At 41.3% G+C, this 283,023-nt stretch overlaps 16 protein-coding genes and 4 long non-coding RNA genes across 40 annotated transcripts in view; 9 read left to right on the top strand and 11 right to left on the bottom strand.

Moving 5' to 3' along the window:
- fosb (FosB proto-oncogene, AP-1 transcription factor subunit) overlaps positions 1 to 8,526 on the bottom strand; it is a 9,188-nt gene extending 662 nt beyond the window's left edge. Inside the window, exons 1-6 of one of the 5 annotated variants that reach the window (XM_017308323.2) lie at positions 8,387 to 8,526; positions 7,916 to 8,103; positions 5,883 to 6,266; positions 4,938 to 5,045; positions 3,233 to 3,568; positions 1 to 3,075 (exon numbers count right to left, since the gene is read on the bottom strand). The exon at positions 1 to 3,075 is cut by the window's left edge and continues 662 nt beyond it. In XM_017308323.2, the coding sequence (XP_017163812.1) occupies positions 3,010 to 3,075; positions 3,233 to 3,568; positions 4,938 to 5,045; positions 5,883 to 6,266; positions 7,916 to 8,103; positions 8,387 to 8,447 (1,143 nt within the window). In that variant the 5' untranslated portion in view covers positions 8,448 to 8,526 and the 3' untranslated portion in view covers positions 1 to 3,009. Of the gene's footprint in view, positions 3,569 to 4,937; positions 5,046 to 5,882; positions 6,267 to 7,915; positions 8,148 to 8,386 lie in introns of all 5 variants that reach the window. The other 4 variants (XM_081614237.1, XM_008425777.3, XM_008425778.3 and 1 more) reach the window with 4 other exon arrangements.
- A 277-nt stretch (positions 8,527 to 8,803) lies between these two features.
- Positions 8,804 to 27,553, top strand: LOC103474659 (uncharacterized). 6 transcript variants are annotated; one of them, XR_014090434.1, is made up of 4 exons: positions 8,875 to 11,166; positions 18,242 to 23,693; positions 25,978 to 26,052; positions 27,226 to 27,553. XR_014090434.1 is itself a non-coding variant. In XM_081614238.1 (3 exons), exons 1-3 carry the CDS (start codon positions 8,838 to 8,840, stop codon positions 27,364 to 27,366), a joined length of 315 nt encoding a protein of 104 aa, XP_081470364.1. In that variant the 5' UTR covers positions 8,808 to 8,837; the 3' UTR covers positions 27,367 to 27,553. The 6 variants fall into 6 exon arrangements, 1 of the variants encoding a protein (XP_081470364.1); XR_014090432.1 differs by having other exon boundaries at positions 10,530 to 11,166; positions 18,242 to 18,384; XR_535212.3 differs by lacking the exon at positions 8,875 to 11,166 and adding an exon at positions 13,377 to 13,946 and having other exon boundaries at positions 18,242 to 18,384.
- Positions 26,891 to 40,305, bottom strand: capn12 (calpain 12). The gene is made up of 22 exons (XM_008425779.3): positions 40,075 to 40,305; positions 39,761 to 39,830; positions 39,077 to 39,195; positions 34,906 to 35,039; positions 34,563 to 34,734; positions 34,402 to 34,485; positions 33,211 to 33,296; positions 33,054 to 33,131; positions 32,813 to 32,985; positions 32,469 to 32,731; positions 32,372 to 32,383; positions 32,199 to 32,278; positions 31,533 to 31,655; positions 30,669 to 30,705; positions 30,524 to 30,595; positions 30,393 to 30,438; positions 28,535 to 28,596; positions 28,334 to 28,402; positions 28,170 to 28,248; positions 27,954 to 28,070; positions 27,393 to 27,445; positions 26,891 to 27,297 (listed from the first exon to the last, which is right to left on the bottom strand). The coding sequence occupies exons 1-22, from the start codon at positions 40,276 to 40,278 to the stop codon at positions 27,271 to 27,273; spliced, it is 2,160 nt and encodes a 719-aa protein (XP_008424001.2). The 5' UTR covers positions 40,279 to 40,305; the 3' UTR covers positions 26,891 to 27,270.
- On the top strand, positions 39,190 to 46,276 carry LOC103474657 (uncharacterized). The gene is made up of 5 exons (XR_535211.3): positions 39,190 to 39,458; positions 41,878 to 41,932; positions 42,232 to 42,338; positions 44,195 to 44,351; positions 44,574 to 46,276. It is a non-coding gene; the product is annotated as an uncharacterized LOC103474657 (long non-coding RNA).
- A 7,451-nt stretch (positions 46,277 to 53,727) lies between these two features.
- On the bottom strand, positions 53,728 to 66,216 carry znf296 (zinc finger protein 296). Its single transcript, XM_017308405.2, has 3 exons — positions 65,867 to 66,216; positions 62,465 to 62,818; positions 53,728 to 57,927 (listed from the first exon to the last, which is right to left on the bottom strand). The coding sequence occupies exons 1-3, from the start codon at positions 65,916 to 65,918 to the stop codon at positions 56,264 to 56,266; spliced, it is 2,070 nt and encodes a 689-aa protein (XP_017163894.1). The 5' UTR covers positions 65,919 to 66,216; the 3' UTR covers positions 53,728 to 56,263.
- Positions 66,217 to 70,049: 3,833 nt separating this feature from the next.
- On the bottom strand, positions 70,050 to 83,014 carry clasrp (CLK4-associating serine/arginine rich protein). Of its 3 annotated transcripts, XM_081614666.1 has the most exons (22): positions 82,883 to 83,014; positions 81,282 to 81,421; positions 80,935 to 81,032; positions 80,504 to 80,605; positions 79,844 to 79,923; positions 79,603 to 79,687; positions 79,250 to 79,386; positions 78,381 to 78,477; positions 77,838 to 77,916; positions 77,670 to 77,743; positions 77,558 to 77,599; positions 77,263 to 77,451; positions 76,609 to 76,929; positions 76,338 to 76,523; positions 75,268 to 75,307; positions 72,724 to 72,784; positions 72,544 to 72,602; positions 72,416 to 72,462; positions 72,237 to 72,322; positions 72,064 to 72,088; positions 70,822 to 70,848; positions 70,050 to 70,736 (listed from the first exon to the last, which is right to left on the bottom strand). In XM_081614666.1, exons 2-22 carry the CDS (start codon positions 81,378 to 81,380, stop codon positions 70,649 to 70,651), a joined length of 2,022 nt encoding a protein of 673 aa, XP_081470792.1. In that variant the 5' UTR covers positions 81,381 to 81,421; positions 82,883 to 83,014; the 3' UTR covers positions 70,050 to 70,648. The 3 variants fall into 3 exon arrangements, 2 of the variants coding, with proteins under 2 accessions (XP_081470792.1, XP_008424003.1); XM_008425781.3 differs by lacking the exon at positions 70,822 to 70,848; XR_014090547.1 differs by lacking the exons at positions 70,050 to 70,736; positions 70,822 to 70,848; positions 72,064 to 72,088 and having other exon boundaries at positions 75,264 to 75,307.
- Positions 83,015 to 85,014: 2,000 nt separating this feature from the next.
- Positions 85,015 to 145,833, bottom strand: LOC103474724 (uncharacterized). Of its 2 annotated transcripts, XM_008425879.3 has the most exons (14): positions 144,561 to 145,833; positions 135,522 to 135,863; positions 107,577 to 107,634; positions 101,110 to 101,358; positions 99,884 to 99,944; positions 98,626 to 98,756; positions 96,975 to 97,094; positions 95,745 to 95,858; positions 91,464 to 91,577; positions 87,956 to 88,069; positions 87,574 to 87,620; positions 87,181 to 87,357; positions 86,563 to 86,713; positions 85,015 to 86,480 (listed from the first exon to the last, which is right to left on the bottom strand). In XM_008425879.3, the coding sequence occupies exons 1-14, from the start codon at positions 144,687 to 144,689 to the stop codon at positions 86,023 to 86,025; spliced, it is 2,265 nt and encodes a 754-aa protein (XP_008424101.2). In that variant the 5' UTR covers positions 144,690 to 145,833; the 3' UTR covers positions 85,015 to 86,022. The 2 variants fall into 2 exon arrangements, with proteins under 2 accessions (XP_008424101.2, XP_017163901.2); XM_017308412.2 differs by lacking the exon at positions 135,522 to 135,863 and having other exon boundaries at positions 144,561 to 145,830.
- Positions 90,398 to 95,803, top strand: LOC108166838 (uncharacterized). The gene is made up of 3 exons (XR_001777243.2): positions 90,398 to 90,538; positions 91,418 to 91,639; positions 95,715 to 95,803. It is a non-coding gene; the product is annotated as an uncharacterized LOC108166838 (long non-coding RNA).
- A 3,848-nt stretch (positions 145,834 to 149,681) lies between the features above and the next one.
- snrpa (small nuclear ribonucleoprotein polypeptide A) lies at positions 149,682 to 153,013 on the bottom strand. 2 transcript variants are annotated; one of them, XM_008425782.2, is made up of 7 exons: positions 152,885 to 153,013; positions 152,537 to 152,631; positions 152,278 to 152,450; positions 151,251 to 151,412; positions 151,003 to 151,167; positions 150,828 to 150,916; positions 149,682 to 150,224 (listed from the first exon to the last, which is right to left on the bottom strand). In XM_008425782.2, the coding sequence occupies exons 2-7, from the start codon at positions 152,607 to 152,609 to the stop codon at positions 150,065 to 150,067; spliced, it is 822 nt and encodes a 273-aa protein (XP_008424004.1). In that variant the 5' UTR covers positions 152,610 to 152,631; positions 152,885 to 153,013; the 3' UTR covers positions 149,682 to 150,064. The 2 variants fall into 2 exon arrangements, with proteins under 2 accessions (XP_008424004.1, XP_008424005.1); XM_008425783.2 differs by having other exon boundaries at positions 149,920 to 150,224; positions 152,838 to 152,925.
- Positions 153,014 to 154,030: 1,017 nt separating this feature from the next.
- actmap (actin maturation protease) lies at positions 154,031 to 158,958 on the top strand. Of its 3 annotated transcripts, XM_008425785.2 has the most exons (8): positions 154,031 to 154,152; positions 154,259 to 154,340; positions 154,415 to 154,578; positions 155,883 to 155,951; positions 156,127 to 156,251; positions 156,750 to 156,879; positions 156,948 to 157,018; positions 158,024 to 158,958. In XM_008425785.2, the coding sequence occupies exons 3-8, from the start codon at positions 154,430 to 154,432 to the stop codon at positions 158,365 to 158,367; spliced, it is 888 nt and encodes a 295-aa protein (XP_008424007.1). In that variant the 5' UTR covers positions 154,031 to 154,152; positions 154,259 to 154,340; positions 154,415 to 154,429; the 3' UTR covers positions 158,368 to 158,958. The 3 variants fall into 3 exon arrangements, with proteins under 3 accessions (XP_008424007.1, XP_008424006.1, XP_081470562.1); XM_008425784.3 differs by having other exon boundaries at positions 154,112 to 154,340; XM_081614436.1 differs by lacking the exons at positions 154,031 to 154,152; positions 154,259 to 154,340 and having other exon boundaries at positions 154,563 to 154,578; positions 156,109 to 156,251.
- A 61-nt stretch (positions 158,959 to 159,019) lies between these two features.
- On the bottom strand, positions 159,020 to 181,404 carry itpkcb (inositol-trisphosphate 3-kinase Cb). The gene is made up of 8 exons (XM_008425786.3): positions 181,000 to 181,404; positions 175,261 to 176,544; positions 164,434 to 164,533; positions 163,863 to 164,076; positions 163,201 to 163,405; positions 161,548 to 161,649; positions 160,890 to 160,961; positions 159,020 to 160,808 (listed from the first exon to the last, which is right to left on the bottom strand). Exons 2-8 carry the CDS (start codon positions 176,377 to 176,379, stop codon positions 160,569 to 160,571), a joined length of 2,052 nt encoding a protein of 683 aa, XP_008424008.1. The 5' UTR covers positions 176,380 to 176,544; positions 181,000 to 181,404; the 3' UTR covers positions 159,020 to 160,568.
- Positions 181,405 to 183,546: 2,142 nt separating this feature from the next.
- gfm1 (G elongation factor, mitochondrial 1) lies at positions 183,547 to 198,982 on the top strand. Its single transcript, XM_008425790.3, has 18 exons — positions 183,547 to 183,756; positions 183,834 to 183,986; positions 184,069 to 184,201; positions 185,266 to 185,470; positions 186,540 to 186,656; positions 186,794 to 186,944; positions 187,295 to 187,449; positions 188,026 to 188,110; positions 188,227 to 188,364; positions 188,662 to 188,763; positions 188,864 to 188,920; positions 189,013 to 189,150; positions 190,116 to 190,198; positions 195,264 to 195,426; positions 195,821 to 195,965; positions 196,087 to 196,247; positions 196,343 to 196,396; positions 198,543 to 198,982. The coding sequence occupies exons 1-18, from the start codon at positions 183,562 to 183,564 to the stop codon at positions 198,672 to 198,674; spliced, it is 2,367 nt and encodes a 788-aa protein (XP_008424012.2). The 5' UTR covers positions 183,547 to 183,561; the 3' UTR covers positions 198,675 to 198,982.
- lxn (latexin) lies at positions 190,245 to 199,476 on the bottom strand. 2 transcript variants are annotated; one of them, XM_008425787.2, is made up of 7 exons: positions 199,015 to 199,476; positions 193,940 to 194,101; positions 193,788 to 193,850; positions 192,533 to 192,710; positions 192,297 to 192,433; positions 190,732 to 190,794; positions 190,245 to 190,539 (listed from the first exon to the last, which is right to left on the bottom strand). In XM_008425787.2, exons 1-7 carry the CDS (start codon positions 199,150 to 199,152, stop codon positions 190,423 to 190,425), a joined length of 858 nt encoding a protein of 285 aa, XP_008424009.1. In that variant the 5' UTR covers positions 199,153 to 199,476; the 3' UTR covers positions 190,245 to 190,422. The 2 variants fall into 2 exon arrangements, with proteins under 2 accessions (XP_008424009.1, XP_008424010.1); XM_008425788.3 differs by lacking the exon at positions 199,015 to 199,476 and adding an exon at positions 194,266 to 194,385.
- Positions 199,477 to 201,154: 1,678 nt separating this feature from the next.
- neu4 (sialidase 4) lies at positions 201,155 to 205,903 on the bottom strand. Its single transcript, XM_008425792.3, has 4 exons — positions 205,790 to 205,903; positions 204,382 to 204,620; positions 203,862 to 204,117; positions 201,155 to 202,649 (listed from the first exon to the last, which is right to left on the bottom strand). Exons 2-4 carry the CDS (start codon positions 204,580 to 204,582, stop codon positions 201,688 to 201,690), a joined length of 1,419 nt encoding a protein of 472 aa, XP_008424014.1. The 5' UTR covers positions 204,583 to 204,620; positions 205,790 to 205,903; the 3' UTR covers positions 201,155 to 201,687.
- Positions 205,904 to 206,670: 767 nt separating this feature from the next.
- LOC145554463 (uncharacterized) lies at positions 206,671 to 209,955 on the top strand. Of its 3 annotated transcripts, XM_081614161.1 has the most exons (5): positions 206,671 to 206,887; positions 207,093 to 207,184; positions 207,939 to 208,133; positions 208,480 to 208,556; positions 208,670 to 209,955. In XM_081614161.1, the coding sequence occupies exons 1-5, from the start codon at positions 206,737 to 206,739 to the stop codon at positions 209,658 to 209,660; spliced, it is 1,506 nt and encodes a 501-aa protein (XP_081470287.1). In that variant the 5' UTR covers positions 206,671 to 206,736; the 3' UTR covers positions 209,661 to 209,955. The 3 variants fall into 3 exon arrangements, with proteins under 3 accessions (XP_081470287.1, XP_081470288.1, XP_081470289.1); XM_081614162.1 differs by having other exon boundaries at positions 206,675 to 207,184; XM_081614163.1 differs by lacking the exon at positions 207,093 to 207,184 and having other exon boundaries at positions 206,676 to 206,887.
- On the bottom strand, positions 209,956 to 213,050 carry LOC145554464 (uncharacterized). The gene is made up of 3 exons (XR_014090419.1): positions 212,384 to 213,050; positions 211,780 to 211,915; positions 209,956 to 211,414 (listed from the first exon to the last, which is right to left on the bottom strand). It is a non-coding gene; the product is annotated as an uncharacterized LOC145554464 (long non-coding RNA).
- Positions 213,051 to 213,058: 8 nt separating this feature from the next.
- wdr53 (WD repeat domain 53) lies at positions 213,059 to 216,480 on the top strand. Its single transcript, XM_008425794.3, has 3 exons — positions 213,059 to 213,179; positions 214,609 to 215,098; positions 215,633 to 216,480. The coding sequence occupies exons 2-3, from the start codon at positions 214,610 to 214,612 to the stop codon at positions 216,263 to 216,265; spliced, it is 1,122 nt and encodes a 373-aa protein (XP_008424016.1). The 5' UTR covers positions 213,059 to 213,179; position 214,609; the 3' UTR covers positions 216,266 to 216,480.
- Positions 216,481 to 217,823: 1,343 nt separating this feature from the next.
- srprb (SRP receptor subunit beta) lies at positions 217,824 to 221,256 on the bottom strand. Its single transcript, XM_017308392.2, has 7 exons — positions 221,026 to 221,256; positions 220,678 to 220,772; positions 220,501 to 220,578; positions 219,882 to 219,964; positions 219,548 to 219,684; positions 219,375 to 219,429; positions 217,824 to 218,581 (listed from the first exon to the last, which is right to left on the bottom strand). Exons 1-7 carry the CDS (start codon positions 221,141 to 221,143, stop codon positions 218,371 to 218,373), a joined length of 777 nt encoding a protein of 258 aa, XP_017163881.1. The 5' UTR covers positions 221,144 to 221,256; the 3' UTR covers positions 217,824 to 218,370.
- Positions 221,257 to 222,500: 1,244 nt separating this feature from the next.
- col26a1 (collagen, type XXVI, alpha 1) lies at positions 222,501 to 281,590 on the top strand. Of its 2 annotated transcripts, XM_008425795.3 has the most exons (14): positions 222,507 to 223,104; positions 223,226 to 223,348; positions 225,205 to 225,308; positions 267,881 to 267,942; positions 268,012 to 268,123; positions 269,565 to 269,669; positions 269,753 to 269,881; positions 276,746 to 276,829; positions 277,773 to 277,825; positions 277,906 to 277,968; positions 278,332 to 278,367; positions 278,450 to 278,494; positions 278,574 to 278,658; positions 280,005 to 281,590. In XM_008425795.3, exons 1-14 carry the CDS (start codon positions 222,938 to 222,940, stop codon positions 280,142 to 280,144), a joined length of 1,308 nt encoding a protein of 435 aa, XP_008424017.2. In that variant the 5' UTR covers positions 222,507 to 222,937; the 3' UTR covers positions 280,145 to 281,590. The 2 variants fall into 2 exon arrangements, with proteins under 2 accessions (XP_081470290.1, XP_008424017.2); XM_081614164.1 differs by lacking the exon at positions 277,906 to 277,968 and having other exon boundaries at positions 222,501 to 223,104.
- Positions 251,567 to 254,351, top strand: LOC145554702 (uncharacterized). 2 transcript variants are annotated; one of them, XR_014090687.1, is made up of 4 exons: positions 251,567 to 252,047; positions 252,738 to 252,833; positions 253,524 to 253,619; positions 254,306 to 254,351. It is a non-coding gene; the product is annotated as an uncharacterized LOC145554702 (long non-coding RNA). The 2 variants fall into 2 exon arrangements; XR_014090686.1 differs by lacking the exon at positions 254,306 to 254,351 and having other exon boundaries at positions 253,524 to 253,680.
- Positions 281,591 to 283,023: the final 1,433 nt, after the last annotated feature.

Raw genomic sequence — 283,023 nt, 5'->3', positions numbered from 1 at the left:
GAAAATAAAATAAAATAAAATAATAATAATAATAATTAAAAAAAATTTAAAAAAAAAAACTGGCTACAACGCAAAACAGTAATAGTAACAGTTATGAATAAATCTCCCGAATAAATTGAACAAAACGGAAATTTGAAAATAATAATACAAAAAAAAATGGCAACAGTACAAGAGAAAGCAAGAACAATGAGTCACATAAACAAACACTGAAATATATAACAGTTTTCACTCAAACAATACAGAGGGAAAAAAATTTACAAATTCACAGGCGAAAGAAAAAGGACGCTCACTCCACAACATCAGCCCCGTGTTCTCTCTCTCTCTCTCTCTCTCTCCATTTGTTTTCTTGTTGTTGTTTTTTTCTTTCCGGGTCTTGCCTTGTGCTCGGATCGTCGTTTCAACCTCAATAAAGAAAGAAATAAACGGGCCAGGTGTCTCAGAGTGGACCACCCACTCACAATAAACGCCTCCTCAGCTCTGCACAGGGAGAACAGGGGACAGGAAGCAGAGACCACCGAGCCCAACGTTTAGAGGTTGTCTGAAACACTTTTTTAAAAAAACAAAACCAAAAAAAACAACATAAAATAAAACAGATACAAGTCCCTCCTCTGTATGAATGCATTGGTTCACATCTGATAAAACTCTGAGTTGCTGCAGCTATAACCTCAGATTTCAGAGACTTGAAAGCGCCGGTGAGAGAAAACTCAGCGCTTCGACCCCGGGCGTTGAGTTTCTGTAATGTGAAGATTTTTTTTTTTTTTTTTTTGAGGTCACATCTCCACAGAAGAGATTTCCTCTCATTTTTTGGTCCCTCTCTTTCTTTTCTTTTTTTTTTTTTTTTTTTTTTTTTACTTTATCATATCTACACCCAAAACGGATGACAGGATATTCTCCGCAGGCGTCTGTCCTCCATGCCTCCACTCAGTTCCTATTCGCTTTTGACTCTCCAGCACAGCAGATGTATCTAATCTTCACTGTGCGAACAATATGAAAAAAATGGCTCAGCAGAAGACAGTGGCATTTCGTGTCACGCTTTATGCATCCGTGTGCGTGTTAAGTGTAACGTGTAGCTGCTGTTTCAAATCGTAAAGAGGAATCTGAGCGGTGAGCTCCAAAAAGGAGAGGCTCTTCTTGTTTGGACGTCCAGATCCTTGAATGACAGGGGTGCTAAAGTGGGAAGTGTTAGTTGCGCCGGGTTTTTCACTCAAGGTCCCAGGGGCTGGAGGGGTTCTCCGGGCTCTCAGTGGTCGAGGACTTCAAAGAGAGAGGGAGAAATAAAAGAGACAGAAGAGGAGAAAAAAAAACAGAGATGGGGAGAGATGGGTCGCATGGCAGGTAGGCAGACGGTGGAAGATTGATTTTTTTTTTTTTTAAAGCAGAAAGCACAAGATTTAGAGGAGGCTGTGATACTCAGATCCTCAACTTGCCAAGTCCAAGCAGCAAATGAAGAAGCATATAGAGCAGCCGAGCAGATGGAGGGTTACGGGTGAGCGAGCGGTGTCTGTCTTCCACAAGAAAAGACCCTGAACAAATTATCCTCTGTCCCTTATTTCAGATCTGCACAAAAAATACATTCAACGACAGCGAGGACGAGGAGGGGAAAAAAAGAAAGAAAAGATAATGGACAAGAATGAAAGCAAGAGCGCTAGCAGAAGGGCAACCGACAGAGGGAACAAGGTGGGGGCGCTGGTGCGTGTTGGGGTGCAGCAATAACATCTATTTTACTCAATGAGAGTATATTAATAAGAAAAATTCATTGTGAATCAGTTTTTTAAATCAGAGCACTTTAGACTGGTAACGAGCAGTCCCTTGCAAAAGGCTTTCATGCGCCTTGAATTTTCCACACTTTGTCACTTTGTATCCAAAAGCAGCCAAGAGGCCCGTGGTATCTCTGGGGGAGCTTTAGAGATCCACAACTCAGGTGGGAGAATCTGTTTACTAAACATCAACCGGTGGTGCGTCCCGCAAGTCATTGCTCTTACAGAAAAATTCCAAGATTGACAATTTGTTGAAAGGGAGTCATAAGGAGAACCCGTCACAATTTTCAACAAGCTGCGCGTAGGGGCACAAGCAAGCGTGCGGTCGGAGTTGGCTGGCAGATGGACGGAGAGAAACGCAGAACAACGTTGGAGGATAAACGCTGGAGATAGACTTTAAGTCTGAGGTGGAAGTTTGCCTTCCTGCAGCTCAATAACTTCAAACTTACAAGCAGAGCTTTAACGGAAGAGTTTAGATCAACCGATGCGTCTGCGTTACGACGGATCTGTCAAAGTTTAGACCCAAATCCAGTTCAAAATCCATGACAGGTGCTGAGAATTGGTGTTCACTGATGATCTCCAGCCAACATGTCTGAGTTTGAGCTACTTTGAAAGGAAGAATGGATGACAATTACAGTCTCTAGAGGCACAAAGCTGTCAGAGACGTAAACCAAATGACACCAACACCACCAAAGGATTGTCTTATAAATGCACTATATCTGTGAGAAATCCGTTTCCTTTCATTTAGAAAGTATCGCCTACTCTCTGCCGGACCGTCACATAAAGTTCCAGTGAAACGCTTTGAAGTTTGTGGTTTAATGTGACAAAATGTGGAAAAGTTAAAGAGGTCTGAAGAGTCTTCCAAGGCTCTGCAGGTTTTTCGTAATGCACTTTTTATTTTTTTTTAGAAACGTATTAATCGTGCCCTGTTAAAACTATTCGACTAAATACAAAACAGGAATGTATTCTTTGCTGTAGCTCAAATGTTAAAGGTTCGATCTGATGTGCAATTTATTTATTTATTCCTTTTCTTTCTATGGCTCTTGATAGAAATATATTTCCGGACGTGTAAACTGTCACCCAATCAGGTTCGAATGATTGGCACTTTGTTTTTCCTCAATCTGGGAGACTGATTGGCACTGTGCGCGTACGTGTGTCAGCCTCTGCGTCCAGTGAGCATTGGGCGTGTGAGTGGTAATCTGTGCATGCATGTGTCTGTCGGTCAGTCAGAGCGCCAGCAGCGAAGGCGAGTTCAGGGAATCGGATGACTGCTCGCTACTGCTGTTCCGCTGGTTGGCACTGACCCCGCAGGCTCCCTCTGGGTAGGTGAACACAAATGAAGATGTGTATGAGGTGTTGTAACTGCCAATGGCGGCATCGTCATGGTTAACACCACCACCACTGTCACTGGCCATAAGGCATGGCCCACCAGGTGCTGGCTCAGCTGAGCCGTAGAAAGAACTAGAAAACTCTACCTCCTGCATCATCCCTGCTTGAGCCTGCTGCTGCTGCTGGACTTGCTGCTGCTGCAACGGAGGCTGGGGCTGTGTGGGGGCCGGGTGAGCAGAGTAGGCAGGAGGGAGATAGAAAGAGTCCTCCTTCACAGTCAAGCCCACAATGGAGACGGGAGGCGGCAGGCTCTGAGGAGCGAGCTGGGACTGCACTGAGGCCTGCTGAGCCTGCTCCTGGTACGGGATCTTGCAGTTTGGCTGGTGGGCCACCAGTACAAACTCCAGACGCTCTTTCTCCTTCTGCAGCTCGGAGATCTCGGCCTCCAGCTCTGCCTTCTCCTCCTCGAGTACGTCAGTTTCCTGAGCGGAGTGACAGGGAGCGAGAGGACGCAGGAGGGGGAACAGGAGAAAGGTGGATGAAGTGGAGTAGAAGGTGGGCAGAAAGAGGAGGAAGGTCGATGTCAGCTACACCCATTTTCTACTTGGCTATCTTTGTGAAAAGATCTACAGTTCTGGTCAGAGGTTTGCATTCACTCTTCATCAACAGACAAACAACAAGCAGCTGCAATTACTTTTAATCACCACATTTAGGGGTGCAAGTTTAAATTTACACTCCCCGACATATGCCTTAATCCACAATAATGTCTGACCGAAGGTCCCTTAGCAGGTTACAGGGATCCCATAGACATGTTGTAGCCATCGACAAACGTTTTGATCACTTATCACAACCGGCTCAAGATGGCGGTTTCAGCTAGTGTTTGGATTCATCGTCCTGCTGGAGCCCCAACAGGTCTGTGACCATCTAGCAGTTAATTTGAGGTGACGATAAAAAATCTGGAGATAGTCCTGCATTTTTTTTGTGAAGACTTTGTGAAATACACCACTACGTCAGGCAAGTGGTAAACAGTGATAGCGTGATAACATAGACTCCAATGTGTTTATCTGCCCGGCGTTCTAACCATAAGGACAGACAGCGTGGCGAAATCAAATGTGGTGGATTAGCAGTGCTTGCCAACAACTGATGGTGTAATCCAGGACAAGTTACAGGAACATCGTCTCTGCTGCCCGGAAATTGAGCTGTTAGCGTAGCATAGCAGTAATGAGACTATTATGCAGCAACAATCTTTAGTAAGAGGCTTCTTGTTGCAAGACTGTCTGTCCACAGCATCCACAGCATGAGATGAGTTAAGACGGCATTTAATTTTCCTTTGGGATAAATAACCTAATTTTGAATTGAATTAAATTGAATTGAAAGATGCCACCTCCTTGCTTGACACTTGGTTCTCTTGTCTTGGGTTTGAAATGCTCGGGCTGACTACTTCAAACCAAATCTATTGTTATTGTGGGCAAATTGGTTGATCTCTCTCTCTCCTTTCATTCCTTCTTGAAGATGTGAGTTTGGGAGCAGGAACAAAACTATTCTTTCCTACGATTGGCGTTTGCCTGGAACTGCATTCTCCCAGAAGAAACACTCTCGTGACTTGCAGGTAACATGTAAGCTGCCTTACAGATAAGTTCCCTAATTAGGTCAGAAATGCGCACGTACAATAGCTGCTCTTCAAACCTTAATTTCTTTCCCGTAACAGCTGAACACAACTTACTATTATCCAAGCCCCCGTGCACCGATGTAAACCATTATTAACATACTTCACAATGTAATGGGAGTTTAGAGAAACAGCATAATTATGATCATCACTCATTCCGGCTTCCAAAACAGGGCTCAACTCACCGATTGCAGCCTGTCTGTCAATTCCCTTCTGCGGTTTCTGCACTTGGCAGCAGCCAGCTTGTTTCTCTCTCGGCGAACGCGCCTCTTCTCCTCCTCCTCAGGTGTTAGCTGCAATCACAAAAGTAAATTTAGAGGCTGGAAGTTTTGGTTCCAACTTTGAAATATATGTGTTAATAATGGACACACTGCAATGAGCACGGTATTTTTGCATTTTGACACATAGCTTGGATTAGAAATTTCTTTCTTGTTAGCCTCAGTCGTCATCTGACCGAAGAATAAGTTGTATTGATAACAGCAAACACACGTACACTGCAAAAACACAAACTATTACCAAGTATGTTTGGTCTAATTTCTAGTGAAAATACATTAGTACACTTGAAATAAGACAAAACTAACTTACAAGTAACTTTTGATTAATATGTAGGTGTTTGTTTTAAGCAAATAATTCCTTAACTTTGATGAAAAAGTTTCAGTTCCACTGCCAGATTATTTCACTAATAGCATGGAAAAATCGCTTTGTTACTAGTGAAATAATCTACCAGTGGAACTAATACTTTTAACATTATAAAATAAGGAACAATAAAAGAAGCTCCTATTTCTTCCTGAAAGGTTAATTGTACGTTTTGTCTTATTTTAAGGACACTAAAATATTTGCACCAGAAATTGGACAAAATACTTGGTAGGATTTTGTGTTTTTGCAGTCTAAATATAATCGTAGCTGACAAATCAAAGTTTTTTTCTTTTCCACAACCCTTTACGGTGTTGTTTCTCTGAATGCTCGTGCAAAAGGAAAGGCCGTCAGGATAAGTTGTAACATTTCTACTCGTTAACCACAACCCAGAAAGTCAACAAGAATTAATAATAGTTTAATTTGACTTCCTTTGTTCTCTCTCAAATCGTTTACCTTCACTCAACATGCAAATCTTCTCAAGCACACAGACTTACTAACACACCAACATCTCCATCTTCACTCACAGACTCGTCTCGTGCACGGCGGCTGCGGGGTCTGGACTGCCGGATGGGACCCGGCGCCGGCACTGGAGTTTCTGAACTGGGAGGGGTGAAACAGGACCCCGAGGAGTAGCTGGGGCCCGGCATATCGTACGGGTCCACCAGCGACACTGGCTGGGTCATGGTCGAGGTGCCAGTGGAGCTACTCTGCCCGGAGGCCTGGGAGGAGATGAGGGTTGGTTGCACCATCCACTGCAGGTCCTGACTGGTAGTTATGGCGGTGACGGTGGGCACGAATGAACCTGGCATCTCACCTCCGACACCGCTTCCTGGCCCGCTGCCCACAATGCTCAAGCCAGCACCCGCTGAAACACACTCCTGACCGGGAAATACAACGATTTTAGATTTCAGTTACTGTGAAATTAGACTGACCGGTTAAAGACAAAATACAGGAAAAGACACTCAAAACTCATGAATCAGCAATCTAATAGAATAAAACCATGTAATCTATAATAACATTAGAAAAAAACAGGGCTCTGAAAGTTTATAAATCAAACTAGTTTAGATATAAATCTAATAATGATAGAATAGAATAGAATAGAATAGACTTTATGAACCTTTTACAATGCTGTCATCATGAAAATAATACAAAAGCATCAAAACCAGAACCAACAAAATTCTACACAACTTTCTGCCACATGCAGTTAAAATACTAAATCTGTTTTAATGTGGTTTTATTTATACCACATTAAAAAAAAAACTATTTGATAACACTGACCTGTTGAGGTGCTTGAAGAAATCCTTTATTATTATTATTATTATTATTATTATTATTATTATTATTATTATTATTATTATTATGTCGCTTACTACTAGCTCAACATTAAACTGACAATAAACTTGCTTGACTCCTATTATAATTAATTGCTCTTAGGAGTCAAAATAAAATGCAACAAACAAATGTGAAGCCTCTTAGGAGCAAAGTTAAAATATATGGAAACAACGTGTTCCTTTGCACCGTCACTACATGCTTGCACAGGAGAAAGGTAAAGTATGATCAGCAGGGGTTTCTTAGGTAACTCTTAACCAACTGGCATAATAAATTGAATTTGACTGCAACTTAGAAGAAGGATTACGTTAGAAAGTATGTATGCTTCTGAATGTCAATTATTTCTCTGAAAGTGAAAATGAATTAAAACTTTATTGATTTAGGAAGCTGAACCTACAAGTTAGATTGTGAAAATGAGATTGTAATAAACCAGTCAAAAAACGTACGTAAAGGTCATGGTTGCGTTTGTCCTATCTATCCAAGTTACACAAAATGAACTATATATGGGTCTAAAAACGCAAATAGATGGTTCAGATTTATCGCTTGTCCTTTTTTCGGGTTTATTTAGAGCCGAGGAGGAGTAGCGACTACCATTAATATTCATCTAAAAGCGTGTAAAGACATTGGGAGAGGCGGCTCGGAGAGCTGCCGACGCCGACCAATCGTTCCTCTCTTCGAACGTCTCCCTCCCTCCTTCTTCCGCCTCCCTCGTCACACCCCCGGTGTTCCCCTTGGCAACGCGACGTAGCGCTCCAAAATAGAACGCGCATTTACGTCACGGCGAGCGGAGAGCGGAGCTTACGCAGGGAGTTCCAGAGCTGCGGCGCGGCGTGCTGTTGACGGAGCACGCTGTCGGAGAGCCCTGCAGCACCGCCGCCGCCGCAAGCAACAAATCACTGGGAAACTTTGACTGAATCCACGCTCCTTACAGTCAACATAAGGCTAAACTAATAAGGCCTTTGTAGTAGATTGTGAATTATCTTACATCAGCGCGTTTGACCCAGTTTCCTTTGCTCTATTTATATCAATATGACGGCATAAAAATTGCCAATGTAGCGGTTCTGAAAAATTGCGAATAATAATAATAATAATAATAATAATAATAATAATAATAATAATAATAATAATAATAATAATAATTCAGTTGCATCCTATCTTAAGGAGCAGCAGACGCTAGCCTGTCTTTACACGAACTTACCTGCGGAGCACTGGTGGTGGGCGGGCTCCCGAAGGAGTCCACGGAGGATAGGTACTGGGACTCTATGGACGGAGACGAGCTTCCACGGGATCCGCTGTCGGGGTCGCCGGGAAACCCTTGGTACATCTCCCCGGAGGGACTGAAGGAGAAGGTGGCACCTGCGGTAACCAGGGAGCGCACGGTGTCACCTGCAGCGGCGGGGCAGCAAGAAGGTTACTAAGGGAGAGGTTAACTGTTGGGGAAAAGCAGATGATGTTACTGGCAAGAAAGTTAATTAAAGCCTAAGTCCCGATGAGGTTTCTTAAAAACAAGCCTCTTTTTATATATATATATATATATATATATATATATATAGACACACACATATCTCTTCTACGGGTAATTCTCGAAAGGAGCTGGCGTGCAGCCGCAGCCAGCTGTTTTCGAACGCACTTTAAAGTGGATACTTCCACAGTCTGTAATTTCTCTTACCGTTAAGTTTCTTGTTGTTTCCCAGTGAGATGGTCTTGGTTTCTTTCCAAAAAAGTTGCATGAAGAAACTTAATCCAACTCCTCGCGATTAGGGAAAACTCGCTCCAGCTTAACTCAATCTGCTTTTGATATGGTTCGCTTGTAAAATCCCGCGTGTTCTCTAATTTATCCGCTGTTCGAAAAAAAAAAAAAAAAAAAAAAACACTCCGCGAAGTTATAAATCCATGTACGGTCCTTTAACGGAAAGCCCGTGGCGGACGCCGGCCGGTTTTTCACGGTGCAGAGTAGTAGATGTTGTAGTCATGAATGAAGCCATCCGCTGCGAGTACCAGCTAGGCATTTTCTAGCTACGAAGTCCCGCCTCGGAGTTCCGCTGACGTACATGCCCATATTTGACTATATGTTGTGTTTGGTATCCTTGGTGACGTTGAGGGATTCCCTCTCCCACTGAATGGACCAGAAGCTTTTTACCTCGCCGACGGGTAATAATAGACTTTCTATTCTCTCTTTTTTTTTATGTTATCACAGGCAAAAAATATTTCTCACCGTCTGACAATGTCTGAGAGGAAATTTTAAGAAACACAAGGGTGATAAATATGGAAAGTTTCTATTTAGGACCGTGAAGATGCGTATGAGATATAGGAACATTCTTAGGTCATGGTTATGAATGATATTGTAATACCTAAAATGTTTTTCCTGTTTTGGGGAGAATAACATTAATGTCATGTAAACCCAAGACAGACCTAATCTTTAATGACTAATTTGTACATTTGTTTTCACCTGTCCAAATAGATCACAAGTTCACTCATGAGACGAAAGGTACAAATTCAAATTCAGACTCCATTTAAATTCTAAACTACTTTATTGACCTCAAAGGGTAATTAAATGTTATTGTAACTCATATTAATTCTTCAAAGAGTTATTGTTGATAATGGCCGTTTGGGGGAAACCTCCAAAATGTGGGTTTATTTCTGCCCAGGAGGCCTGGAGTTGTTCTCCAAGATGGAGTCCCGTCAAATTTTAAGGGAAATCCTGCTTAAACGTTTCTCAGGACACACCCTTGGGACTCATAATGTCTAAAAAGAGAGGAAAGCCCTCTTTTGATCTGAGCACTTGAACACTCCCTAAATCTGAAGTCGGGTATTATTCCATGAATGGATTAACTGCAATTTGAGAAATAACATAAAAACAGAGATCTGCTGCCAGGGCTTTGACCTAGAACAGCATGAACGAGAGCCTGTTTTGGTGCCCTACCCGTATGCACTCATTCAAAAAATATAGATAGTTAGGGACACATCAAGCTTAAAGTGTGTAGACATTAAATATTTCCAGGACCTTTGTTTTTGTGATTTCTTAAAGAAAAATAATGACATGACAATGTTTTTTTTGTTTAGAAACACAATTGATTCTAAGAAAATATTGGAGTATTTATACCAGTGTGGTGTGTGGCAGTAAAATCCAGTCACTGAAATACAACAACAACAAAAAGAAGGAAGTGTGTGGCATGCCCTTAAGGTTTGGTGTTGTCATCTGTTCTCTTTGTCTTCGTAAGATGAATTTTTGCACTTCCCAGTCGGACACAAGAATGTCCCCCAGAGTTATATTGGGAAAGTGATAGTTTGCCATAGATAGATAGAGTTTGCCAGACCAGAGGCATACAGTTGCAGAATCCCAAAAACACTTTAAAAACCCTTCAGTCTGAAACCATCTACCGATGTGTAAAACTCTTTTACACATTGTGTGAGAAAAACCTGTCCAGATTTTCATACTTTGCTGATTATCTCAGAGTTTATATGGGTATATGGGTATATTAGTATATCAATATGGCTGCCATAAATAAATAAAAAATCATAGATTAATTAATCACCGGCACTTCTGATGGTCTGCATTACATTAAATCAAAGGCATACATGGTACAACCTCCATTTGTGAAATTGTTCCTTTAGTGTTTGAATGCATAACATCTGCTTATGTTGGTAGTGGTAATTAGCCATAAAAAAAACATCAAAACGAGCCAATTTTTCTGAGTTGCATCTAGAGCATGCTAAATTCAGGGGTGACATAATGTCCAGATCTGAGCCCTGACTTTACAGACAAATTAAAATAATTATGTCTAATGTGTTTGAGATAAAATAGGTGTCAGGAGGGGGGAGATGGGGGGGGGGTGAAATCTCGGGTTGCTGCCCCTATACGTAATTTTTTTAATGCTCGACCCTGCTCAAGACAATAGACTTTATCTTGGGGGTTACTCAACACAATCAGCATCCCTCACAACAATTGTTTTCCTCAGAAAGATAGGCTGTGTGTAACTACTGACTGGACAGTGGGCAGCAGTGACGGAAATCTGAGCCAGTCACTGCAATCCGAACATAAAGTGATTCACTGTGAAGCCTACATTCGGACATCAGCGGGAATGTGGCAGGTGGGAGGCTTTCTTTTTCTGCTTGGGGGACTGGCTCCACAAGCTAAACGCGGGAAGACGTGGTGGGAGAAAAAAAAAAATCCTGAATGAATAAAAAAATAAATAAAAATCTGAAATACTACGTTTTTCTGGTTGTGATGTCAGACAATGTGTCGGGGCGGGCATGCTGCTGTGAAAGGGCTCCATGCTGCAGCTGATGTGTGAACAGGCGTGAGCATAAAGGGAAGAGTTGGGGATAACAAGTTATTAGTCAGAGCTGCAACCACGTCAGAGACGAGGATTCACGGAGGACGTTGTGTCCCGGATTGCCGTTAACGGAGCCGTGTGCCGCTGAACCGGGATGACTAACTCCGTCGATGTAAGTTGTTCATGATGGGGAGTTATTAAAGTGAATGGGTGATAACGTACGTGCGACAGCAGCCCACACTCACCGGGAGTAAAACGACAAAAAGGCAGAATTTGACCAGATGAGGACTTGAAATCTACTTGAGGAAACTGCTACTTTCGGCTGTATAATTGTTCTACAATAATGTACAACACGCGTCACCCTTGTATAATATGTCAGATTTTACTTCATATGCGTTTCATTTTCAAAGATAGTCCGCATTGCAACCTTTAATACGCTAACTGTGCTAAAACAAGCGACAGGAACAGTGTGTATGTATATATATATATATACATATATATGGCGTTCCGTCACCATGGATACGCCGTTACCCTCTGACGCAAGCGCGTATAAATTTGGTCTTTTTTGTTATGCCGCCTAGCAACCCGTTTCCGTGGCGACACGCTTTGGGCAGCAGCACACAATATGGCTTCCGGATTCTTTCTGTGCAGGGAACAGATGTAGTATGGCAAGCCAATTCAACATATAATAACCAGACAGACGCTACGAAGCTGAAAATCATTTTAATTTTAATTAAATATTATTTCCTTGGTTTTTATACCGTATATTTTGCGTAGTTCTTTTAGTATAAATACTATTAGGTGAATAAAATGTTTTTGTTTACCTTTGTTTTAGGATTTACTGTGCTGCCCTTTGCTTCATTTGTCAAACAATTATTCCCTTTCGCCTTACATTCATCAACATGGCAGATGTGTTAAATGTCACTTCTTCCTGGATAAATAATACACATATTTAAATTAATGTGGAGCTGGTTTTCAGAAGTATTTCTATAGTAATTATTTGTACAGAATCTCTGTTATGACTGGCTGCTGCAACAGCATGAGCCATAGACATAATAAATATTTATTATGTCGATGATATAGACAGTGTGAATTTCCTCACTGAGAGACTAAGAGAAGATTATAGAGTCATAAATAAGTATGTATTATTTTGAGTTAAACAATAACATGAACTATTTATATTGACTCATAATTATAATATTGTTGATAGAGATGAGGAGGTGTAATAATGAGATATATATTACAATGCAATGTAGAGTATATACATTTTACACCTAAATTTCCTCTCGTAAGAATTACAGCTCAAATTTTCTTTCTGTAAAACATATATTTTATTAATAAAATACAAAATCACCTTTGGGTTTATTTTCATTTTTAATCAGTTGAGGACACATGTAAATCACAATGTAATTTATTATTCAGTTCAGTTAGTTGTTAAGTGTTGGACTTCCACACGACCAGTGACTTTACTGTAAAGGAAATAAAGGAACGAAACCTTCAGATTAAATCTTGTCACGACTTGCCACAGCATTGGGAGGCGCTCACACAGAACCAACTGTTGTCGTTTTTTTCAGTTGTAACTGTTGGTGGTTGTTTTGCTTTGTTTTGTAAACCCTAGTCAAACGTAAATGAATTCCTTAATGCAGCACAAATTTGACTAAATGCCATTATAAAAGGCTAATGTGAACACTTAAGGGCGAATAACGTATAATTACAACTAAGTGTGCTTTTCTTCTTTAGTGTCTTTAAAAGCACTAATGTGAAAACAAAGCAACTTATTCTGCTGAACGATGTGGCTGAAATATTTCAAAAAAGCTTCACTATTTGTGAAGAAGGTGGTTGCTTATTTTAACCGTTGAGTTAGATTCAATTGAGTTTATTTACACACACATACATATATAAAACCTAACCTCAAGAAACATCACAATGTAAACAGCTCTAATTCATGCGAAGTTACAGAATCTGATTCAAGCCAATATAAGTATAATTGAGACAATGGTCAGAATTTTTTTTTCTTATTATTCTTTAATACTTTTTTATCTTAAGCAAATGAACACACTTTGCCTCTACGCTGCTTTACTTTGGGGGACTCTGAGTGAGTTTGGGTCAATAAATTAGGTGTAAATCAAAGCATCTGTATAATTCCCAAAGTGTGTCATCCCGTTCTGAAAGTGGAGATCGACTGTAGTGCTTGTAGAAATAATTCTTCTGTAGATGCCCTTATGAAAGAAATGAACAAAATACATTTAGATAAGAGCAAGAAAAATCAACAAACTCCTCCCCCCTCCCAAACCCTGCATCTCTTTTTACATGCTACATGACCCAATTTGACCCCAAGACTCATTGCTGCGTTGTGAAGTAATGCGACGCATGTGAGACTAATCTTCCCTTCAGACTACTTTGTTTTCCTTTTGACAGTTTGTTTGTTTGTAACTTGGGGTAGTCTAGACTCAGGCTTGAAAATATAGCAGTGGGGGTTATCTGACACCCCTTGTGTGCTTTTGTTTTGCTTGCCTCGGTTTCTTAGCATATTTTCGGGAAGCCACTAACGTGCTCTGCACTCATGAGGCCAGCTCCTGTTTCCTTTTGGAAGGCGGGCCCATGTTTGCTGGTCTGGCCCAAAATACTCGTTGCCAGGCAACGCGTAGGCCTGTCCCAGTTAAGAGCGGGGCTGTTTACACCCCTTCTGGCTCCGCGGCCCAACAGCATTGCATAACTCTCAGTGTTTCGTCACCCCGCCGAAGGAAACCTGAGATGTCTTTTACCCCTCCAGCCAACCACCTCTTTCTTTCTTACTGCAGCCTGCCTCAGCTTTCTTGCTGGGATTGCATTTTTTGTTTTTTGTTTTTGTTTTTTTTTTCAAACTCGCAGCTACCTCCAACTCAGCAAAACCAAAGTGAAACTGAGAGTGGGGTGTTTGTGAAAAGGCTGTGGTTCGAGCTCGACTTTCAGGTCAGGCCAGTTGTTATGTGATCTATTAGGTGGAGGGGGGGGGTGGGGTTAAAGTCAGCCTCTGTAAGCTTGTTATAACACATCAATTCTTGTCCAAATCCACCAATTCTTCCTCTGTGCAGCTGAAGGCCTTCCTGCGTGGCTGTGTAAACATTGGCTTCTGTATGAAGTGCATTAAGTAAAAAAGCTAGGTGAAATTAAAAACACAAAGCTCTTTTGTTATTAATGTTTCTGCGATGAACTTTTGAACTTACACTGCTTTGAGACAGTATTTTTTTTTTGCCCCCTGAGAGAACTCTTATATTTTGCCTTTTGTTGTCACTGAAATCTTTCAGATGGTGAAACTAAACTCAACATCAGACAAAGATAAGCTGAGTAAATGCAAGAGATTTTATTCATAACGGGGAAAAACAAAAGCTTTTAAAAAAAACACACCTGGCTCTATGTGAAAAGGTTGGAATACTTTTCGGATGTATATCATTTTTAAAAATAAAATCTTACGTTAAATTGTGTTTGATGAGGTGAAAGAGTTAAGAGGCAAGCATCAGGAGAAATATGGGAGGAGACAAATACTCTTTCACAGTGATGTGTTTTTGTCAAGCTACACATATTTAAACATTGTTCTCATTCAGAAAAGTTTGAGCAGGGATTTAATTCATTTCTTCTTCTTTTTTTTTTTTTTTTTTTTTTCCAATGGAGTTGTGCAGGCAAGCCAGGCTTTTGGTCAGGTAGTTGTGGAATGTCTGCAATAAGCACAGACTTTAGGAAAACAATGAAAGCATGTCTCGCTGGCAGCCTTGTGGTGAACCATCCGAGCCTCAGCACAGCTAGTCAACAATTGTGTTATGTCCTACACTGGCAGCTTGAGGTTAAAAGAAAGGTTGTTTTTTTTTCTAGAGCCACTTGTTGAGTTTTTTTTTCTTATCTTTTTTTTTTTGCAATTTGTTCTCCATTTTATGTTACTCTAAAAGGTTGTGGGTACTTCGTTGTTATTGGTGGCACTGTGAAACAATAACTTACTTGTAGTGGAAGTTTTCTGAGTTGAAATTTAAATCTGAAGTTATTATGAATATATTTGCCTTTAATTATGGCTAAGTAAAAAATTATTAATATCCCACAGCGGATTGAGGTTCTTCTGACTGGAAGTGGAAATGATAGGTTTTGAGATAAAGTTCTGATTTGAATCTGATCATGTGTGGAGAAGGCTAAAATTCAAGATGGTGGTAAGAAGGCAAAAGACTTGGAGCTCCTCACCAGATTATATTAAGATTAGATTAGATTATAATAGAATAAACAGCCTGTTAAGTTTAGTCTCATTGTGTCAAGTTCCCAAACTGGAAACAGATAACAGTCCCTAAGGTGCTAAAGGTCACGTAGAGGCCTGAAAGCACTTCTAAGACTAGAAAAACTAATTATGTCTTTATCGCAATTCTTGGCAATAATATCCACATTATTTTCGTCCACTGTGCCACATTATTGTCAAACTAATCCAGCATAAATGCTTCTCTTCAATCTCTCTAATTTACTGAGATGTTGGATAGGTTCTGTTGGATTTTATTTCTCTCCAGTATCTTGACATTGGTCTACTACACTGATATTTAAAGTTTGACTTGCCATCAACCTTACTTTAAGGCTTAGAGCAAAACGCAAATCGACCCTCAGTCTTTGTCTGAGTTTTTTTTTTCTTCATTAAACCAAATGACCAGATCTGCTAAAGTCCGGCAGCCACAGAATCCAAATGATGCTTTGTAATGTCATGATGACCATGCAGGACATCCTGTTTGCTGTCCAAAAACTCTGTAATGCTATCACATTTTATTCTGCTGCTGAGGGTTTTCTTCTTTTCAAGAAACGTGTGCAAACCCAAAACAAAACCAAATGTCTAACCTTAGCCAGCACGAGACAAAGTTCTGGCCGCATGATGCAACGCACTTTTGTAACTTTCCAGAATGTCTTTTTCCCCTTCCCTGGCCCACGTCGTTTTCAGCGGTGTTTACGTTGCTGTACATGTGTTTATGCGGTATAACCCATGTGACTGACTCTCTGTTCAGCAACGTTTTGTGCTTGCACAAAGCCTCTCAATGCAGTGAGCGCACATTCGCTACTGTAACTCACAGAAGATCACAAAACACAAATCTTACTTGTGTCATGTTATTTCACCCGACAGATGTACGCTTGCTGTGCTCAGTCTGAAACAACCTGTGTTGGCCTGTCTCTTCTGGAATAGGAATAAAGGATGATGAAAAACTAACGAAGACAGCAACTGAAATAGTTTGCTGTCTTATAGCTGTGACCTATAAGGCATTCACCTACTGGTTGTGGCTCAAAATAAATACTGCATATCTGTGCAACTTCAGTCCCGCTGGAGCTCTTTTTTTTGTTTCATTGCTGTAATTGCGGCCGCAAACGTCAGCGCCGAGGTGAGGAAACGGGAGTGGATGCCTCCATTGTATCATGCGCTGCATGGGAGTCAGATGCCTAAAGTTAAATGCAATCAGTGGGTTTCAGTGCTCCACAGCTCTCTGTGACTCAGACACAAGCAGCGCGTCAATCCTAGCCTACTTTTGGCAGGCTCGCTGCCAGTCACAGAGGCAGAGAGCCAGAGAGAGGGAGGGAGGAGGGAGAGGACAAGGAAGAGATCAGAGGTGCAAAGTAACTCTGTAAAGTCATCAGCCTCGCACCTAAATTGAGAATGGAGAGAGAGAGAGACAGAGAGAGAGAGAGATTTCTGCGTGATTTGTTTTAAAATGTTTGACTTTAGTCTCACACAAATGACCTTTCTACTCAAAACTTTACAGATGACTCTGCCTCATTCACAGATTTTCCTGGAATGAGGAAAAGCTGTCGCTTTTTTTGTCACGATGACTGTAAATACTTGAAATTAGGGTTTTGCATCTAACAATTATTATTATTGCTATATAATAAATGTGTTGAATAAATTGTGGCAAGGCAGAAATCACTGCAGCGTAAAAGGAAACGCATAGTCCCTTAGAATTGGTTTCATCTTTTGTCTAGTCTCTTTAGGCCATGTGGGGAGGTTTAGTCAGACAAAAAATTCAGACAGTGAGACAAAAAAGGGCATGTATATGTGTTCGTATGGTCTCAGCTGCAAATGGACATATATACATTTAGGTAAACCACGTCTGAGACTGTTGTGACTGGATGATAACCACACTCAGGTGAAGTACACTCTTGCTAAAGCTCTTCACGTATTAGACGGCAACGTTTTCGCCAGAGCAATAATTACAGTGATATATTTTATTTGAACTCGCTTCTTGAAACGCGCCAGGTCGCCTGACAGAGCAAACAAAAGTATGAAAACAACGTAGAATGAAAAAGCCAGGCTCCAACAGAGATGCTGTAGTGATGCAGAATGACTCTGCTGGGTGAAACCACAAACTCTGGTCAGTTTGCTCACTGTTGTCATTTTTTCCACTATTACACGCTTGACACCACATACTGAGTTAAGGTGTTTTCGATGCTCTGCACTTCTGCTGTTTTTAATCTCTCAGAGAAGCCTCCCCTGACCTCGCTCTGATCTCCCCAGAACGTCGTAGCAAAACCTGCTGATGTACAGATTTCACGTCACATCCCTTCACTTTTGCTGCTGTTGAATAAAACCCTCACATTGCTCATTTTGTTTGTGCCCCCAACATCTTAAGTTTGCAAATAATATCCTGCTTTGTGCCAGTCCGATGAGGAGAGTAATGTTTTATCCTCTTCACTTGTCATTAGTCATAATGTTCTGGCTGATAGTTTGTCCTCTGTATCCATGCGCTGCATCCTTTCCTCCCTTATAATGAATCTTAGTCATTTCTCTTTCTTTGCTTGTTTGCATCCGGAAATCTTTGTTTTAATCTTCCCCTCAGCTCGCAGTGCCCCTCTCCTCCCTCCTCCCCGCTGCGTCTCTGCTCTTTACATAAGGACTGCCCTATTTTATTTTATTTTTTTTCAGGGCCTAGTAAGTGGCAGGAATAAAGCGAGTGAGTGGGTGGGGAGAAGGGAATGATGATGGGGGGGCGAGGTGGGATATGATGAGGAGAGAGAGGAAGAGAAAAGACATGGGGGCAGAAGAGAGGACTGTGTGTACGCTGCACACGTCAGGAAGACAAACCTGCACATGTTCCCGTCATCACACTCACCTCGCTGGCCTTCCCCGCCCACACACCGCTCACCCCTCTGCTCCTCACCCCCTTCCTTTTCTTCTCCTCGCTGCACCTCACCCGTATATCCTGTCCCTTGTCTCGGCACGGCCGTTCCTCCTCAATTCTCATCTTCTCCTCTGACACTTCCAGGTGTCCGCCGGCGTGTCAGAGGTCCAATCAAATCCTGCGAGCATCCCATCCCGTCCAGGTCCATCTTCACCTCTCTCCCGTTTCCCGTCTCGGTCCCAGCGTGGCGCTCGGAGGAGAGCGATCCTGTCAGGACACTCGCAAAAGTATGACTACGCTTTGAACCTTTTCACCTTTTGTTGCGTTAAGCTACAGATTTTTATATTTTTGTGTTGTTGGTCTAGACCAACACAAGATAGGAAATAATTGTAAAGTGGAAGGAAATTATACAAAAAATTTATTTATTTTTTTTACAAATAAAATCCCACATTTGCATACATTAGCATTCTGGCCCCCTGAGTGAATTCTTTGCAGAATCATTTCTCTGCATTTACAGCTACAAGCCTTCTGGGGTACGTTATAACTCTATCATCTTTGCACACCAAGGGACTGATGTTTCTCCAGTTATTCTTTGCAAAAATCAAAGAATAAACCCAAATAACCCAAGATCACAACACTTAAGTTAATTTGGTTACAGATACCGAGTAACTTGTAGATTTTTGTGTTTAAGGTTGTAGTTGAAATAACAGGTCAGAATGCTTCTAATTTTTTGTCACATAAAGTTTAAGATTTAAGCTCTTCAAAGGAGCAGCATATAAATGGAAAGATTTTTCCGCTTTTTACCTTGATACCTTTAGGGAAAATGTTTTGAAAATCTTCCTCCAAGGAAGCTATACAACCTTTTGATTCTGAGATTTTTTTTCCTTTTTCAACAGAACAGTCCTTTATTTACATAAACATCTTAATTATTAAGACATTAAGAATTAAGAATTATGACAGAACATACTTGTCAACCAGCCATCAGGTTTTATGTAAACCGTGCGACGGATGATGATGGACTTTAAACCATACTTGCGTACTATGAGTGTTCAAGCATTCGTTGAGGCTGACATGGTATTCGAACTATGAATAAAATTTGGAACGGGTTTTTTTTTTTCCTTTTTTTTTGCTGCGGGGCCCTTAAAGGAACGCAAGCGCAAATGACTGACGAAAGCAATTTGATGTTTATGTTGGCGCATTTTTCTGTGCGTACGCACATGCAGGATAAACACTCACTTTGTGTTCTGTAATTGTTGTCACGGTGAGACGTTTGATTATGTACTTTAAAGGATATTTTGTTTAATAGAGTAAACACATCATCATTCTGCCTGGATGTTAGTTTATAGTTTCCGTTCTTCTGAGGGAAAAGTTCGTGCAGATGTTTAAAATGCTAAATTTAGTGCTAGATTTTTAGCAGCCAAGGTCGCAGCCAGCATTCCTCTCTAAAAGATTTATTTTAATGAAACGGCTGTGAAGTGCTGACTTTGAGCTTCAGGCTGCAGAATCACACAGGTGCTCGGTGTTGATATAGAAATTTAGTGTACTTCACTGCAGCATTTCAAAGCTTTATTGTGCTTTTAGTTAATGGGCACAAACCTCATGGTAACCTCTATACTTATATACCCAAATAAACACAAAGCAGCTGAACAATTGACAGAAAATAACTTTCTTTTATAGAAATTCCTTGAGGCCTCAAGCAGAGCGGTTCAGCATCTGGACGTTGTATTGCAGATGCCTAAAGATGTAACATGTTCAGAATTGAAATTGCCTTAATTATATAAGCAATGCTTTTCTGGGATTTACAAAAACAAGGGAAAAAAAACACGAGGAATATGTGCAATTATATAATTATAACTTTTACCAATAATATTGTGATCACGCAGTGTTTTATTGTTGTGCAGCTCTAGCCTTGATCAGTTGCTCTTTCATTCATTTTCAGTTTTTTTGTTTTGAGTGTTTGTTTATTTGACTCCTTAATTCTACACTTAAGAATCAGTAAAACATAATTAACATAACATAAACATTCCAGGTTTAAGTCAGTGTTTTGTTTAAACGTAACACTTAACTTAGCAAAGAATCTTCAGCTTTCTTATAAAGAGTCTGTCACAGGATCACAATTTGGCCTGATCACTTTCTTAAAATACAAAAATGACCATGGTATGACAGACAAGATGACACCCAAAAACGTGTCCTTACATAGACCGATTAACTAAAAACTAGCTCATCCGCTCTGCCGGTGAAGTGCGCAGCAAAAGGAAGTGGGGACGCAGGCAGTACAAATCTGGGTGACAGAGACCGTTGTGTTGGATGAAGCAGGAACACCAAAAAGGCCCGCCAAAGTCATTCACATTCATCTTATTGGCAAATGCAGGGCACAGAGACTCAACTGCACCGTTAACAAGCCTCTCCTGGGAGCGCGTTCTTTAAGTGCCCTACGGAGTCAGTCCTCCATCTCTGGCCGTAGCTTTTAGCCTGCGATTAGCCTTCCTCGTGTCTGCAGAGGTCATGTTTAAAATACAAAAACAAGACAACACTCCAACAACATCGCTCACCGAGACTCAACAGTACATAAAGAGAAAACACAATGTCATCACATTGATCATAGCAATTATTTGTGGGCAAATAAGCGGTTCAACTCAAGAAACTGATTCAGCTTAAAGCTGAATAGTTCTAGACAGCACTACACTTCCTCCTCTGTGTGCTCCAGAGAGGCTTTACATTTTAGTTCAGTTTAGTTTGGTTTGTTTGCGTTCGCTGCCCCCGGATTTATTGTCACTCTGGGTGGTGAGCCATATCAGGAACCATCATTGTTGATGAAGATGAAGGAAGTCTTAGAATTAAAGTGTTAGAAAGTGAAGAGTGGTTTGAAACATTCAACTGTTTTTTTATTATTATTTCTCATTCATGATGAGATTCAATAAAATTATTTAAGCATCTTTTTTGGGGGTGGGGGGGTGGGGGGGCTGATTGGTGTTCATTTATCACCATCAAGCATAATCAAATCTATCCAGTTTGATTATATTTCTCTAATGCATGCAGGAATACGTTCAAAACCAAACATCCTTGCATCGAAACAGACGAGACGAACATCTGAAAGTATTTTGTTGTCTTTTCTTTTAACCTGTCCAACTTGTAAAAAGTGATACGAGTTCAAAAGTGTTTCAGTGAGCTCTTACATCACCATGTGTTTCTGTGGTCACCCACTGTTTACAACAATCTGCCATTGAGATGATAAGCGGAGAGGTGAATAATGTAGATGCAAATAGTGCTCTTTGCATCTCTAATGACCAGCCCTCAGCCTTCACGACGTGTAAATAAACGCACAATAAAACACGCCCCGCGTTCCCAAGCCAAAACACACTCGCATCCTAAAATACCGCGGCTCTGACGACTGAGATAGTGCCGCTCATCAAATTTATGCGTGAGCAAACCCAGGCTAAATTTATTGCCAAGTGAGCCAACTTACGCAATCCCCTCCCTGGTCTCCCTCCTGTCTGTTCGGTGGCTTCGGAGTCTTACATCTCAAAGTATCCCAGCCCTCCTCAGGATCCCACCCCCACAATATACGCTACAACTTTGACACTATTCCTGTAGCAGCACAAAAATACCAGCACCTCCAAGAACAGACGCCGAGACCGTCAGAGCATCATCACATCCCACATGGCAGCTGGGAGGGAGAGAGAGAGAGAGAGAGAGAGAGAGAGAGAGAGAGAGAGCAGGTGGAGAGATGAACACAGCTGCTGTTGGGAAATAAAAAATCAACAGAGAAACTCAGGCTTTTCTGTTCGCAGCTTTTAATCCAGGCGGATCTGATGCAAACTGTTTCTCCACGCTTTGATCTGGATCAGCTCTCCTCCTCTCAGACAGCTTGTGCAAAGCTTCTGATTCACGTTTAAGACGTAGAGCCACCTCAACACCAAGTCAGAGAAAACTTTAATAGCTTTTAGGAAATCTTCAGTTTAATCCCCTACATTATTGGCATAAAGTTCAGGAGGAGGAAATTATTATCCGACGTATAAAATTATTTCTTAAAAAAAAGACTTGGGTGCACATGTTTGAATTTGTCCTTAATCCCAAAGGTTCATCTTAGAAAGTCGAACCTTGAAGACTTTGGTTCCTTCAGTACATCACAGCGCCTCCTCCCAGTGAGACCCAGAACAAACCGGAGGTTGATGCACTTTTCTTTCTTTTTTTCGGCCGTATTTCTCTCTGGATATTTGATTTGCTCTTTATACCAGAGTTGGTCGATTTATTGTGAATTATGTTGATTTACTGGCACAGTTTACAAATTTCCAACTGAGTTGAGGTTGGAGTTTTGGGAAACCAATCCCAGGATCTTAATCTTAGCCAACTTCGTTTGTTTCAAAACAAGCATTGGTGCGTACACCCTCCTCCCGTTCTGACTACACAGTGTTATGTTCTTAAAGGGCGCCGGGGGGATTACGGAAAATCGACTTTGTTTATCTTCATATCTTGTTCTAATGTTATTGCCTCATCGAAAACACAACCGGAGTGCTTCTTTGATTCTTTCATAAATGTTTGAGAAATCCTTGAATTTTCCCCTGGCAGCCATTCAGGGTTACCTAAGCGCTTGCTCCCACAAAGCACCGCTTTTTCCACAACACCATTTCTTGGAGCGGCAGTCTCTAGCCAGGCCTTGCAGACCTCCCCTCTCCACTCGGCTCCTCCAGACTAGCGGCAGCAGCAATTAGGAAACACCTGGTGGAACTGCTCCAGTGTGCTTGGTTTAGTAAATGAACCACAAGCTCCTCAGAACAGATGCAAACAGCATAATGAGAAGCATTGTTGTGATGATGAGCTGAAGGCGGAAAGAGCAGGAGCTACAGAGACCCAATTTCAAAGCGTCAAAATACAAAGTCAAACTTCTTTTTAGTTATGTGTGATACAATATTTTTTTATAACAACTGGAGGCAACATAGTTAATTGATAGTGCTATAAAATTGCCTGGAAATGGTTTGGATGTGGTTTATAATGCCCCTTTAAATGCAAAATATTGTCATTGACTTCATTTGACACAGGAAAGGACAAACATTAATTTTAGTTAGAAGGTCTGACTTCCTTTTATTTATTTGTGCTTTCTTGTCTGACCTTCTAAATGTTCCTCACTCACTCCAAGTCCCATTATCAAATGACAAAAAATCTTTTGGGGAGTTTCGGTATTTAAAAGTGAAAGACAAGTGTTGGATCTAAAGACAAAGTTCAACCGTAGCAGTGGCGGGGCGGTCATAAAAGAGAAAACATTTTGGGCTTTGCCCCGCCTGTGTGGTCTACACACAAGCATAACTGTACGTTACAAAACCCAATGGACAGATGTTGTGACTCCTTACATTTCAACGTAGAGAGACATTCAATTTGTCCAATTCTCCAGTTTAAGACTCGGTACCTGTAAACCATAAATGACATCAGCTGACTGTTAGTAATCACGCTGACGGCATACGGAGAACAAGGCTGCTGCTGAACGTCGAGAACATCTGTGCGACTCTTGTGATGTGACTCACGTCGCTCAAGTAATAGACGCAAGGAGACGAGGAGGAAGCCCAAGGCTCTGAGACCAACACAGGAATCAGCGAAACAGGTGAAAGTGAAAAAAAGAGTGTAAATCCCTGAAAAGACTCGTAAGACTCAGTAGGTTCTTTCTTTTCTCTATTTTTCTTTTTGTTCTCCTCTCTCTCTCTCCATCACAATGTAGATGGATGGTTGCTGAGGGCAACCTGTGTGTACTCACCTAACGATGAACAGGAAGTGCTGTGCGAGTGAAGCGGCTATTTATAGCAGCATGTGTAGAAAGGACATTGGCTCACTTGTGCACCTGTTTGTGCGTGTGTGTGTGTGTGTAGATGCAAGCACCTTTGATTGTGTGTATGTCAGAGAGAGAGAAAGAGAGAGAGAGAAAGCAGCCAATATGTAACAGGGAGGAGGAGGCAGATTGTGAGACTCAGACGTTTACTAGAGAGAACAGGAGGGGAGGATGGTGGGGGGTGAAGGATGGATGGAGGGAGTGAGGGAATGCAGTGGAGGAGGGGGCGAGTGTGTGTTGACGCTGTACGTGGCGTCAGCGCGATAAGAATAGAGATGGTGCGTATAGCTGAGACATCACCCTCACACCCTCTGTAGGGCAGGCAGTACTCACTCTGTGTGTGTGTGTGTGTGTGTGTGTGTCAGTGGGTACATGTGTGTACCCAGATATTTCCCAGAGTATGTTAATGTGGACATGGATGAGTAAACTGTTACATAGATTTTTTTAAAATTAATATTTATTTATTTGCCTGTTATATAAGCGCAGTTATGTGACCATGTTTTCTCCACGTTTGGTTTACAGGAACGCATTTTATTTATGTAAAAGAAATCTAAAGTGATTACGACATAGTTTTTTTATTATTATTATTAAATTAACCTCCCCCCCACTTGACAATGTTTCTTTAAATCATCACAATACCATTGCAGCTTGTCGCCCACGCTAGAAAAAGAAAAAAGAAAATCACATAATTAGAAAATGCTGCGTCAGCTTTTTATCCGAGTAGTTTAAATTTAGAGGAAAAAAAAAAACATTTTGAAATTGTTTTGTGGCAGGAAAATTTTTTTTTTATTTGCTTATTGCTGTAATATCAAATCAGTTTAACAACCAGAAAGACTTCACTGGAGTACATTTTCAAATTATTAGAGAAACAACTGCGTAGATGCATCTGCTCTCTTATAGAGCTCTTCTGCTTTCCTTGACGTACATTTAAATTCAAATCATTGAATAAATATTAATATGGAAGATATTAAAAATTGACACCAATGCAAACCTTTTTTTGACCTTTGTTTTTTTTTGTTTTTTTTTTAAGAGAAAAACAGTTCTCCCCTAATTGTCTGCAAGTCTTTTATCACTGTGGAGGGATTTTGTTTCATCTTTCATTGGAGTATTGTTGAAACTAGAGGAAAATTGAAGCATGAGCATGGTGTTTAATTCAGTCAGATTTAAGTCTGTACCACACTAAAATCTTTCGGTTTTTGTTACTCAGCGCTTACTGACAGCAAAGCTTTCTCCTTTGGTAACCATGTTTGATTTCAGGTCTGCTAATCTTTTGTTTTTCTGAAATCCGGAGTTAGGTCTACATCGGACGTAACGGGACACAGGCTTTCTGAAAATTTTCACTTTTTTTTTTTTTTGATAAGGGTGAGCTTGACCTTTTGGTCTGTGGTGGTTTTGGACAGGGCGCTCTGGTTTCTTCTCGTTGAATCATGAACGCCTCTGACCTTAACTGAGGCAAGTGGGGCCTGCAGGGAATAACTTGTTGTTCTGGGTTCTTTTGTGACCTTCTGGATAAATCGTTGCTGTGCTCTTAAGAGTCATTTTGGTCGGCTCCCGGAAAGGTTTTCCAATAACGCACAATGTGGTTCACTGGAGTCACGAAGCCTTAGAAATGGCTTCGTAACACTCTATCAGCAGCCTTCTCAGGTTTATTTTTTCTCCCTTGCACTAGTGGCCTTTTATTGACAGCTGCCAGGCAGGAAATGGACAGAGAGAGGAGTTGGGAAGACAAGCAGCAAAGATCTGAATGTTGGGAATCGAACCCAGGACTTTAGCGTTTGTGTTCTACCACTACACCACACACCATCATTCTCTGATCTTGATCCATTCTTGAATTTTTCTCAATTTAAATGTGGGAAACAAAAGTAATCTGTAAAAAATACTTTTTCATAGCACTGTATCGTTACTAAATGCATCTCAGGAAGGAAACATTTATTTACAATAAAAACAAAATATTTCTAAAATGCAAGTCTATGTAAAAGTAAAAAAGACAGTTATGCTGCTCTTAAAACCGACATCTTCTATGACAGAAAAATGAGCTCACAGGACTCTTGTTCATTTTCAGATTTCACTAAGCAGTTGTGCTTCATCAGCTGGATTCGCACCATGATCCCCATAACAGAGAGCGAGCGAGCGCTAGGTGAGGCTTCCTGTTTTGAGACGTTTTAAGCTGCGTGCTCCTCTCCTTCTGCTGGTGCCTTCCATTAACGACTTTAATTCTCAGCTTTGCAACCATACTCCCCCTTGGAACCCAAAGACCAACTATCATAAAACCTCTTCCTGGCAGGGTGTTTACCACACCCTGCCAGGAAGAGTGTGGGAATAGCGCTGCTACATCAGAAATTGCTATTAATTAAGATCAGAACTAAAATGGTTTTTGGTCAATTTCAATAAAAATTGTGTGTGTGTAGTTCACTTTAAGAATTAAATCTGTTTGTTTATAACCAGCTCTTAACTGGTCGTGACGTTTTTTTGTTTAGCATCTTTTTTCAGATCTTGAGAGTTGATGTTTTTAATAAAATAGTAAGAATGTAAATGGCTTTCTTTTTTAAGACTTCTCTAGTTAGGAGAGGAAACAATCCGCTGTGGGACCATAACGTCCAGAGCGGGTGGGGGGAAGTAGGGGGGAGGCACACTGCTCCAGGATTGGCTGGTTTGAAAATGCCAGCCAATCATCTATCAAGTAGAATCAAACAAAGGTATTTCAGCTTCCAGAGCAGCATTTTCTTTCAGACATTTTAGATATGCTCTACTAAAAAGAAAATAAATCAGCTAATTGGCAAAATTTTCCACAAATAATTTGGAGTTAAGCTCCAGGGAATCGGTGTGGGTCCTCCATGATATGCCGTCGTTAAGAGGTAAGAATTGGACAGAAGATAAGCAGAGAACAAAACAATGACGTCTAAAGAGTAAAAATATAACAAAAGTCTGTTTCCTGGGAAGAAAAACAGAGAAATAAAGAGGTTTTCACGGCAGAGTTGAAGACCTTTCCTAATTTTATTTAGATATGGCCAGAAAATGATGACAAATATAAAAAGCATGCATCAAGTATAACTGGCAAAAATCATGAAAACTTAAATCCAAGTCGGTTCAAAACTTGGAAGAAAAAAAAAAACTTGGTTATTATTCAGTTGACTAAATAAAAACACTAAAGTTCGAATATGAAAGTGAAAGCTTGAAGCAGTCTATTTTTTAAATCATTCAGATATATTTAACCACTCTATAAGTTGTTGATACAAGAACAACAAAAAAACTTAAACAAAGAGAGCTTTTCTTACAGAACACGTTACATTTTTGGGTTTTTTTCCCGCAGACGGCTCGTCTCGCGCCATCTGTAGCTCGTCTTCGTGCTGCTCCTTTACAGCACCAGAAACTGAAGCAGCCACTGAGCAAAACAGAGAGCAGAGAGCAGAAAGGTCCTGGTCAGATCTCGCCGGTCGGCGTGAACTCGTGATACGAGGAAAACGTTCGTCTACTCACGGAGTTGATGCCTCTGTCTTTCACCTCTGGGCTCGTCTCGGACTCAAACAGAGCTGAGGAGAAGGGAGGAACACATCACTGCATGTTGCGTCTTCTCAGAAAGAAGACACAAAAGAAAAATCATGCGCATGCTAATTAAATGTTCCAGGTAAAACACTGAACTGTAATGAACAGCTCAGAGAATAATTGACAGCGAGTGCTTAAGGAAAGCAGAAATGATCGGAGGCTTGTCTCAACTGCAGGGATATTTTCCAGGTACTACCCCGGTTCTCCGAGGCCCATTTCTCCCCCCCCCCCCCTCCTCTGTTTTCAATTTTACTTTGTGTTTAAAAGGTCTAAATTAAGTTACCAGGGGAGAAATTTACCCAGGAAACAAACCCTGGTGGGTAGGATCTGCTAGGGTCTGTTTTACATTTACAAGGATATCTTGGGCAAAGTTGTGTTAAGGAAAAAGTCTCCAACGAGAACAAGCAGCACGTTCCAGCCTTGAATAGTCAAAGAGCAGCATTTATTAGGTTACGTGAGACCTATTCTACTTATTATTAACCAGGTGTGAGTTACCGAAAAGTTTGCGCAGCCTGGAGATGCAGGAGACGAAGCCACGGAAGGATAGATGAGGCTCTCCGCCCACAAAGCGCTCAGAAAGGAGCTGGACCACCTTGCTGTCGCACTTCATTCCTGGCAAACCGAAACGACAAGCAGAGGTGCAAATGCAGCAGCAGTCTGCATGTTGGGGTGCATGTTGCTACCGTTGTTGTTTGGAGTTCCCGTTCATACCGGCGGCTTCCAGTGCCAAGCTGAGCTCGAAGGGGCTGATGCTTCCAGAAGAGTCCTCATCGAACTGAACAAAGATGGACTGAAGAGGAAAGAGAAACATTAGCGACAGAAACACCACCTTCTTTTTCCCTCTTAAGCAACGACTCTTGAGGTGCGAGCTTCACCTGCAGAGCGCGCAGATCAGCCAGCACGGCCTCGGCTTGCTCACGGCTCAGAGTGGAGCGACCCTCGGTCTGCCGACGGAGTTAAGACGACAGCAGGAGGTGAAGTTATGAGGACAGAGACCGTTTGTGCACCTGAGTGAGCCATCGGTGGCACAGAACTAAAAAAAAGACAGGAAGAGCGAGTGGAGGACAAAAGGATACGTCCTCTCCGAAGATGATCTGCCTGCACGTCTCCAGAGGCAGGTGGCAACTTTTGTCAAACACTGTTTTTGGGGCAGAAAGACGGGACAGTGGTGAAAGACGACGACAACAAGTGTCTATACGTCACAGTCCCAAACCGAGATGAGTTTATTTTTGCCTCACTATAGCACCAAGCCACCTTCTAGACCACATGTGTCAAACTCAAGGCCCGCGGGCTACATGTCGCCTGCCATGTCATTTTATGTGCTCCCCCCAGCGTTTTATAGGCCCATGATTGACTTAAAATAGGTTTAGAGGACGAATTGACAACAAACTACATCTCCTCCCATAATGCATTCCGGTGGTTACCAGCCAACATTACGGCTTCTCGCCTCTAGAGAGCAGCAGAGTCACCTCAAGCTGCTTATTGATTTTACCAGCGAATAAAACCGAGACATCGGCAAGCTAACATCAAAATGTCCAAGAAAAGAAACATCGATTTACGAGTAAGACTGTGAATGAAGATGTGCGAGTTGGTGTCAGGGCGGCAGGTCGCGCTAGACTTTTTTTGTTATCCATTATCTTGACCAACAACATTAAAAAAAAAAAAATCGGTCATGTACTATTTTTATCCGTGAAATTACAATCATATTAACATCGGCTATTTAGCCGCATTTTATGCGGTTTAGTTAATATTCACCGTAAATCCAGATCCCATCACAAATTAAGCAGGTAAATGCATCTGCATTTTTCTCCATAGTGACACAAACCACTGACTGTGGCCCCAATAACTTTTAATAAATTAAATTAAGCGACTTCACTTAAATTAGCATCACTTCACCCGCTGGGGTCTGAACGCACTTCCTCCTGGTTCCCATCTGCAGAAAAATCTGCACTAATTCATCAGTCAGTTGGATCTGTCTGATCCAAACAGACCAACTGAACTCTGAGTGTTTTACCCGGCGCGGTCCGGTGTTCGCTTTTACCAGAATTTTATTTATTTTATTTTATTTATTTTTTTGCGTGGTTTTGCTTCTCCGAAACGGACAATGTTCAGATGTTATGTCTGCAGCGCTCCTCCAGAATGCCGCTCCTGGGTAACGTGCACCAAGAAGGCTCCATTTCTTAAATCCGCTGGATGAGTTACTTCCAGCGGATTTTAATTCTTCGCAGCGGTGTAGCCTTGTCCGCAGTGGTTGAGCAGCGGACTGCGCATGTTACAGTCTAATTAACTTCTGCGTCGTCATTTATTTCCTCAAGATAAACTGCCGGTTCCTCAAATGGATTAACACAACGTTGCGTTCTCTTTAGTTTTCTCTGGTCTGTAATGGAGACTTGAATTTAACGCGCCATTTCAACCAAAGGTTTTGAATGCGCTTCCTAACCAGACGCGCCAAAGCGTTATTTAACAATATGAGGTGTTGTTTAATTTATTTTTAACATTGTATTTTCATACATTTATGCTAGGGCTGCCCAAGTCTTGTTTTCCAGAGCTACCATCTGCAACTTTAGAGGCATTCCTTCTCTAACACACCTGGATCATTGACTCATTATAAGCCTTTACAGAACTGAGTTGCTGCTGATGAGGGAAGTCAACCTTTTGTCTGGGGTGTGTTTTAGCAGGGATGCATCTAAAAGTTGCAGTCTGGAGGACTGGACCTGGGAACTCCTGATTTGTACCGTCAATGTGGCCCGTTGAGGGTGGCCAATATGCTGAAGTGGCCCTCGGTGAAATTGAGTTTGACACCCCTGTTCTAGACGGATGACCTCTGATTCATGTCATATTGCTACTTTGGCTCCATCTAGTGGCTAAAAAAAGCTACAGCAGCTTCCTTTGTCCGACGACAATGAGAACGCCACATTAAATCACAGATCAAACCTGAGTTGATCAGCTTCATGATCTCTTGAGCATTCAGCCTGTCATCCTGCGGGAGGAAAAACAAAAATCACAGTGAAATCCAAAACATTTGTTTTATATATTGAGAGGTCACGAAGGGGAGCAGCTCTTACTGGGCCGGCCTTCTCGTCAAAAGTCTTCTCAACTTTGGTTTGGTCCTCGGGGAGGACAGGAGCGGCCATGACCTGAGTGAAAGGCTCAGTTCAACCCAATCGGTCAGGAGGAATCCCTTGAAGCTGAGTGTGTGTGTAAACTCACTGGTATGTAGTCAGAGGAGCAGGTGAAGTCCTGAACCCTGGATGTGACAGAAAACAGCAGTGAACCTCTTTAAAGGCATTCTTTATTTGAAGCTCACGTCACACTGCAAGATTTTGTGCAAGAGTTCAATAAACCATGTAGTCGCTGATGGTTCTCTGCCTGATCAGGTCTTCATGTCCAACCCAGCTGGGTTGTGTGACCAGAACTTCATGACATTGATGGAAACAAAAGGTGGAAGAGTCCAAGTCGCTCAAAGCGTCAAAGCGCTTCCAGGTCAGATTTTTACCTGCCAAGCACTTTGTGTAATCTAATGGCTGTATTACACGGTTTCACAGTGTAAGGGTTTGTCTATCCTCACATGATTGTCTAGAATAAATTTTTCTTGCTGGGAGAAGCTGGTGCTTTTCCCATCCGTCACAAAACACAAAACTCTGAGTACAAGCTAGCTGTTTGTCTTTTCTGCCAAATATCTTCCATCTTTTTCACTCTCTTTTAATTCACAGCTTGTTTTACTTAAACAGAAATGGCTGACAGTCTGTTGTAAGGTATTATAATTTAAGTCCTGAACTCATGTTGTAGTTTAAAGCACACTTCTGATAATAAATCCCATAATCTAAGGTTGTTTAGAATAAAGGCACAGAGTCTAGAGTCGGCTGTGAAGTTGTTTTGAGTTATGAGACATATAAAGCTTATCGAGAGCTTCAGTCAGCTTTCAAGAGAACCTGTCCATCAGTTTTCTACACCAAAGTAACCCGAGCAGAATAGTTGCAAGGATTCTCCTATAGGTACATCCTGGATAGGTGTCCGGTTGTTTACGGGACAACACAAAGGACAGACAAAAAAAAAAAAGGTCCTTCAGCTCACCCAAGAGTGTTTCTTGTTTTGGAGAAAATGCGAATGAAGAACTCTCCTGGCTGGTTGGGCTGATAAGTGGATCCGATGATGACGTAGTGACCCGGATCCAGACGCAGCTTCCTCCAGACGCCTCTGTGGATCCGAATCAAGAGGCATTTCATGAACAGATCAGAGTACGGTGTAAAAGTTTTAAGTCAGACAGGATTAGTTTAAAGCAGGAGCAAATGTTTAGAGAAAGATCATCAGAAAACTTTGAAAAGCGAAAAAAGCTTCTAGCAGCGTCCAGTTTTTCTTGCTCATGCAAGCCAATGATCTCTACTTCAAACTTTTAGATAAACTGAATTTAAAACTTCAGGTTATCTTTTGATAACTTTGTTTTAAAACTGCAGTAGGCAACAAAACAATAATTCAAGGTTGAATTTAGACAAACATTTTTGTCAGATTTCCTTAATTTTAACCATTTAAACTCTTCTTCTGTAATTTTTTTCATATTGTATTTGCAAAAAAACTGAAAAATATTAAAGTTTCCAAACAAACATAATTGACTCTGGATCTTGAGCTACTTCTGTATGTAGAGGTCGTGGTATTGAAAAAGTATTTTCTCCTTGCTTTTGTACACTGAAGTTTAAATAAAGGTCTGCTCCAGATTTTCAGACTAAAGGAAAACACTCTCACCTCTGGGCCCTGTATGAACCAGAACGACCCACCGGACGGTTTTTCATAAAGAAGCTGCGGTCCAGGCAGGCACCTTGTACCTATGAAGAGAAACAGACAAAAAAAACAATTAAAACTTCACAGAAATACGAAATGACTTGAACGTTACGTAAAGCAGATCGTTTGTAACTTACCTCAGGAGTTACCTGAGAAAAAGAACGACAACAGATGAGTTTACGGGAGAACATGAGCTCGGACGCCCTGGATGTGACGGACTCGTTTAGCTCTGACCTTGTAGACGTGGAAAGCGATGTACAGAAAGTTGATCTTGTCATTCTGCCGGCGGTTTTTCTGCAGCAGCTCCACCAGCACCGTGCAGTGCTTCGCTTTCTGCTTCTGCGTCCCGCCTTTGTTCTTCTCTTTCAGAACCTCGTCGCCCTTGTCGACCTTGTCCTCGTCGCCGTCGTTGTCGTCCTCCTCTTCTTCCTCGTCGTCGTCTTCCTGGTCCTGCTCTCTGAGCACCAACTCGAACTGGGGGTTCTTCCAGAAGGACTCTGGTGTGAATTTAAAGAGGAAAGCAGCAGAGCTGTGGTGGGTGTGCGGACGGATGAAGGCGGAGACCTGACCGGACGTACTGTTGTATTTGCGGCTGCCGCCAGCGGAGCTTCCCGGTAGCCAGGAGCCCTTGTGTTCGCTGATGGTCCAGGTAGACTGACTGGTGGATGCGTCTCCGTCCTCCAGAGAGTCTGGACTCACGCTGCAGAGCTCCACAACGTTAAACATCGTGCTGAAGTCACCGGGGCTGATCCTGAAACACAAGTTACAACCGGATCACCTGCCGCTCCCACGGGTTAGAGTTTAGCCTCTCCTCCGTACCAGAACTCCCCATCTTCTTCCAGCTTGAGCTTGAGCCGCTGCTTCTCTGACTGCTCCGTGTCCTCCCACTCCTTGCACCTGCAGCGACGGACACATGCAGAGGAGAAACTCAGGCTGCGCAAATGATCCGCTCCTCTCTGATTCATCTTTTGCTCACTTGTCACTCCAGGAGCCGCAGAACTCAACAAAACCCCACGGGTTCCTCAGCTTCAGCAGCAGAACCTCCTCCGATCCTCTTGCTACCTGAAACATTAACAGGACGAGGAGGAATAAATGAAATCCAAATGCTTCACTGCAAAAAACACAAACTCCTACTTGATCCTTTTGTCTACTTTCTAGTGTAAATATCTCAGTACACTTGAAATAAGACGGAAAGGCAACTTTTCAGCAACATATAGGAGATTTAAGTAAATAACTCGTTAATATTGCTAAAAAAAGTACTAGTTCCACTGACATATTATTTCACTTAAAACAAGACATGTTCCACTTTTAATAAGAGAAATCATCTACATGTGGAGCTAGTACTTTTTCATCAATATTAAGGAATTATTTGCTTAAAAAATGCTCCTATATCTTGACAAAAAGTAACTTCTAAGATATTTGCACTAGAAACTAGAAAAAAATATATTTTGTATTTTTGCAGTGTTTCAAGAAGTCATATCAATGATAAAATAAAAAAAAAAAAACAGAAAATAAAATGAGCTTTGCGGGTGTGAGATAACCAGAATTCAGGGTAAGATGATGGCAATTAAATGATGGAAACACATTTAAACAGAGGTTCCTGTGAAGATCATCATATAAAGTGCAATTCACAGACAAATGAAAAATTTTAATGTTTGCTCAGAATATCTAAAAAAATAGACTTTAATAAAAGCAATTATTTATTTTATCGTTCCATGTTTTTGTCAGTGTTTTTACAAATGTTACTTCATTGGAAAGATACTATTGCCATATTGAAGCTCAATTTTTGCATATTTTTTTTTATCGGTCCAATGTAAAATTCTAACGTTAAACGTCACGTATTGATTAGCTGTGAGTGAAAGTAAATCTTTTTTAACAGAAATAAAAGCTTGAAAACATCAAGCCTGTGTGTAATTAAAGTCCATCATTCAGTGGATGGAGTTACAGAAATAGCAATATTCTAATTTATCTGACATGACTGTATATCCTTTCATTTTGAAAATGTGTTACAATGTTAAAAGTTCCTTCTTTTTGATTTTACAATTTAAACATTTCGGTTCAGAATAAATATTTGAATCAGTACGAAGTTAGACGATTAAAAGAGGACTTGGAGGAATGTGAAAACTGCGTGGAGGTAAACCCAGACAGCAGCATGAGTTTTCCTGACCTTGTCTGTGTCTGTGATGGCATAGGCGTGGCCCTTTACCAGCCCGTCAGCCGTCACCTTTCCGACCTCGCTGTAGCTCTTGGCCTGTTGAGGGACATAAAAGTTTCTCAGCGGGGAAACGTCTCATATTCCAGCGGCGTGGCGCCAGACGCTCAGAGTACCTGGATGAAGCAGCTGAGCAGGCTGCCTCTGGACAGAGCGGCGGTCAGGATCCTCCAGAGGACCGGAGGGGTGCGGGACGTGACAGGAAGAGAGTACGCGATGCCTCCCGTGAAGTCCTCCATGCCCTCCGAGATGTTGCCGCCCTTCAGGCTCCCGTAGGACCCAACCAACCTGCAACAGCAGGTGAGGGGCGTTTATCTGCACCGGCTGAGAGTTTGACTGCTGAGGACACACACACTCTGTGTGTGTGTCCCCTCAGCAGTCAAACTCTCACACAGAGTGTGTGTGTGGGTGATCACAGTCATTACAGCACAGGAACATATGCTGCTAGTGGCAACTGACTTGGCATAGGCCTTCTCCACCAGGGCGCTCCAAAACTCGTTGCGGGTGCGAGAGTAGCTGAAGAGCAGACGGCCTTCGCGCACTGGCAGCCTGTCATCCACAACCACCTCCACCCACTCACCATACTGCCAGAACTGCACAGAGAGACAGAGAGGAAGACTGGATGTGATGAGTCAGGAGGAATTACGCAGAGCGTGAACTTCGTGTTCAAAGATCCGATTTGTCCTGTGCGTACACTCTAAACAACAATAATATTTTACAAATTTAAAACATTTATTTGTTAGAAATATGTCAGAGAACGACACCACTTCACTTCATGTTTCTTTGTTTTCATCAAAGTACCTGAGAGAAACAAAGTTGCTGAGTAATACTGCTTGTAGACAAACTGACATTTATTCTGAATTTGCATTTTGCAAAGGCTAGCTGACTTTATTTGGGTTAAAGCATGTCTGAAAAGAATGAAACCATTTTAAGGCAGTTTTCTCAGTCGCTCTGTATTTGTACATCTCCCATCTGGTCTGATCAGCTTCCCTGTGATTTCTAAAAAAAAAAAAAAAAAATACATATATATATATATATATATATATATATATATATATATATATATATATATATATAATCACCACAGTATGATGCTGTCACATTGCACTCATCACAATGTAATGTTTGTTACTGTGTGATGTTTTCTATGACTTCGTATTTTTGTGTTTTTATGACGTCAAGCACTTTGGACTTTCTTGTTGCTGAAATGTGTTATATGAATGAACTTGATTAATTCATTGTGGTAATATATAATAAGCATACATGTTTATTATTTATTTGTTAAGAAAATAAAGGCTTCAGAGTTTTAAAATTTTTTTACATATCCACTAAAAATCAAAAACATTAAACTGCAAACAGATGGGTGCTTTACATATTAATGTTTTAGACAAGATCTGTGGATTGTATTTTATGTTGAAAGAATGCTTAATAAAACTAATCAAATTAAAAACAGCTAACTTAATACCTAAATAATGTGAGACTTTTTGATCAAGTGCAACTTGATCAAAAAACATCTTTTAAAAAGTATTTTATTTATAAATTCAGAAAGAGTCAAATTACCTGTTCAACACTCAAAATTGAAAGTTTTGCACTTGAGCGTTTGCAAGCCGGAGCCACGTCTAGAGTTCAGAGCAGCCGATCAGTGACAGTTTTATGAGTCAGCGTCTTTTAACCTGACTCACTACAGACGGGCAGGAAGTGGTTTTGAAAACCCTGGGCAGCTGGGTTCCTTCATCATTTCACCTCCTGCGTTGTGCGGCTTATGTACGTCTGAGTGGGCTGAGCACACAGCCTTGTGGAGCACCTGGACTCAGGGTCCAGGTACCAGAGATGTTTCTTACAAATGTTGGGGTCTAAATTGTTTTGTTTTTCCAGGTGCACCACTGAGGCGTTCAGTGTCTGGGGAAAGTCATCCTGACTCAGTGAATTCAGTTGGTGATTTTATTAATATTGTGTTTTTTTGTTAATTTGGATCCACATCAAAATGTATTATAAATGATAAATAAGACATCCTTGGCCTAAAGGTTCCTGCTCACTGACTGGCATCTTTCTGACACCATTCTGCACATATAAACAAAATTACGATGCATCTTTTGGTTCAGCTTTCTGCACCTTTTCCTGTCGTGGCTGCATTGTTTGTGATATTTTTGCGTGTGTCATGGTGCTAGCCGGGTTTCTGGGAGTAGCTCAGAGCAGGCCTGGACTGGTCTTCAGTGACTGCTGCTGTGTGTGGTCCTGCCGGTGTTAACTCACACAGTTGGGACATAAACCTGTTTGGATGATGAAACTCTGAGGGCAACTCTACTGGCAAGTCTCTGCGTCCGAGTAAAGCAGCAGTAGCAGTGAGACTAGCATTAGAATAAATCTCCTGGAGCTTTCTGCAGGTCCTCCGGAGTAACGGAAACACACCTGTAAAGCGAGTGTTTGTGCGCGCGTGTGTGTGTGTGGGTGTGTGTGTGTGCGTGTGGGGGTTTGTCCCAGGAGGAGCCACTCTGTGCACGTCCAGGCGGCTCTCTGCAGGTGAAACGAGCCTCAGTCCTGCTTGTTCAGTCACGCCACATTCTCCCCTCTGAAGGTCCAAAGCTCCGCAGGGTGAAATCATCGCTCCACCGTCTGCTTGTTTTTGTGAACACGAGACGTCTACCGAGATTAATTTCATTGATCTGAGCGGGTCGGAGCCAGAGAATGTTGATTTTAATCACAATGTCTAATGAGCTGATGGAGTTTATGCTTTTCTCTGGCGGAGCGATTGCTCACAGATGAGTTGATACCTGTTCAAAGCTGCTGTGTCAGCAGCCAGATGAGCAGACATCAGATTGCGCTTCTGTGAAATGACGGAGCCAAATCTGATAAAATGTTAACAAATTGAAAGAATCTGTTACCTGAAGCAAACGGGCGATTTATCATTATTCATAAATCAAACGTAATTGTTTATGAATAAACAGTCTGCTGATATCGTGCAAAAATATGAACTCATCTCTGATTGTTTATGTTTTGTTTCCGTGGAGCTAAACTATCTCATAACTTAAACTATTGATGGATGCTGACCGTTATGGTCACTTTTTGCTCTTCTTCTGCCCAAGCTAAGAAAATTCAAGAACTGATGGTGAAGATCACTTCAAAGGGAACAAAAACTCGTCCTGGAATATTTTCTACAATCTTTATGAGAAATGTTGACCATTCTTTCAGAAGAGTATCAGTGAGGTCAGACACTGATGTTGGACGAGAATCCCAACACTCTGGGTTGAGGTCAGAGGGCAGGTGTCTGTGATTTGACCAATTTTTGTTGTTTTTATTTATGTTTGTTTGAGTTCATTATTGTTTTAATGGTGATGTCATATAGTTTCATCTTTTTGCATTTTGTTTCTAATTAATTTTTATGCTCCATTCTTTGTGCATTTGACACTTTAACAAATGTTTGTTGAAGCCGTCTGCAAGATGCTGGATTTTATCCGCCTGTGGTCGTGGGAGAAATTGATTTTTTCTACCAGGGACAGTAAATAATATTTTGATAAAAATCGGCTCTTCAGATGTTATTTTTGAATTCCAGTTTAAATCTTATTTTAAATAACCAGATAATTGTGGAGGATGCTGTTTGCATGGGCTCAGGTTGGCACCAATGTTGGCTTAAAAAGTCTAAATCAAACATTTCATCTTCACCTATGAGACTTTTTTTTTGTTGTGTTTAATTTTTCTGAATCTGCCAGTCATTTTCCAACATTTAACAGTGACGTGAATTGTGGTTTTACAATTGTGCAAGCTGATGATTACCAATGATTAACCGTAACTAATTTGTCTCTTTTCACAGCTAAATGTGTTTCTAGTGTAACTCAAAGTTCTGACAGTAAAACCATCTAGAGAGATTTCCTTTCCACTAACTCAGTTAAACTTTTTGAAAGTAAATCTAATTATTTCTTGACTTTTGATTTGTTTCTGTTCTTCATGCTGCCCCTTAAATTCAGGATGATGTTTAATAAAACTGCTGTCATCAACTCCATGCGTTAGTGTTGCTGTTGTTGTCTTTAATTAAAAGTTAAACGATTTGCTGACCATTGCTTAAGAATTGTGGTGATAATGTTGAAAGTTCTGGCTGCTTTTAAGTTTCATTAATGAAACTGAACTGAATGTGTTGCTCAGGCTCTCAAATTAAATTGCCATAGTAGTTTTATTATTATTGTTGTTGTTATTATTAGTTAGTATTACTATTATCAGCAGTAGTGGTGATTGTTGAAGTTTCATTAGTAGTTATAGTTTAAGTAAATAGAAGTATACGTAACCTTTCTAATAGAAACATATTGAAATTAATTAAACATACGTTGTTGTTGTTATTATTAATATTATTATTATGCTTGTTTTTTGTGCTGAATATAATTGTCATTAACATGAATAACTAGACGAGTAGCTGTAGCATCGATTGCTGCTGCACTCTGAGTAGTAGAATAGTTTTGTAATAGCAATGCAATCTTTGGTGATTGATTTTTTATCATTTTCCTTCAGAGTGGTTCAGTTCATTTTTCTTAAATTTGACCTTGTTTGTCACCAACGCTGAGTTTGAAGCTGAGGAAGAGCAACAAAGCAAAAGAGCAGGAGGCGATTAAAGATGGTGGTCGGTGTGTGAGTCTTTACTCACCCTGAAATGGAAGATCCCTGCGTACGAGTCCGACAGGCTCTGGTTGGAGGGAACCACCGTAGCAAAGAGCTTCGAATGGACGGTGAGCGCGGAGAGGGCAGCCAGCAGCCAGCAGTCACCTGGTGAATAAAACAAGCGCACAGTCCAGTACGAAGCAACGGCATCTCTAGACGTCTAGTGTTAGTCTAAAAGTGATTGCATGTTTTTTATATTTTAGGTTTTGCATGCTGTATGTAACACGATCCAGGGCAACATAAAGCCGCATTCCTCCCCCACAGCAAACATCTGTTCTGTCGCCAAGCGATGCTGCAGGAACCGTCTGCATTTGCGCGAAACTCAAGTTTTAAACGAAACCACATGGTTGAAGAAGAGGCTGCAGGAGGTGATTACGTAATGTGTTATTAGACATATTTACACATGACTGGAGACCAAACTCTTTATTCCACAAATCCCATGAATGGAGACAATTTGATGCTGTGCAGAAAACAGGGCTTGTAAAATCAAGGGGGTACAAAGGACTGGTCCAGTCCAAGAAATACTTCTCTCTCCTTCTTTACCAATAAGAGCAAGCTGCATGTTCTCAAACTGTCTGACTGTTTTAAATTCATCATTCATGGATTTAAATCTTCCATGGTGTTATGCAACGCCAGTTTATAAGAAATCCATTGTGATTGGTGCTCTTACCCAGTTGGCCCTGACAGATATCTGTGGTCCCAATGGTGTCCTCCACAAACAAGGCATCTGCACTGATTTCCTTAAGAAAAGCAACAACGGCAGCTGAGACCATGAGTGACATAGTAAGAAGTCAAGACGGACTTTAAAAATCCAAAAATACAGTTTTTGGGGAGATAAGTAGAGATTTTGGGGGGAAATATACCAAATTTAACTGACAAATTTGGGCAAAGTTTTTAAATGTGAAAAGATCTTGGCAAAACGTTAGAAATACACTCTTAAGGTTTCATTTGTTAAAAATATAATATCATTTATGGCAGTCACACCTTGGGTCGCTTCCATTTGATCTCCTTCGCTGGGTTTGGATCTTTGGGCATCCCGATGGACTTCTGCTCAGCAGGAAATGTGGGGTCTGCAAACAGCTTCTTGTCCTTCAGACACTCCTGCAGCAGAGCGTCGAAGTCCTGGTTCTGGAACTTCACCGGGTTGTCAATGGAGCCGAGAGGGGCCGCAGCGCCGTCAGAAGCCATGTTGCCCGCAGGAGGAGGAAAACCCAACTGGTGAAAGATGCAAACTGAGAGCGGCCGGCATTTAAATAGGAGAGCACACACCCACCGGATCCAAGGAGCGCCTCCCCGGCTTGGTCCTGACCAGAAAGGAATGCAGAAAGGCCCCGGGGCCCCAGAGGAGCTGGAGTCCCTGTAATGACTCGGTGCCAACGAGGGCTTTGATCTGTCTAATTTGACATCCACCATCACCTGAGCGGACAGGAAGAAAAGTGTAAAAACAGCAGTCCTACCGTTAAGAGGCACTTCTTCCATCTTCCTCCTTAACTCAGCTTGTTTCTTCTTGTTTCTGTGTATTATCCTCTCCAGGTAGATCCAGCTCAGGGTGTTTCTGTGAGATGATCTACACCCATATTCCCAGAAAATGCAGATACCTGTTTTTTCATGTTTAAAATCTGATCCTTGCAGCTTGAATGCCACACCCACAAATAGAAATAATAATTTAAAGAAACTTTACTTGAGTATTCAATGGACAGAGATACAGCAATCTACAAATTAAATTTGACGTTTTTATTTTATACTTCACTTTTTAGGGTAATTAGATGCGTGTTTGTGATTCGTTTCCCCTGAGGCGAAATATGAGGTGACACGTTCTCTTCAAAAGGGGAAAAATGAGCGGATGTGTCATGGAAATCTGGAGCACAGCGGCATCTTGGGGCTCCAAGACAATCATTAAGTGACATCTACATACGAACCAGCTGTTTGGTTGTGACGCCAAAGGGAATAAGTGTCTGTTCAGGACGTTAAGAGATGTGAGAAAAAAAAGTAATGCAGCCTCATGTTGGTAGAGAGTGGCATCATTCATTGATGAAAGTGAAAACCATATTGACCTTACATAACACAGGGTAGAATAGAATATATAAAAAAGGAAAGAACAGGATTTAGAACAGTAATAATGGTACTGTGCACATTCAGGACAATATCATGACATAAAAATAGTGTGCAGTTATCAGAAATGTCCTTCTCTCATCCAAGGAATGTGCAACTAGGTAGGATTTTTTTTTTTAAATGAACATAATCTGAATTTGCATTTGTCCATTAATAGTCTAACAGACAATTTACAATATATGAAAAACAACAACTGTACAGAAAATCAGAGGTGATAAAGATGAGTAGAAATGGTACTTGAAATGACTAAAACTGAGCACATAGCAGCACAAATGCCAGCATGGATTGTTTTCACTGGGAGCAGTGGTGGTTACCCGCTGCTGGGAGGAAGGATCTGCGGTAACGCTCCTTTGTGCATTTAGGATGCAGCAGTCGGTCACTGAAGGAGCTCTTTAGCAAGGATTATTTTACCCAGAATCCTTTTGTATCCCACCAGCTGTTCTAGAAAAGATGACAAGGTTATATCCACATTGTTTTAGCTAAAACATTAAAGATTTCTAAGATTAAACTCGTTTATATGGAAGAATGTAAATCAACCTTTCACCCTGAGGAAACTCTCCAGCTTTTAAAAGACTCACATTAATCTGCATATTAAAAATCACACCATGTTTGATTATTTCCCCCAGGATGAAGTTTGATTTTTTATTTTTCATTTCATTTGCATCTGGACTTCAGGTCACATATATTTGAAACTTCAGCAGCTTTAAAAGGTCTAAAGGCATTACCAGAGGTGAGTAGTAACTAATTACATTTACTCATCTTATTATTTTCATTTTGGTCTATAAAATACCACGATTTGTACACAGCTTTGTATTTTTGTATTTCTGATGACAATATTCCAAATATCAAATCAAATATCAGTACTTGAGTCATCTTTTTTCCAAATAGTTTTTGACTAATACTTGTGTAGTTTAGTTTCTTGGACGGCTACTTTTTATTTTTTTACTTTTACGCCGGTAAAAGTATGTTGAAGTAGAGCTAATCTGATTCAAGTACAATTTTTTTGTCCTCTTCTGTCTCCTCTGCAAGTTTCTCTGTCGGAGACCAAATAAACAAAACAGGTTGCAGTTCCATAAAACAAGCAGCAGGGGGCGGTCTTCTCCACCGGCAGGACCCGCACCATGTGGCAGCTAATGGTAACATGATGATTAGGTTTCTGTAAAGCAGCGTAACGCGGTACTTTCACTGTCGCTGTTGATTTACTGAACATCTGATTTAAAAACAAAATTAAATATAAGATAAATATCATAAACAGATTTACCCCCTCCCCTCTGTTTGCACTGCTGGTGAAAAGCTACTCAGCACCAACTTTTTATCAAATGTTTTCTCTTGGTTGGAATATAAATGTGTTATTGTAGAAATGTGTGCTGTGTGAATGTATTAAAGGATGAAATTGTAATGCTACTATCCACTTTATAGCTAAAACTGACCTAAGTTTTCTTCACGCTCTAAAAAAAATGTATCAGGCCTTAAAAAAACTATCTACATTATATATGGCCTTTGTGCCAACTCAAAGACAAAAATGCAGATACAGATACACTGTGGTCTACCGTAGATCAGCACTGTACTACACATTTTCAGCTAAATGCAATTTGGGAATCACTCTGCTGGTGCAGAAATATTGTTTTCTGTGTGTCAAACCCTGTTTCATCTCCTATTTATCTTCCATTCACAAAGTAAAGGAAATATACTGTGTCTTTGTTATGACATCCTGCAACATAAGGAGCCACTCACAGTAAAGTATTATATACAATTCAGTTCTGTTTATTTATATAGAGTCAATTCACAAGGTCCTTTACCAAAACAGGCCAATCTAATTGAATCACAGACGTTTGATCATCATTGTCGACAGGTGCTGTCAAGTTCAAACTGGTTCAAATGTTTTCTGTCTAAGGAAACCCAGCAGATTTGATTTGCAGTGAGTGAAGCTGGTTTTTGTGTTGAGTTCAGGAAACTCTCCTGTCTAAAAAGTTCATAGGTCACGGTTAGAAACAAGAATGAATACCTCAAATAGTCACATGTCCTGGACTAATTAGAAAAAGCAATCAGAGTCTAAAGATTACAACTTCTGATCAAAACTCGCTTTAAAAGACTTCTAAAAATCAGACACCGTGGAAGCAAAGCACAGAACTATGTGCTTAATAAAACACATAAAATGTTTCACAAATACCATTTGTGACCTTGCTTTTTGATCCACTGCACCAGCTCTGCTTCCTAATAAACCACTTAGAGCCATTTTCTCAAACTGGCTACAGGATGTTTCTGTGGTGGACGTTACAAACACCCAAAATAAATTTAGGATTAAATCGTCTGCAAGACAAGCAAGAAAGAATCAAATTAGACATAAAGTTTATTAGAACCAACGGCCAAGTAGATGAGCAGCTGAGTCCCATTTTCTTTGCTTTATGAGACACTTCTCCAAAGAAAAGTATGGAGACACTTCCTGCTTTTATCTGTTCTTTTTCACTTTTTGAAAACAGACTCGATCGATTAAAAATTATCACAACTTCAGATAAGGTGCTCTTTTCTACGTTGAGATCAGAGTTGCCAAGTTTTCGCCAACGTTCCCTCTTTAGGGATTATTTCTTTCACTGAAATGTGAATTAAAATTGCGGTCTATCAATCAATTATGCAATGCCTCTAGGTGGGAATTTGACTTTGTTTCTTTTGTTTCGATGATGTACCATGAATTGAGTCAAAATCCTGTTTTACCGTTGCTTTAAAATGTCTATAAAACTACAGTATTTTGTGAGTTGCACCTGTTGTTAAAAAACGGAGCGACAAATTGACCTGACAGTTTACACAAAGAGAGTGCATTAAGAAAGAAATATCAGACATTTGCAGAATATCATCTTGTAACTTATAAGCAGCAGTTTTTAAATACTCATAACTGTTTATAGCTATTTTCAACAAATGACAAGACAGTAATCAAGTGTTTTGACAAACCAGCCCATTATCAGAGTACTCATCAGTACTTTTGCTCTGCAAATAGTCACAGGAAGTCGCGGTCAGGACATCTTATGAGCTCGGGGCCGGACTAAAACGATCCGAAGTGCAGCTTCAGCGGCACTCGATATGGTCAGCAAGGCTTTCTACACAGGGCAGCACAGACTATGGGGCACCACAAAATGAAAGACATAAGACAGCAGGTAATGAAATTTGGCATGACATAGTACTAAATTAAAGAGTTATTTTTTAATACGGCTGGATTACTCTGCAAAGAGCGGATATTATTTAAACTCCAGTTTGAGATCCATTAAATCATTATTTCAGTAAGAAGACACAAGAAATGTGTGATTGCACAACCTTTAGACTGAAAGTGAAAGTAAAATGTCAAAATCAGTTCATGTGATATGATTGTTGTTTTGCAGGATTAACTTTTCTGGGGAAGCGAGGGAATGTCTGTCGGCGTTCGGGACAGCAGAAGGGAGGCGCCATTTGGCAATGACCGTCGTATTTGTCCGTCTGTAAGTTGGCACGGCTGGTCAGCTCCAGCACAAACCAGTGTCCTGTCCAGACCCCTTCATCATACGCTCGATTTCACCAAAGCGGTCAGACTGACCTGGACTAAACAAACTGGAAGAATAGCGACACAGATCCGCCTAATGGTCGCCGTTTAACTCCATTCATCGGCTCTCCATTATGCCCGTTCCCTCTTTGAGGATAGGATTATACGCGGCCTCAGTCACAAAGGTCAGAGGGCCGAGCAGACACTCCCACACCTCCGTGACCCGCTCTGATCCCACGACCTCGGCACCAGCGGGCCCCCACTCCCGGACCCGGCTCTCCCTCCCCGCCAGTTGACCGGCTTTGTCCTGTTTGTCCCGACCCGTTTTCTGCCGTATCACTCACACGCATCACAGCAAGCTGAACAATCAGGGGATGGAAACCTGATTACCGAGCGGCAACACCGCAATCCACACAACACGCAAACAACAGCAAGAAAAATTTTTATTTTTAATGCAATTATTCTGTTTTATGATCTTTTACTCCATTTGATTGGACTGAATTTGATCATTTCCCATTTCTTGATCCTTTCCTGCATTTCTTCTTCTCTTTTGTGTTGGATCTTGAAAATATTTTATTTCTGTCTCAGTATATGAATTAAATATTTATTCACTCACTTAGCAAACAAACAAAGTAGTCAAGCTTTTGGTAGACTGGAAAATCATCTCCAATAGATAAAGGAACATTTCGTGCACATTTTCATAATATTCCTGTAGAGCTCTGTGTTTACAGAAAATACTCATTAAACCTTCTCTAGCAAATAATAATGCTCTTCATTAAGCCCTATGGGGCCTCGTATCGCACTGCCAGCAGTTGCTACAAACATCTAAATGAACAAAATAAACAAAAAAGACCAAAATACATACAGATGTACTAATGAAAGAACTAAGTATTTTTACCCATTGAGTAAAAATAACCCATTGTAGTTTCCTATCAGACATGCACTCACGCTGTCACACTGTTGGAGGGATTGCTGAAGAGCAACTGCTGCATCATGTAATATATATTTGGTATGTGTATATATATATTTTGATCTACATTTTCATTTTCCAATAAATACTTATTTGTTTCCATAAAGGTCAGTAAGGACCAGACCAAAATTCAACTGAGAATTGATTTTCAAAGTTTTCATCCAACATCACCGAGCCAGCGTATAACTTTTATTTTAAAAATGTGGGTTTTTTTTGCATATTTGTTAAAATTATCACCATGTCATGACAGATTATTTTGAGACAGATAATCTATGAGAAAATCAAGCTCCTTCCTGAGCTACTACATGTGCTAAAAGCTGAGAAACAGCTTGTCGTTACAGGAAAACTGTTTACCCGCCGTGGCCATCGGTGGCCATGCTAACTAACCCTAGCATTTGTGGCAAGGTTAAGTTGTGGCAAACCAGAAGTGTGTACATAAGGACGATTGACAGCACTAAGACCCTCCTCCTGGCTCTGATTGGTTGTTTCCAGACGTGCCAGATGAGCTAAATTTTTTCACAAATTATCTGTCACATACTATCACGTGTCTCAACACAGTGACAGTTTTAACAATTAGGTAAAGAGCATAGATTCTTAGAAAACTGCGATGCTGTTCATCGCAGTTTTGCGATGAACAGCATACTGTTCATCGCAAAACTGTTAGAGATGACTTGCAGGTATAACTGCAGTGAGCCTCATTTATGGTTGACATGTGGGAGTCCTGATGGTTTTCAAAATATTCAGTGGTTAATGCTTTAAGAAACTGACAAATTTTTATCAATGTAAGGTTTAAGCTAGTTACGCGGCCCCTGTGCGGTCGGCGTCCAACTTCAAAAAAAGGAAAAAAAAAAAAAAGAAAAGGGAACTACCTGATTTCTAACCGCAAGAACAGTTTCATACTTGTATTGTGTTGGTTGTTGTTATCTATGTACTACATGCGTAACAAAACACTATTTGTTCACCAAAAAAGTTCTTCTCTAAGAGGCTGCTTTACTCATTTTTATTGCAGCGCAATCGTTCAACCAAGACAATATAACTAGTAAATGTTCAGTTTCAGTGGTGAAATGCAGCATTGAAATGAAACACCAGGAAGAGTAAGACAGAAGTTTTGGAGTTGCAAAGCCTCTTTGCATGTGGAGGCTGTTTGGTTAGTCGGGCAGGTGATGGAGTTCACTTACCCCTGGGCCTTTCACCTGTCACAGGACTGAACTCTGCATCCCAAACTTACTATGCTCACCGTCAAGAATGCACCTCTGACCCCAGCACTCGGAGTGGGCGTGTGTGTGGGTGGGTGTGTGGGTGGGTGTGTGGAGCAAAAGGGGAGGGCAGCGACGTGGTGTACGGTCAGGATCCAGTTTTCCAACATTTACAGACCAGCCCCCCCATCGGCTGGACGTGCGCATGTGTGTGAGTGTGCGTTTGTTTTTAATACCTTGTGGGGACCATTTTCCTGACACACTACATTGTGGGGACCCACTGCTCCCTGTGGGGACCGAAGCCTTGTCCCCACAAGGGGAAACGCTGTTTTTGGGTCAGAGGTTAGCGCTAAGGTGTGAATTGAGTTTTGGTTAGGGTTAGCTGTGCAATGGTTAGGGTTAGGGTTAGGATAAGGATAAGGGTAAGGTTTAGGCTGTAGAAATGAATAGACGTCAATGGAAAGTCCCCACAAAGATAGTCACGCAAACATATGTGCGTGCGTGCGTGTGTGTGTGTGTAAGAAAGAGATCACCTGGGAAAATCTCTGTCACGTCAAGGAAGGTCATGGAGTTTAAGATCAGAGCAATTTGCATCCATGATTGAAAGTTCATGATGGAAAATCAGCAACATACTTCTTATAGGTGTTTTTTTAACATTTTATTTTTTGTTTGTAATTTATTTACCCTTAATGACCTGTTAAAAGAGCATAAATGTGTGTTTTTATTCAAGGAATTTAAACAATTACGTTAAATCACTTCATAATGATTTAAGTAGAATGAGTATCAAAATATGAAAATAGTTAGAAAATTCAAAAATATTTAATAATGTAAAACTGTATGACAATTTTTATTTGAACATGTAAAATTTCATTAAGTATCATAGAATTGCATCATGATGTGTTTGTGAAGCAAATCCTGTAGCATTAGCATTTTTATCATAAGACAACAGAAACAAATATAAAGAATAAACAAAATAGTCAAAATGTTTGACTATTTTGACTATCAAAATAGTCAAACAACAAAAAAAGTCATGTCAACGTGTCTGAAAGGAAGTAGGTAGAAGCATATTCTTATTTAACCTCCTTAGATGAACTCACTGAAGGAGCTGCCTTTACCTCTGAACTCTGGTAAACATAGAAGCACCTTCACATCAGAACCCAAACCAGGTTCTTCTGGAGGTTTCTCCCTGTTACAGGGGAGTTTTCCTCTCCACTGTCGCTACATGTAGGCTTGGTACCAAAGTCAATAACACAATTCAATCAACTGTTCATCGTTGCTGCCTGCTCATCCAGAAGGAACGACTGCTGCAAGTCCATGATTTCTGAGACTTTCTAATCCCAGAAAAAGGACACCCAAAGAAACATTTACACACCAGACATGTCGGTTCTGTGATTCAAAGTCTGTCAGAGGCAGACTTTGAATCTGCCTCTGTAATGGATTGAGTCGATTTTTTTGTGATGATATTTGATGGTACATGGCAATGTAAACGCACACTGAGCAGAGCTGAATTGTAGCAGTTATTGTATGTGTGTTGATACAGTTTACAATTGTATATGATAATGAAGCTTCAGTTCAATAAAAAAAGTCAAACTCTCAACATCTGGGTTTTTAGCTTTGATTTAAAGAAACTCTGTGTTTCTGCGTATTTGCAAGCTTTCTGGAAGTTTGTTCCAGATTTTGGAGCACAGAAGATGAATGCTCCATGCTTGGTTCTGGTTCTGTTGATGTTTACACAACACCAGCAGACCTCTAATGTGTTTCATTGTTAAGCCATTCAGGGATTTCTAAACTAACGATGGTATTTTAAAGTCTATTTCTCTGAGCCAGGACTGGTGCGATGTGCTCTACCTTCCTGGTTTCAGTGACCTCGTGGCGTGAGCAGCTCCACCGCTGAACAAACTGCGGTGACCTCAGAGCTCATCCTTGTCTCTCATTACTAAAGCACGAACAGGACTGATGTGTTCCTGCCTCCCCATCAGCGGCGAGGCTGAGGTTCTGCAGATGAGGCTGAGACAAAGCGAGCGTAATTCCTTGGTTCAGGTTTCACACTGCGGTCACCATGGGGAGGCGGAACGGCTGGGAGAAAGTGGGGATTGTGGGGAAATGTGTGAGGATAAAGAGCCGAGTCCTGCGGTTTGTCTGACCGCAACACAAGAGCATCTTTTCCCTCCTTGTTTTTCTCCCCCCCCCCCCCCCCTTTTAATCCCAGACCTCTTCCTCCTCCTCGCCTACTCCAAAGAGGAGGAGAAGGAGGAGGAAGAAGACGACAACAGGGCAAGGTCTGCAGAGACGACTGGAAGCTTCACACAGCATACCATGAGAAATGTAATTAAAAACTCACAGTTAATTGGCTTTTTACATGATAAAGCGCCATCGCCTCATACACAAGTGAGAGCCTCTCGTTGCCACAGGCCTGGCCCATAGCAAAGCAAACACGCAGCTCATGCAGGCCCTTTGTTGTTGAATTTTCAGAGCTAATCATCTTATACTTAATCTGAATTTCTGCTTGGGTCTTAGAAGAGCTTTCAGTTCCTCATAACTATTCATATAAACCAGAAGAAGATGGCTCAGGGAACAATCAGTTTTAAGTCTGAACTTGATGTGGGTGCTCCGTGTTTCTAATGCTGATTTTATTGGAGGTTTTTCCTCTGTGGAAAAGGAAGATTACAACTGCCAAGAATTTTGCTATTGAACGTGTTTTGTATTTTCTGAGCAACTCCCTTTGCTCATATTGCATGTTTGGTGGCAGCATTTCCGAAGAAGAAAATCAACCTTACGCGAATCCATAACCTGTCAGAGTTAGCCTTGCCATTTCCTTCCTACGTGATTCCACATGATTCTTGTCTCTCTTCGGTGTTCCTCTTGATTTTTCTCCCATTAACTCAAATTCTCTCCGTTAGAATTTCAACTGAGCCAATCAGCGACCAGAAGGAGAGATTGAGAACGATGATGTTGATTTTCTGTGCTGTTTTATAATTGAAATCTTCCTGTAGTCAATGTTAGTGATTGGGTAAAATTTAAGACTTCAGCAGAGTTCACACCGTTAATGCACACCTCCAGTTTTCTTGCCAACTGACAAAAACACAAGAAGAAGAGTCCATGCCTCCAGGAAGTAAACATTTCTCAATAGCCAAAGGTCCTACACCTCAGTACGAAGCAAAGCGTATAAGAGGAGTCTGATTTTTCTCAGGATAACATTTTGTAAGATAAAATAAGAATGACTCTCCTCCTTTCCATTTTGAAATACATTGAAATACATGTTCTTGTCCAGAAACATTCAAGGGAAACCTTTGTTGTTTTCAGTCTACCTCCTCCATCTCTGACTGGTTGCACTTGTTTCAGTCAAGTTTATATCAAATAAGGTGTTTGAGTCCTTTCCCTTTATTGTCCTGTTTAAGGTTCAGAGATGCAGTATAATAAAAGTCCAGATTACAGTTATCAAATGCAAACAGGTACAAAGAGCATCATTTCCATCAGAAATAAGACATGTCCGGCTGACTAATGAAACTGTAACTGGAGTGTTTAACCATGTGACCATGAATAAGCCTGAACTCAACTGTGAAGCATGGGAGCAAACACAAAGGCAGAGTCTCCCACCAGATAATTTAAAGGGCCAGTATTATGTATTTTCCAGGCACATAGTGCCATTTTTATAACGTAATCAAGTAACTATTAAATCTGATTTTTAAAAGATGCTTTATATATCAAATATGACTTAAAAGAAATTCTACCTTGTTATTTAACTCCTTGAAATTGGGCCTCTGTCTCTTTAAAAAACTTGTGCTCTCTATTAAGTCATCACATTGCTTCTCTATTAACCCTTTAACAACGTTTTTAACTGAGAAGTAGCTCCTATAACAAGCTCAGTAGATGTGCAGTTCCACTAGATGTTTGCTAATTGCTGCTGGCTAGTCGGAAGGAACCGAGTCAGGGAGTCGTAGAAAACGGCTGCTGTCAGGCAGAAGCTCAGAAACTCAGAAGCTGCAGCTCTGAGGCAGAGCTGAGTCCCAGAAGGCGGGGCTAGGTTCACTCAGACGTTTTGCTCAGTTGAATGGTTGCCATGGAGATTAAAGGATTTCTCAAACATGCATGAAAGAATTGAGGCAACACTCCATGTAGGTTTTTGATGAGGGAATAACATTATAACAGGAAGTAAAGCTAAAAAAAAAATTAAAAAAAAGTCAATTTCACACCTGAAAATCACCGAGACGTTTTCTATCGCAACATGACTCTGTTGAGGATTTCTCTCTTAGTTTCCACACATTCGATTCGCTCTTTGGCTTCAATCTTCCAGATTATTCTAAAAGCGGTTAAACTCACTCAGTGAGCGCTTTGTTCACAAACAGACTCGGGGAGTTGAAAGGACAGCCAGCCTCGTGTCACAGGATTGCATCACGCCGCTCCAATATCCCTTCTTCCATTATAGTGGTAACCTGTTAATGTGTGAGCAGCTCATTCTTATTGCTTTTTACACCTGAGCATGTGGCCTGCAGTGTCCTCGCCGAGGCCTCGCACACAGGAGCTCAAAGTCCACCTAAGCGCAGCCGCTGGTCAGAAGCAACTCCACGGCTCCCATTGGCTGACCAATCCTGGACCTGTGAGCGCCGCCATTGGCTGAGTCCGTCGCCCACACCCTGACCTGTGCGGGTCCGAGGAGCGGCTCAGGTAGGTGTGGACGGCAGGAAGAAGACAAAGGGCACGCAGGGAAGAAGATATCAGCTTGCTGCAGGCCCTGGCGTGCCGCATTCTGCTCCGTATATCACCTTACCTTGCATAATTGGGTCCATTATGGCGCTAACCGTGGCGCCCAGCGTGCTGAGTTGATCGGAGATGTTACCGGTCCGCTGCGTCACTCTGTTATTTTTTTCTCTCTTTGCGTCTCTGCGGACAGAAGCGGGCCGAGGGGGGGGGGGCTGCTGTCCTCACTTCTTCCTTCTTCTCAATCATACAATGGTAATTGGTGGGAGAGGGCGTGTGTGCATCTGGCGCAATAACCTCACCACCACCACCACCCCTTACTCTAACCCCTTCATCTCCCCAGCCCCCCACCCTGTTGAAAGCTCATTAGCGGACCTGCTGTTAATGAGCTATAGTGGGATCACACAACTTCATTTTCATTTAGGAGGGGTGGGCTTCAGACCAGAGATGCTGCTGTGGCCTGTTATTTTATTTTATTTATTTATTTTTTTGTGCCCCTTAGAATGGAGTCAGCAATTATCCCAACCCCTTGATACACACACCTCCCCACCCCACCCCACCCCCAAACACGCCAAACCGACCCCCCTCCACCCCACCCCTTACCCCCTCTGTTACAGTTACGCATCCTGAGAAATCCCCGTCACTCCTGTCCCATCACAGCTTGCGTGAATTGAACTACAAATGCATTCAGCAGGAGCAGCAGTAGTCCGGCGCACGGTGCCGCTTCCCACCCCACCGCTGAGCTGCGGTACAATGTTTGGAGATGAAGCCCTGCAACATCAGAAGGATGTAAACAAGGTCTGAGGGTCCCTAATCCAAACATCTACATTAAAAATTAAAAAGTCAGCACTGAGCGCGGTCCTCTGAGAAAGACCCCCTCCTCACACGACATCCCGGCGAGGAAACCGTTCCAGCAGAGGCTTCCAGAAGTATTCATCAACTTTCCCATTTTAGTCACTTTCCAAAAACAAAGTTTTTTTTTTTTTTTACGGGATTGTATGGGACCAGCAAAAATAATGTGAGCCGGAAGGAAAATAAAACAAGGTTTTAAGCTTTTTTTTTTTTTCAAATAAAATTTTGAAACGTATTTCTGAATTTATATTTAGCCCCTGTTACTCTGATACCTCAAAATAAAATCCAGTGTCGTTTCCTCGAGAAGTCATTTTGTCAGTAAAGTCCCACCTGATCTGTGTGTCATTTAATCTCGGGATTAATCTGTGAAGGCCTCTGAGATTTGTTAGGGAACATTAGACAATTTCATGAAGACCAAGGAGCAGTAAGAGAAAAAGATGTGGAGTTAGGTTAGGTTAGGTTATACGCAATATCCAGATTTACAGATATCACAGAGAACTGCTCAGTCTGTGATTTAAAAATAGAAAAAGTACAAACAAGTCACAGTTGTTGACGCAAGTTAGACAAGCAGCCAGGAGGCCTGTGGTAACTGGAGGAGCTGCATGAATAGCTCAGGTTGGAGAATCGGTTATTCGGGGTAAATTTCAGTTTGATAGGAAAGTCATTTCTGAAAGAAAGCAAATATAGGACCCATTTGTAGTTTGCACAAGTCATGAAAAGGACTGGTAAAATAACTGGTAAAAGAACTTTCTCTGGTCCAATGAGGCCAAACTTCAACGTCTGGGTTTGTATGCAAAACGTGTGTTGAGGACGTTGAAGTTTGCACATTAGGATGATGTGTGAAACATGGCAGTGGCAGCGTCAGGCTGTGGGGACGCTTTCCTTCACTGAGGACATAGATGCTTGATAAAAGTATAAAAAGATGGATGGAGATAAATACAAGACAATGTTCGAAGAAATCCTGCTAAACGTTTGAGACTGGGACAGAGGTTCAAAAAATAAATCCAGCGCCACAACAGAAAGGCTTAGATCGCAACATATTCATATGCTGGAATGTCCTAGCTAAAGTCTACACCCAAACTCAACTGAGAAGGTAAATTGATGGATCAGATGCTCTCAAAGTTGATTTCTACTCACTTTTGACATTTTTAATTCTTGAACACTTATTTTACTTCTAGTTACGATTATACAGTTAAATACTAAGGTCTGTAACAAACTGTGGACATTTTGAGTAGTGGTTCAACAAATGACTACAGAAAATATAAAAAATAAATAAACAAATTAGAGACCCAACAAGAGAATATATTTAACCTCAATTCTTTATTGAGGTTTTGTCATGAAGGCAATAACAAAATTACATCCTTTTACACAGACAGTCACTTTTGGGCATAAAAAGAAAGGAGTCAGCCATGCTGGGGGAAAGTGAGTAACATGTAACAGGAGCAGGCAGGTATCCACAACAAGAACAGCAAGAAAATATGTACAACAACATCCCTGAACAGTTACACTGCGATCATTCATTAATCATTTTTTTAAACAAAATGCACAAACGTTTTTAATGACCTGAATGTGTTCAGAGGTCAAGAGATTGACGGAAAAAAATAGAGTAGACAAATTCATTGAGGTTTTACTGTCAAAATAAGCTGATTTTAAAGGTTGTCTTTAGATCAACTTGGATTTAAAAGTGGTCACAAATAATAAACACAAACTCAACATATTGATTATGACTATTGATGCTAATTTCCACACCCTCACACCCCTAAGTGCTCGCTTGGTGGGCTCACGTTTCCCGGCAGCGAAACAAAAACGACCCGCCAACATGCAGCAGCCATAAATTAGGAAGAATTCAAAGGCAGACAACAGAAATTACGAAACATGCACGAGTTTCACGCGGCCGCCCGGCACTTTTAACCAATGTAAACAACGAAAGAGAGAAATTACCATCACAACAGTACAGAAGGGGGAAATGATACACACCCGTTTCATATGTATGTAAAAATTGCTGGCTTTTTTTTTTATATATGCATAGAAACTAATCTTACAAAACATCAGCAGACGAGACTTTAAAGTCTCTGTATTCACATTTATAAAAAATAGAAAAACAGACAAAAAGGTTCCATGTGCAGTGGAGGTTTAAAAAAGAAAAATGAAGTCCACACATCCTGGTGAAATACCAAGATTTTAAGATTCTAAAAATGATTATTATTTTCTTGCCAGAAAATAAACAGCTGAGATAAAGAGAAAATGTATGATAAATAAGCTGCAATAAACTGGATGCATTAGTGTCACACCTGACACTAATTATAGAGATCGACTGTAACTGAAGTTCAGCTGGTCAAGCAGAAGTTTCATGACATCCTTCAGCTGAAGTCACAGTTTTCAGATTTGATTATACAAATGTATCAGTCAGGAGAAGGGCACAAATACAATCTGGAATCTATCCAAAACTATTCACGACAATTGGCGGGGGGCCTGTGGGTTACGGTAATCATTTTGACTGGAAATAAGTTATTGGAGTCACAGGTCGAGTCTGACAGAGAAGGAGGCCTTCACTGAATCTGGTCCAGATGCTGCCAGCAACATCAGAAACCTCTGACCTGACTGGGACAATAACCTCACGTTAGCTGGACGAAAAAATCAGTTTTTTCTCCAAACATCCAGTTCTGACCCAAATCTGTGTGTAAGAAAGTGTGATGGGACCACAATGAAAGATTTGGGTCCCGATTCCAAAATGTAGATTTGGCACCAAAACAGCAGCATCACCATGGAGAGACATGATGGTGGGACCATCCTGCTCTGGGGGTTACTCTTCTTCTATGGGCACCAGTCACTTTTTTTTCAGGTGTTTGCTACAATGGTGAAGATGGGTCTTATCATTCATGAGTCGAAAGTCCACTAACACGATTCCACTAGAACAGAAAGCTCGAGTAACGGCTTAGTCAAAGTTCAGAGCTAAAGTAATCTGAGGGGCGTTCATAGCTGTGGAAATGAGATGTCAAATAATTCAGACTGAATGTTGAAACTGAACTAAAATGTGCTTCAAACTTTTAATTTGGGGGTGCACAAACTTATGCAAATAGGCTACTGGGCCTCTTAATTTTTGCAGTTCTCCCTCAAACACGTCCATTCGTGTTTTGAAATGATTCGTCACAGTCTCATCATTTCTAGGTCACAGAAACTTGGCGTTTCGACAAGGGTGTGTAAACTTTTTTTCTTTTTTCACATCCACTGCAGCATCTATTCACAAAGTCAGGAGCACAGCCTCGCTCGGCCCCATGGGACTTGTAAACATTAAGTGACAAGTGTTGTGACAAGCAAGCGCCTTTAAAAAGTGTGTGACAAACTACAGGCAGACAGTGTTTGGATTCATTTCAGCCCTGCGGCGGCTCCAAAGTCTTTAAAAGGTCTTCTCCACAGAGAACAGCACGGTCTGACCTCTCTATACTCATCAGTGCTCAATAGCATTATATTGCTTTTTTAATTATTTTTTTACACAGTATAATCTCTTCTGATTGGGTTGATGCGTCGCCATCTGTCCAGTGGGTCGCTACAGACGTGAAACATTCTTGTTCTCTTGCATTTTGCGCTGCAGCATGGTGATCAGTTTCCTGTGTTGGTGTGGACTGCGGCAGTGCACTTCCTGTTCACGAGGTATGGTAATCTCCCTGCTGAATGTCACGGACTTGTTTTTCTCTGTGGTCTGAAGAACTGTAGGCACTTAGTTTCAGCCAGCAGCTTTGCAGTCGATTATGAACAACTGCTGGCTGCAGCGGGCCTCGGCAGTTGTTGCGACCTGCTGCTGACAGTAATGCGGCGTCTCCGCGACTTTAACCTGATTCAGTGAGCAGAAGCCAAAGCTAGACCCGCCTCAGCAATGCTTTCATGTGGGAGATCCTCCACTGCTGCTGGACTCCCTCTACCTTCTTCCACCTCCATGTCTCTTTCTGCGTAACCCTGCGCCTTGCTCTCCAGACCCGCCTCATCCTCCTCCATCTTCACCACCCCGACTCCTGCTTCCTCTCCCGCTCTCAAAGCGGCCAAGGTATCCGCGGCGCTGGCCTGCGCGTATGCCCCGACGTTGGCGTGGCTCAGGCCGTGGACCTTCTTCAGGTGTTTCTCCAGGGTGGCGTACACGGTGAAGGGCACGGCGCACAGCTGGCACAGGAAGGAGGCCTTGGCCCCCTGGGCACCGTGGGTCTTCATGTGGCGAGTCAGCTTGGAGCTCTGGGCGCAGGCGTAGTTGCAGAGGCCGCAGCGGTACGGCCGCTCACCCGTGTGGCTTCGGCGGTGCACGGTCAGGTTGCTGCTATTTCTGAACTGCTTACCACAGAACTCACAGGCCTCGTCTTTCTTCTTCTTCCCAGTGGGACCTGGAGTGGAGCTGGCATTCGCGCCGGCGATGGCGGCTCCTGCGGCGCTTCGCCGCTCAAAGTCTCTCTGCCACTCTTGCACGCCAGAGGCCCACTCCTTCTCTCTCTCGACGAGTTCTCCTTGTTCGTTCTCCCACTCTCCAGCCCCCCGCGCTCTCTCGCCCATTTCTGGGCGTTTGGGCGTGCAGTTGCCACTGGCGATGCCACTTTCCCCGCTTCCTCCCGTATCTCCGCTCTCTAGGGAACCTTCAGAGGGGCTGGCGCAGGGCGACGCAGGCTGCGGCTCCCCTTGCCCCTCTGCCGCCTCCTCGCCTCCGGCCCTGTGGTTTGGGTAGAGCCTCAGCAGCTCCCTGTCCGGTGGTCTGAGATGGGAGTTCAACAGCATTAGGCCTGAAGCTACAGTCGGGTGCTTGGGGAGGGTCAGATCCAGCTCTTTTCCCATCATCCCTGGCCCCTGAAGTCTGCCCCGGGCCCCCTGCCTCCCAATATCCTCCTCCATCAGAACCGCCTCCACCGACTCGCACCCACTTCCTCCACCTGCAGCCTCCCGGTGGTGGCCCCTGATGTGGCGAGCGAGCTGCCCGCTCTGAGCGAAGGCCTGCCCACACACCCCACAGTGATAGGGCCTGTCGCAGGCGTGAGTCCGGCGGTGGGCAGACAGGGCGCGCAGCGAGTGGAAGTTCTGGTCACACAGCTCGCAGTGAAAATCAGCCTGGAGGGCGCCAGGCTGAGGAAACGTCGACGCTGCCGGTGGAGACGAGGATGGAGACAACACGGGCGCCATGGGGGAGCTGAGGCTCGTGTTGTTCCCCTCAGCGAGTTCCCGGAGTCGCACAGAGAAGTTCATGGCCTGGAGGCTAGCCGAGGTGGCTTGGTTCTGACGCGAGCGCCGCTGGGCGGTGGGCTGAAAGGCGGAGGCGAGAGCCTGGTTCAGGTGGTGCGGGTCCAGAACAGCTGCTGCGGGCTTGTTCTCTTTCAGACCCTCTCTTCCTCCCATGTAGGCGTCGTCATCCTCATCCTCCTGGTAGATGCTGAAGGAGTGCGTGTGCTGGGCGTGTTGGAGCAGCGCCCATGCCGAGCAGAACACGCCGTCACACTGAAAGCAAGTGAAAAAGGCGGGCTCTTCGCATCCTGCAAGAAGAGAGAAACCCAGAGTTAGTGGACGGACGAAACAGTGAAATGTTTATTGAAACATTTGAGCTCCACCCGGGAAGGAAAATTAAAGATTAATGTCCACTTGGGAGCAACTTTACGGAGATGTAAACTGAGCAGTTAATTTCTAAGAAAGTGAATTAGCTGCTCCTTTACAACAATGCAGACGAACATCATGCTTCATTTTCATAAACTGTTTCCCTTCTGCCTAATTTGGTCTACGTCATTGTAAAAAAAAAAAAAACAATACAAGCAGTGTTCATGAACAAAAATTATGATGCATTCAGAACTGAATTAACAAATGTTTAATCCAAATAAATCATCTGACTTAAATATAGAAAGTTTGACACAGAAGCTACCTTACACAAACAAAAATCACAGAACAAGAATAATCTGAAAGTTTAAGGGTTATTGTGGATAGCAAATCTCATTGTAAAAAATTATTCACACATTTTATATCAAGCAGAGTAAACAAAAAGCTCATTTTGAGTCTTAACGTCCTGTCGCAGTCGTGTCACGGCATTTCAACTGGACTTTAACTAGGTCTTCAAAAACATTCGTTATCTCAGTCATTCAGAGGCGGACCTGAAGGTTTGCTTTGGATCTCTGTCCTGGTGAGCCGAATTCAGAGTTTCAATCAGGCAAGTCATTCAGGTCCTCAAGAATCAGAGCAACCCCACCATGTTTCACTGTGAGTAACAGTTTTTCTGAAATACTGTTTCAGTTTTAAACCAAATCTAATGATACACACACCTGAATGTCTCACTTTTGTCTCGTCAGTCCTCAGAATAATTTCCGACTTGGGGATCAGCAAGATGTTATTTTTCATCAGTGATTTCAGCTTGAAACTTTGCCTATAGTACATCGTTTAATATAAAGTCTGGCCTCTTGGAGTAATTTCAGTGGGAGAGCCATTCCTGGGACGATCCACCATTGTTGCATGTTTTCTCCATTAATGAATAATAACCATCCGTGGGGTTCAATGGCGTCACAAAGTCTTAGAAATCACCTGAACTAATAAACATCTATTTCTTTAGCCCTGGGCATGATGCGTTGCTTTTTAAGATCTTTAACCTACTTTATGTCGGGTTCTGGTGAAGTGATTTCTTGAATCTAAAAATGTGATTAATTCTCCATTTTCTAATGTTTTTATTTTATCTGAAACACTCCATGTTGGACTTGTTGTGCATGAAAAGCACTCCATATTTAAAGACCGACTGTGGCTCGTTACGATTTCAGCATCAAAAGTATTAAATCGCTCAAAATTATGTAATTTCTGTATAGTATTAAATGCAACATGATCAAAAATTTTTGTTTTGGTTTGTTTTTTGCTCATTTTATTCTTTAAAATCAAGAGAAATCACCCCCATCTGGAGGAGGAAACTAAATATGGGCCCGCTTTTCAGACTCAGGGAGGTTGCAAAAAAATGATAAATAAAAAAACATGTCATGGCAATGCAACAAACTGCTCATATGTGAAACTCAACCTAAGGTGAGACAGAAGAGTTGAGAATTACTTGGTTTTATCACTACAAACAACCACTTTTAGGCACATTGAAATATTTATCGCAGCCATTTTTAATTGATGAAAGCTGTGCACGAGAACGAGGACGATGCTGAAGCCGAATCTCGAGAGCGGGGCGAAGAAGAACCTCACCTGGACGAAGGAAGGAAAGTGAAAAAGTACATCTGGAGATATTTTTATATAGCTTTGTCTCCTAACTGAGAGCTGCACGCCAATTAAGCTGCAAATTGCTAATTAGCAGAATGCAGAAAACGAACGTTTTATGCAAATCGGGCTCTGACTCAGCCTGCTTGACAAATGAGGCCTTTCTGCATAAATCAGAACTGGCGAGAAGATCCCTAAATTGAAGGGAAAACTGTTTTTTTTTTTAAACACTTTTTCTTTGGAGAGGTTCAAAGCAGACTCTGGTATAAGCCTCTTTCATGTTTCTTCAAGTCAAATCCTTCTGTATTTTATTGGAGGATGGGGGGGTGGGGAGGAGATTGAAGATGAAAAAGAGAGCAACTGTTTCGTTTTCTTTCTTTTTTTTTCCCCTTCGTCGCCCTCCCTCTGTCTGGAGATGAGAGAAGCTGCGGTGTTCGTGTCCTTTAACCTAGCCTGAGGAGAAAGCCAGGAGAAGTTGAGATACTCCTTAAAGAGAGAGAGAGAGAAAAAAAATAGGGTGAAGAGCGAGAGGAGGGAAGATAAACAGAGAGATAGGTAGGTCAGGGCTCGGGAGATAAAGAGAGAATGAGATAAAAAAGATTGTAATGCAGCATGGAGGGGGGCAAAAGACACCAGGAAAATGTGTCACCCCTTCGAATTGTACTCTAGACCCATCCTCCAACCTCGACTCCCCCTAAAAAAAACCCACCAAATCTTTCCCTAAGGGTGAGGGTGAGGAAGAGGAGGTGGTGAGGAAGGTGGGGGGGGGGGCGGCTTTTGTCTTGGGGTCCTGGAGAGAAACACAATACCCGGCCGGTTTCGCTTTCCTCCGCTCACTCCTCCTCTTTTTGTAAGGATTCCCATTTGGCCCAGGGTAGCACTTGAATATTAAGCAGAAGCAATAACTACTAATTAAAAATGCAGATTGGCTGGGAGCACTAACGAGCAGCAGGCAGAATCTCTTCTCCCTCGGGAGGCGGAGGAAAGAGAAAAAAAGAGAGAGAGAGGAAGATGAAGAAGAGGAGGAGGAGGGGGGATTGAAAGAGGGCAAAGCGAAAGTGTGCTGAAGATGCGGGGGAAGAAATGGGAAGGCGCAAAAAGAAAAAAAAAAACAAACAAGGAGAATAAATAAAAAGGAATGAGACAGATGCACGCGGCTGCTCAGTAATCCATCCCCCCGTTTTCTCCTCCATCAGGCTCTGAATGAACAGAGAGCTGCCGTTTGTCGTCTTTTTTTTTTTTTTTGCTCTTTCACTTGCAGTCATTTCAGGAGTCAAACCTCTCCAACGAGGTCACTCCGCACACCCGGCGTTTTAGCTCAAGGTACGAACGTAAAATGTCAAACTCTGAACCAACATGGATAAAAATTTAATCCAAACTTATCTCCTGCATTATGCACAACCTGTCATGCTCTTTTTCCTTTTTTTTGACCCCCTCCGCTCCCTCACCGTTGTCCTGCTGGGCTACGCATTGCTGCAAACCCACTCACAGCGAGGTGAACATGTGGACAAACGGAAACACTGCATGCATGCATGCATGCGTCCTCTTGAGCGTTGACACAAAGGAAGGAACTGCCAACGTGTGGCGAGCGTTTAACAAAAAAATACAAAAAGGAAAAAGAGCAATGGGGCGCTCGTACCTTAGATACAAACGTTCATTTCGCAACCTGACACCTCTGACCTTTGTGAGGAAATCCATCAACTCTTATAACCTTTCTTGGTGCCACTTTACCAAAGCTAATAAGTAGTTCATGGATATGTAATTAATTCATATCTAAACCCTTTATAAATCATTAATTACTGTTTATTATGCATTAATTAAGACAGAGGAGGCAACAAAATCTACCATTTTTTGCCAAATGGTGAGTCAAATCTGTTCACCTAAATATTTTATCTAGAGTTGTTATACTAAACACTTCAGACTGACTCGGAAGCACAGTAAGCATTTCTAAACATAATTTTTCAGCACAAAGTCTCCTTTTCACCCTTACTTGGCGCATAATAAACAGTTATTAATGATATATAAACCAATTACAGATTAATCTATGAACTATTAGCCATCTGTAAGGGGAGCCTTTTTGTAAAGTGGTACCTTGTTTTCATCTTGCTACATAAAATTATTCAGATGGATTTTAACAAGGATTCAGGGATTTCTGATCTTCCCCACCGTGACGCTGTATTCGGCCGCAGTCACACGTTTGCTTCGTCTTCGCTAAAGGATGCTGGAGAAGCGTAAAAAAGCAGCATTTAGGGAGGAAAAAGACAGAGCGGCTGCTGACATATCACACACAGTTTAAGACAGAACAAGAAAAGAGACAAGATGGGATCTTCCTTTTGAAAACAGGCAGAAGAAAAAGGAGGAGGAGGAGGAGGCTCCCAGGAGCTCAGGTGGCTCAGCCTGGGGCTGATCAGTGGGAGACAGCTGAGGAGCTGACGCAACGTCCTCCATTACGGTGTCATGGCGGCCGGCGGGGCCGTTAGACCCACTCTGCTGGCCGAGGCGGAGCATCATGGATGACAGGCAGGAAGAGACATGTTTACCTGGCCACTCTGCCTCAGAGGCCGACAGCCAGGGAGACGGGAAGGAGCTCAGGTGCTTGGCCGGGGCCCCGGGGGACCCGCGGTGCCCTCTGAATGTTCCTGACGCCTATCCTTTCCACACAATTAGCCCGAGTGTCACTAACTCACGCGGGTGCGCTAATGGCAACGGCTATCTAATGAGCTGGGCTCGAGGGGGAGGAGGAGCAGTTGTTAACTGAATAAAAGGATGACTGGAAAAAAACAAAAAAACAACACAAAAACACAGACTCAGTCGTTAGCAACCTGCCACCTTGTTGTGGGGCCTCACCTGGTTTGCTGAGCTCCGCCTTCACGCTCAGGCAGGACTCGTCCCCCCAGGACCGGCCCCTGGAAGCCCCTCTCCGGAGCTCGATGAAGCCGGGCTGCGGCTCGACGCCGGCGACCCGCTGGCGCCCGGCTCGACCGGCGGGTGACGTGGGAGTGGCCCCGGAGCCCGGGCTCCGTGACACGCAGCCGCCCTGCTTGTGCTGGATGAAGGCCAGGATGTGGGCCAGGGGGAAGGCCTGGCTGCACTGCCCACAGGTCAGGAGGTCATCCTCTGGGGCTTGGACCTGTGGAAGAGGAGGAGGAGGAAGGTGGTGGTCGCCTGGCGGGTCGGCAGCTTCCTCCATATCACAGACATCTGAGGAAGAACAAACAGGAGCAGAGGAATTTAAATTTGAACCTCCAGAGGCCTACGAAAGTATTCACACCTCATTGATGAAAAAGCAGAATTTTCACAATTGATGAGTGAAAGTAAGATTGCTTCTTGTATTTATATTTATATGCAGGTGTTCTGTGTTGCGTCTTTACCAGCTTTGAACATTAGAATGAAATTTCTGCTCACTTTGTAAAAAATACAATGAAAACTCACTCAAACTCAAACATCAGACTTCAAACCTTAAGCAGTCTCTCCATCCATACTCTGACCAGCTTCCCTGTCCCTCCTGAGGACAAACATCCCCACAGCATGATGCTGCCATTACCATACCGGGGGAGGTTTCTTCTTCTCCGACACACATACTTTTGCGTCCAAGTCACAAAATGTTGTCCTATTTGCCCAAAGCAGTTTCCTCCACATGTTTTCTGTCCTTTGACTGGACTCAATCTTCCTCCTGGCACTGTTTCCAGATGTCTGGAGCGCTGCAGCTCCTCCAGAGTTACCCAGAGCCTCCGGGCTGCTTGTGCGGACGGCCACGTCTTGATTTTGAGGTGATGCATCGAACGGCGTTCAGCGAGACTTTCAGAACTATGAATCTAGTTCCACAACCTAAATCTGCTTGATCTCTCTCCATGTGGCTCACTGACCATCTTTGTGATCCTGTTTCTTCCAGCAAACCTCTGAGGTTTTCATAGATCAGCTGGACTTATACCCAGATGAAATAATTAAAGAAATCCACACAATGAATTTCTGTTTCAAAGAAAACAAAAGAATACCAAGCGTAATTTTTTCCTTCCTCTTCACAATTGTGCACTATGTGTTGGGGTGTGATGAATACTTCCCTTAAGCAGAGTAAATAACATTCCTTGATTATGATTAAACTTCTAAATGTAATAAAACCAAATTCAAGCTTTTAAAATTCAACTCTTTTTTTTCCCCTACGCTGAACAGATCATTCCAGACATCTGATAACGTCGGCCTTTAACTCTGGTTTGACATGATGTTTTTATAATTGTATTAGAAACATATACCAACCCCCCAAACCCAACTCATCTGAATCACACCATTTCCTGATTGGCTCCGATTTGCAGGTCATAAAAGAAAACGCATCAGAAACAAACGCCAAACTCCCATCACTTTTGGTCTGGACCCACATACAGCTTGTAACATAAAGCACCTTTTGAACTGCTCCCTCTATCCAGACTCTGACAGAGGGAAGATAATTGGCCCCAAAAAAGTCGAGATCGGTGCATTTTCATGATTGTAAATCTTCCCCCCCCCGTTAGAAGCATATAAACAGAAAACACTTCACTCTCGTCGTTTGAAGTCTCATCCACTACAAAGTCGGGCGTCTCAATTAACTTCTAAATGAAGTTGGGTTTTAAGTGCTGCACGCAGCCAAGGTTTTGGTGTGCTCCTCTAAATTACAGACAGAGAGCAGCGCTGACCTCAATGGAACAAACAAACAGACCTGCTGATTGAAAGTGCTAGTTTCACTTATAAGCTCAACGAGGCCAATCTGCTCAGCCAACGCTGACCACTTCCTTTAAAAACCAGTTACAGATCTGTGCTCGTTCCGGCTGGGTGCAGCACAAAAGAGCCCAACGGTCCACCCGAGCACAAACCTCCTGTTAATAAAATGACTCGCCCTCTGGTAGAGAGATGACTGAACTAGAAGAAGAAGAAGAAGAAGGTGAATGATTGTGACTGAGGCGTTCACCTTTCACTCAACAGAAAATGTTGCCTTACCAGCCACATGCAGCGGGAGTTTCTCAACAGGAAGTGGATTGCAATAAAAGAGAGAAAAAAAAAGTGACTGAAGGTGTCTGAGATAAGAGACCAGCCACGTCTTTTTTTTTTTTTTCTTCCTGTGTTCACACCAAGTACTGAGGGAGGAGGGTAACAAGTTGACAAATCTAATGTGGTCCTCCGCTTTGAATACAACCACAGAGCGTCTGTGGACAAAGCTTCAACCAAACCCCCTGAAGAGCTTGAGTAAACTCACACAGCTCAGGTAGAGAGAGAGGAGGAGGAGGGAGGAAGGAGGAGGTGGGGGGGTCAGGAGTCTGTTGCTCAACACCGGTCATGGGCACACCTGAATCCACCTGCCCAGGCCGGGCAGCCTGTCCGTACAGGACAGGTACAGACAGTACAGTCTGAACTCGGATCTCAGCAGTTGTTACTCAAAAATGTCACCTTTCCTGTTTCAGGCCCGCGCTGTTTGTGCAGACTTGCAAGGCGCGGTTACACGCGCATGCCCGCACTCGTGCGTGCCAGCGCGCGCGCGCACGCACACACACACATTCGCACAACATATACAGGGTTGAGTCAGGGCCTGTGGTCACAGCAGACACGCACCACTGGTCTCCAGTGGAGAACTGTAAAAAAATTATTCTCAGCTCCCCGTCTTCATTTCCTCCCTGTGCTTATAAAAGTAATAATAATGGGAAACAAGTTCACTTTTTGTTGTTGTTTTGCTTTTTATTTCAATTGGGGTTTTTAAATAAAAACGTCAGGAGGACTTGTTTTGAGGAGCCGGTGTATGTGCGTCTTTTTTTTATTATTATTATTATTATTTAAAGAAACCAACCTTTCTAAAAACTGTTTTGATTAATAATCTTGTTCGGACCTGTAGCCTCTGAGCAGAGCCAATAAACCGGTCCTTCCTCTGTGGGAACTGCAGCAGCAACAACACCGACACTCACCAGGACAAACAACGCGGACATTAAAACCGAGCGCTTCTTCAAACATGTCCCTTTAAACTCCAACGCTACACGCTCAAACAACACTTCACCGGCGGCAAATTAAACACAAAACACACTTTCAGGATGTGACCCTCGTGTCTGAGAATTGCCAGCGAATCAATTATCCGTTTAATATTGCTTATTAGTAATTGGATACAAATAAGCGCGTAAGTTTGAACCACGACGAAACACAAGCTGGATATTAATTCGTTTTTACGAAAATATATTTAAAGGAGAATAAAAAGAAAAGAAAAAAAACACTCCAACGTGTTCCCTCCTTGCTTACCTTGAATCGCACTCAGGTGCTGCGGTCGGCTCCCAAGTTTGCGCCTGGACATCGCGACGCCTTGTCGGGCACCTTTCTGGGTCCCAAACCCCCCTAAAAAGCAGAACCCCCCTCCCCGCCCGTCCAGCTGCTCCGGCTCCGATAAGCTGACCGAGACTCCACCGGCGGGGACGAACTGATAAGACTAGCTGACTGGCCTCCGCCTGGACTGGCGCTGAGCGGGTGGAAAGCAGGCAGTAGCGTTCAAGTTCACTCTTCTTCCCCCCGCAGCGAGCGGAGAGGGCAGAAGGGGGCATGGGCGACCGAAAGCACCGCCCGCCCCAGCCGACCCTGACCCCGCCCTCCTCCTGTAAAACTCTCGCCAGTAAATTATTAGATTAAATCACCTTAAATTGTTCTTATACTTTCAGAACAGTCTTTGTGGTGTTTTCTGAGATTTAACTCTTTTTTTGTTTGTTTGGTTTTTTTTTTTTCATTTTTTTTATACTGATGGTGAGAGCGATGTGATCACCATCACCATCTGGTTCCTCCTCAGCAGCTCAGAGGAACTAACCTCACTGGCTTTCCACAGGTGTCTCTAAACAACCAAACCGGAACCAGCTCACAATTCACTTCTGCTTTTTCCTCTTGACCAGAGGTAGCTCCCTATTCAGCCATCAAAATGGAGAAACACGTTGATGAATATGAATATGATTATAGTTACGGAATGGTCAAAAGAGAAACAGAAAAGGGTGAAATGAGATTTGTCGCCACCTACTGGCGAAAAATAAATCGCACCTCTAAAACCAAGTTTCACCTGGATAAATTAGATAACCGAAAAGTTAGCTTCTTCATCAAGTATTTTATATATAACAAATAATGATATAGATTAATTTGGCACAGAGCAAAATACTTAAAATACTTATATTTTTTCCATTTTTAGGATGATCACTTAAAGTTAATGAAAATCCAGAATCAAGTTTCTTAGAAAATTACATAACAAAACGAGCTTATTTTGACCTACTGACAAGTAAGCCGATATTTTGAAAGTGACATGCAATCAATACTTATTGCTGAGGCTCCTTTTGCATGAACTGCAGCATCAATGCAGTGTGTCATGTAGTCGATCAGCCGTTGGTTCTGGTTTGTAATTGAAACTAAAATTAGCATCTTCATGAAGATCATGAGCAGATGGAAGCACAAAGTGCTGTGACTTGGTCTTTCTGAAGCAAGGCGGACCAACACCAGCGGGTATCGTTCTCCTCAAATCATCTGATTGTGGAAACTTCACTCTGGACTCTAAACAACTTCAGTTTTTTTGCCAATCCACTCAAGAATCACTGGACCTCAATTTTCAAATGAAATGCAAATTCTATTTTCATCTTGACGGAGGACTTTGAACCACCAAGCAGTAGAACCGCTTTGGTGTCTTACCCGACCCTTACCCCAGGTAAGACTCTTCTGACGTCTCCAGGTCAGGAATGACTCACTGCAAGGAATGTGACAGTTGTCATGGATGCGACTGTGGAAGGCTGCGCTTCAGGCTCCGACTCCAACCAAAGATCACGCCATGAGAATCTCCTCCAAACTCTTGAATGGGCTTTTTTTTCTCTCACAATCGTTTCAAGAAAAAGGTACACTGCTCCTGTACCTTTTTCTGTCACTTTTTCCTTCCACTAAACCTTCCTTTAAAATACTTAAATGCAGCAGTTTGTAAATAAACAATGTCTTTGGCAATTTTTGTGCTTTCCAGAAATTGAGATGACTACAGTAACTTTATCTAGATGAGTAAATTAATTTAGATGCACCTGTAAATAAAACTCAACCATCAATTTCTACATTTGTCAGGCTGCTGCTGCAACAACCAGAGGAAAATATAAAGAAATAAAGGGGAGAAATGTAATTTTCTTGCATATGTAACTGTGATGGCCAAATTCATGGCCACACTCTGAAGACAGAAATCGGTAACTTTTATGCACAATTTATTTTTTCATTCCAACACAACACCACTTTAGTTTCAGTAAAGCTTTAATTGATTTGGATACATTTGTTCTTTTTGTTAGCACGCACATTTAGTTAACGTGTATTTATATCAGCTTAAGTTTAATTTGTTCGCTTGTGACTGACCTTTTGTTTGTGTTTTGCCGGTACTTACCTGCATTGGAGTGGCCAGACAAAAGATGGGGGCCAGGGCTCAGCAGGCTTAAATGCTGATTGGACTACGCCACTAGTTCCTGCTGGCAGGGGAAATTTGTAGTTTCTTTGTTTAGATAAGTTTTGTATTTAAGAAAATTTTTGTATTTAAACTTTAATATTTTTGATTTTCATTTTGTGAGTCTTTAGTTTAGCCAAACTTAGCTGTACTGTTATTTGTTTTTGTGTTTGTAATTGTATTCTGTTTAGTTACCCCTATTGTGTCTTAATTGGTCTGATCAGCCAGTATACAGGTCCTTCTCAAAAAATTAGCATGTTGTGATAAAGTTAATTATTTTTCATAATGTAATGATAAAAATTAAACTGTCATATATTTTAGATTCATTGCACACCAACTGAAATATTTCAGGTCCTTTATTGTTTTAATACTGATGATTCTGGCATACAGCTCATGAAAACCCAAAATGCCTCTCTAAAAAAATTAACATATTTTATCCGACCAATAAAAGAAATGTGTTTTAATACCAAATAAGTCAACCTTCAAATAATTATGTTCAGTTATGCACTCAATACTTGGTCAGGAATCCTTTTGCAGCTTTCAATGCGGCATGGAGACAATCAGCCTGTGGCTCTGCTGAGGTGTTATGGAGCCCAGGATGCTTTGATGGCCTTAAGCTCATCCAGAGTTTTGGGTTTTACGTCTCTCAACTTTCTCTTCACAATATCCCACAGATTCTCTATGGGCTTCAGGTCAGGAGAGTTGGCAGGCCAATTGAGCACAGTAATACCATGGTCAGTAGTACCAGTGGTTTTGGCAGGTTGTGCTGAAAAATTAAATCTTCATCTCCATAAAGCTTTTCAGCAGATGGAAGCACGAGATGCTCCAAAACCTCCTGATAGCTGCTGCATTGATCCTGCCCTTGATAAAACACAGTGGACCAACACCAGCAGCTGACACGGCTCCCCAGACCATCACTGACTGTGGGTACTTGACACTGGACTACTGGCCTTTTGGCATTTCCTTCTCCCCAGTCTTCCTCCAGACTCTGGCACCTTGATTTCCGAATGACATGCAAAATTTGCTTTCATCCAAAAAAAGTACTTTGGACCACTGAGCAACAGTCCAGTGCTGCTTCTCTGTAGCCCAGGTCAGGCGCTTCTGCTGCCGTTTCTGGTTCAACAGTGGCTTAACCTTTGACCTGGGGAATGCGGCACCTGTAGCCCATTTCCTGCACACGCCTGTGCACGGTGGCTCTGGATGTTTCTACTCCAGACTCAGTCCACTGCTTCCCCCAAGGTCTGGAATCGGCCCTTCTCAACAATCTTCCTCATGGTCCGGTCACCTCTTCTCATTGTGCAGCGTTTTCTGCCACACTTTTTCCTTCCCACTGAGGTGCCTTCTGCAAACAGTCTATTTGTTCAGAAATTTCTTTCTGTGTCTCACCCTCTTGCTTGAGGGTGTCAATGATGACCTTCTGGACATCTGTCAGGTCGGCTGTCTTACCCATGATTGCGGTTTTGAGTTATGAACCAGGCTGGGAGTTTTTAAATCTTTTGCAGGTGTTTAAAGTTACTTTGTTGATTCAGATGATGAGGTTAACTGCTCGTTCAGAGAACCTTTCCATGATATGCTAATTTTTTGAGACAGGGATTTTGTGTTTTTGTGAGCTGTATGCCAAAATCATCAGTATTAAAACAATAAAAGACCTGAAATATTTCAGTTGGTGTGCAATGAATCTAAAATATATGACAGTTTAGTTTTTATCATTACATTATGGAAAATAATTAACTTTATCACAACATGCTAATTTTTTGAGAAGGACCTGTATATACCCATGTCATTTCCTTGTTAGATCAGTTATGTTTGTTTGTGCAGCCAGTTTGTTTACATTTTTGTTTCTTTGACCTCTTTTATGAGCTCAGTTAATCTTTTTGTCATTTTATAATCTTTGGGTTAAAATAAAAATACCCTATTTTTCTAATTAATATCCTGTGACTCCTGTTTTTTAACTCGGTCCATCACAGTAACAAATTAAACATGAGACCTAAATACTTTTAAAGTGAATTTTATTTGTTCTTTTTCACATTCACTTTTACAGAGGAAAAAAAAAGTTGTTTGGTGGTTTTAGCCAGCTGAGAACAGAGTACAAAAAGAGCGATCAAATTTACAAAGTTAATTCTGCTTTTGCGGTGTGGCTTTCATTTGATATTTTTGGAAATCACATTTGTGAAAGTCTATTTAAAGTTTCATCTCTAGCTTCAGTCGTTTGTTTTCACAGGAACATACTGTGGCTAAAGATTCGAACACCAGAATACCTTTTAAAAACGTCAAGTATTGCTCAGTGCGTCGCACTTTGGAAAAACCACGTCTCCCAAAGAACGGACCAGGAAGACGAGAAAGCAAAAGATTTAACATGCAGATGTTCTCCGGTCTTCACAAAACGAAGCAAAACTAAACGGCGGATTAAATCGTCTCTAATTCGGTGGGATTAAAGAGTCTCAGTCGGTGTTTCATGTGTGAGCGAGACGAAGTTGCAGATTCGTTAACCAAACTTCGTATTTCCCGCGTGAGAGGTTCTACATGAGTCGTTTGTGTCAACGGAAAACTTCCTGATGTGCGGGACGGGCCTCGTCGTCCCTCTGTCCGGCTCAGTATCTGTACGACGGACTCCGAGAGCGAGAGCGGGAACGAGAGCGGGAGTGAGAGCGGGAGTGAGAGCGAGACCGGGAGTGAGACCTTCAGGGAGAAAAAAACAATTAGTGCAAAGGCCAGCAATAAAAGACATGTACATGGAAATATGTATATATTTTACAGTACTGACAAGCAGCTTCTCCCTTTACGCTCCAGGCTGAAGTGAAACAAATTTAAACACGATATCAGGCACGTTGTTTTTCTCTCTCCTCTACACAATAAAGTTTGAGCGAAGGCAAAAATGTTCCAGATGTTTTTCTTTATAAAGTTAAGACGTTATTGTCAGCAGAACTTCAAACGTTTTCCCACTTTAAAATCTAATTTACTCAAGCTACGTTATGTTGGCTGTGTAAATTAGGGCATTGTGTTTGAAATAATAGCAGTGTGTGCCTTTTACTTCTAACGCAGAACTTCTAAACCAAATTAAAAAAATAAAATGAAATCATCAAATTTGTTCCCAATATTCATCCAATTAAGGAATGTTTGGAAAATTTTCACTCTAACAATATTGTTGGAAATTGCAATGATATTTGTTGTTCCACCTTGTTCTGACTTTTCTAAACAATATCTTATCAGACATACAATACGCTTTGGATACGGTCAATCTCAGAGCGTCATACGTAAAATACTAAAACACATGGCGCAGCTCCAACTAGAATAACAGTTTTCAGTTTTGTTCCACATCTGTCTAGTTTTGGTTCCCATTTTGAACTTTATGACATCATTTTAGCCGAGCATTTTGCATATTATTTATCCTCTTTCTCGTCTCCAGTCGACACAACGCCGATCTTCTAATCAGTCTGGAACCAATAGTTACTGCATTTGATGCTTGGTCCCTAAATAAGAACCAGTTTCCTCCCATAATCAATTACCCTAGCTCGCTCCTTGGTTGCCTAGCAACAACCTGTTGAGAAACTTGCTCAGCAGCAACTTCATGTTTCACAACCGTTGCCTCAAAATTGGTTATAAATAATAATTTTTAAAAAACCAGCAAGATTCAGAGAAACTGTGCATAAAAGCATTTCAGATATTTGAAACAACAGACTAATCAATAACTAGTGATATAGCACTTATATGGTGATATGTTACCAGTATGAAGAAAAGAAGGGTCAAGAAAAACAAAATCTCCAATTAAAGTGCATCGTTGTAATGTCCACGACGATAAGCTTTACAAGACTGTGTTTGTTTTCTTTCGAGAGTTTTGATGTTTTTCTCCTGAGTCATCCGAACAGCCGTGTTAAATAATAACCCTGCGGGCTTTGTGATCGTCCGTTGGGAATGTTTCTGCATTGACACGGCCGAAAAAAAAAAAAAAAAAAAAGTGTTTAATTCGACTTCACTGGAACTGTGAAGATTCCAGCGCCTTACATACCTTTTGTGTGAGCTGTGTTCTCGGCCTGAGGGACAGAGGAAACAAAGCCGCAATGAAAACAAATGCGTGCCGCAGCATCTTAGAGCCAATAAAACTGACAGCGGCTAATCAGAGGCAGATGAAATATCTGTGCCGAGCGGGCCGGGGCAGAGACGGCGAACCGCCTGTCTCACCGTGTTTGGAGGGAGAAGGCGAATGGCTCTGTCGTCCGTACTGTCGCTCCCATTCGTCCCTCTCTTTCTCACGTCGCTCACGCTCCCTGAACACACAGCCTCTGGGTCAGACGGTTGCAACACACAGACACCAATCAGTCCACCTTGACACACACACACACGCACACATGCAGCCTTACTTCATACGGATCTTGCGTGCCATGGCTCGCAGCTCGCCTTCTCGCTCCTGAAAGTAAACAAAGGGCGATGATGGAGAAATGAAGGATAAGGAAGCCTCTTTTTCCGCGTTAATCTTACACACACCGACCTGCCGCTTGTGCTCCTGCTGCTGGATCTTCACTTGAGCAGCTTTCTTATCCGCCTTGGCTGCAGATAAGGGAGAAAAAAAAAGAAAAAACGCAAAGGTGAATTTAGAGGGGAAAAACTGTTTAAATTTAAGAGATTTGAATGATTTTGACCTGAAAAATAAAAATAAAGTGGCACTCACACTGCTTGTTGAGCGCCTTCTGCATCCGTAGCTTCAGACGCTCCTGGGGCGTCAGCTTGGGCTGAAAGGGACACAAATGTTTCAGCACAAGATTTCACAGCATTGAAACAAAAAGTGTCCGGAGCGTGCACGTGTGTGCTGGAATTAGAGGTGCACCGAGGATCAGCTGCTATTAGCTCCGTCGGCCCTGGAAGACGACCGGAGGGTTGAATAGTCAAAACTTCTGCTTTATTTATTTATTTTTTTAAAACCACACGGCGCATTAAAGTTCTAGCAGATCGCAGTGAACAAACTGCTCTTTGGTGTGGACGCCGATACTGAGCGAGAATCAGAATGGAGTGAGTGAAGATGTCAAACTTTTGTCTGATAGAGACGCACTGATACTTTTCTCACTTCCGATACCGATACAGATATCTGAGGTTTAGTATAGCCCGATACCGATACGATACAGAAAAACAGCGCTAAATTGACTTAACTTGTTTCCTTTTTTACACACAGACATAAATGCAGTGGATTACAACTTAAATACACCAATAGCTTCACAAGTTTGGCCAAACGTGTAAAAACAACATAATCTTAATTGCAAATTAAAGCTGTAACAGCCAATTTAAAACAAATAAACTAACAGAAACTTGACTAACATAAAAATAAACCCCAACAAATATCCTTTCAAATGGAGATTGTTATATTTAGAATTATAAATTGTAAAATAAACAATACAGAATGACGTCAGAGAACAGAACTGTATAGATCTGCCCTTTTGGACTGGGTACATCATCACCGCTACCAGATCGAGAATAGTTTTCAATGCAGATTTTAACATCAGCTTGGTGCATCTCTAATGGAAAATCCCACGTGAGAAAAACCTACATAGAATATATGAGGTTAAGAAGTTCTGCACAACGAAATTTAAGACCTGTAATTAACGTATGGAAGACCAACTTACACTTTCTTTCATGAATTTAAGGCATTTTAAGGATGTGTTCTTTGCATCAAAATCCAAACTTGGAACTTGAGCTCACCTCCAGCAGGTTCTCTTGTTGCATATCCGAACTCAGCGCTCCAAAAGCAATGAGAGGCTATTATCAGGGAAATTTGTGTTTTCTCTGTTAGATGCTGGTATGGCCAGATTAACATTTGAACTCTGATAATTTTGTCTGTTTTTTGTTACTTTTTACAGCGACAGCTATCAGGCATTTTGCTCCTCGTTAAAACAATTAATGAAGGACGATGGTAGGAGGGCAAAAGGTAAACATTTTAAAAGCTGTTGTGTAACTTTTCTACTCCAGTTCCAGTAAAATCCAAATCGACACAGGTAACAATTTACAAAAACCAGAGATCAGAAACGGGATGCAAAGTTCTTGTCGGTGCATCTCTAGCTGAAATGCAAACTTTATACCATCGTCTTTAAGAGAAGCGACGGAGATTAAAGGACAAATGATAAAATAATCGGAGAGCGTTTTGACAAGTGAACACACACTCCAAACGAGGTTGTGTGTGTGTGTGTGTTGACAGAGAAACTGCTGCTGCAGCAGGTGTGGAACAGATCAGCAGAAGCTAGGACCCACTCAGACGAACCAGGACACAATGTTCAGTATTTACACACACAATACTGTCAGAGAGATAAAAGGACGAGAAGACGAGTGAAGAAGGAGAAAGGGTCAGACAGGGAAACATGAGCAAGTTCAGGTCCAGCGAGTTTAGAAAGGCTCATAAAGAGCCGGTGGCATTTTTCTTTTTCTCTTTTTTTTTTTTTTGTCCCGACACACCCATCAGTGGGCTGTTCAGACCTGGCCAGGCAAGAAAAACTGCAGGTCACAACACCGCAGGCACGCTCGGCACAGGGAAACATCATAGTCTGTTTTACAAACTGTTCCTTCTTTACGTTGAAGCTGGTTAGAGAACAGACATTGGGTCAGCAAAAGGTTAAGACATCTGGAGCTGCACAACTCGCGTACTGCGGCGCACGAGCCTACGGACAGATGAGTCGCAGTACGTGTCCACCTTGAAACTTCCACAAGAATGCTTTGATAAATGTAATTCAAAATGACTTTGCAAGTCAAATCAGTTGTGCTGCTTGTATAAAAAAAAAACCCAATACAGGCACATTCATTCAATAGTCACAAGATTCAACAAAGCCTTTCATCCAATGGGAAACGAGTCTGTCTTTCTCGCGGGCATTAATGCGTGGCGCCCTGCGGACTGGTTCGTACTGCAAACATATAGGGGACGGTTCGCTCTGTCACGCATACGTGTTTGTACAGCACACACAGGTTCTCTGCACAGGAGAGGCGTCAAGACACGCGGGCTTCAGAGAGGAGACGAGGCAGGACTCAGCCTTTCTCCTGGGGCTTTTAGCTGGAGGAGCTCGTGTCCACTTTAAGGGTGCAAGTACGGGAAAAATAAAAAACAACATAAAAAGAGCGATTTAAGTGCAACAATAGCTTGTATATTCCAGTGTGATGGACAACCATGTCAGCCTGTCAGGGATGGGGGAGGCGTAGGCTTTAGCAAGAAACCAGACTAGATCAAATTCTTACTGACTTTGGCAGCTCCCGTCTCTTTACCACCCGGAGTGTCAGGCCTGAGGGAGAGGGAGAGAGAGAGAGAGAGAGAGAGAGAGAGAGAGAGGGAAAAGTGTTTGGAGCATTTAAAATGTGCTTTCCAGGATAGCTAGCTGCTTTTGATTAGAAACCAGCTAAATGAAAGGCTTCGTCATAAAACAGTTTATTTCTCAGTGTATGTCATCACAGATTAATAGTTAACAAAAAATTAACGGTGTAACGATTAATCGGGATTAATTGTGATTCATCGATTATTGAAATAAATGTCAACTAATTTAGTATTTGATTAACTGTTAATTTGAGTATACAGACTCTAATACGTGCCATTTTCTGAAAAGTAAAACGCTCTCAAAGCAGCAGTGAAGCCAAAACTGTATAAATTTTGCATTTTAGATTAAAAACCTTCTATGCCTGTAAATATGTATTACCCAGAAATCCTCACTTGGCTTCACCTGACTCAAATTCTGTGAAATTCTCCTACTAAACACCTTTTGCTGAGCAGTTTCAAACTGGAGAGCTAAAATGATGTAGAGTAGGTCACAGCAAACTCATGAGTTACAATGGTCCAGTCAAAGCCCAGATATAAAGCCATCTGAGGATCGGGAACAAAGCGTGAGAGTAGATGTTCATAGATCCTTCCAAGGATTAGGATTCAGTTAATTTACAAAGAGAAAAGGAAAAAATGTCAGACTGTCAACCTGTAAAGGTGGGAGACATACCCCTAGAGGCCTGCAGCTGTAATTACAGCACAGTAAGGTTCCACCAATTATTGACTCAGGGTGACTGAAAATAAATGCAGGGCAAATTTTAGGTTTTAATTTGCGTAAAATACTGGAAACCTTTTAAAACCTCCTTTCAATATGACATTAAGACACTGCTTTGTAACCCGTACCCATAAAATCCCAATAAAGCCAGTCCAAAGCTGGTTTGTGGTTGCAACATAAACATGCAATATGTTAATGCTTGTTATACCTATGTAAATGTATAAATACTTGTGCTAGCTGCTGTGCTTCCTCAGGTGTGTGTGATCAGACTGTGAGCCCTTCTTACTTTCTCAGTTTGTCAGAGATGGTGTTGGCAGCAGGCTGGGCCCCCCGGTGGGTGGGGGAGGGACTGTGGGGCGGGCGGCTTGGAGAAGGGGACGCACTGTGGCTGTCGCTGTCTCTCCTCCGGTGTCCTCGACCGCTCCAGGCTCCCTGCCTCAAGCCGCTGCCCTGCCGTGAACCCGAACGAGACCTGCAGACCAAACGCACGACCGGGACGTTAGAGGACGACGCATCTGTCACGAGCTAACCGCCACGTTTTCCGGGATCATCCAAACCTCGTTCTTCTACGCGCGGAATAGCGTCTCCTGTCCCGTTCCCGGTCTCTGTCCCTGTCTCTATCTCTGCCTCTGTCCCTGTCGTTGGACCTCGATCTCGTCCGCTCCCGCCTCCTCCAGGAGCCCCCGTTCCCTCCTGACCTCCCACGGGAGCGGGACCTGGAGCGCCGCTTCGACCGCGAGTGGCTCCGCGATCGGCGGCCGTCTCTCCGCCCGTGTCCCCGCCGGCCTCTGCGTGAACGGGAGGACGAGCGAGAGGACGACCGGGACGAGGTGCGAGACGAGGACGAAGAGGAGCTGCTCGAGGACGACCTCCGTCTCCTGAACAAATGCAGAAACAAAGTTTGAGTAATAACACCGGCTGCATACCCAGCCTCTCGATAATCACATCAAATCAAACCGCCGGACATAAAAATCGCTCTTTTCTACCTACTTAAGATAAACTGGGACATGCATGAACCTCGCTGAAGAGCCTTGGCGCTTAACTGACTGAATTAATCAAGGTTTTCTCCCTGATGGTGTGTCTGAGACCTGATTCACCTCACCGATCACAAAAATCCACCATCACACTCTTTGCATCAACGGCTGCAGTAAATAAGGACTGTGTGAGAGGAAATAACCAAAGAAATGCCAAGAAGAGGGAAAATTACCGACCGGGAGCCCCTGCTATGACCTGCAGAGTGCTGCAAGCTGGAGGGGGCGTGGCCAGAGTGAGGGGCAGCGGTTTGTGTCGTGGCCGCGGCTTCGTCGTCGCTGCCGCCAAAGCTGGTGATGAACGTGATCTTCTCCGGGCCGGGAGTACGCGAACGGGACCGGGACTCTGAGCTGGACTCCGACTCAGGCCTGAAGGAGATGGGAAAAAAAGTTTTCAAAAAATGAAAAATGAGAGGTTGTATTCTCACACACCACTAATCAGGATTAAAAAATCAGAATCTGTGGAACGTCTCACCGTTTGTAAGGGTCGTACGTCGGGCTGTCTCTTCTGGCGTAGCTGAAAAGCAACGCAAACAGTGACATGTTTGCAAAGCCTCGTTTTAAACTTCTTAAAGTTAAACACTCACCTTGGTGGACTGATCTGTCTTCCTTTTAGCCTCTTTTCTCTGAACTCCCTCCTCTGTCTTCGAGAGCGGCGGCCCTGAAGCAAGACGAGCGCATGTAAACAGCTAGAAAGTTGCACTAAACGCACAAAAAAAAAAAAAAAAAAAGTCTTCCAAGTGATTTAGCCTCACAGAGTACATGGCCTTCTCTGCCTCCAGAGCTTTGGCGTGTTTAATGGCTTCCACTTCCTCCTTGTCTTTCTTCAACATCCTGACAAAAGATGAGGTTGTGAAAGCATTAGAAATACAAACGCACTCTCACCGACGTTATAAACGTTCTGCTAAAGCCCACTGTTGAGATGTTCCACTTATGTTTCTACACCACAGAAAAGAAAAGAGAGATGTATGTGCGGTGCTGAATAACTTTTATCGGGCTCCAATGATTTTATTATTCTTATTCAGGAAATATTCTCCAAAAAGTGCAAATTCCCAAAATATTCACTGTAAATGAAGTAGAAAAATAGAGGCAGAGGCAAGAACAATAACGCGTAAATCTGCATACTTTACTATTTTTTATAGCAACTCTAAATGTATCTTTAAGTCATTTCATTTTCTCCCGTCATGTTTTCTCCTTTGTCCATTTATTTAAAGATTTTCATTTTCATTTTTCTTGTTTCGTTTTTCCTTATGACTTCTAGGAGTTAAAGTGACAAATGGGAAAGAAATAAAATGTACCTGACAAAGTCGCCTTCTCCCATCCCATAGGGAGTAGCCATTTTGTTTAGATCCAACAGCTGCTCCGGGTTCAGCTCATCAACATCAACTTCCACATCTGCAAATACGCAACACAACCGGTCAGACTTATAAAAACCAATCCCAAACCTCAGGCATCAAACTAAAGGTTTTGAGTGTGTGTGTGGGGGGGGGGAATTATTTACTGATTGTAAGAAGGATGGAGGAAGAAAGAAAAGTGTTTCACTATCTATAAGCGTTACAGTGTGCATCAACAGCTTGTGAAAAACTTTAAAAATCGCTGCACAAAATGCGAGTTGAAATTTTTTATCAAAGCAATAAATTCTCCAGCCAAAAATTAATTACCTTGCTTTGACTATAGCTACAAAGTTGGAAAATAAAACTTTTTTTGTTACTCTTTAAAGACTAATTCAAAATATTCTAAGTAATTAACTTTCTTGCTTACAGAAAGAACTAAGATTTTCATATTAAATGTTTTTATTTAATAAAAAGGGAAAAAAAACTCTGCAAACAGTTGTGTGACTATGTTACTTCTTGAAGAGGCAAGTTCTGATTTCATATTTGTCTATGAATGCAATATTAAGTCACTCATTAGAAATAGCTAATGTTTTAAATTGTCTTTGAATTCCCTAAAAAAAAAAAAGGATATTTTTCAATTTACTTTACACAAATGAAACAAAAACAGATAAAAGCTGAAGACATTGAGTGTCTCACACTTACAGCCCTTCGTAAAATCAACCACAGATTAAAAGAGTTAGCATCATAGCTACAGACGCCATCTTTGACGCTCTACTTCCATTTTAGCTCGGACTTTTTAAACCTTCCTGGCGTTCTCCCTCAGATTCCCTCACCGATATCAGGAATGCCTTCGTCCTCCTCGGATTCACTGTTCTCTGAATTGTCGTCTTCTTTGTCCGACTGGGAGTGAGGCTCCGCCACGGTGCTGTCTTCGTACGTGTAACCAATGGCAACCTTTTTCTCGGCAAGTCTGCATGAGGTGAGGAAGGATTAATGAATTTATAAACCACTTAAATTCCGCAAGAAGCAAAGATATGATCATTGTGGACCAACGAGCAACTTAAAAGTGTACAAATTAAATTTTATTACCAGACAAAAGGTATAACATATAAACAAATAAACCCCCGCCCCCTACAACATATAAAACCATAGTTGAAAATACAAAAGCAGAGCAGGAAAAACATACTTCTTCTTCTCGTCCTCATTTGGTTTGGCCAGGCCACCATAGAGCTCATCCAGGTAGATCTGGTACAAACACTGCTCCTCTGAGACTGTGAGGGGACAGCAGGGAGTTCATCAACTCATCACAGCTGCAAAATATACCCACTGAGAGCTGGCCAAGCACCACCGTAAGCACACTGTGCACGCACAGAGCCGGGCACGTGTGCAATGCCTCGACTGCTGCGCTACTTTAAGTAAACACTCACTGTTGGCAAAATCATTCTGAACGAGTCCTCTGTAGCGCTCGTAATTGCACTTCCTCTCCTCCATCTCGTGATCTGGCATTCTGTGAAAGAACAAGTAGCAGAATGTTCTGCGCTTTAGAAAATATTTCCCCTTTTTTTTTTTTTATTATCTGGCTTCAAACATTTGAGCAAAAAAAAGATGAACTCATTAACAACTCCTCTAACATTTGATATTTAACATTTAAATACCAGAGACTATAATAAATGCTCTGATGTTGTATTAGAACCGATGCATACTTTAAGCAAGCGTAAGGTAGTAAAATTATTTCGACTGAATGTGTGGGATCCTTCACTTTTCCCAAATCAAAAACAATCAATATCAAATTATATCTTTCTCTAGACTGTAGGAACAGCTTTGTAATAACTAAGAATTTCTTTACGCAAAAACAACAAAAAAAAAGACAAACTAATCAACAGAAGAAATAAAAAACACATTTGTCTGTAAAGAAGCCAAATTATACCTGGCACGTTGCCTCATAGCACACACATAATGTTTAGGTAATGCCGTGTATAAAAACTAATAAGCTACGCGATAATAACCTCCTAAAGTCCAGAAACAACAATAAAACACTAAAACTAGGCCCCTTCTTTAAATGTAACCAAAGTATTTTAAAGACTTACGATGTGCTGAGCAGAGGAGGGGTATAAGTTGGGATGTAGTCCAGATGGGCCCTCACATCAAATCTGTCAATCATGTTGTTGGCGTCTCCCTGCCATGGCATCCTTGGAGAGAAAAAAATTTTATGATATATTTTACGAACACTGCAGGAATTCTGATTTTATTACTTATATTTTAAAAACAGACAAACTGAGGACATGTCTATTAATTTAAGCTGTCTTTAGGATATTATATTAGCAATTAGCAACACTGGGCTAAGTGTTATTTGAAATCGCTTTGGGTTTTTTTTTTTAAGTACACCAGAGACAGTGAGACGGGTTAAACTAGGTTTACAGTTGAACTGGGCTGAAGCTGAAAGTTGTCTGGTTCCAGTCCACCAGCTAATTTCAGAGTTACTCTCAGGTTTCTTTTGTGCAGAGTATTTTTTCCTCACATGTTGGCAGGGCTCTCTGCAGCCAGCGCCACAGCCGGGTCCAGGTGGATCTTGTAGGACCGGCCGTGAACCTGCAGAAACTGGGCCGGATCTTTTTTCTGTCGAGACAAAAACGAGAAGCAGGTGAACACCGCGACGGAATACCCTACTCAAACTTTGAAACAGCACAAAGGAGGCAACAACGTGTTGCCTCATATTCGTTTTAATTCAGTGTTCATGATGTCATTGCTGGGCACTGCTTGCCCTTTGAGCACTGAGACACAGCTACAATGTAGCGATTATGCTGCAGAGGAAGGCTTTAAATGTCACCGCCACACTCGGTTCAGCAGAGCAACAAAGTTCCTCACTATCTTCTCGTAGTACTCTCGGCGGCGCTCGCCACGGCGTTTGTAGTCGACCATCATGCCACGGAGCTTGCGCTCGTGTTTGCGGGCCTCCTGCCACATGACGGCGCCGCTGGGGGTGGGGGCGCGGCGGGGCAGGGCTGCTGCAAGTGGAGGAACGAGGAAGAGACGAGACGAACACAGAACAAAGAGAAAAAATAGGACTTGAGTTGAGAAATTTTACTCTGCGTTTGTTTTAAGTTGTTAATCCAGGCTCATCATGATAAGGTCATTTTTGCCAGACTGTTGCACTGTAGCGTAAAACTAAAATAATTCACATCAATGCATTTTTTTTTGGCACACACACATTCCAGTGTAGGTGAATTAGAAATTGTTACTTCTAAAATATTTGACAAACATTTATTTACAAGAGAGGGTTTTAAATTTGCAAATTGTTTGATGGGCCTTTATTAAAATTTCAGTAATGATCTGTTTAAAAGTGCACAATCTTCACCAATATGACCCATCAACCACAGCATGTAAGAAGCAAATATAACAATAAACTCACTATAACAGGAGACAAGGGTTTATTCAATAACCTATATCCAATAAATGAATTCAAACAAGGATCAATAACTGAATGAGCTGTTTGGAATCAGCATTTCATGACCCAATAGAGAACAGAGCATAGTTAAAGCTAGCAACCATGGATGTTTTTGTATTCACTTAATGAATGTAGCACCACTTAAACGGCTAGATATTCATAAATTTACATAATATGGCTAAATATCCAAGTCTAGTTCATTTTGAAAGTTTGAGATGCGACATGATGTGCACTGTTGTCGTTTTCAGTGAGATTATTCTCTACACAACGGCGGTACGAGAGAACATCAGTTTCTACTTCTGCCCTATTTTCAGTTGGATTTAGCTCTGGACTTTGACTGGACCACTCAAACACATTGGCAGTTATATATCTGCCAATGTATCTGCTATAAGACAATCACTCTTATACCAGGGTGACTGTCCTGCTATAAGGTGAACCCCAACACCAACCTCACCAGTCGCAAATCTTTCCACCTCTAAATGAGCCTTGAGAACTGAACTGTGTCCAGCTTTCCTGTTCCTGCTCAAAAGAAAGGATTCCCACAGAATGATGCTGCCACCACAGTGTTTCGGGGCTACTTGTCATACACAACACGTGTTATACACAACACGTAACGATTTGCATTCGGCCCAAACAGTTTAATTAATCTGCTTCCATATGTTCCCGTCACTTTAACACGGTTAACCGCAGCTCAACGGTCAGATATTCTTAAGCTAACCTAGCCTAGCTAGCTAACCCCCAAACGTTGCGGTTCATTTCGATCATGAATCTTAATGTTACATATTTCTGACATGCAGTGGTGCAGAATACCGTTACTTAATGTAAGTTAGATTCGTGCTGCAACACATGGGCCTGTCAGACTGGGCGTCTGACTGAGGCCTGCTCGCTATTAGCATCAGAGCTACATTAGCTCTGTAGAAACGGTAGAGACAGAGCCTGAGTCTCAGCTTCACGACACAGAAAACACACCACATAAAGTCTACGCAGCTAAGTAAACACGGTTTGCATTCACGGTAGGTACCTGTTTAAATGTACACCAATAAGAATCGGGGTTAAAATCTCTCAAGCTGAATGTCACCACCACACGCCTCCTTCGCCTTCTCCCTCTTCATCAAACTCAGTCTGTAGGGGGCGCTGCACCTCTAATATTCACTATTAAAAGTATTAGAAGAAACCCATGGAGTGTCGAATTTTTTAGGCCACTTTCTCAAAGATTACACACATTTTACTCTTAACTTACTTGAAAAAAAACTTTATTTTTGAAAGTCGTAAAAGTCACTCAATACCATCGTTAGCCCAGCTTAATCTGAATTTAATTCAGCCTGCTCATGCTTTTACTAATTTATAATCCTGCCCAATAAACAGTCACTATATTTATGCATTTATCTAGAATAAATATTTAATCTTATTATTCTTCGTGACCATTGAGATTATTGTACAATGTAAGTGGTCTCTGTCCATTTATTACAAATAGAAATTATTTTATCCTATTAGTAGTTGATGGTTTCTCTCAGAACTGCAAGAGCACCTTCTGTGTTGTATCCATGCATCAATACTGTTATTTAATGTTCTCGTTGAATTCAAAAGGCCGACATATACAGTTCCCGTGATTTAAAAAAAAAAAAGCATGAATGAGCGGTTTTCAAAAGTGCGTACTTGTGGCCACAAGATGTCTCTGTAAGACAAGATTTATAAAATCTCAAGTCTGCGTCTGCCTGAAAATATTAAAGCTGACGGGTAAAACATTCAGTAATGTTTTATTTGCGTCAAAGCTAGACTAACTAAATTATCCACGCTTTTTTTCTCTTTTATCATAACTGAATTTTTTGCTTTGCTTAAACGTGGCTTGCTTAGAGAAGCAGTGGATTAAGCTTTATTTGCTATAAGCATAGATAGGCTTAAAGGAAACTCCTAAACAAACCAGTTGGCTTTAAGGAGGGACATATGAATTATTAGGAGACAATAAGTAAAGCCTTGTGACTGGCAATAACAAACAGAAATGTATAAGCATTAGCTGCATCCCTAGAAGTGTGAGGGACAATGTAGGCAGACAGTTGATGACACAAGGCATTATAGCAGCTCTTTAGATTCAGAGTCACTACCCATGGTAAACTTTCTAATCTGCAGACTGGGCCTCGACATCCTCTGCTGCGCAGCAGGTGAAGAGAAAATCTGGTACATATCATATCTTTACATGCTCGTGTGTGTGTAAACTCTTGTTTCCTACATTTCCTGCAGCCCGGCACGGAGACAGGAAGCCTGTTTTCATTTCCAGCCCGCCGCTGTTTGCTCAGGATGGAGGTCACGTTTGTGACATTCATTTTGCCGTCGACAGTCGCTTTGCTCTGCCTCGACTAGCAAGACCTTTCCTTTCACACGCAGTCGTTTTGTACTTCGCAGTTAATCATTTCAGCAATATTTGATGGGGCAATCAGATGAAACGCTGGTGTACACGTACTTTGGTGCTGCTAGTAAAGATGGGTGGAACCTTTGATATAAATCCCTGATTACAGCAGCGCATTGTCAGACTGAAAGTTTTGGAAACATGCAGTACTTTCATTCATGAGGGGGGAAAGAAAATCAGTTAAAATTGTTTTGTTTTTTTTCAATAAAATGCCCACAGTTAGTGCCATGTATGACCCACATTTTTGCCAACAAGACAGCTTCCAGTCTTCTCTTGTAACATTTTTAAAGCTTAGAGAAAGAGAGATCATTGACCAGCAGCCGTCTTTGCTAAAAACTATTATTCTTTAACATCAGATTATGCTGCTGCAACAAAAAGTTGGATTCATTTGAAAGCTCTCTACACATCAGCAACAGGGTAGAGCACTGATAAATGCACTGTACATGCTGTGTATTGCATACATCTAATAAACGTGGAGTCGTTTCACATTCAAAGCATGTCTGAATGGAAGGAAGGTGGGACAGAGAAAACGGCAAGGTGAAGGAGGTTATTAAAAGTGGATGAGCAGAAGTACCTGGGGTAAATCATCAAAAAAAATGCTGCGGAGTGGAAGGAAAGGGAAAGACCTCAGTAGAAGTACTGATATGCAGATGGTTGAGGAGGGTGAATATAAAGAGATGACCTACTGTGGCGACCGCTGAAAGATGCTGTTGAAAAAAAAAAAGAAAGAAGATACCCGAAGCCAGTGATAACTTTATATGACTCTGCTGTCATGATTTATTCCTTCCCTGGACTTGGTAATATCACTAGCTGCACTTTATTCTCTTTTCAAATGTCAGCGATACACAGGTCATAAGAGTGAAAACTCCCAGTTCTCAGTAAGATGTAAAACAAAAGTTGGTAAATGCACTTTTATTACAATCCACGTGCGCTCATCATCCCGAATGGAAAGTGAAAAGGGACAAACGGAGCAAAGTAATACAGTGATACTTCCATACTGAACCACAGTACAAAAACAGCATCAATATGTACAATATATTTATGTACAAAAAAAGCTTCTTCTTTTTTTTTTACATCCCAATATGAATAAGAAAACATACATCTTTTACAGAGACAAAACAGGCAACAGTGTGTGGTTTAAAAAAAAAAAAATGAGGCTTTAAGGCCTTTTCTCCAGGAGCAGAAACTCCCCTTTTCGACGAGAAGATCAACTTTATTTTATTCTGTTTAAGTAATATGTTTATGACCTTTTCTCCACCACATACACTCATAATTTACACTCTTTCATTCACTGACAGGCACTCTCACAAACACTCAACAACCCAAATGTCACGAAGTGCGAAACACGCATTGATTCAGAAATGGAAAAACGACGTTCTGGACGCCCGTCAGATGGCGCATCAGAACACGATAAAGGGTTCTCCTGGTTGAAATGCAGGCACTCAAAGGCGGGTTTTTAAATGTTCAGATTTCAGTCAAAAGTTGCACAAACCCCCCCTCCCCAAAAAACAGCTTTTTATTTTTTGCCACCAAATGATGCCCAAAGATGCCACTGTATAAAAGACTTCTGATCTTCCATTTTAGCAGCATTCCTTCCTCAAGAATCAGCTGAGAGCCATGTAGGCCAAAGGTCTCTGCAGTCTGCATAATGGCCATGCTGGACTCATTGCAAATAACAGGACAAAGGTCCTGTCAACAACAACAACGACAACAACAAAAAAAGTGCTACGAACTCAAAACAGAAGTCCTGGACAGCGTCAAACCTCCAGCTCCTGATTGTCTGTGCAGTGGAAACGATTCAGCTTCTCTCGTTCTCGGTTTGAAATGTCCAGCTTGGGGGCGTGAGCTGGCTTTAGAGCCGGGGAGGGGTGCGAAGGAGCCGGGGAGGGCGGCAGGGTGAGTTCAATCTCCTCGCAGCAACGTAACACGGGGGCTGGGGCTGGAGGGTGAGGGTGAGGGTGAGGGTGAGGCGCGGCGGCGGCGGGAGGCTGCGAGGGTCCAGGCGGGCGGTCCACGTTTCTGATCAGGTTGACAAACTCCCTCTGGTTGTTGATGCCTTCCTCCTGCGGGACTGACTGCTGCTTTTTCCTCTTCCAATGCAGGTGGGAGAAGACGATGGCGCCGACCACGCAGCCACAGATGGTCACCAGAGCCAGGATTCCCACCAGGATCATGTAGAGGCTGAGGCCGCCGTGGATCGTGTCGGACATGGCGCCTTCGAGGAAGGGGGCAGAGGTCAGAGAGAGCTAAACGTCTAGACGTCTGCTTGGCGTTCGAAGACGACAAATGTGTCTCACCTTGACAATCCTGTCCGACACAAGGACTTCTGAGGCTCACACACTCGTTGCCATAATAACCATCCGGACAAGCACACATGAATCTTCCCTCCGAGCTGTGACACTGCGCCCCCTGCTGACAGGGGTTAGGATTGCAGGGATCCAATGCCATCTGAAACAAGATCAATTGAAGCAGCAGTTTAAGGCCTGTACAGTTTATATGGAGAGACAACTGAATATTTATATGTAAGTAAACAATAATGGGTTTATGTGAGTATATCTGAGAAGATCCAAATAAATGTAAGAAATCTGTAAAGGTGTTCTATTATCATTCTACCAAATAAAAAGAGAAGCTTAGACAAATCCAAAATGATTATGAAATGATTCCCCATGGTAAGTAAAAGTAAGATCTAACCAGAACTTTAACTACCACCTAACATCTCTATTACATATCTATTATACATATATCTTTACTAAAACTATTGATTTTCAATGAAAATATGTTTAATTTTTGCCTTTTTTGGCATCTTCTCCCCATGTCTTCCTTAGCAAATCCTTATTAGTCTCCTCTCTGTTTGCTTGCTTGGCATCAACCAGTCTGTGATGATTTATTTTCTTATTGTTGGTTAGTTTTCCAACCTCACAGGAGCTTCCTGAATATCCCTGAGGGCAGTCGCAGGTGGCCGTCTTTCCCTCCGTCGGCACACACCGTCCTCCGTTCAGACACGGGCTGCTGTCACAGGGGCCCAAACCATTTTGGCAATATTTTCCAGTGAAACCAGTGGGACACACACATCTGGATCCTGACACCAGGTCCTACATGGGAGGATATACGCGTTTCATTTGACAAGGATTTCACAGGAAAGTTGGTGGAGGGAAAGAAGGGACATGTCATAGATTTGACACACGCAACAACACACATGTGAGAGGATAATATAAAGGTAAGGATATTTTGAATGCAGGTAGTATTTCAGGTATTTTTTAATGTTGTAAACAAGTAAAGATTGATGACAAAGAGGCCAGGACTCTCACCTCACAATGGCCGCCATTCAAACACAAATCCTGACAGCTGCTGTTCCCTAGACACAGAAAACACAATAATTTAATCAAATGAAACAACATGATGGCATTATTGGTATTTCTGCTTCATAAGCCAGGCAGGAATTACATCCATCAAATGAAAGGACAAAAAGGTTTTATGGTTTATGTTTGTCAGTGAAGTGCTGTGAGAACAACTTTGCTGGGGTAAAACGATCTCCTGTCCACAGAAACTCTGAGCTGCAGCTGAGCTGCTCTTTAAAGCCTCATCGTGTTTCACTACCTGCCACAAGACAATCGCTTCTCTTTTCTCTTTCAACCAATTTCCCTTCCTTTTGTGTTTGCTTTTTTTTTTCTTCTTCTCTTCTGTACTCACGGATGTCGCAGTTCGGCCCAGTCCATCCGGCGAGGCAGTCGCACAGGTAGCTGCCGATCAGGTTGCGACAAGAGCGGGCGTGGACGCACGTACTCGTTTCGCATTCATTGGCATCTAAAGGTGCAACACAGCAGAGGAGAAAGAGAAAAATTACATCAAAATAATCCGCGCCAATTAACAACGAAACCTCGCAAAAATTTTATTTTTCTTTAAATGCTTAGCCATCTTTGTCACGTTGCAAATGCAAACTCTACAAAAGAACAATTTAGCATTTAAATATGCTACATCTGTATTCCAGTTATATAGTCACTTGCGCAGGTTTATTATTACTAAATAGCACAAAAATAACTGTGTTAAATCATAATTTCACAAGCTACCGTTTTGCTGACCAACACTTTCGGTTTGGGGGTTTACAAATATGATCGAGTAGAGTTTCTTGTTCTAGTGATGAATCAAAATTCAAAATGATCATTTCTATTTCCTTCTCTATACACACTGAACAATTTGATGTCAGGACAAAACACAAGGATAGGAAAGAAAAAAGAGCCAAAAAACAACAACAACAACAATAAGAAAAGCTATGAGAGGTTAGAGAAAGTTTAATAACATTATCTGGCTCTCGGGAAGCAAAAGCAGAAAAATTAAATTATGGGATTAAAACCATTTCACAACACTGTTTGTTTCAATGGGAATAGAAATAAAAAAATCAAACTAATAAACTAAATCATTGTAATCTAATTGCTGAAATAAACACAAAAACCCTTAGTAAATTCTATCTTAATTTTTAAATGTTCCTAGTTTGAAATAATAAGAGACAGAGCGCTTTAGTCAAACATTTTTCTTAGAAATCAACAGTAAAAACAAGTCAACGGCATTTTTGATCCTCTTCCAGCCTCACTGTTATTAAATGCTGCAAAAGCCGGGAACCTCGAGGGTCCCTGACAGCACAGAGAAAGTTAAATAAAAAAATCTAGCTTGTTAGTTAAAGACAAATGTACTGTCTATGTCAGACAGTAACTATAGACTCAGCTCTGTCAGTGAGGTAAAATGTTTAAAGGAGTCTGTCATCAGAAAATGATGCAGGGAAGAAATCATCTGCTGAAGCATAGAGGGTAAATACTTTTTACGACCGAGGCTCTCCTGACGTTCTGCATCTCTGTCTGTGTGCAGACGTTAGGCTGTGGGCTCCTGATCTGTGATGTGGAACTATGAGGGATTATGAAGTGTCAGGGTGACATATCACTGTAACACCGAGGAGCAGGAGTGGCTGTCATCCTGAAATATGTTTCAGTTTTCACTCCACAGCCCCGAAGCCTCCGCATGTATACAGAAAGTGTGTGCTTCAGCTTTTTCCTGTGAGAACTCGTACTGCGGTAAAGCAGCTATACACTCTATTTGTGAAAAGGACAAGTGAACCCAAAGGGACATGATGGTGCATTTAGAGAGAGGACTAATCCTCAGTCGACGAGGGTTAATGTGAGCATTAAGATGCTGCTGGCTTCTTCTGCTTTTTTTAATTTGAGCATTAAATTCACATTTTCCCTCAAATTAGGGATAATCACACACTACTACTTCATAGAGTTTGGTTCTCTTCCAGATTTTGCACTTTATTATGTTTTTTCTTTTTTGGTTGATATGTGCTGCTCACAGATTTTATGTTATTTTATGAAGACATGAGGAATCTAAACTAAAGAAAACCCATAAAAGGGAAGATTTGTTTTTTGAACTGGTCACAACTGTACTTTGTTTTTGATTTAAGACATGTAAAAAAAAAACAAAATATAAAACATAACAGCTGTCTTTGCCAGGGCTCTCAAGAGGTTTTCATCCCTAGTTAAACAGGGCATTAAAAATAAATGAATTTTACAGCTTGATTTTATTTTATTTGATGCAGGTGTCAAGTGTTTCTCAACACACAGTTCATAAATTTCCCAACGGCGTTTGCAGAATGAACTGTGACACTGTTCCCCTTTAGACTACATGTAACTGTAGAGAAAACTTTACCACCAAACCAATATGTCACAGGAACTGCATGTCAAAATTTCTGAACAGTGAAGTAAATGTTTGTTTGTGAATGAAAACACAATTATTACCAAAGGGATTTGTCATTACAACAAAATAAATAAATAACATTTTCTTTTGGCGCATACTTGGTCATTTCAGCACTGATGGCGTTATCAAATAATCGTTGACTAGTTTGCTTTTACCCAAGACTTGTAGATTTTTTTTATTTTCGAAAGATGTCAATAATGAGTAAAAGCCAATTATTAATACCTGGTAAGTTATTACTGTTGTCAAAATAATTAATACTTTATTGACAGAAAATAAATATTTAAAGATGTTCCTTTGCATCAAATCCACACTCGCCCAAATGGTTGTCCTTCCCGCAGCCTCTCCTGACCAAAACAAGCTGCTGCTGGAAGTTTAGCATAGCGAGTAAATCAACAAATAACTTATTGGACCATCTTAAGCGGACAAGCCGAACACAGCAGCGTTGCTGCAAGAAAATAATGCTGAGTGATGCTACATGCTAACGCTACAAGCTAACGCTATGAAACGGATGTTTATCAGCAACTTAAAAAGGTCAGTAAAGCTCCTGTATCCGCCACAGTGAAGCAGTAAACCTCCTGAATGATAAGCTAACCGCATTTGCTTAAACATTAGCTTCACAGACGGAGTCTAGTCAGTCTGCGCTCCCCCGACTCAAATCCCACCGTAAAGGTCTGTTTTACTGTGGCACAAATTAACGTATGAAATTGTAAATCAGAAGATGGACCACTTACTTCTACATTTACCTTGGAAGGCACTAAAAAAATAATTATACTAATTATAACAAGTTATGGTAAAACGGACCGGAGCTAAGAGCATTTATCAAAAAGTGCATCATTCATCGTGAAAAAATTGTATCACAATATGAGTTTTGATTAATTGTCTTCATTAATTTCAATTAATGATAAGAAAAACTGACAGTCAAAAATGTTATTTTTAATATTTTCTTTTCTTGTTCACCAATAAACACCAGTAAATTCAAAAATATGATTAAATGCTGTACCTGTGTGGAGTTTAGTGATATAAATCACACTTCTTTAAATGTTGAAGCCTACTTCAAATGGGAATGTTTTTCAAGAATGGGATTCATGTTTGTGGCACCATTAATGGTGTGCCAGGCAGTCACAGGCATACAGTTACCAAAAAAAAGTGTTATGTGATAAATGCATTTTTCATAATAATTTTTATCGTTATCACAATGGTACCACAAGTATTGTAATGAAATTCTAAGTCAATATTGTGCGCCGCTAACTGAAGCAGAAAATGAGCGCAAAAAAAAGCCTACAGTGGAATCACCATAGCAACTAGTGACTCAGCATCTTCTGTATTTCTGGTTCTTAAATTTTGCAACTAATATTAGAATAACAGAAACATGCACAGAAGTATATTTGTCATGCTTCTCATTATTCATAGGGGTCATCGAGTGTGCATCACTTTTAATACAGCCTAACCCACTGACCCAGCTGGCATGTCCTGCCAGTCCATCCTGGTGGACAGAGACACCGGAAACTCCCAGGAGCCTCCTGACAAGTCGCTCCACGTCCGCAGGGGTTCCGATCACATTGCCGCACCGCTGGGAGGAGAAAGAGAGAACAACATTTCGTTCGTGAGCTGCTGGTCTGCGTTAAGGGGAATGTGAGTGTGAATATTCAGTAGGCATCGTGCGTGTTGCTAAGATCATGTGATGCCACGATCATGCTGCGGTTGTGGCTGTTTTCAGTCTCTGCTCCTCTGAATTCTGTGCAAACAGCGATAAACAGAGTCCTCTTCAGCGAGATCATGACTGACACTTCAAACCTTTTGCCGGAGAGGGAGGGGGGAAACGAGTGGGTTTAAATAATGCAAAGGAGGAGGCCTGTTTCCACTTATCTGGCAAGGAATCTAAACAAAGTGGAAACAAAGAGAGAAGCTAACCGAACATAACTTCTTTGTGTTGCAGTGGTATCCTCATTTTTCCCATGAATATATATCTCTGTGGTGTAGATCTGACAGTCATAAGGTTTCTGTGTCTCTCATAACATTTTTTTTCCCCAATTTACCTAACCTTCCATCGTCCTGACCCCTACTCCAACCCCAAGCAACAATAATCCTACCGAGCTAGCGGCACTTCTTCTAAAACCAGCCCGAGATTTCATAACAAACAAAGAATCCTTTAATTAATATCGGTTATAAACATAAATCCTGGCCGAAAACGGAGCTGTGTTGTGGTTATGGTTTTAATTCCCTGCAAGCTTGACGATCCTTGCGTTGTACATTCCCCGGAGTGCCCACCCCACCCGTCCCACCCCCCACAACAACAACAACACATACAGAGATAGTCGGCCTCCCTGACCGTTAATCATGCGAGCAGCAAACAACGCCAGCGAAAATAAACTATTTTTCTGTTTGTCCCTTTTTTTGTTTCGTAAAAATAAGCTTCTCAACGTGGCGCGAACACACACGCACACACGCAGACACACACACTGGAGTCCAACCTGCAGCACCGTTTATCCTGATGGAGGTGAAAGCAGGGAATGTGGAACGGCACTCATGTACACAAACAGCTCCAACAGACCATAAACCGTGTGATCGTATCTCACCTGCTGCAACACACAACATGAGATCTTCTCACCTGCTATACAGACACGTCGGATCACACGGTCGAGCTCCAAGCTGATCCACAAACACGCTTCAGCCTCAACCAAAGAGGCTGTAAATGTTCTGAGTATATTCTTTCATTAAAAGCTGTTTTCTGAATAGTGTGTCTGAGAATGAGCCTTGTTTTTCCGACAGGGTAATTGCAAGGTGAGAACACTGCAACGCTGAGCTGCAATTAAAAGTGAAGATATCTCACTGAAAAAAATTCTTGTAGACAGATTTTCGTCTAACTGATGCCTCATTTGTTTTTTTTTTTTGTTTTTTTTTTAAGTGGTTTTAGAAATTGAGCAGGGCGCAGTGTCCGTTCAACACTGGCACACTCGATTTGCATTCGACAAAAAACCCGAAACTCCGGAGATAATCAGCACCACAAATTTAGCTGTCAGCTTTTTCTGCCATGGTTGTGTGCAGATGGCGGGGAGGTGCCGTTTGGCTTTTATTTTGTGAAAAATGCCAAGGATAAAACATTAAATTTGGTAAACTTGTAAAGCATTACCTTCTCTGTTTTATCATTAAAATATTCACACCTGTTGTTTAGGCAACAACGATCCAGTCCGGTAAAAGTACATTTAGCATGCTGAATATTCTATGTGATGGAAAATGTGAACATCCCTCATCACTGCCAATGGGGAAAGTTTGTTTTGATATGCATGATATGATTTTTGGTCTGCCTGTTGCAGAATCTGCCTCGATTCCCTTCCTTACTGTTTATTCAATGTCACATGCTGTTTTTATTTTTTTTTATTATGTAAAGCACCTTGAAATGCCTTGCTGCTGAAATGTGCTATGCAAATAAAATTTGATTGATTGATTGAGTACGAGAGGTTTCTGCGCCTCCACGGCGTGGAAGAGCAAACTGCATTTTCATCGCCTGATCAGCAGGATCCTTACAGAAGCCTGGCATCCTGGGCGTTAATTTTCATCTGGAGCCACGCCTTTGGGCAAAATTCAGCGCGTGTGAAAAGAAACTCCATTGGTGTGAACAATTCACGTCCTCAAAGCGACCCGCAAGCACACAGGAACGCTGACGTCACACCGCAGCGCACTGTTTATGGAAGTGTTAATGGATGGAGCCGTTTATGGATGGATTTTAAAGTTTACTCTGCAACGGGAGCCGACAGAATCGTCACGAGATCATAACAAGATGAAGGAAGCTTAAAAAAAAAGACGGAACAACTCATAGAAATGGTCTTTAGTGAGGAAATGACACCAATTTCTGTGGAGAAATCTGTTTGGATGCTGTCAGGGCCAAGAGTGGTCTGACTGAGGTGATGCTCCGCACTGACACAGACTCCTTTATAAGTTTAATGTCGTAATTTTCAGCCACTGTTTCTGTCCCGATTTACCTTCTGGTTATGTCTGGTGCAGAATGATGATGCATGTCCTCGTATCAATGACATAAAAGCCAGATAAAATGCAACATGACCGTTAAGACTCCAGACGCTTTGAAAACGCTCTGATATGCATCCAAATAATCTCCACATATGGAAGCGGCACAGGTCGGATATTTTTTGGAGGGTGAAAAAAACCCATCTACCTCACATGGGCGTACCCGTAACACGTTTTGTTGTCGTTCTTTTGGGAGGCACAGGGAGGTGGGATTGCTTGCTCCAGCCGCTTTGTGAGGTCCTATCTGTTGCGGGGAGAGGGAGGGCAGAACGCCATTCACTCAGCAGCCGTGGTGCCAAAAGTATAGCAATAAAACGACTTGCAGCGATGCCAGCCAAAAAGTAGGTTAGGTTGACGTTAGGGCAGGCCTCCTTTGAATTATGTGATAAACAAGCGGCGCTTGTTTTGCATGGAAGCACGTCACGTATAAGCTGCCGCTTCAGCTGCCAGGTTGTCCGTGATAATGGCAGAAAGAGTCAGGGAGCTCCAGTCCTCCATCACTTGTAAGTTGGATCGATCTTAAAGAATCCCAGAAAACCTCTTCAAGACTCTGCAAAGAACATCTACGTTCTGGCTCAATTTTAACGTCAAGTCCGGAGCGAAAGGGATCTTGGAAATAAACCTCTGTGACCCCAGTTTGTTCTGTTTCTAATGTGTGCCGAGAGAATAAACTCTCCAGATGTCTTGAAGCCGACTACTGAACATCATGTGGTATTTTACTGCGGCTATGAGTTCCATCTTTTATGATCAGCTGGTGTTCATAACCCTTCAAGTCAGATTGTCTGGTATAACACATTTTTCTAGTAAAAAAAAAAAACTTCAGGCTTGGAGTGCTGCAGACTGATGAAGACGAATGCCAACAACAACATGTCATTCCTTTTCTAAACACATGTGTGTATTTGTGAATTGTTGTTATGCTTAGCAGTGGTCTCCGGTTGCTCGCAGAGCAAACAAACTTTGATGAAATGATATTCGCTTGGCAGGCGCTTTGGTCCCGTTTCTGTTTTTCTCACGGACGCACATGAAAAACGCCAACCGGATGTTTTAGCACAAGCTCTCCCGCCTGTGAACAAAGCCCGTCGAGGTGCATTTATTACTTGTCTGGTTGTGATCTGGCACTAGGATAAATAGAAAAAAAAAGTGCACTCGATGCTCCTGATATTTCACTATGACTATGGGGTGTGATTCAGCGTTTGACTTTGAACTCAAGCGGTTTTTGTGCCAGTTTGTGGGAACGATTTCAGGATCCGTCTTTTCCTTGCTTTTCTCGACAATTTTGAATTTGGGCGAGGCAATATGGTGCTGCTTTTTGAGAATTATAATCCACCACATCAGATGGCTGGAGGCGGACAAAGTCCGGATATTTCTGGAAGGGAAGAAATCACACCTAGGAGCCACCTTTGATACCAAAGGATTAGACTTTAAACCCTCAATTTGATGCCAATAAGACCTTATAAAGCTCACAGTGCTGCTTCTGTTTTTCCAACTCAGCAGAGGCGCAGGTGATACACACACACACATACTCACTCACGGCAAGATCACTGATTATTGTTGAGGTTGCTCCTGTTTAGGCTGATTTAACTTCCTCCCCTGGATTGATTGGAGTCACTAAGTGGCTTTAATCCAATTACAGCCAATCTCAGGCAATCTTAAAGCTCCCTCCCCTTTCTCTCGCTCGGCTCAGGCTTCCCATGTGTGCGGAATCGACAATCACCGTCTGCACAGGTGTTTCCGGTCCAGCCTTCGGGGCAGACGCAGCTGAAGCCATTGGGGTCTTCGACACAGGTGGCGCCGTTCGCACACGGCGACGAGAGGCAGGCGTGCTCCACTGACGGGAGGGAAGACACAAGAAGCAAAGCTGAATAATGGATCACCTTTGATTTCTTTTTTTAAGCAGAAATTTTAATTGTTAACTCCATCACATTTTTAAAGCTAGAAAATGGCAAAAATATTAAAAGGCAAAATAAGTAGCAATCTGTCTTCTAATTGGTTTTCAAAGCAGTTCAGTTATTTAAAACACACATTTCTAACACAAAAAGAGCATTTAAAACACACCCTCTAGAAATTGACCACTACCATGAAGAGCTGCAGCTACTACTTATTTTAATAATCAATTATTCAACCAACTGAATCAATAAAATGGTTCATTTTTCAGATTTTTAATTTAAGCATTTAAGCTGATTTAATACAGTATTAAAAAATATTCAACGAATCAGAAGAATTCCTTTAATAAGAAAATAAACATTATATTGCATAAAATGCAATAACATAGCAAAGGATGCATCTGCAGCTACAGACTTACTAAATAACTACTTTAATCATTTTCTGCTTGATTTAACATCATTCTCGATGCTTTGTTGACTATTTTTTAATTAACCAATTAATAATTGGATATCAAATAGGTGTTTAATAGAGAAACTTACATTTTAACCAGGTGAAACTAAAACTGTGATCCCTGAGGAGTTCTGAGTAGAACGTATTTACAGACAAAAAAAATTTTTAATTCAAAATACAAAGTGTTTTTTTTTATTTGTGGCCCTTGGCAATTATTTGATTAGTAAATTAGCTGACTAATTGTTCAATAATTGATTTATTCGATTAATTGTTTCAGCTTTATTACTGGTGGTTAAATGAGGGCAGGTTTCTCTTCACTAAAATCAGTTTTAGCTATTTTTGCCTCAGGATGTTGAAACACGCAGAATCACGGCTTCTATGGAGGGAACCATCCAAAGATGAGAGATGAGGAAATGACCCTATTCCTCACACGGATGGGTACGACTAACAGATCCAGCAGCCAGAGAACCAAGGCAGTTTTGTTTGTGAGCATAAAGTTTTTCAGGTAAGAAAATGTGTTATTTTTACATCGTTTTACTTCCTATGTGTCCTCTGTCAGTTCAAAACATTCTGACATCCATCCATCCATCCATCGCACCACGGCTCTCACCGATGTCACAGTTGCGTCCTCTGAAACCCTCCTGGCACTCGCACTGATACTCGTTTGGCTCTGTGTTGGTGCAGGTCCCGCCGTTTTTACAGGGCTGGTGTGTCCCACAGTAGTTAAGATCTGGAAACATGAAGAAACTTTTTAAAAATAGTGTTTAATGTTTCAGCAAAACTCACAAAAAAACAAATTGAAATGTAGAGGCAATGAAAATGCAGATAGTTTTTCAACCATGTTTCTTTAACATGGATGCAGAAAGTTTACGGTGAATCCAGGTCACTGTTGACTGTGCAGCAGATAGCTGAAGGGCCTGTTGTCTCCACTCTGGAGGAAGAAGAAAGCAAAATCTTCCCTGATCATCTTCTTCGTTTCCCACAGTTCCTTTGTCTCTCTGTCGTCCTTTAAAGTGCCCGTCTGAATGAGCAGAAACTGCTCAGGGCCACACCTAGCAAAGAGCGCCGCGCCATAATCGCCCTACCCAAGGCTATCACTTTTCCTCTCCACAATACTCCGTCCCCTGGGCACAAGCTGGACTCCAGCTCTCGCTCTGGGACAGAGGATCTAACTTTTCTATAGTATGCTGGAAAACTTCAAGCCTTCAGGTGCTTTTTTTTCTCTCTTTTTTTCTTGTTTGGGAATCTGTAAGTCATGTGTAAAGAACCACGCCTGACAAGCTAACAACACACACCATTTTCTCCGTCTCGCAGGCAGGCAGAGTTTTCCTTGGTCAACATGCAAAGCTCTGTGAAGCTCTTCATGTGCTCTGATGATGCCTGTTGATTTCAGGCCTGGAGAAACATGTTTGTAATGAATGCCAACAACAGATTTGCAAAAGTGCACAATGTTTACACTGATCTTTAAGTGTCTTATTTTAGGTTTTCCTTGCAAGCAGCCAGAGGAGTAGCTAAAGAGAACAAAAGAGGCGTCAGGCTTAAAAACAAATCTACAGCAGATTAAACATTTCTGGAAGTCATAAAACATTATGCAGGTGCTTGAAGTCGTGTACCTGTACTGTAGCTACCAAGTTCTGTGAATAAAGTATAAATAAGTCTGAACTGGTTTATGAGTTTGACCTTATTTTTTAGAAAATCAAATCCTTAATTATCCTCTGATAATCTGAGGTCGGGTCATGGAGGAGCCGGCCTAAGTAGGGAGGCGCAGACTTCCCTCTCCTAATGACTGCAGAAGCAATCACTAGTTCACTTCCGCAATCATGATTGCTTCCGGAAGCAACTAATGATTGATTTAGTTGCTTCCGCGATGTACTCTGTGTGTAAAGTTGAAAATGTCTGCACCAAGTCGTCCAGGGTGTGAATTGTAATCCATCAAAAAGTCATACGGGCTTCAGATTTTTCTGTTGTTTGACCAAAAAAAAAAAAAATCTGTCAAATACAGAAAATATTCTGTTAATCCCTGATGCTATTATCAATATCTGTTAGTCATCATCAATATGCTGGATTGTTTTATCAACAGTAGGAAAAAGTGTTCATGCAAAAGCAATTAGATGCACTGATTCTACTGTGTTTTGAATGGAAACAATAAAATATGAGCGGAATTATTCAAATCTTTTCAAATGTCAAAATCTCGATCCTCCGGACCTCTTGGCGCTTGCTTCATCTCAGCACAAATTGTTGAAATATTTTGCATTTCACACCTTTGTCACACAGCAGACCTCCCCAGTTGACGTCACACACACACTGCCAGGGCTCGGTGCAGCTCCCGTACACACAGCCGGGAAACGTCACACACTGATCACACAGAGCTCCCGTCCAGCCGTAGTGACACCTACAACCAGAGCAGAGACAGATTGCCTCTCAGAATATCATGTCTTAGAATATTTTTAGTGAACAAAAACTGAATACATGAATTTCAACTTCATCTGCACAAGATTGCTGTGCATTGTAGTGGTTTCTTTAACTGAGAAAGGAGAAATCCAATCAGTCTCTGATACAAGCTAACAGGTAAAGGGGATTCAATGCCTTAATATATCAGGTCATCCTGGATTAAACTTAGTTTTTTTATGTAATTCAGAAACCATCAGAATGAGGGGAATTTATTAGTATTTTCATGGCAGTGATAGAGGAGAGTTGCTACCACAACATCAATGTTGGTAGTTGTTTCAGAACATTGTGTCTGTTTTATTCTTCTAAACACAAACATTGATATTTAATCTTTGCAGCGTTAAATATTTAAACCAACCCAAACATTTTTAAGTTGTGCAGCATTTTAAAAATGGTTTTAATCAACAATTATCTGGGATTTTTGAATGGTTTTACACTGTTTTATTAAGCTTCAAATTATTTTTGTATCACCAGATTTTCAGTGCAGTTTATGTTTTTGAGCATGTTGTGGAGAGTTTGTTAAAAAATATGGGATGTCAGAAACAAAGGAAGTCAGGGAAAATTAACCCCAGAGATGGGGAACACAGAGATGAACGAAACACAAGATGGAACAAAATAAACTCAAAGTCCAGCATAGTTTGACACAAATGCGTTTTGCCATCTCTGTGCAGAGCCAAACTTGTTCCTGTGCTTCACAAATTATGTTTTTTTTTAAACAACTGCTGGTGACAAACTGCATAAACGTTGGTGTTTTTTGCTTTTTAAGTCAGTTGTTTTGCATAAACAATACTGCTTGATACATTCAAGAGCTTCTTATCCTTTTATGCTTATGAAAAGTACAGCAGTGTGCAAAACATGAGTAAAAACAAAAGCTGGGAAAGTAAAAGAAAAAAAAACCTTCAGAAAGTCTGGAGTACTACTGATCAAAAGCACAATAAAACATTATAAGGAAGTCTGGTTGTTAGGCAATTATATGGCATAAATAAGGGGAATTTATTAGTATTTTCATGGCAGTGATAGAGGAGAGTTGCTACCACAACATCAATGTTGGTAGTTGTTTCAGAAGCTTACTTGCATTCTCCAGGAGCGGTACAAGAACCATGAGTCTGATGGCATCCCTGCCTGCACACGGCTGCAAAACAAACACAAAGACAAATGATAACCTGAAGCTTCAGTGACATAAGCTAGCAACACAAAACAAGAAAACTAAAATACGTGAAGATTTATTTTTTTACATCTTCACTGGTTGTTTAGTGAAAGGTGAGATCTATTCAGTCAATAAAGATGACAATAAATGTTATCGCACTGAATTCTCAAAGTCTGTAAATTCCCCTCACAGGCACTATAGGTTAACCTGGAGGTAACGGGGGGCCGAGGCTAATCTGTCCAACTTCCTGCTTCTGTGCGGTCCAATCAGCGGCGTGCTGAGGAGGAAGTCAGGGCGAGTGAGACGGGGCGAGGTGGGCAGAGCTGCAGGATGTCCTCCAACTAGCTGCGTGTCCTTCCATAGTTTCCACTTTGGTTTCCTCCGTTCACTCTTACCGTTGCAAAGAAAAACCTCCAAGAGGTTACAGAGACGGGTCGTCCGTCCGGCTGACGAGTCATGGCGAATGACGTCCCTCTGACGAATCAGACCAAGGCGACCTTCCCCCCCACATCCCCCCCGGTGATATCAGCAGGACCAGTCATTCATAAAGTTATCATATAATTATTTAACATCAGCTTAGGGCTGTGCATTTATCATATAATTTGTCTTTTATCGTGATAAATTTCTTGGTTTGATAACGCTGCATCAAGATTGTTGGTTTTACTATTTTCCCCACTCTTTGTTCAATGAGAGTAACAATAAACATTTCATTTGAAAACTGTATTAGATCCAGTTACTGTGTGACACAGATCACACTTCTTTTTGTGACTGGCGTAGTAATGAAGCATATTAAAAGTGGGAATGTTTTTCAAGAGCAATATTTGTAATTATGAAGTTGTGATTGCTCTGTTATGCCACAGCTACCAAAAATAAGTGATAATATTGTTACTTTTATTGTGATCACAATATTACCTCAAAATATTTAGGATAATTCAGTATGTATATACTTGCATATCACATATACTTGCAAAAGTTAATAAGTTAACTTTTGCAGAGTTTCATTTTAAGTTACAGGGCTTCTTAGGTCAACATAAAACAGCAAAACATTTAATTTCTCATGGAAAACCTTTGCCGAAAACATTTACACTTACAAACAAGAAAAGAGGAAAGAGACTATTCACATAATGTGAACTAAAACCTGAACTATTACCCTCTTTGCACTCCGGTCCGGTCCAGCCCTCCATGCAGACCTTGGAGCCACTTGGGTCACAGTTGAAGTGGCCGAAAAAGTCGTCTCTGGCCCGGCAGAACTTGTTGCAGTTAGGCCCGTAGTAATTGGTGTCGCAGCGGAAGCGGAGCCGATACTCCAGGCTGAGGATCCGTCCGTGGTGGCGGTACGTCTGCCACTGTTCACCCGGGTTCAGCATGGAGGAGAGGAGGACGCGCTCAATCAGCTGACCTGCAGGAGCGCAGAGGAGAACTTTATTCTGTATTATGGAGGGAACTGAGAGGTGAACTCTGATAAATGATTAAGGAAATGTGGAATATTTTTAATAATATAGAATAGAAATCTCCTTTATTCCTCCACACTGCAGGAATTCAGGTGCAACAGCAGCATAGTGACATGCAATCGAGACATGTAGGTTCTCACAAAGACAAAACCTAAAAATATATTTTAAAAAAACAAAACTAAGAATAACAAACTGTACAACAAGGGGGGGAATTGCAGCATAAAATGCTGTGAAGTTATTAAAAATACCATATTTTGATCTACAAGAAAGTGCAGATGAGTGGAGGAAAAAACCTTACAAACTGTGCGTGTGTATTTGTGGATTAAAACACAGACTATTTACAATAAATGAAACTGTGCAAACAACAGAGATGTGCAAATAGCAGCAGAAATGTAATTTAAAATTAGTAAATCTATGCAAATACCAGCAGGGATGTAAAATATGTTTGAAGCGTTCAAGTTGATAATTAATTTTGAAAGCATAATAACGTGTCCCACAGTTTAACATGAAAGTTATATTCCAGAAGCTTAGTGTTGATTTAAGAATTAAAAAAAATTTTCTGATGTTTGCTTGGGATCATTGAATAGCTGGACCATCCAATTCAAGTTCAAACCACCAAAACATTTCATCAAAATAACTGGATTTAACATTTAACAGTGATGTGAGTTCAGGAGACATGTGACTTCTAGAAGAAGGTTTCATGATAAAGAAACAAAAAGACTGAAATGTTTGGTCACAATAATTGAAGAAATAAAATGTTTGGGGAATTCAATACTAGGAACACCAGCTGTCAGTGATGGTGATGGCAGCATTATGCCTTGGCAGCTGGTTGTTCTCACAGGACAATGAGCCTGAATCAAAACCAGTTTATGTGAAAAACTTCCATACATACAGTGCTATTTCATAGCAACATCAAGTAACTATATTACTTTCAGTGCAATGGATGTCATATACAGTTCTGGTTGAGAAACCCCTTAAATGATCATTTTCGCTGACTTTACTTTTTATTGGTCTATTGTTGAGTAAGGTGAACATTGTTTTTTTATTCTATGAACTAATAACATGTGCCCAAAATTCAAAGCAAAAATTTTGTATTTATTTGCAGAAAATGAGAAATGGTCAAAATAACATAAAAGATGCAGAGCTTTCAGACCTTCAATTATGCAAAGAAGACAAGTTAATATTCATTTAGAAACAACAATATTAATGTTTTAACTCAGGAAGAGTTCAGAAATCAATATTTTGTGGAATAAAATGAGGTTTTCAGTGGGATTCAGTGCAATGGTATCTTAATTTATCCAGAGTTGTGTATACATATTACATAAAATAAAATGTACTTCCTAATTTAATGACTCGAAATTGGCAATTTAAAAACTCCTGCTTTTTCCCCTTCAGGGAGTCATAATAGAAAAAGAGAGAAATCGTTTTGCTGCCAGAGAAAATTTAAGGATTTCTCAACCATGAATGAAAGAATAAAGCTATGTTTTTGATGAGAAAATAATATAAGATGAATTGATTTTACATAATACCGCCCCTTTAAGTAAAACAACAACAAAAAAACATGTACTCATCTTTTCGGAGAATCCTCTATTAATTTCCTACCATCAGACTTCCTACCAACCATCAGACTCAGGAAGCTTTGACAGTGTGGATATTATGAGTTGAATAATAAAACATTTCCAGCATGAGTCCCACTTGACACAGAGGTCGACGATGAGAGGCATTAGAGAACCAGACGAGTCCCTGGGCAACACTGGGGCAACGGCTTCACCCCAGGAGGGGCTTTCCCAGAGGCGTCATTACTCCCCAACTCCAGCATAATGCTCCCTGACAGGGCTTAAACACACAAGGGAGGTGCGAATATGTGTCTCAATGTATTCTACAAGTGTGTATTTAGGAGCTAAAAGGGAAGATCTGGAGATAGTCGTGAAGAAAGGAAGCAGAGAAGTTAGAAGAAAGTAGAATGAGTCTTTGTGCATGACTCGTTTTGACAGCTAGAGGCAAAAAGAGCCAGAGACTCAGCACAGCAGCTATTAGCACACACACGCGCACACACACACACACACGCACACACACGCAGAAGCGCACACACACACACACACACAAACGCATGCACACAAACACACACACACACATGTTTGTGTGGCTATCTTTGTTAGGACTTTCCATTGACTTCCATTCATTTCTACAGCCTAAACCTTACCCCTATCCTAACCCTAAAAAACTCAATTCACACCTTAGTCCTAAATCTGAACCCTGACCCAAAAACAGCATTTCCCCTTGTGGGGACCAGGCTTCGGTCCCCACAAGGAGCGTGGGTCCCCACATGGTATTAAAAACAAACACACACACATACACACACACATACCCTGCCTGATGGAGAGATGAGATCACTGTGGTTTGACACAGAGGAATGAAAACACACACACACACACACACACACGCACACACACACTGGTTTCACTGTATGCGTGTGTGTGGGTTTAAAAGTAAAAGAGGACAGCGTGGACACTGAGACAAATGAGCCTGCAGTCAAATATGAGGGCCCAACACCACAAACACTCATCAATCAGCCGTAGTGCACCTCCGGTTTTAAGTTATTTTATAAACCGGGCGTGTCAAAGGGTTAATTTGATCATTATTACTTCTCTGCCACGAGAGAAGAAGAAATAACATCATTAGGATCCAACACAGCGGGTTGAAAGTGTGCAACGGGGCAGGATTTTCTTCATGAGGTGATTAGATCAGGTTGATTAATAACAAACCTGGTTCCCTGTAGACAGGGATGTTAAACACAGCAGGTTGAAGAAGCGATAACCTTTAGTGGAAGTCAAACTTTACAAAAAAAATATGATCACACAGCATGTCTGCAGGTATTAAAAACCTCCTCGGAGCTTTGTGAATCGTTTTGCCCTCGGAAATGTCTGAGAATACCCGCAGGAGAGAAAGCACCCGCTTCTGCTCGTTATTCCAGATCACCTGCCGGCAAATCAATACACCCAAGGAAGCAGATCAGATCAGACGGATATTGTTTTGTCCCACTCTTTATTCGATGTATGGGGCTAATTCATGTGCGGGCTTTCTTTTCAGCCTCATTAATATTACCCTCACACGGGCGAGGCAGCCAGCCGAAATGTGTTTGCTGAACGCTATAGACAAGCTGATCCAACTTTGAAAACTTCCAATATTGGATTTCAGTTGTTCTCCACAGCTTTGAGCTCGGCGTCGATGCTGCTTAAATGTAGCAGGAAGTCTGCACCAAACAGGCAAACACAACGAAAGCGAAGACATAATGCTAGCTAGAAAGCTAATTTGATACAATTGAAGCAAACTTATAACATAAAATAACCAGGAAAGGTCTGTGTGACCTTTGCCAATGAGTTCTTATTGAGAGTGGATGAATATGTTTGCTTGAAGGATATTTGTGTTTAATAAATGCCAAGTCGATGCTCTCTAATGCTCATTCGATCAATGTGGTGGATCGTCAGGCAAGACAAGTAGGAAAGCAACAAACTTAAGCAGTAAAGATACAGACTTGCTATAAATAAGTGCATATTGTTATCTTAATCTTAATTTGCAAAGAATATGTGTAATCCAATATTTAATTTGACAATTTGTTTTATTATTCAGTGATGGGGGAAACTTTTTTTGTTGCAGTGGTGCAACATTTATCGGCACCCCTCTGGATTTCCTAAATAATGAACATAAAAGAAGAATTGTGTTTATTCTTGACATTATACTTTGTTCACTACAATGTTTTAGAACTTTTTTTAGTGTATCATCATTTTCTATTTTTCTTGACACTCTTCAAAATGGAAAAGACGAGAAAACTTGCAATTTAAATAACCTGCACGTGTGACAATTTTCAGAAATCAAGAAACTGCTGCAAGAAAAAAGTTACTCCTCTGAACTCATCTACAGCCAGAGCAACTCTTAAAACCCGTTTTAAAAACCTGGATCTATGAAAACGAGGCTGGACGAGGATCTGCGTTTATCTTGTCTACATACAGTGAGCAGGAAGAAAATCTGCACAGCTTAATGTGTGAAAATTGGAGCAAAAATGTTCATTATTAAGAAAGCAATACCTGTAAAAAACACTAGTTATGGACCAACACCATGAAGAATTATAGGTAAATGTAAGGATATACCAATACGAACATTTGAGCCGATATCCGATATTAATACTCCTGTTGTGGCCGATAACCAATATTTAACAATAGTTTATAGATTGACGTTAAAAAGGCGACCACACCGCTTCACCACCGTTTCTCTGCTTTAGTTGAACTTCCCACAATCCTTTGCTGCATCACTCTCACCAAACAAATACTACATAACCAGCCCTCCTCCAGTCCAGAAACAAATGGCAACAAGATGTCAATAAACATCAGTTGTTAATCTCAGCCCAGTTTTATTTATCAGACCGAAACTGATATTTTAAATAAAGACTGATACTGATGTTAGTTCTGATATATCGTGCAATTCCACAGTGACAACATTTGAATTCACACTAAATTACAAATATGGCTTCCTGAAACATGTCTAGAAACGTTTTAAACAGTTTGAGGTTAAATCCTGTTCACTCCTCTGCCTTAAATGCTTTGATGAGATATTTGAAAAGATGAAGTCGTCATTTGGAGACGAAATATCAGTTGCTTTCTAGAAAAATCTGAAGCATCAGAAACATCAGTTTTGAGTCAAATAATAAAATAAGGAACCGATAAGACTTGGTTTGATGCCACATCCATGGCATACATTGCACTGAAGTATGACGCTTGGATTTAAACAGGACCAAAAAAAATGTCCTGATTCAAAATAAAAAAGCTATGAATAAAAGTTTAAACTTAATTTAAACGTCTGCTACGACCTTCCCTTCTCCATTCCACACTAAAGCTACGTCTTATCCAAAGTAACCTCGGTGAAAGTCAGACAGTCAGAGAACATCATATTGTTTCCGCGGCGCATTTCAGAAGCTCCAGTCCCGTTTCTGTAATCCTCCCTGATTGGAAGCAGGACCCAATAACTCCGTTCAGACCGCTACCGGATGCCTCTGTTTGGGCTGAGCTAAGCTGCTGGCCTACTCCACAGCTTTAGCCACAACGTGAGAGGTAGTTAGAGGCTCAGGTGGAAATGGAAGATAATGCAAACAGATGTAAGTTTAGCGCCGGAGGGCCGAGAGGAAGACAGATGCAGGAGAGCCGGTGAGACACAGAGAACAAGTCGGGCACAGTTCCCAGTTTTTCATTATTCCCGTCTGCGCTCAGTCCGGACGACTGTCGCCCCTCTCTCCCAGATGAGGGGAGTGGAAAATGAGATCTGTGGCATGAAAGGAATGGGGAAGATGCGGGAGCATCTGTCTGCTCATCTCAGTGTTTTGCTTTTTATAGCAGGCGGCTCACAGTTCCCGCTGAGGAGCTTTTCCACGTCTTGAGGAGAGTTCAGAAAAAGTAGACGAGCAGGAAATTAAAGGGTGAGGGTAGAGTTGTCTGATCACAGACATTAAGACACAAAGGATGTTTTCACATTGTTTCTTCATGTCAAACTGCACGGTCTGGTAAACAAGCACTTGTGCTGTTTGCTCTTAACTAAACTAAGGAGCTGCAGCTTTCTTGGACTCGAAGAAGAAAAAGTGATGAAGGTTTTAATGCTGTTTACATAAATTAAGAAACAGTGCAAAATCCTTGAAGATACTGATTTAAAAAACACAGAATACTCACTTGGTTGTTAAAGCGTTTTAGGACTGAGAAACTTGAAAACGTTCATAAAACGACAAGATTTGGGTACAAACTGTGCCTTTTAACAAGGCTCTTTGGCCTCCTTGTGGATGCGGTTTGACACAAGTGATGCCAAATAGTAACCCTGATGCTAAGCACTCAAAAAGCTAATCAAGCCCACAAAAACCTAATCATGAAGGCATGTACTTTTGCTGAGGCTTTGGACCGCAAGTAATGTTCAAAACAGTACTGGTTTCACTTATATCGCACCAAATTACAATGAATGCCCCTTTGGCCTTTACAAGATAAACAGGCCCAGGACGTCCAAATTCAGCTCCGATCGATTGGACTCAACAGAGACCAGTCTCAGTCGGTGACTGCAAACGCATCGATCGGACAATTCCCCAGCATGCTCTCAAATTCAGAAGGTCGTAAAAACAAGAGCTCAGCCTTACCTGGTTCCGTTGTGTCGTTGTCGTGGTCCAGAGCCTCCAACACCAGAGAAAAAGATTTCTGGAGGAAGACAAATAAAAAAAAAAGAGACAAGGTGTACTTTAAGTGTCGGATTGTCCTCTCTTGTTTTTGCGGTTTTGTTGCGTTTGTACCTGATTTACATTGAAGTCTTAAGCTCCGTTCAAATAGGTTTTTTTTTTTACTTTCGGGTTCTGGTTTAGTAAAAGTTTGCAGGTATAAAAGCAGGTAAAATCTTGATATCAGGTGCAAACCTGATATACAAACAATGCACAAACGGGACTGCACAGCAGAAAGAGGCGCGTAAATTTAGCTTGTCTGCTGATCATCAAAAAGAGCAAAACACTGGGGGGAGGAGGCTATGCAAATGTAATGACTTGCCTCCCACAATGCGATTTACCAAACATGAATCAGAGCGCTACATCTGTTTTAGGCCTGCGGAGCTTAATGCAGCAGTTTAGAGCTTTATTTTGATTGATCGTAAAATGTTTTTACTCTTGTTTTGTATCCTAATTTAAATTGTTGTATTATTACTACTGTTACTGCCATACATCAAGCACGCCGACTTTCTACTTCATTTTCTTTTACGGTCACTCTGTCCAACGCTCTCCGTGATGACAGCCAGTGACTCACGCAAAATCCTCATTCAAACATGGCGGCCTGTAATCTGTTGATCAGTCAATCTTTGTAGATTGCATGCCCAATTTCTGAATATATAACTTTTTTTTCTTTGCCCAACTTATTTGGAAATCTTTGTAGAGCAGGCCTTATATCTTTAATGAGACCACCATCACACTTCAGTGTAAACAGACTACAAACCTGAATTGAAACCTCCATATTGGTCCTACTGTCTTCCTACAAAACATGACAGGAGCAGAAATTACCATGTTTTTTTTTTTTTTATGTAGCTAGACTTTTACAGAAAATTACACACTCGCATCGCCACAGAACACTTTTAAAGCTTTTCACAGAGTCCCCGTTTGCTAGGTCTCTCAGCTGCTCTTCTGACTTGATCCTCCTGACCTTATGAAATCAAATTGGAGTTCAGTGACATTTGTCTTTTTTTCCAATGTGCTATGAACTGATGAAGTTTCAGAACTGTCACTTTTATCAGCTGCACTCTTAGCTTCGGTATTTTTCCTTAATTTTTTCAGGCCTTTCACACATTCCTCAATCTTTAACATCAAGACAAATAAAGCAGTCATGAGTTACAAGCCTGAAGACAACTGAGAAGGAAATACTTAAAAACTTATTCATGCATTTCATTGAATTAAAGTGGTAAGGTTTTCAAGTTCAACATTTCCAGTGTGTGACTGTAACATAACGACAAGCAGCAAACGTTGCTCATGAAGCAAATCCTGACCTGGAGCATAAAAATAAGAAAAAAATACCCTTCTCAGTTTAACAGCTTTTTTTCCATGTGCCTTCCTTTAATCCCAGTCTTCAATGCAGTGTGCAGGTCAAACCGGATCAATATCAGGTTGTTGCATTTATAGCTCCAGCAGTCCATTTTTTTTCCTCCCCCTTCTCCGAACATTTCTATTAAACGTAAGCATTTGCAGGCGTCGGCTGAGATAAATTCAGCCGATGGGTTTGCCGTCGCTGACGACTCAGGCGCACACCAGACATTCTGAAATGATGACATTGAGCTCACTGAGATATCTCACTCCTGAGAGATAAGGGGGCGACTTTTTACTCGCGACTTCCTCCTTTCGGATGCGTTCTTTCATTGTATATATCAGCAATGAATAATTCAGACCAACACTTTCCACTACAACTCCGTCTCTCTCTCCCCATTTCTCGTTTTCCCTTCATCCACCCACCAGTCCCTCCCTCTGTGAATCACACCAGCGCCTGTCATGCAAATAGCTCTGGCATGTGCGTTGTGTTTAAGGTTCGTCTAAAAGGCTACACGGATGTGTAGTCACGTCTTTGTTTGGAAAGCGTACAGCCCACAGGCATCGGGTGGAAGTGGGAGGAAGAAACCGCTCAGAAGGAGGTGATGGGTGCAGCAGCTACGGGAGATGTGAAGTGAGGTAGAGATGTGGGGGGGGAAGAGGAGCGGCCATGAAGATAAAGGGTTGGCATGAAGGTTCAAAATGTTGGAGGGCTGAAAATTATATGGCAAAAACTCTGAGTCAGGGCTTTGTTTCAAGTGGAATTTGCTGCAACAGATGAGGAGATGGGAGGAGAAGGTGAGCTGAGGGACAGGGAAGGCAGAAGAAGACTCTAAAGGATCAGAGAAATATTGCAGTCCTGGAGTGACAATTTGTAGGATTCCTGCAGGCTAATGATAAAGACGGAAAACAAAGAACTTTGCAGGAGATAAAACAAAAGGATTCGAGACACTAGATTAAGGGGGAATACAAAACAAGAAGAAAAAAAAACTGCTGAGGTGACCATAAAAATCATGGAAGGAAATAGGAAGAACACCCACACACAGGGAAATCATGGAGATAATGAGCTGTACGGGGCGGCAAAGGGCTCAAAGCCAGTTCATTAAAACTGGCAGAGAGCACAGATACCAGCTGGAGTCATTCCGCTTTGGCTTAAAACTCTGAACCGAAGAAATTCATTATTTACATCCACGCTGCGGGATTAAACGGCTGACTAAAAACACACTGATTCTGTTTGGAATAAATTTGATTTGAGCTAAATACAACAGGGGATACAACATTACATTATGAGCCAGAGTCCTGGAGACTCATGTCTGATTAGCTACATGGAGGCAAAGTAAATGCAGGCTGTGTGTGTGTGTGTGTGTGTGTGTGTGTGTGTGTGTGTGTGTGTGTGTGTGTGTGTGTGTGTGTGTGTGTGTGTGTGCGCGCGTGCGTGCATGCGTGCGTGCGTGCGTTCATGTGTAACTATCCAACAGGGGACATGCGTGTCATTTTACACTGACCAACAGGGGACTCACCGTTGAAGAGGGGACATTTTGTAGGTCCCCTCTTGGAAATGACCCTGTTTTAGGGTCAGGGGTTGCAGTTAGGACTAAGGTGTGAATTGACTTTTGGTTAGGGTTAGGAAAAGGGTTAGGTATGTGATGGTTAGGGTTAGGAAAAGGGTTAGGGTTAGGCTGTAGAAATGAATGGAAGTCAATGGAATGTCCCCTGTTGGATAGTAGCGTACGACTGTGTGTGTGTGCGTGCGTGTGTGTGTGTGTGGTGTGCATCCCAATGTTATCATCCCAGGGTTTCACATAGCCAATCTAATCAAGAGTCTGTGTGCAAAATCAAAAATGTGTGTTTAAAAACTCTCTCCATTTAATTTGAGTGAGCCTAACTGAATTCAGTATTTTTTTATATAGCGTTAATTCAAAACAAGCGTCGTCTCAAAGCACAAAAACAAGTAAATCCAATTTTATTTACTTCTTACATTCAAATTGATCCTAGTTATCAAACAATTAAGTCAAGTTTAGTTCATTACTAAAACTAGTTTAAAAAGTTTAAAGAGGAAACCCAGCAGGTCACTGGCTTGGAGCATTCCCTCCTGATTCATAAATTGTATCAGCAGTCCTTCATATTATATGTAACAGAAAGGAATATTTTTATTTTCCATCAGTAATTGGGGAAAAATGAACGTTTTAGAGAAGAACTGACTGCAGTTTTAGACAATCTTTGATATAAAAAAAATAAAGAAAGAAAAATCAAGAAACAGCAGAAATTTTTCTGGGAAAATTGTTAAGTGAGGCTGCTGCTGCGACTGATATGAGAATTTTCTCTTTTTCTGAGTGTTCATCTCTCCCACGGCTCTCTGCTGTTTCTTCTCCCTCTCCTCAAAGTCTGACTCTAATAATATTGCTGCTCTATTATGTAGTTGGACTGATATCTGTCTGACTTGATTCTCCTGCAGCAGCAAATTGTACAGTTTTCCACAAGTCTCAATCAAGATTTAAAATGCCTCAAATCCCCTATGATTCTATCCAGACCCAAAAGGCAGAACCAGAACCAGAGGCAGGAAGTGAAGTAGGATTTAGAGATGAAAAAAGTGATCTGATATCTAATCATAGTGTATCCCTTCAACCAGCTATGTTTTTCTGTACTGCTAGTTCCTCACCTTCCTAAAAATAACGGCTTTAGTCATTTTTTTTCCCAAAAGTGATTTTTTGTTGGGGTTTTTTTGCCAAAAATAAATTTAAGAAAGAAAGAGGTGGTGATTTTAGGAAGGACTACAGTGTTTGTCTCATGTATAAAAAGCTACATGCTATAGGTGCTTCTCTGTCTCACAAAGGCAGGTCCTTGTTAGCACCTCAAGCTTTAGCAGCTAGTTGCACCAAATGAGGGGGTAAATATTTTAGCATTACCACATAGTTACTTGATTGTGCTATAAAAGTGTCTGTAAAATACACAATGCTTCCCCTGCAACAGAAGACAAACAGTTTCTCAAGAATTTTATTGTTGTGATGCCATTAGGCACAAGCTAATGCTAGCTAACATTCCCACGACTGTTTACATACATAGGCTATATTTTAAAGTTCAAAACATAATTCACATAAAACAATTCTGAAAATAAAAGATCCTAATGGACAATATTACGAGTTGTAATTATTATTACGGGGGGTTGTAATGCAAAATGTACTTTTTTAGCGTTACATCATGTTATATACTGTTATTCCCTCATGAAAAACATACCTGCAGTATTACTTTTCATTTTTTCAGGCACGTTTGAGAAATCCCTGCCTGCTACTCCCCACTCAGCTGAATCAAGCAAACCCCCGGAGGAACTCTGAGTCTGCTGATAACATCATACAAACTACCTCTCAGTCCAATGCTAAGGACGGTTATAAACGGCACAATGAGAAGCATTGTTGTGATGACGAGCTGAAAGAGGAGTAGAAGGCTTCTTAAAAAGACAAGTACCCAATGTCAATGTGTTAACTTGTAAAGACATGTTTATTTTATGTCATGTTTGATATTTAGATAATTTTTATTACAGTTGAATGTGACATAGTGACTTTATTGTGCTATAAAATGACACTATGTGTCTGGAAAATGCATAATACTGCCTCTTACTGATTATTTTATAAAAAAATATTTAGAAAAACTGAGTAGAATTCTTAGTTAATGATTTTTTTGGCAATTGCTTAAAGTCTAATATTAAGATTAGATCATTAGATTGAGATAATAGGATTACATGAGTGTTCACTCCTTCCTACTCTTTTACAAACAGAAAAGTAGCGGTAAACAAATAATTTTGTTCTTGGTTTTGTAAGCACGCTTTTGATTTCTTGTTATCGCTTTTTTTTTACTGTTTGAAATAAAATACATAAATGAAATAAAAATAAAAATAAATAATTAATTTCTTTAAGGTATTTTCATATTTTCACTGTGAAGCACTTTAACCTCTATATAAAGAAAACATAACTAATACTTTCTTAAATATTTTTAATGGAACTTAAGAAAAATATTTGTGTGTGTATTTTAGACACCTTGTAGGCATGACTCCAAAGATAAAACTATTAAAATTGCATCAAACTGGACATTTTAGTCGGTGTCCCTGAGAAACAATCCGAACTGAAGAGACACCTTCCATCTTCTCACCTTTCCACAACCCTCCACACAATAAATTAGGACACTTCTACCATCCAGTGTGATCGATAAAAAAGCACAACTAAATAAAGAGCGTAAATAAAGCAGCAGAGTGAAGTTAAATGTTCAGTTAGTGGATAAGCTGCAACAGCTGATGAATAATCAGGTCGATTCTGCTGATATTCTCAAACACAAAACTCTCCGGCGCCTCGGCCTCACTCACCGCCGGCCCTCTGGCAGACTCCCTAACTTTATCACCTCTTCAATCAAACCTCCTCACTCGGCCTTCCTTCCTCCCTCTGGAGGTGCCTCACCTTCGCTGCCTGCCAACTGTTATTAATGGCAGGTAAAGCCCTGAAGGAAGTCCAGCCTTTTCATCCCTGATGCTCTCTGTTATTTATCCTCCTCGGCGCACATATTCTCACTTCCTTTAAGAGCATGCCGCCAGGTGAAGCCGCGATACAGGAAGAGGCTGTATGTGTGTGTGTGTGTGTGTGTGTGTGAGTAGTCAGCTCTGTTTTGGAGATTGGGCTCCTGTCTGCAGGTCAGAAAGGATCAGAGTAACCATGGTTACCAAATTAAAAATCACAGCAACAACTGTGTCTGAAGAGAGTCGTCTGCAACGCCCTGGCAATTTCTGCGAAAACATGCACACAAACACAGACAATGCCGCGTTTGTGATGTCAGGAGATGCGAGGCAGTTTGAGGCAGAGTTACCTCACAGTCTGAGGAAACGACAACGAAAAACATTAAAACAACACCGACAAGAGGCTGATCACAGCCAGAGATTAAAACACACATAGTGGACTTTGTTCCAGCACAAACAAAATAAAGTGTTTTTTTTGTTGGGGTTTTTTCTGTGTGTGTGGAATGAATGACCTAAGTGGTGACAACAAGGACTTGACCTAATGGAAAAGGTTTTTGTGTGTTTTCTTCTGTTCTTACGTGTGCTGAAAGGAAAATAACCCCTTTCAAAACAGAGAAAGGAAACATAACAGCGAAGTAAAAGGTTTTTTATCTAAACTTTTGCAGACGACAGCTGGAATGAGCTTTTCAGGAGAGAGGTGAAACTCGCCGGGGCTTTTCTGGGGCGCAAAGTGTGGAAGTCGTCATTCTCACAATCAGTTTCACGGTCACAACATCTAGTTAAACAGTCAGTGCAGCTGTGGGGCCGCTTACCGGTGTCAAGCTACACTGGGGTTTTATCCAGCTGACAATTGCTTCTCCGCACTGCAGGTCAGCTGGCTGAAAGGAGGCACCACAGACAAACTCTGCAGTTTGGGAAAAAAGGCAGCAGAGAAGGCATGGAAACTAAAACCATCACTTCTACGAAGATGATGCTGTTTTACGAGTACAGTTAGCAAACTACTAGCATCTGTAAAATACAATAGAGGCAGAGCAGAACGACATACTTTGTTTTTACTCCCTGCAAAAAGCTAAAAAAAATTTTTGCTTCTTGTTTATTCTTCAGTATTGTTAGGTCTATTAAAATTAAATTCATAAATAGATGTTATAGCTGGAGTTCAAACTCCAGAAGTTCTTCGGTTTTAAATAAAAGCAAAATGACATTGATGCTTGATTTTTACGTTGATCCTTTGATTCCCTGTGGTATTTTTGCTGACAATGATCAAATAATGAGATCCGTGTTGCCAGTTTGGGCTGAAAAAAATAAAAAGGGAAAAAACAGCCTTGGTTGTTGAAATCTGGGCTGCTTTTCACAACATTTAGTGGGTTTTTAGAAAGTGTTCAAAGGAAAAATTCTTTCAAAATAGTTCTAATTGTGAGGCGGAGAAGCACAAACTTTGAATAAAATGCCATGTTATTGCTTATTTTATGAGCCAATTTATTTATTTTTGAAACATCTAAGCTGTCCGATGTGACATCATCAATGATTAATAGTCTTATATGTTGCAGAGCAGCAATCCTAGGGCAACGTCGTGATCTAAAGTCAAGTCCTTTTCGGTCCCGGTGGCGTCTGGTTCTGCTCAGAACGTAATAAAGGACAAACCAAAACGCTGCGATTTGTCACAACTCTATAAATGAAGTCAATGTTTTTTTTTTTAAGAGTTGGGCGTGTTTTGTGCCGTGTTTGGGCTGGAAACAGTCAGTCAGATCTGGCAACCCTGAATGGGATTCTCATAGTGGCCCTGGCCTTGTGGCTACGAACGCGCTCTTTGTGCCAGACTGAGACTGGATGGAGTCTGCAGAGTCTAGAAGGGATTTTTAGGAGAGGATCAAGCATTTCTCTACTACACGTGCTGAAATGTGAGAGTTTCCCGACTGTTTCAATCACGCTTAGCTTTTCAGAGATGATATCGTTGGGGGTTCGATTATCCATGAAGTGTGGGTGACATCCACTTAAGAGGCTCGGTCATCAGAGGATTCAAAGGAAAAACTGACCATGGTGGCCTCACGCCAACCTAAGCACGCCCACATCAGGCTGGCAACTCGTCAAATCATTCATTCACCGTATCACTTTTGTCATGACAGCTGCCGTGTACATGGCAACCTGCCACCGCTCTGGCTGCAGCCAGAAAGGGTCTCACCAAGCAGCTGACACGGACAATTCACGTCCTACACGGCAAAAAAATAAATAAAGTTGGCATTCTCCGGTCCCTTGAGCACAGAGAGCATAACGCACCGGGCTCCCAGCAGGAAACCGGGAAAACGCTGGGAGACGGAGTGAGGTTCTGAATGCATTTGTGACGTCGACGAAGAGAAACCTCAGAAATTAGCGGCGATTAAAGAGGAAGAGGACAGAGAGCAGGGCATGTAACTTCAGAATAAACACAGACTCATTATAGTCAAATTCAGGCTTCAAGAGCCTTGGTGTGGTGAGCTCACAGAGACGGGCTAAAAACAGTTTTGGGGTTTTATATAAACTATGGTCGCCACAACACAAAAAATTAAAACTCGATACCAACAGTGGGAAGACTTAGTGCAATTTGCAAAACTGAACAAAATAAAATAAAATAAAATGGCTTGGAGGGCAAAAGCTCTTCCTAATAAAGATAAAAATGTCAATATGTTATCATTTTAATAAGGGCAAATCAACACTGATTTGAAACAACACTTCAGATGCGTTAATATTCTTTACTGAGTTGTGTAACTTGGATTTAGTTAATTTGAAAAACAGATTTTTTACAGTGTAAACAAGAACCTAGTCCATGATCAATATTCTGTTTCTGAGCTACAGTAAAGTCCTGAACTGGGAATGTTACAAGTTTTCCAGATTTTTAAAAGAATAAAAGCAACAAAAATGTCCAACCGTAGGTCTTAGCTGTTACTATTATTTGTTGCTCAGTTGCGTTTTCAGTCTCCTGGGTTGCAGTTATATTTGTTTTGGCTTCCTTATTTTACGCGAACAGTGGGACATGGCGCTCTCTCAAACTCTCTCACACACCTGAACTGCTCTGCTTTGAAACAGGGAGAGACGGTCGGGAACCCAAAATCACAAACGGCTGCACTAAAGATTTTCACACTAGATTTTTTTGTTATGCATTTAAACTTTACAGCAGCAGATGTTTTGGATTGTCATGTTCACCAGCTAATGATATGCCTTGCAGACATTTGTGATTAATTATTTGCCACAGCAGCATCTGATGAGTCAAAAGTCAGCAGTAAAATATCCATTTGCCTCATTAAACTTTTATCTTGCATTTTTTCTGTTTTGCGCCGTAAAAAATGCACCTGACACCTGATTTTCACCAGATTGCTCTCAAATTTAATGCAATATCTTAATTTGCACTTAAATTTACACTTTTGCAGTATTGAAGAGTGTCGTAAAAACTTTGACCTCTGGAAGATTTGTGGATCTGGGATGAACAGGGTCTGCAGTGCAGTGGTGGGAAGTAACGAAGTACAAGTACTTCATTACTGTACTTAAGTAAATTTTTCGTGTAAAATTTACTTAAGTAAATTAAGTAAATTTTACTTGTAGTCTTTGGGCAGGGTAGTAAAGTAAAATTACATTTACTTTACTTATGTAAATTTAATAATGGATACTTTCTACTTTTACTCCACTACATTTTACAGTAAGTATCTGTACTTTCTACTAAACTACATTTCTACAAAACTGTCTCGTACTCGTTACATCCAAGTCGCGTTGCGCTTTTTTTCGTTAAAATGTGAAGTTCAGGGATTTAAGATGGCGCCGTAAAATCCGAGCAATGACGTGACTTATGTGTCTGTTGTCACCCATCGCCTCCACCTTTACTCGCACGCGGAGCTCCAAGCAGTGGTGGAGAAAGTACTCAAAAAATGTACTTAAGTAAAAGTACAAATACACAGTGAAAAATGTACTTAAGTAAAAGTCAAAGTACCACATTAACATTTTACTTAAGTAAAAGTAAAAAAGTCCTGGCTTTTAAAAATACTTAAGTATTAAAAGTAAAAGTACTCGCTGAATGCATTACCTAATCACTAATATCAGTAAGTGTACCGATCGTATTTAATTTTAATACATCAGAAATGTGCCATTTTAATTAACACTACCACAGATTAAACATGTTCTTATTGTGTTTATTCTCTGTAACAGTTTAGACTTAGATATGTGATTCTATGAATCATAATTTCAGGGATGGAAACATTTTGTCTCCTGTCCTGACATAGCATGAACTTCATTAGTCACATTTATTTAGAAAGAAATCCAACTGAAAGGGGATGTAAAGAAGGTGCGGGCGGGATGGAGGACATGCAACCAAGGAGCCATGCAGCAGAGTTGTAGTCAAGACCACCGAACCCAAGACCAGCGCCCCGCGCTAAATGACACAATAACATTAAGTTTATCATAATTGGTTTTCAGATTGATCTGAAAGATCCACATTCCCATAAAAACACCTAGATATTAAATACTTAGAGCTGAAATATATTTAACCAGTATCAATTAAAACTCACTTCATTCTGTTTTGCTTTCGCCTCTGCGCTGTGCTACAATCCGCAGAGGTCTCCTGCTATTCCTAGAAAAATAACGCCCTGGGCGGTTGCCCATATTGCATATGTCAGAAACCACAACTGAAACATCGCAATTAACGGTAAATATCGTTCAACTATGAACACTGTCCAACGGCGCAACAAGTAACTAAGCAGAATGAGCATCATGACTGTTTTCATCCTCCCTCCCACTGCGATGTGAGCAATGAGTATGCTCTGCATTCATACATTCAACTTTTACTTATTCAGCGATTAAATGAATGTCTATATATATATATATATATATATATATATATATATATATATATATATATATATATATATATATATATATATAGCTACTGCAGTGTACACAAGAACAAAGAACGGCTCTCAGTGAGGCTTCAGTCCTTAGGACTTAGTAAAGATCCGTCCAGAAGAATCGGATCGTTCCTGAATGTCATATGACTATATTGCAGACTTTGGTCACAGCGTTGTCCCATATATGCGACACCTCAGTCAAAACCTCCACACAATAATTCAGCGCATGAGTGACAACTTTTTTTCATCAGATGCAACATGTGTCTCAGTACAGCTAGCTTTGCTAGCACAGATCTTACCTTTCTTTAAGCTTTCCTTCCAAGTGACGCTAAAAGTTGGACGACGTCCCACCGTCTGTGAAAGCGAAGCGCTGCTGATTTTACATGTCGCCATATCAATTTATGCAGCGCTATTATATTATAGACAAACATCTCCTCCCGCTCAGAGGAAACCACTGCGCATGTCTGGAGCTCCGCGTGCGAGTAAAGGTGGAGCCGATGGGTGACAACAGACACTAACTAAGTCACGTTATTGCTTGGATTTCACGGCGCCACCTTAAATCCCTGAACTTCACATTTTAACGGACAAAAAGCGCAACGCGACTTGGATGTAACGAGTAACGAGACAGTTTTGTAGAAATGTAGTGAAGTAGAAAGTACAGATACTTACTGTAAAATGTAGTGGAGTAAAAGTAGAAAGTCCCCATTATTAAATCTACTTAAGTAAAGTACAGATACACGAAAACTGTACTTAAGTACAGTAACGAAGTACGTGTACTTCGTTACTTCCCACCACTGGCTCCAAGACATGCGCAGTAGTTTCCTCTGAGCAGGAGGAGATGTCTGTCTAATCGTCAGTAATATAGAAGCGCTGCATAAATCATAAGATATGACGACATGTAAAATCAGCAGCGCTTCGCTTTCACAGACGGTGGGACTTCGTCCAACTTTTAGCGTCACTTGGAAGGAAAGCTTAAAGAAAGGTAAGATCTGTCGACGTGATGCTAGCAAAGCTAGCTGTACTGAGACACATGTTGCATCTGCAATGAAAAAAGTTGTCACTCATGCACTGAATTATTGTGTGGAGGTTTTGACTGAGGCGTCGCATATATGGGACAACGCTGTGACCAAAGTGCAATATAGTGACATTCAGGAATGATCCGATTCTTCTGGATGGATCTTTACTAAGGTAGATAGGACTGAAGCCTCACTGAGAGCCATTCTTTGTTCTTGTAGCTGTTCTGCAGTAGCTATTATTTTATTTAATGAAAAAAAAAATATATATATATATATATACATCCATTTTCTTGCACCCTTTTTCCCTCAGTGGGGTCGGGAGGGTTGCTGGTGCCCATCTCCAGCCAACGTTTCGGGTGGGGGGCGGGGTACACCCTGGACAGGTCGCCAGTCTGTCGCAGGGCAACACAGAGACACACAGGACACACAACCATGCACACACACACTCATACCTAGGGGCAATTTGGAGAGGCCAATTAACCTGACAGTCATGTTTTTGGACTGTGGGAGGAAACCGGAGTACCTGGAGAAAACCCACGCATACACAGGGAGAACATGCAAGCTCCATGCAGAGAGACCCCAGGCCGGGAATCGAACCCAGAGCCTTCTTGCTGCAAGGCAACAGCTCTACCAACTGCGCCACTGTGCAGCCCCTATATATATATATATATATATATATATATATATATATATATATATATATATATATATATATATATATATATATATATATATATATATATATATATATATATATATATATATATATTTTTTTTTTTTTTTTTTTTTTTTTTAAATTGGCGAATAAATAAAACAACCTAGGAATACAGAGCATGCTCATTGCTCTTTGTTTTAGTCACCTGTCATGGTGGCAGACATTGCAGCAGGAGGGAGGATGAAAACAGTCACGTGCTCCTTCTGCTTGGTTATTCCTTGGACAGTGTTCATAGTTGAGCGTTGCTTACCATTAATTGCCATGTTTAATGGTGCAGTTTAATGGTGCAAACAGTTGTGGTTTCTGACACTGGCAATATGGGCAACCGCCCAGGGTGTTATTTTTTTTAGGGATGGCAGGAGACCTCTGTGTATTGTGGCACAGAGATGATAGCAAAACAGAATGAAGAAGAGTTTGAATTGATACTGGTTACATTTATTTCAGCTCTAAGTATTTAATATCTAGGTGTTTTTATTTGAATGTGGATCTTTCAGATCAATTTGAGAAGCAATTTTGATAGGTGCACTTAATTTTATTGTGTCATGTAGCGCGGGGTGCTGGTCTTGGTCTTGTCTTGGTCTCAGGTTTGGTGGTCTAGACTACAACTCTGCTACGTGGCTCCTTGGTTCCATGTCCTCCCTTGCCCACCCTTTCAGTTGGATTTTTTTCAAAATAAATGCCACTAGTGGCAAAAAAAAAAGTGAGGACAGGAGACAAGATGTTTCCATCCCTGAAATTCGGATGCGTAGAATCCCATCTAAGTCTAAACTATGTTACAGAGAGTAAACATAATGCTTTATCTGTGGCATTGTTCATTAAAAGGCACATTTCTGATGTATTAAAATTAAATACTACCGGTTCACTTATTGATATTAGTGATTAGGCAATGCATTCAGCAAGCACTTTTACTTTTAATACTTAAGTATTTTTAAAAGCCAGTACTTTTTTACTTTTACTTAAGTAAAATGTTAATGTGGTACTTTTACTTTTACTTGAGTACATTTTTGTCTGTGTATTTGTACTTTTACTTAAGTACATTTTTTTAGTACTTTCTCCACCACTGCTGCAGTGTTAGACTGAGAAATGAAAAATGCCATGACAGCTGACAAACTATCCAACGGTGTAAGACAAGCTACATGAAATGCCTCTATAGGCAGACATTTCTGCAGACAGGAAGTGGATTTTTGATTTCCTCTACCTCCAGAGCACCAAGGAATGTTCAGGAGCCACACAGGTGAGCTTTTCTGCAACATTTCAACTTCAGATTTCTATGAGTTCACATGAGCGACTGAACAGAAATGCCTCATGTTGAATCACATTCAGTCATCAAAGTTCAGCACATTAGTGTAAAAATCTTTCAAGTCTGAACACAAGCTTTTTTAATGTGTTTAGTGGATTTGCATTAGCTTCTGCTAATTCTTTATATGTTTAGCAGTCTAGCAACAGTTGCTAATTTTTTTTACGTTTAGTTGATTAACATTAGCTTCTGATAATTTTTAATATGTTTAATCAGCTAAGTAATAGCTCCTCATTTTTTTTATGTGTTGAGCGGATTAGCTTAGCCAAGCTAGGATTCTTGTTTATCAGTGTTTAGTGAACCTAAGTTGGTCGGTAGCTGCGACTGGCTAGATCATTGTTCTGGCTAGAACTGCTGTAGACTTTACTTCTCTCTATCACAACCATGGCAGCTATTTTGAAAAATGTCCCCCAGAAAAAGAAAAAACGAGATGAGGGAAACGTATGTTTTCTATGGTTCAAAATATGCAAGCTACGATTAGACACCAAATCGTGCAAAAACATAATTTTCCATGACAACTGTGGTGGCCTTCTTGAAAAAAAATCTAAACATTATCAGTAAATATGACGTCTATTGGTCCAATCATACAAGAGTTGACACCAGAAGTATTTTTTGGAGACTAACTTTTTTTTTATTTTCAAAAATCAAGCCCCCGCGAACATCTGTGCCAAGTCAGGTTCTCGCTCTTGTATCCACACGTGAAAGATCTTACTGAAATATTCAATCATCCGCTGCTCTATATGCAGGTGCAGAGAGAGCTAAAAGAGAAGAGCCGTCTCCCAAAATACTAAAACAACACGAAAGCAGCAGCATGAGTGTGGATAGTAGCAGTCCACTCCCTTCAGCTGCAGGCCGTCCGGCCACGCTGATGCCCTTCCCTCACGCTCGCAAACAGACATCAGTTATCGCACTGCAGATTCTGTTCTGCGAAGGTTTATGGCTGTTTCTTTCCTCTTTGCATCCCCTCTTTTTTCTCAGCGAGCCCCTCCGCTCCCTCCTCCCCTATAGGTGCCCTCTCTCACCGTCTGTCCCTCCCTCGCTCCCCCTCAGACATGGGCAGGGTAGGATATCCCGACAAAGCCAGGCTGTACAAACAGAGCTCTACGACAGGAAGAACTCCCATCCCTGAGAGAGGAATTTCCCCTTAGAGCTCACACACACACACACACACACACACGCACACACGCGCGCACTCACAGCAGCTCAGACATCCACCGTAACCCTTTGTTTTTTTGCTTTCATTTATAATCCGGAATAATTTGAGACAAAACATGTCATTCATCAATTTAGACAACAAATAGGAATTTGTGGTGTTTTGCTTTATTCGCTCAACGACAGCTTGAATGTATTCATCGTCGAGTAAACATGGCAGCCGCTGCTTTAGAGTCGATAATGAGTCTTTGGCTTTCAGTTTTCCCTCTTTTAATTTTAATAAAAGCTCAGATTTTAGTTGCAACAAAGTGTCGTTTGCTGTTACCGTCGACTTTTCTGTTTCCAGATGCGTCGATATGCAAATTTTCAAATGGCAAATTATAAATGCACAGATCTGAACTGCAAATGGCTGAGGTGAAAAATAAAAGTGTGAACAAGCGAGACTCTGCCAACATGTCTGAGGAAAGAAAAGTGTTATTTGAATGAGAGGATTTTCCTCTCACTGGCACCGTAGTCAGATGTTGCTCTGTTTTTACCCATTTACTTATGACTAATATTTCTAAATTCGCTTTTTTTTTCTTTTTTTACTGTAATCTTGAATCTCTGTATTTCTTCAGATATGTTGCTAATTTTGACACAACACAGGAGGTCAGAAATAATATGGATTCATTATTTCTTCTCAAAATTGCTTCACCAATTGGGATTCAAATCAGAGTTTCCCGAAGTCAATTTTTGTCAGCAAACTAATTTAGCAAATTTGGTGAACAAGACCTGCTGCGCTCGCAATTAACTTGAATTAATCAAGCTGCACCACCAATTAAAAACACTTCTTCTTTTTATTTATTTATTCCTTAGTTTAAATAAGCAGCTGGCTAAATTGGTTTTCAGGAAAGATTCAGACGGGAAAATTATAAACCACCTTGACCCATTTAGATTTTTTTTTTGTTGTTACTGTTACATCTGTTAGAGAACAGATCTTGAATCCCAAATAGGACGAACAGTTGATTTTTTATTTTACGGTCAATTACAGCTCCTTCTCTTCTTTCTTGACATCTAAATTGCCTCAGGTGATGAGGAAACATCTTCTTATGCCTCTCATAAAGACTGATGTGGACTGAATCTCTCATGTATGCTAGTATGGCATAACATTATGACCAGTTGCCTTTTCCTGCTGACCCATTGACTCCACTAGACCCACCGAAGGTTTGCTGTGGCAAAGACATTAGCACCAGATCCTTTAAGTCCTGTGACATCACAAAGCGGAGCAAATGGATTAAAGTTTGCAATTTAGCATTTGCATTTAAAAGCCTTTGTGTAACACAGACCTGCTTGGAGGAGAGTGACAGCTAAGCAGAAGGTTAATTAGTTTGCTATACTGTGATACTTCAGTGTTATTGTTATGCTACGTTAAAAAGCTCAAATCAATCACAGAACCTCTCTCCAAATCATGCAAATGGTTGTCATGACTGCAGCTGCAACTGAGCCGGATTAGGCGCTCGACACCTTACCTGTGCTGTAAACTGGTTGTTGAGGTAACCACAGAAACAATGCAATTACTATTCCTGCAGCAGGTTTGCTGCTACACTGTAACGCGTGTTTGATTAAAGCGCCACGGCGGAAACGCTTTCTGGTTTGTTTTCGGCGAGAGTGAGAAAACGTCAGTCAGACTGGTTTCCAGAGAAAAGAGCACAGAGAAGTGAAATGCCGTCTGATTCCTTGAGCTCTTGAGAGCCCCACGGTCTAAGTGGGATTCTGTCAAATATGACTATTGTGCTGCTGAAAGGATTCTATGATCAAAACAATGGAGAAAAGCAATCAGAGCGCAAAGGAGCGGGAGACATTACGGTGGCTCAAATGTGAATTTTAAAACCTTCTACGGATATTAACCAGGACTGTCCATCTCTCTGTCCTCAGGTGAAACACACACACAGACACACACACACACAGAACCCGAGACGAGGAATTAGACCCCCAGTGTGCAGCCATCCACCCCGCCCCGCTCCCATGGCCCCGTCTCTGTAATTAGACGTCTCTGTTCTCACACTCCTGACGTCCCCTCTGTTTTTCTTCCATTGTGGATATAATTAGCAGCAGACTTTATCTGCCCTTGTTTGCCATCATTCACTTTCCATCTGTCCAAAAGGAAAAAGTCAGTCATCTGGCTGCTGTTCCTAAAAAGCTCTCGACCCTCCGGCGGGGGGAACCGAATGCTCCGACTATTCGCTGCAGAGGAACGCAGAACATTTTTCCTGCTAGGAGCCAAAAGTACGAACTCGGTGAAGGAACGAAGGCATTACAGAAACCAACATCTTAAGGGCCAATAAAATTCATTTTGGTCAGAAATTAAAACAAATACATGGGCTGACAGTGAAGAAGTGGGAGTATCTGTTAGAAGAGCTACAGAAAGATTACAAACAATTTACAATCACACATCTAAAGCCATAAACTTCACTGTTTCTATGTGAAGTTTGCCGTTTTCCCAGCATGCACTGCTTGATTTAGACTAACATCCACAATCGTTCTGCCGTTCTCTTTGCTCTAGTTTGAGCTTTCACACAAAGTACTTCATGCTCCATCTCTCATGGGGTAATAAGATGCTTCAGGGATGATTTAGTGTAATACGTATCTAAAATTACATTAATATGGCTCATAGCTGGAGCACTGACCTCCAAAAACAAGAGGTACAATATTTGAAACAGGTGGTTTTATAAGTACATCTTTCAGTCTATAAACCCAGACGGTGTTTATATACGTTCATCTTTATCGGAAAACGTGAACAAACAATGAAAATATTCTTAAGTTTGTTTTTTTTTTCAGTAAATCTGTAACAATTTTAACATATAACCATAGAATACAAACTCGAATATCCGTGTGGAAATATTTTGCTTTGGCATCTTTTCGGTGTGGGTCTAAATAAACATAACTCCTGAATTCCCAGGTTAATTAGCATGAAGTAAATGTAGGACAATGTGCGCTACCTGAGCTGAGTGCTGAGAATAATCTATTACATGATGATGATGTCAGCCAATAGCAAACGGATACATCAACTAATCACATGGAGATCATAATCAGCCCATTACTGCTTGACTGGATTTGATTGGTGAGCAGGAGGTCAAATCCTGCTGACCTCTGCAGCCTATAGATCTCAAGAAAATGACTATTGATTGAATTGTTTATATTTTATAACAGGGATCAGCAGCAGCTATTGCAAAAATATTTATTATTCCTCTCTTTATATTTCGTTAAGAAAGAGTTTCTTGTGTTAAGAAGATTTTAGTATAAAGTTCTACTAACATATTTTTCTACAATCTTTTTATGCTGAACTTCAGCCCCTAAACATTTCTGTTAAGCCTGACAATGAATCAATTAATGGAATGATAAATTAAAATGAGCTCAGTAATTTCCATTCTGATTATTATTACTTTTGGAAAGGCAGTTTTGTTTTCAGAGACACCATGCTCTATTTTATTTTTGTTTTAGGTTGTAAGTCTGTTTTTTTTCCTGTCATGTTTTTTGGTGCTTTTTACAAAGTATTCTATACAAAATTAAAGTTTATTAGCAGATAAACTTGTGTTACTGTGCCATTATCAAAACATTACTTGAAAACGGTCACAAAACAACGATATTATATTTTATGGCAATAATTTCTGGTATAATTTATCGTCCAGCAAAATCCGCTAGATCGTGACGGATCTATTTCTCTGCTTGTTTCTGAAAACATTTAACTCTAAATAACAGGATTATTTCAGCAATTAAAAAGTTCCGTTTTGTCTCTTTATATTACAGATACCTTAGCGAAGAACCTGGCTATATTTGGATCTTTACATGTTTGGCTGCTGACAAAAAAACAACCACATTTCAACTTTACCCAAAGCACATCGAAACAAACACATAGGTGCATGATTTCTGTTCGCAGCAAAAAGTAGAAACTTTGCACTTGAAGAGGAAAATCAGTCGGACTTCTCTTTGTCTCATCCAGCCGCCTCCCTCTCCGTCTGAAAGTCACATTCCTGCGAGGTTAATTGGCCGCGGCCACTTCAAACGCCGTGGAACAACAGAGGCCTCTTGACATGTCGTGCGATGTCAGGCTGTCTCATCCTTATCCTGTCCGCCCATCAGCCGCTGCTCCTCCTCCGCCTCCTGCTGATTATGATTCTCTCAGCAGAGTGAGTAAGCCGCCATGACACGCGCACTTCCACCTGAAGCACCTGTGCCCTTTCCTCTGAGATCACCGGCAGGCCTCCTCTGCTCTGTCTCTTCCCTCACTTCCTCTCCGCTCGCCGTTTCCCCTCCGTTCCGCCGCTTGCGACAACTTTCACAAATTACTCCCAGCTCGACCTCCTCCCTCGCATCCTCCATCGTAACCCAGCCTCCCTCACTTCCACAGGAAATCACCCTTTTCCAGTCGACGGGCGCTTCACGCGTTCAGAGTCTGCTGAGTGGCGTCAGCCGTTATTATCTGGAAAATAGTCGGAGGACAACAACGTGTGTGTGCATCCTCACACTGCTGATTAAACTGCATCAGTGTGTGTGTGTAAGCTGCACTTTGTAAGTCAGGTTGGTTTTCATGAACTAGCCTTAGCACTCATGACCGCCTCTGCTGACGAGAAGAGTCTGTGGCGGCACAGAGAGAAAGGGGGAGGGTGTGAGCGGCGCACACATGAGCATGACTGACAGTTGTGCAGACACGACATGGTGACAGTTTTTATAAATATGAAGGAAAAAAACCATTTTCATACGAGTTACACATTGCAGCTGTTGAAAGTTGGGGTTCAGTGTCAGACCTGCAAACCGAACCTCCACCTCTGACCCTGACCTCTGACCCTGAACCTCACATCCTGCTCCCGTGTTAACATGAGATCCGTGTCCAAACGTAAGCCTCTTCCTGGAACACCAGGCAGCAGTCAAGGCCTTGCATGTTTTTTGTTTTTGTTTTATATACTGTCATAAAAAGCAGCTGAAATTGAATCATTAAAGCTGAGCATCGTCCAAAACGTTCCCCGCTGCAAGAACGCGAGTCCGGCAAACCCGAGCCCGAGGCTGCAGGGGTAAAATCAGCAGTGAGTCATTGCCAAACATTTCTTGCTTAAAATGTTTGCGGTTGGTCCTGTTGAGCTTTGGCAACAAAAGAGACCACAGGGGAGGGAGAGGGGAGAAAAAACGGCAGGTCTGTTGGGACTCGATCCGGCTGAAGATCTCAGGAGGGCAGCGGCACACAAAACAAAAACAGCGGTTTAAATCTGCGTGTGGGGGCAAAGAAAGGGAACGAGAGACGTGACGGGGTGAAAGACGTCAGAAGGACGGGCCCTGAAAGGAAACTATTGTTTGTAATTGCAGCTTTGAGTCCATTTATACACCTGCGAGCCGCACACAAACGGAGACACTCGCTAATCTCACAATGATCGTGTAAATCAAACTCCTCTCTATTCTCTCTTCTTTTTTTCTTCTTTTTTTTTATAAAGACTCTCGATCCAATTTGCACACAAATGAAATCATTAATGCGCGCCTCCCCCAGAGACGTTTACCCTATCTCTAAAAAACACCCACTTCAAATCCTGCTGGAAATTAACCTTTTTTTTGTGTGCGTGTGCGTGTGTGGATCCGGATGCATTCGGTGCATTTGGGTGTGTCTGTGGTCTGTGGGAGGCAAATTAAAAGGATTGTGAGGAGAAAAGTGAGTCTGCAGATGTGTATGTTCAGACAGCAGTATCAGCATACATGCAGGTATGCAAGGCTGCACCGGAGAGTCAATTAGAGGGGGATGAGGGGGGACAAAAGAGAGGAAAACACAAGTGACACACAGAGGAAGAGTGAAAGAGAAACTCCGGAGGGGAAAGAAAGCTCCGACTATGCTCGTCTACGTTCGTTTCTCTTCAGCGGTTTCCCTCTGCTCGGCTCCCACACAGCAGGAATGTGCAGGTTGCAACAATGGCTGTGTGTCTCCATCACATGCTATGAGAACGAACGAATGAGTCCGCCCTCTGTTCAAAACCCGGAGACTAAAGTGCATTCATTTTACTACTCTAAGCATAATTAAGGAACTCGACTGCCGGGGTGCTTTCATTTTTGAAATTTCTCACGTTTACTTTCTATGATGAAAGTCTCGTCCCGCAACGAGATCAAAATGTCCAGCAGATACATCTACAGTCCAATTTGGATATGAAAAACGCTGCAGCTCATAGAGAGGATGGGAAGTGTAACGGGTTGGAGCTGAAATACAGTAAATGTGTTATTAGAACTGTAAGACCGAGACAGAAACCCACTGATGTTTAATATTCTGCTGCTACAATCCATTCAAAGGTTTCTTTTATTGTTTACTTTCATAACCAAATTATATAATGGCCAGATGGTCATTTGTAGAAATGTCCAGCTGGCCAATTGGTAGGCAATACAGAAAACCTTTTGAAACCTGGATTCCCTCCACTACATTTCTCACCTTTGACCTCTACAGGAGGCGACAGCCTGCGACCAACACCGAGTTACACCAGCACACACGTAGAGCTGCAGATAAAACCGTCGGGTACATCGAGGTGTTTGGGGATTTGTTTGGTTTACAATCGGGGCTGCAGCAACGAACGGATGAAATCAATAAAAATCGATTACTAAAAGTTTTGGCAAATAATTTTATTATTGATTCATGTTGAGGCCATGTCGCAGTCGTTCACTTGGTCAGTGCCAGGTGACTGATTTATGGATCAATCAAAAAAAAAAGAATAATAATCGACTGGTTAATCAAATATTAAAATAATCATTAGTTGATCTACAACCATACAGTAAACGCAGCGACTGCAGAGGATCGACTATTACGAGTCCAGATGTTTGGAGGAGAAAGTAATGATAGGTGAGCTGAAGTGTCTCATTTTACATTCAGAAAAAAAAGAAAGATCACCATAACTTTGAATAATTGTTAAATATAGACATACGTTCAATAATTACTATGATAAATTACTGCAAAATGGTCTCAGATTACACCTTATAATGAAACAACATGAAGTTGATGAGAATGAAACGGGACGAGATGTTAGCAATGTTTTCATAGGAGGTGCAAGTTCAGTGTTTGGTGTTCACAGATAAAATGAAAGGTTTCATAAGTATTTTCAGTTCGTAGCGAGAGACGCAGTCCAGATCCAACGGAGAAATAAACCAGATCCAAACCATAAACTGTGGCGTTCTCTCTGTTTACCAATCAGTCGTATCTTCACGGTTCCTGTTTTTCTTTCCTCTGAACCATAAAAAAAGAACTTAAAGTACTGTTTTAATTTCATTTCCAGCTCATCTGAAGTTTGGACGTCCAGAGGTTGACAGAGGCTAAAGTTAAGAAGCGACACTTTCCCAAGAGGAAAACTTTTACAGTCGACGTCGAACAACCTGGACAAAGTCTAGACATTTTTTCCTCATTTCCATCATTTTGCTCAGACACCGTCACCTCTTATCCTCACATCTGTGCAGAAAATGTTAAAAATGAGAAGAAATGTTCTTCTGTTGTATTTTTATTTTTTTTGCACAATATGTTGCCTTGATGCGGATGTTTTCAAACAGAATAAAAATGGTGTAGTAGAGGCTTAAAACAGCCTCCAAACATTTAGCTAGAGCTAAATAGAACTCATTTTTCCTCAAAGAAAAAAGCTTCAAGTCGGATTTAAGCCGCTCTGCTGTCTGCAAAGGCGTTGCAATAATAACTTTAATTACTGTAATATCCATAAGGCTGCTGTGACAGATGAATATTTTTGGGCCGTATGTGAGCACTTAAATGTAATTACTTCCTGTTAAAAGCTCCATGACTGAGGGGACGGTCCCTGCTTTTAGCGCTTGACCTTCTTCCCATGTTTTCAGCACACACACACACGCACACACACACACACACACACACATATATGTCACTTATAATTATCTCAAAAAAATTGATTACGCTGTATAACAGCTTCTGACAGTAAATCATATTTCTCAAACACCAGGTGATTCAGATTAATATTAATGATGCAAACTAGATTATTTGATGCAAAAACTTTTATATTTTTTTTCTTTCATGTTTAAGATACTTGAGGACGCGGTGAGGAAAAACGTAGAAATGTGAACACGGTCGCTGTTATCAGCCTGGATTCATTGTTGTAACATAAAATTGAACTTCATTGATAATTTTCTGAGGTTGAACGATAGCATTCAAGCGCTCGGGGAAGCTTTCTGTTCTCTCACGCTTCCAGATCCAGGAACAAACTCTGTGACTCGGCGAGAAGCCTGGGCGGTTTACTGCAACGCATTTGCATGATGGAAGCAGTTTTGCATGTCGCTGTGAAAAGAAGGAGATTGCACGTACAGCGCACGGTCCATTTTCTCATCTCATGCATTTCTTTTAGAAGCAAAAATCATCCGATTTGAGTAATTTTTTATGTACTAAGCTAGCAGGTATTTCCTCGAGTTTGGGTTTACATTACCGCAGCTTGGATTTGGTGCTTTGCTGCAATGTTTGCTTTGTGTCGACATATTCCAAAGAGTCCAAAGAACGAGTTTGAAAGGCATTAAGAAGAATTAACAATCAAGCTCTACGATATCTATAAATGATCAGTATTTAATTACCGTTCACCATTTCCTCGTACACAGCTCGCACTGCTCCATCGCTTATGTAAATTATTTTTGTTGACTCAATGAAGCTACTATAAATATATATTTATCGCTTGTTGCTAAAGGTATCCATGTCCAACACTCACAGTTACTCTTCAATAAATTCACATTTCCTCCCTGTTTTTGTCATACCTAGCAAGCGGTATCCTTTAGCGCTAAGCTAACTTTTAGGATGTATCCTCCCTGTTTTGATATGACTCATTGATAATTTGACATCCAACATGTTTCAGTTCAGCTTCACTGAATTTTGTGGAGAAAAAAAACGACAGAAAAGGATGTTCTTGTAGCTCAAGTAAGAACATCTAGAAACCAACACGTCCTTCTCTGATCTATACAAATTCAAGTCTCTACAAAGCCTTTTCTGACTTGTAAAATCAGTCCTGGCAGAAACTGTCCTCAAGCTCCATATTTGCAGCAGGACAATGACAGAAAGCAGCCCAGTAAGTTTCCCTTTTTTGGAGTGGCCTAGCCAAAGTCTGGGCTTAACTTGAGGCGAGAAATTACCTTAAATTGTCTTTTCCTCTTCATCAATAAAACCATAATTAAAAAAATAAAACGTCTCTTTTTGGGCTATATTTTTGTTCTATTTTGGATTACCTGAAACATTTGTGACAAACTCCCTCCTCCCCATCCCCCCCAAAAAAAACAAAACAGAAGAAATCTGAAAAGATGAAAACACTTTTTTTACTTCAAAGTATGTGCAATTGACCTTAATGATTTCTCTGAAGTATCTAAGAGAGATTCCTTTATTCTTCAGTGACTTTAATTAGTATTAGGGACGAAAAAAATGATCAAAAACACTTTAAAATCCTACAGGCTGTCAGGCTGTTTCATAACTCTAAACCCTAAGTATTCCAGCAGCAGACAGTGAGATAAATAAAGCGAATCCCTCATAAAGGTAAAAACAAGCGATGTCCTCTGCCAGCCTGCCTCCTTCCACTCACCGTTTATTTGTTTCTGCTCGACAGAAGCTAATTAAGCGCTTTCATGTCAGCTTGCTTTGCTCCTCTCATTGTTTAAAGCAGAGCCTAATACCTACAGAGACAGAGCTTCAAGAAATGACTTATGTTATGAAGTCTTTGAACCTGTCTAATCTCAGCTGAAAAAACAAAAAAGAAACCCAGACTGCTGATTGTCTGTTCCTTGGCGGGCCGAGAACAAGTCGTGCTTCTCAGGATCACAGATTTTCCAGGAGGCGACAAAAAAAAACTAGATTTCTATTTTTTTTTTTACATCCAAAACCAGACAAAAGAAAGTATAGGATTTAGATTTAGAGGGAAAAAATCCTAACACGGACTGAGAGCAGCTTAAAGGGGGATGACACCTGGCCTTGATCGCATCAGGCACAAAGCAAATACAACGAATTACAATCATGCCCACATTCATAAGCAAATGCACATATTTCCCTGGAGAGATTAGAGGAGGGAGGGCAGGAGGACAGAGAGGAGAGCTCACCTTACCTCATAATGACTCGGCTCACCTGTTGATCCCCTCACCTGGGGCAGGGGGATCACCCCCCGCCCCCTCTGCCTCACAGAGATGGCCGGATAAAGCCGTCCTTTCAGCTGAGGCTGCCACGAAGCGCCCTGATCCGGCCCGCCCCACGGCGCGGCCCTGAAACCGATCCAGGTAGGCTTTCTCACGGAGAAATTTTCTCACACTCACGCCTGCCAATCACACACCTCCCCGGGGAGCGGGACGAGGGGGACGAAGCTCGGCACTCACGCGGCGTGCATCCAGCACGCCCAGATGTAAACGGTACACAGATAAGGGAAGATAATTGGCTCTGGGACAGCGAGTCTCACAGGTAAACGGGCCGATACCGATCACAGCGAGGAAACCTAAGCCGGTCCTGTGTAGCGTTCGTGTGTGCAGGTGTATTAAAGAGACAGGGAGCTTTATCCTCATCAGGTAAATCAAACAGTTTTTAGTGCAGAGACTCCAACACGCTGGAGGAGTGAAGGAAACATGTTTCCCCACATCAGACACATTTTTACAACATCCCCGCCAGCATGCCTAGGTGGGCCCCATATGGGGGAAAGGAGGGCAGACATATGGGCCCCATATGGGTTTGCCTATGTAGGGCCACAGCTTACATGGGCCCTATATGGGCAAACCCATGTGGGCCCACCACCATGTAGGGCCCATGTGGGCTGCCCTCCTTTTCCCACCTAGGCATGCTGGCAGGGATGTTATGATTAGAGCTTAAACTCTGGAAAGCGTTGAGATCAAACCGGACCCGCCATGTAGGGAGCAAACTAAGAAACAATCACAAGGAGAAGAGAGGAGAAGGAGGAGGAGGAGGAGGAGGAGGAGGAGGAATCCTTTTAGCCAAAAACTAAATAAAATCTCTAAAGTCCCGCAGAAAATTATGGATCTGCCAAGTCATTTTAGAGGGATTCTCTTGAGCTTTAAACAAGCATTAGCTGCTAATGGAGTCTGAAAAGGAAGCAGCCTCTGTGTCTTTAATTCACCCAAGCTGTGTTTGTTGGGGGTTTTTTTATGTTAATAATGAAAACATGTGGAGGGGAAAAAGAAAAAAAGATGGCTGGAGAGGGGAATGAAAGAGCCAAGCTCAATAATCAATAAACCTTTTGGTCACTCTGGTGTTCTGTTTTGTAATTAAATTACTCTTTCATTCAAGGATGTCGAGTCTAGCAGCCAGGAGCAGGAAGTTCAAAAAGCTCCCGAAAGAGCAAAAGTGAAAAACATTTGGATGGACGGAAGAAAGAGAGAGAAACCGAGGAAACTAGTGGACGGAAAAACAGGACTGAACGAATTAGCAAACAAACCGAACCCAACATGCATCCCTTTAAGTTCAAAAATAATACACAGAGTGATTGTAGATTACAGATATTGCTAATCTATATCTGATCATCATAAACCAATACCTGCTGTTGATCGATTTTATGCTTCATGTTACAGGCACCTTGTGCAACTTTTGTTTGATCAATCTGGGTTTTTTCCCCAAACAATCAAAGTTTTTTGCTTTGTTGTTGTCAAAGGAGACCGTCTGATAAAATTGCTTTTAACAGGAAAAACTGCACAGACAATATTTAATTCACACAAACTAAAAATGTACCTTTGTATTGAGCAGCTGGAACCCCATTGAAATATGCTAGCACTAAATATCAACAAGTCTTATCAAAACAGAGAGCAAACACGCTAATCCTAGCATAGCACTTCAGCAGACTTCAAGGCTCAAGATTCACCTATTTGTGGATTTTTCTGCAGAACATATTTTATTATTTATTATTATTTAAAATATTTGGAGAAGAAAATGCAGCTTGGGAAGCTGAAATATGAATTATTGTTTAGTTGGTGAGTACAGCTAATCAGCATCCTGAGCCTCCATGGCTCTGATTAGTCACCAACTCCAAAGGATTAATTGTTACCTCCAGTCAGACGATACATGTTGGTAAAATGAAAAGATGATTTTTTTAAAACCTAAATCTGCTAGAGGTATTAATAATTATGAGCCTAACTTCACTTGGTGACTCAAATCTTTAATCTGAAATGACTCAAATCAGCGTTGGAGGACAAACTCTCTAGTTTGAAGGCAGATCAAATCTACTGGCTTCAAACAAACAAATCTGGCATCAAAATATTCCTGCTTTCTCTCTTAAAGTGTCATTGTGAAGAGATTGGGTGGGGGGAAGGAGAAAATGTTGAGCCCAGCTCATCAAACCATTTGATGACAATTTTGTCTTTAATTGGCATCTATTTTTAAGTCTCCCGCATGCAGATCGGGAGGTTTATTTAGTTAGATTTTATGTTTTAAACGCACTGATGATCCCAGAAAGCAGCGGCCATTATCACCCCAAGAGGCTCTCAGCAGATGACAGCTGAGGGTTTCCCAGAATGAACTGAAGCTGATGTGGAAGGAGCAAATATACTCACTTCAAAAAATAAAAAATAAAAATATATCAAGCATGGAATAAACAGCCATGACTGTTTCCTGTCACAAAACAGCGACGGTAAAGTGTTTGGACTCCTCACTACACGCTCAAGGTCAGGAGAGAAAAAAAAGGTGGGGCCTAATAAAAGCCAGTGTTGGTGTTGAAATTAAGATTGTTTCTCCCGAGTAATAAAAAAATGGATTTTTGCTTTGCGTTTCCAAAGAGAAGGCATCTCTCATAAAGAGATATTTAGCTGAAATCGGGGAGCTGTGTGGTGAAAGCTGCTGTAATGGCTCCCAGTAATAGAAAAGCAACATCATGTGAACTCTGACAGCGAGGGGTTATCATCACTCCAATCTAGCCTTGGTTCGAGAGGATTGTATTATACTTGAAGCTTAGCCTGTTCCCTTGGTAACCATACTGGTAACAAGCACATCCCCCCACCCCATCTTCCATCCCAGTAGTACTTACTGGCCAGGCATATTTGAAGTGAATGGAGATGTGTCCGTTAGTCCCGTCCTCTCCTCCTCCCCCTCCTCCGGGTTCGTGTCCTCGGTGCCGGAGCGACAGGGAGTTTCCGCCCAGGACGCCCGTGGTGCCGGACCCGAAGGTGCAGGTCCCTGTGGGGACCACCCGGGCCTGGTACTCCTTGAGGCAGGCGTGGAAGAAGGTGTCGCACTGATCCCGGGCAGAGCAGCGCTGGTCGCTGCCGCCGCCGGCCTGCAGGTCGCAGCAGTCTCCGGCCTGCAGGAGGCCGTGCGGGTTGTGGAAGTGACGGATCTGGAGCTCGAACATCCCAGCGGCGCGTACAGCCTGGACCGGGAGAGAGAGGGCAGAAAGTAGCAGAGCGATAAGGAGGCGTGAAAACATGGAAACTCTCAGAAAGAAAGTTGTTTCTCAGAGCTCCGAGTCAACTTTGAGCCTCCTTCCCGGCTAAATCTGACGCGGGCTGACTGAACAGTGGAGCGTTTTCTGGGTTAGTTTGATTTGCTCAACAAAAGCAGGATGCCCCGCGGAGGACCTCTGCAGCAGTATGCTCTCTAATCACAATGAGAGCCGCTGGTGCTTCAGCTCCCGCTGAGCTTCTGCATCCCGCAGAAGGTTTACACCATTAGAGAAGAGAGCGAGCCTCTGTGTTGTCATATTCACAAATATGCTGCTGCTTTCAAACACGTCCACCGCCTTGCAGATGTTTTCATGCCCCTTGAACTTTTCCACGTTTTGTGACAACGCAGCTACATTCGTCAGCGTGTCTTAGTCGGGTTTGTGTCCCACTGGGAAGTGGAAGGAAAATGATTACTGTTTTTTTTCTGCAGCTCCAGTTTTGTATGTCTACAGATTTAAATTGGTCCCCACTCTTCTCAGCTTCCATCAGGTTAAACGAGGGAATCGGAGATGACTGATTCCTGGCAGATTTTCAAGTAGATGTAAGTCTGGTCTTTGACTAGGCCATGTTTTTGGGATTGTCGTTCTGATGGAAGGGGATCCTGTCTGCATCTCTGGTCTTTTCCAGCCTCCCAAAACGGTTTTCTACCTGCATCAGCCCAGATTTAGATTTATTTATCTTCCCCACAGCATCCTGCTGCCACCACCGTGTCTCAAACCATGGATGATGTGTTCAGAGTAAAGAGAAGTGATGGTTTCTCTCAACAAGTAGGAGCTTTGGATATTTTACATAAGCACCTGAGGCCTACAAAGCAACAAAAAAAAAGTATTTTTGTCTAGTTTAAATACACTTGAAATACGACAACACTATTGTACTTTTTCATAAACACTAAGGAATTATTGACTTAAATCAAGCTCCTATGTCTTGCTGAAAGTTACTTCTAAGTCAGTTTTCTAAGATATTTGCACAGGAAACTCGACCAGAAATACTTGGTAATATTTCTTTTTTGTTTTTGCAGTGAGGGTTCATCCCCTGAGGTGAACAACATTTAAGTAGCAGGTTTTCCTCTGAAGGCGTCGTACTCTGTGCACTTTTTCAGGATTTTATTGGCAAAATAAAAAAGTTTTTGGAGGGCATGTATAATTCATCGCTGGATGCTCTCTCTTCCAGCCAGAGACAGAGAGAGAAAGAGAGAGAGGGAGGGAGAGAGAGAGAAGTGAATCAGGAAAAAGAAAAAAAGAGACAGAGAGACATAACTCTGATTCCCACAACTCTGTCTGACCTCTGGAGAGGAAAAAACAAACTTTTCCATCTAAATTATGAACAGACACACCAAACACTCCTGCCATATAATCCTCCAACTGTTTATCTCCCCACTTCCTTTTGTTTGCCTCGTCCCCTTCTCTTTCTTTGCTATGTGCGGCCGCCACTCCCTTCTTATTCTTCCCTCATGTCCTCATCCCCAGGGGGAACTCTGGATTCTCCTCCTCCTCCTCTTCCTCCTCCTCACTTCTTTCTCAATGCGAAGCTGTGATGTTCCTGTCATTTCTCTCCCGGCGGCGACAATCGGCCGCTCTGCTTTGTGTCCGTCGGCTCGTTTCATTCTCGGAGTTGGCTCCTTGTTTGTGGACGAGCAGACGATTCGCGCGCACACACACACTCGTTACACACATATGCCAGAGTTAATAAGACCCCTGAGATTCCCAGAGCAGAAGGGTCAGGTATGTGTGCGTAGCAAGAAGGAGGAAAGTGTGTGCCTCTTTCTTTTTTTTTTCTTTTTTTGCAAAAATAAACCATAATCTGAGTTTGCCAGTAAAGTCCTTGCTGATCCACAGACATCGCGGCTGTGAACCCAAAGAGCCGCTGTGAACCCGATCGTATGCGATGCGGTCCCAAGCCGAGCCAAAAATCGGCCCATTGTTAAAGAGCGAGTGTCCCCCCGCTGCACCCGGGGTCCCTGGGGGTGGGGGGGGGGGTTTGCCGGGGCCTGAAGAGAGAAGTGGAGGAGGGTGGGTGGACTTGGCTACATCAAAAGGCCTGCGGAGATACAGTGGCGCTCATCACTCCACATCCTCCTTTCTTCCTCTCCTCCGCTCGCTGCCGGAGCCATTCCCCGCATACCAGCGTTTCAGCGCTCAGTCGGAGCCGAGACAGCGAGACAGAGGGGTCTGAGCCGGGGGGCCCCCAGCCCGCTCGGCAGGAGACCCCCGGCACTTAGAGGCGCGCACAGAAAGGTCCCCCCGCCATTGAAAAGATGGATATTTATGGCTCAGTAATGGAACCGACCGTTAAAGGAAGAGGAGACCTGAAAGCAGGCAGGGCGCAGAGGAGAAATGTGAAAGAGATTAATCGCACAAACTGTTTATCCTCCAGTTTCTAGTGCAAACACACCAGTACACCTGAAGTAAGATAAAACAATTTTTAAAAAACTAACTTATAAGTAACTTTTCAGCAAGAGCTTGTCTAAATTTGTAGTTCCACTAGCAGATTATGTAATTTGTAAAATAGAACTTTTTCATCAATATTAAGGAGTTGCTGACTTAAAGTAAGCTTCTATATTTGCTGAAAGGAAACTTTTCAGTCAGTTTTGTCTTGTTTTAAGTGTACTAATAAATAGACCAGAGGACTTAGTGAGGTTTTGTGTTTTTGAAGTTCTTCTTTGTCAAATCGCTCAAGTTCAGTCAGGTTAGACGAAGAGCGTATTTGAACACCAACTTTCAAGTCTTTCCATCTCAGTCTGGACTTTGACTAGGCCATTCAGACACATGAATGCGGTTTGATCGGCTCTGGTCATGGGTTTAGAGTCGTCGTCCCTCTGGAAGTTTAATGTTAATCCCCACAGCATGACGACGCCTCCACCATGTTCACTTGCTCAGGGCATTGATTTTCACAGCATTCAGCAAATGGGAGAAAAAGCTCAGTGTTGATCTCCCCTCAAATAATCAACAGTCAGATGGTTTTTGTGGACGTCAGATCAGTGAAACGTGCAGATTAGTCCATCTGAGCTGCGGATTTCTGCAAACTTAAATTGCTCTGTGTCCATCTTGAGGCTGGAAAGGTACATTCATGCTTGGATTCCTGGATGGCTCATTGTTTCGCTTGTCTTAACAAGACCTCCCCGGATCGCCCGCAGGTTGCTCAGAACGCTTCGGAAAAGCTTCTGACGAAAGTTCTCCAAGTTTTCACACGTTACAGTTCTGCTTATTTAAGTGGCACGCACTGCGAAGCAGCTCCAAAGTCCTCTACCACGTCCCGATTTCTGATTTATGGAGCTTCACATACAACGACTGTGTGATCAGGACCTGCTGCTGGCTTACAGCGGAGCTGAAGAAGAGGAGAAAAGCTTCACGCTTGTAGACAACTTGTCATATTTTAAACCTGTTTTCGGTAAATGTTGGTTTAGTTGTTTGCTTTTAGTGAAGCACGTTGGGATTTCTGCCTTGACATCGGCTCATTAATAAAATCTCAGTGTTTTCAGAAGGTGCCTTTGTTTCTGTCTTCAGTTTCTGTGTAACAAACGTCTGTTTGGATGTTGCTGAGGTGCAATTTATCTTCCATTGACCCCCCAAAAAAGAGGCACACAGACTAGAAGGCGGCCTGTGAAATCTGCAGATTTGCTCCTTTTCTTTCTTTGACATGATCCCAAAACTGAAAATAATTTTTTCTTGTTTAGCTTAAGAGTGTGTTGTCTGCAAAAGAATCATTCCGCCCCCTCCTACTTCAATTCAAAAGGAGAAGAAGCGTCCGATAATTATATTATGTGAGGACAGAATGAAAAAACTTCATTTCTCTCTGTCTGTTTGAGCAAATTTACTACAAACGAACTTCAAAGATTTGCAACGAGGGGAGCTTTGATCTCCTCTCCAGACATTTTCTGCGAGCCATAATTGCACAGCGTGCTGGATCGTATGCTCTATTAAAAAAACATATCTCCGAGCAGATAAGACTGGAGGGACGGCTTTGTCTGATAAATCACAGGTTCTGATACTTCTCTCTCCTGCGTTACGATGAAGAGGCGAAAACAGCTGCAGAGGGTTCTGACTCTGCAGTGCGGTCAGGAGCAAGAAGAAGAAGAAGCAGAAGAAGAAGTGTGTTGTTGCTCAGCTGTGAAGGGGGCTGCAGAGGTGCAGAGCTGCCCCATGTTCAACATTCACACGCCCCAGAGTTGATTGGCCTGTGGCCCTGTGCTCCACACACGCACACACACACACACACACACACACACACACACACACACAGGAGCACAGACACTGTTTGTGAGCTCAGCGCTCGGAGCAAAGGAAAAAATGTGCTCACACACACACACGCACATACACACACACACACCAAGGAGCACCTCTCTGCCTTGTGGGTCCTGTCACACATCACAGCCGTCCTGTCAGCAGTGCCTTGCAAAAGGTGCAGGATAATCATTTCCCCCCCCTCTCTCACACAGGGGAAAAAAGTAGCATAAGACTTGGTTGTTTTATGCGACTCAATTCCTGAAGAATGTCAAGAAAACACCAAAACACCAAAACAGATCTGCACACACGGTGTGATTGCTAAGGTGTTTACACCCTGTGAACTTTGTCATAATGTGTCATGTCAACGACGCAGATTTCAGCGTACTCGTATTAAGATACGGATGAGTAAAACGAATCTGAAAAGTGTGCGGCGCATTTGTATTCAGCCAATCTGAGTCAGATCAGGGGGACGCACAGCTTCATCTCCTACCACAGACTCGATTAGATTCACGTCTGACTTTGACTAGGGCGTCCCGACACAAATACGCTTTGATCTACGACTGAAACGATTAATGGGATGAATCGCAATAAATCGATTACTGAGATAATCGCCAACCTGTTTAGTCATCGATTAATCGCTAACTGGAGTATTTGGACTCAAAAAAAGACCATTTGCTGACAGGATAGCATATTGAGAGCAGCAATTAAGCCAAAACGGTTAAAGAGGCTAAAAGGGAATATTTGGCAAATATAATTTCCTCAAACAGCCATAACTCACGTGTTTTATTTCACACCATTGACTCTGTCCTTAATATTCCACAGAATGCCTGTTTGGAAGCTTCTCCTGACATGTGTGCTAAGTTTCTGCATTTCTTTATTGAAAAGGTTGGTAGTACCAGGGCTCTTATCACAGCTCCTGACTCCGACCCTTCTGTTTCGGTACATTGCTCTGCTGCCTTCAATCAGTTTGAACTTGTGACTGTCTCACTTTTAGAGGACGTGGTTGGCCACATTAAGCCATCAGGTTCCCCACGTGATCCTGTCCCTCCACAATTTTTTAAAGATATTTTATCTAGCATAGTGCAGCCTGTTCTTGCAATTATAAATAGCAGTCTGTCCTCAGGTGTGGTGCCCTCTAGTTTTAAACATGCAGTAGTGCAGCCACTGCTTAAAAAACCTGGCCTTGATCCTACTGTTCTGGCTAATTATCGGCCTATTTCGAAGCTGCCTTTTCTTTCCAAGGTTTTAGAAAAAATTGTGTACTGTCAGCTGAAACAGTTTTTAGATGACAATGGCATTCTGGAGGTTTTCCAGTCAGGTTTTAAAACTCTTCATAGCACAGAATCTGCTTTAATAAGAGTTTTTAATGACATCCTTCTTGCATGTGATTCTGGTAACCATGTTGTTCTGATTTTACTTGATTTAACTGCTGCCTTTGATACAGTAGACCACAATATTTTAATATCGCGATTACACCACATTGTTGGTATTGATGGCACTGTTCTTAAATGGTTCCAGTCTTACCTAGAGGAGAGAACATTTTCAGTGAAAATTAGTGACTCTGAATCACCTGCTGTTTCAATGACTTATGGTGTCCCGCAGGGCTCAATTCTGGGCCCACTGCTTTTCTCTCTTTATTTATTGCCTCTGGGTTCTATCCTTAGGAAACATGGGATTTCTTTTCATTGTTATGCTGATGATTGTCAGATTTATTTGCCCATGAAGCAGAAGGATGTCCACTCTATCAAACATCTCCTGGCATGTGTTGGTGATATTAAATCTTGGTTGGCCTTGAACTTTTTAAATTGTAATGAAAACAAAACAGAGGTGATTGTGTTTGGACCCAGTGGCTCCTCTGAGTCCTCCTCTGTTGACCTTGGACCTTTGGAGGTATATTTTAAACATGTTATTACGGACCTTGGTTTTAAGGTGGACAGTGATTTTAAATTGGACAGCCAAATCAGAGCCGTGGTTAAGTCCAGCTTTTATCATTTAAGGCAATTGGCATCAGTGAAATCTTTTCTTTCCAGGCAACATTTTGAAACAGTGATCCACGCTTTTATCTCGACTCGACTGGATTACTGTAACGCACTTTATCTGGGAGTCAGTCAGTCGCTGCTCTCACGTCTGCAGCTGGTTCAGAATGCAGCTGCTAGACTTTTGACAGGAACTCGGAAGAGGGAGCATGTGACCCCTGTCCTGGCCTCACTTCACTGGCTGCCTGTATATTTTAGGATTCATTTTAAAATTCTTTTGTTTGTTTTTAAATCACTGCATAATCTTGCCCCGGCTTACCTCTCTGAGCTTCTTCACCCCTACGTACCTTATCGGTCTCTCAGGTCAGCAGATCAGCTGCTCTTGGAGGTACCAAGATCCAGGAGGAAGCTCAGAGGGGACAGGGCTTTCTCTGTCATAGGTCCTAAGTTATGGAATGACTTGCCTTTGCAGGTCAGAGAGGCCCCTTCACTGTCCACTTTTAAAGTTCGTCTTAAAACCCATTTATTTTACTTGGCTTTTAACTCCTGCGGGATCTAGTTTTAGAGTGTATGTTTTTGTTTTTAAACTGTAAGAGTTTTTATTTTTATTTTTTATTATGTTGTGTTTTAATGTACAGCACTTTGTATCAGCTGTGGTTGTTTTAAAGTGCTTTATAAATAAAGTTGGTATGGTATGGTAAAAACTGTACAAAATATAAACATTTTGCATCTAAATTAAAAAAAAAAATAACTTTCTTGCTTGTAAATATGTGAAACCTAAAACTCTTTGAGTGGGATGGTTTTAGCTTCACCTGGTTAAAATTTCAAAAAGAAAATGTCTCATTAAGCATCTTTCACTATGCAAATATTAATCATCCATCCATCCATCCATCCATCCATCCATCCATCCATCCATCCATCCATCCATCCATCCATCCATCCATCCATCCATCCATCCATCCATCCATCCATCCATTTTCTTACACCCTTGTCCCTTAGTGGGGTCGGGAGAGGGCAAATATTAATCAATTAATCAAAAAAAAAATCAACAGATCATCCCGACGCTGCATTGATGTTAAGTCAAGACTTTTACACCATTTAAAGTATTTTTAGCTGCAGATGTTCAAGTGAATACTACAGGAAATACGTTCTTGCATTTTCTTCTTTAAAAAGGGAACCACATTATTCGTCTATTTGGATATTTTTAACATATTCCTAATATTGCGTTAAAAAGGCTTGTGTAGCTACATGAAAAATCAGCAGAATGAGTCCATTTTGACATCAATTAATCGATTCATCATCAGAATAATCAATTGAATAACCAATCACTAAAATAACTGTTAGCTGCTACTTTCCCGTCAACGCCGACCAGCTTCCACATCCCTGCTAAGAAGAAGCAGCCCCCTCAGCATGACGCTGCCACCACCGTGCTTCACTGTGAGGCTGCTGTGGCCAAAAAGCTGAACTTTTGCTCTCACCAACTTGTTCCCTGTGTCGATCGTTTTAAAGAACACACCGCTAACAGACTGTCCCGCCTGAGCTGCGGGTCTCTCCGACTCCTCCAGAGGTCTTTACTTGCCTCTGAGCAACCATTACCTCACCCGACCTGTCAGCTTACGGGGTCAAGTCTTTGCAGGTTTGCGGTTGAGAACGATTCATTATATTTTTCCTCTCCCGCCGTCACTATTACGCACAGCCGTCGTGTCAGTGGAGTAACGCACATGCGGCTTTGTGGCGCGAAGGAGGATCAGGATCTGTGATTTGTCCGAATCGTGTGCAGAGAAACATCCAGTGGGAGCGAAGAGCTCCTTTATGGAGCGGTGAGGTGCACACCGGAGGGGGTGTGGTGGCTATAATTAAGGTGTTATCTCCGCTCCGTTACTCAGAAAGGATTCATCAAATTACCTCCGACAGAAGAAGCTGTTTATTTGGAATATAAACCATCAAATTATTATTATTATTTTTCTTTCTTTAAGCCTGATCACACATACTCTCTGGTAAAACAGTGATAAATGCAAAAAACCTGGGGGGGGGGGAGCATCCTTTTTGCACCCTGATAGATGAACGACTTGTGTTTTTATTATTATTATTATTATTATTATTATTATTATTATTATTATTATTATTATTATTATTATTATTATTAGTTCTGATCTATTAGTCTTATAACTACAATCAGCCTCTGCTGACAGCGGGCTGAGACAACAGGTGGGCGCATCGCCATGGGAGCAGAAAGAGGGCAGCACAAAGCCGAGCTGGCGCGTGGACTTTACTGGTGGCTATTTCTACTCAGGTGTCCTCTAAAAAATAAAAAAAGAAAAAGAAAAAGAAAAAAAGAAACCACGCACCGAACAGCATTTGGCAGGTCAGCCTCGGGGCTTTGAGGTTCACGTCGCCCGAAATAGCACTTTAATCGTTTGCTTACCGGCGGCTGTAGCGTCAGGACGGCGAGAAGAATCACGGCCGGCTGCAGGTGGAGGCGCGCCCTCCGGAGCTTTACGCCTCCGCTTCCAGGACCCATCGGAGTTCTCCCGTGCGCTCTGGTGCTCTCCATCCCCGCGTCCAGGGAACTGGAGAGAACTGGAACAGCAGGCTGTGCGCTCCGACGCTGGTGGTGGCACTCCTCTCCCTCTCTTTCTCTTTCCCCTCCTCCTCTTCCTCCTCCTCCTGCGTCTTTTCTGCGCGCAGGTCTCCTCTTCCTCAGACTCAAACCCTCAAACTCCCATAAGGCAACTTCATCGCGTCGAGAGAACTGGAACCCGCCGTGACCCCCCTCTCTCCCTCCTCCCCCCTTTACCCCAGCTACTGCGCCCCAACGAGCCCACCAGCCCGCATTTGCGCCTCCTGTCTAGATGTCAGCGCATAAATCCACATAGTTCACAGGAACACTCTCCTTTTCCTGCCGCCACCTGCGCTAAGAGGATTTGAGGGTCCAATCTGCCTGCTCACTTGACTTGAACTCTCATCCCAATTAGATGGCACTCTCTCTTCATCTCCGCCATCTGTTTTCCGGGCTTGTTCCGCCGGGCAGAAATAACAAAAAGAAGCCGATTCTTCTGGAAGAAATGTTCATCATCCAGAGCGCGAAGCGAATAAAAGTTGCATCTCTGCAGCGGAATCTCTCTCTCTCTCTCTCTCTCTCTCTCTCTCTCTCTCTCTCTCTCTCTGTCTCTCTCTCTCTTTCTCTCTTTCTTTGCAGACTTCTCATGCAAGCGGCTGCATGGCTGTTTGGTTTGTGAACCCGATCCGAAGCCTGGAAGGGGCAGAGTCAGTGTGGGAAACAATGAGAGAGAGAGAGAGAGAGAGAGAGAGAGAGAGAGAGAGAGAGAGAGAGAGAGAGAGAGAGAGAGAGAGAGAGAGAGAGAGAGTCAAAGGGTGTGTCCTGAGGCAGGGAATATCCTTGTTTCAGACGGGATGGTCCCCAGAGCGCAGCAGAGCGCTCTCCTCTCCTCGTTGCCCCGCAGCCCACTTTACTCTTTTTTGGCACATTTACACGTGGGATTACGGGCGATTCGCTTCACGGACCCGTTTGAGTTTCCCCTCCACCTTTGGTGACACCTCCCTGGTTTCTGTCCTCCAGTTTCCCCTCCTCGGCTCCGCCGGGTCAATTAACTGCTGTCACAGCAGCTCTCTCTGAGTTTGGATAGTCTCTAAAAAGAGAGGAGACCTTCAAACTGAACCCACTTTATAGGAAAACGGGCTCTTCCGCTGATCTAATAAAAACTGTTAACAGAAAGTAGAGGGAAAGCATGTATTACATGAGGAAGATATCAGCCCAGTGTGGCATGACCTAGGGGGCGTCACAGTCCACTCATTCATTTCACAAAACCCGTCAAGATGGGATTAACACTTCGTTTTGCTCTCTCCACGTTTTGTCAAACGACTGATCAACGAGGAAGTAGCTCCAGTCTTGCATTTTTCAGACGCGCCACTTGTCCGACATTCCTGAGTCAAATGGCTTCACACCTCTTCTTCTCTGTGTAGACATGCTCTCCAGAGTCCTGCTAATGACCTGATTGTTTGATTCAGGTGTGTTGCAGCAGATGCACATCTAAAAGCCCTCAAGGACTGGAGTTTGGCCTTGTGTTATGCCACGTAAGGAGAGTCCTGACGTGACAAGAGTCAGGTCAAGGACATACGGTTGGTGCAAGCGGCCCATGACAGAATTTAAAAGTCAAACAGGAACCAGAACCCATTTCCGATGAGAAGACTATGGAAATCAAATCTACTGTACGAGTTAAATCTGATGCACTTCCTCAGTAAACAGGGTCGCTACGCTGAGCTCAACAGCGCAGCTATTGCTGAAGAAAGCAGGTACCTCGTATTGCTGAAGTTGTTGTCAGAAAGCAATGATTTGGTCCAGTTGCAGCTTTTGATGTGAGCAATATGCCCCAAGAAAACAAGTCAGTCAATGTTCCTATTCCTTCCATCCATCCGTCTATCCATCGTCTCACACGCTTATCCCTTGTGAGATTTCGAGGACTGCTGATGTCTATCTCCAGGGATCAACAGACAAGAGGCAGGGTTCACCCTGGAGAGGTTGTGCAAATAATTGAATTTGTTTCAAGGAATCTGGACTGATTATCTATGGTTCCATCCATCCAAACTCCCAAAGCGAGCCGCTGACCTGGTCTTAGCTCTCCCCAAGTGACTGAGCTGCTCATCGCCTCAAAGGGTCAGCCACCCTACGAAGGCAGCTAACTTTGACTCCTTGAGACCAGAATCTTATGATCCATACTTCAGAACCACAGAGTGACGTTAGAAATGTCTTTCTCCACCAGGAGACACAGAAGCATTGTGTCCACAGTTCTGCATCTGAGAACCCAACGCGTACACTCTATCCTACAATACGTCATGAAAGAGACAAGAAGGTACTTGAGGTAAAGAGTCAGCTGTAGCTCAGAGGAAGCAATCAATCTTTTTCACTCAAAGCCTATCATTTTTGGAAGCATCTCCTGTGGTCCCATGAAACCGTGAAGTATCGGAGTTGGCAGAATCACGTCGACTTCGCCATCTCTTGGGAGAGATGGTGAACTTCCCAAAAAGAGCATTATGTGTGGAAATTATGTCGCAACTCATCTCAAGACGTCAAGCAGGGAGAAAAAGCTTGAGAACTAAACTTGGGTCAGAGTATTTTACAGGTGGTTACAGATGGGACGACTAATATCGCTTCTTCTTATGAGCTGGACACAAAGATTTTGTTTTTCACAGAGCGGGTTTGCTTTGGGCGTGTGCAGCACACAGCGACTCCATGGACAGAAAGACTCCACCTGCAGCCTGCTTCCCTCTGCTCACACATGGACACTGGTGATTAAACTTGTTCCGACAGCTGCAGCTGTATCCTGCTGTTCGCATGCAGCTGCTGAACGGAGCCGCCGGGCTCCCCTATAACCGGCTGAGCGCATAAATATAAAAGGGAGTTGTGGAGTGTGAAGGCATCTTTTGAACATTGGCACCCGTCACATGGCATATTTTCCACATCTGACCTCCAGTGTTCGCGTCCTGTTGGACTCAGGACCTCCACACAATGTTCCTTCTTCATTGGAGGGCCATCTAATGAGATTCTGCCTCCCTCGCCCCTCCTCGTCTTCCTCCTTCGTCTTGAGGTCTATCACGGGGCTGTTGCCTCAAGAAGCTTCCCTGACAACCGCTGGTGTTTCCGCAGCTTGGCGCTCTGCGGTGACCCCGGGAGCAGAACAGAGGCCTCTTGAGGAGGAGAGCCTTGATTTGCATACGAGAAGCAGCGACATGCAGGCATGAGCTGAATGAGTGAAGCACATTCCTGTTTTTGTTTTCTTTTACAGGTTCTAATTAACGTGTGAGTCTAACCTTAGCAAAAATGATCACCAAAATGTGTAGACTTAAAGATATAAATTTGAGCGTTTCAAGTTGTGCAACTAGCGCCACCTTGTGGCGACTGGAAGATTTTAGGGGATGAACGGTTTGGATTTCTTGATGGCAAGAAGGATGATTAGTCTGTTTTCAGTAAATACTCACAGTTCTCAGTTATCTACATTGTTTGTGCTTAGTTTAAGGAATTAAAAGACTAATTCCAGACTGAACTGGTTGCATAAATTAACTCCCTTAAGAAAATAACTAAGATAATTTCTGATATGTTTTCTTGAAGTGAAGTTACACCTTTGACATTGGGCATCTACACATTTCAGTCTCTCTAACTTGTTTACTTCCAGCATCTCCTTGCATAAAATGCATTTCTTTCTGTATGACAAAATCCAGATGGAAAATGTCTGGCCATCAGTTGAGCACACCAGGATGTCTGAAAGGCACAAAATGAAGTTTTTGGGGTGGTGTAGTTAGTCCCGCCCAGTTAAGACGCTGTGGTGTCACCTCAAACAGGACGTTGATTCTCTTAAAATCCTCCTGTGTGGTTGAAGAAGCCGATGTAAACGACTCGTTACTTGATTTTTGCAAACTGCTACCAAATATGGCACAACCAAGTTTAAGGGGGCAGTTTCTGTTGCCCTGGAAACTGCTTCCCCTCCCCCTTCAAAGAGGCCGTTTAGATTTGATTGAGTTATATCCTTAATCATTGAAATCATCTTAAAATTGCACTTTCTGGATCAAAACTCATCTGACGATCCAGAAAGTGTGACCAGAAAACGCAAAAACAGAAGAATCCAATAAAGAGGCCCAGTTTGTTTTGCTCTTTACTGAAGCTTTGAACAAAACTCACCGTTCTACAGTGACGAGTGGGAATCTCCAATGTTCTGATTTTTGCTAAGCTAACCTGAAAACAGTGTGAAGCGTTTCAGCGTCACGCAACAAGCAGCTTTAAGTCCCTCTCCACTCACTACGACAGAAAGATTCCTCTTCTGCTCAGTGGGCAGCCATATTTCCAGGACCAAACCCCACACACACACACACACACACGGCTCCCTGGTGGCTAAGGTCAGCGCTTTCTCAAGGCAAAATAAGGGAGTGTGGAAAGGCTTGGGAAACAGCAGAAGAATGTGAATTTTTGTGTGCACTTTGTGGGTCTGACCTGCAGACAATTACCCAGGGCACAGTTTAAGTCCACAACAGGGAGGCCCTGTGTGTGTGCAGAGCAAAGAACAAAATTGGGCTTTTCAGGCCTAATTCACACGTCACTCCTGCCTGAAGCTCGTGAATCTGGCTTTTGAGAGGAAGAGGAGGATTTACTGGTTTGTAATCACACTGCGAGGCTGAGAGGATGGCTTCTAATCAGGGACATCAGCTAAAGGCGTTCTGTAATCATTATCTTTTTAAGCGATCATTGATGTTTCCCTCAATGCAATAACTTAAAAAAAAATGCATTCTGAAGTTGAAGGTAGGTCTTTGATGAGTTTTCCTCAAAAAATGCCATAAATGACTAATTTTTATTGAGATTTCAGAGCTCATTTTCCTAAAAAGAAAGCTGCATATAAATTAGATCTTTGGAAAATGACTCGATGCAAGTCATAGCGAATCAGAAATACATAAACGTCAATGAATTAGGGGCAAGGGCTGAAACGGAAATCAGTCAAAAACAAACTTGTTCTGAAAGATTCACACAGACAACAAAGCGTTACATAAAGTCACATCTTTTAATAAAAAAAAAAGAAAAAATAAAGAAAAGGGAAAAGCTCCAGGTACAATGTCTGGTCGCCCAGACTCTGGGTGCAATGCTTTAACAATTTATGAAAACAAATGTCAAGTTGTGGCTTTAACAGCAGAATAAATCTGTAATCAAAATTCACAGCTTTGATTGTGTCGTTTACCAACAAGCGCTTTCTATCTAGGAAGTGTTAAAACCCAGCAACTTGACATCTCAACGTATACTTACGTGGCAATCCTCGAAGAGGGGAAAGTACCACTGTCCGCAAATCAGCAACATTCTTATAAAACATTTTTTTAAAAAGCTGAGAGCATTTGAACCCAGGGCCTGCAGGGGGAGTGGAGGAGGGAGGATCACTTCTTAGCGAAAGAGATCTTCATGGCGTTCGTCTGTGTGATCTTGAAGCCCTGCAGGGCGTCTCGCGCCGCACCGGCCTGGACTTCGTTTTCAAACTCCACGAAGGCGATGTCGTGGCGACCGGGAACCAGTCGCACCTCTTTGAAGCCGGGGAACCTGGAGAAACACGAGCGGTCAGGTTCTGCCTTTATGGAGGCAAACTTTTAAACATGAATACTAGAGAGGCAGCAATTTAAAAAAATAAAAGAAAAAGGTGTAGACTGGGTATCAGTGATCCATAAGTGCAGATCTATTCAGTCTAATTCTACGCTGAATGCTCTGAGCGACTCCATTCATTCTTTATTTGACACTAAAGACAGAATTCCTAATTGCTCATTTGAAAGGTTTGCTGCAGTTTATTTCCACATGTTTAACCGTGTGAAAATATTTATCAGTTTATTACTTATTTTACATTGGCTGTTATACTCCTAACTGCACAGACCGAACAAATTAAAAGTTTTTCTTCCATGCTTGACCAAGCTTCCGAAGCCATCGGTGTAACTCTGTACTGGTGCAGAGTTATCAAAATAAATTCATCATTAAGTGCATTTATATCTTTAAGAGAAACTATTTAAGTCAATTCTGCTGTTTTTCTGCATGACAATCGGCGGAAACCAGCGAAGTCGACTCTCATACAGCTTGGATTTAGTTTGGGGAAAATACCAAATCCATTTAGAAATTGCGCAACACAAAAGACAAACAGACAGAGTTGGTACTCACTGGTTGAACAGCATGGAGAGCATGAGCTCGTTCGTCTCCTCTGGCAGGTTTGTGAGGAAGAGGATGTGATTGGGGGGATTTTCTGAAACCTGCGAGAAAAAAAAAAGCCTAGTTTCAACTCTACCCGTCAGCGAGAGCAAGACGGCTTTGACTGAGGAACGCTCAGAATTACTACCTGCTGGGGCATCTGTCCAGGCATCATCTGACCAGGAGCAAGGGCCCCAGGGGGCATCTGGCCGGGGGCCATTCCAGGTGGGGGCATCATGCCAGGAGGGGGCATGTACGGCGGCTGACCTGGAATGTGCATCATCCGTGGAGCCTGGCTCATAGGAGGCATTCCCTAAAGACGACAATGGGTTTAAAATGCGTCCCTCACCGTTTCTGCAGCGGCAGATGCGTTTAAATCATCGGAGCTCCACTCACCGGCATGGCTGCAGCGACTCCAGCCGCCATGGCTGCTGCTGCTTTCTTACTTACGCCCGGCTCAGGCTTGGGCTTCTTCTTCTCCTTTTTGCGGTCTCGTTCCACATAGGTCCCCTTCATCTTCGCTATGATGTCGGAGTCCATCTTGGAGTACTGGATACGCTGCAAAAAAATATAAACGTTAACTGCTTAAAACGGAAGACAGACACAGAACAAAGTTTGTTTTTTTTTAGTTTGATTAATTCGGGGTTTCAGGCTCTTCGGTCGTAGTTTGTGGTGCTCACACAAACGGGGCCGGTGAAGACTCATGTCACGCTCGTCCCAACAATCAAAAACTGAAGAAGTTTTTGTTTGTTCACGTTTGCATAAACTGTTAATCATCAGATCAGACCTAAAGCAGTCTGATCAATGAAAAGACTGACATGTAGCAAAGTGTGGGTTTTTTTTTTGTATCAATTATTTGAAATCATGAATGAATGGGGTTTTTTTTTGTAGAAATTCAGTAGTTTTCTCTCTGATTTGAATTCTCAAGCAACTTTTAGTGTAAAAAAGCCCTTCACACTAATATCGGTTTAATATCAGGAATATTTCACTTTTATTTTTACTTAGTACTTATCTAGCAACCCAAAACAGGGATTAGAACAAACCTAGAAAAAAAAGTACCTCAGCAACTACTTTTTAGACAAAAGGATACTTACTTATACTTATCTAGCCTGAACAGGAGTATCTAGTTTGCATACTCTGGATCAACATTATTAGATTATTTTTCTTCTTCCTTTGCTCTTTCCTTTCAGTTTGAATTTCCTTTAAATTCATGTAAGGCGCTCTGAATTGCTTTGTTGCTGAAAATGTGCTATATAAATAAAATTACCTTACCTACCTAACCTCACATTTTCTTTACATCCCATCAGCACACAACTAACCTGAGCAGTATTTGGTGAAAGCAATGTTAAGAACTAATCTGGGTTTTAAAACATAACTTAAATAAATTAAAATAAAGATGTTTGCAGTTGTTCAGTTAACCTACCATGGGTTTGTCGTAGAAAGGAAAGCCCTGCATGGACCTCAAGGCGTTGGAGGCGCTGTTGATCTCTTTAAATATAACAAAGGCCTGGCCCTTCATCTTCAAGTTCCGTGCTACCAAAATGTCCAGAATTTGGCCAAACTGCGAGAAGATGGCGTAAAGCGACTTTTTCAGCTCTGCGTAGACGGGAGAAAACGAGTTTACATCGAATGAAATCGAGTTGTGGATGTATAGGACATGTATAGGTTGTGTAGAAACTCACCATCTTTCTTGATTTTCTCATTCAGGTTGTTGATATAGATGGTGTGATTAGGACGAACCTCCGCAGCGGTCATCTTAAAGTCTATTTACGATCACCTGGAACAAAACAGCTTTAAGCGATCTGAAGCGCGACAAAGAACTGGGACTAACGACGGTTAGCAAACAGCCATTCAGCGTGTACAGCCTGTTAGCTTTACATGCTAACAGAATAACAGAACAGCAGAATAAATCAAACTAAATTAAACAATTACTTTCTGTTTTTGTTTTAAACACATACCGAAGAAACATAAGTCTATAAATACCTTGGATGGAGACTTAACGATCCACTAAATGCAGCCAAACTACTCACCTCGATATGACGAATGAAAGACCCAGTTTTTTCAAATCACGTTTATCTTCTCGCGAGAACAACGAAAAATAATTCTTCTTCTGTGTCATTTTTCAGAGGATGGGAACTTTGTTCACTTCTTCAGTGGTGCGCTACCGCCATCAACTGGCTTGGAGTGTTGTGTAGAAACACTCCAATGTAGCTCAAATAAAATGTAGCTCAAATAAAATAAAATAAAATACCAATTAATTCAGTGTATTTCTTATGTATCTGTATACATTTTTACATAGCCATAAAACTGATTAATAATGAACAATATGATCATTAAAATTGTATTATTTATCTCTACTTCTCCAGTGTAAGAAAGTGAAAGCTCCTTGTGGAATAACTTACTACTGGTAATGGTACTGTCGGTCAAATATTAACTATTTGGATTTCTGTTGCTGTCCAATCTCCGTTATGTTTTTCTGCCAACACAATTTAATTGTCCTGTTTGGGAAGAAAAAAATGTGACATTATTTTCTGACAAAGGTATCAATGGCATTTTTAAAGAGTATTCTTAGGAGATATATTTTTAAAGGCTTGATTTTAGTATTGGGATTGGACTACAAAGCATGGACACGCCTGCATTTCCACCTGAAACTGTCTCATTGTTGTACTCCACAGACTGAAACCAGCCACCTCAAAGACAGTTTCTTTCCCCAGGCAGTTTCTCTGAGGAACACAATGAACACATGCAGTCCTACGCAACTCTAACCTGAACTAAATTAAGCGTACTGCACTATCACACAACAATCATTTCTTTCTTTCTGCAAAAAATGTTTGCAAGCACATATGCATTGCTTATAGACTCTTATTTGATTTCCACCTTAAGCTTAAAATCTATACTTTATATCTTGGCCAATAAATCTGATTCTGAAATGTTTCATGTTTTTTTTTATTGTTCAAGCTTACAATGAATCTAAAATTGTAGGTGCAATCTCACATTCAAACAACAAAGAATAATAATTCAATCTAACTTTGTAACTCATATTTATTCTTCTCTGATTTTTATTGTACTTTTTCATAGGCTGTTGTGATATGTCTGTAATAAATGCGACAATGTAAATACTGTCCTTAAAAATATTTTCTTGACCACAAAATGCAGATAGACGTGATACACCTCTTGGAGATCATTTCGGTCCAGTTGGTGGCGGTAATGCACCAAAACGTTGCTTGCTTACCGCATTTAAGCAAGAAGAAGAAGAACAAAAACGGAGCAAGTTCTGCTAAATATGGGCATGAAACCGGTGAGCGTCAGCTCAAGTTGACAGTCTGTGAAGTTAGTGTAATACCAGCTTATATATCGTTGTAGAATAACATTTCTGGTGTTATTTTTACGCAAATTAATTTTAGAGTCGATGTTGAAATTTCCGTGCTGCTTTGAACGCAGCAAAGCAGCGTGTCAGACACCTATAAGCAGGAGCAGAGGCGGCAGGTTTGTATTATCATTACTCTCTGAAGTTATACAAAATATGCTAACCGAGCCTTTTTTTCCCTCTTTCTGTTAAGGTGGAGGAGCTGAAGATGTCTCCCCCTCCACCTCCGCCCCCAGCTCCGTGTCCTCCACCTCCAGCAGCGAAGAAGAAGCTGTACCAGACCATAGCCAGCAGCAGGAGTCCTGTGGAGGGGGATCACACTGAGGCCTGCCTGCTCCTCAGACAGAGGGAGAGCTGGTGAGATTTGGCTTAAAAACCCTCAGCTAAATACCATCTGATGTCCTAATCGGAAAAAGTTAATAATAATAATAATAATAATAATAGTAATGATAATGATAATAAATGAACTTGTGTCATGAAATCAAGATATTTGTCATTGTCACAAAACATCTAGTGATAATTTCACTCACTGACAAGAATAGTGAAGAACCAAAGCCTGAGTTTTATTTGGGTCACGTATTGTGTATGTGTGAGGCCAGGCTGTCACATTGCCTGGGCAGGGCAATCAGATTTGCAATCAGGGCAAATCTGATTGCCCAGCGTCCCGCATAGTCTCAATGTGACAGATTATTAAACTCTGTGGAGTGATGGCAATGACATATGCTTTGCCTGGTGACCTTTGACCTCTGTTTCTGTCTGACTGTTGGATGCTCCTGCAGCACTATAATCTCACCTGAAATACACCGCTTTGTCAAAGTATTCACACCCCTTAAGCTTTTCTCTCTTTCTGTCTACAATGTTTCAGTATTTTCAGTCTGAAGTTTGTGGTAATTTAGTACAAATTGAATTTGTTTGGCAATAGCGCAGAAGGATAAAAACAGAAAAAACTAACATATTTTTCACAGAATTCTAATTTCGTGAGTCACTGAATCTTAGGTTTTCATTATCTGTAAGGAAAACCCAAATTATGGCTAATTGTTAAGCCATAAGCATAAAAATTACAAGAAACAAAGGCTTGGGATATGTTACTCTGTATCCTATTCTATCCTAAGTTTAACTTTGTTAAATGACTGGCAGGAAATATTTGAATTTTACCCAATATTTCTTTTTTTTTTGTAATATACCTGTAAATTTGGGAGCTCAGGAGGGAGAATCTGCTGATATGAAAAAAAGACTAGTAGTGCCAATCTGGCTTTTCAAAGATGATGATTGTTATTTTTTACTGAAGAACATGCAGTCTCTTGCATTTGCAGAATCAATTGGAGCTTTCTATTTTGATCTAGTGGCTGAGCTTGAAAACCAGTACCTGATCTGCTTAATTAAAGGCTAAAGAAATGTTGCGTCACTGAGTATAATATGATCACGAAGCAACACTAATCTAATCTGTAGCTGTTAAAGGAGTTTATTTACGGCGCGTTTACACAAAGCCAAATTTTAGACTATTTACGCACAAAAATACAAGTTTAGCTCTTGTACATTTCAACTTGTCTAATTATTCTGGAACAAAATGTCATTTTGAACTAGACTGTAGAGAAAAAAAAATATCAAAGTTGTTCTCAGGGAGTCATTTTCTTTAATTTGATGCAATGTTTCTTGGTCAGTTTCAGGCAGGATCTGCAGTGGTTACTAGTAAACAAGTACGTGCCTTCCCTCATCCAAGACGGCCCACAGTAAGTCACTGAACCGAACGCTCTCAAACCTTCGTCTTAACGAGAAACCAGCGATGGAGCGTGTGTAAATCTGTTCCTAAACACAAACTGAGTATTTTTTTGTTTCCGTATAACGAGCGGTTTTAGATGTGAGTCGTAAAACGTGACCCTTTCACAGCGAGCGTTGATACTTCAGGTGTGGCTTGGTGGCTCTGTGGATGGCTGGCCACCTGCGACAGCCGCAGCTGAGCGTCGCCATGGAGACGGTGGTTCAGACAGCAGTGAGGAGGGGCTACACCGCACAGGGGGAAATGTTTTCAGGTAACCTCAGTGTGTAAGACCACTTGATGCTGGAGCATTTTAGAGTTATTTATTTTATTTGATAAAGTTTTGTATTCTTTCATATTTAACTGTGCCTTAGTTTTTTTCCTTCTATGTTGGAAATTTGCACTTCCTGTTTAGTTTCTTATATTATATTTTCTGTTTATCTGTAACTGGCATCAGGTTCAACTGGGATAGTAAAGGATATTTCTATTCTATTCCAGCTGTAGAAGCAGCAGAAATATCAACAAATAAATGTAACAAGCTCCAGATTAGTAGAAAATAAACCTTAGATTGTGTTCCATTTAACTTAGAAATAAGACACAACAATTAGATTGAATACCTTTTCATTGCCTGGAATAGAGAGAATATACTTTGCTCCGAGAAATCAGCTATAATGGAAAATGTTGCCATTTTGTTTCTATTTTACAAGATTCTGAACCCGGTGTTGTGACGTGTCGTTGCCGTTTGTTCTTGCTAAGCTTCCTGTGTTTCCAGCGTGTAACATGGCCCTGCTGGCAGAGGAGCTCTGCGTCTGTAAGGCTGAACTGCTGTCGGGAGGTCTGAGTGGCAGAAACATGGCAGCCATCATCAAACACCTGTGGAGCGGCCAGCCTGTTCTCATCCCGTATCCTGCTGCCAACTGAGCCCAAACGTTTTTACCTGCAACATGCAGTTCCTTGACGGTATGCACAGGTATGATGAGGACTTCAACCATGAGCCATGCCAGCGTCAGGGTTACAGGGCGCACTGGGCCGTTGCTTCAGGTAAGACCTTGTTGTTGGGGAGATGATTTTAAAACGATGCAAATGTCACTGAAGAGTATGTCTCCATTTTTCATTAAGTGGATTAGGTTTAATTCCTGCATTCTGACTCACATCAGAGCTTAACTTTAGGTGCGTTTAATGGAGGTTGTAAAGACATGTGACCCATTTTAGTGTTTGCACAGTTTAATAAACATATCATTCAAAATATAAATGACTTTCTGCATTAAATGTTGTATTTGTTGACATAGAAAAAAACTAAACAAGATAGAAGCAATTTCAGTTTTCTGACGAGCTGCTTTTACATCCCTTGAGGTTCTTCATATTATACCTGCAAACTTCAGTATTTTTTATTTCTTTACTGGGATCTTCTTTGTGATACTGTTCCTATCCTATTTCAGACTAAAGTTAAATGCATATGTGGTAGCAAAAAAAAACAAAAAAACTAATTTGACGATAAAAAGAAATTCACACAGTAAAATGCAAGAGTGACAGCATCATACTGAGAAGTTGCTTTTCTTCGGTAGCATACAAGCTGGTTGGTGCTGACAAGAAGTTGAATGGAGCTAATGCTGCATTCCAGTTGCATTCCAAACTGGGAAATTTTGTCTTCCCAGTCGGAAAAATCAACTTAAACACCACCTGAAGTCGGATTTCCCACTGGGAGCAACTCCGACTAATCCCAGTTAGGACTTGTAAGGCGGACTTCGTGTTTCAATATGGCCGCCCCTCGCATCAACAGTAGCAAGATGTGGAAACATGTTTGAATGCGTCTAATATCAGTGTTACAATCAGTATTACATGTGCATCAATAAACTGAACAAATAAAAAGTGGTGTTTCTCAAACATATAAGTTTAAAATGATTGTAAGAGGTGCTGTGAACCGTATTCAAGTCTACGCTGCGAACAATGTCTGAGCGTCGCCATGTTGGAATTTCTACATCTTAAATAGAATGTTGTTTTAAGTTTAATTTTGGTCTTTAAACGTAAATTGCCCATTGATTGCAGGTGTGCTCCTCGGTTTGAACCAGGGGAGCGTAAACAACGAGCACGCTCAACCGGATCCCTGTCTGCCCTGGCTCTACGTCGGCAAAGGCGGCCATCTTCCTTGTCCCGTCACCAGCACGAGCGCCACCGAGGTTTACATCCTCGCCAAGCAGGGCAAGAGCCTGCGCTACCAGCTGTGGAGTCTGGACAGCGTTGCCCAGAGCAACGGGCAGCTGAGGATGATGGACCCTCTGCGAGCCAACGATGGGAGCCAGTATGTGGTTCCGGAAGGAGGTGTGGAGGCCGGGCTCGCGGGACAGGCGGTTTTACTCCACACGAGGACTCGGCAGCAGGAACCACAGTGACGCTGTTCAAAAACTACGGTTTCATCTGTTGCCACATCCTCCTGAACGGTCGCTATGCAACGTTAGTATTGAGAAATGTTTACCAGAACATTATGTCTAATCGAGAGCCAAAAGTGTCACAATCATTTTATAAATGTTTAGAGAAGCGATGAAGTAATGAAAATTGTAGACATGATACATCTAAAAATAATTTTTGGGTCTGAATAGCTATAATATTTCAGTTTGTACTACAGTCCATCGTGAAAAATTTTGAACTTTCATTTTGACTTTCCCTTCAAACCCTCAAGTGTGATTGGTTAACCTTCACAGCAGCTTTAGTGTCGACCAATCACCTTGTCTGTAACGGTGTTGGACCCACCCACTGAATAATCAAGTATATACAATTTTAATCAGTACTTCTCCATTTAAATATTAAGTTATTGACCTAAATATTTCATACACATTCACAATTTTATTTAAATCAATGTATTAAGTTTAGCACTTTTGGTCCTTGATTTTGTCTTTCATCTGGTTCAGTTTCTCCACTAACTGAACAAAACTGATTTTAAAGTATTTATATTTGAGCAATTTAAAATAAAATGATAAAATGCCTTCTTGTATTTTTCTACCCTGTTTTGATGTTGAACTTCTCTGATGGAAAAAAAAAAGTCTCTTGTAGATCTTATTTTCAGTTTATTGCAATCCGTAATGTGGACAAAGCAGGGATTAACAATTTCCATTAGTCTTTAAGACCTTTAAGAAAACAAAACATAAAAAAAACATGGTTTATATCCAGTTTTTTTTCTTGGAAAGTAGCACCCAGTTTGAGAACCTGATTATTTCCCCACATCACAGAGAATTTGTGGGCTAGTAATACTTTGTAAACATTAATACTACATTTCCACCCGGTGTGATTACTATTTAGAGATGAAAATGATTATTTTATTTTCATTACCTCAGATTTATGCAGTGCCAAAGTAAATTTGTGTACCAACTTAAAGAATTGCACGCGGACCCTCTAGAAGAGCTGCCGGACACCGATCAATTTCCAAAACATTATTAGCACTGCTATGGTATCCAACAGCATTGTTTCTACGTAAACATGCCGAATACTAGCATCAGACGCTACATCATCCAGTTTAGTGTACCAAAACATCCTCATGCTTAAAGGTCATCTCATTTCATTTCAATAATTCTTTAACCTTAACTGGACAAAGATTTTCCAGTCTTTTGTTCTAACGAAGCCTCTTGAAAGCTCCAACATATCAATCTTACTTCTAGTTAAATTTCACCGTTTACACCACCAGTTTGTTGTAAAATCCCCAAAGCAAAGCTGATTAGAGGAAATCTAATTCACGTTCAGCTGTAAACCAAGCACACACACACACACACACACAGAGGCACTGCTTGTTTTGTTCGATGGCTTTTTGAGGATCCACAGTGCAACAATTTCCAAAGAGGTGTAGCTTGGCCAAGCTGCTTACCGTACATTACGAATAAAAGAAAAAAATAAAATAAAATAAGTCACTGCATTGTGTCATACAAAAACTACTGGATAAAACCGTTTCTAAAAAAGGCAAAACTTTGAAGATTAGATACAAGTCAGTTTATACTTGGGTGAACTCTGGAGCGAGTCCTTTGCACTGGAATGATCAATTATAAAATAAAATAAAAAAGGTGTTAGGCACAGGAACTTTACAAATATTAAGAAGGTTATCCCAAGGCCCAAAAACAAAAAGATTAAATTAAGCTATTTACATACTGAGTTAGTTAACACTTGGTCTCGCCAGTGTTTTAGTGTTGCTGTATTCTTAAACATAAAAAGTGGTCCATCAATAAAAAAAACAAAGATCTTGCCAACACAGAGTACTTTGGGTTCTGCAGAGTCAGGTTCATGGAAAGACGATTTGCTGTGTGCAACAACATCCAGCAGAGGGGGCTGCTGAGGAGGGGATGAGCACTAGTGTGTCTTGGGGAGTAGGGGGAGGGGTCAAAGTTTTAATAAGTTTGTAGCATTGAATTCTCATAATAAGTCAGGGTGAGAATATTTAGATATTTAGTCTTGTACGTTTCACAACCTTCTGCTCAGAAGCTCTTAATAATGCATATCAACAGTCTTTTAGGCTTGTTCCACTTCGTCCTCCCGAAGTTTCCTCTTATCCCGAGTGGATTAAGACACTTTGATGATGGCGTACAAAGATTTCAACCGGCGCCCAGTCGCGTCACGCCTCCACCGAGTTTTGATCTCCGTCGCAAGGCGTCCGAGGCAGCATGCTGCCGAAGATGTCGATGAGGTTGTCCATCCCCCACAGGTAGCCGTCCTCTCTGTTGCCCTCCACCCAGGTCGTCCTGTGGTCCAACGTCATGGGGGGCGGCAGGGGAACCGTCTTGCCGAAGTCAATCATCCAGACGCTGGCCTTTCCGGATGCGTCGTGCACAAACAGAAGAGAGCTGCCCACCACCTGCGATAGAGAGAGGGGTGAGGAGACGCCGCGGGCGGACAGGAAGGGGAAACGGGCTCAGAGAGGAAAGCCTGTCCTCACCTCATGAGTCCTGAAGAAGTCCGACTTCTCGAGAACGGAGCGCAGCTCTTCCAGACGCTTCAGGTAACTTTTCTACAAAAACAGTGGTGGGAATCAAAATGTGAAAACAAAAACAGGAAATGACACTTTTTTCTTTTTCCTGTTAGACGAAGTCTGGAGCGTCATCTACTTCTAATAAACGCGTAGGTTGTTGTTTGGACAGTAAACATGAAGCAAAGAGCAGTGTGTTTAAAGTTAGCATAAAGACTGGAGCCATGGGCAACTCGTTTGATTGGCCAACACCTGCAGCGACTCACCTGCAGACCAAACAGATTTTCTAGAGTAGCTGAAGCCCAGAGACTGGGGGGGGTAAGATTTACTGATTTAATTTATCACATGTTGCCCTATCAGTAAATCAATAAAGTTATTTTAGTTTATTTACAACATGAATTAAAACTACTATCTCTTAAATAGATTACACATTTCTTTAAAATTGTAATTAAGAAGTGAGATACTGAAGTAATCACTGATCATTTTATTATCAAGTCATTGTTGGTAGAAACTCATTGATTTTTTTTTTTTAAGTCACTTTCTATTAAAAACTATTTAAAATGTTTTTTTTGTGGTCGTTTAGTTTGTTTTTATTTCTCCTGAATAATCAATTTCTGGGGTTTCATACCAGGATCTGAACGTTGCTGCCAACGAAGTCCTGGAAGGCCTTCTCCACCTGCTCTCTTTGCTTCGTCTTCTTGAAGCTGGTGTTGCACGATCCGTCACCTTTCTGTTGGAGGAGAGGAAAAAAAAAAGTTACATTTTGTTTCTGAGATTTGTCCAAGTTTTACAATGCTACATTTTAGACCTATTAAGACCATGATTATTTAAAATCCAAAACCTTTTGCATAACCTTTTGGAAAAACGTCTTAATATTTTTGATATATACTGAAAGAACTAGGTTTTAAAAATAAAAAACAAAAAGAGGGTGCATATAATTACTCTATTGGATGTTAATGTTTGTGGAAAAAAAGAATTAAGAAAGGACCAAATTTATAGAAAAATGAATTAAAAATTACTGGTAATTTGTTTATTTGGTTGTAGAAAATAAGTACAATTATTCAATTTAAGAACTAAAAAATGCATTATATTTATATCTAAAAACATCAGCTGGTTCAAAATTAAATTAAGCAAAAGTTACTAAAAGAGCCACTTTGCAAACTCCTGGCTAAGGAAATTGATCATTGTATGAAATATGTAAAGAATATTTGTATTTAGATTATGCATCAGACTACTCCAGGTGTACAAATGTGCTGTATGCCTTCTCAAGCATTTTAAAAAGTTAAAACAGATTTTTATGACAAGGGTGCATTTGGCGTCGCGAAAAAATATGCAGGCATTTTGTTTAGTGGTATTAATAACCCTTTGCATAACACAAAAGAGTACATTCAAAGTCGTCCTGGTTTACGTAATGCAAATTATTCAGCGACATTCTTCTTGAAGGAGTGTCCCATTTCTCTGAGGAATATGTTAAGCTCTTCCTGAATACGGTGCAGAGAGGAGGGGATGCTAGCTGTTGGGATATCCATACGAAATGGGCGATAGAGACGGGAAAGCCCAGTTTGGTTGGTTTTAAGTGTTTCACATGAAAAGACAAAAACACTGAAGGATGGCCTGAGGCCCATGACGCTGTTCTGGCAAGTTTCGCCCAGCATAGTTCTTGTCATCAGCCAACAGTACAGACTTCACGTTGCCTCGTTTGACACTGCGCTATTTAGATTCTGCCGAATTTACTGGAAAAAATCAACGCAGAAAGGTGACAAAATTAAAAGTCACCGCAGCAAAATCTGAGTGCGGTTTTATTCTTTGTTTCTCTATTTTCCACTCCGACTCCAGCACATCCAGGTGTTTGGTTTATTGCCAGATGATTTGCTGAAGCAGCAGCTGAACGTGATTAAACGCTACATCTATGACCTTTAAGTTGGCTGTAAATACCGGTCTGACCAGAAAAAAAAAAAAAAAAAAGCTCCACTGCAAGCATTTTCATTTGTCTTTGAGGTATGCAAATAAAGCATTATTGGCTTTGATGCGCAGGATCGGATTTATTTATTTTTATATTCAAGAGAACAAACAGTCCTCTGTACAGCTGCGTGTCTAAACACCATTTGCCATTCCCACTGCAGTTCGTCTTGTCGAGAAGAAATCCACTCCCACTCTTTGTTTACTTCTTGTAAAAACATGCCGCGCTATTTATTGCTCACCGCCCCCCCGAGTAGCTCTGACGCCGGCAGTCAGACACGTTGGTGCCGACAGTCGGCCGTTCGGAGAAGACGAGGCTGACCTTAATGCCCTCGATGCGGAAGCCGAGCGTGGCGGTGGAGCTCAGCGTCTCCCTCCACCTCATGTAGCGAGGCTTCAGGACGCCCTGCTGAGCGCGCTCCTCTTCGGTGGGGGCCGCCGGGTCCACGGAGATCATCTTCTCGTACATGTCTCGCCGCAGACGTTGGCACTCCTTCGCTTTTATCAGCTCCTCCTCCAAGCAGGTCCTGAAAACGGAAGGATTACTTGGTTAAATCAGCTCGCTGTGTTGATTTCTTTTGTATTTCTTGGCGTCACGTTTTTTTTTGTTTTTTTCCAATGTAGTGTGTATTACACACAAAAAAATGTGCTGATTTAAGTGTATGTTCATAATGATGTGGTGTTTTATTAACATATTGTTGGATTTCCATTCATTGAAGCTACACTGAAATATTTAAAAATCACCATCTGGCCGTCTGCCGCACATTTTAATCCAACAATACATCAATTTGTACCTGCAAATGTGCAGTCCTAACCTATTAATGTTCTGTAATTTGAATGAGTAAAAGATTTCTTTTTTCTTTTTTTTTTTTGTGCCAGTTTTCAGACAGGGCATGAAAACTGGCTCTCCCCATGGGCCCTTATTCTTCTAAATCTGGCCCCATCTGCGGTCAACGGGGGGCGATGTGGAAACATTTCTTTCACCTGCTGCCCATCTTGCAGTCCATGATGGAAGGCATGTCGAAGTCAGTCAGCAGGTCGTCCATGATGTTGAAGTCCTGCTCGTCCTTCTGCAGCACGCCGTAATACCCGGGGACGTAGGGACGCAGGACGTCCTTCATGAGCTTCTCCAGACACTGCTGCTCACACTCGCAGTAGCGCTTCAGCAGGCGGCCGCCGTCTCCGGCCGTGAAGCTGCCTTCAGCAGATAAGAACACTGATTAAAAGGGAGCAGTTTGCCATTTTGAGTTAAGAACATGTTCGGGTTTTTTTTAAAGAGAAGATTGACACCGCTTTGTTTTACTTCTTAATAGTGCTAAAAGAAAGTCCGTGTGTCGATTAAACAGAGAAATCAGCTGCAGAGAGGTTGCTTGGTTGGTTTTTGTCACCTTTGGACACAGACACACGAGCCGCTTGCCCCATTTCAAGTTTTTTTTTTCTGTTTTTCCATGTTAGGCTGAACGGACCGGCTGTAGATTTATTTACCAAACAGACACGGCGGAGGTTTCAATCTTATCTTCCAGCTCTAGGCAATAAGCGTGATAAAAATGCATACCTGTGTGGCCAGCTAGCTGCACCCACGAGTGACGGGGCTTTAGCGTAAAGGCTAAAGGAGAAAAGTGAACCATGCTCTTCAACTTGCTCCAGGATTTACTCTGTAAACAGAAAAAGAAACATTTCCATCCTCGTTAAAAAAAAAAAAAAGGAGTGGAAAAAGAGGAACAAAAAACAACAAATCTGAGACCCTGATTGATCTGCGGATCCGTTTTAATGGTCTCACAAAGCACCGAGGGAAGTCCAGGCCATACAGTGATTACTGATTAAAGGAAAACACACCCTGCTCTCCACACACACACAAACACACACACCAGCAGACATTGGACAAGCTCTCCCCTTTAAACCAAGGCCAGGTGCACAACATACTTGACAAAGCCCATTGATAAAACATTTACCAAAGCCACCGGTGGCTTGTCGTAAAACAGAACCTCACTGTCTGAAAGTGTGCGACAGTGTGTGTGTGTGTGTGGGAACGCAGCGGTTATCTGTGTTGGGAAAGCTGAAATCGAGGACAGTGTGCAACAGGAGCGTTGACGCAAGTCGTTTGAGGAGAACCAGACGTGCATTGATTAGAGCAAGAGTGTGTGTGTGTGTGTGTGTGTGTGTGTGGAAGCACAACAAGTAAGACGGTTTCTGACAGGAACATGCTATTCGGTGTGTTACAGAAACTGAGCAAATATTTCACCGGCTAACGACGAGCGTCAGAGTGAATTGATTAAGCGTAAACCGAATCTCTGTCCTGTTTTTTTAGGACATCAAACTACTGAGTCAGCTCAGGTGAGCAGTAAACTGCAGCTACAGTAAGCTGTAATCATAAAATAGTTTTGTTGTTTTTTTTTATGACAGGTTGGTTGGAGTGAATAGTTGTTCCTGTCTGCGTCTGCATTCTTTCACCAGCTGCTTCACTGAAACCGTCAAATTTAAAAACGCAAACAGAACAGCAACTACAGGCTGAGTTATTTGGGTTTATTCAATGGTATTTGTGTATAATAGTTTGGCAGCTCCAATAAACATTCATTTCAAACCAGTTGGTATCATTCAGGGAGGAAAAAGAATCTGCTAAGCTGAAGATCAGCACTACTAAACACTTTTGTGATGTGCCTGATTCAGTTTTGTCTACAGCATTAAACAATAAATAAATACATTTGGAGGGGCTTCAAATATTTTGATCTTTTGGGGACCAAAATATTTCACTGTTTTTAATTTTGTTTTTAAAAACATAAAAGGCAAAACAAAAGGTTTTATGCGAGATGAAAACATGAGGTGAAGGAAGGCTAAGAGTGGAAAAAAGTAAATTTTTACGATCTGCAACCAAAGATTTCAGTAAAAAAAAAGAATTTAAAAAAATTGAAAACAACAAAACGAAAATCTATTAATTAAAACAAGCAAAAACGTATATGCAAGTACATATAACTATAAAACTACATGTGTTTTTCAACACTCAAGGCTTTCCTCACTTTTATAACGTTCTGAATATTTTTGAATGACCAACGTGTTCAAAATAAACAGGTTGAATAATAATTGGGCCTCATCACCTGTAAGTAAAAAAAAAAAAACTGTACTTAGACTTGTAAATAAGGGCTTAAGGAACCGACAGTAAATGCAAATTCTTCAAAGCAATGTTTGTGTATGTTGGTAGCTTTACTTAGAAGGGAGAAAAAACAGGTTTATTACATTGCTTTGTCTAGAGTTAAAGTTGTAAAATGTGATTTCTTAATTAGCATTCATTCAGCCATAAACAAATTTTAAAAACCGGGTAAAATGTTAAAATTACGATGTGATTAGGTAAATTAAAGATGAGCCCAGCAATTTCTAGAAAATAAAATAAAATAATAAACCACTTTACTCAGATTTACCCGATTTTTGTCAGTTAGAAATATGGAAGAAGGAACAAAGTTTGGAAAAATGAAACGCTTGCAGCAGACTGTCTGTCTGGTGTTAAACACCATCAAGATTTTCATCAGGACTGCAGACTGAGGTGAGAATGACTCACATGGCAGCACAGTTGCAGCACACAGTTACTGCAGCCTGCGTCAACTTTAGTGTCATAAAACAGTGAATTTAACATGACAGAAATTCCTTTTTTTTGTGAAAACCTGTTTCACTAATCCAACCACAAACCGTACATCTGGCCAGCACAAGATGATATCTTGTACTGTGAAAGGGGCTGAGTAGTTTCTGTAAATATACTTCATTTCTTATAAGCAGCACATCTGAAAATACCTGATTATTCCAAAATATTTGCTTCTTTCTGGTCTACACTCTGCTTTTTTCTTTTTTTAGCTGCTGGCATCTTCCAAACAAATGTAACTTTTCAGGAAATGGAAAACAACTCCTGCTTCTAAATGTAAAATTCATTTGGTGAAAGTTACATGCCCGTTTTAAAACTTTGTACAGGAAATGTATCAATGAACCGAGGTGAAGGGTCGTCGGCGGGGCTGACTTTCACAAGAAAACCAAAACGACCGAAGGAGGGAGAAGAAGAAGTTTGTGAGCTAAGGTTCGTTTTAGTCGCAAGCACAACATTTTATTCAAACTTATTAGAAATCTTAACGCAACTTCCCCACATGTGAGCACGTAAAGATGAGGCATAACATTATGACCTCCCAGGTCTACAGCCAAGTCGCTGTCTGCACCCGCATCGATAAACCCGGGCATGACCCTGAGACCGGTTCTGCTCCTGCCTTGATAAATACAGAGAACCGCAGACGAAGAAAACGACAAGAGCTGCAGTTTTCAACATGGTTTCACACAGTCGTCAAACTGGATTCATAACTTTTATCAACGTCAAGGTTTTTTATCTTAAGGCTTCAGTCATAAGATTTAAAACAGTAAGTAAACAAACTCCAGAGCAACTGAGTCTCCTTATTTGGTCACCTTTACCTCAACGCCTTAATCAGTGACGTCCAACATGTCAGGCGAGATTCCCTGAATGCCAAACGTCTGTAAGGACGGCAAGATGGACAAGCAGATGTTCATGACGTTCTGCTGAAGTTTTGTTTGTCCTTTTGGTTTCTGTAGATAACAGGATTGCAAACAATTTAAGACGCATCTAATCTAGGGAAACATTTAGTTTCTATCTTCTTTGCCATTTACATTTATATTGTGACATTTTTAAGCCTTTAAAACTAGGATGGGTTTTAAAGCTGCGGTGTGTAACTTTTACATAATTATGTGTCAGTTCAACCCGTCACCATGTCGTGACAGCGCAAGATAAGACGGATAATCTGCGGAAAGATCAAATTTCTCCACTTCCTCCCAGAGCTGCTATTGGCGTCTAAAGATAAATAAATAAATTGCACTGCTCCCATTTAAAAGCAAACAATAGTGCTGTCAATCAACTTTGTGTATGTGCTACTAAATTTGCTAATGGCAGAGAAAACATGAAAACAGTTTATCCGCCGTCATCAGTGGCTAAGCTAAACTAGCCTTAGCACTGACAGCAGGCTTCGTTGTGGTGAACTAGCTGTAGCGCAGCCGAGGGAAATGGGGAGAGGATGTGAGCAGCGTGTACACCAGGATGATTTACAGCGATAAGACCCTCTGATTGGTTGTTTCTGACAGAGGTGTGTATTTTTTCAGATAACAGCAGGTTCATAGCGAAAAGGCAGAGGAGCTGGATTTTTTTCACAGATTATCTATCTCATCTGATACCATCACAACATAGTGATAGTTTTAACAAATATGTGAAAAATACACTTTTTTTTTTCTTGCAAAGGTTACAAACTGCAGCACTGTGGTTAATCCACACAAATATTTGTCTTAGTAACAAGCCAAATTTAACCTGCAGAGGTGGCATCTATAAATACAAACTGTGTTTACACATCAGATCTGAACTCTCAGTCCAGTTTTGTTGCCTTTCTCTTCTATTAGCAGAACGTGGATTGACCTGATGAAGGCCGAGGCGGATGGAAGGTGAAGCTCCGGCCTCTCCTCTTACATTTCAGAGTCTCTAATTGCTTCACAGTAGAGCTCGACGTGCTCTGCTGTGAGGTCGGATGCACTTTGGTAAATTAACCGGCGCCGACGAAAACACTGCCCTGACGGACGACAGGGCACCAAGCTCAGCCGCATCTCCATCCCACACGCCTTTTAAACGCCGAGGCCACATTTCAGTCAGCCCTCCGCCGTCTCGGCTTTCCCTTTTATGCCACTTGTGACGCCCAACGCGCAGCTCCGTTTCCTGATTCTTTGTCCTCGGCACCTCCAGCTGACTTCCAAGAGCTCTGATGTCGACAAAATGTTCCCTTCCCGCAAACTTCCCCTTTCTTTCTTAAAGTTATTTTTATTTAACATTAATCCAAGTCAAATGAAATCCCCCCCCCACTTGCCTACTGTTTTTCTGTTTTGATTCATTTAACTGACTTACTGAAATAAGCTTTAATTTACTGAGATTTCTGTGGGCAAAGAGTCCCAACGGACAACAACGGCCTTCTAAAATACTTCTTAATAAAAAAAACATATAGGCACCTTAAAGTCTCATTTAATGTACCTTAGCAAACAGCTATAAAATCTCTTGACTTTGGCAATTTGCCCATGAAAATTGTCAAAGTCAATCACTTCTTTTGCATAATTACTGATTGTATCTCTCAGCAAAAGTATGATGGGTATGCTCTTCCTGTTGTCTAGCTGCAGGCTTGTGACACACAGTTTACAAATAGCTAAACAATCTGTTGAATGACACACAGATATTCATCTATAGGACACTTGTCTACCAATCAAACCCGTCACCTGTGATGTAATCCACTCTCACAAACATGGCCACACGTTCCCAGAGGCAACGCTGGACTTTATCTACGTTTTTTTTGTTTTTTTTTTGCATTCTAGATCCATTTCCTACCTGGTGGACGGAGCACAGGTTCAGGAGGAGGCAGACACTGGCGAAGATGTGAGCCACTCCAGAGGCGAAGCGAGAACGCAGCCGACACGCCCAGCTCTGCGCCATCGCTACACCATCAAGCGGCACCATTAACTCCCCTGCCTTCCTGACGCTCTGAGAGCCCCGCCGCCGGTCACTGAAAGCCCACTTTCACCAAGTGGGCTCTCGGTTTCACGCTAATGTGCTGCCTCAGTCGGGATGTTAAATGTTGCATGGCGATCAGACTTGGCTCACTCTGATGACTCCTCGTTTCCTACAGCCACTTTAGGACATCCCAATTGACAATGTGTCTGGTTTCAACATTTTTTTTTTTTTTTTTAGACTCCCTTCCTTTGCTTTCTTAACGCTTGAATCTCTATTGCGTCTGACCCGCAGCTAAAACTTCACGCTCTCTCAGCCGCCGGTTTTCTTGAACTGATTATTTTTGTTTCAAAACTTTCATCCTGTCCAACTGAAGGCACAACGCTCCACACAATGCGCCATCTTCTTCCGTCCTCTTATCCTCTAATCCCCCATGGCTGAGCCAATCTCCTGACGGGTACAGGCAGACATGACAGCGTGGGGGCAGGGCCCTCTCCAGGCGATCCCTGTGCTTCTCTTTTGTCCACATGACGAGTTCTTCACCAAAGCATGGAGGTGCGTGTGTGTACAGAGACAAAAGAAGAACCTGTCAGGCAACTATCATGAGCTACAGGAGGGACAGGTACTGTTAGCTCTCCCTTCTCGAAGCGTTTCAAAACCACATCCCCCTTCCCTCGACTTCAAATCTTCAGACTTAAAGAGCAGCTCGGCTGGGTTTTTAGTGGCTGCACAAACATGATCAGAGTGTGAAATTAAATGAGATATATTATGAAGTGTTAAAATTTACTTAATTTTGGGGGAAAAAAAACAAAACAAAAAAAACACTGCAGGCTCCTGCCTGTCTAGCTGCGAAGCGGACCCACTGTGCTGCTCTCAGGAGCGAAGGAAAACTAGGGATGACCAGTCCGAAGTAGAGAAAGAGAAGCAAAGAAAGTCATATAAAGGTTAAGATGAAGGCGTTTTCAGTTCAAGCCTCTGAAAGCAACCCCAGTGATAACCTATGTTGCAATTTGAACAACAGTAACGTAGCTAACTAATGTCGTTTGGCTTCCATGTGTAATTTAAATTTAAAAACGATCCAGAGGAAACCCTGTAAATGAAGCGGCAACATGGAGTCGTCTCTAACGTGTCTGGGTGTCCCTTTACTTTGACACATGTGATATTCCCTGAACTTGTTGCTACAAAAACCTCTAAAAATGTATCACCATTGATGACATGATTCAGTTTTAAAGGCTGCTGATTCATCAGCTTTTCCACAGTGTGTTTTAGATGTGACGCAATCTTTCTTGGAACCTGGAAACTTTGTGATTGGAGGCGAGAAATCCCACGGAAAGTGACAAACTGATCATCGTTTTCTCTGGATGTCTGGAGCGTATAGTAACGCACTGATCATACAGTGAGAATTTTATACCGATCCCTGGAGGTGTGGGATTAAGGAGCAGATTATTAACCATGTGCCATATCAGTACTAATAAAGATAATGGAAATAATATACAAGCACAAGGTCACTGAAATGAGCAACTTGTACATCAAATGAAGGACAAACCAAGACTATGTGCAATAGTTAATTAATTATCATAATTTTTTCACCCCGATTATGATTTTATGTTTGTTTATTGCATATGAAAGCATTAAATGCTTTACATTCAATTATTTATTGGTTTGATTCGAATTGCAAAATCTGAAGAGGTGACATGTCATTTTAGCATCGACTTCTCCTACTTTTTCATCTTGATTCTACCAAATATTATAGTTTTCTTAATAGATTTTAAATCAAACAAATTCTGAAGAATATGATAAAGCTATATTTTCAACAAATAAGTGCTTCATTAAAAAAAAACAAAGTGTGTAAAAAAATATTTTTTACATCAAGGAATTAGCACATTTTGTTTGTTTTTAACCGCTTTACACACTAGTCACAATATCTCTTTGAATTGCGTCACTGTTACATTCTAGTAAAGATATCACATTTAAATAATCAAACCAGTTTAGATAAGACGTCCTAAATGACTGACCCGCAAACTGAAACAACCTGCTGTCCAACGTCAGATCTGTCCAGGTCACTGAGACTGTAACATATAAAAATTTTTTTTATTATATTTCTGTAAAATGTTACAACCTGTTATTTTCAAGAGCATCTCCATTGTTTTCTGAACAACCATTGAACTGGTTCTGTATGAACATTTGACTTTTCCACCGTCTCTCAAACCCAGTCTGCCCATTCTTCTCTGATTAGAATAATGTCCATATTTAATTGGTTGCCAAAGGAGTGCGCATCGAGTTGCTTTTTATGACTTCGCAGCATGGATTTTGTGTATAACAGCTGTGGGAGTGCTGCGTGGGACAGACAAAGTCTGCAGCGTGGCTCATGACTTAAGCAGCATAAATAGGAATAATCAGCGTGTGTAGGCTACACGTTCCAGGCTTCACTGCGTCGTTTTTTTTTTTTGTTTTGTCCTTTGTGAGCTCACGTTGATTTTCCTCTTATTTTTTTCTGCTCTACGGCTCGATGTGCCTCATGTTGAACCAGTGGAAAAGACTAAAACTTTTGTTAAGAGCCACTTTCAGGGAGAACAAACCACTGTCCCATACTGGAATAATCTGAAAACAATATACAATGGCACACTTATTGTTGGGATGATTAAACATAGGAATTTGTATCTCATTGCATTCAAATGTCATGGACAGAGTAGATACTGTCTGTGAAAGAAAAAAAAAAAACACAAGTCGAGGGGGGGAAAAAAAAAGAGAAACCCATATATGGTAAAGACGTTGCCTAGCAACCGGCTCAGCCTTCAGCCCAATTTTCCATGACACACACACACACACACACACGCACACACACACACACACACGCAACTCTGAACGCAAGACGGCATAGCTGCAAGTAAGAGTGAGCTGTTATCCTCGTCCGTCACAAGGAGAGCGACATGCAAGACGTAAGGTTTGGCTGGGAGTTTGAAGGGGAGCCATTAAAGCACCACACACACACACACACACACACACACACACACACCCCCACACACACACACCCTGTGTGGAGTCACGCCAGAGAACAACGGCGCTTTAACGTAGCTGTAGCAGAAAGAAACCGGGCCCCGTCTGCAGCCGCACTTATCACAAACCGCAAGCCAGAATCATCCTGTTTGTTTCGACAGCGAGACTGCAGCTCCTTCAGTCGCTCACTTCCTGGTTTTAAGTGATTTAAACCCCTGGAAATTACGCCGTTGTTTGACCCGTAGTTGGTCGTGAGCTAAAATGACTGAAACGTGTAGAGATTTGAATTTCACACGATGTTCCTGTTACTTTACTCCAAGTAGCCGACTCAAATTACTGTCTCAATAAGGCAGCAGAGACTCATCACAACAGGTGATGTCAGACTAATCACTGTGTACTTTCAGAGTTCAGTAAATGCTGAAGGTTTTTACCACACAAAAATAACAAGATTAGTCATTTTAATAAGGTTCATGCATAAAAACTATTATTAGAACTAGTCAGAATGGTCTCTAAATCTTCAGAAAAAAACTTCACACTTTATCAGTTTTGATGTAAAACTAGTAAAGTACATAAAAATAATATAAATTTATTACCTCAGCTCCCTGTTTTTGTTTAAAACACAGAAAAACAAAAAATACATGTGTAAAAATCATCAGCTAAACGATGTAGTAAGAGAAATAGCTTTTCTTTTAAGCGAGAGAAAAAAATGCCACCAGCTGACAAACAGTGTGCAGCAACAGGTGGGGGAAGGGCCCAAATATGCAGAGAAAACTTTGGAGCTTTTCTCATTGCGTGTCAATAGACTTCAGGCTTCATGTTCATTTTAAACACATTATGGTAAGCTAGCTAAGCATTTCTTGTTGCAAATATGCGAGTTAGTTTGCCACTTTGTCGCCTCTTTCGTTGCAATTTCTAAAAACAAAAAAATAAATAAATAAAAATTACTATGACCGACAAAACCTGAGTTAGTTTTGATTTTTTTTGTAGACCCATTAAGTCTCGTTTTTAATTGTGAATCTGTTTTACAGTGAAACAGCAACCACAAACGTAAGACTCAAATTATTTTGAGTTATCGTCATTCATATCTTTTCAAAGAAAAATACCCTGATGACCGTCAACCATTGTGACAATGATTGCAGGTTATTTAATGAAGTAAGTGTTACCTCTACCACAACGCAGCACGAACAGCACCTTTTAACCACATGAAAATGATTGGATAATCAAGATTCCTGTGGCTACAGAAAAAGAAGCAGAGATGCCACAGACATCCTGTTTGCATAGCATTCCTAACACGGAGAATCAAAGCTTCCAGGCATCAGGGGACACAAAAAAAAAACTCTTTCTTGATGGAAACTTTCATCTTTGTAGGAGAGCCAACAATAAGTCACTGTTCTTTTATTCTGTCCTTGATAGATTGAGCAAAGTAATTTTAAAATGTGCCGCCTGTGAGAATAAACGGCCTCAGAGCTGAGCTTATCGAAACTAAGTGACCCTGAGGCGCGTTGCTGTTGGGGGTTTGGAAACGAGAGCCGACTTCCTCCCATTTGAGTCAAATGTTTTACAGTCATCTGTTGTCGTCTCAGCATCATGAGTCAAGCAGTTTAATTACTGGAAAACAGAGATGAACGACGTTGACCCACCTTTCTTTATTGCTCCATTTAATTTTTAACCGAATGCCAACACAGAGGCCATGCAAAGGCAAGCTGCTGAGTAACGAACGCATCGTTTTTATCAGCACTTAAAAATATTGAACCCTACACTATATAAAAAAAAAATCACTTTGTACGGTAGTAAAATTATTCATATTCCAAAGAGGTGTATTAGTTAGTAAATATAAAGTTTAACAGGAGGTCAAATTAAGACCTAGCCTACACACCTCGATGTAGAAATTAACGTTTATGTAGCTAATCGTTATTTATTTGTTAAAAGTATTAACAGTTTGGGTAAAAACAGTCAAGTAAAGTTGGTATACTCTAATGTTTTGTGTTATCGCTAAATATTTAAGCTAATTAAAAGCTAAGACCCGTCATAAGACTTGTTGGAGAAGTTTGAGTCAATCAAAGCAATAGTTTGTCACTGCTAGCTTAGCGGCGTTGCTAACGCTAACAGCAAACTAGCTATGAAGTTGAACTTAGTAAACCTCAAGCTGTTTTTGTGCATGAGCAATAAAATTTCTACATCTCACCTTAGCAAAAACAAAAGTCTTATTCATATTCAGTTAATGTTTTACACCTTAATCAGGAACACATCCCTTTTGTTTTGTTATTTTTCCAAGAGGTTAAAACAGGTGAGCGAAATCATCTTCACGATTAGTTAGCATCAAACTAATTTAGTCAAATAAGTACATTATAAAAACTTAAACCAACATGTATTTAAATGGAGCGTAAGCAGGATAATTGTACTGGTTGGATTAAACCAGTGTCCTTTATCCTCTATCAGGGCAGGAACTAGACCTTGACATGAACTGTTTGTACATCCCTGACTAAGAAAGGTGTGTCCTGTGGTGAGTTGCTTCTGTACACATTGAGCAAATACTGGAAAAGTTTGGAAATCTGGGGTATCGGATGTTTTACACCAGTGCACATCCTGTTGCACCATGTACAGGATTTCTATTTGGTTTCTTTAATGGGAGAGTTGCATGGGGGTAAATAAAAACTGTCATGCTAGATGGAAAGTTGTGCAATATTTGCATTGGTGTTTTTGGCAGTAGAAACAGTAAGACCTGTTTCTAACTTGTTTCATGCGATTAAAAGGGGAGAAAAAGTAATAAAACGCCAACAATTATTCGCTCCAACAACCTGATTGTTAAGCAGTGGTTTGCAGAGTGTGGTGTTGTGGGGGGGAAGAAAAAAAAAAAAGGACACTTACCCCGGAGCCGTCCCCTGCGCTGCACAGAGACCGGGTTGGGGACAGGCTGGACTCGATGTCGCTGCCGGTGAAGTCGTCCTCGGACTCCTCAAAGGAGGAGGCTGAGGACAGGCCTATGGAGGAGGAGGTGGACAGCTTCCTGGGGGTCCGCATCAGGGCTGGGGAGCCGCCGCAGCCGCTGTCCGAGCAGGGGGACTCGTCTTCCGCCTGGAGGTCCAAACAGGAGGTCTGGTCGGTCGGCAGGGCCGTGGTGCTCTGGCAGCGGATGGGGCTGGTGTCTCTGGTTATGATCAGTTTCGGTATCGTTCCAGGAAAACTTTGCCTCGGGGGACTTTGGCTGGTCTGCTCCGGGTGTTTTACGCTCTCGGAACCGTCCAGGCAGCCATTGTTCTGATCCCCGGCGCTGGATTCGGTTTTAGTCATTTCTCCTTTCATGCGATCGTCCAGTAGCGAGAGCCCACCGCACAAATGCTGATCCGGGGGCGAGCAGGTCGAAGTCCGTTCAGCGTCCGGGTCAGAGGTGAGGAGGGGGTTCAGACTCAGACCAGTGCCGAACCCAGACACAAAGCGATTCTCGTAGCTTCCCCCCACTGGCTGATGCTCCATGTCCCCGGCTGGGGGATCCGAGGCATGGTCTTCTTGCACGCCGGGGCTCGGCTCCTCGCAGCCCGAGACGCTGGTTTCACCGCTCCGCGTTTCCAAGCTTGGCGCATTAGCTGAAGTTGCCTTTCGGTTCACGGCGAGCTTGACCGCTTCGACATGACCACCGAGGCCGGACGATGCCTCGAAACAACCCGTGGCTGCTCGATACTCCCCGCTCGCCGAAGCAGCCTCGTCTCGGGGCAACTTCCCTGCTCTGTGTCCGCGGCGCGCTGCTGGATCGGCGGCCTCCGTTCCGGGGCCTGAATCCTCCTCGGTCTGACTGGGGTATCGCTTCCTCCTTCCCAGACAGGACAGCACTTTGTTTCTCATTGGATTCCTGCTCAGCTGCTCGCTCCGGGGCTTCCTTTTACTCCTAAATCTGGAGATACTGAGTCGATGAGGCGTGTCGCTTGATTTCCACTTCGCCCCGCCTGTGGTGGCGGTGCTGTGCGAGAGATCAGAGCGCGTTTGGCCCATCCCGCATGCCGTAGTGATACACACACACACCGTCAATGTGTAATCAAAAACATACAACTCAGTCCACAGTATTTTAGTAAGCCGTTAATCACCAATTCCATGTAATGAGACTGGAAAATACCGAATTAGTCCACACCTTCTCATCCACACGGTGACTGGTCAAATCTGTAAGGAAAGGATACGGAAATATTGTTGAATAGGCAAAAATCTGGTATCTTCAACACTATAATCACATAATTTCACCTGAAAGGGCAAAAAATAACAATCAAAATTCACAGGTAAGAGATAAGAAGTCCTTTTGCTCCAGAGGTTGACTCCTCATAATATCCCAGCATATCAATGGAAAGTTGAACAGAAGGACAAAGTGTGGCAGGAAAAAATGTGAAAACCAACCATGTTAGTCACAGCCTTGACAGGATTGCTAAGAACAGCAGATTCTAGAGATTAGTGGAGTCTTAAAGGCAGAGACTGTGACTTGAATCGGTGCCTAAAGAGCCAAGGCCAACAGACATTTGGGCTACAATTGTCACATTCCTTACATTAAGCCATTTCTGAACCGGTACCAGTGTCAGAGCCATTTCAGGTGAAGTGAGGAGAAGAATGACTGGACTGTTGCTTAGTGGTCTACAGTTTACATTAATAATGAAAGTATATTTTGTATTCTATTTGGAAATCAAGGTCCAGAGACTCGTTCATCTCCGTGCCACACTGCACTGATGCAGTAATTCAAGCAAAAAGACATCCCTAGCAAGTATTGAGTGCATGTACAGCACTGCATATGGACATAATCTTCATTCGGGTAACATTTATGTTCTGGAAATCCTTTAAATTGGTATTGTGTAATATTCCAATTTTCTAAATAAAATAAAAAAAACCTGAACCACAATCATCTAAAAGGATCAAAAATAAACTATTGAAATACGTCCCTTAGTATGTAATGAACATGTACAAAATACACCTTCTGAATTGAATATTTTATTTTTAAATTTGATTATACTGAACTTGACTCAATAATAAAGTTTATATTCTTCTTCACTGCAAATCTGGAGGCCTGCAACAACTGCTAGGATAGCAGATAAATACAGCATGTTCACAGCAAAATATCATATTTGATTAAAAAAAATAAAATAAATATATCTCCCTTTTTAAGCTAAATCAGTTTACTACTGCCCTCCTGTGTCTGCATACAATTCACAGCCCTTCATTGACATCTACAGTGGGGTTTTTTTTTTTATCTGCCAAAGAGTGCTCCAGGTAAAATAAAAAAAATTGAGACAATCCTTTATTTAGACAGTAAGAGTTCAATAATCACCATTTAGTTTTTCTCCACTTGACAAGATATACAACTGTAATAAAAACACTCTCAAAGTACAGACACGCCAATTAGATTGTGAAGCTAATGAGCCCGACTGGAGTTAAAGTCCGCTTGCTTTTTTGCTCCGTCTGTGACTCACCACAGAGGAATCGCCAGGCCAGTAAAGTGAACCAATATTTGCCGGTAATTAAATCAATATTTGTCATTCATTAAGCGTCAGCCTGATCGAGCCTAGCCAATACAGAAACTTCCTGAGCAGCACTGCGTCGGGCTTTGTAGATGTTAAGTGTCAAGCAGTAGACTCTACACGTCTGGGGTAATCAAACAGCTGTCGGCAGACCCCAGAAGACAGTCAGACTGTCTCTCTATACAAGACTGCATCCATTCATGAGCAGTGAGAAACGACCAGCATGTTTCTGAGCAAGCAGCTCTGACGTCACCGTCTGTACCGACAAACCCCAGCAAACCGATGCTTCACAGCAAACGAAGGTGTGAAAGTACTTAACCCAGGTGTAAATGAAAAATCAAGACAAGTGGCTCCTCAGACGTACAAGAATATGAGCAGAAACTCATCCGCTCTTGGCTGGAATGATTTTCACACATCAGCGCTGCTCGTGGAAAAAGGAAGGACCAACCAGCAGCTCTGACTGAGTCACACTTGCCAGATTAAATAAAGTCTTGAATGTCTGAACTTTGAACAGTTTGAACTGAGAATAAAAGGACACACTGTTGCATCATGGGAATCTGTGTGTTAACTGGAACTTCCACCCGATACAGATTTACGTTGGTTTAGGCATTTTGATGCGAGCTAGCATTTCTGATTTGATTGTGGGATCGTTAGTAATCCTGAATCATTTTCCTCTGGTGTTTTATTCAAAACGTTCTGTGTCAATGGTTGTGTCATTTGTAGCCACCTTTCTCCTTTATTTTCCTAGTACTGCACTGTTGAGGCAAGTCAAAATGCACATTAGTCTTTGAATTTTGTTTTGGCGCTTCAATGTTAAGATGTAAAACAAAAGTCAACTGATCTGACTTTCATTAATTAATGTAAAATACCTAAAGTTTAATTGTCCTCACTTAAAATTAAGAACATTTCTACTCAAAAGGTCAATTGCTTTGGTTAGTGAGCATAATGTGGTTTTATTTTGCAGAATCACCACCAAACTTACAAATGCCTTCACATAACACCTCTTGTAAATATACTCAATTTTTTAAATCTTTTCAGACTCGCATCTAAAGACAACTTAGAGACCAATTAACCTAACAGTCATGTTTTTAAAGTGTGGGAGGAAGCCAGAGTGCCTGGAGAGAACCCAGGCATGCACAGGGAGAACACGCAAACTCCATGCAGAAAGACCCACCTTTTGCTTTGATACGGGTAAGTAGAATTTAGTGCAACTGATTGCTTTCAGAGGTCATTTGTAGTTCACTTCTGTTTTCTCATCATCAACACAGATGTAGTGTGGAGGCCTCAGATGTTTGCTAGAAAACATCGGTCAACAAACTTCCTCAAAACCACCAAGGAGCAGAAGGAGGTCGTTTTGAGGAACGACCTGCTCCTTAAATCAGGGCTACGTTTTGAAACAAGATCCCAAACTTTGGATTACATTCAACAGTGGCAAGAAGAAAGTTAAAGAAAAAAAACAATAAATCCTAAAACATGGAGATGTCAGTATTACTATTATTATTGTTATCGTTATTGTTGCTGTGCACCACGGCAAAGGGAAAAATAACAGAAAAACCATCAAAGAATAACTCAAAACCACTCGGATTCTTCTTTTTCTTGCTCTATGTTAGCTATGCTACACAAAGACCCGTTGCCATAGCAACTGACAGCAATGCTGCTAATGTATCAGGATTCAACACCAACAAAAAAACACACACACACAGCCACACTTTTCAGATTTTCGTTTGTGAAATCTTTGAAACCCATCTATTGTTTTCCTGTTCTTCCGATATGTACCACTCTTTGTAGGTCAGCCACATGAAATATCTTAACATTTATGTTTGTAATGTGTTAAAAAAGTAAACAAGTACACAAGGTATAAATGCTTTTGCTAGTGTCAACATACATGTACAGTTTATTGAAAATTACCCTAAATCTACTCATTTTCTCATATTAGCAAGAAATAATGCTACTTACAGCTGCATAAAAACAGTAACTATACAAACTGGGAATGTTTGAGGTTCACTCTGAATTGCCATTTAAACATGGAATATATTAATATTCTACACAAAATTCATTTATAATTTTTTTTTTACAAGAAATAGAAGTGTGAATTTACAAAAAAGCTGCTCCAATAAAAAGACAAATATCTCACAAAAATGAACTGTCCTGTGAATCAGACTGACTGAAGTTAGCAGCATGTGAACGTCATGCTACTGTCATTTACTGCGACAGCAGTTCTGTCACTATGCTGTCAGAAGGAAAGCTCACAGAAAGGAAACGGGACAGGAAGCGTAACAATGGAAATACCGACTCACTGTGAAGCATGCACAAGTACACTTTACTGCGATATTGTGTAATATAATTTTATTATTAATAAGCTTACAAAATGACTCAAAAAGGAAAAGGAAATGTCCTTGTTTAGGTGGGGAAGGAGGACCAAGACAAGGAACCACATGAGCTTCTCTTGTCTAATTCTACAAAAAAAAAAAAAAAAAAAAAATACTATTACCTTTCCCACTCTTCTTACAGTTGACAGTTTTTCAGGTATAGTGAGCACTCCTTCTTAATAAAGAACTCCAGTCATCTTGTCGATCTGGTTTCATTAATGGAAGATGATTAATGCCTGGGAGTCTTTTGTCTTACTGAATGTACTCATGGAACCATCAACACCCACTACAACAGCGACATACCCTTAATGGGAAGTTGGTTATTTTAACGCAAACACAAAAAAGATTATGTAAGCACATAGAACGGCATACTATAGGGAAGTTCACCAACCATCACTTTATACTGACACTCATCTATTTGCTCGTGATACATTTACTCAGTCAGCCACTCCTCTTAAGTAAAGGGCTACAGGGTGAATTATTTGTTCAAACTGCGTTTGCAGTGACTGATGTATTTATTATCGTGCGCTTAAGTAAAACCTCAGTGTCGTTTCGCAAAGCTTTAATTAGGACTTTCAGATCTACATTTTTAAATGACACTTTTGTTGTTTTACCTATAAAAATAACCGGTTATTGACTGTATATATTAATCTGTCCGATCACAGACCGTACGGACCTAAAACACAAAGTAAAAGGGAGTAGATACATATATAAATAAAATAAAATATAATTAAAAAAAAAAAACGTACCTGACAGACGCTCCTTTGTTGGCTCCGTGAAGCAGCTGTTAAAAAGCTGGTACTGGAAAATGGAGGTTTAACTCATACAGGCAATGGTGTCAAGATGTGTTTGCGGCTTCTCTGCTCTGCGAATCACAGAGAAATACCGACGAGTGCACGGTAGTAGCATCGGTATGTGGTTATGACGAGGAGCAAAGGCACAGAGGAAGTGCTGAAGTAAACGGGGGCAGGTCTTGCTGACGCTCTGGCTCTTTAAACTCGTGTCGGGAACTAGCTTAACGTGCTGTTAACTTCACGCAAAGCTCCTTTTAAAATACAAATGTTGATTTAAAAAAAAAAAAAGTATTACCTACGAAACTACCGGAACAGAAGTTAACCAAGAAAATGTATTAAAACCTAAATGACAAAACTACAGCCTCAACTCCTCAAGAGAAATAATATTGAAACCTTAGTTAGTCACTGGACTGTGCTGCCTTTAGGTGTTAACCGTTATTGGGGTTTTCTTTTTAAAGCTAAGATGTAAACATAAGCAATGGTTCTTATTTTAAATAAAAAAGGTAAAACAGTGATTCTTGAAAATAGGGACAAAACAGGTCCTATGGATAAAGCACAAAATTTGAATAAAATATACACAAAATATAATTTTTTCAAATATCTGACTAAACTAACCTGGGTCATGTGAGCACAACAATGTATATTTTCCTGATGTTGGCTGAATATTTTTTTATTTTAAACATTGTAGTCGGTGGATGATGCCTGTAAAATCCCTTGTCCAGGAGCAGAACTCAATACATTATAATAGTATAAAACAATTAAAGAAATACTAAAAATATATATTATGACAATTAAGTATAAGTAGTCATATAAATAATTGTAAAAGTATCAACAAATTGAATTAAAAATAATTTTTGTATATTTTCCAACTCCATTGAAATTTCTCCCTAGTTTTTGTCAACACCGTCAGACATGAAAAGAATGTAAAAAAAAATAAAAATCTGGCATTATTGGGGGGCACCAGAACTTCTGAGGACCCCAGGACCTCTTCCTTTCCATAGACATAATATATGTTCTATGTTCCTTTCTCTTCCTTTGCTAAGAGGGCTAGTTAGCTCTGGTTAGCTTATGTTATTCTTTAGTTTTTTCTTCTTTTTATTCCTAAATTGCTTGTCACAACCATGATGTGTCAACACCATAACTGACAATTTACAAAACTTTGATGAAATTTTGTGAAATAAAAGCTTAATTTTAGTTTACTGTAAGGATTTCATGGACCTGATGAGCTACAATATGGCCTCCTTCAGAATAACATAATATAAATTGAGGTAGTTTGGCATTTCGTCAACTCAGTCAGATGTCAACTCCATCAGAGTTTTTGTGACTCTTTCAGTGAAATTGTTGACAAATCTCACTTAAATGTGCAATTAATTCATTTTAATGTATTTTACATAAATTGCATTACTTCACATGTATCAAGTTCTTCATTTTACTCACTAGTTTGTCACCACCTTCAGTTCTGTATCAACTCCGTCAGATGGACTTTTTGTTGTTTTTTGTTTTAAATAATATTTCTTTTGTTTCTTGAGAAGCATTTGTCTGTAAAATGAGTAAAAATATCACTAATATGGTCATTTTATATTTATTTTTGTCAGATGGTGATTACAAAATTCTGGGTCAGGTCGATTAAGAATTTAATTTTATTTTTTTGTAATTGCAACTGGGCAACTTAGCGTCTTTACATTTCCAAAACATTATTTGTCATATTTGCATACATAAGGTTGAGAAATAATAAAGAAAAAAATATGGGAAAATTAAAACCCATTTTGTCCCTATTCTCAAGAATCACTGAAAATATTTTCTTAAACACAGTTCTGACGAAATAGCAAAAATAATTCCAAATACATATTTCTACATGAAAAAAACTTTCCCAGCTATCAGGAATGTTTGCTTGGTTGGCACGTAGAACGATACATCAGCGCTTCCTTCATCCTGTGAGTGGCAACTAACTTTAATTTTCTAGTTTTCAGAATAAAAGAACCGCTAAAATTTACTTGCAACTAAGTTTAATGACATCGTTTTTCTACACTTATATGGATCCATACGTGTCTTCTAAAAAATAACCATATATCTTGTGTAACATCATAACTGGTCACATTGAAAAAATATTTGCAATTAAACAAATAAAAATTTAAAGAGCAGCCTAATGAAAGCAGCATAATTATATGGTATATTGTTGAAAAGTTAATTACCGTAAACCAATTCAATAGATAATTTTTAAAATTGGATTGGTCTAAAATTTTATTTGCGAAATTAAAGTAAAATGTATTATACAAAACATCACACAAATAAACACGCCTGCTAGCCCTTGAAGGCATCAATTTGTGTTTATAATCTGATGCGTTCAGATTATAACTCTACTGATAATTCAGATGTTTGTGCGTTAATATTGTTTCATCCTCTAAAATGGAACAAATGTTGGCTTAAAATCTGTCTCAAATAATTGTTTTTGCTAATGTAATCAATTTTTAATACTAAAACAAAAAAGGCGCATGTTGAGCTTCTGGGCTTCCGTAGATGCGGAAGTTGTGTTTCACAACTAGGCAGCAGGATCCCGGCGTGACATTCACCGGGCGGCTAGCAGATTTGGGGTCGAGCATAACCACCCGGCCTGAACTCCACCGAGCTCTCTTCAAGATGAAGCTCCTGAAAGCGGGTCTGTGTTTGACCAGGAATCATTTGTTAGCACCGGGGAGCGTTACACTGAAAAAGGTAACTCGACTCTGACCGCCGGTGTTCAACTCCAATTCTCTAAAAGCAGCTACTAACTTTGAGCCCCTGTCCTGCAGGTGCTTATCAACAGCTGTCGGACCTGCTCCTCTGGGGTCTTCCCCAACGAGAGAATCCGCAATATCGGCATCTCGGCTCACATCGACTCGGGGAAGACCACCCTGACCGAGAGGGTCCTCTACTACACGGGCAGGATAGCAGAGATTCATGAGGTGAGGGCCAGGACGGGCCAAGCTGCTGGAGGTAAGAGATGAGGCTGCGTTAATGAGCTATGCTTTCTTCTGTGACGTGAAGGTGAAAGGGAAGGATGGTGTTGGAGCCACTATGGACTCCATGGAGCTGGAGAGGCAGAGAGGCATCACCATCCAGTCAGCAGCTACATACACCGTGTGGAAGAACCACAACATCAACATCATTGACACACCAGGTACCCGCCATGGTTTTTAACACTTGTGTATCTGAAAAGTGTGGATATTTTGCTCCAATTGGTCATAACAAGAGATTCAATTCCTGATCATCTTTCTTTGCTTAACAACTCACAACCGTTCAGGTTAGATTGGGAGCATCTATGAACATTAATTCATAGATTCTAAGTCTTGCAACTGCAGAGACAAAAACCGAAAGCCTCTTTGTGACAAAACAAAATAGTCACACCTAATGGAGGTGAAACATTGTCAAAGCACTCATTTCACAGATGTCAAACAGAAGGTCACAGGATAGATTGAAGACAACAGTCTTACAAAGCTCTGATGTTATGCTAATGAAGTTTGATTCAAAAGAGTTTGATATTAAATCTCAGAAAATGTTTTGTCCAAAACAGAATATGAGGACAAATGCATTTCAACTTTCATTCCCACCACAGACACTCAATTGGATTTAGGTCAGGACTTGGACTAGGTCATTCTAACACACGAACATGCTTTGTTCTAATCCGTTCCACTGTGGGGCTATTTGTATGTTCAGGGTCATTGTCCTTATGGAAAGTCAATCACAGTTTCTAAAAGGTTTTCTTCCAGGACTGCCATGTGTGTGTTTCCTGCACAGTTTGCGGTTCACTGCAAATGAGACTCTCTCAATTTAAACATTTTAAAACCACCTGTGTGTTTTTTTTATATATATTTAACAATATAACCATACTTTGTGTTTATCCAAGCAAAATAAATACTTTTGCAAGGATGTCTAAATCTGTATATTATGTTTTCCACAGAAAATACATTTCGTAAGGCCTTTGCTAATCAAAACAAAGGGTTTAATAAAGCTCCAAAGATTTAGTTTAGTTCTCACATATTAAAATCTCTCTTTTTTTTTATTTACCGAAGTAATTTCAGTATTTATTTATTTATTTATTTATTTATTTTAACTTTTTGGCTAAAGAAATTGCCTGTCCTTCCTCAAAAAGCTCCTGAACCAATATTTACTTTGACATCACACTGTACCTAAGCTGGCCTGTGTGCGTGCGCGCGCGCGTGTGTGTGCGTGTGTGTGTTTCAGGTCACGTGGATTTCACCATCGAGGTGGAGCGAGCTTTGCGGGTGCTGGACGGAGCGGTGCTGGTTCTGTGTGCAGTGGGAGGCGTCCAGTGTCAGACCATGACCGTCAACAGACAGATGAAGCGCTACAACGTCCCCTTCCTCACCTTCATCAACAAGCTGGACCGGATGGGAGCCAACCCGAGCCGGGCGCTGCAGCAGATGAGGTACAGGTCCAACTGAAGTCCTCACACTGAGCCGAGTGATGAAAGTCAGGCAGCGCTCTGATTTTCTGAGTGCCATTAACAACTGGAAACCTGGGAATCAAATGAATAAATATTGACTGACTTGTCAGACTAGGTTTATTGGCAAAAATAAGAATTACTCACCTTTTAGAGAAAGTGTTGCAGTAAAGAAATACATAAAAACAATTGTGACGGTTAAATAAAGATGTTAAAACTACAGCGCAAAACTTTGTAAAAATGTTGTTGTTTTTTACATATTTGTTAAAACTGTCTCTATGCCATGACAGTATAACATGAGAGAAATCATGTGAAAAGATTGAGCCTTGCGGTTGTACTGCCATCTGCAGAAATACACCATTGTTGGTATGAAACAACCAATCAGAGCAAGGAGGAGCGTCAGCGCTGTCAATCAGTGTCGTGTACATGCTGCTGAGCGTGCTAACGGCGGAGAAACAACTTCCTGTTACAGGAAAACTATTTACCTGCCATCATCGGTGGCTATGCTAACTATCCTGTGTGTTTACCGGCAGGATCCGCTGTGGGGAAGGAGTTATAGAATAGCAGAGAGCAGGGGGGGAGGATGTGAGCAGCACATGAACAAGAATGATTGACAGCGGCAAAACCCTGCTCCAGGCTCTGATTGTTGTTTTTTGTGTGTATTTCTGCAGATGGCAGTAGGACCACAGAGAGGAAGCATAGGAGCTCAATTCTTTACAAATTATATAATATATACTTTATCAGAAGTATATATTTATTACACTTCTAATAACTATATATATATAAATTAATTCATTAAATTTACCAACTGCAGCTTTAATAAAAATCTCTGAATTTTTAACTCTTGTCATTTAATCTGTGGTGTTACAGTTTTATAGTATTTTCCTATAAATCAAAATCAACTCAGTTTGCAAAACGCAAAGATTTTTTAATGGAATTGTGAATAGAGATGAAAAAACTCTGACCTGTGGACGCCAACTTCTCCCTAAGAGCAGCGTATACGTTGCTATGGCGGTGCCTCTGGACTCTGACATGAGCTTCGTTTTTCTTTTAGATCTAAACTGAACCACAACGCAGCCTTCCTGAACATCCCCATGGGTCTGGAGGGCAACATGAGCGGCATCATCGACCTGATGGAAGAGCGGAGCATGTACTTTGAAGGACCGTTTGGGTAACAGTAGTTTGTTTTACTGATTTCATAAAACTTTCCTGTGTGTTACATTGTTTAAAAGTCTCTCCGATCCACGTTCGTCTCACTGTCGCTTCCAGATACGAGGCGTGAGAATTTCTGTTTCTTCTTCACTGCAGTCAAAGCATTCGCTACGACGAGATCCCAGCAGATTTCCGCGCAGAAGCTGCAGACCGCAAGCAGGAACTAGTGGAGTGTGTTGCCAACGCTGACGAAACGTTGGGGGAAATGTTCCTGGAGGAGAAAATTCCTACCAAAGAGGACCTCAAGGTTAGCATCTTAAAAACAACACAATAAAGCATAAGGGGAAAAATGATGCATGTTTTTGTTTTTCAGTATTTTAGAGAAGCACCCTATGCTGTAATTTCAGCTGCAAGTCATGTGCGGCATGTCTTCTCAGGAGTTGCACAACTACTGACTGCAATGCTTTTCCATTTGAACTCAGCTTTTCATTTGGATTGAGGTCTGAACTTTGACTGGGCCATTCTAATGCACAAATATTCTTCCATCTAAACCGGGGATGGTCCTCAAAAGCTGCCGTCCGGCAACTTTTAGATGCACTATGCAGGTGTTAATGAAAGCCAGTCGCTTCATAAACGTTTCACCTCCTCGTTTGCCAGGCTGCGGTCCGCAGAGCCACGGTGCAGCGCCTGTTCAGCCCCGTGTTGGTCGGCACGGCGCTGAAGAACAAAGGCGTCCAGCCTCTCCTGGACGCCGTCCTGGATTACCTGCCGAACCCCAGCGAAGTCAAGAACTACGCCATCCTCAATGAAGAGTGAGCGCTTCAGAGCTTTGTCTCGTCAAAGGGGATGTCATGAACATTTGGCCAAAAACGTTTTAAGCTAATCTCAAGAGATCTGCTTTGTTTTTGATGCTCATTTACACAAACAGCCATTTCTCTAAAAACAAAAGTTGCCAGAGTGAAACTTATTAGCCTCCTTAAAGCTAAATATCATCAGATAACAGTCGGCTGAAGTTAAGTGACTTTTTTTTTATTGCATTTTTATGCATTTCTAATATTATGTAAAATAAGTGTAAGTTGTTAAATGAAACATCTGCAGAATGTTCTAATCTTTTTTATCCAATTAATCAATGAATCATCAAATGACTGAAATAATGATTAGCAGCTTTAGCTTTCTTCAGTATTAAGAAGACTATTAATACTGAATGGTATTAATAGTAATAAAATTATTATTGCACAGATGGTCATTTCTGTGCAGTGATTGTGTGTAAATAAATATAAATCATGCTTTCTAAAATAAGCCAGCATGTTTTGCTAAAAAAAATCCTTTTAAGAATTTTTTTGGGTAATAAAAAAAAAATCATATTAATTTTCTTCTTTTTGTTTTAGGGATTCAGCAGAGAAGTCAAAGATTGAAATGGACCCGACCAGAGATGCCTCAAACCCTTACGTTGGCCTTGCCTTTAAACTGGAGGTGAGTGCTTGTTTTTTTGTTTTTTTTTGTTGTTGTTTTTTTCAAAATGATTATTTCCGCCTCGGTTTGTCTCATAAGGGCGAGGTCCGTCACGTTTTGCCGTCTCTTGTCGACAGGCCGGCAGGTTCGGCCAGCTGACCTACGTCCGCGTTTACCAGGGCTGCCTGAAGAAAGGAGAGTACATCTACAACACGCGCACGGGCAAAAAAGTCAGAGTTCAGAGGCTGGTGCGCCTCCATGCCGATCAGATGGAGGTGAGGGCGAGTCGCCGGCGGGTCGTCACGGGTCACCGTTTATCTCCATCTGCGGTGTGCAGATTAAAAACTAGAGAAGTGCATGACTGGCCAGAGGAGTGAAGTTCCTCTTCTAGCTTTAGTCAAGTGTGCAGATAAGAACCACATCCTCCATGACAACGGAGCAACATGTTTCCATCCGCCTCACAACCGAAGCAAAACACAACAGCTACAAAAGTGTATTTATTAATAAGAAATAAATGTTAATGGAGCGAATTTAAACCAGGCTGCCTCCTCTGTCTGGTTGTGGTGTTCAAGGACGTGGATGAGGTTTACGCAGGAGATATCTGCGCTCTGTTTGGGATCGACTGTGCCAGCGGAGACACGTTCACATCCAAGACCAGCTCCAACCTCTCCATGGTGAGCCGCCCGAACGGCCGGGGCGATCAAACTGCAGGAAGCATATAGTTTGATGTGTTTTTTTTTTTTAAGATAATTTGTTGTCCTGATGCTCACACAGGAGTCCATTCACGTCCCAGAGCCTGTCATTTCCATGGCAATTAGGCCATCAAATAAGGTAAAAGGGTTTAAAAAAAAAAAAAAAAAACTGAAATAAATGCTAATAAAGGATTGTCTCGAAATGTCTTCTTTTTGTTCTCTCTTTACCAGAACGACTTGGACAAATTCTCTAAAGGCATCAACCGTTTCACCAGAGAGGACCCCACGTTCAGAGTAACTTTTGACACCGAGAGCAAAGAAACCATCATCTCAGGCATGGGCGAGCTGCATCTGGAGATCTACTCCCAGGTACACCATCATCCCTATCCAGGTTTTCAGCTCCTTTTACTCTCATTTTGTTCTCCAGTTGTTGCTAATGGGATGTAAATTCAACAGCCAAGAATTCAGGACTAATGTCAATAAATCCGCTTTTTTTTTTTTTTGCCCATAAGCGACATATCTTTTTCGCCGCAGTCTGTTTGGCCCAGTTCTGATCTTTTTACTCATAAAAAAAATATTCTATCTGTGCCACTTCAATATGTGGAACTAATTTAGATTCAGGACTGCACAGTGGCGCAGTTGGTAGAGCTGTTGCCTTGCAGCAAGAAGGTTCTGGGTTCGATTTCCGGCCTGGGGTCTTTCTGCATGGAGTTTGCATGTTCTCCCTGTGCATGCGTGGGTTTTCTCCGGGTACTCCGGTTTCCTCCCACAGTCCAAAAACATGACTATCAGGTTAATTGGCCTCTCTAAATTGTCCCTAGGTGTGAGAGTGTGTGTGCATGGTTGTTTGTCCTGTGTGTCTCTGTGTTGCCCTGCGACAGACTGGCGACCTGTCCAGGGTGTACCCCGCCTCTCGCCCGGAACGTTAGCTGGAGATGGGCACCAGCAACCCTCCCGACCCCACTGAGGGAAAAAGGGTGCAAAAAATTGGATGGTTTGGATAATTTAGATTCATATCAAAGAGTCTGCAGATGTTGCATTCTGTCCGGCTTTAATGTCGGTGATGTGAGACTCGCATCGTAATTCTGCACCAGAAAAAGCTGGACGCTGTAAATCAGCAATAAAATAACTTTATTTTTTATCTTTAGCAGGCCAGCAAAAAAAAAAACATGTCTCCACCTTCTTTTCTTGGAGTTGTTCATTGGTTTACTTTACCTTGTTAATCCTGCATTAGGCACACTATTAACAAGGCTCAGCAAATGTTAAATTCACTTTAAAGTTGTTTTTAACCCCAGCCTGCTGATTCTTTTTCCCCTCCAACACTTTCCTTGTAGAGGATGGAGCGAGAATACAACTGTCCCTGTGTGATGGGGAAACCAAAAGTGGCTTTCAGAGAGACGATCGACAGTCCTGTACCGTAAGTCAGCCTCCTAATCCACGCAAGCAGTTCAAAGCACGAGCCAAACCTTTAAACACTTTATTGAGTATAAACTCCAGCTTCTTTTTCTTAAACGGCTGTAGATGCCGGGGGGAAAAAAAAGAAAGAAAAACGGCTAATCTTGCTTCAGATATTGCAGCACGTCTACAGAGAAATAACTGACTACAAAGTGTTGCAATCTCAGCTTAGAAAACAGCAGCAGATCAGTTTGGTTTTGCTTGTTTTTCACTTTCGTGAACGTGGGGCAGCTGCTCCGTGTGCAGCACCTTCACGCCCTCTGCTGGAGACCAGGTGAACAGCAGCTTCCACTGAGGAATTTCCTGAAACAAATACACACACTATTAAAACATCTTCATTCTAAAACGCGCAGCTTAGCACAATATTGGGAGATCATTGACCTAATACTTATTTTTAATGTGAATTTATCCGTTTTTATTTAATGGCTTAATGAATTCTGTTTGGGTTTAACATGAGAAAATCTCTAGTTTTCAGCTTTTACTGCATGTTTTTACCTGAGACACCATGTCATGCAGCAGAATGTGACAGTCAAACTTCAGCTGGTCATTCTCTGTTGCCTGTAGCACAGAAAGTAACAGCAAACATGTTTAGTTCAAAGGTCGAAGACTTAAGCTGGTGCGGACTTTCAGTTTTTGTGAACATTTGGCGTGAAAAACCATTTATTGGACAGTAAAGGATGAAAACTGCATTTCTTTGACAGTTCAGACTCAGACGTTGCATTTTCACTCCAGGAAACCTTTTAAAGAATCGGGTTGTTCTCCTGGAGATTAACATGTTTTCGTGTCACAACTTGACCAAATTTGAGCACACAAATAAGAAATTTGACTTTGGTTCCACTTCTCTCTGAAGTAGTACATTTTTAGTTATTAATAAATAAAAATGGAGATTAAACACATTGCAAAATGTGTATGTGCGGTGTTTTTACAAAAGACAAAAGCAGGGATAAATTAGTGCAGATATGCATGATATCTATCTGAACTCTTCAAGTGTTCATCACAGTAAAAGCCTGAGGGGAGTTTATGCAAAATTATGTCCTGAAACAAATCCAAAGTACTCGTGAAGATTTTCACTGAAGCTGGTAAAGATAATGTCGTTAACAGGGTAACAAGTTTTATACCAACATAAGCTGAAAGGCCGCTCAGTGAGGAAGAAGACGTGACTCAGAAATCAACATTGCAGTCCGCAATGTTTAAATTTAAAGCAAAAATGAGGAATCACGTAAGCCTGACATCATCATCTCCACTGTGAAGCACGGGGGAGGCAGCATCATGATGTGTGGGTGTGTTGCTTCACTTGAGAATAAACAGATGCCGTCTGGAGAAAAAAACCATATATGGACAAAGTGAAGCACTACTTAAAGACATCCGACAGGAAGCTAAAGTTTGGACAGAAATTTGTCCTTTAAATGTAAAATGAGATGGCCAATTTAGTTCCAAAGTGGCTCAAGAGCAACAAACACGAAGCTCTGATTTCAGTCCTATAGACAATTTATTGGCAGAGTTGAATTATAGAGAGAAAGCTTTCAAAAGAATCAGAAATTACAGCTTTACATCCAACAAAAATAGCAAATTTCATCTTGGTTTCTGCTCAGTGTTTTATAAGCCTGGCGGGTCACCAGGCTTTGCTTGCTCCCCCACCAGACTAAGAGTAATTTGTTATTTTAAATAGGGATTTTAATGCACCACTAACCGTAACAGTAGAGACAGATTAAGCTAGGTTTACGGTCGACGTGTTGAACTGCACTAATTGCGTTGTTTCGCACCTACCCTTTGACCTCACAGGTTATTATTTCCAATTTATGATGCCTGCTTCTGCACCTCCGAATTTTTGTTACTTAACATTTTTTAAACCTGATGGGCTGCTGGTGGACTGCCCCGGCACCCCTACCACCGGACTTGGCAGATTTTCAGGAGGAAACCCTGGAGACCCGATCGGTTTCAGCAGATGTTTTTATGTAACTTTCCCGGTAAAGTCCTTGTTTGCAGCTCAAACAGCTCATTTGGGCTAAAACTCCTGCTATTTTCTTCTTCCACCGTCAAAATGAAATCTAGCAGCTTACCAGCTGAGTGATGTTGGCCACCTGAGCCATGTTGTACAGAGTGTTTTCTGTTGACTCCTTCAGCATAATGAAGCTGGAGGCCACGATGCTCAGGTGCCAGAAAGGAGTCATCTCTGGGTCGATGTGACCATAGCTGTCTGCAAGACATTTAAGGAGCAGGATCTCATTGAGCAAACCAAAATGCTTTCTGGTAATCATCAGCAGTAATCTGCAGCGTCTCTGTTGTTGAGCATTACCCGGTAGGCGCTTTTCAGTGCGGACGGTTTTGTTGGTCTTGTACTGCTGGTACAAGGCCTCTTCTTCAGATTTAGCATCACGCTTCAACATCTCCTCGCACGAGGAGACCTGGACTTGAGGTGAGAGCTGCTTTGCTCCGCTCGGAAAGAAAACCTCGGCGGAGCATCTCTCTTTAGTCTGGTTGGAATAGAAGTGAATGGGAGTAGGCAGAAAAAAGGCGTCACCTTAGCGTAAACACTGAGTCAGGTTAAACCACACAGTTATTCATCCAAGTCTTCCTTTATCAGGCAATCGGTTCTCATCAGGCCCGGTTAGACCTGCTGACTGTAATACCAGAGATTACCCAACTGTTTAAACTTCAATCTTTCCTAAGCCTTGCCTAATATTTCTTTCAATAAACACAATGGCAAGAGAAAACCGTCAAATTAAAAAAGGGGAAAATGGCAACAATAATCCAATTCAAAAGGGCAAAAGTCTATTTAAATTATTTTATTTCAGTATCTTGAATAAGTGATAAAGAGAAAAAGCTGTTTCTAAAAATATCCACATGTTCAAAACTGATGCTAAATTTAGAATGAGACATGGATCTAGAGATGCACAGAGAAATCGATTGGTGACGGAAATTGTTCAGTCGATTCTTACTCTTATCTTGCTGGTGAGAAACTCAAAAGAAATCCTACTATTTTCTGATAATTGAATGCATCATATAAATGCCTCCAAGTAGCAGTAACAACAACACTCTTTGATTTGGAGGATTTTCCTCAGGACAGACTCAAAGCTAGACTGTTTAGGTATCAGTAAAGTAAAGTAAGAGGTATACAGAAATGTTGCATTTTTTAATGGCAAGTTTGCGATTCAGGCTGCAGGAGAGCGAGAGAAAGCAAGACTTAGAATATGACAGGCAGACTAAACATAGAACAAAGTCACACTGTTTTATTGTTTTAAATTGTTATTAAACATGTCTGCTTTGGAAATATTGGCAGCCTTTTGGAGAGTAGTGCCAGCTACGCTATCAATGTAAAATGTTAACGTCTGTTGATTTTTTTCATCCTTAATGTAAAATATCACTGAAGCGGCTCAATCAACTCTCACTCTTCGCTAGAAAACATTTGAAGTGTGTTTGTATCTTATATTATCATTATTAAAGAGAAATCAGAGTTAGCTATAAGCAACAAAACTGTTGGTTCGTGCAACTCCAGTTAAAATCCTTCAACGCAAACCGCAGCTTTAACAACAAAGTGAAGTTTCTCCTACGTTGCTGATGATCTCGTGTACCGATATCTCCAGCTGGTACTTTCTGCCAGAGTCTGCCACTTCCTGTTGGGAACATCCAGAGTTGAGCTGCGGTCGGATCAAACGTGAAGATTGTGAAATGTTTGCTGCTCGGCAGCAAAGATGAACCTGACCTCCGCGTTGCCGCTGTGGACCTCCTTCAGTCCAAACAGCTTGTAAGGGGAGCCGTGGCGCGTGTTGAGGTAGTGCTGGACCACCTTGGCGGCCCGCTGGGCGGGGTAGTGGTTGGGGTTCAGCTCACCTGTCGCCATCACATCCTCCTCCGCTGCTTCTTTCTGTGCACAGAGAGAGAGAGGAAATGTGAACTCCTTATGGACTTTGACCCCCTGGGTGCTCACTGGGTGGGGCTGCTGTCTACAGCTTGGACACATTTACTGAGGAGAGTAGAAGGTAGAACAAACATGCGAGAGCAAAGAGGGTGAATCAAAGAGGTTCTTGCCTGGGCTGCAGTGCTGAAGGTTTGACTGGGTGAATGTTTTCTCCGTTCAGTTCTCCAACTCGGCTGCTCCTCCCGCAAACGAAAGCACTACTTCCTCCTTTGACAGCTGAGCTCCTTTAGCTCTACCCCCTTTTTAAAGAGACAGGGCGCTTCTCCTGCTCGGCAGCTTCACAGCACTCACAGCTAAAGCAATCGACATTTAAACCCAGAATTATCCATACCTCTGTTTGTCTGTTTTGTTTGCAATTAGAAATTTGGAAAGCATTTCTAAAAAAGACTATTATTATTATTGGAGAGCATGTTTTAAAACAAAATATTTAAAAAAATCAAAAGGGTTCATTTCAATCACCCGAATCTTTAACTCCCTCCACATATCTTCTATCGGGTTAGATGCAGGACTCTGCTAAAGGTTTGTATTATTTCCATCTGAAGAAACATGTCAGTAAAACTAAGTTTATTTCTAAATGTTGAATTTACCATGGATTTGTTTTGTGCTGAACTGTAAACACAGTTCAGCACAGTCCCGAATAGAAGCACAACACGACAAAATATTTTACTCCAGAAACATTCAACAAGTAATTCAATTTAATGAAGTTTCTGTGCAAAATCAACGAAACCTTACAAATTACACTTCATCGCAACCAAAAATAAACACAATTAATTTGATTTAAAAAAACCAAAAATAACAAAATAAAATCAGAATCCATTTAAATGATGTATGATGATGAGTATCACGCTTAGGTTTCGCTTTTTGTTGTCACACTGGCAGGTTCTTAAAATATTTTTTGCCAATTTGTGCTGTAAAGTTTCAGCCGAATGCTGGGCCTTCCCAAAGTACTTATCGAAAAGTATCATAATCATCTGGCTCACTTTAATTTATCATGCCATTAACTGATCATTGCTGTCGCAATGATCACTGCTCATTGCGACAGGCTCAGCCATGACAAACTTTGGGTTCAGTCCATCATCCTGCTTCATATCGTCTCTTCCATTTTCAGATTTGACTTCACCCATAAGAAGCAGAGCGGCGGCTCCGGACAGTTCGGTAAAGTCATCGGGGTCCTGGAGCCTCTGGATCCCGAACACTACACCAAGCTGGAGTTCGAAGATCAGACCGTGGGAACGAACGTCCCCAAGCAGTTTGTGCCGGCTGTGGAGAAGGTATATGCTTTTAACTTTAGACATACTCTATGTCTAAAGTTGAGAAATATTTTCACAAAGCGTGAAAGAAGTAAAAAAAGAAGTAGTTTTGAAGACCAAAAGGACCGGCTACACATCCAGGGATTTATAAGTGCTCTGTGCTGAACCCATTTGGCTTATGATTCATCACGGTGGGGATTTACCACTTGTGACAAAAAATAATAATTCAAGTTGAATTAGTCAATTTTATTTGAAATGCAGCAGCAGTGAGTAGAAGTAGCTGAAAGTACAATTTTGCTCTTACATCATGTTTTACTGTTGAGGGTTTAAGTGCTCTGCAGTACCGTAGCTGTCAAGATAACGTCAAGCTCTTCAGGTTTTCCACAATTTTTCTTCCATGTTTCTCATGCTGCAGGGCTTCAGGGAGGCCTGTGAGAAGGGACCCCTCAGCGGACACAAGATCTCAGGAGTCAGATTCCTTCTGGAGGACGGAGCTAACCACATGGTCGACTCCAATGAAATCTCCTTCATTCGTGCAGGAGAGGGCGCTGTGAAACAAGGTCTGCCTTAACATTGTGATTCGCTCAGCACAGACAAATGAGAGTGATGTGTGCAACCAAAAAAAAAAACGAGCAGAAACATTCATTTCCACGGCTGTTTCTTTTTCTCTCTCCTCCACAGCAATGGAAAAGGCCAAAGCTGTGATTCTGGAGCCAATCATGTCGGTGGAGATCGTTGCGCCGCAGGAGTTTCAAGGCGTCGTCATTGCCGGGGTGAACCGTCGCCACGGTGTGATCACAGGCCAGGACGGCGCAGAGGGATACTTCACTCTGTACGCCGATGTGAGTCTGGCTTCAGATTACAGCATTTATATGTGATCTACATATATTCATATTCCTCCACTCCTTTCTAAATTCACCTGGATTTCCTCCAACAGATTCCTCTGAACGACATGTTTGGCTACTCCACAGAGCTGCGCTCCTGCACCGAGGTACGTCTAGAGTTCACAATCTAGATTGTTGTTGGTAGATGTTCCATCCAAGGTTTGAGAAATGCTCTTAATATTCAGGTTGAGAGCATTTAAAAGGCAGTTGTTGCATCTTCTAAAATGAGCTACTAGGGGCTTTTCAAGATGGCGGCGTAGCAAGCGGTCAACTTCACTGAGCTGCACAGCAGATAATCTACATTTGAGCAGAATCTGACCCTCTTATTGACACTGTGAACATTAGTGAACGTTCCTCTGACTCCAGCACAGCGTCGCCCAAAGTCGTGAAGAAAACCAATAAGATCTGTGCAGTAGAGTTTCGGCTGGCTAGCACAGGTAGCATGGCTAACACAGAGCTAGCTGCCACGCTGCCAACGGATAAAAAGACCACCACACTTGATCCTGCTCTATTCCAAGTGCTTGAGGAAATCTCTGGGAACATTTAGGCTGTTATGACCCGGAAAGCGGACGTTCTGACTGAAATGCTTCAGAACCAGGCCGTGGCGATGAAGGAGTTGGCCTGACACGCAACTCAGGAGGACAGCCTGGACCACCATGCGGTCCTCATTGGACAAAGAGGTTCTCACAATGAGACGACAACACTGAAAACAGAGTCATGTTTTCCAAGATTTCTCAGCAGACACCATGCGAAACGTTTCTAGCTCCCCTTTGAAGTGGATTTAAATATCTCTTTGTATTTGTTAAACCCGTCTTTGATCAGGTGTTCAGACCAAACTTTGTCCCATTATTCGACCAATCTAATCTAGACTTTGATTGCTAGAATTGTCTTCCTTCCCGCGTCTTGATGAGAGAGGATTTCACTCCTTAAAATGAACACTCTTCCTCGCCTGCTCTGCCCAAACAGAATGAGTCCTATTCTGTTTACTCAGAAATTAATCAGAAAAATTAAAGAGTTGCTTTAATTCCTTTCTGTGGAGCAATAAAAGGTCGTTCATAAAAATGTCCAACAGTACAGCTTCCAAGAGACCCGGGAGGCTTAAATCTTCCCAATCTCAGAAATGATCAATCGAGTCCTCTTATACGTTCGAGAATGAAAAACTAGAAATTCATCCACAGTATGGCTGGATGTAGAAGCCTTGTTATGTGACTCTTGAAAGACCACTTTTTTCTTAAAAGTACATGAAAACAATAAATAAATGCTGTAACAATCCAACTACTGTTAATACAGTCAAGGCATCTCAGTCTGAGGGGAAAACTGGGGAAACATCCCCATTTACCCCTTAAGTCCAGAGCCCTGACTTCCTTCCAGGTATGCAGGTTTTATTTGGAGGATGGGTGACTACGGGTATTTCCTCTTTAGGCTGCCTTTTTTTTTCAAAGATGAGATCCTCGTGTATTTTAATCAAGCTGTGGAAGCCTTCGGAATAAGGAAAAATAGCCTCTTCCGTTTTTTTCCAGATAAGAGACTTAAAAGAAAAAAGAAACAACTCTACTCAAGGACACTAAGATTTCAGACTTTGAGAAGCTGGGGGGGTTTTTTGGAACTCGCGAGGCGTCACTTAGTTTGTGCTATAAAATGTTAAAATGTCGTTATAAAGCTGACTCACCAACTCCGACCCAGACCTGGAGAGGAGAGCTGAATTTCGAGATCGCTGAAGAAATGTGGAGCAGCATTTGGAGCTCTGCCAGAAAGACTACGATTTGCATTCGTTCCTGGGCTTTGCAGCTTAAATGACTACTTAGAGATCCCTTCGCCCTCACCCAGGTGTTAATGTTAATTCAGCATTTGGAAGCAGAGACAACACGGCCCGAAAAGCTTCATCCACTTTCTTCGTTATGACTGCTAAAACTACAAGCAGACCACAATCCTAAAACAGTGCAGAAAATCAACGTCATCGTTCAAAACTTCTCCTTCTGCTCGCTGATTGGCCTGGACAAAAGTCAACTGGGAGACGATCCGAGTCAAGAGGAGTGAATTTTTATTTGAATTTTTTTCAAGCGGAGTTGTGCGGGAAAGCAGGGACACAACAATTTGTTTTGATACAAATTAGCAGTCAGACAGAAGCTAATTTTCAGATTTTACTCAGGGAGAAAAATGCAAAACTAGAGAACTGTAGAATCGGTTGTGACATTCGCCTTCCTGATGATTGCGTGGATGGATTTAAAGAGTGATCTCCCAATGTTTCTGCAGGGAAAAGGAGAGTACACCATGGACTACAGCAGATACCAGCCCTGCCTGCCAGCAACACAAGAAGACCTTGTCAACAAATACTTGGAGGCCACAGGACAGCTGCCTGCAAAAAAGAACAAGTGGAAGAACTGAGCTGCTCCCTCGCTTGTTTATTGTTGGACTCTACAATCGCCCAGGACAATGTTGGAGTTCATGGAGCCAAAAAAAAAAAAGTTCATATTTTGATGTTCTTTATCATTTTAACCCCCCTCTCAGCCTCCACTCTGTCTAAATCTCATGTGAAATGTATTTATGTTGTTTTGATCTCAATAGGCTGCATCAAACCTGAGTGGTTACTGAAAGCTGTTTTCACTCGAGCTCACGCTAGTTTTTGTACTGTGTACAGAATGATATTGATCTGATAATGATTGCAACAAATATATACATATATGGCATTTTCATTCAGGGGTCGTATAGTTTTGATCTTCCTCACCTGCTCTGTGTTCTCCTCGGCCGGCTCCGGATGAGCCGCGGCGTCCGTGGAAACCGTTTCAGGTCCGATTATCGTCACGTTGAGGCTCCATGTCACCTCCATCAACGCAACCAGAACAATCGCTCTCCTCAGTCCCATTCCTGTCGGCTGTGAAGCTCAGACGTGTGTGTGTGTGTGTGTGTGAGCAAGGTCAAAGCGACTAGTAGTACAGAGGAGTGCAGCAGCAGGAATGACGCTCCTGTCGGCGCCGAGTTGTGCAACCAGAAGAAAGAAGAGGAGGGGAAGCAAGAGACGAGATTTTCCACATCCTGCCTGCTTCCGAGCACAGTCTGCTTTCTTGTTCCCATAAGGTAAACAAAGCCGCTCCACTTTAGCTGCTCGCGTTTCTCATTTTGTCTCTGTTGACGCTCTCGGCTCTTGAGCCTCCAAAGCGTCTGCGGAGGAAAGCAGCTGTCTGGCGGGATTCATCTGAGAGTTGATTGGGTTGCAGCCGCGCCTTCTTCTCGGTGTTTGACTTAAGGAACAACAAAACTTGAACCAAGTAAGCTTCTTTTAGGAAGGTATACCATCTTTTAAGATTGAAGTTAAAAATGGTACTAGGGAGGGAAAGACAGACGGAGAGTCTGAAGGTCACTTTTTTTTTCTTTTTTTTTAACCGGTCAAACTTGAGGGTTTTGTTCTGCTACAATCCAATATTTGACCGTCGCCCTTTCTTCATCAGTTACTGAAAACAGACCAAATATGAACCTCTGCCTGGAGGCTGCAGCCTATAATCTACTAGTTAAAGCCATGTGAGCATGCATGATTGTGTAACCCAGAGGTGTGCAACCTTTACGACCCAAAAAGCCGTTTTCCCCCTCGGACCAGCTAAATAAAACTCATTTAGAGCCACTAATGTTCCCTAACCTTTGTTGGCCCACCGGAGTGAGCAAACAAGCTCACATCAGGACCTGCTGCAGGTTCCTTATCGCCGTGGAGATGGAGGTGAAGACTCCGTCATACACCTGCTTCAACAAACCCACCCTCATCTGGACAAGGCAGGCAGGACCCAACCAAGTTTCCATCGGGACACCTTTTTCAGCAATATAAATGGAAATTGAGACTTTATACGCAGCTCTGGAAAAAATTAAGAGGCCGCTTAAAATGATCAGTTTCTCTGATTTTACTCCTTGTAGGTCTATGAGTAAAATGAACATTGTTCTTTTATTCTATGAACTACTGACAGCATGTCTCTGAAGTTAAAGCAAAAATGTTGTTTTTATTTGCAGAAAATGAGAAATGGTCATTGCAGCGCTTTCAGACCAAACAAATTAATGTTCATTTAGAAACGACAGTACTAATGTTTTAACTTGGGAAGAGTTCAGAATCAACATTTGGTGGAAAAACAAGGTTTGCTGTGGGCTCTTCGTTTTTTCCAGAGCTGTTTATCACTTTGTGTCTAATATATATCGTATGATTTTCACTTTTTTATTGTATAATTAAAATTAACAAATTTTAATTCAATTTTTTGTTACGATGCCAATGTTTGGAGTGTAATAAAAGAAGTCGGTTTCCTCCATAGAAGAGTGTGTTGGACACCATTTTCTTTCCTGCGTGGCAAAAGGTCCCTTGTACTTAAATGACCGAAAACCGGTTAAAGATGAGTCCTCTTTTTTCTGCATTAATCTAGACGTTTTGAAAACATTGTAGCTAAAATTTCACTTTTCTCAAGTTAAATACTTTTGTTAGCAACATTTTAACTTGTCTAAGTTTCAAGAATTTAAAAGCTTTAACACGGGAATGGAAAATTTTTATTTTTTTTTTAAAGCTTACCGCCTAAAGCAACATTTTTGACAAAACTGGACAAACGGCTCTGGAACAAACATAAAGTTTAGTTTTTCCAAAATAAACTTTATAAGAAAGTTTATCCTAGAGAGTTTATTTGCAACTTTAAGTTCAGTACTCTGTCAAGAAGCATCACAGATTAATTTATCATGTTCCAATTATTTCATTGAATAAGTAATTATCCATCCATCCATCAATTTTCTGTACACCATTGTCCCTTAGTGGGGTCGGGAGGGTTGCTGGTGCCTATCTCCAGCTAACGTTCCGGGCGAGAATAAGTAATCATGTCAAACATTTAAAAAGTGAACAAAATTCACACTTTTTAAAAAAGTTTTATTTAAAAGAGCTTCTGTCATGAAAATGGCACCTTTCCTAAACGCCTCCTTGAGAAATGTTCTAGAAACCTGCTGCCTGAAATTTGGCCACGCGGGGTAGGGGGCGTGGCCAAATGACCTCTGCACTAAGCAGGTGCTTTGTGCAAAACATCTGCTTGGTTTGCTAAAGATTAGAAGATACATATCCCTAACTTCAGTATTTTAAATACTCTTGCGTTTATTCCCATTAATTCCTAATTATTCCTTATAAAGTATCATTAGTTCTAATGCAAAATTTCTAACTTTTAGAATTCCTGTAATTTTTCAACCCTATAAAGTCACCAAAGGGTCTCCCCCCGCCCCCCTTCCTTGTGTCACTTGCTGCTTTGTCCCATGAAAATAACTGGCTGCTGAAATCCTATTTAATAATAACGATAGAACTAAATTATTCAACTTTTTTTCTTTGGATTTAAGATTTTTTTTTTTAAATCACAAAAAGAAAGCAAATAAAATGTCGTTTCTCTTTCAAAAATATTTAAGAAACAGAGCACATCTTCATAAGCTTCCTCCTCCTCCTCTTCTTCACATGACCCATCTGATGGACCGGAGCATTTCGAGGCTCTTGATCTCCACCCACCTCACAGTCTGCCTGCTGGGTGTTGTTGTCCCTGCGGTCAGTTCGCGGCCCCGCCGCGGCTCGGGGCAGGTTGTTGATCAGCTCGTAGAGGCTGAAGACGCTGAAGCAGATTTCATCGTAGGCCGTCTTGGTGCCGCACTCGAACAAGCAGGCGAAGGCCACGGCTGGGGGCTCTCCCGGTGACGGCGACAGCTCCAGGTAGGCCAGATCCGAGTACGCGCTGGGGCCCTCGTAGATCACCCAGGGGCCACGCCAGCTGTCCGGATCGCGTGGGAACAGGCTGAGGAACACACCCAGATCTCTGCGCGCGGTGGTCCACGTTGGGTGAGAGTACACCACCCAGGTGGGGGTCAGGAAGTCTGGTCGGGGAGCAGAGTGGGAGCAATCAGTGTGGCCCGTTAAGGACGTCCAGTGTCTGCAGGGGGACGTGCGACCACCGTGGGCTTCACAGGCACGTAACGGAGCGGGAAACCCAACAACGCTTCCATGGCAACCGTTTCTAGGCTCCACCAGGCTCTGCACCAGCTGGCCCTCCTGAAACACGGCTCCGTCGTCCAGGCTGAGGGCCTGCACCCTGTAGCCCAGAGGGCTGCGGGCGTTACAGTACAGCACGTTGGAGCCGTCTTCTTCGTCCACGGACACCATCTGACACTCCACGCTCTCCGGCGCCGGGATGGGCTCGCCGAAGCGCCAGCTCCTCCCGTGGGTGTCGCTGTGGAAGCAGAAGGCGCGCGGGGTGGTCAGGCAGAGTTGGCCGAAGCACTCTCTGCAGTCGATGTGGTAGGCGTAGGCGGGGATGAGCAGGCGGCCCGACTTCAGCTGGATGCCGTGACCCGGGCCCAGAGCGAAGGTGGCCCAGTCTGTCGGGTTGTCAAGTTAAGCCAGTCAGTCAATCAAGTTTATTTCAGCAACATCAAGTCGGTTCAAAGGGCTTTACGCCATGAAAACATTAAAACATAAACACATCGTACAGTCACCAATTATGAAACCAGTAACCAAACGCTACACTGTGTCCAGTGCCATCATCAAAATCATCGATTTACACATGAAATATGTTGGTCAGTGTTATATTTATAATTTTTCAAGAGCAACTCTGAACAGGAGGGGTTTGGCACTCATTTAAAGAAAATCAACGTTTCAGATGTTTGGCAGTTTTGTGGAAGTTTGATCCCAGATTTGAGGAGCGTAGAAACTGAAAGCTGCTTCTCCAAGTTTGGTTCTGCTTCTGGGGATGCAGAGCAGAACCAGAAAACCTGAGATGTCTGGAAGGTTGATACAACAGCAGCTAAGCCGTTCAGTGATTTATAAACTAGCAACATTATTTTAAAGTCTATTCTCTGAGCTATAGGGAGCCAGTGTAGGGACTTTAAAACTGGAGTGATGTGCTCTATCTTCCTGGTTTTAGTGAGAACTTGAGCGGCAGCATTCGGAACCGGATTGATTTTTTTTGGCACACCTGTAAAGACACTGTCAATCAATGCGACTAAAGATAAACGCATGGATGAGTTTCTCTAGATCTCGCTGGTACATTGATCCTTTAATCCTCGAGACGTTTTTCAGGTGATAGAAGGCCGACTTTATAAGTGTCTTTATGTGGCTCTGAAGGTTCAGGTCAGAGTTTATCACCACACCCAGATTCCAGACCTGTTCTCTGGTCTCTAGCTGTAATATCTGAAGCTGTGTGCTGATTTTAGGTCGTGCCTCTTTAGGTCCAAAGATGATAAAATATAAAACATGACACAATCACTGTTAGGACTTCAGACACACTTTTTTTATCCAGAGGAAAAAGGGAAGGTGCTCTAGCACCACCTAGTGTCTATTTGTGCATGTTCCTGCACATGAATGAAGTCTGATCAGTGAGCAAAACATAACCCAACAAGCAGAGTTGTGTTTTTGTGACAGACGTCTGCAGAAGCTGCTGCTGCAAGAATAGTAAACAGGATAGAAGAAGAAGCAATCTCCGACAAACCCAGCAAAACCCCTAACCCTCTTCTAGTGCCACCCTGGGCAATCGCTCATATCAACAACCACCACTGAGGCTAAGGTCTGCTTTTAGGTGGCTGTCCCGTTACCTTTGATAGTGCCTCCTATGACTGTGTCGGTGAGGTCTGTGGCTGGGCTCCAGGTGTCTCCTCCGTCAGCGCTGGAGATGTAGCAGAGTCTGGTCACGTTGTCCCCGGTGACCAGCTGGTAGGACTCTGAGGTGTGGCCAAGGACGGCGATGAAGAACAGGAAGAGAATGCCGGTGAACTCGTCGTACACGGGACAGGGGTTCATGGACCTGTGACCGGGCAGGAAGGCCGTGCCCAGAACACACATGTCCTTCCACTGCAGCAAAATAACAGAAAGGGAAGGAGGAACACAGAGCAAATTAGCATAATTATATAACTATACACAGTATATTTGCTTCAGAATGTCATGTGGATCCACCAGCTTTATTTTTTTTTTCAATTTGGAGTACACTAAGAAAGTGATTTAAATTCATAACACTAACTCGTAACTCTTAAAGTGATCTTGCGAGGCATTTTATCAACTAGCACTAACATTGTGGAGTGCTAGTTGATGTGGAGGTCAGTACCACAGGTCACTGACCTCCACATAGTTCCTGTAGAAGGTGCCTTTCCTCATCACGAGCAGGTGAGCCTGAGAGTCCGACGGGGTCAGCCTCTCCTCACAGAAAGCCAGAAATGACCTGAAGCGGCTCAGGTACAGCAGAGCCGGGACTCTGTACGTCACTCCGTTGGGCTCCTTGTGGAAGAGCACCGACCTTGCCGGGAAGTACGGTGATCTCATGCTCGCTTTTAGGTGAACTTCTCCGATTGATAAGGAATCTGCAGAGAGTAAAAGGCCAATTTCAGTGACAATCACTGAATTACATATTTATGGATTAAAAACTAAGCAAAAGACGTGTAGATTGATGCATACGGAGTGTAAAGTCACAGTACTTTGATCATTTTAAAGACTGGTCACAACTGCTGCCATCTGGCTGCGTAAACAGGAGCATTAAGACAAACTGAGAAAAGTTTATATCCAGTAGCCATTAAATTTCACCAAATTTCATTACTGTCCATGTATTTTACTGCATGTTTTCTCTAATAACAATAAAGATTATTATTTTTAAAGTGTCTTCCAAAAAACATTAATATTCTAAAGTTTTTTCGCATTGCAACCATAAATTTTAATGCATTTTACTGTGTAGTGGGAGAAAAAAGGGTGAATGATTAAAAGCACATTTGTACTCATTCCCCTATAGTCGACATTTTAAAAAACAATTTCCTTCAATAACAGCTTCAAATCTCTTTGGGTTATGTCTGCACCGGCTTTTCTAGTCATTTCTTCTTCTCTCTTGTAAAGTAGCTAAACCTCAAACAGACTAAATTTAGCTCAGGAAAAATCTGAACTGGATTTATTTACAGGCTTTGACTGGTCCAATCCAACATCTTAGCTGATTCACATACTCTGTTTTGGGCTCTGTCTGTGCAAGAAATATTTTTTACTTCGAGGCCTGTGAGAGAGAGCAAAAGTCACAGCTCAGTGAACAAAAACAGACACAAATGCATATTAACAGCCCTAAGATTAATTCATTTGAACTTAACATCTTCTAAGGCTACATTTTGTGCACTAGTGCAAAATGGTTGGGAATATTAATGTGGATATCTAAAAAAAAAAAAACATTAGAAATTACAAGATATGATCGATTCAAAGCTCTGTACAACTAAAACATTTAGGCGGAAACCCTGTCGTCATCATCCAGGACACAAGAACTCACCTGTCGTTACTCTACCTCTCTCTAAATCTTAAGGATACACTTCGTTCTGCATTTTTATCATTTAAGTCCAAGGGTTTAAAGAAAGGCCAGACTTATAAAACTGGTTTGTGTCCGATGTGAGACAATAAAAAAATACTGATAAAGCCTACCAGAACTTAATTCACAGATCCATCATCATATCGCTAAACAGAACCCCGCTCTGCTATGACATCTTAAAACAGAGATACTCACAATCCCAGCGCTGTGTGAGAACTGCTGCAAGCTCTGCGTAGGTGCACAGACTGTCTGAGAGGCCTGAGGGCTCCACAGCCTCATGAGGGAACGGTTGTTGGGTTCGTGTGTAGTTAGTTTGTGTCTGAAAGCAATGTTTGCTCCTCTCTGTTCACTGTTCAGAGAGGCGGCATTGCATGCTGCTCACTGACCCAGAAATGAACACTCATCAGCTCTACAGCTTTGGATGAATCAGCGAGAGAGCAGCCATTGTGGAGAAGAAGGCCAGGTTGGGGTGGAGGGGTGACGCTGAACAATAATGAGATAGTTTGCCTCCATTACGTCCTTTTTATTCGATGCAGTAATTATGGAAATGAACACGCTTTTTCTTTCTGTGTTAATCTCTTTTATAGCAGTGTGTGTTGTTTATGTAGCTGAGCTATGCAAATATTTTAAACTACTTCCAAACCTTTGCACAGCAATACACATTTTCCAAGCTCACATCATTTTGTCTGTTAACATTTTAGGCAAAGCTTAAAAGTTTATTCATGTATTTCCTTAGATTTAATGTTATTTAGGATGGCATTATTTATGAGTGATGCTTTTTAAATAAACATAATTTATTTGTGTTCTTTTTCCAAACAAATACAGATCAATTTATCTGTATTAAATAGAGCACAGACTCTTGCAGAAGATCACTAATCACTAGAATGCATTCATTCTCTCGACAAACTAATAATCTTGCAATATTTGGAAAGACACAACACCGGACAAACGTCAATAAAAATGAAGAAAAACATAATAGCCTTGTTGAGTGAAATATTGTTAAGTATTTCCTCTTTCTTCTTCTTCTTGGTTATTTTTGTTAGCTGCTGTTGAGTACTTATTGTCTAAAATGCTATGGGCTCTTTGCACCTCAGCTTCCGTGTTCGGGTTAAAGCGGCTCGGTTTTTTCCGGTCTATTACAAATGTCATTTTACAGTAGGTGTTTGCAGGATTTGCCAAAGCTAACAATTAACGATGTACATCGTATTTGTAAGGCTGGATCCAAAGCCCCATCAAGCAAATTGGAAAAAGGTTTTAAGATGTATGTCTCGTCATATATCCATGGATATGAAGGTGAGTCCTACTTTAAAGTTCTTTAAACTCCGTGGCTAACATTAGCTATGCTAATGCTAGTTAGCAATATTCTCGGACATTTTACTTATACAATTGTGCTATTTAATCATCTAAACATTATTGTTCTTTCTAACGGACAATGTTCTTACGTTATTTTGTGTTTATTTTTAAGTGTATTGCTTTACTATGTGCTCGTTGTCGTTAGTGTCAAACAGAGACCAAGTAACGGGGGAGATTACGGTTCGGGCTTTTTGCTTCCGAAGCATGAGGAAGCACGAGAAGCCCCATAACTTAAAAGTAGGGCAGCACTGGTAATTTGTTTGAGTTTGAGTTCAGCTGAATGTTGAGGTTCAAAGTTGTTAATTTGATAAATATATGGCCGTGTTCCTTAAGGCGTCCGTATTATTTCGTTTGCATGCTTCTTGTTAAGAGCTCAAATGGGATTGTGTTTACAGCCTCTTCACATTTTTAATTATTATCTTTTTCATTATAACATTAAAACAAGACCAGCTCCGTATTGTTTTAATATTGATTGTGAATCAGTTTGTCGTTTTATGTCTGTAGAAGCTGGTCTGTAAAGTTTCTTTAAAGTTTCACTTAGTAAATATGGGAAGTATTTCTAAAATATCAAAGTTTATCACCAAATGTACAGTCATAGTCAACAAATGTAATATTCAAAAGTTCATTAATGTCAGTAGTTTGATTCACTAAATAAAATGCATTTTATAAGTTCATTTGTTTTGCAAAAAAATTGGTTAAGCTTTTATTTCTGTTAATTATAATAATTAACAGAAATAAGTTACAGCTGACAAAATATTATTGTATTACATCATGTTAATATGGCAAACTGATAAATCTCATAAACAGATCTCATCAAAAGCATATTCTGATTTATTGATTATGACTGTTATTATTTCCTGTACAGATAAAACACGAATTCCATTTGAGCACAATATTTTTAACAGTTTAAAGGAGGGCACTCCATTTTGTGCCAACAGTTTGAAAGCAAAGTCTTAATAAAATGTAATGACTGAAAATAATCTCTCAACAGGTAGTTCTCAGAGATGCAGTTCCAGTCATCATGGTGACATGCAGTTGTTCCTGTGTGGCTGGTACTGCATTGTGCAACCATATAGTGGCTCTGCTGTTCCAGACTGCCCACTTCTCCCAGCTCAGTGTCCCAGTCGTTCCTCCAGTTCATAGCTGTACTGAAACAGAACAGCAATGGCACAAACCCAGAACTGCTGTAAGTTTTAAAACTGCCATGTTTCATCAAAAATATTTCAGTGAGATATCTGTGTTGCAGTAAAGCTTAGCAACTAATTATGTTTTTATAGTCCTTATATATAATGACTTTAAAAATGCAAAAATTATTTTGTAGGTTTATTTAAAAATAAAGTACAAAATATTTTTTTGGTAATTTTTTAAACTATTTAGTAAACTGAAATGTATACTATATAAAAATACGGTATAATGTATAAAGTTGTACATTTTAAGTACAGCATTAAAATGTAAGTTGCACTTGACATTGACTTGAGAACACATGATGAAGACTGTTATAAACACTATGTCTCTATTTTTCTATTTCAAAGGGTGTAAAACCTGGTCCAGTTGGCAAGATGGTGATAGTGAAGCCTGTACAGGGCCGACTGTCTAAAGGAGGATTAAGGTAAATAATGTTCATAATACTTAATTTTCATGTCTTGCTGCCTTATATATTTTAGCCCTGAGTTAAATACATGTGTGTTTTTTTTTTTGTTTTTGTTTTTTTCTCACTTAAAGGAGTACACTCTTCAGGGGAATGACTGGCCCTCTTCCTGACCTGTCTGTGCTTCGAGTGGCAGAGACGTACAGCGATTTGGAATCCCGGGAGAAGCCACTGGTGACAACCATGGGGATGAGTGTGGAGAAGCCGCTTGTAGATTCTGAATTTGGACTTGTGCAAAAAGGAAGTGTACTGTCCTATCAGCAACCCAAAATCTTAACCCGATGTATAGAGTTACATCACCATGCTCCACCTTCTCCTTCTCTTCCACTTTGTAGTCATCATCTGTCACCATCAGAGTGTGCCTGGGTTTGCACTTTAGAGGAACATTTTCATTTGCAGAGTTTGCAGTTATCATTTGATATGGCTGACAGAATTCAGACATCAACACGAGACCAGAGCTGTGTTCATGAGTGGCACATGCTGCGACAATCAAGAATAACCTCATCAAGATTTAGGGAAGTGTGTTATGTGAGAGGTCCCACCACTGCTGAATCTCTGGCAGAGCGAATAATCAGGGGTACCAAAGAAACAGCTGAAATGCGAAGAGGTTCTGACATGGAGTTTCAGGCAGCAAAAGAATACGCCCACCGCTGTAATGTGAATTATTCACCTTGTGGGCTAGTAATTCACCCTGAAGCCCCATGGTTAGGTGCCTCTCCTGATGGCCTCGTTTATGACCCCAAGGAAACACCATCATTTGGCTTGGTTGAAATTAAATGCCCAAATGTAAGAAGTTATGTTGACTGCAAGTACTTGCAGATGTCAGATGGAGTTTTCAAATTAAAGAAAACTCATGCTTACTATTGGCAAGTACAAGGCCAGCTTCTTGTTACTGGTCTTATGTGGTGTGACTTCTTTGTTTGGGCACAGGAGGATTTCTTTGTGCAGCGACTGGATCCAGACATGGAAGTTCAAAACGTAATCAGACAGAGATGTGACCACTTCTATTTCAACATTTACATGCAAAAGTATCTCTCAATGAAACGTGCAGCACATGACGTGTGACATTGTCATTCTGTGATAGTGGTAAATGTTTGGCTACGCAGGCAAATTTTCCACCTGCATTCATTTGTTTTTGTCTTTTGATTGTAGGCCACTCAAAATCATTCTGTGGTTTGAGCATCAATGTTCATTGAGAGACTAACAGTCCATCTGTGCCTTTTTATTTATTTTAGTAAATGTCATTGTATCCTTGCAAGTTCTTGCAAGTCCTTGCAATTTTCTTTTAGACATACCTTTTTTTTTTGCAAAAAAGTAAGGTTTCACTAAATGCAAAAAATAAACAAATATCAAGTTGCACTATTGTCAATACTGTCAATTTAATTTTGCTTTAGCTTTAACAGGTTTACATGAGAAAAATGCTTATTTACAATCACATTTATAAAATTTGATAACATTCAATCAACACATAATAGAAATACAAATACATTTGACTGCTTCTGTGATAACTCATTCCTTTTACAAAACTTACACATCTGAGAAAATACAATTTTGTTAGGTAACACTATTTGACGGTATGCATAAGATTGACATACCATCATAAACATGACATATCACCTGTCATGGACATGAAAGAGTCTTTATGAATGTCTGACTTTTGTCATGAAGTGTTATTCGGTAAATAATGACACTTTTAATGCAAAATTTATCTGAAAGTTGCAATCAAAGTTCATTAAAAGTGCAAACTGTATTATTTTGTAAATGACACAGTAATGCAAAGTTATTACTTTTAACAGGCTTTCATTGCAACTGAGAAGTTTTCCATTAAAAGTGTTATTAAACAAATGAGAATTCATGACAACATTCATAAAGACTCTTATGTTCACGACAGGTTATCTCAGTCTTATGCACATCCCATCAAAATAAAATGTTTCAGTTGTTTCTCCAATTTATCATCTGCTTACTGATTTTGATAAATAACAGCCATTTGCTGAACTGCAATCAGGGAAATGTGCCTTTAGGACAAGGATTGGGAAACACCTAAAGTGGACTACACATTCGTTCACTTTATGTAGCCCATGCCCTGACCAGAGGTTTTTTTGATAATTGATAAGGAGGCAAGCCACTGCAAAAAGTTCATTAATGGAGCCAACTATAGATAAAGGGATAATTGAATCAAAGACTTTGTTTTCTTTAACTCTTCGGATTACCCGTTCAATGTGCACTCGGAGACGTGCAATTTTCTGAGTCTGAAGAACATTTTGAGCTGGCATCTGCCTTTTCTTGCTGAGAAAAGGTGGACAGTATACCTTGCACTTCACATACTCAGAGATGAGGAATCCTTTATCTACCATTATGGCCATGTCCTCAGTAAGAAGATTAGCCAACCCTGACCTCATAAACAACTCTTTGTCACTTATTGACCCCTCATAGAGTGAAGAAACAAAGGTCACTGCACCATGGGGAGCCATTCCGATCAGACCTTTCATTGTGCAGTGAGATTTGTATTTGGAAAACATCTCACTTTGGAGGAGAGGAGAAGCAGGAGATTGGCATTTGAGCTCAGTGCAATCTACTATCACTTGAATGTCAGGAAAATCTTTGAATTCACCAGGGAGTTGAGCTTGGATGTCCTCTGTATCAATCCAGATACATAGTGAACCCAAAAGAGTGTACAAGTAATTGGTCCATGAACAAATAATGCGGCTTACAGTAGAAATGTGAATATTAAACCGGTTTGCTAGGTCTCTTTCCTTAAGCCCTGCAGCCAGGTACATCTGGAACAGGAACAGCTCATCAATGGGTTGCAAGGAATGCCTCTGATAAAAGAAAAAGCAAAAATACATTCAAAATGTATAAAAATCCATATTTATTTACTTATGTACTTTAAAGAGGTTATCATAAACAATAGTAACCAGTAGAACAAGAGAAAATATGTGTATATATAACAAAGAACAGAATAATTATCTTACCACTACTTTTCAGTTTGTTCATTTCTTCCTACTCATTTTCACTTATTTAACCCTTATCTCAGTTTAATGAAATATATTACATACTGACTCAATAATTATCAGAAATTTGTGATGATATGCAAGCAGCACTTTCTGAAGATAACATATTCCTCTATAATCTGTAGTAAAAGTTCTTATTGCATATACAAAGTGTACTTGTGGAAGCTACCAACCATGTGTGCTGCTCTGACAGCAGTTATTGCTTCGCCGCTTCCCTCAACAGCTCTGACTCTTGATGAGCGAATCATTTTGTGGACAGAAGGTTCAATAAGCCCCCAAAACAACATGAAGTGACGATAACTTGAAAATCTGTTGGTACACAACATAGTAACATTTCAGATTATTTTTAATAATACAAAAGTAAAGTAAAGGATAAAGTAACCACAACTTTTACTTATTCAATAATATAAATACTATAAAAGGACGGTTCCCAAACACCCAATAAATTAAATTTAAAAAGTTAAAAATCTTTTGAAACTACAGCAGTAGATTGTATTAATTCTAATATTTAATGTTAGAAAAATGCAAAATACTTTCAGTAACATTACATACTTTTTATTTTCACTTGATATATGTAGCATAGCAGGTTCAGCAAATACAAAACACTTCTGAAAATTGACACTTGTGACCTAACAAGTGTGACTTTAACACGAAATGTAAGTGTGTTTATTGTATTTTTGAATTAAGACACATTTAATAATAAATTAAAAAATCAAAGGTGGGGCAAGTAACCCACATTTTAAAAAGAAAAAGGTTCGTTGCAGTGTACAAGCTTACCTTGTGTAAAATCGGATGTCATCATCGGACCCTGCGAACCGCTGTAATCCAAAGGTAGATTGAATTTTCAGTTCTTCGATCTGGGTTGTTAGGGCTTTTATTTCTTCTTTTAATTTATCGTTTTCATTTATTGCCATGTCCAGGCCAGCTGGTTCTGGGACGGAGCAATAATCGTGATCGGCAGAAGTGCATTGCACAGGCGGATCAGTTTCAGTGCTGTCTGGCTCTGGTCTGCTCACTCGTTCCCATACACTCGCTCTTTCAGGCTGAACACAGAAGTTGTTCCATTGAAATAACTCAGGGACAGCTCCTTTATTTACCTTTCTTCTCCCTCCGGCAGTTTTAGGTTGAAGAAGCTGATCCGGAGTGAAGTGAAGGCTGCAAACTTTGCTATGTGTTGTTAGCTTGAATTTGTCGCGACGAATATTTACTAGCCATCGTCTTCTTAAGTCAGGATCGCATGGAAATCCATGAAAACTTAAACGGCCGTTATATTTGGAAGACGCTGTGCACCGGGGAACACAACAGTGTTCATGGTATTGCTTAGATTGTTTTTGAAATACGATTTTGTCTTTCCTTGCGGTCATGGTCACTCAAAGCGGAAGGAAATGAGCCGCACTACGCGCATGCGGGTGTGACGTCAGCGCCTTAGGTGCAAAGAGCCCATTATTTAGTGTATTTTAACTCCTGGCAGTCCAAACTGTGGGATTCAGGTTTGACGCTGTCTGTGACGTCACAAATGAGCGACTCTACCCTTTCACATGGTAACATGCTAAAGTTGTGACTTCTCGCCAAGGTAGTATAATTCTTACATACTGAAGCTCAAGCTAATGCCACATTGCGTGCGTGAGCTACTGCTAGCTTCAAACTTTACGTGCGTACGTTTTTAACTGCTGTCACGAAGTCAACTGGGGCAAAAAGTAGCATTTTAGCGTCGAGGCTAACCAGTTAGCGACATAGCTAAGACAGTTTGTTTTGAAATCTGTTGAAGGCATGGCCATCTGTGGTGCGGTATGGAGCATTGGTGCGCAGTCAAATATGTCGGCACTTTTGTTGTAACAATTCAACAAATATCAAGCAAAGTTTGTTTGTATAGTGCATTTAAGCAACAAGGCTGTTCAAAGTTCCTCCACTTGATAAAACATAACACCAAGACCAAACAAAACAAAACAAAAAAAAAACATAACCATAAAGTAACAAAATAAACACACTTATAATAAGTTATAGGAATAATAATAATAATAAAGTAAATTCAGTTCCATTAAAATATATATACTCGTATCCGGGTGCCTCTGGTGGGATCTCTGGTAGCAGTCAGCTTTGCAACGAATGTGAAGAGGCCTCTGACTGAGGCCTCTTCAGTCATGGTGTCATGAGCTGTCATGACACCTCAATGTCGGTGCAGCAGAGACAGTATTCTACCAGTAGCATGTCCTGGACGGCAGCATCAGTTGTTGAAGCACTTCTAATCCATTTACTTCTCCTTAAATCTGTCTGGCAGTATGGATAGAAAGCCTGGCAGAGAAACATTGGGTTTGGGGATTTGTTATGATTCTTGCTCTTGTGAATGAATTATCAACGAGAAGGCTGGTCAGTTCTATAGTCAGGTCAATAAATGCATTAAGGTGTAACATAATGGTATGATGTTCCATTTAATTAACAGCCTAAAAATGGCAAATAAATTGCTTCTGTTTGCTCTTTATAGTGAAAACAATTTTTTTATGGTGTTTTTTCATTGTTGCATTTTATTTAATCAGAATGCATCCCTGTACATTTTTTGTGTGTGTGAAAATATACTTACACAAATTATTGCTACAAACAGGAATATCTAATGAGCATTCAAGTTATTGGAACTGTATTGTAGAAGTTACATGAGAACAGCATTCCCATTTTCAGTTATTTTACATGTTGAAGTATTAAAATGATAATTACAAAAGAAAAGCAAAGAAAATTTAATGAATCACACAGGTAAGATTTTACTCTCACATTTAAATTTGAAAAGCAGAAATCAGAGCTGAATTATCTTGAAACTAATATTTTTTTATCTGCACTGAGCTTTCAATTTTAATGACGTCGTACATCTATTTTATTACTGCCTGATATATTTAAAATGTTTACTAAGGCCATGTTAATATGTCATCTAGTTACCAGACCTTCTTAGTCTAAATGTAACATGTGATGTTAAAACAAATTTTTCATGTTTTTACCTTCCTGAATGTGGTCAGTATGGGCAGCCTGTGGTGTGAGGGCCACTCCTCCTCCATCCTCTGTGTCGGTGCGTCTCCGGGCCCAGAGGGCCTGATCGCTTCTGGTGCCGAGGGCGGTGAGGTGACGGTGTGGACTCGAGAGGGCTCCGTGGTCGGGCGTCTGGCTCTCCCTGGACAGGAGGACGTCACCAGCGCAGCGTTCTCGCCCGCAGTCTCAGCCCACCTGTACGTGTCGCACGGAGACACGGTGAGCGTGTTCGACCCCCGGAGCCTCAAGGGCCCGGTGGAGGATTTCCGCGGTGCAGGGGAGGAGGAGATTAATGCTATAGCTCTGAACGAGACTGGTTCGAACGTGGCCGTGGCCGACGACTCTGGGGTGGTGAGGATACTCGAGATTCCAGGTGGGAAAATGTGCCGGAGTCTCCGCAGACACACAAACATCTGCTCCTCCGTGGCTTTCCGACCTCACAGACCCAATAACCTCGTCTCCGTGGGACTGGACATGCAGGTGAGCGGACGAGATTTAAGAGTGTGAATGTCACCTAGTATTTGTACTGCTTGACCTTTTCACACTTTATTGTGCTACAACCACCTGACTTAATGTGTTTTATCGAGCACATGATCGCAAGGTGTTTATACCAAATTTGATTTTCGATTTCAATCCTTTTTTTTCCCCCTCACTTTTTTTTGCTTAAATTTTCTATACAAATTATAGAAAATATATTTTAATAAAAAGTGGCTTTTATTTTGATAATTCCTTCTGTGACTTGATCTGAATTCAAAGTCAAAATAAATAGAAGCTGTGAAAGACGCTCGTTAAAACCCACAGTCTGGAAACCCGAGAAAATTCCACATTTTCCAAAAGTGAAATCTTCAAAAACAGAGAATTTGATTAATCTGTAAAGTCAATTTATCGCCCAGACCTAGTGCAGGTTTAAACGTTTGTCACAATGTGGCATAATATAAAAAATTCAGGAGTCATAGATACTTTGATAGCGCTCTGCTGGTCAGCCCTTCATATCCGTCTACTTTGCTGTTCCAGGTGATTCTGTGGGGTCTGCAGAAGACCCGCCCACTGTGGACTCTCAACCTGCAGGAGGCGGCAGAAGAAGAGGGCGACCAGCAGCAGCGCCCGGGCCAGCTCTTCAACCCCCCTCTGGCTCACTGCGTTTCAGTGTCGGGCTGCGGCAACGTTCTGGGCTGCGCCGCCGAGGACGGCCGGGTCCACTTGATGCGGATCGGCGGCGGCTCCAAACTGGAGCAGCAGGGAGCCATCAAGGCTCACAGTCAGGGAGCCTCCCAGGCCCACTTCATGAGCTTCCTCTCCCACCCTCACTGGATGGTCACCGGGGGAAACGACGGCCTCGTGGCCCTCTGGGACCTCAGCAAGCACCCGGTGGTGAATCCAGAGGCTCCTCAGCGCCGCAAAGGTAAGAGCGGCAGGAGGAGAAGAGAGCAGGAGAAATTAAAGCAGAAGGCGGACGAGGAGGACGAAGCAGCTGCGAAGGACCAGGAGTCGCCGACGGAGGAGGAGACGACATCTGGACCCAAACTGAGCATCAGTCACGGGGACAAGGTGAACTGGCTGTGCCCCGCTGTGCTGAAAGGAGAACCAAGCGTGATAGTTGCAGATCAGAGCACCAATCTGACCGTCTACCCTCTGTCTCAGCTTTAGATCCAACCATGCTACTTTTTCTTCTGTTGAAAAAAGAAATGAACATTTTATTTGGTGAATACTTTTTTTTTTCTCCAAATTTTGACTTTCGGGTCACTCTTCATTTTGTTTCTGTGTCATTAAAACTAGATGCAGACGTTTATATACGGCTTCAATATGGATTATGCTTTTTTGCATGTGTGTGGGCTCCTTTGAAATAAACTCCTTGAAATAAATGTCTTAAAAATTGTTTTATTGACTGTAAAACGACCACATCTGAATTGGAGAAATTTACATTAAACGTTGTCTGCAGCTGCTTTTTACAGAGTGAAATAAAAAATAACACCAGATGTTAAAACGAAGGCAGGAAAAAAAGCTGTTCCAGATATTTGATTCAAAGCAGCACATTTTTATGTTTAAGTTATTTATAAATATATATATATATATATATATATATATATATATATTCCTCTTCACATATTGCACTCCCTGGTGAGAAGGCTGTAAAAATAAATTTAGCTTTGGTTACTTTTAACCCTTCTGTGGTTTCAGCGCGACGCTCAGAAGATGTCACCCGTCAGACAGCGGAGAAGCGGGGGGCTTGTCCCGTCAGACCGTCAGTACCCGAAACCACACACAAAAGAAAAACCTCATAAAGGTGCGGACCGCACACAGGGAGGACATCTCTGAGGACTGCAGGAGGGTTTCAGTGAGAGAAATGTAACCTTTAACTTAATTTTTGAAAGGAGGAAACCTTTGTTTCAACAAAATTAGGTTTTAGAGCTGCTGCTGACTCTTTTCTTTTTGCTTTCAGATCACTTGACTTAATGACTTTTAAACAATGTTGACAGTGAGAAACAGTCACCATTACAGGTCCTCCGCCATGTTTAAGAGCAAATATAAGGTCTTTTGTTTCAGGCCTGACCCAACTGCTGTGTTTGCTGCTCGGATTCAATTTCAATGTAATCTGCACACATCTGCTAAAGTTTAGCAAACTGCATGTTTACTTTAGAGATGGTAGGAATGTTTCCTTGTATCTCTCCCAGATAAAGTTGGCACAAAGACGATATCTGATGGATTTTGAGACCAAATGACCCCTGGATGACCTGAGTGCTGTAGTTCTCTAAAAGCCGTGGACAATTTTCTACCTCCATCACCATCCTTCAAAATAAAGGTGGGTTCTTGTCCTGTTTTTTGTCAATTACTGCTCTGACTCTAGATGTCAAAACAAAAATGTATTTTAATCTTTAATTCCTCTGTTTGTCAATAACAGGTATTTTCTGTTGCCATTTCCAAACAAAACTACTTGAATAACATGCTCTCTTGTCTTTCCTATTTTGAAGACACATGTCACTAATTGGTAGTTTGAGGCACTTTTAACTTTAAGAAGTAGAAAGTATTTAAAGTGCAAAACAGCATTCATGATTCCAGGCCGGATTTTTCTCAATTTTCAGTGAGATTATGACGCAATGAAAAGTTTTAACACTTCCAACATTTAAATCTTGTATAAACTACCACACTATTCAATACTTACCCTTTCTTTACCAATTTACAAAACCACACAGAATCTTTTTCAAACTTTTCATTCAAACAAGTTTTTTTACTAAGGCAAAACAACAGTAAACGCATACATTCACTTTAAACGTTCAAACAACTGAGCAATTTCTTCTGCAAAACGACAGACTGAAAATAAGGACGACGAGGAAAGAACAGGGCAAACAGTCCAAGTTAAACAAGAAACGCAATGCACACCCGTCTATTTTTCACAAGGCAGTTTACAGCTTTTCTCTTTAATAACGGCAGACATACAACAGCAAAGTCTGCTCTAACAGATTTCACAAAGAGGCGAAGCAAAACTTTGCGCCGAACAAGCCTGATCAGAGGAACCATAATGTCCGCAATTACCCAAATGTCTGTTAAACTCGTGAGTCTGGATGATTTCCCACGTTTGAAAGATCTTTCTTGTGGTGCGTGGATGTTTAAGTGGAGTTAAGAGGCTGAGGTTGCACAGAGCCAGGGAAGCGTCTCGTCTCCCCTCCTCTGATTATCGAGGACGGCAGACGTTCCCCTTCTGAGGTTCGTGCCCGTTGAGGCAGAAGTGCGTCTGGTGAGTCGAGCTGCGGCATTTACAGCTTAGCCAGGCTCTTCTCCAGGCTCTCGATGTCACCATCCCCATCCTTGCCCTTGCTGCCGCGGGCGCTGCACTCCAGGAACTCCACCTTCATGGGCAGCTGGCTGAACTCGAAATCCTTGCCTTTTTTCCCCAGATACAAGCTGCCGCCTACAGAGCCGTCCTGGGCGCTCAGAGCTGCCGAGCGGGTCACTCTCAGCGTGTTCCTGCGGGGAAAAACAGCAGCGTTCATTAGTAAAATGCCTCTTTAGTTTGAGTTTAAAGATTGCGGTTCATTCACAGGTTGTCAAATTCAAGCAATTCTTTGGTCTCTAATAGACCTGGACGTTGACCCATTTCATGTTGCAAAACGTATCTTCCTTCATCTGCCTTCATCCCAATCCTAATCCATAGGGTTTAATATAAAGCTGCTCCGCCCTTTGCAGCTGTGGCAACATGCAGGAATATTTTGCTGTTCTTTCATTCTTGAGGTCAGACACTGGCGTTGGACGAGAAGCTCTGATTAGAAGTCTCTGCTGTAATTCATGAGGCCAGGACTCTGTGTGTAGTTCCTCATTGCCAAACTTGATCATCCACATCTTTATGGACTTTGATCTGAGGAACTGGTGCAAAGTCAAGTTGGATAAAGGAGAAAGTATCTTCAAAATGGTACCACAGGGTAGGAATCAGGAAGCTGTCCAAAAGGTCTTGGTAAATGGAAACATAAGGAGTTCCTTTCACTGAGCCTCGACTCCTCAGGTTTTCCCCACTGGATTTTTTTTTTTTTTTTGTTGCAAAAGCCTGTTTCAATGACTAAGATATTTGAACTAATACTTATGACATTACATCATGTCTTATTATGTATAATGTCTTATTTACATACAGAAATAAGGATGAAGCCAGGTGAATACTAGAAGGCGTCAATGCAGACATGGTGAATTTGTAAAAGCAGGTTAAAACGTCATCAGCAAGACTGTTAACATTAAAGGCGGAAGTTTTTATTTTAAAATAGACACTTACAGTTCCTTCTCCAGCTGCTGCTGAATCAGTTTAGCAGATTTTGCCATCGCAACATCTACGCAGAAGGAGAGATCATTTATTGAGGTCACTGTGTTGCAGATAGATGGTGTAGGATAAGATATCACATAAAGAGTAGGTAAAAACAAATAAAATTAAATAAAATGTTGAGTCACCTTGTTTGTTGCATACCACCAGCAGAGTTGGAGCGATTCTGTAGACCACCGGGTCCGTCAACAGCATGTAGAGGAACTCGGCCACATCTCTCACCTCCTTCTGGAAGATGGCGCTGTCCACCACAAACACGATAGCTCTGGAAAGACAACAGGCGAGTTAATCCAGTGATGATCACAGCAGGATTTTAAATTGCAGGGGAATTAAATTTTAAAAATTTAAATATTTTAGAAATTGTAACGTATTAAACGTCAAGGTTTGGACGGGTTTAACAGATTTTTCATGATCCCAACATGAGGAGAAAAGTGTGAAGACGTAGCCACAGGAGGTTCTCACTTGGCTGCAGACTTGAACTTCTCCAGGTACTGAGACCGCAGACTGTCATGTCCTGGCAGGTCTATCAGAGTCCAGGTGCAGTTCTGAAAGGAAGGAGGAAAACTGTGGATCACTGTCAACATACAAAGACAACAAAGCAGTGACAAAAAAAAACAAATCACACCACTTCTGGTGATTTTTATAACCACCAACTCCAAGTTGGTCAACACAGAGTACTACACAACTATAAATTAAGGGCAAAGGGGATATGTGGGTTTCTAGGTTAATTGGCCACTCCAAGTTGTCCCTAGGTGTGAGTGTGTGTGTGTGTGTGCGCATGGTTGTTTGTCCTGAGTCTCTGTGTTGCCCTGCGACAGACTGGCGACTTGTCCAGGGTGTATCCCGCCTCCCGCCCGAAACGTTAGCTGGAGATGGGCACCAGCAACCCTCCTGACCCCACTAAGGGACAAGCTTGTAAAGAAAATGGATGGATGGAAAATCTCAAATGTGTAGCGTGCATTTTTGCCCTGCCCCTTTTACTCTCATACCCTAAATAACATCCAGTTTAAAAAAAAGGCTTTGATAACTTTAATGATGTCAACATTTATGCAAGGCATTGTTGCAGCTGTCTGTGACTTACTCTGTCGTTTTTAGCTTTGTATGGAGCGCTGCTGTCTGTGATAGACGTCTGTGTGCGCTTGAACTTCCCTGACAGCAGCTGGTGAGACATAAAGACAACACAGTTTAAAATAAAGGAAGCCCCCAGCTGTCATTATTATCTTGATGTCCTGTTGAGAGCAACGTGGCCAGGGCTCACCCGGATAAACAGAAGGGTTTTCCCAGAGTCACACAGTCCCACCAGCAGCACGGCGCTCCGGACTGTTTTACTGGTTAAAAAGTACTTCAAGAAAACTGAAATAAATTAGAAAATTAATTGTGAGTTTGGTAGTGAGTGAGCAAAAGCAGCAGTTTGAATGACTTCCTTGTTCGTGTTTGTTTAAACGACAAGCCTACAGTTTAAACCGGGTTTAAAATGCTGAAGATATAGTATAAGTTGTTTCTGAGAGGACAGCTTTATATTTGCCTGACAGTTTTTCACTCGCTAAGCTACATGCTAAAGCTAGCCTGCTAAGCTAGCAAGCTAACGCGCGCTGCAAGTTCCTACCGCAGGTGATAACAACCACCGCCAGAGCCACGATCACTCCAACCAGAACCACGGGGTCCTGCTCCTCCAGCTGCTGCCGAAGGGACTCGCTGTAAGCCTCCAACGGGTTATCTGTCATCTCCGCGTCCGTTTTCTCCAGGTCCGTTACAGTGTATCGGCGAGCCCGTTCAAGCTAATCTGAGATGGGACACGTCTCTCTTTGTAGGCTGTAGAGAGAGCGAAGGGCCACCAGGGGGCGCCGCGAAGCTGCTGGTGAGACTATTATTAGATGGGCAGAAATGGGTAGAGTAGCCAAAACTTGTGTCGGGTTATTTTTTGCTTTAGCAAAATTAAAAAAGGTAACTGTCCAAGATATTACTCAAGTAAGAGAGAGAAAAAAATCATTTCGTAAATAGGTCACTCAAGTAATGAGTAGCTAATCACAACATGGATGCTAAAATGAAAACAACAAATAAATAACATAATTACAAAATAAGAAATTTAGGTAGAGGAAAAATTTTCCAAATCAAATTTTCTCAACTAAAACCTTATTAAACTAGTACAAGGGAGAGCATATGTTAAAACAGGATAAAGTACTATCTGCTGAACTCACACCAGGTGACGTCATGCGCCAGGAGACAACTAGTAAAAGGCATTTTTCTTAACAAAATATATTTATAAATGGATTTTTGTAATTGAAATACAATAAAAGGGAAAATAACTAATACACTCATCTTAATGCTACACTCAAAAAGATTTTGTAACAAATAAAACAGAGAAAACATACATTACTAGCTAATATACATTAATGCTACACTCAAAGATTACATGGCTCTATATTTTATTATCCACCAAAGAAAAAACAACACATGTAAGTGTCTTCCAAATGCCATAAACATCTACAAAGATGAAGGTTTTTCCAAGTACAAGACGTACATTACGATTGTTCTAGAGTCGTTTACTTTCTCCTAAATGACTAAATTCTTGTTGACAAGGTTACCAAAAAATAAGATAGTGTGCTGTTAGGAGCGCTCACTCAGTTATGGTTCTGCAAATATAATGTGACATAGATCGTTTATAACACATATGTAACACTCTCTAAACTCCAAAGCAAACAATTTTTAGCATGAATTTAGTCATACAATTACCATGAACTTATTTACTATCTTATCAATGTAGCTTATTTCCACCATAAACTAACCTACAGTATTTGATCGAATGACATGAAATATTCCTAAAAGCATTTTTTCCCCAAAAAAAATTAATTGCACAGCGGAAGGGCCACTTTTAAAAAAAAATTTTTTTCTCGAAATGTATTCTTTGTTTTCTTAATTAATTTTTTCCCTCAAAATTTTCTTTTTAAATATATATTTTTTCCTCTGCTTGCATTATCTCATTCTGACTGTAGCACCCTATCAGGGCATATTTAGATCAACAAGATAGGCAGTTAGTTCGTTGGCAATGTCTGTATTCATGCCGATCAATATAATAACGAAGGCAAACGTATTGCTAAATGTCATACCAAATGTGATACTCTTTTTAAATTATTCCTCATCAGCCTTGGGAGTTTTTGGTTTTCAATAGAGACCAGATGCGCTTTGACGCACGTCTCCAGCTTCGGCGCGCTTTTTTATTCGCTCTCTGGATATTTGACTCCTCGGCTCTCGGCACCATGTCAAACGTCAGAGAGCCCAGTTATTCTATAGGAAGAGGTTGTGTGTCATTCATACCGTACTCTTGAAGGGGGGCACGCTTGTTGTTTTTCTTCTTTTTTCTTTAATCGGGAGCAGGAGATGGCAAACTCCTTCTGATGGTTTCATCGGGATCTCTGTAGGGTTTCCTGTTTCCATTTCTAGACTGTAACGGGATTTACTTGAAAAACCAATCTGTTTCTGTGGGATATCTCCGTCAGGGATCATTTCAAAGAAAGAAGATGGCTCTGGGTTACCTCTACGCGCTGTGCGTGTGGATAGGTTTGTTGCATCCCTCACTTGGAACCGGGTTTGTTTATCGCTTTCCAGGGATCGCCCTGCAGCGGCAGCGCATCCACTCCGAACTGGGCAGCAGTACGGGTCCGCCGGGAGCCGGGTCCTCACTTAGGTGCGCCCACTCCGGAGGGCTGGCTGCAATTTACGCGCATCGCAGCATCTTTTCCCTTGACGTACTGTGTTTTGTCTTTCAGCTGTTATCAGTAAGAACTGCATCTCTCTTTGCATTTTAGGAACTGGTGTCAGTACACTGCTACCAGGACAGTGCCCTGCAAAGTGCACAATGGGACTGAAACCTCAGTGCAGAGGGTGATGCAGGGCTGTCGGTGGCCTGGACCGTGCAGCAAAGTCATCAGGTAGAGTTCTTTAACATGCATCCCTCACTCAATTCCGCCTCTCTTAGCAGCATTTTCTGTTCGGGATTTCTTCTATTAAAAACAAAACCAAAAAAAAAATCATGGAGTCCTGCGCAAAGCAGGGGCGTATTTAGTGTGAAAACGGCCTGGGGTTGTTGTTTCCCTAAAATATGTTTTATTTGCAGTTTTTCATAAAAAAAAAAAAAAGTGGAAATTCTCAAATTCTCTCTTAAAAGCTGAAGCTATATTTGTAATTTGTTTACAAATGTATCCACAAAAGGTATTAAGTAGCTTCTCAACAACACCTGATGAACAAAACGACAACATAACAAGAAAACCTTCAGAGAACTTTCAAGCTCAAGGTTGGTGGAACATTGAGAAATTATCTTCCAGTGTTTTTTGTAGGACTAAAGAACCATTCAGGAACCAGTTCATCAACCTTTAGAAGGGGTTACAGGAACATTCGCTAAAGGATGCAACTACATTTACTGTAATAAGTTCAGCAGAGCTGCGACAGACTGGCGACCTGTCCAGGGTGAACCCCGCCTCTCGCCCGGAACGTTAGCTGGAGAGGCACCTGCAACCCTCCTGACCCCATTAAGGGACAAGGGTGTAAAGAAAATGGATGGAAGTTCAGCAGAGCTAATTTGAAGCTGTAAAAACTGTAAAATGTTTTTTTTTTAAAGTCAAAAGGAACCTTTAAAAAATATTTCTTGGTTGTTTACTGCCAGGTTTTTAAATAAACATCAAGAGAACCTTTAAGGAAAGTTCCATGAACGTTCCCTAGTTGTTACATTTAGGGTACATCTGCTGAATGTTCAGGTTATATTATGGGAGATGTTGATGTTCACCATGGGACATTTAAGTGTTCCTTGAAGGTATTCTAAATGTTGCATCTCTAAAGTTGTAGGGAACCATCCCTTAAGATAGATATGTTCTAAGAAACCTGGAGAACAATCCCTGAAGTTCTCGAATAAGCACATTGTCATTGTTGAACCTATCCTTCAGAGAGCCCTCAGGTAATGTTCACAAAAGACTCTCAAAATGTTGTGTTGCTAAAAGATTAGTTGACAGTCCTCAGGTAATCTTTCGTGAATAATACTCCAGGTTTTCTAAAGCTTTCATGGTAAAAGTTGGATATAACCTTCACCTCTAAAAGAACATTCCTCGTTAGATCTCAATGTTGAAATTAACCTTCTGAAAACTTTTGGGAAGCATTTCCGCAAGGTTCTCTAAAAATCTGAATCGGTCAGGAAAAGTTTCCTAAATGTGATCACTGTGTAGCCTTAAGAGAACCTTTAGGGTTCATTCCCAGAAGGTTCCCTGAAGGTTAAGACACATGGGAACCTCAGTGAGTGTTCCCTGAAGGTTTTCTAAAAGTTGTACCATTCAGGGAACCTTTATGAAAGTTTCCCCTCATGTCCTAGAAAACGGGTCAACCGCTTTCTGAAGGTTACACTGTGAAAGTTGTGGATAATCCCCAGGGAACATTTAGAGCACATTCTCTTCCCTAATAGCTCCCAGAAATCAACCTTCAGAGATTTTTAGGAAACATTCCCTGAAGGTTCTCTAAATGTTACAGTTTTAATCTCCAGAAATTTCCCTCATAGTTTCCAGGAGGTCAATGTAGAACCTTTAGAGAACCTTTAGGAAATGTTCTCCGCGGGTTCCTCAGGTTAAAGTTCACTGGATCTCTGCTCAAAGTGTCAACCTCAATTAGTCTGAATCTTTGCTTGTTGTTTTCCTTTCATCCAGACCTAATGTTTGTCCCTCTAATCATTTGTGCCAAAAATACAAATCAGATTGGCATATTTTCTGCTTCGATAACGTTTCCGTTTCCGTTTCGTTCTGCGCAGCTACAGAACCGTTATCAAGCCGTCGTTTAAGATCACTTACAAGCAAATCACGGCTCTGGAGTGGAGGTGCTGCCCTGGATTTGTGGGGCCGGAGTGTCGCGAAGGTGAGTTTTGTTGTTTTTTTTTTTCTTTTTAAAAGTCAGTCTTTGGGAACAGAGTTATCAGAGACAAGTTTTCTCAAGGACCACATGTTTAGTCTGGACACATCTGTGGGCTTTTAGCAGCACCAGGCATCTCTACCCACATCAGTGCCCTTTTTATGTGAGGTGGTATGTATCTGGTTAGCTCGCTAATCACCCCACTGTACTCTGAACCAGTCGGCCTCTTAAAAGTGGGGTTGAATTAAGAGAGAGAGTCTGCATTTGATTACTTTCAGGAAGAGGCACCGCTAAATCCCCCCCCCCCCCCCCCCCCCCCCAAAAAAAAAAACTTGCAGTTTAAAGGACTCCTGTCCTCTGCAAGTTAGAACCACAGTGTTTCTCTTTTCGGTGCCTCGCTCTCGTTATGTGTGCACATAAACACATTTTAGCCCTTTTACAGCGATGAGTCAGTTTCTGCCTGCTTCCTAAGTATCACCACGGTCCCTACAGCTATAGGGAGGAATGAGAAAAGCTCGGCCGGGCGGCTTGTAAAACGGAGGGCTTCTTGCAGTGGAGCACTCTGGTCATGGACGCCACAGACCGCAGACGTTGGGCTCAAAAAAAAGACCCAGAGCCGGTCGAGCCGCAGTGGTCAGTACCGGGGGGAAAAAGAGCCAGAGCTTGTGGCAGGAGATTCATATAATATGTTTTAAATATCACAGATGCTTGTAAAAAGAAAGAAGGAAAAAACGTCTACGTCGGTTGGAGTAATTTAAAATGCACGCTTATATGAACAATTTCTCTTAAAATTGCTGGGTAAAGACATCAGCTTGGTGGGGCCGTGCCGTAAATTCAGTTTTCATTGAAAACCACGAACCTCTTCGGCCAACATTAACAGTTAGCTCAAAAAGCAGCTCTCGCCTATATTGCTCATAATTACCACACCTTGTTCTGTTTCAGGGGATTATTCACTGCTGCCTTTGGATGTGAACATTTGACCGCAGAAACACACTTTGAGACGTATGAGATAAACAGAGATTATTACAAACCATTATTTCTCACCCCTGGATGATATTCTGAATGTAGGTGTGTGTAACACCATAGATTATGGTTCCCCCGAGACCAAAGCAGCGCAAGAGTGTGAAGAAGTAATCAGCTGTTTATTTAACTTTAGCTGAAATGTGTTTGCAGTCTCCGACGGCTGCGACGCGGCGCGGTAATTGTCTCCATATGGAGAGACGCGGTTGGAGGAGTTAAAGATCGAAGCTGATGTCACACTGAGGGGTGGAGGCAGAGCTGGCAGAGGTCAAAATGTCAGGGTGAGACCACAGGAAAGGAGGACGCGGCGGAGGGAAAACTTAGTGCAGACATAACACTGAGCTGAAGAGAAGAGTCAAGTGTTTCTGTTCCACAGCAAGCAGCTGCTGCAAGCTGCACAGTTGCCCGAATGACGTTAGTGAACCAAACACCTCCTCAGCAACTCTTTGTGGCATATGTGAACATAACGAGACTTGTTGGTGCTCATATGTTTGAGCTCTGGCTCCGAAAGCTCGTTTATGGACACTTAGAGCATGTTTGTGCCGTAAGAAGAACATAAATGAAAACGGCAGCAAAAGTGGATAAAATGCTATGAATATCAAGACTTTGAATTGGCTCATTAGCAAAGTTTTTGCACTACATCCAGAAGTAGATGAGTGCTGGTTGGGGGTCTTAATAAAGGGTGAAAGTAGGCGGTTACGGTTGGGTACTGCGTAACCCTAAAAGATTTAGCGGGGGTACGCAATACCTGCAAGAGAGGGGAGCTGCTGTCTGCTGTAAAGAATCAGTGGGTTCACTGTGCAGCGGTGAGTGATTAGTTTTTCAAGAACAATCTAAAACACGACTTAATCAGTTAATAAAAAGCTTTTTTCCCCATTTCCTATCCTGAAAACTTAATGTTGTAACGGACTGAATGTTATGTTTTTAATATTGTTGTCCCTGCTTGGCTTGTGGCGGTTGCCATGGCAATGGGTGTGCTTAAATGATCAAGAGAGAGAATAAAAAGGTGCGAGTGGTTTTGAGTTGATCACCTGTTGGAGTTTTACCTTTGCCTTTTCTGGGGCGCTTTACAGCCGCTGTAGTTTCTGAACGTTCAATTAACGACAAACTTGGACTAATTACTTCGTTCGTCTGTGAGTATACGTCATTTACAACAAACATCAAACACGGTAAATACGTTTCATTAAGTATTCAAACAAATGGCTTTTACTGCGATAATTATGTGAAATTAAATTAATTCTCTAGTATCCATCCATCCATCCATTTTCTTGCACCCTTTTTCCCTCAGTGGGGTCGGGAGGGGTGCTGGTGCCCATCTCCAGCCAACGTTTCGGGCGGGAGGCGGGGTACACCCTGGACAGGTCGCCAGTCTGTCGCAGGAATTCTCTAGTATTTAAAAAAAATAATTTGGGCATCTTGCTTTGAGCTCAGAGTCGGAGAGATTTTTCCTCTATCAATATATACATATATATATATATATATATTTTTTTTTGTTTTTTTTGTTTTTGCCTCTTATTTAGTGGAAATATTGATATTGATGGGACTTAATAATAACCTTTTTCAACCTTTGTAGCTCCACTGTTGAAAATGAGGCTCTAACATTCACAAATGACATAAATGAAATAAAATCCAGTCCAACATCTGGTTTGAGGTGATTCCACTGGAACCTGTTGGAGGAAAAATATCCCAACTTCAGAAGATGTGCTTTTAACTTAACAGAGCTCTGTGGTTCCTCCTATCAGTATGAGAGTCAGGGTGAGGAGGCGCCATGTTAGGAAGAGAAGTGGAAGCTGCAGGATCTTCAGAACAAACAGGTCGTGATGCTAGGCTACTGATAATGCCTCTGTCTGGACACAGGATCAATATAACCAGTTTAAAAGATAAAATTAATGGTTATATGCCAGACATGGAAAACTGGAATGCATCCATGCCATGATGTTCAGAATTTAGGTCTCATGGCATCTCAAGGTGTCAACATTGCAGCCAGTGGGCTGAGGGAAACACGGCCACCCTGAACACTAGTCTGTTGCAGGACAACACAGAGACAAACAGGACAAACAACCATGCACACACATACTCATTTAACCTGACAGTCATGTTTTTGGACTGTGGGAGGAAGCCAGAGTACCCGGAGAGAACCCACGCATGCACAGGGAGAACATGCAAACTCCATGCAGAAAGACCCCAGGCTGGGAATCAAACCCAGAACCTTCTTGCAACAGTGCTACCAACTGTGCAGCCCGTTTATATATGTATTTATCAGTGACGTGCGGTGAGGTTCATTGCTGGTGAAGCACTGACTTACGACTTATACACTATTCATGTTATTGGAAGTATGGAAATTTCGCGCAGGCATACAACGCTGGGGGGCATAAAGACCAATCTTTTACATGTCATACATAGCCGCGTTAACTCAGCGAAACTTAGAAATGTAGGTATTAATTTCATGCTAGGGGCTGCACAGTGGCGCAGTTGGTAGAGCTGTTGCCCAGCAGCAAGAAGGTTCTGGGTTCGATTCCTGGCCCCGGTCTTTCTGCATGGAGTTTGCATGTTCTCCCTGTGCATGCATGGGTTTTCTCCGGGTACTCCGGTTTCCTCCCACACTCCAAAAACATGACCGTCAGGTTAATTAGCCTCTCCAAATTGTCCCTAGGTGTGAGTCTGTGTGTGCCAATCAGATTTCTCCAGCCTCAAAATGGTTACTAATTAGGTCTTCTAGGATTTTTTTCTTCTTCTGAATTTTATATTTTTATCTCCTCTCCAAAGGCACCTTTATCATTTTCTGGGCTGGAGAAACGGTAACAGTTGGTGTCTGATCATTTCTCATAAATGTATGAAACCGTTCTGAGACAGTCTTCACTGCAGTTGCTGTCTGCAGTGAAGACATGCTCGTTGTCTGCCTTCACGGTTATAGGGTTAGGGTTAGGATTAAGTCTGTTAGCTTTTGATCCCCACAAATGACGGAGGACAGGTGGTACCTCTCCGTTCTCACATTCTACAGGCACATCAATGGTCTGATCGGCTTCTATTTGGTGTTTCCTGGTCAACCTATGCCTAAAAACCTTAAAACTCCAGCACCTTGTTATCGGCCAGGCAGTGTTTTTTCTGCCAGGGTGACCTGCAGCCTGAACAGAGGCACCCTAAATCCAACCAGATATTAAAAAGTGAAAATATGCTGGTTGAAAAATTTGCCGGTGGAAGGGCAACCAGGGGGCCATTGTTCAGGAGCTCAAGGGAACTGGTTCCACAGTTGGAGCAGGAGTCTTTGTTGTACAACTCCCTCTCTGTGTCACCGCCAAAAGAATCCATCCAGACCAGCACAGACTCCAGCAAACATTTGATGTCATAGTCTTTTCCCACATCTGACGGGAGCTTCTTCTCCCTCAGCTCCATCAGAACTGGGGAAAGGTCTTTCTGACAAAAATGCTTGCCGGACTGTCGGGCAGCTGAGAGTATGAGATTCCCACAGCGCAGGATGGTCGATGCCTCCAGACAAACCCTTTCCTGAGCGAGACACCGCTTGGTAACGCTCAGGTTTAGGATACTCTGGAAAGCAGCGTTCACCCAGCTGTTGTGGAGCTCATCGGAGAACTTGAAGAAGTTCTCCGATGAGCTCCACTTGTCCAGGACAAGCTCCACTTGTCCTGGTCCTGCAGCTGCTGTCCTCCCTGCATCTGGGATATCCGAGCCAACGCTATCTATTAAGTTAACTTCAGGAGAACAGGAAACCTCGACAGCAACGGAAATCTTTGCATTTAGAGATGGTTTTCTGGACAAATGAGCAACTCTGTTGTCATCTGAAATATGTTCCCCCTCTGGGGAACTTTGTATTTCAAAGACGCCTGTGAAAGTGCCCTTCAGAGGACTCTTCTGTAAGGAAAGCGATGGAACCAGCGAAAACAAAGCTTGTGCTGTCACTTCAGCCACAGCTTTGGCTGCTTGATCAACCGCAGACAAATCTTCCCCAGCCGGGTTATATTTTTCTGCGACTGAACTCTCACCCTTTCTCTCACGGTGTACCGTCGTCTTCGAACAAACCTCCCCAGCCGGGTCGGTTTGTCCAGAGACACTACCGTCATCCTCTGTACTGCTGTCTCGTACAGAGGACGAGATAGAGCTCAAGGTCCCACAGACATTCAACGCCTTTTCAGAACAAACCTCCCCAGCCGGGTCGGTTTGTTCTTTGTCATTGGATGGAAGACCTTTCCAAACCAAATCGTCCTCATCATTGTGATCATAACCTTCATTGGAACCCTTCCCTGGAAAGAAACGATCACACACCTTCTTCAATCCAATATTCACGACATATCCAATGCCCCAACCAACCGGGAGTATCAGGGGAACAAGCACCTTCGTCAAACTAAATATTGTTGCTCTACACAAATCTGAATCTCCAAGAAACGTCTGGATCCTGACTGATGCTTAGACTTTCCAGCATTCAAGCATTAGAACTTCTTTGATCTACTGTGATGTACACGATGTCATCTATGACCTCATCAGTGAGCTCACTGGACATCTTGCTTCTGATCATGCTATGGAAATGATCAGATCAGCTCTGCATGACTCAAGCTGGCAAATACTTAAATAAAACATCATACATTTTATTTATTTAACATGAAAAGATTAATAGATTGGTATATGATTTAATTTTTGCTTTTGTGGTTTTCCATACCTGCTGAGGTATAAATGGTTTGTAGCCTTTGATCCACTATCATTCTTAATTACTATCAATTCATTAGGATTATTCATGTATTAATCATTGCACAGTGCTAGGAACAGTCTGTGACTTATTATATTTATTTTTATTAATTTTCACAGACAACTTAATGCTGTGACTATTTTACCAAACATAAGAAACAAAAGCAGAAGAGCCATCTAGGCATGCACACATAATTTTATTGAGGTCCAGAACCTAGAAGTTCTTGGCTTGCATCATTCATATATACACTGCTCAAAAAAATAAAGGGAACACTTTAACAGCACAATATAACTCCAAGTAAATCAAACTTCTGTGAAATCAAACTGTCCACTTAGGAAGCAACACTGATTGACAATGGGGACATCAGTGTTGCTTCCTAAGTGGACAGTTTGATTTCACAGAAGTTTGATTTACTTGGAGTTATATTGTGTTGTTTAAGTGTTCCCTTTATTTTTTTTACCAGTATATATATATATATATATATATATATATATATATATATATATATATATATATTTATTTTTTATTTATAAAAAATAAATAAAATTTTATATATATATATATATATATATATATATATATATATATATATATATATATATATAAAATTTTATTTATTTATTTTTTTCTCATAGTACCCCCAAGAATTTAAAAACTACTTTCACCCCTGGTCTATAAATTTGGGGCCCTAGTTTTCAACTGTATCGCACAGAATATTCTCCCTTTTCATGACTGTGTTTCTTATAGTGTAACACAAGTCGATATTAATTAATTGGTCAGTCAGATGCGCTCTTTGTTGCCAGTGGCAGCTGTAAATCAGCCTTACCTCCGATAGTTTCCACACTATGGCTTTTCTAGTTTTTCTAGCTTTAGCTGGAAGTGAATCATTGGAAGTCAAAATTAGAAATCAAAGAAGAAAGCGCTGATTTTCATTTAGGACAAGCAGATGCTGGCAGCAGGCACGGCGGAAATTCGGTTTTCCAACTCATACCCCCTCATCATGGAAACAACGCGAAGAAGTTCATGATGCAGCCAGATCGATAGCCGCTGTACGTACAGCTCGGTGTGAACGAATCCATGGTTCGGCGTTGGAGTCGCAGGGCTGCTGCGTCTTTAATAGCAGATTTATTGCAGGCCTCTGCTGAGTCCTTGTGGAAAACCGAGAGCAGCGGAGATACCAGCGGCTGATAGCCCGGTGCTTAACTTCAGGTAAAAATACCACAACTTTTCAGTTTTGATATCAAAGTTGAATATCGGTAATTGCTTTTATTTTAAACAAATTTCCAAAGCAATTCTTTCATGCCGACTGCGGCTAAAAGCGGTAAAAGTGCAGCAGCCACCTTTCATTCAGTTGATAAGGAAAGAAAATGATTACCTATAAATATATTTAAAAGTGATGAGGGCGGTTTAGTTTGGTTTTGACGCCTTTATCCTTTAACGGGCTAATTAGTAATGTTTTCACACTTTAAGCAGTGACAGCTGGGGTCACAAGTCTCTGACGGGGTAATTTCGTGGGTCAAAGGTCAAAAACTTTGGCAGCCACCCTTCTAAGTTACATCAGGTTGCTTTGGGGTTTCATGTTATATTACACGTCTTTGTTGGCCAACTGTTCCTCGGGGCGCTGACATTGCTCTCACATTTCATTTACTTTTACACAATCTGTCCCACCGATCGTAAAATTTTAAAGCCTGATGAGCATGATATTTTTTTCCCGAGCCCCTTATAGGTCTCATTTGTTCTTGCTACAGTAACTTTCCACGACCATGTTAACGCTTGGACAATGTCTCCTATCTTGAAACTAAGCCGGATGCTGGCTCACGGCAGATTGAGATTTCACTGACTGAAAACACGTGAACCCGATTTTGCCTTCAAATTAACTGCTAATCCCAGCAATTCACATATTTTTGACTAATTCAGATGGACATTTTTGGATCAGCTTCCCCTGCATTAAAACAACAAAGGGTAATGTCTGAGATGTGGTGATATAGTTGGGTTTCATGTACTTTTCGTGATGGACTGGATCAAATTTCTGGAAAGAAATGTGACTTAGCTTGTGTGCTAAGCTAAGCTATCAATCTTCTTCTCCGTTTAACAGGCAGATATGAAACATGTTATCCGTCTTCTCATGTAACGCTTGGCAAAAAAACAACACATGAGCGTATTTCCCAGACTGTCAGACGATTCCTGTGACTAATACCAGAGCTGTGTAAATGTGCTTTTGCGTTCATGTTTGGGTCTCTACAGCAACACTGACCATGCAGCTCCGAGCAGCTGAAGTCTGCCATAATGGAGCCAGCGCTTTTATCAGGACAGCCTTAACCGATGAAAGTGACATCATCTCTGGTTTTAGTTTGACGGGGGCTCTGGCCGCACTTCAGACGCAACGACAACCCGATGGAGGAGAAGACAAAGTTTAGTCTGTTTTAGCCGAGATTGTTTCTCTCACCTCTGCACATGCTAGCCGTGTCCAGAGAGCCGTGGGCTTTTTGGACATTTTTATGAAAGGGGCTAATAAAAGTCGACAGTTTAAAAAAAAAAATTAGATTACAAAAGGACCTGAGAAAAGTTTACATAAAATAAGACATGTCCCATGTTGTCATAGTTTCTAAATAGAAACAAAGCTAATTTTAAAAAGCTGTGTACGCCGTTGTCGCTCTTGGAGGCTTATTTAAAATTCATTCAGCTATCTGACAGCAGCTGAATTTTCATTGACCGAATAATTGCTCAATTTGACATTTCGAAAATAAATTTGCTTTACGGAAACACAGCAATTGAAAAAAACAAACAAAAAAAAACTTGTTTTTTGTTATAAAGTTTCGGCCGTAGCAAAATTCGTTTATTTCGTATCACATGTGTAACAACTGGATGCTGCCACTGCAGAAGCCACGAAGAAGAAGACGACAGGAAGTAGTTGGATGATAATTTTTTTAATGACTTATCACGTGAACAAACATGGTCACATGTGATTTGAGGCCACCGTAAAACATGGCTGAAAGTGGAGTAGCAAGAGAAGAATGATGCCAAACAAAGCAGCAAAGCTAAACAGAATGATTTAAAAGAACAGAGTCAAGATGCCCAAGTGTCCTAGTTAAAGCCCTGATGTCTACCTCATTTAAATACTGTGGCAGAACCTTAAAAGAACTGTGCATAAATCAATGCATGCATAATAAAACGTAGCATGTTAAGTAAAATATCTGATAAAACAACACTTAAGAGTTATTGGTACTAAACATAGTTAGTTCTGATTAGTGATAAATCATCAAATTAAATCTGTTGTTTGTTTTCCTACTATTGAGTTCAAATAATTTTTGAACCCGTCAAAGAAAAGACCATCATGCACTGGTGCATCAGCTCTTGGTCGTAAACCAGGGCGAACGTTCTGTTCACTGTGGCGGTTTTTATCCCTCATGTCATTTCTAGACGACACCAAGGTCACAGTCAAGGTCAGTGAAGTCAGTTTATCAGTCACTCAGAAGACCAGCAAGACTCCATCATTTTATTACTTCTGGTTCACTCTGAGCCAGTAAATATTATTTTTAATCTTTGTTTGATGCATTGATGTTTCTTGTATCCATCCATCAAAATCTAGAGCCATTTATCTACATATATAATGATAACATTAAGTTTTGAAATATTTTTATTTTGTGCTAAGTTACAACAGGGTAAAACAAAACAAAAACTTTCACTCAAAACCTTTAAATAGCTTGAATCTGTTTTTATTAGCTGATTTTACCATCTGTGTTACCTAAACAGGTAATTTATTAAATGAATGTTTCTGCAAGCATTTGCAGATATTTGCTGACATTTACAAACCTCAAACACTGTTTTAGAGAGTAAATGCTTTTAAAAAAAAATCATAGATAATCTTAAAATGTCTGACATTTAGCACCATAAACCGAAGGAGTCTGATAGACGCTGTAATGATGTGGTGAGTCCAGCTGGTAGATGACTCAGGCACTAAATGCTTTTCATGGTGCTTTACAAGCCCTCTTGCGTTGAAAAAAAAAAAGAAATAATAATAAAATCACGGCGCTTCTCGTCGGACACAGAGTCAAAGCAGGTCTCCGGCTGATTTCTTGTGGCTTTGCCGATGGAAACTGGGTGTTTTCTGAACGCCGCGGCCCGTCGTCGTCGCCGCTCCTGATGGCCCCTGTTTGTGCCGCTGGGCATCTCTCGTTCTTCACGCGTCGCTCTCGGTGCGCAGCTTGTGCTAACACATGACGGCATGGAACACGTCGAGGGGGGAAATGTGTTTGTAATTTGCTCGCCCTCCTCCGCCTCCCTGCCCCCGTCGCCGCTGCACCCATCTGCACATGCGATCGTATTAACTCGTTGGGTATTTGCGCGCGCTCCCTGGGGGGGCATGATGTTAAAGGAGTCGGAGCCAGGACCTCCCCGATGAGAGAGAGGAGCAATCTTTGGTTTTATGAATATGCTCAGGGAAAGTATTAGGAAGTTTAATGCTGCGTGCACGAGCGAGCTGGTTTCCAGCTAAGATGTGGCTGAAACGCCTGACGTTCCAGCTGCTTTAATTTGGCGGGTCAGCAGCTGGGAAGCATCTCATTCAGGAGGAAATCTGCTGGATGGATTATCTCCGACGCCAGCTTTATTATTATGTTCGATTTGAAAGTACCTTTGAGTTCTTTCTTTTTTTTTTTTGGATGGGGGTACGGAGGGGGTGGAGTTGTTCTCATTTCGCTCTCTTGGCCTTGGTTTTCCTCGCCACTGCCGTCCTCCTTTATCTTCCGCGCTCCGTGCTGCTTTCCACTTATCCGACTTCCTGCGCTCCTCGGAGCGAAGCGATAAAACAGAACCAAATCCCACATGTGCTGCTCCGGGCCTCAACCTGCAGCGCGAGGATGTGACTGACGTCTCTGTTACATCCCTGCTTGTACTCCAGTACGGGTCAGAGGGTGACCTCTGACCCGCCGGGCGCTCCCTCTCCCGGTCTGATCTGCCTGATGGATGGCGCTCTGTCCGTGCTTGTTCTGGGACTTTTCACTTCTTTCTTCATTTGTCAGTAAGTCTTCCTTCCTCCTGCTGATAGATTTCCTTCCAGCTGACAGTCTGTCTGTCTGCAGATGCACACATCTGTTTGTCAGGTAATTAATGTGTGTCCAAAATAGTGCCGTCAATCCATTGATCCCCACAGGAGCTCTGTGATTAATAATGGTTAAGTTTTAAGGAAATGTTTCTCTTGTCTCAATCCCAACATGTTGGTTTTTCCAGGTTTCCATATTCAGGAAAGGTTTAAAAGAAGTGGTTTTGTTTCCAACGTTAATTCAGAAATGTTAACTATAAACTGGTTATTTTTGGTGGAAGGATAATTCATCGTTAAATACAAACATCTTGGTTTCATCCAAACGTCCACCACAGTGTCTTTCTAAAGGGCCAGTACTGGGTAAGGTCAACTGTTTTTAGCTTTACATCATGTTATAATGTTATTCCCTCATCAAAGACATACCTGGAGTGTTGCCTTGAGAAACCGTTTAATCTCCGTGGCAACCATTCTGCTGTGCAGAACACCTGGGTGGACTTAGCCCCACCTTTGAGACGCAGCTCCTCCTCCGAGCTGCAGCTTACCTGAGAGAAGGTCAAAACATCAACCAGCCCCCCAACTTTTACTAAACCAAAATGACCTTTAAACTTTCATTAATATCTTCAAAGCCAAAGCAGCACAAACACATTTTTTTGCTGCACAAACGTAGTCAAGTTGATTCATACGAATTTTGTCTGAATTGAAGAAGGTGGAGAGGCTGGTTGGCCTTTCTTGACCTCTGGAAACATTTCTTAATATCTTTCCTGCACAAATGTTTGACACCAATTTTGTCTTATTTGAAGAAAGTGGGGAGCCAACTTCACTCAGGTATTCAGCTCCCAAGCTTCTGAGCTTCTGCCTCGCCATTTCCCCCGCTCAGCTCCTGCAGACAAGCCAGCAGCAATTAGCAAACACCTGGTGAAACTGCAAATCTGCTTACGAGCTACTTTCCAGTTAAAAACGTTGTTAAAGGGTTAATAGACGAGCGATGCTGAGATGACTTCCTGAAGGTGGAGTTTCATAAAGAGCAGGAGTTTTTAAAGAGACTGAGGAACAATTTCAAGCCGTTAAATTACAAAGTCAAATTTGTTTTTAGTCATATTTGATATATATGTTTTTTTATAACAACTGAAGTTAACATAGTTACTTATTGTGCTATAAAATAGCACTATGTGCCTGGAAAACACATAATACTGCCCCTTTAAAGTGAAATTTGCCATTCAGCACAAAAGATTAACCATCCTCACTCATCTTTTCACTCGTTTTAGCGACTCTGCATAGTTGATTGCAGTACAAGACCATATGGCACGCTGCTGTGAACTGGGTAACCCCACAAGAGAGACGCCGTTAGATTAAAGTAAGTAAAGTGATTAGTCTGCATTATGTAATATTAGTTTTAGATTAATCGCATATGTTAGCTTTGACACCCCAAGTCCAAAAACATAATTGTTTTTGGGTGAATTAGCTGATCGCTGGTAAATAACATCCATGCTGATGCTTCGGCTTATTCAGAAAAAATATCTGCTGAACAAAAACCAGGCGAAGGTAATGTCACTTTCAACGATTTGTAGGAGAGGACTGGAGAATTTTGACGGTTCCCAGCAGAGCCCTCGGAGAGGGGGCCTGGTGTCAGGACAACGCTTCCTCATGTCAGAAAAACAAATGGATGAAATCGGTGAGCGAAAGGGAGGAAAAGGGAGAATGATGGAAGCAGAGATGGAGGAGGTGGGGATGAGGAAAGGTGGACTTAGTGGATTAATATCCTGTTTGCTTAGACACAAATCAGCAGTTTTGCACAGCATTCTTGTCCCAGCGTTTGTTCTCTTTTCATCCACCAAGCCTAATTTTTATCTATATTTATTCACTTTTCTTTTACCAAACATCTCAGAGGAACCATAGGACATATTCTCTTTCCCAGATTTTCTGAGCTGGTTCACGCAGCAGCACCTCATGATATGACACTGACTGCACCAACGCAGTCAAACGATCTCAAAACTGTGATTGATGCGCTGATAAAAATTGAGCTCCAGATCAGCAACGAGTCGTATTAGCTGAGAGGATGATGGAATAAGTGGACCAAGAGTAGGAGAGGAGCACAAAAACGGTTTAAAAACGAGTGAGAAGGACTCGTCTCTGTCTCTGTTATGACGTTTTCATTCAGTCAGACAGTTAAGTTTTGATCCCTTCTTCAAATAATTTCAGTTTTATTGCGGCGCAGCCAAGCATTCAATCTCAACTGGCAAGAAAAGACAATGACACAATGCTAACTACCGTAGTAGCAGTGGCTCCATTAGTTTCTTTTGCTTTGACACAGTAAAATGCAGTATTGCTGAGTCGGAGTACTTTCTATAAGAAGAAGAAAAACTGAAGCATATTTACTGGCTGAAATAGCTATTATGTCAATGATTTTGTCCTGGAAAGAGACACAAGTAAATGGTAATACACCAGCTAAAGAGTACTTTACATTTAAAGACCTACAAGGAGAATATGGTCATGGTAGCTAAAGTTTTATTGATAACTTTGTCAAGGATAGAGACACAGTTAAACACAGAAGCGCTGAACCTGAAGTACTTTTAAGAAAAACGAAGGGGAAACAGAATCAGTTATTTTTAGTGCCTCTGTGCAGGAAACATAAAATTATGACGAAAACAACAACAAAAGGCACAATCTACATATTTAATTACAGTGAGGGTTCCAGCTGGGAACGAGACGTCGCTAAATACAGAAGCACCGACTCCGGCGCGTGAAGAAAAACAAAGGGAACGTCCATAAATGACGGCAGCAATAACCCTGTCACCTGCACCTTTTCACAAAAGCAGCACAAGTGGACGCAGATTCACTTGAGTATTTTCTATGGCAAGAAACAGAAAGATGGAACACATAGTTAGTGGTTGCAGTAACACCATCGATGGATTCCTAAAGGAAAGAGATAAAGTAAGGACTGCTTCGTGTGGGTAAAAGAACAAAAACGAGTGAATAAAGTTTATAGCTTCAAAGAGAGCTTTCTACTGGTTCTGTTAAATAACGTCGACCCTAACGGTGGGAGAGGGGCGCTGTGTGTCTGTGCCTTGTGAACATTTTGGTGAAGATAAGCTTGTTCTTCATTCAGTGAGGTTACTCGCATCTGTAGAGCATCCAGTAATTTTACTCGGGTTAGAGTGAAAAGAGTTGTAAAAATACTCCTGAAAGTAAATTTGTTTCCAAAACGTTAGTCAAGTAAATGTAAGTTTGAGTTTGATGCGTTTATGAACATGCTGCTGTCATGGAGTGAAGGTTGATTTCTTTTTTTTCCATCATGACTTCCACAGAGAAGGATGTAAACTCAGTGACGGCAACGACCACAGACAACTATAACAACACAAACAGAGAAAACAGGAAAGTGGTCACTGGCGTTTTAAGAATCTGTGTTTTACCATTTTGTATCGTTGGTTGTTGTTCTGGCTTTTGAAACGCTCTGATTGTGGAAAGATCTGTGGCCTGGCAGCTTCCATGATGGTGAAAGACACTAAATAACCTCGCTGTGCCTGGCCAGACATCTTGGTTTTTAAAAATAAAATCCCCGTTCATCCCGCCCTTCCTCTTCTCGTTCGGCCACCCGCCACAGTCAAAGTAGGTGTTGTGATTTACCGAGTGAGAGTTTGTGGCTCTGTGTTCATCTGTGTGCAGATATATGTGTGTGTGTGTGTGTGTGTGTGTGTGTGTGTGTGTGTGTGTGTGTGTGTGTGTGTGTGTGTGTGTGTTTGTCTTTGCTACATAGAGGGGACCAAAGCAAGACAGCACACTCACGGTGTGGGTACCAAATTTTTTGTGGGGACCAAAAACCTAGTCCCCACACCGTTTGCATTGAATTCAATGAAAAGAAGGTCAGTAGGATGCTCTGTCAAATTTTCAGACTAGTCCTCATAATTCACAAAAACCAACAGTTTGTGTATAAGTGTGTATAAGGTAGTCACTCAGTATCGGCCTCTATTGGTGGGTTGTGGTACTGCAGGAACACACACACACACACAATACACACTAATCTTACTTTAGTGACATTGAAGGGACTAATAAAAATCTACTTCAGCGGATTATTTTAAATGACTTGAAATAATTTTATTTACTATTTGTTGATTTATAACCTTCACATTTGGAATCATTAGCGTGATTGCAGATTGGTTGTTAACTTCTTTAGTACTACATTGACATTTATGTAATTAATGTAGTAAATATTCTTAAAAATCTGTAAAAAAAAAAGTATTTTATGACATGGTAGCTTATTACTGGAACCGCCATAATCTTCATATACCAGCATAATTTTGTTTATAGGTTTATACATGCAGAACCTGTAGGATAAAAGTCTTGTCAAAAAAACATTGTCTCTTCAGACCATCATTAATTATTGATACAAAAAAACTTTGTCTTAAATTATATTAAATTATTCTTTAAATGATTGCTTCTGAGTTGTAGTAACATCAGGAACTCATTCAGTTCTAAGGGAATGGAAAATGTACAGCTCTCCCATTTTTTCATTCATGTCGTCATTAAAATGTTTTGTTTTATTTTGTAATTTTGTGTAATTTTAGTTGAATATTTCTGCCCATGTTGTTTAAATGAAGTCAGTATTTTATTGCCACAACACTTTCCTTTGTAGTAGTGTCTAAAAACCAAGTCAAAGGAAATAAAACTTGAATAACTATACAAATGTACATTTTCAAGCAAACTATGCACTTATTGTTTTTGCCTGACTACAAATACATTGGGCTAATTTTAGATATTATTCAGAAAAATCACTAAGAGCAACTATCAACAGTATAATGGCAGATGACTTTAAAATAATAAATTTGTTATGGACCATCGATATGGAAAATTAAATAAAACAACTTCTTCCAAAGCTCAGAGGAAACTGAGGATTTTCATAAGATTTCTTTTAATATGCTTAACACTAAAATGTGTTTTTATTCATATTGAAAGTGTTTTCCACTGTTCTATTTAAATTGCTACTTTGTATTTATAATGGTTGCAATTAACAGATGCTATTAACATTGGTTTTATCAGGGTTGGAGAATTTTTGGAGTTGGGCGGGTTTTCCATTTCAGATCTGACAAGACTGCAGAATGGCAGCATGTTTATTTGTGAGAGTAAGGCTCATTCAGGGTAGAGAAGGAAATGGAGCTATGACCTCATCATTTAAAAGAAAACCCAGCTATAGTGACCAAAAATCAGACAGAAATACCAGGCATCATTGTCTCAATGGATGCTGAAAAGGCCTTTGACTGTGTTGAACTGGAGTACATGTTTGAAGTGCTCAGAAGATTTGGACTTGGAGAAAATTTTATAAACTTGATAAAACTTAATTATAAAAAGCCCACAGTACCATCTTGACAAATAGCCTCTTGTCAACACCCTGTGGGCTAGGAATGGCGCAGGAAGCTGTCTTTCTCTGCTACTTTTCTCTTTGGCTGTAGTGCCACTTGCAATTGCAATTAGACAAAGCAATGATATTAAAGGTATATTAATAGGAACAAAATTGTATAAAATATTATTATACGCTGATGATATACTTTAAACTTTGACAGACCCTGTGAAATCTACCTCAGCTCTAATTGATTGCGTCAACAAAATTTGGTAAAATATATGGGTATAAGGTAAATTATAGTAATCAGAAAATAATGCCTTTAAATGCCTGTGACCAGGGAGAATCAGTATTCATCAAGCCATTTTGATGGGCTTCTACAAGATTAAAGTATCTAGGAAAACACATTGCATCTAGAATTAGTCAGCTGTACTCTGAAAACATCAATCCTACGATTATTCATATTAAGGATAAATTGGTGAGATGGAAGAAGCTCCCCTTATCCTTTCTGGGGAGAGTTAGCCTTATTAAGATGATAATTCCCCCTAAGTTAATTTATCCAGTGTCTATGTTGTTTTTGTTTATTGACTCTAAAGATTTAGGTGGAATCAATAAAGCAATTGAAAACCTCAAATTAAAACTAAAGTCTTACAACTTCCCTGAACCTTGAGTGGATAGGGCCTGCCCAGGGTTGAAAACTATGTACCGTCTTTACGTGTAAGAATTATTTCAGTGTGGGCTACCCAAAAACACTGTAATCCATGGCTTGAGATCGAGGAAAGTGTTTGTAAACCCTGTCACCCCATAAATATGTTAAAACAAAACCAATAATTCCCACTCATTGTCAAAGATAACTTTCACTTTTGTTCTGTGGAACATGTTTGGTCAGAATAAAAATTTTTCATCTCAGACAACATTGGTGGATCTGACAGTAGAAGGTGGGTGTCCTGATCTTAGATCTTGGCAAGATGCTGGCATTACTAGGATGGATACACTAAACTACAAAAGTTTAGAAGAGATTATAAACCTACGCCAGATGATAGACAGCTCTACATTACAATGTCATTAGGTGACGTAAAACCCATCCAAGCACTGAAAAGATGCTTAGAAAAATGACTGGATATGTCAAAACTTTATCCAGCTGAACAGAAACAAAACTGAAGTTATCCTTGGACCTCAAGAGGAAGGATCTAGAGCAGGGGTGTCAAACTCCAGTCCTGAAGGGCCACTGTCCTGCAGTTTTTAGATGTGCCACAGGTGCAAAACACCTGAATCAAATGGCTTAATTACCTCCTCAGTTCTCCAGAACCTTGCTAATGACCTAATTATTCTATTCAGGTGTGGTGCAGCAGAGGCACTTCTAAAAGTTGCAGGACACCGGCCCTCGAGGACTGGAGTTTGACACCCCTGACTAGAGTCAGCACACAGTTTCAGTTATTACAGGTAGAAACTAGAGATCAAGTCCTAAATCTGGAAGTAGTGATGGACTCTGACCTGAATTCTCAGAATCTTACCAATAGTTACAAAGTTTTCATTGTAGACTGTGTGTTCTATGAATTTGTATTTTTGTGTTTTAATTACATAAACCACTTTGAACTACCTTGTTGCTGAAATGTGCTATACAAATAAACTTGATTGATGGACTGATGAAATAGTTAAGAAATACAAAATATCTAAAGAATCAGGTTACTAGACATTTACACCCGAAGGCAGAATTGATACCAAAGGATGAACACAAAACCAACTCTAGAGAAAGCCACAAGCATACCAGAAAGAGAAAATAGCAGTTGGAAAGATCAACCCTTCCTCTTGATCTGAATGAGACTATTGGTTTGGGAGAAAAGAAATTAAATCTTTCAGCAACAAAGATAGTAACCAACAATGTGGACATTTGGTCAGAATGAGCGGGATCTATAATTCCTAGTTTGATGTCATTCAGTAGTTAGTAAATTAATAATGGACAATGTTTCAATGATTCATACATAGGTGCAAGTGGCATATAAAAAATCTTAATTGTGTCTAAAAGTAGTTAATTCATTTATATTTAATTAAAATTTTCAAACTGAATAAAATTCAATTTAATATACCATGTAAATGTATGCTATGCATAACATTTGGTACAACATGGTTCATCAATATTGAGAACAGCGGTACAAGCATTTAAGTTAGCAGAGTTTAATCCACCACACTTCTTCAGATGTAGTCATTTGCAGCAATGTACCAATTTATATAATTTATTTAAAATCAAACAAAGAAATTTGAAAAAATATGTGCTATGTGGGATACTATGTGAAAACCAACAACTTTTAAACAGATTGTACCTATTACATGTAAACACAAAACAGAAACTTAGCCGACACAAGAGAGGAGGAAAAATCCTGACTTACCAATTACAAATTTACAATTCTTTGCATTCCAACTGCTTTTTAAAACAACTACTTTTAAAAACATAGATAGTTAATTAGTGTCCATGCCATCAAATCAAACACGCAGTCCCTTTAAATTACTTAGGAAGATACTTGAGTCATTTGGATTTACAAACATGGATATACCGGACGGGTGGAAGCTCGTAGTTTGTGTGTCACTTGTCTCCACCCGGGGCCACGCTGACTAACAAATGAAGCGCACCTTTAAAGGAACTAATTAAGAGCCCTGGGCAAAGCAGCTCAGCACGTGGAAAAGTAAGTAATTTCTCTTATTTTAAATGTATTTTATTATACTGGTTTAATTAAAAGATTTAATGAACTGTGATGCTAGCCGAGCTTCTTTTTAAAACTCTATAAAGCCACCCAAAAGCATACCACAGAAGTAAATTGAAGATTTACTTAAGTTAATATGGACAAGATTGCGTTTACATTAGCTACCTGTCATGTAAGCTGTTTTCCTTGTGTCCCGACATACTGTTCTAGGTTTAAGTATTTCCAAAAAATTACTATATGTTAACATATGCAAGCCAAAATATTTCACTATATCCTGAAAACTTTTGTCTTCCAATTAAGGTGGAAGGTTCCTGATTGACTTGAACTACTAACGCCATTTTGACTTTGAAATGAAAGTTTTAAAACTTTATTTGAAAAAGATGGTTTTAAAAATGATTACCTGTGCTCTAACAGGATAATGACATCAGTAAAAAGAAGAATACCAAGGTGGGTCTGTGTGTATGAGCATTACAATTCAGATATTTCCATAAATAACATTTTAAAGTATTAACAAATAATTTTGAAGCAATGAAGGTCATACTCGATAGACTTCTGATCTGCCATTCACGGTTTTTGTGTGTTTAGGACGAGGTGTGTTCGCCACGGCTCCTTTTAAAAAAGGAGATTTTGTGGTGGCTTTGACAAACTCTGAAGAATCACAAAGAAGGAGAACACTGTATCATAGTGCATGTACTGTCTTCATGTTTGACTTCTTGTGGCATGAAAGATGGTGGTGGTAAGTCCAGAGTTTATAATAAATTAATGTAAGTCTGCAAAATTCTGGAGCTCTTCAAAGCCAATGGGACTGGATTCAGGAGGGCTGTTATGTAGTGTTATATTTTTACCAAGATAACAAAAAAATATTAAACAGACTAACAATTGTCTCTTTTACCCCACCCCCCACACATTATTTGTAAAGTATTGATGCATCCCAAGAGGATAACAGTCTTGGAAGATTAGTCAATGATGACAACAAAAATCCAAATTGTACAATAAAAAAGATATTGGTAGATGGAAAGCCACACCTGTGCTTATTTGCCATCAAAGATATAAACCCTGGAGAGGAAATAACTTACCACTATGGAGGAACTGACTGGCCATGGAGGGACTTCTCAAGGTTAAACCTATGTTTAGTCTGTGTGTCTATTGAAGAGGTTAAAATCCTGAAGACTGGAATATTGCATTTTGTGGAATTGATTTGGGAGCGAATACAATCTTAAAGTTTAAGATGGAAGTCGATTGATACAATTTCAATGTATGTACCTTGAAAAACTTTGAGGAAAATATGTTAAGAATATGTATATATTTTAGATTTTATACATATAGTCTTAAGGTAGTTAAATTTAATTAAAAGTTAAATTTAATTAAAAGTATGAAAAGAAAAACACGTCTCGTGACGACTTCTTAGGTAATCATTTGAACCGGTAAAAGTGATGCAGAAGTTTGAGACTTTATGATGAAGGATGACAGCTAAACCGAACCAGAAATAGGTTTTTAGTCGGACATTACTACTGTAATTCATTGACAATGTACCATGCTGATCTGCAGCTGAATTTCTTTTGATTTGCTCTATATTGTTGTTGAGGTGGTCAGTGGATTTGAACAAAAGATGGCCAGTCTTTTTGCAGTATTAAAAGATTATTCTTTTCTTTTCCTAAGGTTGACAAAGAACCAACTGTGACTGAGGGTGTTGAGGTTGAGCCTGCTGGCTCAGCAAATCAAGCTCCACCAAAGTCAAATCCTCCAAGACAAAGGTATTAATTCTGAACTTCTTTTATTGATAAGCTTCTAGCCCAACTGGAGATGTCTGGGAGATTTGTCAGTACAATTCCTTTCAAAGAAACGTAATATTTCCTTCAAATGCTCCATAAACTATGAACTTCACAGGCTTTTTTCAGCAGTCCCAGCAACACACACTAGTCTGGTCTGATGTCATTGTGGGGTCCATAGCAGCTGAGTCTTTAGTGAATGGTTGTTTGGGGCCATACACACATTTCTGGTTTACAGTAAAGTGAGGACCCCGTTGGAGGTTATTTTGGTCAAAATTTAATCCCTTTTTTGTGTACTATAGATCTTGTCTGCCCTCAGTAGCATGGTTGACAGCGGCTTAAGACACGATGTATGTTTCAAATCAGGGAATACGACGGAAACATGTTTACAGTCCAATCCAGTGACGTCTACTTCGATTAATGTTTGAAACAGTTTAAGTGATACTGAAGTTTGAGACTTCATGATGAAGGATGACTGCTAAACCGAACCAGAAATAGTTTTTAGCGACATTACTGCTGTGATTCATTGACAATGTACTATGCTGATCTGCAGCTGAATTTCTTTTGGTTTGTCTATATTGTGTTGAGGTGGTCAGTGGATTGGAACAAAAGATGGCCAGTCTTGTTGCGGTATAAAAGACTATTCTTTTCTTTTCCTAAGGTTGACAAAGAACCAACTGTGACTGAGGGTGTTGAGGTTGAGCCTGCTGGCTCAGCAAATCAAGCTCCACCAAAGTCAAAGTCCTCCAAGACAAAGGTAATAATTTCTGAACTTCTTTTCACTGGGCTTCTAGCCCAACTGGAGATGTCTGGGAGATTCTGTTGGTACGGTTGCATTGAAGAAATGTAATATTTCCTTCAAATGCTCCATAAACTATGAACTTAACAGGCTTTTTTCAGCAGTTCGGTAACACACACTAGTCGGTTGATGTCATTGTGGGGTCTCTACCAGCTGAGTGTTTAGTGAATGGTTGTTTGGGGCCATACACATATTTCTGGTTTACAGTACAAGTGAGGACCCCGTTTGAGGTTTTTTGGTCAAAATTTAGTCCCTTTTTTGTGTAACTATAGATCTTGTCTGCCCTCAGTAGCATGGTTGACAGCTGGCTTAAGACACGATGTATGTTTCAAATCAGGGAATACGACGGAAACATGTTTACAGTCCAATCCAGTGACGTCTACTTCGATTAATGTTTGAAATAGTTTAAGTGATACTGAAGTTTGAGACTTTATGATGAAGGATGACTGCTAAACCGAACCAGAAATAGGTTTTTAGTCGGACATCACTACTGTGATTCATTGACAATGTACCATGCTGATCTGCAGCTGAATTTCTTTTGATTTGCTCTATATTGTTGTTGAGGTGGTCAGTGGATTGGAACAAAAGATGGCCAGTCTTGTTGCAGTATTAAAAGACTATTCTTTTCTTTTCCTAAGGTTGACAAAGAGCCAACTGTGATTGAAGGTGTTGAGGTTGAGCTGCTGGCTCAGCAATGAAGCTCCACCAAGTCAAATCCTCCAAGACAAAGGTATAATTTCTGAACTTCTTTTATGATAAGCTTCTAGCCCAACTGAGATGTCTGGGAGATTTGTCAGTACAATTCCTTTCAAAGAAATGTAATATTTCCTTCAAATGCTCCATAAACTGTGAACTTAACAGGCTTTTTTCAGCAGTCCCGGCAACACACATTGGTCTGGTCTGATGTCATTTTGGGGTTTCTACCAGCTGAAGTGTTTAGTGAATGGTTGTTTGGGGCCATACACATATTTCTGGTTTACAGTACAAGTGAGGACCCCGTTTGAGGTTTCTTTTGGTCAAAATTTAGTCCCTTTTTTGTGTAACTATAGATCTTGTCTGCCCTCAGTAGCATGGTTGACAGCTGGCTTAAGACACGATGTATGTTTCAAATCAGGGAATACGACGGAAACATGTTTACAGTCCAATCCAGTGACGTCTTCTTAGATTAATGTTTGAAACAGTTTAAGTGATACTGAAGTTTGAGACTTTATGATGAAGGATGACTGCTAAACCGAACCAGAAATAGGTTTTTAGTCGGACATCACTACTGTGATTCATTGACAATGTACCATGCTGATCTGCAGCTGAATTTCTTTTGATTTGCTCTATATTGTTGTTGAGGTGGTCAGTGGATTTGAACAAAAGATGGCCAGTCTTGTTGCGGTATTAAAAGACTATTCTTTTCTTTTCCTAAGGTTGACAAAGAACCAACTGTGACTGAGGGTGTTGAGGTTGAGCCTGCTGGCTCAGCAAATCAAGCTCCACCAAAGTCAAAATCCTCCAAGACAAAGGTATTAATTCTGAACTGCTTGTTATTGATAAGCTTCTAGCCCAACTGGAGATGTCTGGGAGATTTGTCAGTACAATTTCCTTTCAAAGAAACGTAATATTTCCTTCAAATGCTCCATAAACTATGAACTTCACAGGCTTTTTTCAGCAGTCCCAGCAACACACACTAGTCTGGTCTGATGTCATTGTGGGGTCCATAGCAGCTGGAGTCTTTAGTGAATGGTTGTTTGGGGCCATACACACATTTCTGGTTTACAGTAAAAGTGAGGACCCCGTTGGAGGTTATGTTTGGTCAAAATTTAATCCCTTTTTTGTGTTACTATAGATCTTGTCTTCCCTCAGTAGCATGGTTGACAGCTGGCTTAAGACACGATGTATGTTTCAAATCAGGGAATACGACGGAAACATGTTTACAGTCCAATCCAGTGACGTCTACTTCGATTAACATTTGAAAAGTTTAAGTGATACTGAAGTTTGAGACTTATGATGAAGGATGACTGCTAAACCGAACCAGAAATAGGTTTTTAGTCGACATCACTACTGTGATTCATTGACAATGTACCATGCTGATCTGCAGCTGAATTTCTTTTGATTTGCTCTATATTGTTGTTGAGGTGGTCAGTGGATTGAACAAAAGATGGCCAGTCTTGTTGCAGTATTAAAAGACTATTCTTTTCTTTTCCTAAGGTTGACAAAGAACCAACTGTGACTGAGGTGTTGAGGTTGAGCCTGCTGGCTCAGCAGATCAAGCTCCACCAAAGTCAAAGTCCTCCAAGACAAAGGTATAATTTCTGAACTTCTTTTATGGGCTTCTAGCCCAACTGGAGATGTCTGGGAGATTTGTCAGTACATTCCTTCAAGAAAGTAATATTTCCTTCAAATGCTCCATAAACTATGAACTTACAGGCTTTTTTCAGCAGTCCGCAACACACACTAGTCTGGTCTGATGTCATTGTGGGGTCCATAGCAGCTGAGTCTTTAGTGAATGGTTGTTTGGGGCCATACACACATTTCTGGTTTACAGTAAAGTGAGGACCCCGTTGAGGTTATTTTGGTCAAAATTTATCCCTTTTTTGTTACTATAGATCTTGTCTGCCCTCAGTAGCATGGTTGACAGCTGGCTTAAGACACAATGTATGTTTCAAATCAGGGAATGCGACGGAAACATGTTTACAGTCCAATCCAGTGACGTCTTCTTAGATTAATGTTTGAAACAGTTTAAGTGATACTGAAGTTTGAGACTTTATGATGAAGGATGACTGCTAAACCGAACCAGAAATTGGTTTTTAGTCGGACATCACTACTGTGATTCATTGACAATGTACTATGCTGATCTGCAGCTGAATTTCTTTTGGTTTGTTCTATATTGTTGTTGAGGTGGTCAGTGGATTTGAACAAAAGATGGCCAGTCTTGTTGCAGTATTAAAAGACTATTCTTTTCTTTTCCTAAGGTTGACAAAGAACCAACTGTGACTGAAGGTGTTGAGGTTGAGCCTGCTGGCTCAGCAATCAAGCTCCACCAAGTCAAATCCTCCAAGACAAAGGTATTAATTTCTGAACTTCTTTTTATTGATAAGCTTCTAGCCCAACTGGAGATGTCTGGGAGATTTGTCAGTACAATTTCCTTTCAAAGAAACGTAATATTTCCTTCAAATGCTCCATAAACTATGAACTTCACAGGCTTTTTTCAGCAGTCCCAGCAACACACACTAGTCTGGTCTGATGTCATTGTGGGGTCCATAGCAGCTGGAGTCTTTAGTGAATGGTTGTTTGGGGCCATACACACATTTCTGGTTTACAGTAAAAGTGAGGACCCCGTTGGAGGTTAATTTTGGTCAAAATTTAATCCCTTTTTTGTGTTACTATAGATCTTGTCTGCCCTCAGTAGCATGGTTGACAGCTGGCTTAAGACACGATGTATGTTTCAAATCAGGGAATACGACGGAAACATGTTTACAGTCCAATCCAGTGACGTCTACTTCGATTAATGTTTGAAACAGTTTAAGTGATACTGAAGTTTGAGACTTTATGATGAAGGATGACTGCTAAACCGAACTAGAAATAGGTTTTTAGTCGGACATCACTACTGTGATTCATTGACAATGTACATGCTGATCTGCAGCTGAATTTCTTTTGATTTGCTCTATATTGTTGTTGAGGTGGTCAGTGGATTGGAACAAAAGATGGCCAGTCTTGTTGCGGTATTAAAAGACTATTCTTTTCTTTTCCTAAGGTTGACAAAGAACCAACTGTGACTGAGGGTGTTGAGGTTGATCTGCTGGCTCAGCAAATCAAGCTCCACCAAAGTCAAATCCTCCAAGACAAAGGTATAATTTCTGAACTTCTTTTATTGATAAGCTTCTAGCCCAACTGGAGATGTCTGGGAGATTTGTCAGTACATTCCTTTAAAGAAACGTAATATTTCCTTCAAATGCTCCATAAACTATGAACTTCACAGGCTTTTTTCAGCAGTCCGCAACACACACTAGTCTGGTCTGATGTCATTGTGGGGTCCATAGCAGCTGAAGTGTTTAGTGAATGGTTGTTTGGGGCCATACACACATTTCTGGTTTACAGTAAAGTGAGGACCCCGTTGGAGGTTAATTTTGGTCAAAATTTATCCCTTTTTTGTGTACTATAGATCTGTCTGCCCTCAGTAGCATGGTTGACAGCTGGCTTAAGACACGATGTATGTTTCAAATCAGGGAATACGACGGAAACATGTTTACAGTCCAATCCAGTGACGTCTACTTCGATTAATGTTTGAAACAGTTTAAGTGATACTGAAGTTTGAGACTTTATGATGAAGGATGACTGCTAAACCGAACTAGAAATAGGTTTTTAGTCGGACATCACTACTGTGATTCATTGACAATGTACTATGCTGATCTGCAGCTGAATTTCTTTTGGTTTGTTCTATATTGCTGTTGAGGTGGTTAGTGGATTGGAACAAAAGATGGCCAGTCTTGTTGCAGTATTAAAAGACTATTCTTTTCTTTTCCTAAGGTTGACAAAGAACCAACTGTGATGAGGTGTTGAGGTTGAGCTGCTGGCTCAGCAATCAAGCTCCACCAAGTCAAATCCTCCAAGACAAAGGTATTAATTTCTGAACTTCTTTTATTGTAAGCTTCTAGCCCAACTGAAGATGTCTGGGAGATTTGTCCGTACAATTACCTTTCAAACAAATGCCATATTTCCTCCAAATGCTCCATAAACTATGAACTTAACAGACTTTTTTGAGCAGTCCCGCAACACACACTAGTCTGGTCTGATGTCATTGTGGGGTCCATAGCAGCTGAAGTTTTAGTGAATGGTTGTTTGGGGCCATACACACATTTCTGGTTTACAGTAAAGTGAGGACCCCGTTTGAGGTTAATTTTGGTCAAAATTTAGTCCCTTTTTTGTGTAACTATAGATCTTGTCTGCCCTCAGTAGCATGGTTGACAGCTGGCTTAAGACACGATGTATGTTTCAAATCAGGGAATACGACGGAAACATGTTTACAGTCCAATCCAGTGACGTCTTCTTAGATTAATGTTTGAAACAGTTTAAGTGATATTGAAGTTTGAGACTTTATGATGAAGGATGACTGCTAAACCGAACCAGAAATAGGTTTTTAGTCGGACATCACTACTGTGATTCATTGACAATGTACCATGCTGATCTGCAGCTGAATTTCTTTTGATTTGCTCTATATTGTTGTTGAGGTGGTCAGTGGATTTGAACAAAAGATGGCCAGTCTTGTTGCAGTATTAAAAGACTATTCTTTTCTTTTCCTAAGGTTGACAAAGAACCAACTGTGATTGAAGGTGTTGAGGTTGAGCCTGCTGGCTCAGCAGATGAAGCTCCACCAATGTCAAAGTCCTCCAAGACAAAGGTATTAATTTCTGAACTTCTTTTTATTGATAAGCTTCTAGCCCAACTGAAGATGTCTGGGAGATTTGTCAGTACAATTCCCTTTCAAAGAAATGTAATATTTCCTTCAAATGCTCCATAAACTGTGAACTTAACAGGCTTTTTTCAGCAGTCCCGGCAACACACACTAGTCTGGTCTGATGTCATTGTGGGGTCTCTACCAGCTGAAGTGTTTAGTGAATGGTTGTTTGGGGCCATACACATATTTCCGGTTTACAGTACAAGTGAGGACCCCGTTTGAGGTTTCTTTTGGTCAAAATTTAGTCCCTTTTTTGTGTAACTATAGATCTTGTCTGCCCTCAGTAGCATGGTTGACAGCTGGCTTAAGACACGATGTATGTTTCAAATCAGGGAATACGACGGAAACATGTTTACAGTCCAATCCAGTGACGTCTTCTTAGATTAATGTTTGAAACAGTTTAAGTGATATTGAAGTTTGAGACTTTATGATGAAGGATGACTGCTAAACCGAACCAGAAATAGGTTTTTAGTCGGACATCACTACTGTGATTCATTGACAATGTACCATGCTGATCTGCAGCTGAATTTCTTTTGATTTGCTCTATATTGTTGTTGAGGTGGTCAGTGGATTTGAACAAAAGATGGCCAGTCTTGTTGCAGTATTAAAAGACTATTCTTTTCTTTTCCTAAGGTTGACAAAGAACCAACTGTGATTGAAGGTGTTGAGGTTGATTCTGCTGGCTCAGCAGATGAAGCTCCACCAATGTCAAAATCCTCCAAGACAAAGGTATTAATTTCTGAACTTCTTTTTATTGATAAGCTTCTAGCCCAACTGAAGATGTCTGGGAGATTTGTCAGTACAATTCCCTTTCAAAGAAATGTAATATTTCCTTCAAATGCTCCATAAACTGTGAACTTAACAGGCTTTTTTCAGCAGTCCCAGCAACACACACTAGTCTGGTCTGATGTCATTGTGGGGTCTCTACCAGCTGAAGTGTTTAGTGAATGGTTGTTTGGGGCCATACACATATTTCCGGTTTACAGTACAAGTGAGGACCCCGTTTGAGGTTTCTTTTGGTCAAAATTTAGTCCCTTTTTTGTGTAACTATAGATCTTGTCTGCCCTCAGTAGCATGGTTGACAGCTGGCTTAAGACACGATGTATGTTTCAAATCAGGGAATACGACGGAAACATGTTTACAGTCCAATCCAGTGACGTCTTCTTAGATTAATGTTTGAAACAGTTTAAGTGATATTGAAGTTTGAGACTTTATGATGAAGGATGACTGCTAAACCGAACCAGAAATAGGTTTTTAGTCGGACATCACTACTGTGATTCATTGACAATGTACCATGCTGATCTGCAGCTGAATTTCTTTTGATTTGCTCTATATTGTTGTTGAGGTGGTCAGTGGATTTGAACAAAAGATGGCCAGTCTTGTTGCAGTATTAAAAGACTATTCTTTTCTTTTCCTAAGGTTGACAAAGAACCAACTGTGATTGAAGGTGTTGAGGTTGATTCTGCTGGCTCAGCAGATGAAGCTCCACCAATGTCAAAATCCTCCAAGACAAAGGTATTAATTTCTGAACTTCTTTTTATTGATAAGCTTCTAGCCCAACTGAAGATGTCTGGGAGATTTGTCAGTACAATTCCTTTCAAAGAAATGTAATATTTCCTTCAAATGCTCCATAAACTGTGAACTTAACAGGCTTTTTTCAGCAGTCCCGGCAACACACACTAGTCTGGTCTGATGTCATTGTGGGGTCTCTACAGCTGAAGTGTTTAGTGAATGGTTGTTTGGGGCCATACACATATTTCCGGTTCACAGTACAAGTGAGGACCCCGTTGAGGTTTCTTTGGTCAAAATTTAATCCCTTTTTTGTGTTACTATAGATCTTGTCTGCCCTCAGTAGCATGGTTGACAGCTGGCTTAAGACACGATGTATGTTTCAAATCAGGGAATACGACGGAAACATGTTTACAGTCCAATCCAGTGACGTCTACTTCGATTAACGTTTGAAATAGTTTAAGTGATACTGAAGTTTGAGACTTTATGATGAAGGATGACTGCTAAACCGAACCAGAAATAGGTTTTTAGTCGGACATCACTACTGTGATTCATTGACAATGTACCATGCTGATCTGCAGCTGAATTTCTTTTGATTTGCTCTATATTGTTGTTGAGGTGGTCAGTGGATTTGAACAAAAGATGGCCAGTCTTGTTGCGGTATTAAAAGACTATTCTTTTCTTTTCCTAAGGTTGACAAAGAACCAACTGTGACTGAGGGTGTTGAGGTTGAGCCTGCTGGCTCAGCAATCAAGCTCCACCAAAGTCAAAATCCTCCAAGACAAAGGTATTAATTTCTGAACTTCTTTTTATTGATAAGCTTCTAGCCCAACTGGAGATGTCTGGGAGATTTGTCAGTACAATTTCCTTTCAAAGAAACGTAATATTTCCTTCAAATGCTCCATAAACTATGAACTTCACAGGCTTTTTTCAGCAGTCCCAGCAACACACACTAGTCTGGTCTGATGTCATTGTGGGTCCATAGCAGCTGGAGTCTTTAGTGAATGGTTGTTTGGGGCCATACACACATTTCTGGTTTACAGTAAAAGTGAGGACCCCGTTGGAGGTTAATTTTGGTCAAAATTTAATCCCTTTTTTGTGTTACTATAGATCTTGTCTGCCCTCAGTAGCATGGTTGACAGCTGGCTTAAGACACGATGTATGTTTCAAATCAGGGAATACGACGGAAACATGTTTACAGTCCAATCCAGTGACGTCTACTTCGATTAATGTTTGAAACAGTTTAAGTGATACTGAAGTTTGAGACTTCATGATGAAGGATGACTGCTAAACCAAACCAGAAACCAAACCAGAAATAGGTTTTTAGCCGAACATTACTGCTGTGATTCATTGACAATGTACTATGCTGATCTGCAGCTGAATTTCTTTTGGTTTGTTCTATATTGCTGTTGAGGTGGTCAGTGGATTGGAACAAAAGATGGCCAGTCTTGTTGCAGTATTAAAAGACTATTCTTTTCTTTTCCTAAGGTTGACAAAGAACCAACTGTGACTGAGGGTGTTGAGGTTGAGCCTGCTGGCTCAGCAAATCAAGCTCCACCAAAGTCAAAGTCCTCCAAGACAAAGGTATTAATTTCTGAACTTCTTTTTATTGGTAAGCTTCTAGCCCAACTGGAGATGTCTGGGAGATTTGTCAGTACAATTTCCTTTCAAAGAAACGTAATATTTCCTTCAAATGCTCCATAAACTATGAACTTAACAGGCTTTTTTCAGCAGTTCTGGTAACACACACTAGTCTGGTCTGATGTCATTGTGGGGTCTCTACCAGCTGAAGTGTTTAGTGAATGGTTGTTTGGGGCCATACACATATTTCTGGTTTACAGTACAAGTGAGGACCCCGTTTGAGGTTTCTTTTGGTCAATATTTAGTACCTTTTTTGTGTAACTATAGATCTAGTCTGCCCTCAGTAGCAGGGTTGACAGCTGGCTTAAGACACGATTTATGTTTCAAATCAGGGAATACGACGGAATCATGTTTACAGTCCAATCCAGTGACGTCTTCTTAGATTAATGTTTGAAACAGTTTAAGTGATATTGAAGTTTGAGACTTTATGATGAAGGATGACTGCTAAACCGAACCAGAAATAGGTTTTTAGTCGGACATCACTACTGTGATTCATTGACAATGTACCATGCTGATCTGCAGCTGAATTTCTTTTGATTTGCTCTATATTGTTGTTGAGGTGGTCAGTGGATTTGAACAAAAGATGGCCAGTCTTGTTGCAGTATTAAAAGACTATTCTTTTCTTTTCCTAAGGTTGACAAAGAACCAACTGTGATTGAAGGTGTTGAGGTTGAGCCTGCTGGCTCAGCAGATGAAGCTCCACCAATGTCAAAGTCCTCCAAGACAAAGGTATTAATTTCTGAACTTCTTTTTATTGGTAAGCTTCTAGCCTAACTGGAGATGTCTGGGAGATTTGTCAGTACAATTTCCTTTCAAAGAAACGTAATATTTCCTTCAAATGCTCCATAAACTATGAACTTCACAGGCTTTTTTCAGCAGTCCCGGCAACACACACTAGTCTGGTCTGATGTCATTGTGGGGTCCATAGCAGCTGAAGTGTTTAGTGAATGGTTGTTTGGGGCCATACACACATTTCTGGTTTTCAGTAAAAGTGAGGACCCCGTTTGAGGTTTATTTTGGTCAAAATTTAGTCCCTTTTTTGTGTAACTATTGATCTTGTCTGCCCTCAGTAGCATGGTTGACAGCTGGATTAAGACACGATGTATGTTTCAAATCAGTTAATATGACGGAAACATGTTTACAGTCCAATCCAGTTATGTCTACTTCGATTAACGTTTGAAACAGTTTAAGTGATACTGAAGTTTGAGACTTCATGATGAAGGATGACTGCTAAACCAAACCAGAAATAGGTTTTTAGGCTAACATTACTGCTGTGATTCATTGACAATGTACTATGCTGATCTGCAGCTGAATTTCTTTTGGTTTGTTCTATATTGTTGTTGAGGTGGTCAGTGGATTGGAACAAAAGATGGCCAGTCTTGTTGCAGTATTAAAAGACTATTCTTTTCCTAAGGTTGACAAAGAACCAACTGTGACTGAAGGTGTTGAGGTTGAGCCTGCTGGCTCAGCAAATCAAGCTCCACCAAAGTCAAAGTCCTCCAAGACAAAGGTAATAATTTCTGAACTTCTTTTCACTGGGCTTCTAGCCCAACTGGAGATGTCTGGGAGATTCTGTTGGTACGGTTGCATTGGAAGAAATGTAATATTTCCTTCAAATGCTCCATAAACTATGAACTTAACAGGCTTTTTTCAGCAGTTCTGGTGACACACACTAGTCTGGTCTGATATCATTGTGGGGTCTACAGCAGCTGAAGTGTTTAGTGAATGGTTGTTTGGGGCCATACACATATTTCCGGTTTACAGTACAAGTGAGGACCCCGTTTGAGGTTTCTTTTGGTCAAAATTTAGTCCCTTTTTTGTGTAACTATAGATCTAGTCTGCCCTCAGTAGCATGGTTGACAGCTGGCTTAAGACACGATTTATGTTTCAAATCAGGGAATACGACGGAATCATGTTTACAGTCCAATACAGTGACGTCTTCTTAGATTAACGTTTGAAACGGTTTTAGAGATACGGAAATTTGAGACTTTACGATGAAGGATGACTGCTAAACCGAACCAGAAATAGGTTTTTATTCTAACATTACTGCTGTTATTCCTTTACAATGTACCATGCTGATCTTCAGCTGAATTTCGTTTGGTTTGTTCTATATTGTTGTTGAGGTGGTCAGTGGATTTGAACAAAAGGTGGCCAGTCTTGTTGCAGTATTAAAACACTATTTTTTTCTTTTCCTAAGGTTGACAAAGAACCAATTGTGACTGAGTGTGTTGAGTTTGAGCATGCTGGCTCAGCAGATCAAGCTCCAACAAAGTCAAAGTCCTCTAAGAGAAAGGTAATAATTTCTGAACTTCTTTTCACTGGGCTTCTAGCCCCACTGGAGATGTCTGGGAGATTTGTCAGTACAGTTACCTTTCAAAGAAATGTAATATTTCCTTCAAATGCTCCATAAACTATGAACTTAACAGGCTTTTTTTAGCAGTTCTTGCAACACACACTAGTCTGGTCTGATGTCATTGTGGGAACTATAGCAGCTGAAGTCTTAGTGAATGGTTGTTTGGGGCCATACACACATTTCTGGTTTACAGTAAAAGTGAGGACCCCGTTTGAGGTTTATTTTGGTCAAAATGTAATCCCTTTTTTGTGTAACTATAGATCTTGTCTGCCCTCAGTAGCATGGTTGACAGCTGGCTTAAGACATGATGTATGTTTCAAATCAGGGAATACGACGGAAACATGTTTACAGTCCTATCCAGTGACGTCTTCTTAGATTAATGTTTGAAACAGTTTAAGTGATACTGAAGTTTGAGACTTTATGATGAAGATTGACTGCTAAACCAAACCAGAAATAGGTTTTTAATCGAACATTACTGCTGTGATTCATTGACAATGTACTATGCTGATCTGCAGCTGAATTGTTTTTGGTTTGTTCTATATTGTTGTTGAGGTGGTCAGTGGATTTGAACAAAAGATGGCCAGTCTTGTTGCAGTATTAAAAGACTTCTCTATTCTTTTCCTAAGGTTGACAAAGAACCAACTGTGACTGAAGGTGTTGAGGTTGAGCATGCTGGCTCAGCAGATGAAGCTCCACCAAAGTCAAAGTCCTCCAAGACAAAGGTATTAATTTTTCAACTTTTTATTGGTGGGCTACTAGCCCAACTGGAGATGTCTGAGATTTTGTTAGTATGGTTACCTTTCTAAGAAATTTAATATTTCCTTAAAATGATCTATAAACTGTGATCTTAACTTGCTTACTTGATGAAGGATTACTGTATATCTGAAGTAGAAACGGCTTTGTAGTAGAATCACACAGCTGTGATACAACATTCCTTTTGACTAGTCAATGTTTTTTATGTTATTTAGATGTTTTTCTTTCTATTTGTCCCAATGTTGGCAAGCCTCTTGCTTACAATATTCAGGTTTATTTTAAAGTACATTACATTTTCAAATATTACGTCACTGACTTCAGAATTAAAAGTCAGCCCTAATTTATAGTAACATCAGGACTTCATTGTCTTGTGGGTAGGGTTAGGGTTAGTAACAATTACCTTAGATGTTTACAAATATATATTTTGGTATAATTGAGAAAAATAGCTTTTCATGGTGAGAAAGGTACAGTTATTAATTGGTTTAGGTCTTGTATTTAACTGTATTTTGCAGGAAGGGTCTAATCAGGCATGAGTGTATTTTACAATTTCAGAAAACCCTTCAATTATGATATTGCTTTGGTAACTTCATTTCATTGTTTTAAACTTGTTATTAACTTTGGTTTTAAAGGTTGCCAACCATGCAAGAGGAGGACTTGGAATGAGGGAGAGGTCCTTGCAGTCAAAAAGCACTTGATGGCATTCATCACCACCTGTAGAGTTCCAGGAAAAGCAGACTGTGATAAGTGTTTAAAACGGGAGCCTGTTGCACTCAGAAACAGAAATTGGCTGGCTGTTAAGTTTTACGTTAAAAACGGCTCTTAAAAACAAAGTTTAAAAACATTTAATTTCATGCTGCTTTTAAGTGCTTTTAGTTAGTCATGTCATAGACATTTCAGTTTGCTGTTTTTTTTTAAATACAGAAAGTAGTATATCTTTTAGTTTTGGCTTTGTTGCAGTACCTTTTTTACTGACAGTAATTTCAGTTTGTACTTTTTAAGTTCATTTGTTGGTTTAAATATTTACGGGAAAACAAAGCATCCTGTAAAGAGCTTGGTTAAGCAATAAATGTTTATTCTTCAGCATACTTTTTACGCCTTACTCAATCATTTAGTACATAGAAGGAAGATAAAAAATACCTTTCATCTATTTTCAGATGCGTGAAAAGTACATCATATATGAGTTGTTGTAGATGCTTATGGCTGTGGGCAGGGAGGATTGTCTATATTATTCGGTATTCTAATGGATCTGAAGATGCCTCAGTGTTCAAACATATGAAAGAGGATGATCGGGGTTGTCTGTAATGTTTGTATTACAATCAATCAGTCAATAGGTTTATTCGACAAAACTCATTACATGAGTGAAAGTGAGCAGACAGAACAAAAACCTTCAAAGAATCCTTTTTTGAACAACCATCTCCAGAGGATTTCAACAGTAGTCCCCGGAACAGAACCAGCCTTCTTTATCAGGCTGTTAAGCCTTTTCAGGTCCCTGGCTCAGATGCTATTTAAACAGATGATGACAGAAGAGATGACACTCTCAACAACAGACTTGTAGAGTAAATTAATCAATCAAGATTACTGCCTGTGGCCCATCTTCTCGTAATTACAGGTTGTTCCTGGATGAGAGATTTACAGTCAATCAGAAGAACACAAAATTATGATATAATTTGCTAGGAAAAGGTTTTTTTGCAGAAATGTATGCATCATTTTAATCCCTTTATGTAATGTCTTTAAAAGAATACATTTAACAAAGCGTAATATGCTGTTCAATACTAGAATTTGACATATCTTGAGTGGCTACTCAATTTTCTTTTGTACCAAAGTGTAGATTTCATTGTGCATTGAGTCATAGTGGCTGTCAAAGCACTTTGAACCGGAAACTGTGCTACAGGTACTAAGAATGTAATAAAAACTAATTAGTGTGTATTTATGTCCCCACCCATTACTAAAAACCTGACAAGTCCCCAAGAGTCACCTTCTTATCATGTTTGGAACTCTAGTTAGTCTTATTGCAAATTTAAAGTGATATGTTTGTTCACTGCCCCTCTAGCATGCTACTTGATTTTTTGCAGAGCTGTGCTACTTTCAGAAAGGGAGGTTCCCAGAAAGCATGGTCTTGTCTTTAGTCCCCAGTAGGGCATATAAACAAGGCTAGGTGTGTGTGTGTGTGTGTGTGTGTGTGTGCCAGCTGTTCTGCATGCCAGCAATAGCTGACCACTTGTCAGCCAGGCCAGACACTCAGCAATCTTTCTGGGCCTCGGCCAGCTCTGCAAGGTTTGTGCACACGCACGCACACACACACACACACACACACACACACACACACACACACACACACACACACACACATACACACGCACTTGGAGCTCATTTGTGTTTTTATCCTGGTAATGTGACAGCAGCTGTTGGGATGCTACGGAAAGATGTTTGACTACCTCATCTTGTAAACGACAGAGGGGAATGTCTGGGTGGGTTTCAATGCGAAGCGTGGTTCGCTCAGTGGTTCGCTCGGTGGTTCGCTCGGTGGTTGGGGATATCTGAGGATTCGTCTGTGGCTGCGCTGAAGTGCAAAACAGCAAAGAGGGAGAGCGGGAACACTTTTGATCCCCTTCCAGGACCGATGTAGCAGACATATCTGTCTCGGCAGACTGCATCCTGCTCCAGAAAGCCCTGAGCTGTCTTGTCCTGTAAATCACACGCTAATGGTGGAGATGGCTCCTAAATCTGCGGTTCTCAGACGCGGGACGTGTCCTGATTCTGATCTATGATTAAATAAAGCTTATCTCACGAGTGTTTTGCAACTAGAGATTTTCATCCAGGCACTCAGCCTGCTCCTCGTCTCCCTCCGAATTCATTCCCACACTCTCCAGTTAAGCTAATTGTTAGCTTCCCTGCCATCATTTTAGTGGGTGTGATCCACTTAATCTGATGTATTATACACTCGTTGGACTTTTTGTTATTATTAATGGCATTTTATGTCATCTCACTGTGCTTTATTATTTCAACCAGCAAAGTTGAAATAATAAAGCACTTGATTTAAAAAAAAAAAGTGTCTCTGCATCATTTCAAGGACTCTACAGTTCTGGAGATCAGACAAGACGTAACATGTGAATATTAGGAAAAACTGCAAAGACACCCACATTCCTGAATCCCATCAGAGCAGAAAAGGCTTTTTCTGTTTTCTTCTGTTTGTTTGGTTTCCCTCTAAAAACAACATAATTGTGATTCGTTCCCATGAGCTCTGCACATCCAAGAATAATAATCCCGTCTGATGCTCCAATGGTGTAATTATGGATCCAAGCAGACTCTATAGCTGCGCTGTTGTTCTAAACAGCTCAAGCACAGAGGAAGTTTGGTTTTCTAAACCAAACGTGATTGAATGCCAACTTTTGAAAGTCCTGCCCAACATCTCTGCAGACCGTACGCTGTAGTTCTGCTCCACTTCGCGCCACAGGGGAAAGAACTTCTGGTGTTTTCCCACCGTGTGTCTTTATGGCTTGAACAGAAATGGATGGTTTGACAAAAGATGCAGACCGGTGAAGCTGGGTCGTTGAACGGCTGCTGCTTTCTTCCCCGCTTCAGGAAAATTCACATCAAGTCAGAGATCCGGCAAGTCCTCAATCGGATAAAGATACAGTATGTAACTTTTATAGAGAATAATATATTCTTTGTTTCATATATATTTGTTGAAACTGTTGCAATGTTGCGACAGTTTATGAGGCAGATAATCTGTGAAAAGATTGATCTCCTCCCGTAGCTACTATCGCCATCTGAAGAAATATACCGCTCCCGACCAAAAGCAACCAATCAGAGTCAGGGGGAGGATCTTATTGCTGTCAATCAACCTCATGTGTGTGCTGCTCAGTGTGCTAAAGGCAGAGAGAGACAGCGTACCGTTACAGGAAGGCTGTTTTTCCGACGTCACCGGTGGCCATGCTAGCTAGACTGAGCCTTCATGACAGGCTGCAGAGAGCAAGACGGAGAGGGGTATAGGAGGCTGAGCAGCGCCACACAAGATTGTGATTGACAGCGCTAAGACTTCCCTCCTGGCTCTGATTGTTTGTTTCTAGTTAGCAGTAGGAGGAGGTGCAGAAGCTCAATATCTGTTGATAGTTTCAACAAATGTGTAAAAAAAAAATAGTTCTATAAAAGTCACATACTGCAACATTAAAGGGTTTTTTAGAGTTTAACAAAAAGTTACCATCATTTAGTTCTCATTGGAATTAAAAGAGAACATGAATATATATAAAAACACAAATAAAGATAAATGATGTGCTTTTGATTTGTTCTATATCTGTCTCCAATCATCGGGCCGGTCCACCACAGAGACGTACAGGACAAACATCCATGTACGCACCAATACCCGAGGTATTGGTGTGTACATGTTTTGTGAGTTGAAACTAGTTTCAACTCACAAAACATGCAAGACCCTTAAATTACAACCCCAACTTGGAAATCCACGGGATAATGTCTGACAACATGCTTAGGTGTGATGGCCTCTGTCAGCTTCCGTATTTCTCTGCTGGACATCGGCGTCCTTCCTGTCTCGATCTTCCCCATTCGCTCTCATGCCTCACACTCCACAGCCGATAATAAACCAAGCTTACTATTTCATAATCTCCACCGCCGATTGAAATCTTCAAATTGGGGGAAAACGATGAAGTGTTTGCATTTCCTGCAGATGGATCTCATCCAGGCCAATCAAGCCGGACGCCTGCTGCTACAGATCCTTCTCTTCCACTGCGTTACTCAGAAAACATCTGCAGTGGGATCTTATCCTGCCAGTAGCAGTGGAAGCCATCAAGCCTGTCCAGATATTTGTGGGGTTTTTTTGCTGTTGTGTTGTTGTTTTTTTTGCGCAGGGAAACCGTTCTTCTCCTTTTCAACGTTCTATGTTTGGTACGCCAGTGGAAAGTCCAAACAAACACGTTTCTTTAGCAGATGTCGTCCTTCGGTTACTGAGCTGGAAGACGGCGTGCGTCTTCACATACGGCGTTGAAATGTGCTTGGGCTTCACCGCTGGACTTTTAGTTCCAACAAACCCAAGAACCTCTGGGAAATTTTAAAATAACTCCCTAAAAGTGTCCAATCTTGGCAGCCCCGAGGGAATTGCGAGAGGCCTTGTTTGTGCAGCTCAGCAAATCTTGCAACATTCGGAGACTTTCTGCCAGATTCAAGATTAGTTTGAGTTAATGTCGAAGAGTCTTTTTGTGCAGCGGATGTAAATATCGAATGTGTGTAAGAAATGATCGATGTTGCAAGAAATGATCGATGTTGCCTGATGCGTGTGCTTAATGCAGCAAGTATTTATGGACTTCAGCGCTTCATGGAGGCTGGTTCAACAAGAAAGTATTTTCTCTTTATTCGCACCATCGAAAATGTACGACAGAATAAAGTTTTACAGAATAAAATCAAAACAATATGTGAAAAACATCATAGTACTACAAGAATAAAGTCATAATAACACCAGAATAAAGTCATAGCATTACAACTCTTGATTTTTATGACTTTGTTCTCTTAATATCATAATTTAATTTATTTTATTTTATTAGCGTGGCCCTAATACTAGTCGTAGAAATGAGATTTGATGGGATCTCACCACGTCGACCTTTTCAGATTTCCTCGCTGCCCTCCTTCCTTCTCCCTAAACCAGGGGAAGTATCATAGCTGTTCCTCAGATTGTGCACAAATGTGTGCATGATCTGCACACATTAAACACACGACCAGCAGCGGATTGCAATTCAAAGCCACAGATGTCAGCCTCGTGATTTTTTTAGAACAAAAGCCAACAACCAAAGTCTTTAGCATGCACAATCTGGAAAGCAGAAATATGGAACGTGAACTGAAAGTCTACGTCCAACCATTTACCACAGGATTTGTAGCCAGCACCGCTTGTAGTTTGGCTCCAGACGAAATGTCAGCACATCATCACAGACGAGGTTTCACAGTGAGTCACAGATTGATGCCGCATTACGGCGAGCCCGTCGGAGGGCGTAGGCTTCCTCTGGGCTCGTGATGAATTGCGGCAGAGGAGATGCGTGTATATCATCTTATCAAGTCCTCAAATTATGTGTGCATGTTTAGCGTCCTGCGATAGGCGCAGCAGAAACCTCAGCTCTCTCAGTCGCAGCTATCAGATCCTGCGGGGGTCACATTTTATCATCGGATGTTGCTCGGTGTTTGGTTTGAGAGATCTGGGGCGGGGGGGAGTGTTTTAGACCAAACTGTTTGATTGTGGCTTCGCTCCGGGATGAAGATTAAACAAGCTGACGAAAAACGTCGAGACGCCACATCCTCTGCAGGCTAAATATACGCAGCCATGACAAATGGCTCGTGCCGCTTCGAGTTTTCCATATTTTGCCAAACACAACCACAAAACTCGAATGTGTTTTATGCGACGCTCAAACACAAAGTCGCGTTTAGTTGTAAAGTGAAACTTAATGGGGTTGTTTACGATGGAGATCCAAACGTGTGGCGGGAGTTTGTGCTCGGCCTCCTGGAGTCAGTAGGTTGTTGGAACCAACTTTTCACTGCAGGTACAGATGCAGGTCTGACTGCAAAAACACAAAATATTACCAAGTATTTTTTTTTATCTAGTTGCAAACATCTTGGTACACTTGAAATAAGACAAAACTGACTTATGAGTAGCTTTTGAGCCTTAAATAAGAGATGGTTTTAAGTAAGTAACTTCTTAATATTGTTTAAAATTTTCTTGTTTTATAGGCAGATCATTTGTCTTATAACATGGGGAAAATGTCTTATGAGTAAAATGATCTGCCAGTGGAACCAGTACTGTTTCCTGTACATCTCACCCTAAAAGTCTGTTCAGTTCTGCATGTTCTCAGTTCTCAGGCTTTTGCCCGATTAAAAGTACCTTTTGAAAAAATAAATACTTTCAAGCAGGTGTTATGCTTTTCATTAATAGTTCATTTCTATATACATATATATATATATATATATATATATATTGGTTTGAAGTATTTATTTTAACTTTTAAACTTATGTTTTCTTTTGAGGTAAGCTAAAAATGATCTTAATTTAGGGTTGGGGTTGGATAAAACTGACTTTTTTGAGTTTTTAATCATGTTTTAATGTTATTCCCTGATCGAACGCATAACTGGAGTGTTACTTTGATCCTTTCATGCACGTTTGGGAAGTCCTTTCATCTCCCATGGCAACCATTTGGGGCTGCCTAAACGCTTGCATATGAACCACTTCTCAGTCCAACGCTCCTTATGAGCACTTGGATGCTTGGAAAGAGCTTCTTAAAGAAACAGAGGCCCAATTTCAAGGCGGCAGATTTATGACATCAAGTTTCTTTAAGAGCGCAAGAGAAGAGAACAAAGTCAGAAAAATCAAGAGTCGTGATAGTATGACTTTATTCTTCACATATTATTTCAGTTTTATTCTTGTAGCATCGTGACTCTATCCTACAAGTTTATTCTGATAATATTGTAACTATTCTCTAACTGAAGCTGAAATAGGTATTTCACTGGGCTATAAAATGACAGTATGTTCCTGGAAAATGCATAATACCGCCCCTTTAACAGAAATAAGGACCATTAAAACATCCGCATCTTACTTTATGTGTGTAATTATTATCTAAAATGTGTTTCACTGAGTGAATTGAGTTACTGAAAGGTTACCTCCATCCATCTTCCTAGTGCCTGCTGATGAAAAAATCATCCCACATCCCCGCATCGTGATACGATGCTTCAAAATGTACAGTGTTGGTTTTCTACCACAGTTGTGTAACATTGTTGCATAACCCAACCCTTAAACTTTTCTCTTCTGCTCCATTTGTATTTTTAAAAATGATCTTAAGGCAAATATTTCCATTTTATTTATGGGTATCAAAGTCAGCTGGGCTGACTAGAAATGCTGATTTGAAACATTAAATCCCAACAAAGCACATTTAAGTTTGTGGTTGCATCGTATCGAAATACGAAACCGTTTCCGGGGGGAAATGATACTTTTGCAGGTGTCCATGTGGTCGCAGACCCAAACGCTGACCGGGTCTCGTTTTAGCGGCGCAGGACGCTTGGCGGCTGGCCGGCCGACCCGACCCGCCTGCAGCGGTCCGAGGCCGAGCTGTTTGGGTCGTTTCTGTTGTTGCTTCAGTTATTTATGAGCGCCAGTTGTTCTGCCTCCTGCTTGCTCCTGCAGTGACCACAGTGTGGGTGGGTCCCATCTGTGGATCTGACAGCTGACATTCCACACTTCTTACGAGCCGTGGACACGGTGGGAGATTTTTAAAGAAATGTTTGGCTCGTTTCAAGGAAATTGGGCTATTTTGTGTTTTAGATTTAGATTACAGCCAGAGGCTCAAAACGACTGCAGGGCCAGAAATGCGGTTGACCTGGATTCAGTGACCGAAGTGACCAGAGCCAGAAAACACTCAGAAGAAAACAAAAAGGAAATGTTTGCGGCAGGCGTCCACGACACGATAAATAAAAAATGTTTTGCAGATCTTAAAGATGAAACCTTTTATAGAAACTGAACAAGCCTCTCTGAGATTGATGTAGAATCGCCTCAATAAATCCTGCTAAATATACAAATCTAACAATTTCCTCTGCCCGTTTTAGTTGTACCTCTGAGTCTTGATACAAATTTAGCAAAAAAACAAAACAAAACAAACCTCACAAAACATTTCAAACTATTTTCAATTTGTCAGCTGGTTTTGTGCAAACACAATCTCACTTTACACACATTTTCAGCATTTTTTTATTTTATTTTTTAAACCCAACCCAAAATGCTGTTTGGTGCTTCATGCCACATATCTATTACTATTTGGCTGCACTGGCGTCTGTTGCCAGAAAATGTCTGAAAACTGTACCTTTTATTGCCCAGAATCCCAGACGGTTTGTTTGTTGGTGTTGCATTTCCAAGCTAACATTTCCCAACGTTTATCCAGAGAGCAATAGAGAAGGAAACTGAATAAGTAACCTAGAAAAAAACCAAACAAACAAAAAAACAACCTGGCACAAAATGAAATGAACAAAATGAAAATAATATACCCATTACACCTTAAAATGAACTTTTTATAACGAGACGTGCTGTTAGATTATTGTTGGATGGTTGTTCTCATGTGTCATCTTGGATGTGGAATATTTATACTCTAAAACTAAAAGGAGACATTTTCCATGATGCGAGATGAAACATTTTTACTCTCACATCTACATTACCAGCTGTCAGTTCTGCTGCAGTTTTTCCAAAAGGTTAAAGTCGTGTTGAGTGGCCCGCCATAACGGCTGTCACTGCAGGAGGAACAGACGGAAAGCAAACAAACTCGTGGCTCTCTAGAACATCTGTCCATGAGAGCGGATACGATAATGACATGACTTGAAGGTTCCTGAGGTTTGGCCACACGGCCTATTGTTCTTGTGTAACTTGGCTTTGTTTGCACCGTGACATAATGACATGCAGCTGATGCTGCCAGGGATGAAAGAGACAAGACGCAGCTGGAGGAGATTTAAACTCGTCTGTGTGCCTTTTTTTTTTTGTTCTTGTCTTCTTGCAGAATGCATGAACTGCACCAGCTTCAACGACATGAGCAGCAGAATAAACGCCGTCGAATCAAAGGTAAGGATCAAAATCGTTTAAAAAGAAAAAAAAAGTTTGCAATCAGGTCAACTTCTGCTCTCACTCCAGATCAAACTGTTGGAGAAGGGTCGATCATTTCCTGAGGTCAGGTTGCCAGACGGCTCAACAGGAAATGAGGTGGACACGCGTCGAGCCACTCCGCCGCCGTACCTGCCACCAGGTGTCAACACATCTCAGGAAAACAAGCTTATAAGTGGAGACGTTTAAGAACTGTCTGGAAATGTTTAGCTTCAGCATTCATTTATTGAACGTCACTTATTGTCTTCGGAGCTTACACTCCTTCATGGATTGATCTACTGAAAACGTCTAAACATATATTTTTTTATTAAAACATTGCAAAAGCATGAAACGTTACCAAGTATTTTTGGTCCAGTTTCTAGTGTAAATATCTTAGTAGTACACTTGAACCTTTTCAGCAAGCTTCTTTTAAGTAAATAATTATCAATATTGATAAAAACGTACTTGTACTATTCGCTCATTATTTCACCTTTAACAAGATTTTATTTCCTGTTACGAGTGAAATAATCTGCCAGTAGAATTGGTACTTTTTCATTTATATTAAGGGATATTTGACTTAAAACAAGCTCTTATTCGTTGCTTAAAAGTTACTTCTAGGTTAAGTTTTGTCTCATTTGAAGTGTACTTAAATATTTACACTAGAAACTAGATCAAAAATATTTAGTAAGATTTTGTGTTTTTGCAGTGAAGAAAACCCTGCAAGTCTGCAGGACTTTGTTTTTTGTTGTTGTTTTTTTAAATAATGATTATTGGATGAGACACATTTTAGATAATATCCCTCCCCCTGTGCACTTCAGGAAATGACTCTCTATGTTGTAATTATTTCCCTACTTTAAAAAAAGCAAAACAAAACAACTCAATCAATAAGCAGGAGGGAAAAATATTTTTAACTGGCAATATCTACAACATTAAAGTAGTGAATTTAAATATGTTGTTGTTGATATAGACAATTTATAGAAAGATGGTGTGAAGTCTCAGCAGAGTTGAGCAAACTAAACACATTTACATTTGTGATGGTGATCACTATAAACTGCAGTTATTTAAATGTGAGCCTCTTAGATTCATTTTACTTCCTCTTCATCGTGTGTGGTACTGTGTCACGTCATATTTACACCCCCGGGAAACAAATTAATTAGTTTGAATTTCCCTAAGAATCTGATCTATTAAAAAATAAGATTCACTTACATGTAATTTAAGTTAAATATTTAGGTCACAAGTAATTGTGTCGCCAGGAATTTTTACTAAAAATATGCTTATGCAAGGCATATAAAATGTTTATCAGTTTGCTTTTTTTTCCTACTGCAATAAAATATTTTTGTTCAAGTCTTTGTTGAAGGGCGTCAGTGGTAAAATAAAAATGAATAGAAAGACTTTCATGTCAGATTTCTTATTATGATCAGTTGCAAGAGTGAAATAAAACATTTCAGTGATCAACTGAAATTATTTTCTCAATTTCAGCTTCGTAGCATAAACACATATGTTCTCGCTATTGAAAGACATCCAGCAGAAAGAACGTCTGTGAGGTTTATGAATTTATTTCATTCCAAGTGTATTTATTTTTTAAATATGTCCACATTCTTCAGTGCCAGGAGCCAGAGGGCATCCAGGACCGACTGGCCCTCCGGGGCCGGCTGGACTACCAGGGACTCCAGGTCCTCCTGGAAGAACCGGGGATCGAGGAGCTCCTGGTAAAATAAAATCCTCGTACCTGCTCAGTGTTTGAGGAGTTTTTCTTCCTTTTTGCTTCACTGGACTGTTTTTTTATGCTCAGGGCAAAAGGGGGACAGAGGTTATCCAGGAGAGAGCGGCCGCCCCGGGCCTCCAGGTCTTCCTGGACCTCCAGGTCCTTCCGGGTCAGGTTCTTTTCCTCTACCCATTCGGGGAGACGTTTTCCATGTAGGTAAGATGACTATGTTTTAAAAATGTAGCCCAAAGAGATCGAGAGCCTTGCTCAAATATGCCCTGGTTGATTCAGATACAGGCAGACAGAGTTAATTCAATCTGACCGTTTGGACCTGTCGTTTAAAAACCGTCCTGGGCGATAAGATCACAGCAGCCTGCCGTTCATAAAAACGTACAGAGTGGGCTGTCACAGCGCTGTGGGCTGTCACAGCGCTGTGGGAGCACCATTTGTAAAGCAAAGCCCCTGCTGAGTTTAAACATGTGGCAGAAATGAGATCAGAAAAACTCACAACTCTGTGTCGGCGACACTAAACACTTTAACTAAAACACATGGCCAAGAATGATGTTCAAACTTTATAAGGGAATACATCGTATAAAAACATCCATTTAAAAAGAAATAAACACAAAATAAATTAAAAGAATTATTTAAAAAATATTTTGGCTGTTTTAGGTCTGGCCACCTGTATCGACGTTTTTCTGGCAGCGCCACTGAACGTGGTGGCAAGAAAGAATCAGCTGATCTACACACTTTTATTACAGTGAGCATATAACTCCTTAATGTAGGGCAAAACGTTCACCTGACAGAACCTCAGTGGAAATGACCAGAATAAATGATCCAGCACAGAAGAAACCCAGAAGTATGATCCCAACAGTGAGAATAAAACCAACTGTAACCTGAAAACGTCTCATCTTTATTAGAGCCTCTCAGTTAAAGGGACAGTATTATGTAAAGTAAAATTTTTGAGCTTCATATTGTGTTATAATGTTATTTCCTGATCAAAACATACCAGGAGTTTTTGAAAAATCCTTTAATCTCCCATGGCAACCATTCAGCGATGCAGCATCAAATGGTCTAACTTCGTGCCGCCTTTTCCACATGGCTCCTCCCTCTGCTCTCCCCCACTCATCTCCTCCAGACTAGCGGCAGCAACAGTTATCACGTCTGCTGAGCTCACCATAGAAACCGCCTCTCAATGAAACAATGGTAAGAATGTCGTTAAAAGGGCTTTACGGAGAAAGGTCATTGTCATGACCTGTTGAAAAGAGCAGGAGCTTCTTAAAGAGACGGAGGCCCAATTTGAAAAAATAAATCAGATTTCTTTTAAGTCATATTTGGAATGTAGAGGATTTTTAAAACAACTGAAGCTTAAACTTAACTACAGTTTTAAATTACCAGGTTGCAAAGTGTGATCTCTTGAGAGAAATCACGACCCATTAGACAAGAGATGCCCAAGTAAAAACTCGATATGGTCCGTTGGTGGTCCTTCAGGGCGGATCGCTTTCACACCGCCAAGCAGGTACAGGAGTCCCAGGACGCCTCTGAAGGTGGTCTGACGAAAGCCGTCCTCACTGCATTTTCCTGGAGTTAGCACCTGCTGTTGGCGCCGTCTGCGTTGTGCTCAGATTACCACGGACGGGAGCGAGGAGCGCCAGGCCTGAGCCGGGTCTGATGGCTTAACGCCAACCCCAGTGCTGCTGCGAAAAACCGTCAGCTGGTTGGGTGGTCACAAAGAACCGATGCCAAAATTACAAGCAGGACCTTTTCACGGTTCACGGTCAGCCATGTGCCTCATTTCTCCTCATGCGTTAGCAGAAATCGCTTTGTCACACAGGACGTGAGTTCTGGTCCGAATGGACTCGTGCTGGAGGTGGTACAGGAAACACGAGCGTTTATCAAGTTTCTTATTATTGAAGAGAGAATAAAAGCATTCAAGCCCTTGGTGGTCTTTTCCAAGGGTCTCATTTATTAGGATTACCATGGTAATCTAATAAACACAAAGTAATAGATAACCATACATGGTTTTCAAAGACTTTTTACAACTAAAACTGTGAGAAATACTTTGTAAAACATTTTGCTGCACAAACAGCTGTATGATGTGTGGATGCAGAATGTCTCCACCAACTTGAAACGTCTACGCTAGATTCCCAAAAATACCTGAAGCTCAGTCAGAGAGGATGAGGAGCATCGGTGAGCATCTATGTCCAAGTCTTGCCTCAGATTCTCAATTTGATTTATTTATGTTCAGTTTAGGGCGGTCAGGTTTTCTGTGTGATTTCCGTGACATGTTCAGAGTTTAGGACTTTGTTTTTAGTAACCAAACATGCTTCAACCTTCTCCGCAACTTTCACCCTGACCTGTCTGCTGTCTGCCTCGTCCGTCTTCAGCAAGCCGTTTGTTCGCCGACGCTCCCCGACAAACCTCCGAGGCCTTTAATCTCAGTGACTCTGAGATTAGATTACACCGGCTTGAACTCTGTTTGCCTCCGTTTAAGTCTAAAATCTGCTATAAAGTCTGTCCGTCTATCTAAAGGCAATTTTATTGCGTGTTATTGGAGTAGAGGGGATTTAATACAAGGCATCACCGAATCAGACTTTTAAGAAAACTGCGGTCACACACATAAAAACAAAAGAATAGATTGAAGTTTATAGCGTGACAGAATGTGAGAATGTTAAAGGAGCCTCCATCGTTTTGCGAGTTGCTGTAGTTTTATTGTTTCTGTGTGTCGTTGCTGTTGTTGTTGCCTCCACACACTGGGGCTTTAATGAGCTCAGCCACCAACAGTGAAGCCGAAGCATAAATCACAAGATTAGCTGTGGCTGCTTTGAAAAGATGAAGACCGAACGTGTCGCCGCATTGTGTCTCATAGAAACCGGGCTTGTTGCTCGTTTTCTCCACTATAACATGGCGTCTCCGCTTTGTCTCCGTCTGTCACGTCAAAGTAATTATTCCTTTTGATCTAAAAAGAAAACCTAAAAAAAACCCTGAACGCATCATTTTTCTAAACATCCAGTACTAGAGTGTTGCCACAGGGAGGCAGCAGGAGTCTGTGTAATAATCATTACCTCACGAGGCCTGCTGGCTCTGATTAGGCTTGTTTTTTGGCTGCGCCTGCCTCTCTGAGCCCGGGACCGTGTCTGCGGGTCTGTAGCTATGAACATTTGGGTCTGTGGGACCGTGTAAGTGAAGGCAGAGGAGTGGAAGGGGGGGCGGGGGGGGCAACTGGCTGTAAATCAGGTCTAATTTGTTAGCTGTCATCACAACAATCTGCGTTTGGGGTGGGTGGGAGTTGGGGGTGGAGGGGTTGGAGGACTGACCACGGCTCGGAGCCAAGAGCAGGCCTGGCTTTGAACATGGGAGGAGATGTTCTGCCACTCATGTGGAGTTTCTCTGGGAGGCGGCCAGACTGGAGGAGACTGTAGCATTAGAAAATTAGTTCCAGAGGGAAATCTGCTCCTTCTAGACCCGCTTTTTTTTTTTTTTTCCCGTGGACTGCAGCCATAATGTAACAGGGCTGTCTCAACATGGGGAAGAGAGACTGACACTGAGCATATGCTCAAGTGGTGAGGAAGTGTGAGGTGGTTTCAGACTGAATTTATTCCCACAAATGGGCTTCGAAAGACCCAACTTGCTATAACCAAGACGGGACTTCTACGTCCGGCGTGTTTTGTCAAAAGTCTGATCACATTTCCTGCACCGTGAAACGAGACGTCGTTCGGATCGCCCAGCTGTTCCCCCGACGTCACCGCCAGGCTGGACTTCATCCAGCTCCATCCGAGCTTCGGACGTCCACGGCCAAACTTAAATCTACAGGAACATTCATTTCAGAGGAAAACTTTAAATGCAAGCTAAGAATATGTGTTTTACGTATTTGTACAGGGTTTCCCTCAGTGTATTACAAGCCTGGTGGGCCACCAGGCTAGGCATTTTGTTTATTTTAAATAGGTTTTTTTAAATACACAGTAGAGACGGAGACCAGTTGCGCCGTCCCTGTCTCAAATTATGATGCTCGCTCGTGCTCCTCTGAATTTTTGTAACTTTTAACATTTTTCAGCACAGAAACGCGGCTGATGGACCAGGCTTAGCAGGTTTTCTGGAGGACACGCTGATGCATACTAAACCACTTTGAGCTGCCTCGTTGCTGAAAATGTGCTATATAAATAAAATTACCTTTACATTTACATTGACAGGCATTCATTGTTATCTGCCTATTTCTTACGTATCTAACATCTGATGCATGTCAATATTTTGCTTACCTTTTTCTGCCGCATCTATTATTTTCTTGCTATCTGTGATTATAAAACAGATTTCAGGGCTGAGACGGACTTTACTAAAAATGTTTTTTTTTTTGTTTTTTTTATCTGAATACTGGTTTTGGTTGAAGGTTCAGTTCTCGCTGCACACTAAAAGTTTTACAGACTAATCCGCGGCAGAAATTTGTGTTTGTTCTCAAGTTTATAATTTCCAGAATTATAGCTGAGCCACAGGCTGGTTCAGTTGGTAGCACCGCTCCTTTGCAGCAACAAGTTCCCGACCCCTTGCTTTTTGCATGTTTTCCCCGTTTATGTGTGGATTCTTTCCAGGTATTCCAGCTTCCTCCAGTGGGTAAACATGACTATTAGGTTTACTGGTCTCTCTCTAAAGTTGGAGTGGATGGTTGTGTGTGTGTCTCTGTGTGCGGCCCTGGAAGTAATTATCTCCCTCTTGAGCTTTCCCACATTCTGTCATGATAAAACCACTGACTTGAATGTGATTGGCCAGCTCAAAATAGCACACAATCAGGAAGTGGAAGGAACATCAAACATAGTTTTTAACATGTTTTATGTGTAAACATTTGAAAAGTGTGGCATGAATTTACAGTTGGCCCTTTTTACTCTGATCCCTCTAAATATAATCCAGTCCAGCCAGCTGCTTTCAGAAGTTACCAAGTTCCTGCATAGTTAACATTTTTTCACCTTCCTACAATAATCTTTTTCCAAAATTCATTTAAAAAAAAAAAGAAAGAAAGAAAATCACCACCTTTTACCTTCCAAAAGATGTTTTAGAAAGAAAAAAAAAACATTTTTGGCAACAAAAATGACTTGGGCCACCATTACTTTAGAAAGGTGATGACTTCTAAAATAACCTTGTGATGAGTCCATAGTCACTGTTGTTACAAGAAAACCAGAAGAAGTCGTGTTTGTTTCCTGCATGTTGATGCAACTCATGAAGCAGACACAGGATGAATGAGTTGGGATCATCATTTTGACCTTTATGCAAAACACCATGTGCAGCAGAAACACCAGACATGACCCTGAACGCGCCAGTGCATCATGGTGGTGGCAGCACCATATCGTGGGAAAACGTTTCTAAAAGCAAGCTACTCAGAGTTAATGGAGATGAATACAATCTAGTCTCAGAGACTGAACAAGGCTTGAGACTGGACTTGGACTCTCAACACACAGCCGGAGCAAGAAGGGAATGGTTTAAATTAGAAACATTATTGTGTGTGACAGGTCCAGTCAAAGTCCAGGTCCACATCCACTTAAGAATCTGTGATAAGACTTGAATATTTTTGTGCATAGAGTGACTTAATTCATACTGACTGGGTTTGTTTTCCATAAGAACAATAAAACTAAATTTCAGTCTAGATTTACAAAACTGATGAAGATATTTGCCAAAGACTGACAGCCAAAACTGCAGCTGAAGCATATGAATCGCAGACTTCCAGGGCCAGTTATTTGCAAAACAAAGTGTCGGGGAGCTGATAGATGGTTACCAGGCTGCTTTGCGGATTGCTGCTCTAAATTTACCCTTTATTATGTTCTGTTTGACTTGAACACTATAACTGGGTGTTGGTTCGGTACAGAAATTACAGTCATTCGTTTTGTGGTCTTTGCAGTCAGATAGCCACACCTTTTTTGGCATTGTGGGGGGAATTCACCATGAAAGAGAGAGTCGCATGTTTCACTTTCACCACCGCTCTGTTCCGCCTGAGAGTACGAGTTGGATGAACTCGTGCTAGTTTGGCTGAGTTCAAGCAATAAAGAAGCACCTGCAAGTCAAAGACTTCTTCTCCTCTCATCATTCGCTGGTCTTGAATCCAAGTTCGCAATATCATTATATACATTAAAAAGAAAAAAAGTCAAGTTTCTGCCATGTTGGTGTATCCAATAAATATCCAAATAAAGACATAGTAGGGGTGAAATGTGGTTGCAAAGTGACAAAATGTGCAAAGTTTCATATGAGTGGCGAAGGATTCTTTAGCCAGATTCTGCATTAAAATGGATAAATTACCAGTTTATCATACAAACCAAACTAAGACTAATGCAGGGTCTGCTCTTTATGGGTCACTTCTCTCTGCATGATGCGATTAAAAACAAGTCAGCAATGCGTCTGAACTGCTATTAAGAAGACGTTGCAGCTGTCTCAAAATGCTTCTCATGAATTAACTTTATCTGAATTTCAACGCAGGAAATAAATAAAACTGAATCTTGAAGCACTCTTCCACATGCATTAGCCTTTTAAGAACTGACACATGTTTACTTTATCGCATAATGCACTTTAGTGGCCAGACTGTATTAATAATCCTGCTGAATAAATTATAACTGCTCATATTCTACATTACATTGTTTGGAATAAATCTAATCTGCTCTTTCGTTGCCATTTGTACTCATTAAAGCTGCAGGGAGAGTATGGAAAAGTGTTAAAAAAAATAATAATAAAATTACCAATATTGAACAATTATAATTAGACGACAGCATTTTAGCGTTTGTTTTTGTTTTGTTTGTACAGCCTTTCAGTCTTTGAGCTTCGGTAACCCAGAGACAGAGGAATTATGGGTATTTTTTTGTCTGCTACGTCGTGGGCGGACTCCTCTCAGTAATGAACCCGACGCTGATTGGTGGCAGCATTTATTCAAGAAGCTGTTTATCTCTGTGTAATTTCCTCTGGAGATTTATGATCATTTCATTTCAGTTCAAATCATTTGACTCACGAGGGACATCATTAAAACCTTCCGCATCGCACGATCGTGAAAACATTGGGGTTGCTACCTAGCAGCACGGTTAAAATGTTGTGGCTGACGCTCATGTTTCCCCTCAGAGGAGGACCTGAACCGTCCGGTTCTCGCTGCGCCTCCGGTCAGAGTCGGCCCTCCCGGTCCCGCTGGTCCCGTCGGCCCCCCGGGTAGGAACACGAGCCGCTTCCTGTGTACATGTTGGAGGAAAAGCTGCACATTGTGGCCTCGATACATTATGCATGTGTATCATATCATGTCCTGCAGCTGGCCGAGTGTGTCATTACGAACACGTAGCGTCAGGACTGCAGGATTTACCCAGAAAAATAAGGCGATGTTGGAGTTGTGATACTGTATGTCGTAGCAGAATATGTTTGTTTTTTGTGAATGTTTATGAATTGTACACCGCAGGCTGTATGAATCCTTAAATCAGGACATGTTACAGCCTCAAGAGGTTTACTCCGTTTATTTTAGTTTGCGCCAAATACTCCAGTTTGAGCTGAATTAATTTTTGCCTGGATAAAAAAAAATCAATCAGAATATATATTACGATAGACACATGATCAATTTTAATAGATAATACGTCGAAAAGATCCGATCCAGAACCGCACAGCATTCTGGGAGATGTAGGCAGAGGAAAAACGTTAGCTGGTCAATTTCCAGCTAAGCAAGGTGGGCGGTATTAACTAACTCACTCATTCTTTGGTCACCTAGCAACTCTCAGTCTTTGGTTACCTAGCAACAACCTGTTGAGTAAAGGAAAGGTCACGTCGCCAGTTTGGCAGCATTTCACGTGTCCAAAACAAAAAAAAAAAATGACTATCAATATTGACCGATATGAAAGGTTTATATCAATCCGCCTATTCATTCTCAGATTAAATAACACACAGAACACCTGGAAGCAGCTGATCGTTTAACATCAACTGTTTTAAAAGTTGCCTAAGAAAGCAGTCCAGTCAAGCATGTGGCGAGAAAGAGTCAAACAAAGAAGACTGAACCAGGAATACTCTCTATGGGAATACAAAAAACTAAATTTTGACAAGATTCTTGAATATTTCCCAAACGGCGTCAGCATTTGGTAATGATTAATGGTGTTTGTGTGTGGGACTGCAGGTTCCCCTGGAGAACGAGGACCCGCAGGGACACCTGGTCTCCCAGGACGGGACGTAAGTCTTTCTCACTTAGTCATAATTGGTCGTCTCAGATGGCACCGCTAATGCCCACGCCTGTGTTTGTGTGAATCCAGGGTAGGGAGGGTGTTCCAGGCAGACATGGCAGTCCCGGCCCGAAAGGAGATCCAGGGGAAAGGGTAAAAATGACCCTCATTATTGGATTATCGGGCTGTCTGAACGCATTTGGTGCTTATTTATAACGTGAGCGCTCTTTAGTTTTGTAAATGACCCCGTCATGCACCGGTGGACACATTAAAGGAGAACAAGCTTTTCTTCAAAGACTCTCTCCAACCCGTGACTAATCCTCCTCTCTCCTCCGCGTCCAGGCCGCACTAATCAGGGCCGCCATGTTTGATCTGTAGTCAGGTCTCCAGTGGGCCCTCCGCCTCTAAAGCTGATCTCTTCCCAATGCGTGTGTGATCTGAGATTGGTGAAGAGTTGGATTACCTCACCTCTTTAGGTTTTTGAAATATTGGTAACTGATGTTATTCCTCCTCTAGGGGGCGCCAGGTGCCAAAGGAGAGCAGGGCCTACCTGTAAGTTTAGTCAGTGTGATGCTTAAATCTCACACATCCGAACATCCTGAAGGTGACGACCTTCATTTCTTTCCCCTCTCAGGGATCACCAGGGCCAAAAGGAGAGCCAGGAGTGAGCTTGAACGAGGTGAGAGGCATTGCAGGGCAGATTTTTTACTTTTATTGTTTTGAAAACGGCTCCTATTAAAGAGGATGGTGTCGTTCAGGGTGAAGCCGTGCAGCAGCTCCGAGAGGCCCTGAAGATCCTGGCCGAGCGGGTTCTGATCCTGGAGCACATGATTGGGATTCACGGTGAGGAGAAGCCAGACTTCAGCAGAACCTCAAGGGTACTTCGGTAATGTTTAGAGGTTACTTTCCTGTAAAATGGATGCAACTTCCTAAGGAACAAGAGATTTCTTAGAGGCTACATTCAGGAACTTACTGGGTTGATTCAGAAATCTTAATGGATCTTGGTGGTTTTACTTTTGCAGAACCTAAAGGTTACCTTCCTGCAGCTGTGAGGTTGCTTTCCAAAACTTACCTGGTTCTTTGTGGTGGATAAAAATTACTTCAGGAAGATACTTCTGGAGCTTAATAGAAACATTTTTTTGTAACTCGGAGGAACTCCCTGGTTACTTTCCCAAAACATACCAGGAAGATTTTCAAACTTATCAAATAATTTTCTGGCACTTACAGGGAACTAGCCAGAGCTTAAGAGCTTAATTGGGCTGTTACTTCTCTATTTATTTCTGGTTACTCTCCTTGTACTTACTAGATACTTTCTCAAACTTCGAGGTTGCTATCCAGAACCTACCAGGTACTCTTATTGAACTTTTAATTACTTTAATGGTTACTTTCTCAATACTTGTCAATGTCTTTGCTGAACTTTCACTGAGCTTTCTGGGTTTCTTCTTTGAACTTCTCTAAAACTTTCCTGTAGCTTTGGTGGTTCTCATAGAAAAGAGAGGTTACTTTTAGAGATACACCAAGTACTTATATTGAACTTTGATGCAACTTACAGGTTGCTGTCTAAGAACCTACCAGATTTCCAGTTAGGGTAAACTACCTGGCAAGTGTCAGGAAAATTACCTCTAAGTTCCTAGAAAAGTATTTACTGTATTATTTACTTATTATATACTAGCTAACAAAAGGTAGCATAGTGTTTATTACTAAACATGGTTTTTGTGTTTATAGGACTTGTCTGCTATAAAAACTGGATGTTCGTTTTTACTACACCGTTTGGTTGTTTTAGGAAATGAGCTATTAGATAAGACATATGGGGGTCATCGGCGGGGTTGTAGACTGAATCCTCGTTGAAAACTTTGGATGACCTCTCATGTAAAAACTTACGTGCTAGATTTGCAGGGGACTCCATCGCAGTCAGCTGTGTGTGAGTTCATGTGTGGCTGTCTGCGTCCGACTCGCTGTGCGTTGTAGGCATGCCGCTTCTCAACCATCGGCCGTTTGAGACAGACGCCAGCTACGACCCTGCAAACACCGGGTGGCTGTAGGGAAATAGATGGAAGCAAATTCTCAACCCGAACATTCGCACCGCGTCCACCTGCTGCGAAAATCTCAAACTGTTCCTCTGAAGCAGAGGAGGGACGCGTCCTTGCTGACTGTTTGTTTTTCTGTCTGCTGTTTGTTGCTTCGTGCAGAGAACTCTGAAGGATCTGGATTCAGCAGCGTTTTAGACCCGCTGGGTTTCTCCAGCCTGAAGACGAAGCGTCGCCAAGCCAGTCAAGCCCTCCGTCAGCCCGCGGACGTCAACGGGCGGCAGAAACGGGTCCCTCTTTAACGTTATTGTATCATTTTGCATTTGTGTGAATAATTGTACGGGGAATATCGGCTCTTTTTTTTTTATAACTGGACATGCGTAGCTGTTCTTTGTATCTGTATTTGCCAGATTTATAGTTGTTTTTCTTCGACATGAATAAGTCCTGCTATTAAAAGTTCTTTGTAGAAGAGAGATGTTGAACATTTCCTCCGCACCGAATGATTTATTGTCCTTTATCACCCTGCCGCTGCTGCTGCCTTACACAGAAGTATGCCATAAATTACGATGGAGGTTCTGGCATCCTTCCTTCATCAGATAAAAGATAGATAAGTAAATTTAGATCTTTTCCTGAGGCTTAGGTTGCAGGCCTTTGCATTCTTCAACAAAGTGGGAAAAAAAACAACTTTGTACCGATCTGAAAATCTTTGATTTCCATCGTCTCTTTTGTGTTTTAGTTTGTGTTAATGCTGTCAGGGGGAAAGGCTTCCAAAAACATCAGTGTGACATAAACCGGAGCCAACATCTGGAAGTCAGAGGAAAGAGATCCCGAATCTGGAGCCAAACCCCTCAAGATTCGGGATCCCCCCCCTCCGTTCGGCCCCCGATGCACCTGGAAGCTGATGGAGCTGCAAACTTGACAGGGTTACATTGACTTGTTTAATAAACTGCCTCCGAGATCTCCGTTTAAACCGACGTGATTTATTGCGCGATGTGCCTCCCGAGTGACCAAGACGGAGGTTTCTGAGTGAAACCCCCCACCGCGTCTGGAGCGATCCTTGCTTCCTGCATTACAGAGTTCATACGGGGGGGAGAGAATCCTTCTGGGTGGGGAAACGCGCTTTCCTCTGCCGGGAGTCAAGGAGAGGATCGATTCGCCTCCCGGCCATTTGCTAAATACGAAATGTTTCGCCGGAGTCTAGTGGGAGCCACGGATCTGTCGATGACGACAACGTTGAAAGCCGACCAAAACATGCAAACTGTAAACAGATGAGTGCGAAAATTGTTTCCGTCAGAGTCCAATTCAGAGTTTGGTATTTTAGTTATTTGTAACTCTTAAGTTTTTACTGCTCTATAAAACGAGAACTACATAATAAAATAAATCAAAGCCCCTCTAACAACAGACACGCTTTTTATTGGCCACTATCAGCTGTTTATAGACCTCAAAGTGTTCAAATGAAACTCAGAAGGGCAGAAATAACGGCTTTGGGTTATTTACCCTCACATTACAGAGATGCGAGTCAAGCTGCTTTCCTGGAATAGGTAAACAGATGGTTCAGAAATGACTCCTTTACCTGTTCTGGAAAGAAAATCAATTTGCAGTGGGTTTATTATTTTATTATTCTTCTTAGGATGTGACATGAGTCAAGAATGGTTATCAGTATTGATTTTGATCCATGTATTCCTACTTGTGAATAAGGCTGCCTTCCAGAAATTGCTGTAAGTCTTATAATAAATTAATATTCTTCATGTTTGCTTAGCGTGATGGTTTTTTTTTTCTAAAATAACATAATACAATTTTCTCAAAATCACTGCAAGGTGCATTATCTTATTCGTATTCCTCTTGTTGCTGTTAGTCTTATTGCTCAGGCCTTGAGATGGGACAAAGACTGACAGCATTAATGTTGATGCATCAACATTTTTAGTTTTTTTGTTCTTAATTTATTTCATTATTCAATTGAAAGGCAGTATCATGGATTTTCTGGGCACAGAGAGCAATTTTATAGCACTATCAAGTAGCTATGTTACCTTCAGTTGTTATGAAAATATAGTATATATATCAAATCTAACTTAAAAGAAATTTGACTTTGGAATTTAAAGTCTTGAAATTGGGCGTCTGTCTCTTTAAGAAGATCCTGCTCTTTCTATCACAACATGGCTCCTCCTTTAACCTTTAGCAACTTGTTTTACTAGCATTGCGCCGACAAGCAGCTGATGGTCACTTTCACCAGGTGTCTGCTAATTGCAGCTGGCTAGTCTGAAGGAGCTGAGTGGGGGAGGAGCTTCATCCTTGAAGGCGGGGCTCAGTCCCACCAGACCTTTTGCACATCTGAATATTTGCAACAAGAGATTAAATGATTTCTCAAACATTCATAAAAGAGTCAAGGCAACACTCCATGTGTGTTTTTGATGAAGGAATGACATTATAGCATGATGTAAAGCAAAACAAAATAAAACACACTCAACAACCTGGAATTAAATGATCTCTGACTGGAGATAATTCAACACTTCTACAAAAAAAAAACATAGAATCCATCATTGCAGATGACAACAACCTCACTTTACAGCACAAGTTTGACAATTAAGCCACACTGCTGACAAGTAGGAACATGCTGCCTCCCTCCTCCTCTTGGCCTCGCTTTTTTCGAGATCCTACAGAAGAAAACAACTGGTTAACCTGTAAACATCTCCTTGGTTTCTTTTCTTCACAGGCCGGCGTCTGCTCTCTGTAGAAAGGAAAACAGGTTGTACAAAAATCAGAGTTGACTTCTGCTGCTCAATTAGCTCCCGAGAACAGAGAGCGATGAGCGTGGTTCCGAGGCGTCTTCACGCTCCTCTCTGGCCTCTTCATGAATTCTTTCATCTGTGTTTCTGTCTCCCTGTTCCCCTCCTCTTTCTTCTCCTCCTCCTCCTCCGCACTCTTGTTTTTCCTGTCTACTGAACAGAGACGTGTTGATGTGAGGGGGGGGCCCCCGCTTGCGTGGCCACAAGGGAGCAAGTCTCTGGTGCTTTTGATGGGCTGCAAGATCAGACGTGTCCACCGTTCACCCGGCGCACACTCCAGCGACTGATCATGCAACATGGCGAGGGGTAGAAACAACCAAAAAAAAAAAAAAAAGATGCACACCCACTCGTGTTCCCTCTGTTAATCACACGAGGCCGTTTTGGTCCGTGCGTCGGCT

Source organism: Poecilia reticulata, chromosome 13, assembly GCF_904066995.2.
Source record: "Poecilia reticulata chromosome 13, P_reticulata-male-v2, whole genome shotgun sequence".
Classification (NCBI taxonomy): Eukaryota; Metazoa; Chordata; class Actinopteri; order Cyprinodontiformes; family Poeciliidae; genus Poecilia; species Poecilia reticulata.
The sequence above is the reverse complement of the archived record's forward strand: the minus strand, read 5'-3'. Positions and strand labels throughout refer to the sequence as shown.

Coding starts and splice junctions, on each gene's coding strand:
- neu4 (XM_008425792.3), bottom strand. CDS start 204,582: ATGAGATCACCGTACTTCCCGGCAAGGTCGGTGCTCTTCCACAAGGAG. Junction 204,118..204,381: donor TCTACAGGAACTATGTGGAG/GTCAGTGACCTG, acceptor ATTTTGCTGCAG/TGGAAGGACATGTGTGTTCT. Junction 202,650..203,861: donor CATAGGAGGCACTATCAAAG/GTAACGGGACAG, acceptor ACAACCCGACAG/ACTGGGCCACCTTCGCTCTG.
- LOC145554463 (XM_081614161.1), top strand. CDS start 206,737: ATGTCATTTTACAGTAGGTGTTTGCAGGATTTGCCAAAGCTAACAATT. Junction 207,185..207,938: donor AGAAGCCCCATAACTTAAAA/GTAGGGCAGCAC, acceptor ATCTCTCAACAG/GTAGTTCTCAGAGATGCAGT. Junction 208,134..208,479: donor GGCACAAACCCAGAACTGCT/GTAAGTTTTAAA, acceptor TCTATTTCAAAG/GGTGTAAAACCTGGTCCAGT.
- capn12 (XM_008425779.3), bottom strand. CDS start 40,278: ATGGCTTCTGACGGCGCTGCGGCCCCTCTCGGCTCCATTGACAACCCG. Junction 32,986..33,053: donor GAAGAAGATGGGGAGTTCTG/GTACGGAGGAGA, acceptor CTTGTGTTTCAG/GATCAGCCCCGGTGACTTCA. Junction 27,446..27,953: donor CAGGCTGCGCAAACTTTTCG/GTAACTCACACC, acceptor CCTTCTCCTCAG/CTCTGTTTGAGTCCGAGACG.
- snrpa (XM_008425782.2), bottom strand. CDS start 152,609: ATGACCGCTGCGGAGGTTCGTCCTAATCACACCATCTATATCAACAAC. Junction 151,413..152,277: donor CTTTCTACGACAAACCCATG/GTAGGTTAACTG, acceptor ATTTTTTTGCAG/CGTATCCAGTACTCCAAGAT. Junction 151,168..151,250: donor GAGTCGCTGCAGCCATGCCG/GTGAGTGGAGCT, acceptor TGTCGTCTTTAG/GGAATGCCTCCTATGAGCCA.
- clasrp (XM_081614666.1), bottom strand. CDS start 81,380: ATGTGGCAGGAGGCCCGCAAACACGAGCGCAAGCTCCGTGGCATGATG. Junction 77,744..77,837: donor CAGAGAAGGCCATGTACTCT/GTGAGGCTAAAT, acceptor GTCTTGCTTCAG/GGCCGCCGCTCTCGAAGACA. Junction 76,524..76,608: donor TCCGCGCGTAGAAGAACGAG/GTTTGGATGATC, acceptor TTTGGTCTGCAG/GTCTCGTTCGGGTTCACGGC.
- itpkcb (XM_008425786.3), bottom strand. CDS start 176,379: ATGGGCCAAACGCGCTCTGATCTCTCGCACAGCACCGCCACCACAGGC. Junction 164,534..175,260: donor GCGCAGGGGACGGCTCCGGG/GTAAGTGTCCTT, acceptor TTCTGTTTACAG/AGTAAATCCTGGAGCAAGTT. Junction 161,650..163,200: donor TCCGCATCGAGGGCATTAAG/GTCAGCCTCGTC, acceptor CTCCTCCAACAG/AAAGGTGACGGATCGTGCAA.
- wdr53 (XM_008425794.3), top strand. CDS start 214,610: ATGGGCAGCCTGTGGTGTGAGGGCCACTCCTCCTCCATCCTCTGTGTC. Junction 215,099..215,632: donor CCGTGGGACTGGACATGCAG/GTGAGCGGACGA, acceptor TTGCTGTTCCAG/GTGATTCTGTGGGGTCTGCA.
- gfm1 (XM_008425790.3), top strand. CDS start 183,562: ATGCGGAAGTTGTGTTTCACAACTAGGCAGCAGGATCCCGGCGTGACA. Junction 183,987..184,068: donor GGATAGCAGAGATTCATGAG/GTGAGGGCCAGG, acceptor TGTGACGTGAAG/GTGAAAGGGAAGGATGGTGT. Junction 196,397..198,542: donor AGCTGCGCTCCTGCACCGAG/GTACGTCTAGAG, acceptor ATGTTTCTGCAG/GGAAAAGGAGAGTACACCAT.
- LOC103474659 (XM_081614238.1), top strand. CDS start 8,838: ATGGACCAGAAGCTTTTTACCTCGCCGACGG. Junction 8,869..18,241: donor GCTTTTTACCTCGCCGACGG/GTAATAATAGAC, acceptor TGACACTTCCAG/GTGTCCGCCGGCGTGTCAGA. Junction 18,385..27,225: donor CTGTCAGGACACTCGCAAAA/GTATGACTACGC, acceptor TTTTTCCCGCAG/ACGGCTCGTCTCGCGCCATC.
- actmap (XM_008425785.2), top strand. CDS start 154,430: ATGTCTCCCCCTCCACCTCCGCCCCCAGCTCCGTGTCCTCCACCTCCA. Junction 156,252..156,749: donor ACAGGGGGAAATGTTTTCAG/GTAACCTCAGTG, acceptor CTGTGTTTCCAG/CGTGTAACATGGCCCTGCTG. Junction 157,019..158,023: donor GCACTGGGCCGTTGCTTCAG/GTAAGACCTTGT, acceptor CATTGATTGCAG/GTGTGCTCCTCGGTTTGAAC.
- LOC103474724 (XM_008425879.3), bottom strand. CDS start 144,689: ATGGAGAGCACCAGAGCGCACGGGAGAACTCCGATGGGTCCTGGAAGC. Junction 88,070..91,463: donor TGGCAGGACATGCCAGCTGG/GTCAGTGGGTTA, acceptor TTGCACCTTTAG/ATGCCAATGAATGCGAAACG. Junction 87,621..87,955: donor TGGGCCGAACTGCGACATCC/GTGAGTACAGAA, acceptor TTCTGTGTCTAG/GGAACAGCAGCTGTCAGGAT.
- znf296 (XM_017308405.2), bottom strand. CDS start 65,918: ATGTCCAGGCGCAAACTTGGGAGCCGACCGCAGCACCTGAGTGCGATT. Junction 62,819..65,866: donor GCACCTGAGTGCGATTCAAG/GTAAGCAAGGAG, acceptor GTTCTTCCTCAG/ATGTCTGTGATATGGAGGAA. Junction 57,928..62,464: donor GGCGGAGCTCAGCAAACCAG/GTGAGGCCCCAC, acceptor CTCTTCTTGCAG/GATGCGAAGAGCCCGCCTTT.
- lxn (XM_008425787.2), bottom strand. CDS start 199,152: ATGGGACTGAGGAGAGCGATTGTTCTGGTTGCGTTGATGGAGGTGACA. Junction 192,434..192,532: donor CACTGAAAAGCGCCTACCGG/GTAATGCTCAAC, acceptor AATGTCTTGCAG/ACAGCTATGGTCACATCGAC. Junction 190,540..190,731: donor TGCATGACATGGTGTCTCAG/GTAAAAACATGC, acceptor TATTTGTTTCAG/GAAATTCCTCAGTGGAAGCT.
- col26a1 (XM_008425795.3), top strand. CDS start 222,938: ATGGCTCTGGGTTACCTCTACGCGCTGTGCGTGTGGATAGGTTTGTTG. Junction 223,105..223,225: donor GGAGCCGGGTCCTCACTTAG/GTGCGCCCACTC, acceptor TTTGCATTTTAG/GAACTGGTGTCAGTACACTG. Junction 276,830..277,772: donor TGGTCCCGTCGGCCCCCCGG/GTAGGAACACGA, acceptor GTGGGACTGCAG/GTTCCCCTGGAGAACGAGGA.
- srprb (XM_017308392.2), bottom strand. CDS start 221,143: ATGACAGATAACCCGTTGGAGGCTTACAGCGAGTCCCTTCGGCAGCAG. Junction 220,773..221,025: donor GGTGGTTGTTATCACCTGCG/GTAGGAACTTGC, acceptor AATTTATTTCAG/TTTTCTTGAAGTACTTTTTA. Junction 220,579..220,677: donor AAACCCTTCTGTTTATCCGG/GTGAGCCCTGGC, acceptor ATGTCTCACCAG/CTGCTGTCAGGGAAGTTCAA.